General features: G+C 39.0%; 2 protein-coding genes and 1 long non-coding RNA gene across 8 annotated transcripts; 2 read left to right on the forward strand and 1 right to left on the reverse strand.

Moving 5' to 3' along the window:
* Positions 1-10,357: 10,357 nt before the first annotated feature.
* Positions 10,358-218,895, reverse strand: VEPH1 (ventricular zone expressed PH domain containing 1). Of its 6 annotated transcripts, none has more exons than XM_088793803.1 (14): positions 218,740-218,895; positions 209,020-209,311; positions 195,250-195,465; positions 185,456-185,630; positions 155,717-155,883; positions 138,249-138,458; positions 115,986-116,206; positions 100,685-100,894; positions 99,671-100,068; positions 59,476-59,615; positions 56,429-56,563; positions 29,848-29,965; positions 15,123-15,259; positions 10,358-11,336 (listed from the first exon to the last, which is right to left on the reverse strand). In XM_088793803.1, exons 2-14 carry the CDS (start codon positions 209,155-209,157, stop codon positions 11,100-11,102), a joined length of 2,502 nt encoding a protein of 833 aa, XP_088649929.1. In that variant the 5' UTR covers positions 209,158-209,311; positions 218,740-218,895; the 3' UTR covers positions 10,358-11,099. The 6 variants fall into 6 exon arrangements, with proteins under 6 accessions (XP_088649929.1, XP_074183023.2, XP_019587599.3 ...); XM_074326922.2 differs by lacking the exon at positions 218,740-218,895 and adding an exon at positions 218,540-218,723 and having other exon boundaries at positions 100,685-100,891; XM_019732040.3 differs by lacking the exon at positions 218,740-218,895 and adding an exon at positions 218,540-218,722.
* LOC148754749 (uncharacterized) lies at positions 27,346-49,881 on the forward strand. Its single transcript, XR_016019577.1, has 3 exons — positions 27,346-27,706; positions 28,255-28,362; positions 45,504-49,881. It is a non-coding gene; the product is annotated as an uncharacterized LOC148754749 (long non-coding RNA).
* Positions 162,850-169,205, forward strand: PTX3 (pentraxin 3). The gene is made up of 3 exons (XM_019732045.3): positions 162,850-163,374; positions 163,831-164,232; positions 167,988-169,205. Exons 1-3 carry the CDS (start codon positions 163,245-163,247, stop codon positions 168,599-168,601), a joined length of 1,146 nt encoding a protein of 381 aa, XP_019587604.2. The 5' UTR covers positions 162,850-163,244; the 3' UTR covers positions 168,602-169,205.
* Positions 218,896-288,358: the final 69,463 nt, after the last annotated feature.

Raw genomic sequence — 288,358 nt, forward strand, 5'->3', positions numbered from 1 at the left:
GCCATGGTGGGGAGATGTTGGGGTTGTTGCTCCACTGCAGGGCTTGTTTTGTGAGGTCCTACAGGAAAACAGTCGTGGGTCTCAGTATTGGGAGTATTTTCTTCCTCTGGGCTACTGGTTTATTTTTAGTCTGGGAGATAATGACTTATGGATCTGATTGAATCTCTCTCTTATTTTTGGCTGTTGGAAAGCATGGCGTGGGGCTCTGAACCCTACCTGCCTTTTGCTAGCAGGTAGAACCTCATGGCATGCATTTCATCTACTTACCTCATCCTCGTGACTGTTCTTCCTGCCTTATTTTCCTTTTGCTCTATGCCTTTACTTAACTGTCCATCTGTTCGGGTTCTCTGGGAAGCAGACTCTCATACAGAATTTAAGAGGCATGACGGTTATGAAGCCGAGCTTCGATGCAGCTCCAGTGATAGCCTCAGCTGACTGCCTGGGAGCACTGGAGCTAGAACAGCCCCTCAGAGAAGTTCTAAGCTGGGCCTGAATGGCCAGGTCACTGTATACCTCCAGTAACCATTCATTGATGTCAACTGCCCAAGGAAGAGGTGTGACATTGGCCAGGTGGCTCTTTGCAGCTGAGATAATACTTGAATGGAATGACAGCTCAAGGGTGTTTACCCACAGCACTCCCAGCAGCTGAGGCTCCAAGTTCTTCTTGGAGGGGGGGGGGACTTGATGTTGCATCAGTGCTATAGACTGAATGTTTGTGTTCCCCAAAATTCATATGTTGTAACCTAGTCTCCAATATGATGGTATTGGGAGGTGGGGCCTTTGGGAGGTGATTAGGTGATGAGAGCAGAGCCCTCATGAATGGAATTGGTGCACTAAGAACAGAGAGCTCAGGTTGCTCCCTCACCACTTCTGCCATGTGAGGACTCAGCAAGAAGACTCCCCCCCACCCATGAACCAGAAAGTGGGCTCTCACTACGCACCAAACCTGCGAGAGCCTTGATCATGGACTTCCCAGACTCCAAAACTGTGAGAAATAAATGTTTGTTGTTCATCAGACACCCAATCTAGGGTAATTTGTTATAGCATCCTGAATGGACTAAGGCAATCAGTGTCTACCACACTTATTTTAAAAATCTAGTATATATTTAAAAAAATATTATAAATGATTTTTGGAACAAGGGCACACCTAAAATAAGTAGTTAAAAATAAATGACCCTCATTCTTGCCCATTTATGTTGTCTTATCCTAACTTTGGTCTTGAATCTTAACATATGCTGTTCTGTAAGACTAGAATACCGTTCCCTTCTTTGACTATGAGAGCGTGAAAGGAGAGTTATAAAATAGAAGAAAAGTGGATTCCTTCTTTAAGGCCCAGAATATTATCACCTGTACAGTGGAGGGTTTGCTGACCCCTCCAGGCAGACTCAGCTGCCTCCTCCTCTGTCTCTGCCGTGCCTGCCCCCCCCCCCCCATTACAGTGTCATGATACTTTTGTACGTCTGGTTCTCAACAGACAGCACTTCCCCTCAAACCTCACCCCTTTTGAGTGTTCTCTTTATCATGGACATCCATCCACGGGTGCCAGAATGCTGGGGGAAGATTCCCATCCATCACAAAGTAGCATTTTTATTTCTAAGCTACCTCTCTAACCCCTCATTTCTCTCCATTTCCAGTGCTGCTCCCTTCTTTCAAGCTCTCATTGTGTCTCTTGCCTGTACTATCTCAATAGCCTTCTATCTTCCTCCCAGTGTCTATTCCTCCTTCCCCAACAACTCATTCTCTGCACAGGAGCTGGAGTACACTTATCAAATGCTGATCTAATCATGTCACCCTATTTTAAGCCTGTCGGTAGGTGTCCCTCAGGGCCTGCTGACTCGCCCATCTGCCCAACCATACCGCCCTCATCAGCCTTCCTCTCCTCCCAGCCGTTTTCTGGCCACACTGGCCTGTTTTGATGCCTCGAATGTGCTGTGCACCTTTTCTCCCCAGGGTCTCCTCACATCGTCTTCTCTCTTTCTGGTCTGCTTTTCCTCAACCTCTCCTGTAGGTTAGTAACTCCTGTGCGTCCATCAGCTCTCAGGTTGGATAGCTCTTCCTCCAGCAAGCTGTCCCTAACTTCCTGACTAGCTCACATCTCTCCTTTCACAATCTCTGTGTATGTGCTTCTTTGTAGTCTGGTCACATGGCAATTTCATAGTTCATTAAGAAAAGACTTCGATATCTTTCTCTTCTGTTAGAGTGTATAGGTCAGGACACCTTGATCACTTCAGCTTACCTAATGCCTAGCACAGGACCTGCACATACATGGTGCTTAATGATTTGATTTACTTACTGGATACATGTGTACTGATTTACTGAGTTTCTTAAAGGCACAGACAATTAACTAGTCACCTTTGGGCCCTCGCGCCCTAGTGTAGTATCTGGCATACGTTGGATGCACAGTAAGTGTTCGTTAGACGAATGAACACCCGAATCAAACTACTGGAAAGATTGTCTTGGGGAAGAGGGAGCAGACCTTTGGTGTGGCGGCAGGAGAGAGAACCAGGATGGAAGTTAGAAATGAGGGAAGGCTGAATTTCCCCCCCAAAATGCAAGTGATGAACAACCTAATAGAAATCACATCTGATCGCTTCTATTGAATGTTTTTGGTTCTGGAATTATGGGTAAATTTTATTACATTTTAATAGTCTTCTTGTGTTTTCTGAATTTTCTACAATAAATATTATTTTCATAACCAGAAAAAATTATTTAAAAAGATGGGACCATTGATAAAGTAATGGGTTCTCTGTCCCTATAAATGTTTGAGCAACTGGGAATGACACCTGCCAATAATGACAAGGAAGGGACTTCTCCACAGGGGTGGAGGTTTGTACCCTACATGCTCTAAGATTCTTCTAATTCCAATAGCCTGTGATACTGTTAACTGAATGATAAATGCCAAGTCCCCTTCCTTGGAAGCACTTGGTCTGTTTTCTTGGCTGCCTTCCATTTTGCTGGTGGCTTTTTTACTGGAACCTCACCATGACAGTATTGGCCACAGTGACATTTCATCCTGTGAATACCTGAGGCTGATATAACAGCAGGATTTCAGGAGACAATATTAACAGAGATGCTGAGAACATGAATATGTAGGTGAGAGGTGTTTGTATGGAGAAGCCTGAGCTATTTCTCTGTGACGTCTTTGAGTGAGTCTTGATTAAAATGCTCTCAAGTCAATACTTGAAGCACACATACCTTAAGTATTATATTTAATGGTTTATTTTCCAAGATAGTCATATCCAAACTGTGGTTTTGATTAAATTAAAAAGATGGGCCCCATTCTGATTTTTGTGTTTATGAGCTAGTATGGCCAACAGGATCATTGTTTTTCTCTTTTATAAGAGTTTCAAACTATTCCCTCCAAATTATAACAGCTCTGAATTGAGAGGCAACAGAATACCCCCAGGGGAAATCTGGTGTATTGAAGAACTTCTCTATTACGAACAGTGCAGCACACAAAAAGTTCTTCTGATTACATGAAATCCCAGCCTATACAGACTGAGAAGGGCTGGGAGAAAAAGCCAAGATCACGAAATAAGATTGATTTCTGCAAAGTACATGTGAAAACAATTATTTTGCTGTCATAACACCTGTGTAAAAGAGTATGTGTATAAATGTGTACTATACTGACAAGTGTGTATTACCCTGATGTAAATAGACTGTTAGTTAAAAGATAAAACAAGGCAAAAGAAGAACTGTAAAATAATTCAAAAGAGAAGAATTAGGATTTATTATTATTAAACCCCCTCCCCCCTGTCTCCAGTGAGGTCTCATGGACTGTTATTCTTACGAACAAATGAAGCTGTCATTTGTTTGAGTACTTTTACATTTTCACATTATTTGAGTACTTTAGAACTCTTCTAGGTTCTCAGTACCAAAGTGAATTCTAATCATTTTATTGATTGAAAGACAGAGGAAATACATTTTCTTTCTGTTCGTTGCAAGCTTGAAAAAGATTTGTCCACTGAGGTGTAAGGAGCTCTGTAAACACAATGTGTCTGATTATCGTCTTACAGAAAAATGCACAAGAAAGTTCCAGGATATCCAGTTCCCCTCCCATACACCCAGAAAGCTTTTTCTTTGAAGTAGATAAATTCAATATGTACTGGGTTGGGGGTGTAGAGTGAGAAGAATGTCAATATGGGAAATACTCTGAAGGCTGGGGTTCTCATGACAGGACCCAGGAGCTAAGGCCTCTGCCGGGGCTGGTGGCCTGTTCTGTCAAGTATGCGACTACACGGCCTTGTGTAACCTGGTAATAGAGGCACACACTTGAGGAGGTGGAAACCCGTCTCATCAAGCATGTGCCTGGGAAAACCCATCCTGGGGAAGGGTCCTGCCCCTCTGAAGTTCACAGAGCCCACCACCTGCTCCTTCCTCTCTGCTCTATGCTTGCCTCTGCTCTTCCCTGGCTGCTAGTTTCCGGCTTGCCTCCAGGCTTACTGTTGTCTCTGCTTTGGTTGACCTTGAGGACCTCTCCTGGAAATGCTCCTCTTAATTGGTAAGGGATTCCTCCTCAGACACCATCCCAATTTCTCTCCCAGGATCTCTGATCCATGCCAGTGGGTGAAAGACGCGCCACCTACCCTCTAACTTCACACCTGCTATTTTGGCCCATTCCATAACTTCCCTGCCAGGGAAGGGAACTTAGATAAAGGGGAGCACAGGAAGGGGGAGACAGAAGCACCCAAAACATGACTTGTGTGTAGACATTAGCCATCTGTTTTTTTGACAAAAGAGAGGATGTGGTGGTTAATTTTATATGTCAACTTGACTGGCCTAAGGGATGCCCAGAGAGCTGGTAAAATATTACTTCTAGGTGTGTCTGTGAGGGTGTATTTGGAAAAGATTAGCATTTTGAATCAGTAGACTGAGCGAAGAGATCCACCCTCACCAATGTGGGTGGGCATCATCCAATCCATTGAGGGCCTGAATGGAACAAAAAGGTGAAGGAAGGGTGAATTCTTTCTTCTTGAACTGAGACGTCCATCTTCTTCTACCCTTGGATATCAGAACTCTGGTTCTCGGGTCTTCAGACTCCAGGATTTACATCAGTGGCCCCGGGTCCTCAGGCCTTTGGCCTGGGATACGGAGTCACACTTTTGGTTCCCCCAGTTCCTAGGCCTTTGGACTTTGGCTGATTTACACCACGGGCTTTCCTGGGTCTCCAGCTTGCAGATGGCAGATTGTGGGACTTCTTGGCCACTGTAACTGCATGAGCCAGTTCCTATAATAACTCTCCTCATATATATATATATGCTGGGTATCAAAAAATGTATACAAATGGACACCTTGGTCAACATTGCTCCAGTAGTAGTTCGCTGTAATCAGAAGTGTCTGGACGCTGACAGTAACCACTTTGAGCACCTCTTGTAATTGCAGACGTCAAATGTGACTTGTATTCACCTTTGGTTATTGGTATATATTGAATATTACAATTTTAATGCAGTTTTCTGTTCTTAAAATATTATACCTTTTTTTTGGCACCCTCTGTGTATCCTAACGGTTCAGTTTCTCTGGAGAACCTGACTATAACAGAGGGTAAGCACTGACAGGAATGGCTGATATCATACCTTTGAGAATGGACGGATGGATTAGGGGAATTTTAACAATTTCAACAAATTAAATTTTTTTTTTTTTACTTTTGCAATATGCTTTATTGATCACAAAAACATTTGTATACAGTTTTGATTACTGTGGAACAAATGCCTGTGGAACTCTTAAAATAATTCTTATTTTTGCTCATTTATTTATATTTTTTCTCCCAGATTTTAACAGTTCTGAAATTGGGATGACTCTTACAATCAGTAGTGCTTTTAATCATCATCCACCAGGAATGACTATGGCGAGGTATCACTTAAACTTGGTCCCAGCTTTTTGTGTTGTCACTTCAATTGAGTGAAGTGCATAGTTGACACCATATGTGTTAATTGCTATTTAGTAGGTCTTAAAAAAATTACATGATATGACTTTGAAACTAAAGGTATCACGTACACAGAAAAGCACAGAAATAGAGGATTGGGGTGCAATGTGACATTAGTAAACCAAAGAGCCATCATTGGAGGAATGACCAGAGTTTCAGATGGTCTTGCAAAGCAATGGCTAAATGTTTTACCCAAGAAAGGAAGACATCAACATGTAAAGCCATGTTTCACTGTGTTGCTGAAATAGGTACTAAAGCATTACCTATCACACTCTGCACAAAGTACCTAAAGTCAGAAGAAACTGCCAAATCCCTCGGAATAGATAAAGGACACTACTTCCTCACTGGATTATTATTTAGGCATTGCATGATAATTTCAAGATATTTTCCTTCCTTAGTGGTTCCTCAAAAACAGAGCATCATTGTCAAGCACCTATTAAGTTACAGATTCTCTGCTGAATGCTTCTACATGACCTTTAACATGACCTTTAAGCCTCATACCAATTCTGTCCCACAGATATTATTGTCCCCAAGCTCGAGATGAGAGATGAGTATTTGTTCAGGTTGGTAATTTTGTTTTAGTAGAGCTAGAACTTGAATCCTCATGTGTCCCTGCCCAGACCCTGTGCCACTTTCTTTGGACTCCACTGCATTGGTAGAAATCTCCCTAATTTTCCAGCCTTTTTGTCTTTCAGAAAAATCTTTGGGGGAGGAGTGGCCCCACGAGGTCTACACACTGGTGCTATTCTGGAACAAGATGACATCTTGTGTTTTTCATCTGAAAACTCAGATTTTGGGGACTGGAAATCCTGATTGGAGCAATTCAACCTAGCATTTAAAATTCTGACTAGGCATTTATGGTATTTACTTCTCTTCTGTGCACCTTAAATTCAGCTCACACATTCTCTCACCTCATCTCGGAATTGTTTCCTAAAATGGGAAATGCTTTTCTTTTCTTTTTTTTTTTTTTAACAGTTAGACATTTATTATTTATATTCAACCAGGTAATCTTTGAATGAGCGTAGGTCATAATAAATAGGCCTAAAAGGATCATCTTCCATTTAAAGTAGGTAAATTGAAGATGATCCAGTAAATGTCCCTCAGCATCACCAGTTAAGGATATTCTAGAAAACCCAGAATTAGAAAAGTATGGAACATTTATTTTTACCAAACTCCAGGTTCTCAAGAAATAATCAGATGAGATCCTCTTACATAAACATTTATGTTTCTATAGCTATCTGGGTTGGAAAAAGTGTCAAAATAAAATAAAAAATGAAAACCACTTGAATTTCTGTCCATGATTGTAATTGTATTCATTTTTCTTCAGCAACATTTTTAAAGGTTTCTTCTTAGATCAGGATCAGGAATGGCAACCCTTTTGGGAGAGGCTTGTCTGTGTTAAATTAGGCAGCAACAGGGGTGCAAATGCCAGAAATATCAGTGGGAAGCTGATGATTCTGAAATTCCTAGTGTGATTCTGAAGCCCAGAAGAATTTGCCTGAATTTGGAATTACTGTATCATTATCAGAAAGATCATTATTTACACTTCATACATTTATTTCTTGTTAGATCCGGTTAAAAGGCTCTGAGAATTGTGTTCTAAACGAGAGAGGCATTCCGTTAATTAAATCATAAAGACTTTGTACCAAGTAGCAAAGATAATTCTTTTCCTCTGAATTGAGCTGGTAGGGCCAGTCTCTTCTTTCTTAGGACAAGCATTCAGTGAAAACCGAATCAATACATAACTCGCATATTATGGTTACCTCTCTGCTATGAAAAGCTTGAGCACATTATTGGCATTTTAAATAAACCAATACAATGTCCCTTAATACTTTATTTCTATTTGTCAGTTACCAGTTTTTTTCTAATCGATCAAACCATCTAGAGTTACTCACTGACTCTTAAGAATCGAAAAGAATGAATTAGTAGATTTAAAAACAATATTTAGAGAATCATTTACAACTATATCTATTCTTACCCTTTTCTTGCCCAACTTCACAGGAGGAGGTGTCCCTCTAGTCCAAGAGGAATCACTCATCTATACTTTGAATATATCCATTAAAATTAAATTTACCATTTGCCGCACCCCTCAAACTGTTGCTTTGAATTTTCTATCTCAGTGAATGCCACCATCATTCACTAAATTTCCCAAGAAAGCTGTAAGAATCATTAGAGACACTGCCTCCTCATTCCTATACCCCAGCTCCATCCAATCCACCAGTGTGCTGTCCATTATTACTAACTTAATATTTTTCCTGTATTTCCATTTCCCTCTACCTCCTCTGCTGCAGCCCAGGTCCTCACCCCCTTCCAGGAACTTCCCCAAATCATCTCTCTGTTATAATTTTCGATGTCCTGACAATCCATTCTCTATACCACTATAAAATTAGTTTTCTAAATGCAGATCTTCTTAAAACTTTTTAATGGTGCTTCACCATCTGGAAGAAAAAGTTCAAGATCCTCAGTAGGGAACCAAGCCCTTTACGCTACGGCCTTTCCAGCATCATTCTGCTCCATTCCCCAACAGACCCCTTATGTTCCAATCCTAGATGAGGACTTGCTGTTTGGCAAACGGACCATATTCCCTCTCCCTCTTTTGCCTTTGCAAGGTGGTTCCCTCTACTACTATTTGCTCCTTGTCTGCCCGCGACACTCTATGAGTTCTTTAAGACAAGGTCATTCTCTGACACCTCTGGGAAATAGGGAGGGAGCCCATACTGAGTTCAAAGCCAATTCCAGTAGTTTCTTCCCCTGTGCTTCTGGAGGACGCTGTGCGAACCTCCATCAAGGCACTTGCCACGTAGCATTTCAATTTTTGTTATACATGTCTGTCACCTCCACTACATTGTCAGCTCCTTGAGAGGAGGAGCTGGCTGGTTTTTTTTTGTCCCTAGGCTAAGCATGGTACTTATTGCTTAGTAGCTGCTCCATCTATTCTTTTTTATTACTTCTGGAACTGCTCAAGCAAAATTATTTTTCCTCTTTCTATATTTTAAACTTTTTACCCTTAAGTCTAAATCATCTTTAAAACAAACAGCAAAACACTTTCTTCGTCTCAGCCCCTTGATCTTGGCCCCTCTTTGTTAAAAGGATCGTCCAATTATTGCTTTCAATTCTTGACCTTCTGTTGATTCTTCAATCCACTGAAATTTCACTGTTACCTCATCACTCCAATAAAATTGTTCTTACCAATGCAATGATAGCAATTGCTTCCCAATTGCAAAAGTCATTTTTATCTTAAGTGATTACTCTTCAGGATTTCACATGGTTGATCTCTCCCTTTTTCCTGAAAACCTTATTTATTTGGCTTTTGCAACATTATTTTCCCTGGTCTACAACATCTCTGAAAACTAACAGCCCATCCCGCCTGCCTTTGCTTAAATGCTGGATATCTCTAGGAAGCCCTGATTAGGTCTTTTGCCTTATTCTCCCTGAATAATTTAATCTAATTACACATTCTCGGAGACATCTATATGTCCAATAAGCCCAAGTTTTGATCTCCAGAACTCTATTTCCAACTTGTAATAACTTCTGTGATGCACAATGCTTTGAAACTTTGCATGTTAAAATTGAATTATTTCCTTCCCCAAACTTGGCCTCTTTTATATTCCCTATCTTAGTGAGTTAGCAGTAGAGTCAGGGTAGAATGAAGGGGATTGACCACTTACAATCTGTCTTTAGGTTTCTATGCTAGACGACATAGTTAATACATTTCAAGGAAAAGCATGATCCTTCACGAGTGTTCCAAGTTAGCTTTTGTATTAGTTACCTGTTGCTACATAACAAATTACAACACACTTAGAGGCTTAAAACAGCATATATTTATTATCTCAAAGTTTCTGTGGGTCAGGAGTCCAAGCATAGCTTAGCTGTCCTCTGCTCAGGGGTTTGCAAAGCTGCAGTCAAGGTGTGGGCTGGGTCTGAGCTCTTATCTGAGGCTCGGGATCCTCTTCCAAGCTCACGGCTTATTGGCAAAATTTATTTCCTTGAAGCTGTGGAACCCGTAGCAGCTTGCTTCTTCAAAGTCAGTGGGGGAGAGAGTCTCTGACTTGTTGACCCTCTTTCAAAGGGCTCATCTCGTTAGGTCAGGCCCACCCAGGATCACATTCTTTTGATGAACTCAAAGTGAGTTGGTGAAGGACCTTAATTATATCTGCAAAGTCTCTTCGCTTCTGCCATGTAATGTACCATAATCATGGGGGAGACTCCTCTATTCCTTCTGCCACTCTCTATCTGTTAGAAGCAAGTGACAGGTCCTACCACACTCAAGGGGAGAAGGTTATACCAGGGTGTGGGAGTCACCCTAGCTCTGCGTACCACAGCTTAAGTCTAAAAAAAAAACAACACAAAAATTATGGGTAATGGCAAAACACAACAAATGTTTGTAATTTGGAGGTATTAAAAGGTTGACTACAAAGAAGAAAAGTACACAACTTTAAAATCTCAAAGTTTAATGGAAGTGGAACATATTTGGAAGATGGAGAAAATGGTTTCCTATGCTTACCCTAGTTTACTGCTTTGGGCAGGAGATAGATCCAAGTATCTAAACTTTAGGTCACATTATACAAGCCTACGAGGAATAATCAGATGAGCAGTCTGAAAGACAGATGTTTAATTACATAACCGGCTTAACTTGAGAACCATTTTATCACATGCTAGCTTTACTTGCCTTAGAAGAAGAGAAATGTAATTCTATGTCTATAAGTAAGGTACATGGTTTTCCTCAGTGTCCATTCATTTGACTTTTCCTAATAGTTTTTTCTTTCTTTCTTTCTTTTAAGATACGTGACAGCCTGTGGTTTTCTTTGAAGTACCTAATCTTTCCTCAGGATAGGTAGTTTCAGGTATCTTTTAAAGTTGTTTCTTTACAACGCGCAATGACGTATTTACAGAAGTTCCTAGATCCCAACTCTCCCCTTTCTGGCCCTGGACCATTCATAGCTCCTTTTCCTATAAGGGTCACCCAGACGTTCTGGGGTTAATACACATGCCATTAGGACATGAAATGTACTAAGCATCTTGCCACATTTAGGTCCTGCTTCTCAGGGAAAACTGTTCCAGTGGTAGTTAGTAAAAAGCAACATGAACTTGGGGAGTTTATCTCGTTTTCTTGACATTGGCAATTATAATGCAAGCCCCACGGTATACATTTGGGGTGAGGTCAGCTTGCGGATCCCTAGAGATATGTGGTCACTTCTCTGCTTTCCCTCTCTTTCGCTTGAGCGACGGCCACGTTGATGCACTGGAGCCACTCTTCTGCATTCTTCTCGTCCTTGGCCTTGAACACATAGGTCTTATTGTCCGTGAAGATTTCGAAAGCCCGAGGGAGAGAGCGGTCCCTGCGTTTCCTGGCCACAACTTTCACACTCTGTACTTTGCTGAGTTCTATTGGGGAGTCATCAGGATCGTCTTTCTGAAATGCACACGGGAAGGAAAGATCATGAGCTGGCTCCCAGAGTATGGAAAGAGCTCTGGCCGCTGGAGAATTTTCCAAGAGGATTAGAACCCTTTCACTTCACCTGCCTCAAGACCTTGATTATTCTGGGCACTAAGTCTCAAAGAGTCATTAGAACAATGGAAAGAGTGAGCAACTGGCCCTTTGTTATTGTAAGTTGGCACAAGATTGCCAATTTATAGAACATTATTATAAGTGGGGTGGGGAGAAAATTGCTTACTTCATATTTCTTTGATTTTATGTCACTTTTCTCTTGATAGTAACTCTGTGTTAATAGAGCAAAACTGCGACAGTACAATTTGGAGAGCTATTAACTCAGATTCTGAGATAATTTGGGAGTCATGAAATTGAATTTTCCTGTGTGCGATCTCTGAGAAACGGGTATTAATTGAATAAACAAGGTTTCAATGTTTAAGGAGATCAAACTGTTTTGGAAACTCTGTGGAGCATTGGAAGCATGAGTTGCCTACACACATTAAGTTAAAGAATATTTAATGATTTATGTTTTCCTTGCATCAAAGCAGAGGCTTCAGGATGTCTACCACACAGGCCCATCACACTGGGCCAGCAAGAATGGTTTTAGGGGATCAGATGCTTCTTTAAAGCAATTTCAGGTCTTTAACATCCCTGAATCCATTCTGTCTACTGGGGAATGTACCTGTGGTTGAAGATCTTGCCAATTCTCCTTTCCCACCTCTCCTTCTCTCACTTTGCAATGGAAAGACACCCTTCTCACTCATCTCAAACTTTCTATGGTGGATTATGCAACTTGGAAAAATCTCAAAAGCATCAAACAAACAAACAAACAAGCAGTTCAGAATATCGATACCAGGGAAGCAGCCTTCAAACAAGACAACATAATCACTCCCCATCTATTTCATTAAAAGATGCATTTACAATAGTATTTCACTTTTTCATGTTTAGTAACTATTTATTACATTTTGTATTATACTTATGGCTTTTCATAAATGATATGATTTTTAAAAAGGTAAATATAAAAATTCTCAACATTGGGAGACTGATGGTTACAAGAAATTAAAATAATTAAATTTCAATTTATATACATAGTTTTATTGCAGTGCAAAATGATAGGGTAATCTTGATAAAATGCTATGGGAGAGATAGAACAAAAATATGGTTTCAAGGAAAAATGAAATGATGTAAACAGTTCTGTTAAAGAAGAACTAATTATGTATTTTTTAAAATGGATGGTGTTAGGTGCCAAATTGCCATGATATTTTATCTCTTTCACCTTTTTTACCCATTCCGACAACCATATCTTATCTAGCAACCGTCAGTTTATTCTCTATATTTATGAGTTTGTTTCTGTTTTGTTTATTTTGTTTTTTAGATTCCACATGTAAGTGAAATCACATGGCATTTGTCTTTCTCTGTCTGGCTTATTTCACTTCGTATAACACCCTCTAGGTTTCAAATGGTTACATTTAAGAGAGAGATGTGATCTTTTTATCTTAATATTTACAGTTTAACATAAATTAAAGTTTGTGCAACCATGAAAACATGATAAAAGTGTTGATGCAACTTAAAATGCTACAAGGTATTATATAGATTTTTCAAATTTCTCTAAGGGGATTCAGGATAAAGTTTGAAGATATCTGTACTAGACAGTGTTTTGTTGGCTTAGTTTGGTTTATAGTATGTATCTGACAGTAATAAAATTATATTTCTTTGAATTAGTCTATAGTACAGAAATTGATACAGAGAGGAACTGCTCAAAAAAGAAATGTTACCATAGTTGTCTAAAGAGGGACAGTGAATTAACCAATATGGAAATGGACAGGAAGTCAAAGAACACCATTGCCTGGCTAGCTGGTATTTAGGAACTTAAGAATGTAAAAGTAGAAAATAACACTGTAGTCTTTCAGTTGTTACTTAAAAAATGTGCATTTTCCTCATTTACAAAAAATGCCCTTTATGATGTGGTTGAAGCTTGAACTGGGCTGCTGACCACTGCTGGGTTACTGTGTCCCCGGGGATGAGAAAGATTTTGCTGTGGTCCGCAGATGATATGAAATTATTTCCCAATATTTAAGCCACATGTTCTGTCAGATTTCTGGAATGTCAAACCACTATTTCCCAATAAAGATGTCAAATAAGTTAGCCAGTTATAAAATAGCTGATGACCTCAACTTTATTAAAAAGCTCTGAATTCAGAAATATAAAAGGTCTTAAATTTAATTTCAGGAAAAACTTACTAACTCTGCTTTGTCTCCAGGAATCTGAGAAATCACTACATCTTAACCTCTATTACTGATTTCTTTACTAAAAACAGGAAATTCAGGTGGTTATTTTAAACACTTAAAAATGCTTCAATGTGAGCCTATGCTAAAAAAAAAAAGTTTTCTTTAAAACTTCAATAATGGTCTAAATTGAACACACCATTACACTTCCGTTTCAAAACATCTTCAGCCATAGAAAAGTCTCTCTGCATATTTTACAACACAAACAGATGAAGAAAGCAAGATGCGTTCAGAGTAGGTGTCACCAAAGTGATTGTTCACATGAAGTTTTATTAGTTCAAAGAGCACTGATCGAAATTTATCATAATTCACATACACCATACTTGATTCCTGCTGAGGAATGAATTCAAATACACTTTTATAATGCGACTCTAAAGATATAGTGCATACGTTCTGAGTGCATTGTGTTTTTTAAGTAATTTAACAGCTTTCATTAATTAATTCAGACACTGTTGGGTTTGCCAGTGGCTCTATATTTAAGTGTACATAGGAGGCAGGATGGCGTACTCACCTAAGAACTAGTTTTGGTGTCATACTGCCTGAGCCTGAGTCCAATTTTACCCTTCCTGGCTCTATCCTTACTGGCAGTATCCTTAGACAAGCCAGTTGGTCTCTTTGAGCCTCAGTTTCCCCATCTGTGAAATGGCAGTAACAATAGTGCTGACCTAAAAGGGTTGTTTGAGCTAATCCAGTGTGACATGTGATATGCTCTTATTATTATATTTGAACATAGTCAAGAAGTTGGTCAAGGTTTCATTCCTCTGATCTTGAATCAGTAGAATTTCATGATAAATAAAACTGATTTGAAAAGAGGGGGATAACTTTGCATTGTGGATGGGATATAGAATGCTATTTCAGAGGTTTCCCACTGAACATTCAGAATACGGATATTTACTAAGCATCCTAGTTCAGATTGAATATTATATCAACTGAGTATTTATTAGTTCTTTTACCATCCTATTTTATTCGTTAAGTGGATATTAAATGAATGAAAGATAGTAATGTTTTTCCCTAATCAGAATTGGACTTTATCAACTTCAAAAGGTACTTCAAATAAACCAGCCTGTACATCTTCCTCCCCGCCTACAGCCCCCCTTCCTCAGGTCCCCACCTCTAAATATAAAAGAAATCGGAGACAATATCACAAGCCATAAATTTATGTAGGTGATACACAGGAACAAAAGGCACAGGGTCCCATTCAAGGGAGCTGACTACTCCTTCTGCAGTTCATCTTGTAAAACTTAAGTCAACATCAGCAAAGAAAAAGCTCCCATAATAAGCTGAAGTGGGACAGTGAACCAATGAACAAAGAGCTGAACAGGATAGACAGTGAAAAGACTCTGTGTAATAAAATGACATTGTAACATTGTAAAACGGAGAAGGAAAAACGATTGGCACTTTAACTCAGGACGAAGGGCCTACCTGGTTGGTGGAGATCAAGACCTTAAAAATGCAAGCGTAAAAAGATGCCGAAAGAACTTACCGACTTTCCTTTTTGAAACAGCAGCTGATTTCCAGCCAGCGTGAAATACCGAGTTTTCCACCTTTTGATGAACTTCCATCTGACTTGCTTTTCTTTAAGTTTCCCTTCTATGAGAGGCTGGCCATCTTGATTTACAACTGTTGAAGGTAACAGAACGATCAAGCCATTTATTTTCCATTATTTATTTGGCAAATGATCAAAAGTCAGAATTGTCCAGTGAACCACAACCCAGTAAGCATATTTGAAAAGTGGGCTAATAAATTACGAATTTGGTTAACCTCTCCCCCTTTGTCCCTAAAAGAAGGCACTGTTCAGATATGATGATGGGAAAGTGTTGAAAGCCCTCATCAAGATTTTCAAAAGGAATAGAGTTCACAAAAAGAGCATCTGGTTAGCAGTTTCTAAGATTCATCCAGATAGCCAGCTTTCTCTGCTTCTTAACTCCTTTGTTTCATGGTATTCTGTTCACATTAGCTGCTTAGAAATATAGCTTCGCAAATAATCACAAACCGAATATATTTAGCTATTTGGCAGCAAAAGTCAATGCAGTACTCCAAAAGACATGTTGTCCTAAAGCCATAACAGCTGCAAAGGCAAATTCACTCAGCTCTTTTGAACATGTTATTTCCACTCTCTGGAACACACATACTCTCTCTTCACTCTCCATATTCCCATCTTCGCCTAGTCCACAACAAATTGTTTCATGCTTCAACTCAATTGTTGCTTCCTTTGGGAGACCCTCCACAAACCCAGACCAGAGTGGCTTCACCTGTTACATGTGCTCATAGCATCTGGCACGTTTCTTTTATATCAGGCATCATAATTTGTAGATTGTTATTAGTGTTTATCTGATCAGTATCTTTCTTTTCCATCCAACTGAAAGCTCTTTGAGGGCAGTATCTTTGTTCACTGTTATGTCACCAGCCATCTAACACGGTGCCTGGCAAATGGTGGGGAGTCTATACATACTTGTTGCGTGAATGGATTAATTTGACATTGAAGTAGAGTGTTTATGATTAAGCATAATTATAGAATCAGAAGGTCCATGACCATATCAGAAGTTGAGACGTCACACTGAAGGATTTCATTTTCTTTACCAATTACATAAAATTCACTATTCAAAATCATATAAAAGCATCTGATTTCTGGGAAGGATGACAATATTTACTTACATATATTTATGCTCAATTTTCCCAGCACCTTGAAAGTCATGAAACTTGTTCTATCGCTTGGCAACTTGGATAGTGCCTAGTTGATCATACAAACACAAACTATCCTTCCCACTCTACCACATAACTACTTCAGATAGGTGGATTTGGCCACCTTGACAGCATTTTCAGGGTAAGAATAATGAAATGTATGACATGTATCGTTTTCATAAACAAAGTTCTACTAAGGCTATTTTTTTTTCTTGTCCGATGATTATTCAATTGGATATTCTGTTATCAATGTCAAAGTAAAGCTAATAACTGAAAGCATATCAAATCTATTGTTAGATAGCGACAGGGCTATGATGGAAATAGAATAGGAGTGAGGGACTTGGGGGTTGGTGCACATGGATTTAAACAGTCAGGAAAGAGCTCGGACGTTCGAGGTAACGTTTGATCTGAGACATCCGCGTTGAAAAGTGTCTCCCATCTTCTGAGAAGCTTCATGGTGGCTAGTATTGTGCATAGCAGAGGGTAGGGAAAGCAGGACCTCAAGAGGTATTGACAATCCATATCAAGAAAATGATTTCACTGTTCTACTTTGTTTTACTAAGAATCATCTGATTTAGAGCATTCTTAAAGCTAGTAACATTCTTTGCAAATTTACATTTTCCATAAATAAGGTACTTCCTTTGTGCAGCCGCTGCACTCTGCAGTTACTTCAGATAAAGCACCGAGGGCATACCTTTTCCACGGGCTATGCTTTCCTAGAGAGCAGGGAGAGCCTCACACAGTGTCTGCCTGGGCTAGGGGTTCAGTGAGTGTTTGCTAAGTGTGCTATTGAGTCACGAAGGGCACAGTAGCCTGTTTGGGAGGAGGAAGAAATGTCCAAGAGGAGATCCAAGTGGATAAAAAAGGAAACAGAAAACAAGCAACGACAAAAACCCCAAGTCAAAATTAGATTAAAACAAGTTTTTTTGAATACCCATTTTCCATGCTTTCAAATTAGAGAAAAAAAAAGCAATCTAATTGTAATGTTCATGGATTTTGAATAAAAATTCAGAAGAGTTAGATTCGCATCCTCTCAACTGCAGTTTTCTGATCAGCAGTGAGGAAATAATAATAGTTCTCTCCAGCTTAACAAGGATGTGGAGAGATCAAAAATCAAAATAAAGAAGTTTACCTGAAGACACTAGGTAAGTGACAAAGCACTATCCCTTCCCCCATTACTTTTGTGAAACACTTTACTTCAGAGTTTGTAATCACATTGCTTTCTCGCTATAGTTTTAATTAAAAGATAATTTAATGCAATGTCATTTAATAACAGTACGTTTTTCCAGTGTTAGTCTTCCATATTTACTCAAAAAAAAATTTCAAATACCCATGGTATCTTAGCTGATATGAAATCATGATTGACTTAGGTAATATTTAAGTTCATGGATCCTTCTGGATCTGAAAGAGGGGACGAGCTACAAGTATTTCTCCTCAAGGCAGATCCTAATGTTTCAAAAATTTGCAAGAGTATGTGACAAAAATTTGCAAGGACCACTTGGCAAAGTAGCTGAAGAAACTGTTTGAGACAAGGAGTGGATGCGATATCACACCCACGTACCCACAGGCCCACAGTGATGGTGAGGGACTCCAGGCAAAATGACCGGCTTGAGAGCAAAAGAATGAAGGCCTGTGGAGACATGCTGGTAAGCAAACACGTTTCATTGTAGCCCTAGTGAAAATTAATCCCGGGAAAAATTCCATGGGAAGGGTTTTAGGAAGGAAATGTTAGCAGAACTTTAATGTAGCTGCACGGTAGGGCCCTGATTTAGTCTTTAGAATTAGTTTTAGATAATTCTGGAGAAGCCAGGTTACTTGTAGCTGTAGGATTAATGTAAAAATAGTTTTAAAACGCAGAAAAAACAAAGACTTAATTTTTTTCCCCAGCTGCTATCCTCTCTTAAAAAAAACTATTTTTTTTGCAATTACGTCTCACATATGCATAACTGACCATATGTCATTTTAACAGGTCTGTTGCCCATCGCACGTTCTTGTAAGCAATGATTCTCACATGATATCAGTCTCCTCATGGTTAAATTAGGGAACTAATTCTTCCTAAGGATGATCATATTTCACTGGAAAAATAACATGTGGAATGAGTCGATGAGGGAACGATCATGTCTGAAACTAACTTGTTTGCACGTAACGCATACAGGATATTTAAATATTTTCTCACTTGCCAATTAATTAGCACATTATTTCATTCAAAGCACCACAGTTTGGCTAAGACATTTTCCACCAAACTGGATCTGTTTCTTTCCTTATTATCAGTTGGCTGAAAAACTATAGCATATTAAACTGAATTCCCTAGTGCTATCAAAACCCAAACTGTTACCATGTTTATCAACTTAAAAGTCTTTCAGAATGCTAATATAAATGTTTATACAGTAATTGTATTTCTTTTGTGCACCAAACATTGAAAATATTTATGTTGATAAAAGATGAATTTTGAAGGTTTTAATCTTAGTCAACCTGAAGTTGGTGAATAAGAATGAAACACCAGATAGACACCTTAAAGTTGAGAACCCCCACCACAGGAAGAATAAAGCAATAAAGAACATTCCCCAATTTATCTGTGAAGCAGCGAGCTTCCTACACATACTTTTGAGCACAGATAAGCTGTAAGGTACTGTGTTTGGCTCTGAGGAAGTTATAAATCCCAGCTCAGAGGGAACTTGAATTTATCATCTTGTGGGGAGACAAAGCACTTTACAAATTCTGCAGCTCAATGTAGAGTTTGGAGAGTGCCACTGGAGAAGCCTTAGAGCCAAGCCTTAGAGTACTCAGGGGAAGGAAATTCTACTTCTAGCTGGAAGGAGGTGCCATGAGAGCTGGGCCCCTGCTGAAGAAGGGAAGAAGGGAGAGAGGATATTCTAGGAAGAATGCAGAAAAGGACTGAGGTAACAAGAGGGATGTGTGAGGGAAAGCACAGGAAAAGAACTTAAAGAAGCTGTAAGAATCACACTGAACAACAGGGCCACCATGAATGGCTGTGCAGTTTGGCGAACAACCTCAGCCAAGGTGGTAAGTAGGGGCTGAAATGCAGCCTAAATTTTGCCGTTGAAGCCATGCATCCCGCATGTGGACTTCATCCACCATAAATAAAGGCACATAATAGTGCTATAAAAGTTAACAGTGGCCGTGCTTAACTAAGTGCCTGGCACATAGTAAGGGATTAATAAATAGCAGCTACTATCATCATGATTATCACCATCAACATACAATGGTCAGCCTCATCCATTTATTGTAATGAGGAACAGGTAGCTTTTATAGATACCATATCCTCATGGCTCTGGGATAAAATCCACCTCTCTCCCTCCACTCTAGGAATGTGATGAAACATACATGAAAGTGTTAGGGATAGTGAGAGAATTCAGAGTGATACAGGAACACTTTCAAGGTTCAAGCACTGCAGGCTTTGAACTTAAGGTGTGACAGGCAATTCAGAATCCCAAAAGGGAGACAAACTCACTTTTCAATGACTGATCCATTTATTCACCAAGACTGCCATTTTCAAGCCAATCCAACAATGGACTGGGCTGCATTGGGAATGTTTTCCACACTATCTGTGGTTGCTCCCTTTTCCTCCAGACTTCCTGCTTGTTCTTAGGACAGTAGATGCTGACCCCCACACAACTACTATTCACATTGCTCACCGACTGCCATCCAGACTCGGAAATCCCTTGTACTGTGTGCTTTCTGGCTTATGCAACTTTTGTCTTGAAAGTATTGCATGGTGTGTGAATTGACACCCTATAATTGACACTGTCATGAACTTAATTTGTGATATTTGTATTCTTAGCCTTTCCTGGTTATAAAGATAAATACCTTCAACCAAAAAAGCATGTTCTAGAAAAAAAATTATGAATCTCAAATAGTTTTTAAATAAGAACTGAATTTTAAAATTTTTACATGAAATTACAGCTTCTGGAAATTATAACTTCTATACAGTCTATGGGGAATTTCTTTGTATGTATTGAGAGTCTCAAATGTACTTGAATTTCCTTCCATGGTTTTACTGATCTTTGTGTGTGTGTGTGCCAGTTGTAATAAAGCCAACTATGATTACAGAGGATATGCTTAAAGAGGGATACAAGCATTAAATGAGGAGGTCATAGGAGGTACATTTTGTAGACAGCATCTGGGGTTTTTGAAATCACTAAGCGTCGTAACAAATAGCATGTTCCTTATGAATATCCAGGCAGTGTTTTATGGTGCTACATTTCCTTATTAGTAGCGAATAAATGAGGAGGCATTATCCAGCATCAATTGTGTAAAACCCTACAAGATGCTATGGGTCCAAAATAGGACAGACTCAGTTTGACAGCAGCCCTTTGAGGACACAGGCACATGTGAATGAATGGCTTTCTTTCTCAGTAATTTCATACCCATCAAATGTATTTCGCTTTCTAGGCTTTTGTATCAATCACTGAAATATTGATCTGAAAAAAGCCTCAGAACTATTGTTTTATACACCTCTAGAGCAATGTTTCCTAAATTGTGTTCTGAGGGCTACCTACATTGAATTACCTGCTGGTTTATGAAAATGCACATTCAAAAGCACCACCCAACCCACGGAATCACTGTTTTGGGGTGGGGTGAGAGGCCCTGCATTTTTAACAAGATCTCTAGGTGATTCTAACATAGCTCAAGAACTTCTAGGAAATGACAGGAGCCTCATGGTAGATCACAGTTGTAGGTCATATAATATACAAAATAGGGAAACTGCAAAACCAATAGGGGGAAGAAAATTGTTACTACCTTTGCATGAAATTAAAGAATAAGATAGCAGTATAAGATCCTATGCATGTCCTTGGCTTAAGTCGATACAGTTATGGAAAATATGCTCAGAATCTATGTTTATGGAATTTGGCTAATTTATTGTATCAGCCGTGAAACAAAAATTCTAAAGCCGCTTGCCAAGAAAGTAACCTGTCCAATTGTTCTGAGCAGTAAGTATGGCCACTTTTGGGCCTTTCTGGGAAGCTGTTAAGGAAGATTGGCCCAAATTTGCCTAGTAATGACCAATAGGGCTGAATGGGGAAAGATCAGGGATGGTGGAAAGGAATGGAGATAATTGCTCAATCTTAGAATTGAACTTCACGTAAGAAAGGGTTCCACACACATTTCCCATGTGCGTCCCACATTGTTCTTCCATTAATATAATCTCACGGATAGGTGTTACTGGCAATATTTGTCCATAGTATTTTAGATAGTTCTAAATGTTGAGTGCTTTCCCACACTGCTTGTACGTTGTAGAGCTTTCCTTGCTTGGGGACAAATAGATTTACATACGTGTACCAGATCTGTGATAAGGAGGGTAACCTTGTTTGGGGTGTACAAGTTGAGCACATCCCAGCTATTGTCCTACTTGCCTGTACATCTTGGAGTTTTTAGAACATCCTAAGATGTTGTCTACAATGCTTTTGTGGAATTATTTAACACAAGTTCCATCTGTTGTGGTTCAACACTTGACCTCAAACCTTTTGGCCACAAATAGATGTTTTACAATGTCTGCATTGGAAACTTTATCTATAACATATACAGCATCATACTCTGTGTACTTGATATAAATATATATACATATATGTATGTGTGTATATGATACGTATGTGTATGCAATACCTCACTCTCTGTTAAATGAAATGATCTCTTATAGTACTTTTGAAAGGAACTTATTTAAGAAGTCACTGTTTATACAAAGAATACATTTGACACAAAAGGTACACTGGAAATGTCATTATATGAATATGTTTTTTAATCTTAAAATGTATCACTGTGAATTCATTAATTTGTTTTGTGTCAGCACTTACCTGAGAAAAATTTTCTGAGAAGATACAAACTTTGGCTGTTTACGTACTTGGTAAATGTTTACTGAGCATCTACTATGCACGAGGGGCTGAGGATGGATGGATGAGGGGAGCTCCCTTTATAGAACGTACTATTGATTGGAGGAAATAGACATTCATCAAATTATCACATGTAGAAAAAAGCAAGACAGCAGCTGTAACAAGTGTTATGAGGAGAGGTCCGAGATGCTTTGAGGATATTAGCATCGGAGGTGACAGAAGGCTTTTCTGTGTCAGTGAAGTTGAGTTGTCATGGGAAGGATAAAATATACATTCACCAGGTAAAGAGGGGAGAAAGGGCACTTCAGGCAGAAAAGCAGAACATACAAAACCTGGAGGCAGGAGGAAGTGTGGTGCATTTGGGAAACTGAATGAAGGCCCTTCTGCAGAGCAGACAGGAGCAGATGGTATGTGGGACAAGATGAGGGTGGGGAGGCTGGGAGAGACCCTTGTATGTGAGGAGCATGTTATGGAATTTGGTCTCTCAGCTAAGAGGATGGGAAGCTACTGTAAGGTTTTATGCATCAGATTTGTGCTTGGCAGAGATCACACTCTGGCGGAGTGTGCGAGGGAGACCAGAAGGGGTTGGAGTGTCTCAGTTACTGACATTATCTTAAATAATAGATGATGCTGTCTTGCTCTAGGGCAATGGAGAAAGGCAGACAGAGTTGAGAGCAATTGAGAAGGTAAAATCCACAATATTGGGTGATGGATTGGATTGGGGGGGAGGAAGAGAACAGTGGGTCTCTGGCTGGTGTGACACAATGAATGATGCTACATTTATTGTGATAGAGAATGCTGGAAGAAGACCAAGTGGTTTATAGGGGCAAGGGAGAGACAAGCATGAGTTTTAATTTAAATGAATGGCATTTGAGGTGCCTTTGAAGCACGAGTCAAGCGGTGGGAGAACTAAATCTAGAGTTCAGAGGAGCGGCCTGGACTGCAAACAGACGTCTGGGAGTTGTCTCATCAAGGGGGTTACTGGAGCTGCAGAACCAGCAAAGATTGACTGGGGAGAGAATGTACAGTGAGGAGGAGAGAGGAGCTTTAATATAGAATGGGTGGGTAGAGGAAGATGGGCCCGGGAAGGGGGCTAAAGAGTGTTTACAGAGTGGAAGGGAGACCAGAGCAGTGTATGTCACAGAAGTTAAAGGAAGAGAACGTTTGAAGAAGCAGGAATTGGTCAACAGAATTGGATGCCGCTGAATGGCAAGTAATGCAAGGACTGAGCCATATCCAGTGTATGGGGGACTTGGATGACTTTAATGGCATAGAGATAATGGCCTTAGAAGAGGGTTGAGTCAGGAGGAAAAGGAGGCAAGGAAATGCTGAGACTGAGCACTGACAGTTCTTTTGTCTTTAAAGAGGAGGCGAGAGAGAGGGAGTAGGTGAAAGGAAAGGGAAAGGAGAAGGTAAGCCAGTTGAGTGTATTTAAAAGCCAGTGGGATGGTTCGGTCGGAAATGAGAAGTTGAATAGAGAAGAGAGAAAGGGTAATCTGTACTAGAGAGTTACCGAGAAGGTAGGAAGGCAAAAATGTGACCACCCCATCGAGATATGGGATGACTTCATGCTCAGTGGCTGCTAACAGCACCTGTCTGTCTCTTACACAGGTGAGTTTGTGGCTGAACAACAAACTTCATTTCTAATGTATTTATATCGGTAAATAAAGAATTAGAATTACTTCTGAGAGGGGATGACTAGAGCTCTTTTAACATGTATTAAGTGCTACATAACAATTCCTTTTTTTTTTTTTTAAGATTTTATTATTGGGGCATATTGGGGAACAGTGTGTTTTTCCAGGATGTCAAGTCGTTGTTTTTCCAATCTAGTTGTGGGGGGTGCAGCTCAGCTCCAAGTCAGGTCATTATTTTCAGTCTAGTTGTGAAGAGCGCAGCTCAGTGGCCCAGGTGGGAATCGAAATGGCGGCCTTGGTGTTATGAGCACCGCGCTCCAACCCCTGCGCCAACCGGCCGCCCCAAAATTCCTTAAGTCTATGCCATCTTAAGCCTGACTTATTCACTCTAGTCTGCATTTCTAAAGCACGCTTTCCTCCTCCGTGTATAGGCTTGACTCAGCTTATTCTCCAAGTGGAAAAGGACACGTTTCCATGCGTGATGACTGGTTTGTGGCTAACCACGGGGTGACTAATGCTTCGTTGCAAGTATAAGGCCTATCAGACACTTTCACCCTGTATCAGGAAAAGACTGTTGACTCATTATAGAAAGGCAGAGAATTAGGAAAGTGATGCTGGATGAAAAATAAATGTTAACCCTTGAAGGGTGCTAGGTTATTCATCTTAGCGTATTTCTCATTGAAGCTCACAAGTTATTAGCAAGTTTACTATGAGCTCTGTGTGTACGTGTGAATTGAAACCTTTTCATACAATACAAAAATTGTGTATCCATAAGGTGTACACAGCAACATTTTCTTGTTATAAAAGTGTATTTTGCAAAAGATTCTATGTCAAGGTTTCAGTTCAGTCAGATTTTTTTTTTAAATTTTGAGAAAATACCAGATTTTTAAAAGTTAGATTTTAAAGTTGCATTTCAAAACAATCCTATTTCTTCCATAGCCATCCTATTAAATACCTGACCTTCAATCACCCATCTATTTGCCAAATACTCGTTAAACACTATGTACCAAGCTCTGGGTAGGGTGTACAAAGATGAATAATTCATGGTTCTTCTTTCTCTAGTTTCATGTCTAGTGGGGGAGATTGATGGAAACATGCTGTGTCCATGGTATGGACAGAGAACAGAGAGGGCAGAGAAGAAAGAATTTCCTCGTATTCTATCTGGCGGTGGTGTGTCTGTGTGCCAGTGTGTGTGCATATGTGTGTGTGTGTGTGTGTGAGAGAGACAGCGAGAGAGAGAGACAGAGAGAGAGAGAGAGGTTTAACAGAGAGGACTGCCCATGACAAAAAGGCACAGACCATGGAGATGGGAAGAGGGGAAAAGAAAAAGATTCCAGGATAAATTATCTGAGTTGGTAATTGTGTATTTGTTTAGTTATAAAGTAATTCACAGTATCTGTGAACAACAAACTGAGGTTTTATGTAATCAATGAATATTGAGCAGTAACTAACAGTATATAAATGTGAAAATGTGAAGCTGTCATACACAAACCCTGCACTTTGTTGTACTCTACCAACATGTAGCATATCCGACAATATTCTAACATGTGGTAGGAGGGAAGGCATCAGAAGACAAACCCAGTCATTGTATAGTAAAAAATGGGTTTTCTTTTGTCACCTTTAAAATTTTGTGAGTGTTGACACTGAACTTAAATGGAAAAGTTTTACCTGAATGGACTCACGAGGCTATTTGTGTCCTACAGCCAGGTTCTTAGAGGTCGTTTAGCCCGTTTTCACATTGGCGTCTGGAATGGAAGGTCACCTAGCCCACACTGATGGTGTCCGGCAAAGGAGAGCCAGAACTGACTTTGCCAGTTTGTAGTGTCTGAAAAAAATTTCCTACAGAAGCCTTTCTTATCCCGGTATCATTTTGAAATCACCTCTATTTGCCATGTGATATATTGCTCAGCATGGTCTCACAGCACAAACATTTGAAATCAAGTTCTAAAGAGGAATCATCATAGCAGGTTTTCTGAAAAAAAAATCTTTCATTTTTCTTTTATAACCTAAGGACACCTCCTACTGACAATCACATTCAATATCTAAATAGCTAATGACTAAGACAAAGACACAAGTGCCAAAACCGAACTTTCTCTAAGTTGTTTTTTGTAGAGTGTAAGAACAAAGGCATCCCATGTGTCTCAAGAAACAAGAGTGAAACTCGTGACCTACTTCTCCCTCGTCCTTTAAAGAATGTTACTGAATAGAAAGCCAGATGTGCTCCAGGAGGGCCCAGCTGACTAACGCTTACTGTTAACATGAACTAGCAATTCCAAGACACGAGGGTGACCGATAAAAGGGATTTGCTTGGTTTTCCAGAAATAAGTTCTGTTAAATCTACTTGCTCAATCTCGATTCCCCCATTCCTGTGGAGTAATGGGCTTGGCAATAAACACCATCAGGCAAGTCTCCCAGGATTCTTGAGTTATTTCAGTGATTTTCTAATCTACTCTGTACTTTTATAAAATGATTATCAGAAACTGAATCAGCGATTGGAGGGTCTGGACATAGCTTCTACTGTAACCATTTCCCACATGTAATCATTTCCCAAACATTATTGTACAATGTGCCTGCTGTTTGTTAAATAGACTAAATCATTGGGGAGGTAGATCACTCTTTGGTCTTTTTAATATGTTATAAGAAAATGGCATAATTGTTCTTGGAATTTCCAATATTCCATGTCCTCAACTTGGATTTCCCCTAGAGACTGAAATTTTAGGTTCAAGAATTAACCTGGATTAAAACCCTAGTTCTACTGCGTAGTAGCTCTGTGACTTTGGGAAAATTACTTAACCTCTCTGTGTTTCAATATCCTTATCTGTAAAATGGAGTAAAAAATGATGAGAAAATAAGAAAAGAGCATGTAAAGTTTAGGACATAGCATTATAAATGCAAACAATTATAATCTTTTCAGGACGTTTACACTCTTCTAGCATTTGGTTTCCTCTGACTTTATCTGTACCTAATTGAATAAAAAAAATATTTTATTAAATACCAGATCTTAAACTACTGTGATTTCTGTGTGTTGATGGTGGAATTGTGGGGTGATGAAACTTTTACTTGAAGAGGGGAATGTACTTAAGGTGACCATGTAAACCAGCTGATTTGCTGTCAATTTTTGGAGTCCCATAGTTTAGTCTACACACTGTTGAGAAGCATTTGTATTTCAGGATATCTTTTCTGATATCCAATTGAAGTTTTCTAGTCACCTCATGTTTTGTTCCTCACTTACAGAAATGTTGGAATTTTTAATAAAAATACCAGAATAATGAATACTTGACAACAATTACTGTATTATCTGTCTGTAACTTAAAAAAACAAACAAACCCAAATCCAGTTTCTTCAGCCTTTTGTCCTAGACTCCAATCCTACTTTTTAGGCCTCTCCTCCCTGAGGCTGACAGGACATCTGCACCCTGTGGGGACACTGATGAAACCCAGAACAGTAACAGGACTTGGGCACAGAATGTCAGGCCCTAAGACAGGAGGGAAGTGAACCCTTTGTTTTATATGTGGTCACTTCTCTCAAGGAGGAAACAAGCACCAACCTCCATTTACCAGACTCAAATGCACCGGCTGTGGAATAGTGATGTATTTGATATGGGTAACACATAACCACAAACTTAAAACATCATATTTTAATATTCAAGGTTTTGGCTTTGCCATTTCTAAATATACTTTCTTTCTGTCTTTCTTCCTTTCACTCACTCAACGAGTATTTATTGCATGCTAAAAATATACAAGGAAGTATGCTAGATTTTTCCATATATGCCTTCTGGCCTAACTGGATTATGAATCCTTTTAGAGCAGAGATATTGTATCTTATTCATTATCCAAGGCTCATTCTGTAGAAGACATTCAACCAACTCAACCAACGTGCATCACATACGTGAAAAATGAGATGTAAGTATTATGTTAGCTGTGAATAACCAAATAACAAAATATTTATTCTTATGTCTTGATTGTCTCTAAACTTAACAATTTAAGCAGAGTATGAATGCAAATATTATCTCTATGAATAATGTATGTTCCAGTCAGATGGTAGAACTTTCAATTAGATTAAATACATAGTTTATGTGCTTATATAAAAACAAGAAGATGAGATCAACAACCTATGTAAAGTTTTTAGGGAGTCAAGAGTTTTTGGTGAAAATTCTAGTTTAAAATAGGATTTCTCTCAGACTCAAACCATCTTTCATGTAGTAAAAGGAAATGAGCAAAGCAATCCAAGCACACTGAAGTTTTCAGGGCCAAACATTTTGATTCAATATGTTCTGCTATAAAATATTTGGCCTTGTTTGAATTTTTATTGCTATATGTTCTCAGTCTATATTTAACTGTGAGAAACACAAATGAGGAAGAGTGAATGGGCAAAATGTTCGTTTTAAGTGCATGGCAGTGAATTTGAGAAAACATATATTAAAGGAACACTTTGTGTTTTTAACTTCCAGCTCCTTTCCCGAGGCCTCCCTTGGCCAGATATGATGAACTGTTTATTGAACTAAGGACTCGGCTTACTTGGAATGAAAAATCTGCAGGGCCTCTCAGAGCCACCTAAGGTAAGCACCTTACTTCACCATGCTCTCAAAGTTACTTTTATGCTCGGCCTTTTTCACAGGTGAAATGAGGAAGTTTTATAATGGAGACATTCAATTCCCCAATTCCTTATTTGGTCGAATTAACTTTAAAAAAAATTGGCATCAGCTCAGTCCTGACTCTGTAAGAGCCAACAAGCTGTGTTTCACAAAGGCTGCGTCCCTAACTGCCAGCTTCTTCCATCCATACCTTTCCCGTGGGGTAGTACATTTTCATTGGTGCCTCCCCGCGAGCCCCTCACATCTACATCTGGCCAAATAAACACATTTTTTTTTTCTATTCAGCCTCAACTTGTTGCTAGTTAGCAAGAGGATAGACTTGCCACAGTAGGTAATCTCTAAGATGCACAAAATCTTAAAATTAAAGGCATGGGTAGGTGGTATCATCAATGGCTCTCCAGAGGATGGCTCGTCTACAAAGTGGCTTTGTCCTTGACAGTGTTTTAACACTGCTCTTTTGTTCTAAACTGCGGTTTCTGAGCAGTGCCGATGTTAAGAACTCTATGTCCTCTCCAAGGGCAAATCACCGATGACATATTCTGTGTTCAGGGACAGTGTAACTTTCTGAACACAAGTTTGTTACCAACCAATTGCCACTGGTCAGATTGGGGCCAGTGTAACTAGGAGGCAGAAGGGTGAAATGGTTAAGGGCATGGGCTCTGGAGGCAGATTGGGTGCCAGTTCTGCCACTGTTAACTTATAACCTGTGTGACTTCGGGCAGTTACCAAATCTTTCTGTGCCTTAGTTTCCCCATCAATAGAAATGGAGATAATGTTAGGACTAACCTCATACGATGATTGTACAGGTTAGGTGAGCTAGCTGACACGTTTAGCCCAGAGCTTGGCTCATATTCACTAACGATTATTATTCTTAGGTAACATCAGCCGACCAAATTCCTGGGACAGCAGAAAGGAGGGGGGAAGAGTGACTAACCAGCTATGAAGTTATTCTTCAAATAATTCCTTACTCTTTAAGTAGTTCACATTTTACACGATTCGATCAGAAAGCATAAGGGACGCCTAGGAGCTGACATGACGTCTGTGCTCATTCATTCATTAAGAGCCGTCTCATTTCTTTGAGGCTTTGGACAGAAGGCTTCTTTTTTTCTAACCCTCAGGGTCATTAGGGTTGAAATGAAGGAAGGTTCCAGGGCAAAATGGCCAGTACTGCTTTCTTGGCCGCCCTGTGTATGTAAGGTTTTGTTTCTCTTGCTCAGTCCTGGTTTATGTTTCTCTTGCTTTCAACATCTTTTCGTGTTGTCATTCCCACTTTGATGAGATACCTTTCTTAGCATGAAGCAGAGGCAATCAGGCACACTTCTGTGAATTACTATTATCCAACTGAGGATGTTTATGCAAAAAGAAGGCCACCTACACCAGCGGGGCTCACAGACCGCTGTTAATCCCAGGGGCACACGATTCCCAGCAGCAAGGGCTGGGGCCTCTCACCGGTTGCTTTTTCAGGGTTGTTGCACATGAAGCATTGCCATGCTCCTGCCGCTTCACTGAAGCCAAACACGTCAAAGAACCTCACTTCTTCCAGATGGAGCTGTACCTGGTCCAGATCCTGTTTGAGGAACACAAAGCACAAGGAGCATAAGCTGATCTACCCGCCGCATAGCATTCTGGGACTGGGAAGGGGGTGTGTGGAAGCCGGACGGCCAGTGCTCAATCTCAGTGCAAAGGATAAGGAGGGAGCGTTGAGAAGACTTCTCTTGCCCCACAGTGGAAAAGAGCACCATCTCAGCTCTTCCAAGGGAGTGCTCCTTAATGCAGAGGGCAAGGGGCACGGGGCCCCAGGGCTGGGTGGTGGGGGCCCCAGGGGAGAGTGAGAGGTCAGAGCCTGAAGTGGCCCAGAATTTTCTTAAATCCAGTGGCAGCTCCAGAATCTCTAAAAAGAAGGGATATCCAAGTGACAGTGTGGTTGAAAGGAATGCTACTGGGGGATTAGTCTTTTATGTACCCTTTACATAAAATTGAGAATGAATTATCCATATCAAAGAAATCATTTTTATTCCATTGGTTTTGCAGGGGGCTGATGGAAAATATGGGGGAGGGCTTAATCCTTTAGCCCTTGGCTCTAGCATTGTTTTAGTTGTATGCTTTATCTTAAAAGTGCATGCAGATTTTTGCATTCTTTTCCATAATATGGCTATATTGGTTTTAATGGAAAATAATGTCTTAAGTTACTTATCAGTAAATTAATTAACTTTGTCCCCTCCAAATGGTTGAGTAGAATTGATACTCGAAGAAGACTGCCCATATTTTACGTGCCCTGTGGCACCTTGCCAATGCGTTCCTATTTAAGAGGTAGGAGAGAGTTTCCATTACACTGCAAATGGATGGAAAACTATTAGCCTAACCAAATTAAATAGCTCAACTGTCCTTTTGAGGCTTTGCTATTATGTAAATGACTTGTATCCGCCCCTACAGGGTGGCCAGAACTGCACTCTGAAAAGTTGCTTTCCTAAGAGGCATTTAATGTCCTTGCTAGCCTTGTATGTGCTCAGCCGACTTATGTGTTTGTCCTCTGTTGCTTGGTGATTTTATTTCCTTTCCTCTGGCTCACACACTCTTATCTCCTCTCCATACTAATAGTTCCTAGTATGTCCAAGAGCCAAGGGATGGAGGCAGAGTTTGCAGTGTTTATGGTGGGTTTAAAATAGAGAATGGTCAAGTGGCTAGCCACAGTCTACCCCAAAGTTCTGGTTTTCTAGGTCTACATTTCTCGACAGAGGTGAGAACTATGCTACAGTCTAAGTTTCTCGAGGGCAGTCACATATCTGCCCTGTTTACAATTATATCTGCAGTGTCTAGTCCAACATCAGGAATGGATTAACTTCACTGGTTTGCAGTTCCAGGGCAAAGTTTACCGATGAACTATATGAATGGTATTATGAGAATTTTAAGGGAATTCTTAGAAAACATTTACATTCACTGGGACATAAATGCAATGAGGGCAGGGGTTTTGTCTGTTGTATTGGCTGTTGCCACCTCAGCATCTAAAAGTACTTGTCACATAAGTAAGCATTAAATAAATACGTGTGGAATACTGAAAGGCATACACCGGAACTAGAAATCAATACTTTTCAAAGATCCTTTAGCTAGACTATTACGGTTCATGTGCTTGGATTGGACATTTTGGAGGCTCTGGATGTTGAATACAGTATTTTGAGTGGCTAACATTTAATACCATACTTTAGGCATTCCAACAGGCACTGTATGTACACAATATTGTTTCAACAAAAGCGATTTCAAATGCGTTCAGTGAGAAAAAAAGGAGACTTCAAAATACATTTTAAAGAAGTGTGTTCCCAAGATAAAGACTGAAGAAGCACCTGGGAGTTTCGTAGGTTTCAAAGAATGAAATCCATATTAAAATTTATGGGGGAAAAGCAGATGTTCATAAATATTAGTTTCAAAACGGCTGCATCTCTGAAGTCTGCCCTTGGCCAGTCGCATGCAGATATCTCCCTGATTTCCCACACAATTAAGGATTAATTTCTTATTCACCCCAATCACTGTTAGCAAACAAAGTACTTAAATTAGTACTTAAGGGTTACTTTATTTTTCCTGTTCTGAGTCCAGAAATGTGCCAGGTTTTTGCCTAGAATCCACATTTGTCTTGGTAAAAAGTTACTTAAAAAGTTTAGGACAGATGGCAAGCTCCATCCCAGTGTTCAGGTTCTGAAGTCAAAAGCAGACTTCCTTCTGCAGAGGATTTAGGTGTCACGCACAGGAAACTGAGTGGCTATGACAGACGTAAGCGCTGTGAATTACTGAAGTTGGCAATAACAGCCAACTGGAACAGAGAGGCTGATGAGACACATAGAGTTCTAAGAATCGGTGGAAAATCAAAGCAAAACAAATCACAACACAAGTGAACACAAATCAACAACTCGTGGTACCGAAATTTTTGCAATCTTTGACCTCTTAATGTGCTAGAGGACATTATTTTCTTTCCTGTTTATCCTCTTTACCCTCCTGGGTTCTGCAGCTTCCCCAGGCCTTGCCCAATAATTGTTACATGGCTTCTACTTTTTGAGACAGAACAAAGATTGACTTGTTTAGAGAATTACCAACTTCCTTCCAGACAACTGGACTCCCGAAGAGTAATTACAATCCTTCATACCTATGTAGAGTCACGCCTTGAGTATTTTCAGTTCAATGGGACTGTAGTGGACAGACCCTAGGGCAATCCCCCCATAATTCCCATTGCCTGGTGTTCATCCTTTGCATGCTCTCCCCTTAAGTGTGGGAGGGATCTGTGACTTGCTTCTAACCAAGAATATGGCAAAAGTGATAGGATATCAATCCCATGATTATGTTATTAGGTATACACACACACACCACACACACACACACACACACACACACACACACACACACACACACACAGGACCTGTCTTGTTAAATGCATAGGGAGACTCTCCCGTTGCCTTTGAAGGAGCAAGCTGCCATGTTGTGAACTGCCGGAGAGGGTCACAAGGCAGGGAACTGTGGGTGGCCTCTAGGACCTAAAGGCAGCCATCGACCACCAACCAGTAGGAGATCTAGGCCTTAAGTCTTACAAACCCAAATAAATGATTTCTGCCAATAACCTGAGTGAGTCTGGAAGTCAACCCTCCTCATTCAAACCTCCCAGTAAGAACACAGCCCAGCCAATATCTTGATTGCAGCCTTGTGAGACCTGAGCAGAAGACCCAGCTAAGTAAATATTTAAGATCCAAGCAGACCCCTGACCCCAGGAAACTGAGATAACACATATGTGTTGCTTTAAGCGGCGAGATTCGTGGTAATTTGTTATGGCGGCATTAAGAACCAATACTGAGACTATGCCATGAAGAAGGAGGGACGGTCACCCTGTTGGCTAATTCTCAATGAAAATAATGGTTCTGCTTAGAAGGTCACATTTGTCCATGTACACTCCAAACCAGGCCTGAATAAAACCCGAAGAATATTGAAGTCCAAATTATTTCTGTTGATTTAAAGAAAAAATATATAATCATTGAAAGCATATACTAAGAAGGATTTTTCTGATAAACACCATCTAATTCAAAAGGGATAAAAGCCCCTGGAGGGAAAATGATGCTTTCAAACCAGCTGATTAAATGAGTGTTACTCCAGTTTTAAAAAAAAAAATCATTAATGGAAGGCGGAATTTGGAAAACTACATAAAAAGTCCCATGTGAAGCCTCTTAGGGGAAAAATAAGCCAGGCAGCACGGAAAGATGAGAGAATATTTACAACATTATTTTGATGACAATGACAGCATGAGTCAACGCTATGGATTCCATAAAGTGCAAAGTGGCCTCTGGATGTTATAATGTGGTCTGTGTACTGTGAGCGGGTACTGGGAAGCAATTTTCCAGAAATCAGTGAAAGCGTACATCTGGAAGAACTTTGGGTTCTGGCATACTTAAATCCTCTTCTAAAGCTATTTTTGCACAGATACAAAACATAGGATTGCCTCATGTGCTCTGTATGCCTATGGTTAATAGGATTAACTCTAGGCACATACTTCAAGTGCGCTTTTAGAAAACGTAAATGAGAGTTGTTTTTAATGATCCCCAATATTTTCACGTAATAGTAAGGCTTCATGTCCTTATAGCTATTTCTAGTACATCTATTCTAACTATATGGCATTCAGTGTGTGAAATAAACTTATGGAGGGAAGAAAATTAATGATTTATGTTTATACTGTTCATCTTTATATTATTTATACTGTCCTACATTGTGTAGGCATGGTGTCTTAGAAGAAACACTGAATGTTGAGTGAATACACTAGAAAAAGAGACTAAAGAATATTTACGCCATAACTAAATTTTTATTTTATTTCAATTTCTGAAATATATTGCCACTGATTTCAATTCATAGCACTGAGTCTTTATAGCATCTAGTGTCAGGAACCAAGATGAAGGAGACACAATCCTGTATTCCAAGGAAGTGAGAAGGTAATTCAATGGGCTCATAGTAGCCCTCACAGAGGAAAATGGGGACATACCTTTGTTTGAGTTTGGTTGTGATTGTTATTCTTCTTCTTCTGGTGTGACTCTTTTAGCCCTCAACTGGATTAAAGTTCCTTAGCAAGAAGACTGATTTCTATGTTATTTTGTAGCTTCAGAAAATACTTACAATAGCACTTTGCCTATAGTAGACGTTCAGTGAATTTTTATAAATTTTTACTGATTGAGACACATAGATTTTTATCTCTAATATACATCAACAGTACCAATTAGGGTTTCCAATTTTCATGTCTATTCAACTATGACCATAAAGCCCTTTCAGGACATGTTTATTTTTAAAAATATATACCCACATCTCTATGTGTATTATAGGAATTCATTTTACTTAATTTTATAAAACATATTTTTAGAATAGAAGGTTAGTAATTGAAGAAGAATGTTTGCCTGAATATAGCATGTTGACCGCATGTTTTCAAGACTCAGCTTTTCCAGATCACCAGTTGTTAGCTGGCATCAGGAACCCTGGGGAAACTTGTTATAAACATCAGATACAGGTTCTACTCATGAGAGCCTAACCCTATAAATCTGTGTCCTTGCTTGGAAATCTGCATTTCTAAACAAACTCCCCAAGTTATTCTGATGCGCACGGACTGGCACGTCAAGCAAAGTGCTATAGTAAGTATTTTCTGAAGCTACAAAATAATATAGAAACCAGTCTTCTTGCTAAGGAACTTTTACCCAGTGAGGGATTAACCCTACCCTTGGGAACAGATGTGGGATGGCTGATCTGTCTCCATTAATTGGTATTTGAGGAATTTATCAATCCTCATGGGCATATGTTCATATTTTTCCACAATAGATTTCATATGACAAAATATATAAATTGATTGCAAGAGCAAAAATTCCGTTTTTGAAATCAGAGATGTTATTATTCCAAATTGTGCAATATGGAAGGGAGAGATGAAGTGTGAAAGCTGAACTTGTTGGGCGTTCTTTGAAACTTGGCAGAAGGCTGGGATGTGTGGGAGGGAGGTGGGCAACACGTGGGAGACAGACTCTATGCAGAGGCGGCAGGGTGCTGGTCTGAAAGAACTCATAGTGTGTATCGGTATTCGACATGAATATCACACACACACTGTATTGCTCTGTCTCTTCTTTGTCTATCCCAAATTAATAAGAGAAGTCTAAGTTCACATGAATATATGTGGTCACTGTGGAAGCGTCTTCCTGTCACTACACGTCATAAAATAGACTCAACTCTCTTCCTATCCTTTGAGTCCCAGTGTGTTGGGAAGAACGTAATGCTTCTTGGCAAGTCGTGGCAATTCTGACTAGTCTGGCTCTGCGTGGCTGGAACAAAGCACTCGTCTTTGTTTGATTCACTTCACAGAGAAGTTCTGAAGAATTCTTTTATTTAAGAACCAATAGCTATGATATAATATTTGAATTGGTTCAAAAACGTCAAATTTTCACACTCATGTAAGGATCATGAAGAAATAATCTGATTACAGAATGCTGGCAATAAACATGACAAGAGTTTAAATAAACAAGTTTATGGAAAAACTAATATAAGCATATGGATTGAGTAGAAAATAAAAGTGGCAAATTGAGCGAAGCTTCATAAATGTATGATAAACCCACAATTAATTTCTTTATGAATCTAATTAAAAGATTTTCAGCCCATTAAAACCAACAAAGTATTTTTTTTTATCAGAATAGAAGCAAGAACAAAAGATTGCCAATATTCAAACTGTCAAGAAAACTTTGACGTTTCCACAGTGGTGACAGCAGTAAAATGTAATCACCAGAACTTGGCAAAGAAAGCCAGCATTCACGTTAGGAAGCAAAGAATTGCAGTGATTCCTCTCTTTCTTAATCGATGGTTGCCACCTGCATTGAGCCACCATGCATTGAGTGTGTAGAACAACTACGGACAAGTCATACTATGCGGTACGAGAACTAGACCGCAGAGGTTACTGATGTAGAAAGAGCTCATGGGAGGGACTTCCTTTTTCTTCCTTTGGAAATCAGTTAGTGCGATAGCCACACTCCTCAGCTACACAGGTCATTTTGTTGGGGGCAAAGTCCCTCTCTTTTTTCCCCCTTTATCGCGGATACCATGTTCATTCCCAGACTTCTCCTTTCACCTTCCCTTTATGGAAGTTCTCATTCTTTTGAGTTTGATAAATGTCTTTGAACAGATACATATCTTGAAAAACATGTAGCAATGTGCAGTGTATTTTTCATTTTCACAAATGATGTTATGCCATAGACCACATTCTATTTCTTGCTTCTATTTCTTCTTCACTGAAGATCTCTACATGGTGTGGCGTATGTATTTAGTTTGTTGCATCTACTGCTGAAATGTGATTCCACAGTGTGCATCCACCACCTGACACATTTTATCTAACCATTGCTCGAGGGATAGACACCCAGGGTGCCTCCATCTTTGCACTTACATGAACCATGCAACAATGAATATCCTCATACATGTCCCCTTGTGGACGTGAACAAGAATTTTGGGGGGATAATCATTCAGGAGTGGAATTGTTGGATCATAGGTATAGGTAAGACTGTAGATGAACTATTTTTATGTTTCTGTACAGTTTGGGTTTTCTGAGCAAATTTTACTGAAACTTGGGACTGGGCTAAAAGAAGAAGGATTAGAAGTTAATTTATGACTGATTAGAAAGTAAGAAATCATCTAGAGAGATTTATCTTCCCAGAAGTATGTATTTACTTTTCAAGATGGGATGAGACCCAAGATTTGGAGACATCCCTGGGTTGTCAAGCTGTTGACGCTAGTCTTATTCTCCCGCTAAAGAGATTTATTTTATACCAAAGGGTAAAAGTAGGAAACCAGAATCTTTCCCAAGGAGAAAAGATTTTTCTCCCCTTTTTTCAAGATGAGTGGGAGCAGCTGTCCCTCCCCTATTTAAATGTCCAGATTCATATTTTCAGTGTTCCCTAAATACAATACAGACCCTACTATGTATAGGATGATATCTGGTTCTCATCGTGTTGCCCTAGGCAACTGAGGCAAAGAAAACCAGTGAGGTTATTTGCTGTAAATAATAATCTGCTCTGCTTCAGAAACCTTGTTTACATAAGACAACGCGATATATAGATGATGTATTATAGAACTGTAGACTTGAAATCTATGTAATTTTACTAACCATGCATATCCCTAACTTCATCAGGTTCTGATAAATTGCTTTCCAAAATGGCTGTCCAATTTATATTCCTCCCCTCAATCCCAAGCCCTGTCTCCACACAGCATGAAGAATTCCTTTCCATGTTACAATGGGAGGCCTTTCTAGGCTCTGCAAGAATTACCATCCGACAATCTTTTCCCATGTCTGAAACAGGCCATCCTTTTGGTGACTGCAGACATACTGGTCTGACTGCATGAGGGGCTTGCAACAGTCTCCAATGGCTTCTTAAACTGTTGTTTCTTAAACCATGGGAAAAATCAGCCACACTTCTGTAGAAAGCATTGTATTTTTCTCCGTCTTTATTGCCATTTGCTGTTATGAGAAGCATTACAGGTTCTGGGAACCAGACCACCCTTTTTAGGTACAATTATTTTAATACACTAGTGCATACCCACATTTGGCCAGGGTCTAGTTTTACCTTAAGAACTATTATTTTGTTGATGTTTTTACTACTTGGAGCAGTTACAAAAGGAATCAAACTGACTCTACCATAGACTAAGGGAGAAGGCCTACATAGCTTCCATGATGTGGGAATTTCAAATGTCTCTACTTAGTCATTCAACAGTATATCACAGCACTAAGAATTGGTGAAGTAATAGTGATTAAGGGAGATGCAATAAGTTCAACTACCGCCCAGTAGAAAATGGATGAAGTGAACTATGGTCTGTTAACACAATGGAAAATTTTATAGATGCTAAAATGAATGCACTAACTCTACATATATGAACAGATACATTTTAAAAAGATAATGTTAAGCACAGAAAGCATATTGCAAAAGATACATAAAATATGGTAAGATGTAAAATTTTAAAACAACAGTACAAAAACATTCATGGAAATAATAAACATGAACTTTGAAAACTATTTGCAACAGTTTGCCTTTTGTGAAGGGAACTATTTGAAGTAAATATGGAAGAAATGTAAATATCTCTTATCTTGTAGTGGGAATGGGTATCATTTTTCTGCACTTTTCTGAATTTATGGAATATTCCATAATTGAATAAAAAGTAAAAGTGAGGCAGAGAACACAGTTCATTGAAGCAAAGAGACTGGCAGGGGTTAACACCTGTGAGGAAGAAAGGTTCTGTATGTGGGAGGGGGCCTTCCTTGGTACCCCTCACGTCCCTTGTAGAAGAGTTCCTTAATTTTGCCTGTGTGAATAGCCTTGAGGTGAAGGTCATTAAAGGACCATGTCTTTTCTCCTGATTTTTGCACTTATTCCTGTTGGGGGTTCCTCCATATTAAGGCCTCTTTTAATCTAGCTCTTCAAACTGGGACACAAAGAGCTAAGCATGACATGCAACGTGTTTGAAATATGTCCTAGGGTTTTCTTTTACCTAAAGCATGCTGACACCAAGTTCCATTGTAGAGAAGTATTACAGAATGGGTTAAATGACAGAAGTAACACTTAGAAATAAGACATTTTTTCCTGCAGACTGCTATGGTGTAAAGAGGGTAGGTTTCAGAGCCGGAAGATCTGAGTTTGCTCTCACCACTGCCACTCACTAGCAGTTCTTGGGGAATATCTTAATTTCTCAGTGCTTTCAAGGAACTCCTCAATCTGTAAAATGACAGTGATCCCTAAGCTCTCTCCTCTAGAGAGTTTTTGCTGCAAATCAATGGATAATTACACTAACTGTAGAGAAATAATATAAAGTAGTGATAATGATGATTTGAACAAAGCAAAATAAGAAGCTCCTTTTTACGCATATAAATATATATATGGTGCTTTTTTTTTTTGGTCTCTTAGCCAGATAAATATATATAAATCTTTCTGAAATGAATGACTTGTTTAAGAAATAGTGATATTAGGTGCCTGAGAAAGAGATTTCATTTTCTAAAAGCAAGTAACACACTTATCTGTCTGTTTTTGTTAGTTTGTTGTTAAACCCAGGAATATTGGATGTAATGAGATGCAAACATAGCAGGATGTAAGGCAACGTGAACATTTGAAAGGGGAATAATGACATGTGCATGTTTGATGGGGCCATAATGAGATGTACAAATAGAAATGCACACAGAAATGTGCATGGATAATGGTGTAATGAGATGCATAAATAGATGGGTGTAATGATAAAAGCATTTAGGGGGGATGTAATATGATTTATAAATGGAAGCATTAAATGAGGAGGGTGGAAAGGGCAGGTTGTGATAAGAAGCAGAGAGAAAGAAAGCAGTGCTATGCATGAATGGAGGAGCTAATCATATGTGCATGATGAGGGTGTAATGAGATAAAAATGGAATGGCATAATGAGATTCACAGATGGAGGGATGTAATGAGCTGTGCAGAAAGGAGGGAATACTGACAACAAGCATAAAAGGAAAGGTTTAATACTATGAATAAAGAAATGGGCATACGATGATGTCAAGACTGAAAGGAGGAGCAGGAAGAAAGGGGCGTTGGTAAAACGATAGGAAATAACAAGGTGGGCAAATGGAGCACTCTAATGAGATGCCGAAATTAAAAGGTCCAACGAGTTGTGCCCATTTAGGGAATAATTAGACATACACATAGGATTTTAATGAGCTACCTGGGCCCTGATCAGACACAAACCATAGTATTCAGTTCCTAGAAAGGAGATGAAAATGGAAAAAATTCAGAACAGACCCATAAAGGTATCTAAATGGTTACAAATCCAGAAAAAAGAAAACTAAACAGGTGATTTAACCATGACCTCAAAATTTATGAAGTAATGGTTTTAAAGGTGCTGTTTGGGACACTTACTCTGTGCCAGGTACTCTGCTGGGTGTTTAACTAAATGTATCGTCTCATTTCCCTCTCCTAGCAACCCTATGAGGCTGGTAGATTAGTTCCTAGTTTACAGATGAAGAAATTGAGCTACAGTGAGCTCAACCGACTTCTCAGATGCCCAGAGCAGTCAGTGGTGGAGATGTGACGAAAGCCAAGTCAACTAACTGGATTCTAGCTGCTTTTGCCTCTCTTCTGGTGTTGCTATAAAAGGAGTCTGTGACACCTCTTGCTTCAGAATCACGTGGATCACTTATCAAAGATGCAAAGTTCCAGGCTCACCCCAGTGAGTACCATTTGCAAGATCAGCAGAAGTCCCCGAAACTTGCATTTAAACAAGCTTTCCAGGGACTGCTGCATGCACTAAGGTCTGGGAGCTACTCAGTGAGACCAGCACTAGAGTGGGGGGTGTTCTCATGCTTCCCTTTAGCGCTGGTGAAAGATCATGAAGAGGGGGCGTACATTCAGCATCAGTTATTTGGGTTGGCTACAAGGGTGACTGTAGAAGGAATTTCCAGACCCTTGAATGAGGCATCAACTGATTATACTGAAAATATTTTAAAATGAAAAAATATATTGAACATAATTAGACTCTAGCAAATGCTTGTTTATTGAATTCAAAGAAGTAAAGATCACTCCATAGTCTGTAACCCCTAAGGAGAAGAGGGTAATGTGTCCTTGGAATTCAAAATTGGCCAATCAACATGCAACTTTCAGGATCTTAAAAATGAAAGCAAATAGCATCACTGTTCTCTTTTTTGATATGTCTAGTATTGAGATATTTAAATTGCTATGATTTTTTAGATTAAAAACCCAGAATTTATATTTTAAAATGAGTGTTAAACTTGAATGACTACTCACATTTTAGTGACACCGCCTCTGCTCCAAACATTTTTATAAGTCTCTTTTGGAATTGTTTTTAGAGTGCATCCACGAGACACCAGAAAAACTTTCATGACTTTAGTGAAACCCAGCTTTTCACTTGGAAAACTATTATTCAGTTGGAATAGTCTCCTTTTGTAATAGACCTGGGCCTGGAGACATTTTTGGGCTATTTTTGAAAATAAAGCTCAATCTCCAGAGATCGAACCTTTGTCATTCATCTTGTTTGGGGGTGTCTTGCAGCTGAATTGCAATAAAATAATACTAATTACCTTTATTGAACTCTCACGAATGTGCCAGTCACTGCTCCAAGGATTTTACTTATATTATGTCTTCTAACTCTCATAACATCCCTGTGAAGTGGGTACTAGTATTTTCTGCATTTTGCAGGTAAAGAAGATGAGGCAGAGGACTGCAATAAAAGAACTGCAAAGTGGTAGAGCCAGGATTCAAATCTAGATACTGGGCTTCGAACAACCACATTACCATTTTGCTTGAAAAGAGGTGCTGTTTATTCTAATAGTTTAGTGCCCAGATAAGTATTCACACAATATCTGCATCAAGGGAAAAAGAAAAAGATTTTACTCATGCACTGATGATTTATGAAAAGAACCTAAACCACTATTGGATTAGAACAGACATTTCCGAGGAACTGCATACCTCTGTTCCCCCAGGAATAGATTTATTTCGTTAACTATTTTCTAAAGGTTTTTTTTTTTTTTTTTTTTTTTTTTTTTTTAATTTCCTTGACTGATGCAGAACATCTGTCTGACTGTGAAGGAATGTTCACTACAGTAGTAAAATTGACATGCTTCATTATAGGACAGTTTGGCTTGTGTAACATGAAGGAAATACAATACATGTGATAAACCAAGATTTAAATAAACTGAGAAAATATGTCCTATCTCAATTCTAATTTCTTTCACAAAGCTTACGTACAAAATAAATACAGTGTATGTGGATGGTGGTTAGGGATCTATTATGTGTCTATCCATTAGCCAAGTGTAAGGGTAATAACTTTCTAATATTTTTAATAGTTAGTGGAACTGTCACTTAGGTTCAGTGTGTTTACAAAATCATGTGCAATCACTTAACATAATGAGTTGTGTGTATGGAATTGTTTAAACGAGGGGCCCTCTAGATTGCTATAATGTATAGTTCTTAAGGGAAAAGCAATGAATCCAAATGAAGGTAGAGACAGTATTTAGGGAGGCAAAGTTGAGCATTTGGCTGGACTTCCAAACTCAGTGATCCCCAGTCACCAATAAAATTCATGCTTGTAAAAGTCTCCAGAAGACTTGTCAGTTCTCAAGGACTCTTTTCACCTTTGAGCCTCTCCTCTTACGTTAATCGTGTTAATCCCAGATGAACTATTACGTAGTTACGGCGGAGGAGTGTGAGTCCACTGATACTACATAAGCTGTGATAAAAATTCATCTCGCGCTTAAGTGAATACTCTCCCGTGCTACCCAGCATTGCAGGCCTTACGCACGGAGCATGGTGTAAACGCGGCCGTGGTCACCGTTATCCTGACTCTGCTTGTCCTTTGTCTGTCTGCCTTAGCAGTGTGATGGATGAGCTTGTGTCCTGGTTTCCAAGGGGAATAGCAGAGCATGTGTCGGGGCTGGGAGGAGAAGCAGAGGGTTCCTGTGAAGAGAAGCTCAGCACAAATCCATCATCTTCTTCATTTAGAAAATAACTCTGTTTTTTTCTGGGCTCTAAAAGCCATCTTTCTGTTTCTCAAATAGGGTTTCCTACAAGTAGACTCTTCTCCTTTAGCATTTTAAATCCATTCTTTTAGTCTGCATCTTTACCTTCTATCTTCTCAAGTGCAGATCTTCCCCTTGCCTCACCATGAAACCTTTCACCACTTCACTGCCATTCAACAACAACAGCCCATCTTAGCACCTGAACAGCTGGTCACTGCTGGGTAAAATCATGTTTCCATTTTACTTGATATCCATCATCTCAGATCCCAAATGACTATTCCTCATTGCCTGATAGCACTGCGTATTTCTCTAGTAAGCTTATGGCTCCTTTCCCTGAGAATTTCATTTCAGACTTTCTCTTTCCTCAAACCTCCCACATTCCACCCCTCCTGCCCCCATCCCAATTTCAGCTGATGGCCTCACTTCTTATTTCACTGAAAAAGATGAAAACCCATAAAAAAAAAAAAAAAAAAGTAAAGAAAACCTCACTCATCTTTCCACCATCAAATCTATTACTTGATCTGGGTCTGCATGCAATGACTTTTCCTCTTATCCACGTATCATTCTCTCTCTATTGCATCTCCCCAAGTTACAAACATGCTCTGGGGGTTTCCATTTTATTTTTTATTTTTATTTATTTTTATTTTTAAGGAGGGTGCAGCTCACAGTGGCCCATGAAGGGATCAAACTGGCACCCTTGGTGTTATTAGCACCACACTCTAACCAACTGAGTTAACCAGCCACCCCATGGGGGCTTCCCTTTTAAACCAGCTCTATACTTCCTCCATGACCAACCCGTTCAGGATTTATAACAGCTGCCTGCTTAAGCTCTGTCTCCTTCCTAATTCTTTCATTTGCATTTCTTCAGCTACTCCTGTTTGAACCTTGCCCTGAGAACTCCATCAAAACTGCTCTTCCCATATGATGCAGCAATCCCTCTCCTGGGCATAGACCCAAAAAATCTGAAAACATTTAAGTAAAGATATATGTGCTCCAATGTTCATCGCAGCTTTATTTGCAGTGGCCAAGACATGGAAACAACCAAAGGGTCCTTCAATAGATGATTGGGTAAAGAAGATGCGGTATATATACACAATGGAATACTACTCTGCCATAAGAAAAGATGAAATAGTGCCATTTGCAACAACATGGATGGATCTTGAGATTATTATACTAAGCAAAATAGATCAGATAGGAAAAGTCTAGAACCATATGACTTCACTCATATGTGGGATACAAAATTGAAAGCAACAAAGGAACAAGACAAACAAATAAAGAAACAAAAACTCAGATACAGACAATAGTTTAGTGGTTACCAGAAGTTAAAGGGGAGGAGGATGGTAGATGAGAGTAAATGGATCAAATATATGGTGATGGAAGGAGGAGAACTGACTCTGGGTGTTGAACACACAGTGTGAGATATAGATGATGTATTACAGAATTGTACACTTGAAACTTACATAATTTTACTAACTGTTATAACTCCAATAAATTTTAATTTAAAACAAACAAACAAAAAAACCAAAAAACACACAAAAAAACCCCTGCTCTTTCCAAGTTGTCCAAATGGATGGACAATGTTTGTACTTATCTTCCTTGATCTTGCTGCCAAATGCCATCCATTAGGTCTCTCTTTCTTGGACATTATCTTAAGGTCTGTGATCTCTACACTTTCTGGGGTTCTTTTGTCTCTCACCTGCTCTCTGAATCAATCCTGAACTGGTTCCTTTTCTCTCTATAATCTTCCCAAGGCTTTCATCACCTCAGTGCCGTCGATGTCATCATTTATATTTCTGGTCCAAACTGCTTCACATTTGCCTGCTAGATAATTCCACCAGAACATCTCACAGGCATTTTAAACTTAAGATGTTTGAAAGCCTCCCTCAATCACCCTTACACGCCACCCATAAGCTTGTTATGTCCCCTTTACCTGCAAAATTTATATTGAATGTGTCATTTATTTTATCCCTACCGGGGCCTCCCTGATTCTGCTTTGGTCCCCTCTGATCTAGTCTCCACACAGCAGACTGAGTGATCTTTTGAAGATAAGCTGGGTAATATCTGCTGCTCAAAATTCTTCAGTGACTTCCCATAGGACTGCAATAAAATCTAAGCTCCTTGCCATGGCTTACAAGGCCAGGGGTAAATTCCCCCGGAAGAACACTCAGCTTGCCTTTTGTTCACTGAGCTCGACCCTGATCCTTTCTCTTCTTTCAGTGCTGTAGATGGGGAGTGAGTTCACTCCTGGTTGGGCATGGCCATCCACAGTGATGTAGGAAGAAGAAAATATTAGAAGTTTCACTTTATCGTTCATCTCACCCTTTAAAATTTCTATTTTTGAATGTTTTGTAATGGAAATAATTAGTATAATAATACATGTATACAATTTATAAGTAAATAAATGTAAACATTGAGGGTGCTTGCTCAGAAATTTTTTTTTCTGATGGGATACGTGATTTAAATTTGGAGAATTCTCTAATATGCTAATGTTTTGCCTTGCTTTTCTTACACTTCCTTTTTTTTTTTTTTTTTTTTTTTTATCTCTAGGCCTTTGTGTAAAATATTCTTTTTTTCTCTTTGCCAGGAAAACTCATCAGACACCACCTCAGAGAAGACACGACTGAACAAATGCTCCTGTCCGGCCATCATCACTTCCTTCGTGTATTTTATATTTTTAGTCTCTATCAGGGTAGAACGGTGTCTTTGTTCACTTGTTTATTGCTGTCTCCATCAGGACAGGGCACGATTGCTAATGCTGGGTCTCTGCACAGCGCCTGGCATACAGCAGGCACTCTCCAAAACTATTTTTAACCGAATGAATGAACTTAGAATCAGATGTACCATGACTTCACTGTGCTCTTTTGTTTCCTCCATGTTATTGCTGATGTCATTCTCTTTACATGGAACCATTTTCCTCTTTCTTTAAAAAACTCGGACTCTATATTAATGTCCACTCTTCTCCCTACTAGCTCCCTTTCCACAAGAAGTGTCCCAGACATTTGCGTCTGTACCCACATACCACCTTCAATCTGTCCTTTAAATGCTCTTGGCCTCCCGTTTTCTATCAAGATTTGCATTTGAGGGTAATCACTGGATTTACCCCTTGGCCTGGCTTCTTTGGATAGACTCTTAGTCACACTTTTTAATTTCTTTACCTTGCCTTTGCTTCTTAGATACTGCCTTGTTTAAGGCGCCCTCAAATAGCCCAGGAGGCCCCACCGCCACATAAGCTTCTGAAATCCCAAACCTAATTCCCATCTACGCCATTCCCATCTAGCTTGCTCTGAAAGGGGGGTTCAACACAGCTAACCTCTCTCAAACATTGTGATTCACTCTGCTGTCCCATGAGGCTGGCCTACAACACTTGTTGTTCACATCACATGCGTGACTTAAATTTCTCATAAGAATTTGAATAGTTAGTAGCCTGTAAATAATAAGCCCAATCCTATTTACTTCCTCATTTATTTAAGCACTATACTAACAGTGTAACTCAAAACACTAAATCTAAGCCTTGGGAGCATCAGAAGGTCTCCTTTTGTTCTACCTAGAACTGGTGCTTCAGTTTTATTTATGTTTTGACACTACTGCCAATTATTACCCTGGGAATTGTCAAGTGTGTTTAAAGCAATGTGGATAGAAAACAAACATCCAAATGTTAGCCAGATGGGGCACATTTTATTTCAGCAGCAAATTTAATTTTTTTTTGTTTTGTTTTGTTTCCATAATGGGCATAGTTTTGAGACCTCATTTCAAAGGCATATGGAATTTCTTCATGCTTTGGGAATTGGAACATATGTAAGGAGACTTCTCTCTCAAATTCCAGTCCTTTAGCCGTCCCCCAGCCAACTTTGTCAACTGTCTGTCCTCTGAGGATCAGAGCACCTCAGCCTCTGAAGAGCTGGGCACACATGTAACGGAATAGAATTATTAATTGTATCTCTAGTTACTCCACAGAGGCCATTCTCCTTGTTTCTTAAGTAAATCAATGGATTTTCTACCCTCTTTCTAAAATCCTTATTTTATAATGAAAATTGATTAAGATGGGATTTTCTTTAAGTTGCTCATTTACATTTACTTACATAACTAAAAGTGGTACTTATGTGACAACATTTTTTCCTTGATTATAAAAGAAATACATACTTAGAGAAAATTTAGAATGCTAGTCTCATCAACCAGAGCTAACCATTGCTAACATTTTGATGTATTTCCTTTTTGTTGTTTTGATGGGCAAACTTCCAAATAATCTTCTTTAAATAAATAATTTTGTATCTTGCAATGTGGTATGTAACATAAGTATTGTTTCATGTCATTAAACATATCTCATAAACATGATTAGTTTTCTTAATATTCTCCCATATGGATGGATGGATACATATATTCATCCTATCTATCTATCTATCTATCTATCTATCTATCTATCTATCTATCTATCTCACTTTAATTCTCCCATTTCTAGCTATATCTCTCTATCTACCGGGGGTGTCAAAAAATGTGTACAAGTGGACACTTTGGTCAACAACGTTGCTCAAGCAGTAGTTCGCCATAATCAGAAGTGTCTGGATGCTGATGGTAACCATCTTGTGTACCTCTTGTAATTGCAGGAGTCAAACGTGACTTGTATTCATCTTTTGTTATTGGTATGTGTTATCACAATTTTAGTACAGTTTTCCTTTCTTAAAATGTGTATACATTTTTTGGCACCCTCTGCATATTTATATCTGTGTATCTATATACATTAATCTTATCCTCTCATCTACAGACATTTAGTCTATTTACAAAATCACACCACAATATTTTTTTCGTATGTGTATCTTAAGTTTTGTATACATTTCAGATTATTTCTTTAGAACAGATTCCTAGAAGTGGAATCACTGTGTTAGAGGATATAAATATTTTTAAGACTCTTGACCTAAATTGCTAAACTGTTTTTTAGAAATGTTGAAATAATTTACACTTCATCTAGAAATGTGAGAGTGTCTAAACACTTACTGAAGCCAGCACTGATTATTGTCTTTTAAAAAAGAACTAAAAAGGGTCATGTTATTTTAATTTCCATTGTTATATCTTGACTACTAATGAGGCTGAATACTTTTTCTGGACTGAAAGTGTCATTTGCTCATTTCCTTGGTCCAGTGATTACATATATGCATGAACTTATAGTATCTTAAGATCAAACTTTATCTTTTATGCTAGTTATAGTATCTTTTTATTTTTAAGTTATTATATTGACAGGTTTTGCTTTTTATAAACTTTATATTTTTATGTAGTCAAGCCTATCAATTCTCTACTCTTAGATATTACTATTAAGTTTAATTAAATTAAAAAAAATCATGTACAAAGGATAGTGTAACAAATACTCATGTACTTGTCAGCCAAACTTAACAAATGCTCATATTTTACTTCTGATTTTTCTTTTCCCTTCTTCCCCCTGCCCCCCCCCCCCCCCCCCACTCCAGTTCAAGCTGTTGTTTCTCAGTCTAGTTGTGTAGGACACAGCTCCCTGGCCCATGCTGGTATTATGAGCCGTGCTACCCCCCCCACCAACGCTGAGGTAGTTGGTCACCAGTCATCAGTCGGCTGCTCACAGTAGCTCTCGCTGGCTGCCGGCCACTCATGCTGACCACCAGCTGCTCACAGCAGTACACAGTAGCCCACAGCAGCTCACGCCCATCTCTGGCTGCTCACCGCAGCCCAGCTCCAGGGAGAGCTGTTGTTCACAATCTTAGCTCTAGAGGGCGCAGCTCACTGGCCCATGTGGGAATTGAACCAGTGACCTTGGCGTTAGGAGCGTGGCGCTCCAACCACCTGGGCCACCAGCTGGCCCTCCTTCTGATTTTTTTAAAAAACAAAATTACAGATGACATTGATATCTCCTTAATCCCCTTCCCAGTAATATTTCCCTTCTTCCTTTCCCAACTTTCTCGTTTTCCAGAGGCAACCTCATCATGAATTTGGTGTGATTCTAAATATGGTGTTATATTTTTATCACATGTATATGTACCCATAAATAATGCATAGTACTGCTTAATGTATGTTTTAAAAATTTATGCAAACTGTCATAGTATTCATGTCATACTCTTGCATCTTGCTTATTAAAGCTCAATGTTATGTTTTCAAGATTTATTCCATATTACTACATATAAGTCTAATTATAATAATTCCCTTTCACTGCCTGTTTAGCATGACTGTATCTCAACGTTTTTCTTCATTCTTCTCCTGTTGCACTTTTTGCATTGATCCTGATATTTTGATGCAAACAATGCTCAGTTAACATGTTTCTAAACATCCTTACTCTGGCAGGCACTGATTATTGTCGTTTTAAAAATGAATTAAAAAGGGTCATGTTATTTTAGTAATTTCAAATTTTATATCTTGACTACTAACAAGGTTGAATATCTGCAATCCTGATGCAGTTATGTGAGAATTTCACCCAGAAATGGAATTGCAAGATTAATAAGGCACAATGCACTTATAATATAGCCAGCTATTGCCATATTGCTCTTTTACAAAGATGGTTAAGGAAAAATTGTCTTAAACCTTGTCTAGGACAGAACATTTTTGTATGTTATAATATAAAACCTCTCTGTGGAAAGAAATGAATATTTCTGATAAAATGCTTAAGCTCAGCTAGAACTTAAATGTTCTCACATTTAAATATGTGAGGTAATGAATCTTAATTAACTAAAGGAAACTTGGGGGTGATGCTTAAAAGTATTTTTTAATAACTTTAAATGGAATTAAGACTTCTGGAAAGCTACTCACCCATGTTGACTGTGAGCTAGCTGTCTAATTTAATATATACATTTATTATCATTACTTTTATGTTTGAGTCTAACTTAATTATTATATGTATATTTTTTCTTAAGTATTATTTTCTAAGTAGGCAAAACTGTTTTATTCTCATTTGTTATGTATAAATATTCTCATTTTTGTGTGTTTTTGCCAAGACTTTATTATCACTATTTTTTATTCTTGCCAGTCTGATTATTGTAAAATGGTATATCATTTAAAAAATATTAAATTGATTATTTCAGTGATTTTTAGTGAGTCTAAATGTCTTACATTTTTCGGTCATTTGAGTTTTCTGTTCAGTGAATTTTCTGTTCATATTCTTTGCTGAGTTTTCTCTTGTGTTGTTTGTCTCTTCCTTGTTGATTTGCAGATCTTTGTGTGGGTTATGCATATTTCAAATACCTTCTCACAGCTTGTACTTGCCTTTTAACTTTGTTGTGGTGTGTTTTGTCATAGCAAAATTTAAAGTTTTTATGTAGTTAGGTATATTCATATTTCCTTCATGATTTCTGCTCACTTGTGTCTTAAGAAATTCTTTCTTATCCTGAGGGCATAAAGACTTTCTAGTTGTAAGATTTTTTTGATTATATTTAGGCCTCTAATCTAGCTGGAGTTAATTTATCTATATAGTGTCCACAAGAGATCTAATTTTATTTTTTCAATCTGGAAAGTCACATGTACCCATACTATTTTTAGGTTTATTATTGATTTTATATGTTGATCTTACATCAATTAACTTCATGAATCTCCCTTATACACGTAAGTTCTAAAGCTTACTTAGATTCTTTTGAATTTTCTATGCAAATCATTTTATTGTCTGTAAATAATTTGTCTCTCTCTTTCTGTATCTCTCTCAATCTCTCTCTCCTTTCTTATCTTTCAATCCTTATATCTCTTCTTTGCTTTTCTTGACTTTCTGCATTGGGTACTGCAGTAAAATGTTAAATATTGAGGGTGATAGCATGCATCCTGGTCTAATTTCTAATTATAGAAAATGCTTTTACATCTTTTATGTGTATGCAGTTAGCTCTAGGATTTTGACATCTAGTTTCTTTTTCTTAGTTTTAAAAAATTTACTTATTTGAAATTTTATTTTATTGTGGGAAGAACATTTAACATAAGATCTATCTTCTTAACAAATTCTCAAATTTTCAAGTACAATATATTATTGTTGACTGTAGGTACCATGTTGTACAGCAGATCTCTGGAGCTAATTCATCTTGAGTCTAGTTTTTTTTTTTTAAGGATTTAAATTGTTTTATATGTAGTTAAACAATTATATGTACACATTAACTGATTAGATGTATACATTAGTGTCAGTTTCTGGACTACATAGCCTGTTCCATTTATCTGGTTGTTAACTCTTGCCATAAAAGTGAAATGATTTAATGATTATAGTTTGTATAGTATGTGTTAATATTTAGGAAAGTTCTTTATTTTTTTCTCCCCAACGTTTAAAAACTAGCCTCACCTATTTAACGTTTTGTTTATATTTTATCATCACTTCATAAAGTATCAAAAATGATTCTGCTAGAATTTAAATTGAAGTTTGGTTAACCTGTTAATTAACTTAGGAAGTATTAGCATCTTTGTAATGTTCATTATTCCCAACCAGGAACCTGATATGTCACTATGATTATTCAAGACTTATTTTTCTCCATGGTACTGTGACCTTGAGAAAATGAATTAATCTCTCTTCTACTTAGTTTACTCAATTGTAAAATGTGAATAATAATTCTATCTATCTCATAGGGTTGTTGTTGGAATTAAGTGAAACAATTTATATTAAGTGCACAGGACAGTCACTGGCATATTCTAAATGCTCAGTGAAAGTTAATTATGATGATGATGAATATTATTAATTCTAATAGTTTTTTTATTCTGTTTTCTGAAAGTAATGTTGATTTTATTTCTTTGTTTCAAGTAGTATACTCCTTATTTCTGTCTCGTATTCTATTTATTCAACATATTATAATTATTTCTTTAATGCCTACTGTTAACCAGGCATATTCTTTAGACACCCAAGATTCTGTATGAACAAGACAGATAAGATCCCTGCTCTTATGGAGCTTATGTCTCATGTTGGCCAATGCTTTTAAACAGTACTAAATCATACAGATCATAGTGGGTATTCTGGTTTTATTTCTGTATGTAATAAAAACATCTTCAGTAGTTTACCCCTAAGTATAATTTTTTTATAAGACAAATATTTATCATGCTAAGGAAACATCTTTCCATTGCTTGTTATTAACAGTGTTCATTCATTTTATTCAGTCAACACATGTCACTGAGTGCCTATGATATGCTAAGGTGATGCTCTGGGTGCTGGGTGTGCAATGACAAACATACGCTCTCGTGGAAAACCGGTCTAATTAGGGACACAGACATTAATAAAATTTTTATATAAAATGTGTGATTATTAAAAGCAGATATTGAATTTTATCAAATGCCATTTAAATATGTAGAGATGACATTATTTTCTTATTTGAATTATTGAACTGATGCATTATACTTATTTTAAACTTTTCTTATATTTTTGTAACAAAAAACAATATAGCAGTATACAAGGATTTTCACAATTATATTCCTGTGTAAGATTGGTAAACAGTTTGCAAATAATATTTTGAATTTTATCCTGCAAATTCCTCTTTGACATTTGGAGAATGTTTTCTAATAATGTTGGTCTGATCAAATTAGAAAAGTACAATCAATTGAGAAATTGTCTAGGTTCATCTTTCTGCCTCTACTCTGAATTTCTCTTAACGCATCTGCACAGATTTGAACTTGTGTTTTTTGGAGGGACGAAGGGAGAGAAGTGGGGGGGGGGGGAGAGAGAGAAAGAGAGAGAGAGAGAGAGAGAGAGAGAGAGAGGCTGGCTGGGAATCAGAATATTAACTACCATTCATTGAGAGATCACAACAGTGGCCACTGTTCTGAGAGTTCTCTGTGTATTAACTTACTCAGTCCTCAAACAGTTCTATGAAGCATGTACTAATATTATCATCTTTGTACAAGTAAAGAAACTGGGACACAGAGCCAGAGGCCTCAGAACTGGAAAGTGGCAGAATGCGGTTTTAAACCCAGGTCATCTGGCCTTAGAGCCAACATGTTTAACTACTCTGGTACGTAGGTATATGAGTCGAGAGGTAGGTTGTGCTGCCATCACTAACACCAAAACTTTAGTCTTTAACAAAAGAAAAGAGTGTTTCTTCCCTATGCAAATGGTGTGGTGTGTCTGGGTGGCTCTCCAGAGCAGCAGTCCTCCATGTGGTAGCTTGGAATTCCAGGTTCATCTTCTGTTCTTCTGTGTTCATGTTCTGGCAACTCAGTATTGACATTTGTTTCTATAATCACCATGGTATGGAAAGAGAGGGACTTGGAGAATCATACACTAGCTTTTAAAAGCTTCTGCCTGGAGTGACACATATCCCTCCTCAGAGTTCAGTAGCTGAACCAGGTCACACGGCCAAGCCTTACTTCCAGAGGCAGGGAAATGTCATCTTCGTATGTGCCCACAGTAGAGAAGAACCAGTTACATGGATGACAGCCCTGATGTCACCATAGTATGTGCTTATGCTCTAGCTCTGCCACTGACTAGCTAAATGACCTTCAATAGGTCCCTTTGCTTCCAATTTTAACATCTGGAAAATAACAGGATTCATTTATTCATTCATTATTTACCCATAATATATACTGAGAGTCTAACATATGCCAGACGCTGTGTGACCCTGGAATAACAATAGTAAACATGGTGCAATCCTTGCTCTCAAGCAGTTTGCACGTTAGTAGATATCTTACTATTGATTTTGAGTTCTAAAATCCCAAGATTCTATTAAAAAGCAACTACAATAATAGGCCTTCCAGAGAATTTTATTCTAGAGACTTAGGCATTTTCTCAGGAGTTTCTTCCTTCTTTGCTGAATCCTGCATCCACTTTGCTGCAGTGTTAACTTCATCACAGCAGCAGACACACACACACTCATCACTTTCAAATCACTGGTGTGTGTACACACTGCTTATATAGTAACATTAAAATATTCTTTGGACCATTCTCACAGCTATTTTGAATTTAGTGAGCAGAACACTTCACAAAAAATAGAAGAAAACCAATTTGTTTGAGAAATACCCAGGTAGATACCTTTGCCACGCAATGTACCTTCCAGATATCAAAATTTTTTTCTATTACCTATGCATAAACCAAAATATAAAACTTAAAAAAGTTTGAAACAGTTTGGTTTGCAGTTAATTTTTCCCGAGGCATATTTATCGGTTCCATAGAAATATGAATAAGTCTACTTGTGAGCACACACAAAACTGGTTTGCCAAGGCTTTTTTTTTTTTTAAAATCTCTCAGGACTTGAAGCTGCCTGCCAAGTTTTAATTTACTAGTTGCCTCTAGTGAAAATACAGTTCACAATGCAAACTTTATAAGAATTTGAGGCATTGTCTTTAAACATGATGCAACAGGGTAAAATTTGAATGAAATATGCAAAGAATTCCATTCAACTTTGCATTGATGCAATTGTGGCATTTCCTTTGATCTTTAAGACTGCGCATCTAATTCTAAAAGCAAAGCCCCCCCCCCAAAAAAAAGATGCAATAGTTGAATGTGTCTTCAGTGTCTTACTCTAAATACTCGTAAACTTCTGATTAATCGTACTCATTTCTCATCCTTTTACAATCCTTCAGCAGTTAGGAAGCATTGAGTAAGTTTCACAGGATAATAGTTTTTAAAATTAATTTTCTGCTTGTTTGTACTTTGAATTTATTTAATATTACTATGTTTGTTCCTCTTCTCAATAGTAAAACGAGGACAGAGACCATGATCATATACTCTCAGAATCTCTGGTTTGCTCAGTAAGCATCCAAAGCTTAATACTGGGTTTTCTTGAAGGCAAAATAGTATTCAGGATCTTTGAGTACGGGAAGGACTTAGAGAAGCTGATAATATTTACTAAGGAGAGATCAATAACAGTTCTCTCTTCTCATTATACATATTCTCCCTGAGTCATCCAATCGACTGTCATCAGGTCAAGTGCTACCTTAAAGTCTCCCAAATTCATATCTCCAGTCACGGTCTTCCTGAGGTCCACAATGGCAATTCAACCACTGTCACCACCTGGTTGTCTATACAAACAATTCAGACTCAATATATGTAAACCAGATTGCTTTATCTTTTCTCCACATCAGCATCCTCTGTGGTCTCTCTTTTTCAGGATGGTACCACCATCCATTTGGCCGTATGATGCATCTGGAGTCATCCTTGGTCCTTGGTTCCATTTTCCTTATCAGGTACCAACTCCTGTGGATTCTATCTCTTTAACAGCTCTTGAATTCATCTTCTTCCTATAACTTTCAGCTTCAGTTCAGGTCTTCATTTCCCATCTGGTTATAGCAACAGCTTCCTAAGTTATCTTCCTGTCTCCAGTTAGGTTTCCTTTAATCATTCTCTCCATACCCAGCCCTGTGTCTTTCCTCATATGCAAATCTGACTACATCAATGTATGTTTCACTCTATCAACTGGATGGGTGCAGTTCCCCAGTCTGGTCATTTTCTAATTCAGAGGTCTGCTCAGGAGGTCTTGACCAATCTTGTCTTGTGAGCTATGCCCCTGTTTCCACACTCTTAAAATCCTCTGTGTCTCAAATCATACTTGCTGTCTCAGCAGAGTTCTTTCTCACCCTGACCATTCTCTCTCTCTTCCTGCTTACCTTTCTTTCATTTTCTTGCTTTGCGGTGGTTGCAGAGTACAAGGGGAGTACAAGAGAGGAAGTATGGAGGGAAGAAATGAAAAGCACTGAAGAACCTGAAGCCCAATTCCCTGATGCTCTTTCCCTTTCAATCCTCGAGTCCATGGTCTTCTTTTGTAAAATGTTTTCTAATTCATACCATGTGTGTAGTTTTTGAGTGGCTCTGAATGGGAATATTATGTCAGCGTGTGAACCTCAAACAGCAATGTTGAGACTTTAGCCTAGCTACTCCATGATGTTGCTGCCTCGGTATCTGTTTTGTTTGGCCAAATGACCTGTGAGGGCCTTAAACTGACACCAGCCCCCTAAGGTAAGTGATTGCTCTAGTTAACAGCCTGCAGAGTCACAAGCAAATATAAGTTTCTGATATGACTTCCCCAACAGCCCTTGTGATCAAGTCTCCCCTGCTTCCCAGGGCCTTCCCCTTGTGTGTCCCTTAGAGAAGACTCCTGTGGGGCTTACCAAAAAGCGCTCTTTTTGACTTGAATTGCCTAATGTGGCCTTAGCCTGGGAACCTCACTCTACAGACCCAAATAAAGGCATGTGTCCCCGGTCCTGCCTCTCTCTCTGTCTGCACCTTGCCTTGACCTCCCCTCATGGCTCTTCAAGGCCTGCTGCGTACTTCCTGCAGGACCTGTGACTAATAAACTTCTTTATTTTGATTTTTCTGTGGTCTTTTGTTGAGCCGGGGCTCACCATCTGGCACCCTGTGCTACACTTAACAAATGTTAATTTAACAAAGTCACAAGAGGCAATGAATGACCCTGTTACTGATGTCACTCGGTCTTGAGTCCACTGTAGCACGACATGAAAATCATTACTTAATAAGTGGTTTTTTTGATAGTGATAAAAGAAGGTAAAGGAAAGAAGGAAAAAAATGTTCTGTTGAGAAAAAGGCATACCGTTTCAAGATAATCTTGACTCAAGTTTATAATAACAGTTCCAAAGAAAGAAGCATTTATTTACCTTCTGCTGCAAAAATGTGGACTCCATCATGGCTGTTTCAAAGCTGCGAGCACCCTCTGCCTGGGTCTTCTCCCACAGAGATCTGAGAAATTGCACAGAATGGCTCTGTATGGACAGGGGCTCCGGAAATAGGCTCTGAAGGGGCATTAATGAGAAAAACATAACATGTTATTTCTTGTCCAAATAATATTGTTTGATTGACTGCAAGGCACTATTTGAGCTTCTTGGTTTGAACTTTAACATGGTTTAAATTTAAATAAAACAACAAAGAAATCTATCTTGAAGATCAAACATATATTTTAGGTTTTTCATTTTTTAACAGAAATTTAAAATTATTCAATAGGATTTTCAAGGCAGTTGGTATCAATCTCTATAAATATGCTTAACCTTTTTAATGTAGTGTTTGCCTTGATCAATTTCCCAAGCATGTTACCTAATTGGAAAACGGTTAATATAAATGTTCATACTTATGTTTTCAGAGATCTGAAAATTAAGGTATAAAATTAAATCTAGATTACAAATATCAGAGTGGATTGTGAAGACTAGAAATTCAATAACTAAGTATTCATTATTCAACTACTCAAATATGATGTATGAGTGGGTGTGTAGGAAACAAAAGCACTTTTAATCCTAAAATGTAAAATGTATAATCCCTAGAGGTTTAAGATATTCTAAGTTTTAGATAACAGGATTGTTAATGTAAAGAAAATCATATTTATATGTATATTTAAGTCAATGAAAATAAAAGTTTCAAAGGAAGATTTAAGTTGTGTTTGTATATTTACTAATCAATTACATGTTTAATAGTCATTTACACATTGTAATGTATCTCTAAATGGAGAAAGTTGTAATTCAAGGGAAACATTTTATAAAAACGTACAGAACATCAAAGGGCATAAAACATTATATGTATATCATATATATTGTACTTTATGTTGAGGTATGATTGATAAAATAATGGTATTAGCTTATAAAATGCTATTTTCTATGTCAACAACGTCTAAGCATTGACTTACAAGTATGAGACTCTCCAGGTGGTTTGTGTATACAAAATTTCTATTTAGTAAATAAAAATTAGTTTCTTCCAGAAAAATCTCATTATTATCATCAAGATGATCTGTTTTTGTACTGAGTGGGGAATGGTGCAGAATTTTATACTCTGAGTAAGTGGCCCACGGATAATAAAAGGCTCAGAGCCAGTAACAGATAAATTGATTATGCAGCCATAATGAATTCCTCAATTATTATCAGAAACTTATACAGAGCATGATTTTTCATTTAAAAGAAGAGCAGAACCTGATATAATTAATCACCAGTCCAAAAAGGAGCATTTAGACTGGAATCAGTGAATTTGAGAGCTCCATGAATGTGTTAAATTGAAAGAGAAGAGAAAGAGTCTGGCCCTGCTTACAAGGCTAGTACTGGGTTTGTAATCCTTAAGTCAAACATTTGATTTTTATTCAAATCTTTTATTGATATTGTGGAGTCAGAGCTCATCCAGACCACACAACGTCAAAATTGTGGAAAAAGAAAGGAACAATTATAGTAAAATGAACAAAGAAGAAAAGCAGCATAAACAGATGCTTTTTGGTGATTTTGCTTAAAAGGAAGACAGAGAATCAGACTAAGTCAATAAAATAAGACCCAGGGGCAAAAATAAAAGTGAGTTTTCTTGGTTTGTTTTCAGAAAACTGACAGCAGTTAAGAAGAAAGCCAAAGATGAAACCAAATACAAAATCACTGATAAAAACTATTTGAAAAATGTAAGTAGAAAAAAATATGGCCTTTATTTCAAGAAAAGGGAGAGCAATGCTTTTTTTTATATTCCATTTTGATTCATATCAAAATGTGAGGTGTTCTCTATGAGATGTTATTAAGTATTAAGAAGACTTAATATAGGAAAAGATGATAGTTTTAAGGCACATCTAAGCTGTTTCTTTTCTTAATTACTATAGTTCTAGTTTATGATTATGATACATTCATCATTAAAGTTTATTTTTTCTTAATAAGTCTGCCTTTATAAAGAAATATAACTATCTAGTTTGTGACTTTTGTAGGGGCTACTATAAATATATATATATATATTTTTTTGGTCACTCCTCTATCTTTTTTTTTAAATTTATTTTTTAAATGTATTGGGGTGACAATTGTTAGTAAAATTACATAGATTTCAGGTGTAAAATTCTGTATTACATCATCTATAGAAATATTTTTTTAACAGAAGTAAATAAACTATCTTATCACTTAGCCTAATTTTTAACTATCTTATAACATTTGTGTTCTGTTTTATTCTGCCTCTTACCTCCCTGCTGCTTCCTGCATCCCCTTATTTTATTTTTTAACACAAGGGCCACAATGAAAAGACAACTGGATTAGGTGTCAAGTGGTCTGAGTTCTACCCTTTAATTTTCTTAGCTGTAAAAATAATATCTAAGATCCCCTCCATTACTAACATTTTGTAATCTGTATTTGAATTTTATGTGAAAGTTCAATGTATTCAAGGTAAGTATTTCCAAATATGAATCTCTTTTGAAGCTAAAATCTTTGCATCAAATTTTTCATTGTTAAGTTTAAAGTTCCTCTTCCTGTAAATTTACCTATATACATATATTCCATGGGAAAAAAAGTAGCATTCCAGTTTTTTAACAATGTTGAAAAAGAAAAAAATGGCACAAAAACTAATTGGAGATTGAATGACTATCAATAAAGGCTAGCCCCGCATAAGTAAAGCTATCCCCCCAAATAAGCTGGGATTTTGTTGTTGTTCCTGTTGTTTAATAAAAAGTATTTCCCTTTCATTCTTCTTTTCTAAAGCTAAGGATATTCAAGCTATTAAGAGATTTGGCTTCCTGATGAGTAATCCAGGGTCTTTTATAAGGAAACTATCCTAAAATATAGAGAATGTTTGTTACAAATCAGTAATGAAATGTGTATGTATTGCTATTATCTACATATCAGCTTCGGTCACAGAATAATTCAGTAGAAGTGATTATGAACGCATAACCCACCGGCTCATTAAGGAGCCACGACGGACACACATCACACACCTGCTGAAACAGAAACATGACGTGGATCCATGCCTGTGGTTCTGGGCTGATGAGCATAAAACTGGACTTGCTGTACAGGCAGTAATGACCCTTCAGGGAGCAGGTGAAGAACAACTTGGCTACACAGCTTCTAACAGAATCTAGAAACAAATACACATCGCATGACACATTAGATTCTCCCCCGAGTTATGCTCTATATTTCAACACACAAACACCTTTAGAAATACATTCTTCTGTTTTAACACTGTCAGCTAATAATTTCAAACAACTGTTTAGTTGGGAGTGGATCCAGTTAATAGAATATGGATTTGAATGTCGATGCTTTAAATCAAGTGGTATTTTATCCATCTTTCTCTTGTTTTAATTAACGGTACATGAGGAATCTCCAAGCAACTCACATGGGAGAAAAAAACAAAACAAACCAAAAAACCCCTTTTCAATAAAAAGGGAGCTACTGTGTCATTTCCATCTGATTGGGCACCTTGTATTCACAACCTGGGAAGAATAAGCAAGTGGCTGGAGGAAACCCAGGCATTTTCTGGGTAGATCGCGTGCCATGACCAGGGGCACTGTTCTCTTGGTTGTGCAGTGCCACACAGAAAGCCTCCAGAATAACTCTGGCCAGAGGCGTAGCTTCCTGTGAACTGGCCTGGTCTGGTTCCAGAAGATCATTTCATCTTGAAGAGCTTCAGCAGGGAAGCTTCATGAGGTCATCCTTTAGGGACAAGCAAGGGGGAGAGCGTGGAGGTGGTAGCAGAGAAGCCGTATGTAGGAGGAACCATTCCATTTTTACAGATGGGCATTATGATTTCTATTTTAAAGATGAGGACACTTAGCCCGTTTGAGGGTCAGCTTAAATGAACCACTCTAACAGCCCTGCTCACCTTGACCTTGGCATGGGACACACAGTAGGTGCTCCTCAGAGAGCATCTGGACAGAAGAATGATGCTCAGGAGTCCAGAAAAACTGGATTTGAACTCAGCTGAGCTGATACCATGGTGGAATGCTTTAGGCACTGCCATACTAGGGCATTTAAAATCTGTAGTTATATTAACAGTTCATCGGGTATTTATTGTTTCAGAATCAATCTGCCATTTTAAATATTTTCAAAATTAATAGGTTCAATATGCCCTACTATTAAAAATAGAATGGATTAGAGTCTATTAAAAGTTGATGGGGACCTTAGCAAGGTGGCAGAATCAGTCCCTTCCTGAGAGAGAGCATTTGGTTCCCTAGAGAATGGCGGGAGGCTTCTCTGTGCACCAATCAGGGTCAGCTGTGAAGGCACAGCAGGCTTTTCAGGAAGACTTTGGAAGAGTTAATGGAGAATGGCCAATGACAGACTTGAGGAGACGGCATCGGGCACTTTAGAAATATATACTGAAATCTTACTATCAACAGCTTTCTGTGATTCTGAAACATTGGTATGGAAGATAATTACTTTCCATGAAGCTAATTGTTTTGGAGAATTAAAAAAAATTGGGGTTGAGCATTCGATATCCTTGTATAAAATCAGAAATTATTTCTGCATTCTCTGAGTGCATGGATCATGCGATGTGAAGACTGCTTGAAGGGTCAGTGAAAAACATGGGGAGGCCTGACTGAGGAAAGAAGACCTCAGGATAGAATGCAACACAATATCAGCTTACAATGGCCCTATCTGAAACTGTTTGACAGCGGTAGTTAAAAATATACTTTTGGTACTGATTCTCTGAAAAAATTGAATTTAAATTAATCTATGTTAGAGAAATAGGAAACCACGTATAACATAAGAGCACACGCACAAAAATGGTATTTGAAATAAATACAATGTATATGTAATTGTAGGTATGTAGACAGCAACCTTTTGCTTTAGTAGAAAGTTTCAAAAGGAAACAAAGTTCTTTTCTAAGAAACCATGCAGTGGCTTGACAGTTACAAGTTGGACTTTAGGCCTCTGCCATGAAAAAACTGTTTTTGTCTATTTCCTTGCCCTAAATTCTTACCGTTCGTTTATGTTTTCTTTTGAAATGAACATTAATTAGATTTATTTTCCTCACGCTGAGTCTACCAGCTTTCTATACACAAACCACAGTGCTCCCAGATCACATAAAATGGGCCAAGTGGTAGAGGAGAGCCCTTTAACTTAGAAGCATGTACACTGGCTGGAAAAATAAATCAGTTCTGGAATAGAAGGTTTCTGTTAATGCTTTCAGGAAAGCTGACCTGTGTCAATATTTTTCTCCTCCTTATTTTCAGACCTTTCCTGGCTTGGCAAGTTTTCCCAACAACATTGACATTTAGTAGCTAATTTTTCTCTGTCATTTTCTGCCTCCTGTTCATCCAACTGCATTGAATGGCAGGCCTGCCATAAATAGTTGCTGAAGAAATGAATGAACATCAGACACTGTGTGGAGAGCAAGAATAGTGCTGACCCTACTCTCAAGCTTACACTCACATGGGAAAAAACATCTATAAACGACATCTATAAGCATTGTTTATAAACATCTACACAAAATTGTTTTAAGTCCATGAGATAATGGAGGCACACACAATTATGACCACTCAGAGACACGAGCAGCTTGTTCTCATTGGGGAGGAGATATCTGAGGGGAGCCATGACAGATGATGAAGATTTTGAACTTAGAAAAGAAATATGTGGGAGACAAGCATTGTAAGGGTAGGGAGCACCTTGGAAAAAAAAAATCACACAAGGCCTCAATGTTTAACATAATTCCAGGTGTAATTTTAGTGTATCTGGGTCAGTAAGGTCTGTTTTACTCATACAACTGATGCCCAAAGGGTTATTTATTTTCCTAGACTTATGTTGAAGAAAGAGAAGGTCATGCTTTGTTAAATATAAAATTCTTTCCATAACCCACCAAATCTGATTGTTATTCATTTTCTTTTGGTACATTGTGGCTTATTTTTCTAAAAAATCAAAGGATTTGGTTTGGTTATTATAAAGACTGACATTAACAGACTGTAAGCTGAATACCCAAAATGTGTACATTATACAAATGGATAAATTCAAAGACATGACACAAAATACAAGACCATTTGGTCTTCCTTTTGAGTTAAAATCTTTAAGAAGCATTTTGGAATTCTTTTTTTTTTTTTCCTCTGCCACTTTTCTCCCACAGTTCATATGCCTTTCTTCCTGAACTGCATTCCCTAATCATATTAAAATGTGGTTAGTATTTTTAAACAAACTTTTAGAACATTTTTAGATTTACAGAAAATATGAATAAAGTATAGAGAGTTCCCATATACTACACACCCACTTTCCCCTATTATTAACATCTTAAGTTAGTATGGCACATTTGTTACAAGTAATGAACCAGGATTTTTACATTATAATGCACTTAAATCCATAGTTTATTCAGATTTCCTTAGTTTGTACTTAGTATCCTTTTTCTGTTCCAGGAAGCCATTCAAGATACTACATGACATTTATTCATTACGTATCTTGGCTGTGACGATTTCTCAGACTTTCTCTGTTTTTGATGACCTTGACAGTTTTGAGGAATATTTTTGTTAGGTATTTTGTGGAATGACCTTCGGTTGGGATTTGTCTGTTTTTCCCAGGATTAGACTGAGATTTTGAATTTGGGGGAGGAAGACAACAGAGGGAAAGTACCATTTTCATCATATCATACAAACAGCACATTTGATCAACATGACTTATGACTTACTGATGTCATTGATCACCTGGCAGAGACAGGGTTTACCAGGTTTCTCCACTGTCAAGTTACACCCATCCCCCCCCCCCTTTCCAAACTGTACTCTTTGAAAGAAAGTCACAATGTGTACCCCACACTTAAGGAGTGGGGAGTTAGCTTCACCCTCTTGAGGACAGAATAGCTACTTCTGCACAGATTTGTCTCTTCCTCCTCCAGTTATTTCATTCAAATTATTTAGTCAATTATTCTATCAGTATATACTTATGGATATTTATTTCATACTTCAATACTATTTTATTTTTTGGTGCTCATTTGTCCAGCTTTGGCCAGTAGGAGCTCTTTCAGGTGGCCTCTTTGTCCATTTGAGGTGCTACCATCACTGTGTGTGTGGGATTTTGTTTTTTAAGTACTTTCTTACTTTCTGGCACTAAAAGATGCTCCAGGCTCATCTTGTATGTTTCCTGCCCTATCTTAGAATCAGCTGTTTCTCCAAGGAGTTCTGGTTCCTTTTATTGGAGAATGGTATTAGACACCAAGATCTGGATGCAAGGTATACATGTGGCTACTAGGGTGTCATTACTCCTTGGAGCTCTCAGCCGACAGAGCAAGGAAAGTATGGTGTACGCTAACTCCCGTACGTATATATACCTAAACTTTTTTATATGTAACCATCTCTATCTATATTACACTAAACATAAGTTCATACTGATAATTTCAATTCTAATCCTTTACCACATGGATAATTTGAGCCTCCTCCCCTCGTTTATCTGTAAGGTCCCACATTAACAGTACGAAGCCTGGCTCCCACTCTGTTAGTAGTTTTATCTCTGTGCACTACAGAAGGCAAAGTTTTCTCTCTCTCTCTCTCTCTCTCTCTCTCTCTCTCTCTCTCTCTCTCCCTTTCTCCTTCTCCTTCTTCTCTTTCTTAAAAATCTTTGTGTATTTAGTACCTACCATAGCGCTTGGCATACAGAGGTTTCCCTCAAACAAACAAAAAAATAAGAATGATATTTTATTATACTTTTTCTGATATCTTCTGGAGCAACAAAGAACAGTAGGATAGTCCCATGAAAATGAGATATTATCATATAATAATACAATATTAATTTTGACCATGAAATTTTACCTCACTTTTAACTAATCACTCCATAAGGTCATATCTAGCATGAGAGATACAGCTATTTACTGATGTGAACGTTCTTCCGTAGGTTGGCCACTTGTATTTCAGCTGTAGTCCAGATGCCAGTAATCTTATGTTATGATCTTGGTAAAAAAAATTCTTCTGTATTTGTTTCATGGTTGTAAAATGCTTTTAAAAAAAAAAAGCTATTAGAAATCCAGAAAGTATACCAATTAACATTTTGGAAAACCTTTTAAAATTAGAAATAGTGTTAAATTCAAATGACATCATGAAGTTTCAGAAAGGAGTTATAGTTTAATAACAATATTTTAGAAGTCTAGTGGAAATTCTAAATCAAGCAAAACCATAATCAGAAATGAAGATAAGATTTTAGTTCATGTGTGTGTGTGAACTACTTAAAATATTAGAGCAAGCTGATGTGTGGAATAACTAATATTAGTATTTACTATTTTACTAATCGCTCTGGTAAGTGTTTTATATAATTATCATTTAATTCATAGTTATTATTATCTCTACTTTCATATAAGAGGTTGAAGGGACAGAGGCTTGAGTTACTTAATCAAGTAAGATTCAGAATCAGGATTTGGACTCAAATTCATCAAAATGCAAGACCCATGGTTTGTTCACAACGTGGTATTACCTCCTTTAAAGTCATATTGTCTAATGGACTTGAACCTGCCTCCCCAGCTGAGCCATCTATACTTTCTGCAGGGCTAGGATGGACAACCCAAAATAAATTGCCTATATCTTTAACAAGACCACATAACTTATCCAGCCCCAGAAACATAAACTAAGGCATTAATTTCTATACAATTACTATATAGTCAACACAATTCACTAAGCTGGGGGTAGGACAAATCTTTTCATACATCTAAACAGCCTTGGAAAAATCTGTAAAGAGAAGTTTGTTATAGATCTGTGTAAAATGGGAGTAATTGGTTTCTTTTATCTTTAAATATGGTAGGAGGAAGTAGGAGTGGGTACTGAACCCAGAGGAAATAATCAAAATGACTAGACTCAGAGTTCTGTCGAGCTGGAAAAGCTGTGGAATTAGGAAAAGGGAGGGCTGTGGGCTAACTTTAATGCCCTGTGATGCTCTGCTATCGGTTGATAAGTGTGTCTATTTTTCTAATTATCTTTATTGGATCTGGGAAACACACCATTCTTCTTGGGAGACTAGACACGTATGACTCATTTCACAGGGTAGTCATTTATATATAATCTATGCCAGTATATACTTTTTATTTAGAGATAAGTGACTTAAGAATAAAAATAGAATATGGCTTTGATGTTTTTTAATAGCTAGTAGAAATATCAAGAGTTGGCTTTAATTTTTCGAAAAAGAAACAAGTTAGCTCTTGTTTTGCATTATTTACCAAACTTACACTGTGAAAGTTCTCTTCCAGCTAAATAAGGGTCAAATAAAAGTATCTGGCTCGTTTCCCAGGTTTTTCAACTGAGCCATTCTTCTCCATATGCAAACTATATTTCTAGAGTGATTTCTAAAAACTCAAACACAGGACTATTTTACTGAAATTGCTAGATTGAAAGTATTCAAACATTGAACATAGCTTATTAATAAGCAACAAATTCAAAGAAGGCATTTGATGGACTTGCGGAAAGGAAGCTAATTTTCATCCCTTCCTTACTTTCTACCAAGATATAGGTTAACACATTACATTGGACGCTTATGAAGCATGTCTTGTTATCCCCATTTTATGGAGAAGGAAATCTCAAGATCAAACTTCCAGTAAGCAAATAAGTTGGAATTTGAATCTAGGTTCCAGAGCCTATTCTTTCGGTACATTACTGAATGGCTCAGACAATAGAGGTAATAAAAGTACCTCAAAAAGGAAGTGTGGGTCAGTGGAAAAGGCTTGGCTGGACTTCATGGGCAGACTCTTTTCTCTCTGTCCTCTTACTCCTTATCTATAAAGAGGGAGTGGGCCAAGAGCTGATCTAGAATGGACTTTTAAAAATTTTACATTTTTATCTTTCTCTAGATTGTAAGCTCCAGGAAGGTAGAGATTTTTCTTGTGGTAAAATTAATATAACACGAAATTTACCATTCTCACCATTTTTAGGTATATAGTTCAATGGCATTAGGTACATTCACATTGTTGTACAATCATCACCACCATCCACCTGCAGAACTTTTTCATCTTCCCCAACTGAAACTCTGTGCCCATTAAACTATGACTCTCGAATTTCCTCTCTCCTCCAGCCCAGGGCAACCATCATTCTACTTTCTGTCTATGAATTTGACCACTCTAAATACCTTATGTAAGTGGAATCATACAATATTTATCCTTTTGTGTCTGGCTTATTTCACTCAGCATAATGTCTTTAGGGTTCATTTCTATTACAGGCTTTATCAGAAATTTAGTCTCTTTAAGACTGAATACTTCTGCATTGTATGTATATACCATATTTTGTTTGTTCATTCATCTGTTGATGAACATTTGGGTCATTTCCACCTTCGGCGATTATAAATAAGGCTGCTATGAATATGGGTGTACAAATATCTCCTATAAGCCCTGACTTCAGTTCTTTTGGGTATAGTCCCCGAAGTGGGATTGCCAGATCATATGGCAATTCTATGTTTAATTTTTTTGAGGAACTGTCACTCTAGATTGTCCTTTTGAGCTCTGAAAGTCTATGATTTGGTGAGGGGCTATTGAGGCACATGAAGAAATGTGTGATGACTGCCCAAAGCAAGATCGGAGGTTTGTCCAGGGCTACCAGGACTTGCTCTTAGCACTCATGACAGGACAGATGGCAGTAAGGTCTGTTAGAATAGATTCTCTCCTCCTGCTTGATGCTAGCCAGACAGGAACCACAGAAGGCATTTCTTCCATCTTGCATTTAATTCTCCTTTGATGTATTTCAAAGACAATGGATTCAAAATACTGACACAGAATGAATAAATAGTACTGTCACTTAACTGAATAAATATCCTAAATCGACAGAAAAAAAGTAGGAGGAAATGAAACTGGTAATTTGTCTGAAGAGATCTTTTCCAAAGTAGGTTAAAAAAACAAAACATGTTTCTGAGGTCAACCATAGACTATAATTTTGGGGAAAAATGTAGAACAAGCTTATCACTTTAAAATGCAATGTGGACTACTTACCAGGCTTTGATTCCATATAATTTGCAAAATATATTTTTGTCTCAGACTAACGTTGTACTCTCTGTCACTCCCAAATTAAAGATTAGAAGTTTTGAACAGAATAACAATTATGTCTTAACTTTGGTGTAGGAAATAAAAGAAAAGGTATTCCAAGGCAAAAACAAAATTTGATTCTCAAAAGCAAAGATGAATTTCTAAAATGACTGAAACGATATCAAATAGTTCTTAAAGAGTAGACATTGCTTTAATCATCTTGATATTTCCAGGGTCTGGTTCTATAGTGGGTTCTCAGAAAGACGTGTTTCCCCCAAAATAAGACCTAGCCTGACAATCAACACTAATGAATCTTTTGGAGCAAAAATTAATATAAGCCCGGTATTATATTATATTATACATATTATATTATATTATATTATATTATATTATATTATATTATATTATATTATATTATATTATATTATACCGCGTCTTATAATAAAATATATTTTATTTTTATTTAATATAGTAAAATATAATATAATATAAACTGGGTCTTATACCAATTTTTGCTCCAAAACATGCATTAGAGGTGATTGTTCAGTGAGATCTTATTTTCGGGGAAACACTGTGTTGCTTTGACTGTGGTCCATTATAGTAACCATGCTCACCTTGCCTTTGGTTTTGAGGGCTGCCATTTGGTCCCTCACTCAGGATCCGTTTATTCCTCTTGCATTTTGGTTTTCCAACCTAATAACACGGTGTGAGTTATTGAACTGATGTGTGCTTAAGGAAAATCTACCAAATTTCTCATTTGATGAAGAAACTAGAGCAGGAAGGTGATGCGAAAGAAAACTTTGTCTGGTTTTCACTAAGCACTCTTAATGACATTAGTGGTTGAGAAATACATGATCCCTTCTCAGCAGCTGGTTGGCCACCCGCCATATCACAGGCACATGTATGCAACACCCCCACCCAGAGCAAAAGCACTATGCTCGTTCTCCCACTCGTGGCAAAAGTTCTAGCCAGTTGTCAAACAAGAATGACAAATACTTTTGTTTTGGGTCATCAGAAAAATGACTGCTTTATTAATACAAATAAAATTCAGAGAGGCAAAAGGAAGTTTGGTAATTGTATATTCAGAAATGTACAAACCATAGATGTACAATGTCTTATTTTTTGGCTGTGATTTTGGGAAAAAATCAAAATTATGTGTTTGTATATAAACACATATATTTCTATAAGTCTTGGGAGAAATGTCTACAGCTCAACCATCGACAGTGATTATTCTGGATTGAGAAGTGAGATGGATTATGGGGAGCACACACTCTATTCACAATACTTCTGTGTGATTGTAATTCTCTCCTTATGGGTTTATATTCATGTGTTACCTGTATACTTTAAAAAGAAAAAAATCATATACAATGAAAAAGTTGATATTGTTTAAATCAGGTCATTTAAATAATGTCTCTCATGAACTTACCATGCAATGGGGCTATTATTTATAGTTTTAAATATATTTTTCTCTTTTGCCTTCCTGAGTTCACAACCTTTGCCCTAATCTAATTGAGTCTCTACCTACTGGCAGCTGGGTGGACACAGGAGTGGGGGTAAGGTGGACATTTCTCAGTTTTAGGAATACAGAGAGAAAGACCAAGGTAAGACAGAATTGAACTGCCCAAGTTGGATTATGCAGCATGACAATAGCCTTGCAAGCAAAGCTTTTGTTTTGAGGAAGGATATTCTAAATTTCTTTACCTCTCTTTAGTCTATCAATACCCGAGCATGGATGATTCACATTACAGATCTGTGGTGTGGAGGGGACAGCAGCCAAGTCAGTTCTGAAGTTTGTAGGGAGAAGGATGCAACACCAAGAAGTAAAAGAGAAGACTTTACAGTTCTGGCAGGGGTGATTGTGGAGAGGAGAGAGACAAGTGTGAAGCCATTAGAAGTGGGTCCTGACTTCCCCATCTTTGGACTTCAGCCTGGGGAAGGGGGGCTCTATTAGGTAAGTGATGATAACACTGAGGGCAATGGTGATCCTTTGCAAGGAGATCCACTCCCAGGTGGCTCTCAGCACCAGCACAGGTCAATCAATTTAATTAAAAGCTCAGATCACAGAACCAGGCCCAAGAGATCTGAGGTTCAGCTCTCCTGGGTCCCCCTTGCCTCTGTTATGGAGAGGAGGGGAGGGGAGGGGAGGGGAGGGGAGGGGAGGGGAGGGGAGGGGAGGGGAGGGGAGGGGAGGAAGAGGAAACTGAAGTTCTTGCTGGACAGCTTTTCAGAGAAATCACCATGGGGGTGGGAGGAGATCTGTACAGTGGACTGCAGAGAGAACAGTCCAAGCCAGGCCTTAGAGGGGCACACAGCACCAGTGGGTATTGAGGTGGTGTCAGATTGGCAAGGTGCAGAATAGCCTGCCCACGTGCACAGTATATGGATGACAAGTGCCACCATCCAGGACTTCACCTGTGTGTGCCAGCTAGGAGAGGGCGATCAGACAAAGGACATTATCCTTTAGCAAGTAGACACTTCACTCCCTTCTCCCCACCCCCAGGCACAATGCTTTTGCACCACCACAAGAAAACAGAACCCACTTCCTCATGTCCCCAAATGCCATCTTAGGAAGATAAGCATGGGAGAAAGTAAGAGAAAGAACATTTTCATCCAAATGATAAATGTTTTCCTAAATGTACTATTCAAATGATCAGATGGGATTAAATTAAGGAGGAACTCATTTAATTTCCTTCCTTACTAATCTGTAGTTACTCATGATGCGTTCTAGATAAAATGATGGTACATTTTCTCTGCACATCTGTAATGTGAAATTTTGTAATCTTGCAATAAGTAAAAATTAATGATAGAGAATAAGACTGCGGAGAGTAAGGAGACTCAGGTGGAAAAAGCAATCTTGTCCTAATAAAAAGTCAGAGTCTTACTAAGAGTCACACAGCAAAAGATGTGGAGTAGGCTGAGTAACGATATTTTGCACATGAGGGCTGAAGTCTAATCACACACTGCAACGTAATGTCTCTTAGTGCATATATGATTGTATATTTCTTATGTGAAAACTACTAAGAAATTGAATCAGCTTACTGTTTTAAGTTGCAATTAAAGAACAGAGTGAGACTTGTCCATTAACTTTCACATGATGGAGAATTTTGGATGCTGGCCTGATAGGGACTGAAAAGCCAAAAGCCCCTCCCCTTGGAAGCCATTCGAGGACCATTGCTCTGACCCCTCACCCAAAGTCTGGTCTTGCTCCAAGGTGGTGGTTAAGAGCACAGACTCGGGAGTTAGACTCTCCTACTCACTAGCTTTATGTCCTTGGGCAAGTTACAAAACCTCTCTGCAACTTAACTGGGAATAATAATAACAGCATCTATTTCTAAAGGTTATTTAGAGTCTCCAACCATCCTGGGACTGAGGTGGCTCCTGGGACTTGAGACTTCCAGTGCTAAAACTGAGAAAGTTCTGGACAAACCAAGAACATTTGTTACCCTGGTTAACCTGAGAAGAAAATGTGTTAATTCATGTAAGCTTCTCTGACAGAAGTGTGCTTGGCATGGAGTACATGCTTAGTAATGTTTGTTGTCATTCTCATCATCAGTATTACAACTGCTACTATTGTATATGGAAAAAGAAATGATCCCTCAGCCAGGTGGAAGCATTTGAATGCTGTTTTGATTAGAGAGAAGGGGCTACACCATGACCCTTGGAATCTCTACTTCTCTTAGTGTCCTTAACATTTTCACCTAATTGCTTATTTTAAAAAGAACTTAATACAGAACTGACACTGAAGTACAGGCTGAAGTAGAATTCCATACAATGGAAATGCATTTCTCTGGGGATATGACAGAAGAAGATCTAGCAAGAAAGAAGATCTAGTAACAGTGCTTGAAGCCATCCCCTTGGTTTCCCTGAAATCCTCCGACGTTTTCGTATGTCCGTCAGGAACAAGTGAGACTTTTGATGCTAATGCTGTTTTGAGGGTTAGAAGCCCAGAAATGTGGCAAGAACCCCATGGGGAAGCTCTAAGGAAAGGCTTGATAGTCCACTGTAGCCAAAGCATCATAAGTGAGAAGATTTTCTTGCAGCAGAATAAGGGAAAAATAGCTAACATTAATTGATTAGTTTTTATATGTTGGGCATTGTTCTAAGAGCTTTATGTGTACACTGCCTCTTAATGAGCACAACAATCCTGTAATATAGATATTTCTAGATTAGAGGAAGAAGCTAAGGCTCAAAGATGTTATATAATTTAGATTAAACAGCAATTAATAAAAGTTGAAGTGAAAGGGGAATTTAATTTATACCCAGGTATTTTTAATTATGTAAATCCTATTATAAATTGTGTATCACTTTCATTTGAACAGTATTTAGGGTATTTAGGGATTTGTGGATAGTTTGCTTTGGTTTTGATTGCAGTTTTGACCTTTATTGCACAACTGGATGAGTTATGTGGCTCATTCCCATTCATACTCAAACCTCTCTTGAGGGAAGCCCATGATTGATCCATGTCCCAACTCAAGGTACTGCTGTTCCTCAATGGGAACCACCTGAACTGGAAGCAGAGCATTCAGGGAAATAAGTCAAGGAAATAAATTGCCTCTGTCAAATGAGCTTTGAAAACTAGAAAGTCTATAGTAGAAGCAAATGTCAGAATGACAAAATTATTTTTTTCTATAAGTTCTGTTATACATGACAGAAGTCAATATGTCTTTGAGAGCCTTAGTTTTGTCCATTGCTTCTTTCACGTTGTATTCAAGCGTAACCTGCTTCATTCTTAGGTAATCTAAAATCCAGGGGTGATGTGATGGCCTTAATCATCATAGTTAACACTAAAGAGAGTCAACTATTTTCATTCTTTCTGGTTAATTATTTCTGTCTTCATTTTTCTTATTGCTACCCAGAGACAAAGTTATATCATAAAATAGAGTAGCAATGTTATTCAGCTTGCAGAAACTCAACCTTCTAGTTGTAAATTTGAAATAGCTGGTTATATATTTTGTCCCACAGAGGAAGAGAGAACGATCTGTTGAAGAACTAACGTGAGAGTTAATAGAGTTGAATCATCATCCTTGCCTCAATTGTTTATTTCCCAGTGGTCCATCTAGTAGGATGAACTTTGGGGTGAGAAGACAATCAACATTCATTCTACAGAGGCTGCAGGAGTGGCCTACTGCCCCCAGAAACTCTGGCATCTCAAATATTTGACTTGTGTGGGAAATCTGATGGCAGGTGCCGGTTAAAAATCATAAAGTCCCAGAGTTGGAAGGGACTTTGAGTGGTAAGCTCTCTCTTATAAGGCAGGATTGCAATGGAACCAGCTCAGAAAGCTATTATTTTGTTTAAAATCTTGAGATTCAAATACACTTAAAAGCATGGTGAAGAGCACAATTCAAATTTCCCCATGTATAGATGATAATGATGTTCATTTTAAAATTAAACAAAATATGAGGAGATCCAAGATGGCAGATTAGATAAACACTGTATGTGCTTCCTTCCATGAACACATTAAAACTACAGCTAAATTACAGAACAATCAACCTGGAGAACCATCTGAAGTATGGCTGCACAGAAGTTTTATAACTAAGGATATAAAGAAGAAGCCATGTCGAGACTGGTAGGAGGAGTGGAGACAGGAAACAGGATGCCCTCAAACTTTCATGTGGCAGTTAAGAATGATCACAACAGTCCTATAATATACATACTCCCCCAACCCAGGAGACATTTTCTCATGAGGAGACAACCCCGCCCACATTGCACTTTCTTTGAGAACTATTGCAGGATGGGAGTCTTTGGGCCCCAGGCAGGAGGTGACTGGCCTCATGTGCTCTGAGACTTGCTGAATAGATTCAGGCTCAGCACTGGCACCAAACCAGAGTCTACATTAACTTGGTGACCACAGCTCTTCCCACTCTAGTGACTCCCTGAGTCTCTGCCAAATCCAACTTGTGTACCACATGAGGCTTTATCAGTGGCTGAACTATGAGAGAGCTGACAGGTGGCAGCAGGCACAGGGGTGTCCTGGCTTTTGGCAGCTACCCCAGGCCTGGTACTGGTGGCAGCCGTCCTTAGTTAGCAGTGTGGCCTCTCCTATGTGTTTCTAGGTTTATGAGAGACCAGAAACAACTGTAGATCACTTTGTAGCTCTTACCAGGTAGTCCCTAGCTGGGCACAGGCAGTGGGTGACCTGGGTCTGCACTGGAGCCCCTCACAAGAGGCCCCAGAACTAACATACTTGGGGATTTGCTTCAGACTATAGCAGAGCACCTCCCAGTTATTCCCACAAGCGTCACACACAAAGGGAAGTCTTAACAGGCACCAGAGCCCACTGGGGCAAATCCCACTCAGTGGGGTAAGACCCCCGCCCGCACAGCAGCCTGTAAGCTGTAGACATTGCCAAACACCACAGCCAATCAGCCTGAGGGCCAATCCAACCTACTAACATGCCAATAGCAATTAAGGTTCAACTATAACAGGAGGGCACAAAAAACCCACACAGGGACACTCCTGGCACACTCAGAACAAGTGACCAGGAGATAGTTCCAGGGCCCCAAAGGGCACCTACTACATAAGGCTACAAAGCCAAGACTGGGAGACATAGCAGATCTACCTGATACATAGAAACAAACACAGAGGGACAGCCAAAATGAAGAAATAAAGAAGTACATCCCAAATGAAAGAACAGGAGAAAAATCCAGAAAAAGAAGTAAATGAAACAGAGGTTCAAAACAATGGTTACAAGGATGCTCAAGGAACTTAGTGAGAACTTTAACACAGATATAGCAAGCATTAAAAATGACATAAAAAACGTAAAAAGGAAGCACTCAGAAGTGAAGAATACAGTAACTGAAATGAAGAATTCACTAGAAGGAATCACCAGCAGACTAGATTAAGTAGACAATCAAATCAGCAGTTTGTTAAGACAAGGTAGCAGAAAACACCAAACTGGAACAGAAAAACGAATAGTAATAATAAAAAAAATGAGGATAGTTTAAGAAACCTCTGGAACAGCATCAAGCATAACAGTATTCGCATCATGGTTCCAGAGGAGAAGAAAGCAAGCAAGAGATTGAGAACTTATTTGAAGAAATAATGACTGACAACTTTCCAAACCTGGTGAAGGAAATAGACAATACAAGTTCAGGAAGCATAGAAAATGCCAAACAAGATGAGCCCAGACAGCCCACACCAAGACACATTATAATTAAAATGGCAAAGGTTAAAGACAAAGAGACAATCTTAAAAGCAGCAAGAGAAAGACAACTAGTAACTTACAAGGAAGCCCCCATAAGACTGTCAGCTGATTTCTCAACAGAAACTTTGGAGGCCAGAAGTAATTGGCACAAAATAATCAATGTGATACAAAGCAAGGATCTACAACCAAGGATACTCTACCCAGGAAGACTATCATTGAAAATTGGACAGATAAAGAGCTCCCAGACAAGAAAAAGTTTAAAAAGTTCATCATCACCAAACCAGTATAACAAGGAATGTTAGAGGGACGTTTTAAGATGGAAAATAATAAAGATCAAAATTGTGAATAATAAAACAGCAATAACTACATATTGGTCAACAATTACTTGCATTTTGTAAATAGATTAAATACTCCAATCAAAAGACATAGGAGGGCCGAATAGATAAGAAAATAAAACCCTTACATAGGCTATCTACAAGAGACTCACTTCAGATTGAAAGACACACATGGGCTGAAAGTCAAGGGATGGAAAAAGTTATTTCATAAAAATGGAAATAAACACAAAAAAGCTGAGATAGCAATACTTATACCAGACAAAATAGACTTTAAAACGAAGACTACAAGAAGAGACAAAGAAGGACCCAGTAATCCCAATTCTGGGTATTTATCTGAAGAAACCCAAAACACTCCATTGAGGGGACATGTGCATCCATATGTTCATTGCAGCATTGTTTACAATGGCCAAGATGTGGAGGCAGCCTGGGTATGTGTCGATGGATGGATAAAAAGGAGGTGGTACATATACATGTATACAACGGAATATTGTTCGGCCATGGAAGGGAATGGGTTCTTGCCATCTGTGGCGGCATGTATGGACCTGGAAGATAGTGTGCTGAGTGGAGGTGTCAGACAGAGAAAGAGATGCAGTGTGATTTTGCTTTAAAGAACAAAATGAACAAACAAACAAAAAGAAACAGAAACAAACTCATAGATACAGAGAACATATTGATGGTTGCCAGATTTGGGGGGTGGGGAGGTTGGTGGAGTGAAAAAGGGGAAGGGATTAAGAAGTACAAATTGATTGTTACAGAGTAGTCATGGGGATGTCGGGTACAGCATAAGGAATATAGTCAATGATATGGTAATAACTATGTATAGTGCCAGGTGGGTACTAGACTAGTCAGGGGGATCAATCTATAGCACAGCAGCTAACAGTAAAAATTCTGCTGCTGGATAACCGAGCATCAAATCTCAGATCTACCATCTGTCTGCCAATTACGTAATTTGGAGCAAAATATTTTTCTATATTTCAGTTTCTGCATTTGTAATTTAGGAATAATAATATTTTACTCAGGGTAGAGTAAAGCATTTAAAGTGACACTAGCACATAGTACTTGCTGCTACTAGGAGTACAGAAGGGTTAACCCAGAACCATGCTTACAATTATGCTTATAATGTTTATTCATGGAGGACCTGCTGCTTATTAAGTATGGAGTTTGTCACAGGATGTCTGGTCATACACAACATAAAATTTACAATTGTAACCATTTTTTAAGTGTACATTCAGTGGCATTAAGTACATTTATGATGTTGGGCAACCATCACCTCTATCTAGTTTCAGAACTTTTTCATTACTCCAAATGGAAACCCCGTACACATTAAGCAGTTACATCCCCCTGCCCCCAGCCCCTGACAACCACAAATCTGCATTTTGTTTCTATGAATTTGCCTAGTCTGGATATTTCATATAAATGAAGTCATATAAAATGAGGTCTTTTGTGTCTGGCTTCTTTCATTTAGCATAATATTTTCAAGGTTTATCCATGTTGTTGCATGTATCGGGCATGTATTCCTTTTGATGGCTGAATAATAGTTCATGGTTGGATACGCTACATTTTGTTTATCCATTCATTTGTTTATCCATTTATTGGACATTTGGGTTGTCTCTCTACCTTTCCTTTGTTGTGACTAGAGCTGCTATGAGTATTTATGTGCGTATTATTGTTTGAACACTTGTTTTCAATTCTCTTGGGTATATACCCAAGAATGGAATTGCTGGGCCACAAGGTAATCCTATGTTTAACTTGTTGAGAAATGGTCATGTATATTTTAACAATTATTTCCTTGTCCTTATAATGTCCAAATTTAAAAATAAAATCATCATATTAATTGTGAAGGAGATGTACCTGAATAGTGACATCTGTAGCCACTTTCCTGGTCCCCTGATTGCACAGACAGATGAGCAGCAAACTTTACAAATTGTACTCAAATAAGGATCATTTCTGATAGAGTGACTGACTGCTTATAATTACAGAAAAGGGTTATTGTAAGTAACATTGTTCATATTTTTGTGTTAACTTCAATGTCATTTCTAGTATTTTCAGGAATTTACCCAATACTCCCCCCCATATAAGAATAATGAAGACATAAATTATGAAACTAATTTAAAATTGAACTTATTTTTAAATTACACTACTGGTACTTTTATTACTTCTCCAGTGAACTTTTGGTTACCAGTAGAAAGAATGCACCCTCTAATAGCGGTGAGGAGTTTGACTCAGCCCTGGGAAGAGGAACCTGAGCACTTAATTAATCAAAAAACCTCCAGGGTAAGGGTAAGTTCACTTGGAAGAAGTCAGCTTTTTCTTACCATGTACTCTTGATGGCTGCCAAACACAAGTTAGATGTCCAAACAGTAAGAATACAAAGTAGTCTATCAATATGATCAGAAATAAAAATGGTATCTTTTTATAGGAGCCAGCACAATTTGTAGACACAAAAGTAATTTTAGAATTTATATGAATTTTAAATCAAATACACACATACATATATGTATATATACCAGGGGTGCTACAAAAATGTACACACATTTTAAGAGATGTTATCTCTGCTCAAGCAGTAGTTCACTGCAATCAGAAGTGTCTGGATGCTGATGGTAACCATTTTGAGCACCTCTTGTAATTGCAGAAGTCAAACGTGACATCTTTTCTTATCGGCATACATTGAGTACTACAATTAATAGTTTTTTTCTTTCTTAAAATGTGTATACATTTTTTTGGCACCCTCTGTATATATATTTTTTCATGATGCTAACAGAGTTGATTTCTGGCAATGATACAGAGTCACTTTGTGATCACACTGAGTTGGTGGAACCCCATGTGTTGTAAATAAACATTTGGCTCTACCATTAAATAAACATTTGGCTCTACCATGCAGAAATTTACCAAAAGTTGTGCAGAGGCAAACAAGGCAGGCAAAGAAAGCAGTCAAGCCATGATCCCCTGCAGGTACCGTTCCATGTGCTACCAATTACTTTAAAATTCTGCAAAATGCATAACAACAACCAGATTTAGGGCACAGAAAATGTTTGGAAATTTTATTATTAAACTCCAGTAAAATGGGTCTGCTTACACTTTTTCCCCTAAGGAAAGAAGGATGGGTCTAAGATGATCTATATGTGAACCATCTATCTCATTGCTCTCTTCAGTTGTCCATTCTGAACGAAGACCTTCTGGCCTAACCACCAGCCAACAGCCTCAAAAAACCACTCTGGGGAGAGGGATATGTATTTACCAAGAGGTTTGATTATGTCAGATAAGTTGGTGCAAGATATACGAGACCTCCACATGGTATATATATATCAACTGTTTCCAACTCTCTGAAGCTCTTGCAAGAAAGTGTCTTTAGCAACTCCTAACCAAGGCTGGCTTTCTTAGGATATCCACTAGAGATCTATTCTAAGCTGATTTCATAATCATGCATCTGACACGGAAAACTAGAGAGCATCTTGTTTCATTCACTTCTGCTAAATGAGGTTTCACTGAATAGAAAGCAACTAATTTTGTGCACCCAGTTCTGAGGGTATACCATGAAGTTGGAAGCTAATTTTATAGTGTAATTCTAGTTGTAAGGGAAACTCAATACTGCAGACTACAAGTATGACTGAAAGCCTCTGAGGAGGGTATTTTCATATGAACTATTTCACATATACTCTTAGAGCATAGATTCTGAAAGATGTTACAGATTACTTTTCATTGATGCAGTTGCTGTAACAATATGGGTAGCTGCGAAGGTTGATTTCATTTGTTATCCTGCCCCATGGAAACATCGAATACCATCATCATCAACAAATATTTTTGGGATTTATCAAGTATGGGACATTGGGCTGGGCACTGAAACTATAAAAAGACTCATTGAGAGTCTTAGAATTTAAAAAGAGATAGTAGGAATATATGACTATAAAAATAGCAATCCAAGGTAAAGTGCAAGATCAGTAGTAACTGAAATCCCTGAAGATGTAAGACTTGATCTAGATTTGATGAATGGCGGGTCCAGATAAATGGAGTAGAAGGCACCTAGAGGAGCAACAGATGGGTCAGAAGCACAGATGGGGGATGAAAGTGACATATTCATAAAGAAAGTGTGTGATAGACAGGTAGCGACAGGGCCATGATTCCAGGGTTTTCTGACTCACTCTGCTACCTGTTGGCTGTATTACCTTGGACAGGCTATTTGACTTTCTGAATTTTTCTCATCTGTAAAACGAAGGCAATGATAACTAGACTGCTGACTTTTCATCAGGATTATACAAAATAATTTATTCAGTTGTTCTTTTATTCATCCAATATGCAGTAAGCACCATAATGATTCTTCGCAAAGTTAGCTATTCTTACAAGTGATGAGTTGACCCATTTAGAAACAGCAAGTCCATGTGGGAAATTACTGGAGCCTAAAACTAGAGGGATAAGTCACATCCAGATACAGTCAGCATCAATTTACAGCCTCTTAATAGCAAAACTGATACAAACGCAAACCAACAGCAGAAACCAAATGGTGGTCTATTTCTATTATTTATAATACATATATTTCTCTGTTCAATGATTTACAAGTAATTCCCTCTTTTCTTGTTTGTTTGTTTTGAAAGGGTAATGGAAGAAGTTAATCAAAATAAAATCTATAGAAATAAAATCCAAAAATGTCCAGACGTACAAAGGTTAAACTGAGCCAGTAGAGCTCCTTATAAAGGTTTGCTTCTTCAAAGCAGTGGGAAGAAAGAAAAAAAAAGGAAAAAAAGAAAAAAAATGTTACTGAAAGGATTTAATATAGTATAGACATAGACTCATAGGAATTTTCAAAAGCTCTTTCAGTCAACATGTGTTTACTGGGTTCCTGCAGTATAGACATTGGGTATGCAGTAGTAAATAAAAGATGTGTTACCTATTTTGTTTAATGAGAGAGACAAACAATAAAGAATAATACACAAAAATAAAGATGTGATAAGTGCTATGAAGGAAAAATACAGGAAAATGCCCCCCTGCCCCAGACCAATATGGGAACAGATAATTTAGATTGGGGTTGGTCAGAGAGGGCTGCTGCTCTGAGGAAGCTATGTTTGTGCTGAGACCTAAAGGATAGGCAGGAGTGAGCGAGGTGAGGGGGGAGGAGGAAGTGGTTCAGGTCTGGGCTCTGTGGTCAGAAAGAAACTGGACAATGGGGCTGGCACACACAGGCCTCAAAGACCTCACCAGACCTGGTCGCCTGTTGTTTTTCTTTTTAAATTTGTATAAACCTTGACCGTGATAGATGACTTCAAAGCCAGCTTGGCCCGGGTGACCTCTGAGATTCATTGGCAACTCTCAGAATAGAACTTCAAAACCATTTCTGGCAGAGGGGTAGTCTAATTCCCAAGCATACATAGAGGAATGACTGACCTAAGGTCCCCCAGCTTCAAGAGTTCGCATTCATATAAAGCAACTCACATCAGATCCAGCGAATTTATCGAAAATAATGTGACTAGATGGTACTCCAAGAATAAGATGGTAATAAAGAGTATACCAAAAGGTGGTAGAGTTAATTTTATTTCCTTTTTAAGACTATAACTCTTCCATCATGCTTGAACCACCATGGACCTTGCTCTACCTGAGGCTGACCAAAGCTCTTCCTGCAGCATCAGCATGGCAAATGCCCACTATTTACCTCTCTCTGGTCTTGCTGAGTTGGTCTTCCCTCCAATACAACTACTACTTAGCATAAATCCGATGGTAACCAACTGCAGGCTGTCTGCAGACGGCCCTTAGGTGTCCACATTAATGTAAGATCCAGTAGGCTAGAGAACCACCATGAGCAGACAGCATCTAGTGGAAAATGATGGCAGAGATAACGCTCCACACCCAGGAGAGGTTCATGGTCCCTTGTGTTTCATTCTTTTCCTAATCCATGTGGAGAGGATGGGCTGCTGAATTTAATGTGATTTTAATTTTACCTTCTGTCACAACTGAAAAATCAGTAACCAGCCCACTCCCCTAAATACCTTCATTGATATTATGATGCTCTATGCTCAGGGAAATGGTCTCCAAGAAGCTGCTGTTGAAAAGCCCGAAGTCTGTGAGTATGGGACCTTAGGGAGTGCTTTGTGTATGACATTCTCAGAGGAGACCAAACTAAAGACTGAAAGGAATGTGCATGGGATAAGGAAATGCAAAATACAATGAATTGAGAACAGGAGACAGAACATCAAAGGGAGGGAGAAGATAGGACAATTTATTATGAGGAAAGGAAATCAAATCAAAGGAAAGACAATCGTGTGATGGTGGTGGTAATAACCCAAGCAGTCCAATTTATTTCCCTATGAGTAGAACAAGCAGGACCCAAATTTAACTAGTGTCTGCCTTGGGACAAAAGAGAGAACAGAACACACAAAGTGTCTTTCTCAAAAAAAAGAACAAACCCTCAGTCAACTTTGCATTTTTTTTCCTCATCAATTTTTCAAATACTGTGCTGGGAAAAAGAGATGGGAGTTATTGGCTCAGAGTTAGTGAAGCCTATTCTATATGACCCCAGTGACCCTTGAAGGGTGCATCTGTCACAACAGAGTACACAGCTTCCTAACACCCTGCCTTTGTCTGCCGGACTCACATGGGGCTGTGGAGTGAGACACCCGAATAGCCAACCGGGCACCATAGCTACCAGCTTCTCTCCTTGTGGGGCTTCCTTCTGTGGACAGAGACCCAGGCATGCAAATGAGTATCCCAGCAGCCTTCTTTCTGCCCTTTCTTGTCTTCTGATTTGGGGGCCCTTCCTTCCTCACATATGGAATCTCATCAGTGGATTCTAAATGACACTGCAAATATGAGCCAATGCTCCTTTGGATCGTGGAAAGAAGACTGTAAGGAAAGGGTTTCAGAATAGCTTAATAGCAGTAACAGCACTGGGTGTCAAAACTGCGAGTTCTTATTGGTACTATTCTTCTCATTCCAAAAGCTCATTGAATACCAAAATGTTTACAGTTGGAGTCAGGCCCCCACTACACCCCCATCCATTTACTGGAGTTTTACAAATTAGCCAATTGTGGCAACTCAGACATTCACCACCTCAGATTAGGACCCAGCTTCCCTGAGAAGCAGTTTGCTGCCCCTCCAACACTAGGTCACTAGATCTCAGCGCAATTGTACAAAATCCCTCTCACGTAGCGCCTCTCTTGGACCACAAATGGTATTACCCAGGCACTGTTTACTGCCAGATTTGCATCTCCTTTATTCTGCCAAACATTCTGGTGACATCCTTTGTCTGCTGTCTTCTCCTCCATTCTCCTAAGCTTACACCTTTAAATTCCTTTATTATCATTTAAGTGGAATTTTAGTGGTAGTGGAGATAAACATGTGCTCAACCAGCCATGTTAACTGGAAGTCTTGAGAGAGAGAGAGAGAGAGAGAGAGAGAGAGAGAGAGAGAGAGAGAGAGAGAGAGAGAGAGAGAGAGAGAGAGGAGAGAGACAGAGAGAGACAGAGAGAGACAGAGAGACAGAGAGAGAGACATAGAGAGAGTTAGGAGAGGTGTGAGAAATCCTGAAACACCATCTAACACATAACTCCAGGTGAAGGTGGCAGTCAATAAAAACGAACTGCCTAGAACAAGGCTTGATAAACTATGGCTGTGGGCCAAGTCTGACTCACTGCTTATTTGTTAAATACAGTTTTATCGGAACATAGTCATGCTCACCCATTTATGTATTATCTATAAACGCTTTTACATGACAATGACAGAGTTGAGTGAGTAGTTGTAACAGAGACTATATGGCCTGTCTCTGTCCAAAAATATTTACTATCCGGCCTTTTACAGAACAAGTTTGCCGACCTCTGGTCTAGAATGCAAGCTGATAACAATGCTTAATATTGCAAGAGTTGATGCAAACAATTTTCTATATTTAAAATTTGTTTGAAGAATGTTAAAAATTTTGGAATTATTACATTTAATCTTGGGGTCAAAGTGAATGCCATGGGCAGGAAAGAAATATTTTACTAAGGTATGGCAAATGAACATCCTTTTAAAGAAAGGCACTAATCCAGATTCAGTATCTTTTATCCAATATAGCTGTGAGATAAATGTTCTCACAGAGGGAAATCTGACAACTCTTCACATATTAAAGAAATCTTAGTTGACAAGCAGGTCTGTTGTTTCCAGTGCTTCAACAAAAATATTTCATTTAGAAGATTATCCTACTAAAATTTTGTAGCAAAAGGTAACTATAATTTCATACTGCTGGCTTAGATCCTTAAATTGTACTTCTAAACTAGTCCACATTTTTCAAACCCAAATTTCATCATCGTGATTAAAAAGTGAGTATCTCTGAAAAGCAGCCCTTCTATAAAAGGTCAAAATATTTTAAAACATAGAAACATAGAAAAAACATAGAAAACATAGAAAAAGTCCTAGAGGGAAAAATATAAAATTTCTAACAATGGTAAAATGGTAGGATTAAGGATTATTTTCTTTATCCTTTTTTTTTCACTTTCGAAATTTCCCAGTGAACATCATACTTTCATAATTATAAAAGAAATTTAACTTCACTAGGAACATTTTTCCACCAGGAAATGGATTAACATTGGGCTGTGCTATTAGTTGATAGATTCAATTACTCTATCAGCTGTCATAAAGTTATTATCATAGTGGGCTAGCCTTCTGAGGGATAAGTGATGAGCTAATTCTGTTTTATACATAAAATAATTTCAGGCAATATCAACCTCAGAGGTGCAAAGTACTCAGAAACTGAGAACTGTGTCTGAAAACCATTGGATATAAGTAAATTGGCACATAGTTTTGTGTTTTTTTGTTTTGTTTTTTTTGGCAGCTGACATGTACCATTTTCAGTTTGGAGAATAAGATCATTCTCCCCACAGGTGACACATCTGTGGAACTGGCCTGGGGAGGAGAAGTTTGCCTCATCTACCCTCAGCGCATGCCTTTCCTCAATATAGGTGTTGGGGGTTCTGGGAAGCTACACTGTGCCCTCATCCCCCAACTCCATAGTCTCCTACAGATAAAAATTAAACTCCATATGCAATTAAAGTCCATGATAGCTGGAGCCTGCGATGTGCATACTGATTGAATTTCTGGTTAAAAATACTAAAAGCTCTCAAGAGTAATATTTTTTGGATGTTTATCTCATTTAATTCTTGAATATGCAACGAATTGGTCACTATTATAAAAGAGAAACTTCTGGCGTCCACCTGGCTGCTGGCACCCATGCTGCTAACTACCCCACCCAAGAGCTTCACACTTGCGTGTCTCCTCTAATTTTATGAATAACTATAGCGAAGCTCATTTACTTAAAAAGAACTAACAGTTGTGAATTTCCACTAATTCAGTATTTTCTTCAATATATCAAATGTTTTGAAAAATACCATGCACATACTCCTGGCGAATGATTAGCCATTTTGCCTCATTTTTAATGCGGAGTTTGAGATGTAATTTCTTTATTTGTGGGAGTTTCTGTGGCTTTTCAACCTTTTATGTTGTATAACAAGCTAATTAACTTTTCTTTTTCTAATTAAATTAAGACTCTCAGCCTAACCATGAGTGAAAAGTCACATGCAGTGTTAAAGTCCACTTGACAGGAAGATTGCAAATCATTCACACATTAATGGTACACACACTGCCTGCTAGGTCAGGTTCTGAGCAGGCCTGTTCCATGCCTTTCCTTCCCTCCTTCCCTCCTTCTTTCCTTCCCTCCTTCCCTCCTTTCCTCTTTCCTTCCTTTCTTCCCTCCCTCCCTCCCTCCCTCCCTCCCTCCCTCCCTCCCTCCCTCCCTCCCTCCCTTCCTTCCTCTGTGTGTGTCGAGCAGTTGCTCTGTGCCTGGCCCTGAGGTGAGAGAAGGCGCAGGGCCTGCAGGGATGTCACAAGGAAAGCAGCTCAGACCTATGGCGCTGACTGCACTTGTCTCAGTGGTGAGGATGCCCCACTCTAACTCTGGCTCTGGGACTCCACACCCGACACTCTTTGTGGGTATCTCAGAAGGTGAGTGAATGTGGGGGATGTTAGATAACTGGGTTATTTAAGCCAGAGCCCTAAAAGCCACACTATTGGAATCCTAGAAAAAGGTATCCTGAATTCTATTCCAAGGCCCAAGAACTCGCTTCAGGCTCTGAGTGTGACTCTTGTCCCACCTTGGGCCTGGCTGAGGGCTCCACGGGCTGAGGAGACCATACCGGGTGCCCTGGGCTTCTGCTTGCCCAGCAGGGAACTTCACACGAGAAGAGTAAAAGGCTCCAGGAAGCCCCCTTCCAGGGCACAGAGAGGTATTTTGGGAAGGCTATTTATCTGATGAAGCAGTGACGTGTGGCATGGGAAGGCCTAAGCTGGCTGCCAGGGCTGACCCAGGCTGGAATCACTGCAGCATGGAATTCTCTGCTCTGGTTAGCTGGACACCGAAGATGTCAGGCTGCTGTCCTCCTGGGCTGGTGTGGACTAGCATTGGGTGAGCAGCAGCAAAGCAGCTGCACGCTGCGATTGCTCTCATGGGGTGCCTGCTCATTGGGGACACCCCACCCCCACACTCTCCCTTTTGAGTCCTTGTGTCTCCAGACCCTCATCTTTCTGGAGAATGTCAGCCCCTTCTGTCCAGAGGAAAGGGAGAAAGAGTGAGAAGACAACGGCATGCAGTACTAGGAGAGGCTCCTGCCCAAGAAGGTGGTAATGTGTAGACTTTGGGTTGGAAAAGAGAAGGGGAATTCTCCTCAGACTCTTTATGGTCCCTAACCCTCATCACTATGTCATGGCGGTAGTTCCAAGCCCAATTATACTTAATGTGAATGGGTAGAGAGGCCTATATCCACATCTTCCTGTACAAACCTTGCCCACAACCAGCTGATTCCAAGATTCTATGTCAAGTTAGGTTTTGGTTTGTTTCTAATAGATCTGAGATGGAAGAAAAGTGTGTGACCAAGACCAGAAAAACATATATATATTTTTTCCTACAAAAGTCAGTAGTGTCATCATTACAGCAATCTGGTACAAGTCTCCTCTTAACCAGCAAAGGTCATTTCTTGATGGGATTTCTATTATCAGTAAAACACCTCATAGTGATCAGAAGAGTTTGCCAAACCATATCTTGATGGATAAAGTGAAAATGAATTTGAAACACATGAATTACATCTCCTTAAAATGTGCAGGAGTTCAAAAGTTAACAATAACAAGGCTTGACTAAAAGCATTTGGGAATTTCTTTAAACCCCAAATATTTGAAAAACCAGTTTCTAATTTGAACTTAGATGGGTTCCCTTATCCATTAGGGCACTATAATTTACATTAAAGGTATTCACAGATAACACTCTAACAAAGCAGGAATGGCGATATGTTATTGTTTTATTCTTTGCTTTGGAAATTTCCTCATATTGTAGTGCTTTAAATTCTCAGATAAACCCTTTAATTTATATAGTTACTGAATTACTTTAAGAAGACAGAATATTCTTTTCATGGCACATAAATTAAAAATATACAATAGTCCAGGGAATGCAAAATGTAACATGACAAAATTTCTAGAAACATTAACAAACATCCTAAGTGCTTAATATACATCTGACATTGGAATTATGGAGAGATTGTACAATATCAATCTTGTAAGCAATACCTCTACGTTTATCTTAATTTTTTACAGTAGATTCAATTATTTATAAGAGTTCAAAGGCTTTGCTAAAAAACGAACAAAAATCCCCAGGGTGTAACTATTTATAAACTGATATAACTGTAAAATAAAAATTCAGTAGGAAGACGTGACAGGGATGTAGGAATAATCTTAACTGTCTACCTTTATTGGAAAAGATAACTTTTATTTAAATATTTTCAAGGTTCTTTGTAAAAGAACTTAGAAAAAAATTATGTAGATTCAATAGAAGAAAGATGGTCCAAAATACAAGGAATTCAATAATTCAGTTCCTATTAAAAGGAATAAGGGCCAATTGGATTAACCTTTAAATATCAATGATAGGTGAACTCGAATATAGATGTCTCAATCGACCTTTCAATGTTTTGGGTTTAGGAAAGCTCACATCTTTTTTTTTTTTTCTCTTCTTAATCTTAATTCTCTGCATAGTTTAAGGGAAATATAATTCATGTGTCTCAAATTCATTTACACAATGTGGCCAAGCATGATTGAAACATACTTGATACTTGTAGGTCTTTTAAAGCTGTTAAAACTACCATGTTCATAAAAAGTTAGGTCACACACTAAAAATTCAAACATATACAAACAAGTAGAGTTCCTTGTCTTCCAAGCCAATTTACCCTTTTCTGTAAGAAAGATCGAAGGACAATGGGAACCACAAATCGAGTGCCATGAACAATCCAGACAACTGAGCCTGGTGTCTGCGAGTGTTCTTCAGAAGAAAACTCATCTCCTGCTGGAATGTCTCATTCCTGTAGTAATAGTGCTTCTCAAATTTTAATGTGCATTGTAAGTCACCTGAGGGATCTTGTTAAACTATAGATGTTGACCCAGTAGGTCTAGGGTGGGCCTAAGAATCTGAATTTCTAATAGGTATCCAGGTGATATCAATGTTGCTGATCCAAGGACCACATTTTGAAAAACAAACGATATTTTGGGTTGGAAATTCTTTGTTTGGAGACCTCTTATATTCATTCTAGGATGTTTAGCAGCATCTGCTAGATGCCAGTAGCACCTACTTCTCCTTTCCCAGTTATGGTAACCAAAAATGTCTCTATACATTACCAAAAGTCTCCAACCTGGGGACAAAATTGCCTCTAGTTGAGAAACACTGCTCTATTGTTATATTTAGTGGTTACACGTTTGTTGCATAATATAAACACCTCTTTTGATGAACTAGCTTCAGTGAGTACAGCAGTCATCAACCAAATAAATAAACGGCTTTCACTTTTTCCTCCTGGGCAATTATCATACTTTTATTTATGAACACTGTAGATTTTTAACTGATTTTATTTCCCTCCTTACTATGGCCACTAGGGTGCACAGAAGTAAATTTGCAAACCACATTTAGCAATTGTGGAAATTTTCAGGTACACATTCTTGAAAAATAACTACTGGATTTATTTTATTTCTGTATGTTTGTTTTTTTCTCCTCACATTCAGTGAATCATCTTTTAATTTTATTATATATTTTTTAGGCTCTCATACACGATTTGAAGTAAGATTGGTTTCCATTAAATAAGGAAAACCCAAACAATTTGAATAGAAATAGACCAGCCAGGGCAGGCACAACACATTAATTTGCTGATCATAATTTGCTATTTGATAGATATTAATAAATTATAGCGGATAGTGAGACAAGTCTCAAAAGTATTGAACAATGTGGCCTATTTTCTCCCAACAAACTGTAGTAAATTGATGATTACTACAGATATCTGGAGAAAGGGCAAGAAATTACCATGAAAGAAAAGTGTTTTTTTATCTTAACTTTATATTGAAGATATAAAATTGAGGCTGATGAAGAGCTTGGCCAAATAACCAACATTTTACATTTTGCTAGCTCAGGCATAAGGCAGTCAGAAATAATTAATTTAGAGCATAAATGACCTTAAAAAGGGACCTCAAAGATGATCCAGCTGAGTGATTTTCAAGTTTCTTTAAGCTGTAGAATTCCTGGTTTAAACATCTATCAGGAAGGCCAATGTGTAAACCCAGCCAAGTCAGCTCGGCTCTGTTTGCAGGGCAGGGAAAGGAGGAAAGGGTGGGGTCTGGACCCCTTCAAAGGAGCTCCTGAAGCTCTTTAAGGGCACAGGTTGAAAACCCATGATCCCGTAATACACTCTTGGGGTAAGGGTGAGGAAGTGGTGGCCAAGGAGATGAAGTAACCTGTTTGAGGAATTCAAACTGCCCAACCGCAAGTTGGGGCTGAAAACCAATTCTATAGACTCTGGTTAGACAAGATGCTGGGGAGTCTGGAGTTATCATCTGGGTAAACGTTACCAGATCTCTCTATTACTGAAGCCAAATACTATTGTTAAAAAAAATTTCCAAACCTTGCAGAAATGTATACTTTAAAATGTGCAAGTTTCTCCTTCCCTCTCCCTTTCCTCAACCCTCATCTCCAATCTGATTCTTCAGAGAAAACCAGCGTCATAGTTTGATGTGTGTCCTTCTAGAACTCTCCCTGTCCATATATATTCTTCTCTTTGTGCTAGTTCTTAGGCAGCTCTGTTTTTCCTTTACAATAGCATTAACACTTTCAAACACCCTACATACTTGTACATCATTTCTATTATTTATGGTATGTCTTTTCCCACTAGAACAGCCTCTGTGAAAGCAAGGATACTATTTTATTCACTGAGAATGAATTTATTTATTCCTAGAATGATGCGGGCATGTAGCAGGCATTCAGAAGTATTTGTAGAATGAGTAAGTGAGTGAATGAATGAAGAATGAATAGTCAGGATGAATGGGCAGAGCACAGAGAATTTTTTGGCAGTGACACTATTCTGTGTGATATTACAATGCTGGATACTCCCATACAATGGAATATCACTCTGCACTAAAAAGAAATGAGCTATCAAGTCATGAAAAGACACGAAGGAAACTTAAATGATATTACTAGTGAAAGGAGTCAATCTGAAAAGCCTCCTTAGAAATTAGGAGGTTTAGGGTGAGAAGCATAATCATACTCAGATTTTCTGCAGTGGTATTATACTCGCATTTCCTGCATCTGTGGCTCATTTTAATGGTGGCATCCTATTTTAATGGAGTTGGATAATTGATGTGACTATTGAACCTGAAAAATGATTATTTTCTGTAAAACAATTTATTTTTAAAAGTCCACTGAATCTTTTTTTTTCAAATAAAAATTACATTTTATAATTTCTTAACGGTCTCTAATGTGGCCAGGGCACCCATGTGGACAAAGAAAACCCAGGAACATGTTTTTTCACTCACTCCAAGTGGGCCTGCCAATACATGGCAGAGGCTCTGTCTGCTTTCGATAGACTCATCTGCAGTTTGTAAACATGCTCCTCCCTGAAAATGGACTGTAACACCAATAAATGCCTGCCAAACTATCATATGTCTGGACCCCTGATTGCTAACTATGGAATTGCCTTATGTTTGGGGAAAAATATTTTAAAATACTACATCATCTAAAGTTTGATGGTTGTTGTGGAGCAAACAAGAGGAAAATATCTTTTCTTCTTTTTCCTTTTCCTCTGTCACAACGAAACGCTTTACCCAGCCATATAATCTCTCTTTAGTTTCCTGCTACCAGCTCTTCATCACCAACAGTGCTCAGAAACATGGATTTGCTCGGTTTTTAAATGAGATTTGATAATATCCAGGTACCATTTTGTTTCCCTATAGGGCATATACTGCCAGTTTCATGAAGGAAGTAAATGGAAAAATAACATTCACTGTCTTGAAATTTGGTTTGTGGCAAAATGGATCTGAATGTACTCTTCTGCTGGGACCATCAGTGTCTCAGGAGCATTTTGTACAGCAAATGCTTTACTCCTTTGGAGTAAAACAGTCTCCAAACTACAATAATAGACAACTGATAATAATCTCTGAATACAAGCTTCCCTAAACATAGATAAAAATACTCCTGCAGATGAATATAATGCTATATAACCTTCTATTTTAAAAATAATACTTTTAGAAGAAAATATTTAAGACTATGAAATATGTCACAGCAAACTACTGCTGCTAAACCACCTCTTTTTCTCCTTCTTCTTCTTTTAATATGACTACATTTATGGTTAGATATACTGAAATGCACTCCTGTGCATTTTTGCTCCATTTATGCATTTACTTTTGTTTGTTTATTTATTAGCAAGGTCCCTTTAAACCTACTAGGGATATACTCAAGGTGGACACAATATCAAGGAAACTGACCTTTCAAAGGATTTGGATGACTCATTTCATTTACAGGCAGATAATCTTTTCTGAATTTCTATACAAAATGGCCCAAGTGTGTACATGTGCTTACCAGTTTTACTTTAAGCTGTTTCCCAGTTGGATTAAGATACATCTTATCGAAGCTGAACAATAATGAATGTCAGCTACAATTTTTTATATATATATAGTTACAAGAAGTGGAGTACAGTATTAGGAATAGAGACAGTGGAAATGTAATGGCTGTGTGCGATGTCAGAGGGGTAGTAGACGGGGGGGAGGGGGTTATCACTGTGTGAGGGATAGAAATGATAAATGTCTAACTATTACATTGTTTTGTACACCTGAAACTAAAAAAAAAAAAAAGATACATCTTATCCATTGATGAATATCAGGTAAGCCAAGATGCAGATAAGCAACGCACCCCTTTGTCCAATAGCATAGTTAGAGCACTTTATTTATTTGAACAAAGAAAATCATACTTTTTTTAGGAAAGAAAAGCTTTTGAAAATTTAACTAAAGAGAAATGAAGTTATTTGATGTCCTCTAGTGGGACTTTGCAATATATTACATTGTAGATTTAACATCCTTACTGGTAATGTGGTTACCTGCCTGGGACTTTCAGCTTCTCTTGTCTGCGGACCAACAGTAATCTGGTGTTAACTCAATAGAAGAGTTTGGAGGGGATCTTTTCAAAAGGATTTGTAGCTCTTCCTTTAGCCTTATTACTTGGATGTTTCTCATGGGCCACTGCAAGTGACTGGGACCAAGATGAATGTGGCAGGAGAAAGTAAAGGGGAGAACCCAGCGATATTATATCTGTCTGCTTTTGACTAAAATTGACTTTATGGAGAAATAGAAAGTAGTGAGTAAGGTAATTCAAGATAAATCCCAAAATACCAAGAAAAATTTTCCCTAACAAGTGTTAAACAGAGGCCCAAGGGACCACTTCAGTGCAATGAGGCATCAGGACATTTGTAACCTCTTCCTATTTGCTCTTCTTCCCTGTCCAATCATCAGAAAAAGCTTTAGGACTATTCTCTGCCTCCAGATCCTACAAGTCTCCCATGGATACATGGTCCTAGTCTCATGAGGAAACCAATCTATAGTATTTTAACCCTTTCACAGAGTTAATTGATTTCAAGTTTTTTTCTCCCCAAAATGTGTCAAAAATCGTCAAAAAATAAAAAGTTATTTTGACTATTTTATGCATATATACCCAAACTCTGCAGTAGAGGGAAAAGTGTTTTTGAGCTCATGGGGTAAACTCGAACGCTGCAGTCAGTGTTCATTCAGAAAGATCCAAATATCACAGCAAAGGAGTTAAAAAAGAAGGCAGCCTCCCCAGAAACATTAAGTGGATGAGTATTACGATTATGACCCCCCCCCCCCTCAGACTGGACCATCTGAGCAGAAAGAGGTCAAGATTGGTGTCAGCGTGCTTCCTCCTGTCATCCCAATGTGAAATTGGACTTGATTACATGCAAAATTTCAATAAGGAAGTTTTATTTTAGCTATGAAAATAGCACCCCCTTTGTGATATTTACAATGAACTTGATTTTATTCCAGTTTTGTATATTCTTCTATCTGTTCAAGTCAAGAAAAATCAACTTATGTGGGTCTATTAGAGAAAGGACAACATTACTAGCTTTAAAATTAGCTTTCTGCAAGTCAGGCTTGTTGATATGCTCTACAGATGGGATGTATTTTCACCCAATCAGGAAATACTTCAAAGCTAACCAAAGCAGCACTGATGGGTTCTTGTAAGCTTTTATATCATCCTTTATGGAACTCCAGTGATGGGCCAGATTTTCAAGGATGTATTTCAATATCATGTGCTTTTTTTTGGTTTTAAACCTGTAATCATTTTTGTTCACATAAATGAATACCAGTGATTCAGATTTTTTAACATGCCCTTTGGCAGATGAACTAGATTCCTTTGGTCTTGTATGTAAATATAATCAGGCAGTGATATTAGATCATTGCTTTACATATGAATGCATAACTTGCAATGGTTGGCAAACCTGCACCAGTGCCAGAGGCCTCTAAGGCCCAGGAGAAAATGACTGACTTGGGAATAACAGGCTCTTTTATACCCAGAATGACACTGCTGACCCAACCCAACCTCAATAAGACTTGGGGTTTGATTAGAGATCCAAGATGGCGGAGTAGATAAACACTGTGCTTCCGTGAATACATTAACATTACAACTAAATTACAGAACAATAACCTGGAGAACCATCTCAAGTCTAGCAAACAGAAGTCTTATAACTAAAAATATACAAAAGAAGCCACGTTGAGACTGGTCAGAGGGGTAGAGATGCAAAATGGTTCCCAAACTGCTCTGTGGTGGTTGAAAATCAGGAGGGCTATCTCGGCTGTGGAGGTTCCCCTTGGAGGAGTGAGGGACCTTAACCCCCATACCAGCCTCCCCAGCCCAGAGTACTGGTGCCAGAAAGAGGAGCCCCCACAACATCTGGCTGTGAAAAACAGTGGGGATTCTGACCGTTCGGGTGGGATGGAAGGCTGTGGGAAACCCAGACATCCTCTTAAATAGCCGGTGCACAGACTCGCTCACCCAGAGGCACTTACCTTGGGCTCCAGCGGAGGGGTGGTGACTTGGGAGGGGCTCTGAGACATACGGGGAGCAGACTGAGGGGTGTAGCAACAGGGGGAGGACTGGAAGACAGTTGGCATTTTCCCAGCGAGGAGCCCTTCTCCTGTGCAGCAAGCAGGCAGACGCCATCTTTCTTATGTTGAACCTGCCCCCACAGGCCAAATCTGAATCTGATTGGCCTGGTGAGCTCTGCTGCTCCACCCTGCGTACTCAGCTGGGACCTCACCACATCTAACTCATGCACAGCTGGATGCACTTTCTCCATAAGCAGCCAGCCCCTCCTGCATTGCACTATTTCTTAGAAACTTATCAGAGTCAATGGGCCCCAGGCAGGTGGTGACTGGCCTTGGTGTGTTCTGAGGCTTTTGCTGAGTAGCTCCATGCTCAGCACTGGCAACAAACCAGAGTCTAAACCAGAGTCTGGTGACCACAACACTTCCTACTCTAGTGACTCCCTAGAGACCCTGCCTCACCCAACTCACGTACCACACGAGGCTTTATCAGTGGCTGAACCTTAAGGGAGCTGGCAGGTGACAGCAGGCTTAGGGGTGTTTTGGCGTTTTGCAGAGTTATCCTGAACCTGGTACTGGTGGCAGCCATCCTCAGTTCACTGTGTGGCCTCTCCCATGTGCCTCTAGGTTTAGCACAGGAAGCGAAAACCTGTGGATCATTTTGTATCTCCTACTAGTAGGCCCTGGGCAATTATAGATAGTGGGTTAATTGGTCCTGCACCAGAGCCCCTCCCAAGGGGTCCCAGAACCAACATACTCAGAGATTTGCTTTAGACTGCAGCATAGCACCACCCAATTAGCCCCACAAGTAGCACACATAAAGGGTTGTCTCGACAATCATCATAGCCCACTGGGGCAAATCCCACTCAGTGGGTTACGCCTCCCACACAGCAGCCCATAAGCTGTGGACATGGCAAAACCCACAGCCAGTCAGCGTGAGGGTCAATCCCACACACTGACATGCCAATAGCAATCAAGGCTCAGCTATAACAGGAGAGCACACAAATGGGAAACTCTTGGAGCATCTGGCTAAGGTGACCAGGGAGACTGTGCCACTGGGCCCCACAGGACACCTACTACATAAGGCCACTCGGCAAGATGGGGAGACAGAGAAGATCTCCTTAATATATAGAAAAAAACACACAGAGGCAGCCAAAATCAGGAAACAAAGAAGTATGTCCCAAATTAAAGAAAAGGAGAAACTCCAGAAAAAGAACTAAACAAAATGGAGGCAAGCAACTTTCCAGAGACAGAGTTCAAAACAATGGTTATAAGGATGCTCAAGGAACTTAGTGAAACTTCAACAAAGAGATAGAAACACAGTAGCAAGCATAAGAAAGGACATAGAAACCATAAAAAAGAACCAGTCAGAAGTGAAGAACACAATAACTGAAATGAAGACTATACTAGAAGGAATCACCAGCAGACTAACATGAAGCATAGGATTGAATCAGCGATTTGGAGGACAAGGTAGCAGAAAACACCAAATTGGAACAGCAAAAAGAAAAAAAGATTAAAAAAAAAATGAGGATAGTTTAAGAGGCCTCTGGAACAGCATCAAGCATAACAATATTCACATCATAGGGGCTCCAGAAGGACAAGAGAAAAAGCAAGAGAATGAGAACCTATTTGAAGAAATAATGACTGAAAACTTTCCTAACCTGGTGAAGGAAATAGACATATAAATCCAGGTAGTGCAGAGTCCCAAACAGGATGAACCCAGAGAGGCCCACACCAAGACACATTATAATTAAAATGGCAAAGGTTAAAGACAAAGAGAGAATCTGAAAAGCAGCAAGAGAAAGGCAACTAGTAACTTATAATGGAGCCCCCATAAGACTGTCAGCTAATTTCTCAGCAGAAACTTTGCGGACTAGAAGGGATTGGCAGGAAATTCTCAAAGTCATGAAAAGCAAGGACCTACATACAACAAAGACTACTCTACCCAGCAAGGCCATCATTTAAAATCAAAGGACAGATAAAGAGCTTCCAGACAAGAAAAAGCTAAAGGAGTTCATCACCACCAATCCAGTATTACAAGGAATGTTAGAGGAACTTTTTGAAGATGGAAATAAAAAAGATCAGAATTATGAATAATAAAATGGCAATAGCTCCATATCTAGCAACAATTTCTTTCAATATAAATGGATTAAATGCTCCAATCAAAACACATAGGAGGGCTGAATAGATAAGAAAACAAAACCCTTACATAGGCTGCCCACAAGAGACTCTCTTCAGATTGAAAGACACACACAGACAGAAAGTAAAGGGATGGAAAAAATATTTCATGAAAATGGAAATGAAAAAAAAACCCCACAAAAAACCCAAAAAGCTGGCGTTGCAATACTTATATCAGACAAAATAGACTTTAAAGCAAAGGCTATAAGAAGAGACAATGAAATACCCAGAAATCCCACTTCAGGATATTTATCTGAAGAAATCTAAAATGCTATTTCGAGGGGACATATGCATCCATATGTTCATTGCAGCATTGTTTACAATGGCCAAGGTGTGGAGGCAGCCTGGGTGTCTGTGGATGCATGAATGGATAAAGAGGAGGTGGTACATACTCATATACAATGGAATATTGCTGGGCCATGGAAGGGAATGTGTTCTTGCCATCTGCAGTGGTATGGATGGACCTGGAGGGTGTTGTGCTGAGTGGAGTGTGTCAGACAGAGAGAGATAGATGCAATGTGATTTCATTTATGTATGGAATCTAAGAACAAAATTAGCAAACAAAACAGAAACAAACTCATAGGTACAGAAAACATTTTGATGGTTGCCTTATGGGAGGGGGAGGGAGGATGTGGGTGAAAGAAGGGGAAGGGATTAAGAAGTACAAATTGGCTGATACATAGTTATGGAGATGTAAGGTATAGCATTAGGAACATAGTCAATAATGTTCCTATTGGAACTATGTACGGTGTCAGATGGGTACTAGATTTGTTGGGGTGGTAGATGGGAGGGGGTTGGGTATAGGGTGAAAAAGGTGAAGGGATTGAAAAGTACAAATTGGTAGTTAGAAAACAGTCACGGGGATGTAAAGTAAAGCATAGGGAATGTAGTCAATAATATGGTAATAACTATGTGTAGTGCTAGGTGGGTATAGAGTAGTCAGGAGGATCACTTCTTAGATTATATGTGTCTAACCACTATGCCGTATACCTGAAAATAATATAAAATAATATTGAGTGTCAACTATAATTGGTAATTTTAAAAAGTTTGGGAATGGGGAAGGGGACTAAGAGGTCCATATTTCCAGGTATATAAAACAGATAAGTCATGGGGATGTAATGTACAAGCATGGGGAATATAGTCAGCAATATTGTGATATCGTGGTACGGTGTCAGATATTGCTGGACTTATCATGGTGATCACTGCTTTATGTATACAAATGTTGAATAACTATGGTGTACACCTGAAACTAATATAATATTGTATGTTAGCTATATTTTTAATAAAAATCTTTATAAAAAAGACTTGGGGTTTGACAATTTTTCCAGACATGATGATAGATTTGTGCTGATCTCGTAACACTCCATTGCCTTTCCCCAGTGTGATCAATATCATGCAAAAATAAGACGGATGACTGGGGTGAGAATGCTATTTGTGACCTTGATTCACTACACACTGATTTCTGCTGTATCGTAATTAGTGAGGTACCTGTTCCTTCAACACAGTTTATTACTGAAGTGTTAGGTTGAACCATTTTTTAAGGTCAAAATAAGGAAGTTGAATATCAGTTTTGCATACAATTCAAACCAATACCAAAAGAATTTCTTTAAAGGGTTGTTTTGTCACGTTTTTATAGTATGGACTTTGTAACATAAGTCTAAAATTATTCTTAATGCTTTGTTGTTCTTGTTTCCTGCTGGCTATTTGTGTTTTTTAATTTCAGTGTTGTGGAAGTGGTCTTCATACTTCTCCCTCTGTTTCTTGATCACCTTGCATAATTTAACAAGAAAGACCAAATCCCAACAAAACATTATGTACTAACAACACATTCAATATAACACAGTTTCTAAGCCTAAATCTTTCTTCAGGAAATTTTTAAGGAAAGACACGATACTGTTGAGCTGAGTGAACTCATGAGAACAAGCAAAATTGTGTCAGCCAGATGACTGCCGGCATTTTGCTGAATGGTTTACACAATCATTGAAATAATAACAACATGTCCCCTGCAGTCAGCATGAGGCCTTTCTTGGTGGATGTATTTACAGTGAGTCATATAAATCTTCTATCCCTCACACATATATCTGTGCAAGGAATTTCTTGGGAACATCCAGGAAATTACAAAAATATGAATGAATTCCAAAGTGTCAACTTAAAAATACATACTCAGTTCTAGGTTATTCTTGGTGGAAACATCAAAAGAGAATATATATATATATGATAGATTCATTCAATAGTTTGAAAAAAAAAAAACCCAAGTCACCTAGTTAACTCTCAAATTCCCAGAATAATTCAAGGCAATAAGAAATATCATGTGTTTTTGACAACTAGATGCTTGAAATAACTCTGCAGGATTTCTTCACATTCTCACAAGATTATAACTCACTGTATAGTATATCTTCAATGTTTTTGGCTAAACTTAAAACAAAAACCATAAACTATTCCAGTAGTTGGAAATGTGGCAGGCTTTATATTTGCTACAGACTTCCTCTGTCAAACAGGAAAATTTGCTTAACCTCTGTTATATTAAATTCTTCAACCTCTACATTTAAAACATAGGTTATTACTGAAACTAACAATTGTAAAGAGTTTGTCCATTGAATTTTATTGATTTTAGCTGTTCCCAAGTCTTGGTATACTTAATTATCCAAAACTTATATTGAATATGAACAATATCACTTTTAGTGTCACCATTGAAAAAAAGTTTTAATAAGGCTAATCAATAAATTAATGTAAACACCTTTGAAAATGTCAGATTCTATACAGACATACTAAATAATACTTATCATTACCAAACCCTTGAACCCTACACCCTTTCTTTTTGTTAACATGAGATTATGTTCTTTCCTCTGATACGGAGTGGGAGACAGGAGAGCAAGTAAAGTAGGAAAACTCTAGAAGAGGGTGATAGTCAGTAGACGGGTGAATATGAATTGGATTCACTATCCTTTAGCTATGTTTCTTTCTGAAAGGTGGGTTGCTTGGCTTTTCAATGATGGTTGTAGCTTGTGCAAAGATGTCATGTCCCAAGAGAGGACTAGGACCTTCATCTAAATCTCCAGGGAAGAACACGGCTGTTGCCTAAGAACATTTGTAGAATGGTCTAATAAGCCCGACAGTGCCTTTGGATCATCCAAACTTGTGTAACCCACTACCAGAAGGGTGAGCCTGCCCCGGGCCACTCTGCCATTTTTAGTACCTGTGTCTCAAACCCATCATCTTTCCCAGGGCCAGACCAGAGCCAGACAAAATGTAAGGGAGCACCAGGAAATTTAGTACTCAAGATAAATAATATTTTTAAAAATCAAAATTAATGCAAAAAGTCCATGATGAACAAAATATCGAAATTGTAAATAAAGACGTGATCAATAGTCCTTACTCCTTTTGAACTCATCTTCAACACAGCTTGGCAAGACATCGTTACTGATCCCATCGTTGCTTAAAATGTTCCTGAGGTTTTGGGCTCCTCCTTTATGTATGCACACAGGGGAAGTCTTGGCCCCTGCCCTCCTTTTTTTTTACTTTGTTTTCTGATTAGCTCACATTTTCACTGGCTCCTGACCTCTATCACTGCCTGAAAATAGCTTTGCCCTTTTCTTTCTATACTCTAATTTCCAAGATGTCAGGGATTGTATCTGTTTGGGTCATAGATGAATCTCATACAAAGCTGAATCGTTACACAGCACGTGGCACACAGTAGGAGCTTCATAAGTGCTTATTGAATGAGTGGGGGAAAAAAAGATCCCTTAGAATTCAGTTCTGTGCATGGCCCTCTTACATGATCATGTGGATGGAAAAATGCCTCTGGCTGAACCACTACCCTAGAACCTGTTTTGGGGGCCACAGACCCCTTTCCAGCATTTTCCTGAATGCTAGGAACAGAGAACCAGAAACAATGCATCTTAAGGTTTGAAAAAAAAGTTAGAGTTAGTAGATTAAAGCACCTAAGTAGATTCAGACAGGAATCAAAAAGATTATTGACCTTACTGGAATAATAATAATTAAAAAAACAATTAAAATAATGTAAGGGTGTTTTCAAAATGATCTATTTTGCAAAAGATCCAGAAAAGGGTTTGGCAATTTATGTCACTTAAGAATTTCTTTTTTCAGTGATGTCTGAAATCTCTCAAGTTTAGGGAGTTCAGAGCACTTACCTTCAATGGTACACTGATCAGGCACTGGAATCTTCTTTCTGATTTCCACAGCATATGCTTTCACTTTACTGAGGTTCTCCCTTAAGTGCAAGCAGAGCTTATCTTGGTATTCTACAGGTCTTGGAGTTGTCTCTGGAGTTTCTTCCTGGCAGTTTTCTTTTACCATTTCTGGCAAATTCTCTGATTCTATGTGTAGAATACTTGGGTGTGAAACTGAAGAATTTCCCAGCGGTGATCTGTCAGGGTCTAGCTTAAAGGGTGACTTGTCATGGCCTTGGCTAAGTGGGTCTATTTCTGAAAGAGAGATGCTGGCTGGTATATCTCCACTCTCAACAAGCTCTTCATCATCTGAACTCAGGCCCTTTGTCAGCACAGTGTGCAAAGCCAAACTCTTTGACCTATAATATAAAGAGAAGGTTGAGACGGTCAAGAAGTGGAGATACCATTCACTGAGAAGGAAAATAAAGAAGAATAACACTGGGGCAAAAGTTCCTCCCTCTACAATGTGAAATCTAAAATCAGTGCTGTTAACAGGTTTTATAAAACATAGACCACCAAATTATGTAATAAGCCAAACTTTTACAGATCTAGGCCCCCTCCCAAAACAAAGATTTAAAAATCAATTTCATGGCAAAACTGCCTGGAAAATAGTGGACTTACATATTTATATTCCTTTTTCTGCTTTTGCTTCAGATTTTTCGTTAGAAATCAAGAGAAGCTTTTGATAAGTATCATTCTCAATATTAGCACATCTATAGAATTTTAGAAGTGTTTTTTTTTTTTTTTTAAATAAACCATAGGCTTATTTTCCATTTGTATTCTCCTTTTAAAAGAGTAAGTTTCTTTGGATAATGAACGCATTGTGGATGACATTTCATCATTTCATTCACAAAAAGAACTTTGGGTGGCTACCGGTAAAAGATATTTAAAAACTACCCCATAAGAGTGTGATAACAAAACTAACAGCAAATAGGAATCACATACATTAAAAAACCAGCGAAACAAAATTTATACCTGTTAAATCTAATGTCTTTTCTTTCTTCCTTGGAAACTTGGCCCAAACTATATCTTCTGATAGAGCCAGGGGTATTGCTCTCAGCATTTATTTTATCTTCAAAAGCCTGTATTTTAACTTGGAGCTTTTCATGGTCTTCATTTTCAGATATGGTGAGCTTGGTTCCTTCTAGCTTCTCAGGGAATTCGATTTCAGTGCTGGTTTTTCTACTAAAGGAATAAAAATCATTGCATTAGACGCTGGTTACATATACTCTTTAGAGCAGCATTACTCTCTAACTGCCTTTTATTCAGAACTGAAAACCTTACCTGATAATTTTTTTGTTAGTTACTTAACAAATATTTATTGAGTAACAACTATGAACACAAATCTTTGAAATTGTTTCTATACCTTATTCTGCCAGAAGTTTAGAAACATTGGTGTTTATGTCAACTTTGTATTAGAAATGCCTTTGAAGGGTTCAGAGAATAAAAAGCAGTTTTTATGCTCACTGACCATATTCTTATTCTGCATTCCAAAAACATGCCTTTCATATGAAACTCATGCCAGACATTTTCTAGAACATTTACACGCACGATCTGTTGGTACTGAAATTGCTAGAATAAGAACATTTCAAATGGACTGTGTAAACTCATGGCTTTGTTAATTTTATGGAAATCGGTGTGACTCTTTCATCGTACAAAGCAAGAAACATCTTTCTGAATGATAAAAGGTGGGATGGAAGAGGTTTCCCATGAATGAGATTAATAGTTCTAAATATCTTTTATGGCAGAAGCTATCAAACATTCCATGGGTCATTAAAATTACCTCCGTCAAGGCAGGGGCTATTTGTGGAATAACTTTGGAACCCCTCTAAGGTCACACACCATGTTTTAGAGAGAGTAAGAACTAAGGACAAGCTACAGAAATAACTCTCTGATACTCACTAAGGTGGTGAATGATTATGGAAAAGAAACCAGCGTTTATCTCCCCTAACCTGCCTTCTAATATGAGCCAGCCTAGAGCTACTTTAACTTTTATTTAACAATCACTATCAATCATATCATGTGGGGTTAGTATCAATATTGTCCTTATAAACATAGACGTTAATAATCCCTAGAAATCCATTCACCAAGACGGCTTAACGATTCCGTCTTGGTTTGTCTGTGTGTAGTTACTTGATTTTCTTTAGCGTTTTTCCTAGAGGTTGAGGAAAAGGCCTCAAACGTACAGAAACAACCTGGCTTTTGCAAACATATGGCTCTTTTCTCCTAAGGACCAAAGTAAACCTGGCATAGTTACTTAGGTAAGGATGAGAAAATACTTTTTTTTTTTTTTTTTTTTTTTTTTTTTTTTAATGGCGTGGTTTTTTAAAGGAAAACCAAGACAAAAGTGCTGGTGACACTTTTTTTTTTCAGTTACAGTCCACCCATTCTGGGGCCATGTCTGTGGTGATCACTGGGGAAGGTTTGTTGACAGGGTTGAATCAGCAGCCTTTGAGGCTGGCTGAGAGAGGGTTCTTAGTTTTAGGTCCTCAGTGGTGGGAATCCCCGTTAGTCCAGCCCAGGGACAGATATTAATGGTGCAAGCTGGGAAGGGGACTAGATCATCCATTAGGTAACCAGGACATTGTTTATGTCTCATATGCTATTGCTGAGAAAATTTAAATATATTTTTATATACTTTTTATAAGCTTCCTATGGTTTTTTTCATTTACAATGGAAAATTTATGATCCATACCATGCTTGACTGAAATATGTATGAGTAGATTTCAAGAATCAGCATATGGGAATAAAGGGTACTCATGACCATGCTTCTCTTTCTGACACATACATGACACTGGCTGCCCACAAACACGTGAAAGGTTTGGACATCTTCTGGCCAGAAATGGTTTCATTTCCTATTCCAAATGAAACCAAGATGGTGCTATCATTAGATGGTATTTTACAAATCATGATGATTACCAAGGGTAATGTTAAAAGATCCACTGAACCCTCTCAAGCTGAGATATTCTGTGGGTGGCGGGAGTTATTTTCTGTTCATGTTAGTCTGTGTATAGTCACAAAACTAAGATTATTTCTCTGATGCCTTGGAACCCAATCACATTTCAAAAATGAAAACTACCTTTATTTTTGAAGTTTCTTTCAGAAATTTCTATAGAGATTATCAAAACTTAAAAATTAGTAAAGCACAAAGTATACCCCCATATGCATATATCAGATATTGAGTGTTATACAAATTTTTAAATCTCAAAACATATGAGTTGTTAGAGGAATATTTTATCACAAATTTACCAGTTTTCTCTTTTTACATGAAGCTCTCAGTTATAAAAACAGTTAAAATAAGAACTTTTTTGTGGGGAAGGAGGTTGGGCTTGGCCAATGGAAAGTACCAGTAGGAAATTAGACGGAAAAAGATGGGTCGGGGCAGTTATTCTCCTGGATCTCTCCCTGCCAAGCCATGGCTTTCTCTACTAAGACCACAGCTCCTGTTGTAAAGCTCGTAGGATATCTTAATCCCTTCCTCTTGTACAAACTGCCAGGTATAAAAACAGTCACAGGGATGTAAAGTACAGCATAGGGAATATAGTCGTTAATATTGTAATGACCATGTATGGTGTCAGGTGGATAATAGACTTATCAGGCTGATCACTCCTTAAGTTATATAAATGTCTAATCACTATGCTATACTCCTGAAACTAATATAAGATTGTATGTTAACTGTAATTGAAAAAGAAAACATTTAAAAAAGGAAAGCTTGTAGGAGACTAGAGCCTTTTTGTCTCTCTCTCTCTCTTTTTTTTTTTTAAAGACCAACCTCCACCTCCAGTTACTGTGACCAGTCCCAGTGACTAGACCTTACTAGTTCCTATGGGTCTGGGAGGGCCTGGAGTCAGAAGGAGGCTGCTGCTCCTCCCCAGTCACCCCAGGCTGGGAGGGACGGAGGTTTCAGCCTCCAGTTCTTCTCCCTCGCCCTCTTATTCCCAGTAGAAGTCTCTTTGGGCCAGTAGAAGCAGTGGAGACCCTCTGCCAGCTTCCTGAGCTCTGTCTGAGGATGCCCCCCAGCACGAGTTGGGGACAAGGGCTAAGCTGGTGGCCACCAGCCACATCTAGGAGCTGGAGCCCTAAAGCCAGGCCTCAGGGGCCTCAGGGGCCATTTAGTACCCACCCAGCTGAGAGGGGCCTGTTTCCCCTGTCTGTCAGGGCAGTACCCGTGCTACAGGTGAGTCCTGCGGGGCTTCCTGGATGGTCCTCTCACCTACTCTGGCTCCTCTGCTCCCTCTCTCACTGTTCCTTTTCTTACTCTGGTGGGTCTGCCCTCCCCAAATTCAAGTCTCTTCTTGCCCCTTTGGGGCTGCATGAAAACAAATAGCATTTCTCCCCCAAACCTTCAAATGTCACATGATTATAGTAAATCTCCCTAGATAATTTTATTGGATCAGTTTCTGATTTTCTAAAATATTTTTTTCTTACTTATGGAGAGCTTTCTTTTATTTTTGCACTCTTTGTATCAGTTTCCCCATCTATAAAATGGGGACCATAGCTGTACTTAACACATAGGGTTGTTGGGAAGATGAAATGACAGAACCAGGGTGAAGCATTGTTCCTAGCACATAATAGGCAGTCAATAGACATCAGATTATATTATTATGCAACATAACAGGGTAGGGGTTAGGGCAGGTGTCTCTGGGTAGGGTTACCAAGTAAAACACAGAACACCCAGCCAAATTTGCATTTCAGATAAACAACAATTTTTTTTTTTAAAGAACAGTCATGTCCCTAATGGGATGTACTAAAATTGTATTATACTATACTAAAATGATTATACTTACGCTAAAAAATTATTTGTTCTTTATCTGAAAATTAATACAGGCATCCTGTCAAATGTGGCTAGAAGCTAGAAGCAAGAGTGGGAGTAAGAAGAGAGATTTGCAAATGACCAAATAAGAAGCGTGAAGAAGCAACGATAAAATGCGTGGGCCAGAAAAGTAATCTCTAGGTATGAGGCCAATGAATAGAAATCTCACCACAAAGACTTTCTCTTCTCTACAGTCTTTCTTTTTTCATGATATGGAAATTTGTACAACAAGAAGTCAGGGGACAGGGGTCATAATAAAGAGTCACCAAGGCAGCCAAATCTGCAAGAGGGACGAAAGAGAACTTTCTGTCACTGGACATTAGTCCACCAGGGCTTGTCACACTGTTTTGCTGGCAGGGAGTTAAGACAAGTTATGGTTCCAACAGGCTGGCAAGTCGGGAAATAGTAGGTAGAAGTTCGAGTTTATAATAAACACTCACTGCTCCTTCACTTCTCCTCCTCTTGGTTTTTAAATTTAGGTAAAAAGACAGGAGAGAATTTGTTCAAAAAACAAAGGCCGTTTTCCAGAGATAAACTCTGCATTCCTCCTAGAGCAAGGAACGGCATCCCAAGTGTGAAAGTTCTGGTGGAGCCATTGGTCCTGTGTGCGTTTACTTGTGGGGGATGGTGGAGGTGAAGGCCAGTGGGCTGGGGTTGTTATTTCTTTCCCATTTGTCACTTTTAACTCCAGAGGTAATTTTATGGAAGTCTTTGTCAGAGTTCTATAATCCTCTAAATATTAACTTGGCTTTAACTCAACACGCCACATTACACGAGGCTCAGATGATTTCCAGTCTGAATGATTTCTGGTCTGTGTTGCCAAAGTAAAGTTTTTAAAAATACCTCTCGGGCTGCCCAGGGGAGGTCTAATTACCTCCCTCTTGTGTGAGTGGGACTCCCCTCAAAACAAATTGGCCCTTGGGCAGTTCTCTGCTTTCACTAAGCTGGGGGATGAGACTATAAAGCTGGCAGGCGATGAGAGATTGGCAGCCTCTCTCCCCGCCTCCTTCAATCAAAGAAAAATAATATCAGTTAATGTTTGATGAACTTGGCTTACGATCCCATGTCCAGGATATGTACTTCTGCAGACTTGAGCTTGTTAGAGGAGAAGTAGGAGAACATAATGGATCAAATCCACATGGGAGCTGTGAATTTGTAGGATGCTATGTTCCTAACTCTTCGGCAATTTCTTGGGTAATAAGTCATCCTAAGAAGGACAGAGATGACACCCCCAGTTCCACAGTGCTTTCGTCTGTTTCGGGACTGCAGTGAGTAATGCTGCAGGGTCACTACGCTTGAGTACCAAGGGAAAGGACAGTGATAATCTAGGTTCTTGGTCCTCGGTTGTGCCTCTAACCTGCTTGGTGGGTGAGCAGAGACCAGCAGGAGGCCAGTGATATGGGGACCAGAATGCCAGTGGGAAAACTTTGCTGAAATGAAGTGACTCCATGGTTTATTTTATTCACACAAGGTTTTAAAAAGGAGTTTCAAAAGGAGATGGTTGTGGAGGCATGGACTGAACGTGGGCTTACAGGGAAAAGACCTAGGTTCATGACTCCAGTATCCTGTTTACTAGGGATGGGGCAAACCTCTTTATGACTTCACATCTCATTGTTGTCATGTAAAAATGGGATTCATACTGCATCACCAAATTGCTGAAAGCGTTATGTAAGTATTATGTGTAGTCCATACAGAATGAGCATGAAAAAGTCAAATAGTAAAACTTGGGTGGCTGCTGCCCAATGAGGACATTTGACACTGAAAGAAGGTAGCTTGTGCAGGTGATAGCAAACCTGGAAGATAACTTTTTCCACTCAAAGTCCCTCCTCCTGCTGCAGCATTCTACAGAGTATGGACCATAGGACAGGGACCCTCCCTGCTGTGTGAGCATACGAGTACAAGAACTGGGATACGGAAGTAGTTGATTTTAAAAATCTCTGTATTGCATGTCTGAATTCTGAGCAATTACAAATATATAGAGAGAATTCCTTGCAATTAAAATAAAGTTTAAAAGCCCTGATACAGGGAAGTGACCACTGAATGCAGACGCTCAGTCATTTGCTCACTTTTCCTTCAACCGACATGAGGGAGACTAGGACGTGGAAAACAAATGAGCAAAAGGTGCAAAGCCCCTGCCTTTTGCTACTCAAAGTGGAGTCACTGAAATAGCAGTAGCAGCGCCACCTGGAAGGTTGTTGGAGAAGCAGAATCTCAGGCTCCACCTAGACCGACCAAATTAGAATGTGCATCTTCACACTATCCCCAGGTGGCCCCCTGACATGGTCAAGTTGAGACGCACCTGCCCAGACAATGAAAGAACAGAAGCTGAAGAGGATAGAGGCATTTTCCCTTGGTCAAGCAAGGCTGCTAAGGATTTCACGAATTCTGCAGGGAGGCGGGACTTCAAACAATGTATGCATTGTTTGGAGTTGTGGTGTGGTGAACTGTATGCAGCCCCCACTCCACAGTTTTGTCAGCCACAAGCCTTTCGGGGTCTTTCTCATTCCCCGGTAAAGGTACCTTGCCACTGATAAATGCTTGTTCAGATGTCTCCCAGATCTTTAGTCAAGGTTCCTGAGACTCGAATGGGCAGAAAGCTGCTGGATCCTAATGAACTGCCATCTGGATGTGGCACAAGTTACAAAAGCATTTGTAAGCTATAAAGGGATGTAAAAATATAAAGTAGTAATGTCACCAGAGCACTTTGAATCACGGGTGAGAACTGTAAAAACAATATGCTCCTCTTTGTCTAGGCTAACTTGATAGTCTGGGAACATAAGCAGGTCACAGAGTCTGGCAGTAAGGATTAAGGTGGGGGTGTCCACCACGAAAATGCAACACAGGGCATGGATAAGAAAATGGTTAGCATGTGGTTACTCACCAGCTTTTGAGGCTGGAAGAGCAGGAAAACGGTTACGGTTTCCTTTCTGATACATCCTCATAGTCTCTACCCCAAACACCATGTCCTACTCTGCTTTTACCGGGTAGAAACATAGGTACCCAGAAATGGAGGGAGAGAGTTAGTCACACACGCGGATGACTGAGCTGGGCCTAGAACTCTACACACAATCCTGTGATTCAATTCCTAGTCCACCTAGAATGCAGCTTTTAACTACAGAAAAGTCCAGCTGACAGCCTCAGGCTGCCAACTAATAAAAAGTTCACCTTTTGCCTGGTGCTTAATATGAATGCCATCAAGAACTGTTTTTCCGCAGCTGAGCCCTTCCTCAATCGCTGTACCTCATTCACGGCTGACGTGCTGTGTGTTCATTACCTTTCATTTATTAACTCTCTTTCTTTATGTCCCAAAGGAAAGTTTGGGGAGCCAAACATTAGTTATTTAAAGAGAGTTCTGAGATTTATCCAGCCTCAGCTGCCTCAAGGATCTAAGGCAATGCTTCTCTAATACCCATTTTTTGCTTTTTTTTTAATTTGTATATGTCACAGACCTATTGTTTTTGTAAAAATACAGTAAAGTACCAGAGAAATAAAATGAGTAAAACAATGACATCCAGGGTATAAGTCCACTGATCAAGCATGTGGGTACTGCAGAAATGTCAAGTTGCTATAAAAGTTCTAAACTCTTATTTCAATCTCTACAATAACCTTGGCGTGGGCTGGAAAGGAACTGTTTGCAGATGGATGCTGGTTCACGAGCTATGCTTTGCGTCGCTCTGGTCTAATGGACACGCTAAGTGAGATCACCTACTCTAATGCCCACCTGGAACCGAGTACCGATACTGTTAATATTTACTGAGGGCTCTCTATGCACAAGGTGCTCTCTGTTCTCGTTTGTTACATGTATTACTTCCCTCATAATCAAGTGGGCAGGTCTATTACTCTCTCCACTTTCAGACGGAGAAGCTGAAGCAGAGATGTTGAGTAATTTACTGAAGGTCAACTAGTAAATCCAGCATTAAACTCTGCCTCCAGAGCTCACCCACTTCACACCCCTCCCTCCCTGCCTCTCAGTAGGTGTTTGGTTCAGGTTGCATCAGAAATTTCCCCACAAATAAGTAATACATATTAGGGGGTTGGTAATTGTGCGGTAATCAAGAGTTATAATATTATACCCTAATATCTCTGAGTACCATCCTGTGGGAACAGATGCCAGAACAGAATTGACATCTACTCATTGAGCAACCCTTCACAGTGATCTGAAAAATGAATTTTGGCATGCCCTTTAACCCAAACTGAAAAGGTGTTCAAAATTCAGGAAATGTCATGCAAAAAGCAACTTCAGAGTTCAATTATGATTGCTACCAAAAGAAACTAGGAGTGCTTGGGGAGCCACACTAGCAAATAGCTAGGTCATCGGGCATCAGTAAGAACTGGTGTAGCCTCGGCTGTCACCCTCCCACAGGGGCTGCGGGAGTCAAGCTCCTGTCACCTCTTCTCCTACAGCACACTTTTTCCTTTCCTCGAGGCGAAAGCTTTGGTGTTCCTGTCTTGTTTGTAATGGGAAACCAAGCACTAGGAGCCTGATGAAAAGTTATTTTCCTTTTTGGTGTGTCTTGTGTTTTGAACACTGCTGTGTTACAGGAAAGGGGCCTGGCTGCCAGCAAGGCTGTAATTGCCCCACTCACACTCCTTCAGGGCCGCCCTGCCCCCCTCCTCAGCCCTCTGTCCGCATTTGCAGGCAGCCCCTCAGGGCCTCACACTCCCAGGGCTGGCTTCATTGTCTCCAAAGCTGATAATGATGTCTCCCACCTACATCTCTTGCTGATAAACGAATTCCTGAAATACCTTTATAGACGTTCACGTCGCCATAAATGCTGCTTTAAGGAAGGACAAATGGTGGAGTAAATGAACAACAGATGGAACATAAATGGTACCACATGTTCGACTTAACCTCTTCAGTAAGAAGAGGGGTTAAAAAACCCAAAATGCTTCTTTCCTCCCCTATGCAAGGAGGGTAACAACAACCAGAGCTACCGCCACGAATGGCTGTCAGGAAGTTCTTTTCATATAAGTGACCAGCATAGACCTCTCTAGATTGGAAAGATACACATTTTTTTAAAAAAAAATTTTATTTTATTAAAACTCTGGTTACCTGGGTGGGGCAAAATTACATTTAGCTTTTTCTAAGCAGGGGGCAAGGCTGACCAGAACATCACATGGTATTAATTACGGTCCCGAACCTCCTCATGTACATTCCCTGAGAACAACAGTTGTTCTCAAAGAATCAACTTCTCTTTGTATAAACATGTCTTGCCTTAAAAAGTAGGAGTTCTTATAAGCATGTTTAAGACTAGTCTCTTTCCATTGAGTAAAGGCTCTGAATATTAGCTCTTTCAAGTTTGGGGGAGACTAGAGGGGTACATACTTCAGGGCAGGATTGTGAGTGTGGAGGGGTGGGGGGCAGTCTGAGCTGGACTGTTGAGGAGAGAAGGTCACCGTGGGCAGGAATGTGGGAGAAGTGGTACCAAAAGAGTCTTGGACAAGGGAAGAGAGGAGTCTTTGATGGGAAGAGAGGCATGAAAAGGGCATTCCAGAAGGTAATGATAAAGGTGAGTGGGTACCACCTTTGGGAGGAAAAGGCAAAAGTCACCCTTGACATTCCTTTAAAATTCCTTTGAACTATCCATGATGTACTGTGAACTCTGTAAATCTCATCCACATGGAAATGTCAGATCCACTGGACTAGACTGAAGGAAGAAATGAAACTGTGAGCTAGTACTTAGGCATTTATACCACTACCCCCCAAGTACTACCATGGAACTAGAGGGGTGTAAGTTCTGGGTAGAAAACTTTATTTTGTTTTTGCCTGTCCTCAAGATATATTCCATTATGCTTTAAAGTGAGGCCTCTGTAATCCTTACATATATTTGAAGACTTTGTTGTCATGAGGACTAAACAATATTACATAATAAAAGTCCCTAGCACAGAATCTGTCCCCTGGCAGGAACTATTTAAAAGCTTGATCAGACCTACAAATGCAGCCTTCCTTGCAAAGGTGTAGAGAGAAACTTGGCTCCCTGCTATCTGCAATTTCAATCTGTAAAGAGGCATCACTCTTGAGCTCTTGGGCAATGCCTTCAGGGACTGTATGTGACCCCAGGGTTAGGTGATGTGACTCTTAGGATATCAAGATGGGAACTCTGGGTCTCACAGTTTGAAAAGGGTCTTTGCAGGCCATGTTGCTTGGCTATACTTTAGGCCACACATTGACTCAAACCTCTGGCTCTCCCTTCTTGTCCATTTCTTTGATGTTCATTGCATGCATGAAATTTAGGGTAAACCAAAACTCTGGGGCTATTCCAAGGAAGGCAGATTTCCTGGAGCCGTTCTCCTGTGAACGTGATCTCCTTATTCTATTTTCCATTCATTCTCCCCCACACATTTGTTTTATTTCCATCCCTGCATGTGTCATCTCTTTCCATTTATACCCAAATCAAATTTACACCTACCCAGTTGCTTTTGACTATAATTTACCTTTCATTTCCTTTTATTTTTTCCAGGCCTGATTCTTAAAAACAAAAAAGTAAACACAGAATCTCACCACTTGCTACCACCATCACCACCAAAACAACAAAAGAACATAACCACCCATTTAACTGAGCCAGAGGGTTGGGAAAGCTTTAATCACATGCTTTGCATTAAAATTTTCTTACAAGCAGTCCCCCCCCTACACACACACTTTGATGGCTTCGGCTAGGGTTTGAGGGAACTGTCACCCATACCTCTCAAGTTCCTACCATGGCCTGGGACTTGGGGCTGTGCAAATGACCTTGTTCCTTTCCCTCTGCTTTCCCCTTGTGCCTTCTCCTATTGCCATCTTTTCTCCCCATCCTTTCTGATTTCTCCTATTTACTTCCCACCCCTACTTTCTTTCCGCAATTTCCATCACTCAAAGTTTCCATCTCCAACTGGGGCCTGTGCCTAACCTCCTGCTAAGACCACCTGTGACCAATTGTCCCCAACTCTGATGGTGCCTGATTAGAGCAGCCTTCGCGACACCACATGCACTTGGCAAAGGCATCTTCTAGTCCACTGACCACTGTATGTTCAGCCAACACACAGTTGTCAGGAGTTGCCTTCTCCTTTAGCTTCCCCTGGGTCCTGACAGGCAAAGGATGCAATGGACACTGGCTGCCCAGAATACTACATAAGGCTCACAGTTTCAAATGGTATCAAGTTTTCCCCGATCTTGACACCTTCTCTTTTCCAATCAATGATTGCTGTTATTCTCCTTTTGCTTCCCCAGAATTAATTTCAAAATCTCAATGCTTTGCTTGGCTGTCCTGTTTTTCAGCCTTTGTTAGTTTATTATTTAGATATAAAATTCTTTCCAAAACACAGGAACAAGAAAGGTGCAAGTGTATTTACCTGGTCCATCGAATAAAGCTCACCCAGTTAATCCTGAGTCATTTAGCACAAAGAAGACTCCTGTCTGCTTCAGTTTTTCCTTCTCTCTAGGATGCTAATTGCTTTTCTTTTGATAATCTTATAGTTTTGGCCTGAAGTCTAAAATCTGGCCTGCTGAGCTATGTGTCAGATTTGTAAATTAGATGACATCTGTTTTGAATTTTATCATCTTTAATTTTCTTTTAAGCTCTCTTCACTTATTCATTTCCCCTCCAATTGTAAGGATCAGACTTTGCTGGATGCTTTAGACAAAAGGGTCGACCTTTTTGCTTTGGGAGGGCACAGATTAAAATTACTGAAGCTAAATGGTCACAATGAGAGCTATTCAGGGAAAAGTTGTTGGGAGAGAAGCCTTAGCAACCATCCCAGAGAGGATGAGCTGGTAATACAAAAGGCTGGCTATCCAAACCAGTGTTTTGAAGTTCCCACCGAATAATTATAATCGATTGAAGGAGACTGACGGTGAGAAGTATTTTTAATTGTATTTTGAATTGAGAGAGGTTGAGGTAGTGGTGATGGCAGTGGTGGTAGTACGTGAGGTGACTGGTGGCCTTTTATCTCTTCACGTTTAATTTTTCTCAGAAATATAATAAAGGGAGTAGACACTTAAATAAGTCTCATACATGAAGACTCACATTTTGATCATGAGTCCTTATTTTTTCCTCCTATCTACATACCTCCTAAATGCTTCTTTTCCTGGAGAAATTGTTTATTGCTTATTGTATTGGGCCTACTTATTAAGGATCAATTTTCCTGTTAGAATGCCTAATGTAATACCCTTGTAGAACATGTTTTCCCTTTATATAAACCTCTTTCACACATACAATCGTACAGATGTCAGTTGGCCTCTTGCAACTTTGCGTTTGTAGAGGCAGCAGAGAACGGATGAGCTGCTGGCCAGAACATGTGCCTAAGCTTTCACATCTGATCCATATGTCAGTCATCACTGGAAGAAGAAATAAGTAGACTGGCTGTGAGCAGCATACAAAATGGCTCCCCCAAACACCAGCTGTAGAAGCTCTAAACAAAATTTCTGAAACCACATCATGAAAATTGGCTAACAGCGACTCTGTGCTTGCATATAAATGACAAATCCTCCCTTCATGATGCTGGCCTTGGATTTCTTGGATGCTGCCGTGTCTGGGCTGTTGCTAGGCAGGTCATGGGTCTGTGAAAATGGTGTTTTTGAATGGAATATGTATATAGCAGTGGTTGTCAACTAGAGGCAACTTAGCAATGTCTGGAGGCATTTTTGGTTGTCACAACTGAGGGAGAGGGTTGCTATTAGCATCCAGTGGGTAGAGGCCAGGGATAATGGTAAACATTCTATAATGCAGAAGCCCCATAATCAAGAATTAGCTAGCCCCAATTTTAGTAGTACTAAAGTTAGAAACCCTGATATACCAGGGCATCTATACATTGAATCAGGAAATGAGAGATTTTTATATGCTTAATCAAAAGCATGGTGTTGAGAGAAAAGGGCACTTGCAATTTGTCTTCCTCGGATGAATAGCTACTGTTGACTTTGAAGACCATATTGGCCAGATAATATTCTCTGTGTAGAGTGGCTCAGAGACGCCCTCATATAGGCTCCCCTCCCGCGACCTCTTTCCTTGGTTATCAGCATCACCTTCCACGTGTATGCAGTCACTCAAGCTAGACATCTCTGGGTATTTGTCCACTCTCCTCCCCTTCTCCCCGCCACACCTCCCACTGGTGATCAATTCCTCATAATCTGGAGCTCGCTCACTATAATGACCTGCCCTGACTTAAGTTCCCCACCACTGACCAGATCTGAAGGAATCTGTTGTTAAGACTCCAACAATAGTATCCTGGTCTCTCTCTCTCTCTCTCTCTCTCTCTCTCTCTCTCTCTTTCTCTCTCTCTCTCTCTCTCTCTCTCTCTCTCTCTCTCTCAGCAGTCTGCTGTGCCTTCCAAATCCTTTCGGTTCTCCCCAACATTAGGCACTTCCTCACTCACATAGTCCTTTGGTGAAGACATATTTATTGAGTGCCTACTATCTGCTAATTACTGTGCTAGGAGCTGTGATCACTTCCTGGCTTCAAAATTTTCCAAGCCTCCCTGTTCCTCACAGGACAAATTCCTTGCTTCCTGACACAGAATGTAAGGCGTCTGATAATCTGCCTCTGACCTAACTTTTCCGCTTACTCTCCTAACTGCATTGACATACTTGCTTCAGCCATGTTGAGCCAACGGCTTTTCCTTAGTCTGGGTCTGACACTCTTAAGCTCTTTTATCTTTGCCCATGAGGAGTGTCCTTTCTATCCTCACTCATCCTGTGCAACTCACTCTTGTACCTAAACAGATGTCTGGCACATGGAAGCTACTCAATCAATATGGAATGAACTTAAATTTCACCTTCTCTGGGAAAAATTCTTCAGTTCCCTGGATGCTGGCTGTTGGTCAGTAGTCTCTCATGCTCCTTAGCCCATTGTATGCATTTCTATTAAAATCTTGTCCAGTCCTCTGACTCTGAGCCCCTCAAGGGATGGTGTTTTATGTCTTATGTTTTATTTTATATCTCTTGGGACCTCTAGGGTCTGCACGATGCTACGCAGAAAGTGGACCCTTGTGACGAAATGCTCACTATTTTGTCAAGATGGCTTCCTGTGTTTTTAGAATCCTTGTTTCATACTGGAAATGGTATGCAGCATTTGTTACCCCCAAAACGCACAAAATCTGATGCTAGTTTCAAATGGGCCCTGGACCTGCTCTGGAACTGAGTACCTTCCAATCATAGGATTTGAAGTTTCAGTCCATCCTCTATACTTAGTTACTGCATAATCTTGGGAAGACATTTAACCAGTCTCTGAGCCTTTGTTTCTTCTTCTGTAAAACAGGAGTCATGATATCTGCCCTCTTTCCTTGTAGGGAAGTCATGAGGATTGAATGAGATTATGAATGAAAGTACTTTGTAATTTCTAATGGTCATACAACTTTTCAAGTATCTCCCTATTCAAAATATAGTAAAACAAAATAAAACCCCTCGCTCAATCTTACATAGTGTTTTTATTTTTTTCCACAATCTTCTTGAAAAGATCAGTTTTGTGCATTGTATCCATTCTCTCCCTTCGACCCCAGGCATCCTGTTTTCTGCCCAGTCACACCACCGGCTTCCTCACCACAATCATCAATAATTTCCTGTGGATGCTTTTCTGTCCTTCCTTCACTTGACCTGACTCCAGTCTACCTCCCTCTGAGACATTTTCTTTACTGGGGCCAGAGCAAGCTTCCTGAAACAATGGATTTTGATTATATCCTGCCATGTACCAAAGCCCATGATGACTCCTTACAGACCACAAGGTAAAATTCAAACTCCTTAGGAAGGCATATCAGGCCCCTCGTCACCTGGTCCCTGCCTACCACTTCATCAGCATTACCTAAGGTTACTGTCCTTGTAACACACACCCTAGCCATACAGAATGACTTCTGTTCCCAGAAAGTGTCGGACTCTTTCACATGCTGCTCAAAAGACATGTGATGCAATGCCTGCTGCAATCAGGTCATCTTTCAAGATTTGGTTCCAAATATCACCTCTCTGGGAAGCCTTCCCTGATCTCAGCTTCCCATTCCTCTCCATTCCCATTCCATGCACAAGTAGACACCCCCATCTCTATTCCCCAAACTCCTTGATACCACTGCGTTTAGCATAACCTTCCCACTATTCTCTAATTACCCACTTAAATATTTATCTCCACTACTAGACAGTGAGCTCTTTGGGTACAAGGAACATGTTTTATTTCTCTATATAGCTAGTTTCTGGCAGAGTTCCTGGTACAAAGTAAGCAATTGTTAAATGTTTGTTGAGTAAGTAAGTTATACAGAACATCATTTGTACTCCATTCTTATTCTTTTACCATGGTTTGTACACTTTTCAGAAAATTTTTTTGTTGCATTTTGGTTTTCATAGGTTTAGAAAAAATTCTGGCTAGTGTCATTTATTCAGAAGTTATTTTATGCTGAGATCGTGGGTTTGGCTTCCTTTGGGATTGCCCACAAAAGGAAGTGTAGCTGTCTGTGCAATACCCACATGGATTCATAACAGATTCCTGAGTGCACAGGATTCCTGCTCACCTGCCACTTCTGGGCCTGTTGGTTTCCAGCTGTCGGGTAAGTAACTTGGCAATGGCAGTGAAGCTGTTGCTCATGCGGAAGATGTCTCTGCTCTGAGGCCCCAGAATGGAGGAGAATGTGTCTGTGATGCTCTTAATTTCCAGCAGGAGGACATGGTGAAATGAGTGCTCCATGCTGGCCAGCTGACTCACCAGGAATGGCAGGCAGCTCCGGGCTCTCTCCTGCCAAAAACAATGAAGAACATGTACAACTGGTGGGAATGGAAACTAGTGCAGCCATTAGGAAACACAATATGGAGGTTCCTGCAAGGGCGCTGTAGTGAATTCACAGTATGCAATGCATCACAGGGACATTTTCCAATCCCCATTTAAAGGCAAAAGCTGACTGTGGGCGTCCCTACCATGTGCCAGGCACTGTTGTAGAAGCTAGGAACACAGCACTGAAGAAAAATGATAAAAATCCCTGTCATCATAATGAGATAGACAAATCAGAAACAGAATTCATATGTAACATACATAGTGTGTTGGATGGAGACATGTGCTTCAAAGAAAGATGAAGGAGGTCGTGGACGGTATAGGTACCTGACCACCACACTGTACACCTGAAGCTGAATAATAATGAATGTCAACTATAATTTTATATAACTACAGTCACAGGATGTGGAGTACAGCATAAGGAATAGAGTCAGTGGAACTGTAACAGTTATATACGATGTCAGAGGGGTAGTAGATTGGAGAAGGGGCATTATCACTTTGTGAGGGGTGAAATGTCTAACTATTACATTGTTTTGTACACCTGAAACTAATAATAATAATAATAATAATAATAATAATAATAAAAGAAAGATGAAGCAGAATGGTGAATTGCAGGGATGGAGCCAGTGTTAATTAGTGTAGTCAGGTCAGATCTTACAGAGGTGACATCTGAATTCAACAAGGTTTTAGAATCTAAACCCAACATTCTCAGTAACCATAGAAAACAATCACAGTAAAAGTTGTCCTGCTTGATACAAGGAGGTCAGAAGATATAAGAAAGACCTGGGAAACAGGAGATGTGACTGTTTACTACTGAGAATACAATTTCAAATTTTAAGTAACTGCTCAGCTTCTGATTCAGATTCTGATTTAGTAATTTTTTTACATCATGTCACAACCATTTCATTTGCTTATCTAAGTGTCCCTATGGTTTCATCAAGAATTCTTCTCATATAAAAATTAACATGCCCTTTCTTTAAAGCATATGTTTTCTTAAAGGTGAGGATGGCTATGTGGGTATTTGCTGAAATACCCACATGAACCTAATTATGGGCGATCTTCTGGCAGCTAAATTGAGCTGAAGGGAAAATTAATCACAGTGCAGGAACAAGAAAAATTATAACTGCTCTGGAACTCACATATGAAACCAAGCCAATCTCACATGGTTTGTTCTGAAACCTTGGAGCACATCCATGTACCTCTCAGGGGTAACAGATAGAATTTTGAATTAGAAAGTGTGATGTTAGGGTAAGGAGAGGGTTAGGAGATTCTGATTTCTTTCTCGGCTCCACGATATTTTGTCTCTGGGGGCCAAGGACTGCATTTTTCTTTCTTCAGTTATCGCACTATGGAAACAGCACCTGTATGCCTTAACGGTAGGTCAGACCTCAGCCCTTCTGATATAAATCAATTATTTATAATTAAAGTAATAATAGCTGACCTACAGAGAGTACTCTAAGTGCTAAGCTTATTCTACATGTGTTTTATGTGTTTATTCATATATTTCTCTCAGTAACGCTAGGAGGTAAATCTTGTGACCACTGCCATTTCTTGAGGGGGAAACTGTGGCACTGACAGCAGACTAACTTGCTCAGTTCACATGGCCCTCTGTCTCTACAGCTGCGTCCCTGTTGGCTCCATCTCAGTCCCTCCCATTGAAAATCCTAGGCCTGTTCATGCACATATTTGTTCCACTCCTTTTTCCTTATATCTTGTTCGTTATCGGTTACAAGGCCCTTTTCATGTAATTATTTTTGATTTAGAGATACACACATCATAAATACTCTGTAAATACAAAATGGACCAGCAGGTCTCAAACTTTTTGGTTGCAGGACCTCTTTACTCTCTTAAATATTGTAGAAGACCCTAAAGAGTTTTTGTGTAGCTGAGTTATACCTATTGATATTTACCATATAGTAAGTTAAAATCGAGAAATTAGAAAAAAAAAAGCAGTACCTGGAGACATTTCCAGTTGTCAAAGCTGGGGCCTGGGAGGCAGGGTTGGTAGTGGGTATCTAGTGGGCAGAGGCCACAGATGCTTCTAAACATCCTACAACATACAAGGCAGCCCTCCACAGCCAAGAATTATCTGGCTCAAAATGTCAATAGTGCCAAGGCTGAGAAACCCTGAGTGAAGTGAAACTGGCTTTTTTTTTTTTTTTTTCCTGTGAGTATGTGGTAATGAAGAATATACCTATGAGCACATTTTTTTTTTTTTTTAAATTCAAGTTTGTTGGACTGACAATGGTTAGTAAAGTTGCATAGATTTCAGGTGTACAATTCTGTATCTCACTATGTATCTATATCTCACTATGAATACATTTTAACACCACTGTCTCGATTTGTGCTAAGGCACTAGCAGTCTTACCCATCACTGCTTTTGTCCTTTCAGTGCCAGTGTTAACACAGTAAGAAAAAGGTCAATAATGTATGAGTATTATTGTGAAAATAGCTTTGACCTCACAAATCCCCCGAAGGGGCCTCAGGGTCCATGGACCACACTGAGAATTGATGAACTAAAATCCAGGGTCAGCAAACTTTTTCTATAAAGGACCAGACAGTAAATGTTTTTGGCTTTATGGGGCCATCTGGTCTTCGCTGTGGGAATACAGCTATAGACAATGAGTAAATGGATGGGTGTGGCTGGATTTGGCGCACAGGCAGTCATTTGCTGACCCCTGAACTAGATTATGTGCAAGCAACATTGCCTTGGCCATTCCATTCATTTTCATCAGTGTTATTTAGTTGTTCAAATACTGCTACTCCTATCGCATTAAGCTCCTCTGTTATTCTCTGTCAGGATAATAGAATGTAACTCAGAAAGTAGCCCAAAATGAAAATGTGCGTACCTGGTTATGGTGACAATAGTTTCCCTTTATTACACATCTACTGTGGGTCAGGTACTTGGCATATGCTTCCTCACTTAATCCTCACCACAACCTTGCAAAATGGGTATGAGGATGAGGGTACTGAGGTGAAGAAGGTCAATTGCTTGACCAAGGTTACACAAATGAGAGAGTCATCGTGACAGAGCAGGACGGAATCACGACCTGCCTGACTCCAGAGTTTGAACGTTTCCGCTTTGCCTGGGCTGGAAAAAGACTTTTAGTGTGGCCCTGCCTGTGGCAACCTTCCTCTCTCTTCTATCAAAAATTGATTGCAGCGCTCCTCTCTGCAGAAGCTTCCCGAGGCCCTTTCTCAACACTGCCCTTCTAGTGAGTGGTCTTCATCCCTGGCTGCATGTTAGAAGCATCTGGGAAGCGCTTAAAACAATTCTAATGCCAAGTATCCCTCCACTCCCCATTCCTATTTAATTTCTTTGTAGTGGGTGGGGTCCAGGCATAGACATTTTTTAAAACTTTCCAGATAATTCTAATGTGCAGCCCACGTTGAGAGTCACTAGTCTATATAGATCCCCAAATCCCTGAAAATTTGAGAAGTAGCTGATTTAGGAAATGTGAATTTGGTCCTAAAACCCACAGTTTTCTCTCCTCTATGCTTTATCAATTACAAAAGAGTAATAGAAAATAATATATTCGGCTGTCTGCATGAAAATATTTTATTATTGCGCATCTGTTCTTCTTGCTTTTTTATTATTTATTGCTTTTTTTTTTAACTTTATAATGAAGAACTCATATTTCTTCACAGCTCAACTCTTTGAAGTCTCCATACACCAAAGAGACACTTGTGAGGGCCATTAGAAATATAAATCAACTGAGCTTGTTACTGCTTTCTCAGTGAGGCTTTGCCAGGGAGACCCCAGGTTTTCTTAGGAGATCTCAGAAGTCTGAGTGGGCCAATGGTGCTTAACTGCTTGGAGGTGTATTTATTCCATAAGTCTCTTTCTTAATGAGGGTATGGTTACTAGCTCCAGAGCAAGAGTCAAAGAGTTTGTTTGGGTCTCTTCCCCAACACCAATCCTTTGGCTTCAAGGAACTCTAGAGTAGGGGAACCAATTCTTTCTGATTTGTCTTGGGATTGCTCCAGTTTTAGCACTGGAAGTCCAACATCCTGGGAAAACCCTCAATCAAGGGCAAATTGAGACAGTTTATCACCCTACTCTCGAGTCTGTGAGTAGGTGGGAAGTTATTTCACCTCAGAGGACTCTGCTCAGTAGACTCACATTGCTGGTGAATATGATGATATATCATTATATATACCTGTCTCTCTATGTGTGCGTGCATGCGTGTGTGTGTGTGTGTGTGTGTGTGTGCATACATATAGATTATCACTCTCCACGGTAGCTATGTTCTATAAAGACACTTTGAACACTGAAGTGGTAAATATTGAAGCATTGCTTCTAGGAAAAATACAGGATTATGTTGCCGAAAGCCTCTGATCACACATTTTCATGGAACCAATTCTGGTCCCATGTCAACTCATCAACACAGAACCTTGTTTTATGTATGTTTCTATTTAAAGACATCTTAATGAATACATATTGTTAATGCATTAAAATTGAACTCAGAGCCAATGGCACTGTAACTTATGCCTGAACAGAGTCTAAGTAACACATGAATTTTCTCTGTAAGATACCTCACAGCCTTCTCACACTTAGGAACACTAGACAGCATTTTAACACTATACTTGTGGGACATTTTAAACACTGAAATCACCAATAATAAAGCACAAAGATGAGAAAAATGTGGCATTAAATACACCACTTGTTTACAGTAAGAGCTGAAACAAGGAGGCAGAGCATTGACTTGGTCAACCTCAGCTGGGAACCTGTGTTGGGCGACTCAAATTTTCCTCTGTTATGTGCATGTCTGTGAGTGACTTTAGCAGGGCCTCAAGTAGTGGTTTGGGGCTACAAACACATTTCAATGAGTAGGTGAATTTGCAACTATGAAACCAGTGAGGTAGACAGAAAAGATATATATAGATAGATAGATGCAGATAAACACATTTCAGTGAGTAGGTGAATTTGCAGCTATGAAACCAGTGAGGTAGACAGAAAAGATATATGCAGATAGATAGATAGGTAGATAGATAGATAGATAGATAGATAGATAGATAGATAGATAGATCAATTGATCTCAGATCTTTATGGGTCTCCTATAAAAGGAAAGTATCTGTTTTCACCTTGGCTGGTCAGAGTCAAAAGATATTCTAAACTGTTAAGACATAACTTTCCACTAAGCTATTACAATCATGCCCAGAGAAATGCAAGTTCAGCTTTTCTGAGGTCAGATGGAGCTTGGTTTAAGTTCAAGTTTCCAGCACATCTTCCAGTTTGTCTTTCCCTCTACTTCCCACCATGAGCATATTTTCTTATTGCCTTTAAACTAATTGAATTTTCTTTCCTCAGCAAGTTACTATACAGTGTTCCCTTCATATCTGTGGGGGATTGGTTCCAGGAACCCTGGTGGATACCAAAATCTGCAGATACTCAAGTCCAATATATATTTAAGACAATGTAAACGATATGCAAAAAGTTGTTATAGTGTATTGCTTAGGGAACAATGATAAGAAAAAGAGTCGGCACATGTTCCATACAGACACAGCCATCATAGGCCTAACTCTACAGTACATGGGAGCAACAACTTAACATTTATAAAAAGTATTTTTGATCCGGGGTTGGTTGAAGCCCCAGATGGTGACCTGCAGATACAGAGGGCTGACTATATCCAGATTCATGGGAGCACTAACGGTTTTTTACCCACATGTTAATTCTTCTCCCCATTCTAGATTGTTTTGTATATATAACCCAACTCGGGTGTGCAGATTGAAGACTGCCAACAGCCATTTGCTTTTTGCAACTCAATTGTCTACAACAAAATATGAAAAATATAGGTAACGTGACATACTCTGACATTTTTTTTTAAAAAAATGATCCATTTTTGGTTTGGGACCCTGAGTTAGGGAGGCCTTCCTGCATGGGAACTGTAATTATGAGAAAGCCAGAGAAGAAACGTATCTGAAAATCCTTTTATAATACATCCTGATATTTTTGGTAAGACATTTATGAACCAGTGTTCCTATTGTATGCTGGGCATTTGGACCTGAGGTGAAGTTCTCTGGGGTGAGAAACTGATGGAAAAGGTTTTCTTCCTAACTGAAAAATAGACATATGCCTTTCCTTTAACCAGACATGGCTGTATCTACATCATGTACTGCCTGGATCTGTGTCAGGTATGAGGGGGCATATTTATGGGACCAAATCAATAAAATGAGGATGGTGGGGAGAGGATGGAAAGAGCCTTGTCATCAAGGGTCCATGATGACATTGTGGAACTTTTGAATGAACCTTAGACCCACCATGTCTTCCAGACTTCTTGTTATATAAGACACATATTCTTATTATTGAAGCCAATTTTAGTTGGGTATGTTATTACCAAACTCAGCTGACACAAATACTTCATGACATTGTGAGGAATAATGAAATCATACCTGTAAAGGGCCTAGCATGGAACAAATGATTTTTAAAAAATGGTAGCAATCGTTATTATATTATTTTTAATGAGATTTGATGATACCAGACATATCAATGAATTAAAAAAATAAACCACTTGGTAGAGTTCTAGTGTTTTACCATTAATATTATTGTTTTCAATACCAGGCATACTATTTGGCACATAGTAAATGTTTAATGGTTTTTTTTTTTTTTTTGGACATTATGTAATATACGCCACATATGAAAGAATATATATAAATACTCATATATTTAAGTAATGAAATGGAGCTTTAGCAACACCACTGGAGGCCCATCCCCCTGTGCTTCTCCCTTCCTCGCCCTGAGTACCTTCCTTATACATTTTCTTGGTTCTTTGTCCTAACATATGGGAAGACTTTTGGTACCCTGTCTTCTGCTGTCTGTTCCGAGTTTGAGGTATTAGCTTTTCAAATAAAATTTCAAATGTTCTCTTGACTGATGAATTTATAGTCACTCTTTTTAGAAAATTCAAAACAATGACTGAGTCAGAGTGAGGCGAGACCTACTAGGACTCCTTTCCTGTTGGGTTCAGCAGGTCTGTCTGAACAACGTGTTACATTTTTCCATCCAAGCCACTTCTCAGGCCTCCCTGAACTGCACCCATCCTAGCGATTTATAGCTCTTCCTGAGACACCTTCTAGCAAAACCCTAAATTGTTCCATAGCCTAAAATCTCCCCTTGAAAATACAGTTGTTAAGTGTTTGATTTTCCAGAGCCTTTCTTTACTGTGGGTAATGCAGAATTGGCAAGTAAGAAACTGGCAAGGCACATAAGAGTATTGGCCATTCAAACGGTCAGGAAATGGGAAAGAATTTATTTGGATACATATTCACACAAAAAATCCCACCTTCAGAGAACAGAAAGGTGGCTGTACCGTGGAAACCCTCACAGCCGATCCTCTTGTCTGAGCTGGCATGGGCGGTAATGTGGTAGTTACAGAACCCTGGCACTCCAGCTGGCCAGTTGTGGACCTTGGGCAAGTTACTTATCTCCATGGCTCCATTTATAAAATGGGTTAATAACAGTGCCTGCCTTGTAGGGTGGCTGTGAGGATGCAGTAAGTTAAAAGCAAAGCGTTCAGAATAATGGCTGGCACATAGAAATACTAAATAAATGTTAGCTATTATTGCTTGAGTGTCAAAAATCTTAAATGCAAATGCAGACATATTTGAATTATTACAAAAACTAAAACAGGCTGTCTCAGAAGCAATAAATCCCCTTAATTTTTTTTGGTTAACTTATTTTGTAAATTGGGAAAGGTTTGGATGTTCTAGAAATGTCCAAAATACCCAAACCAACAAATATGAGCCAGTGCTTCGGTAACCTGCCAAAAAGTTTACCCTGAAGTGAAATATGCTCATTTTACTGAGAAAGCCTATTTCCTTTATAAAAAAATGTTACATGATTAAGTCAAAACACTATACAACTTTTCTTAATGACCTGCACCCAATTTTAGCTTATTATCTAGAGCTAGCTAGATTTTTCCAGTCGTTTCCCAATCTTTTGCAATTTTTTCTTGGAGTAAAAATAGTCTACTGTTATAACATTTTCAATCCCACAAAAAGTTGCTGTTATTGGAGTAGGAAAGGCAGTTAATAGTCAAGGTATCCAGTAATTTATATATTCCAAGATAATTGTATAATTAATAAATACTCTTCTTTAAAAAGGACAAGGATATGCACTTCTAGCCTTTAAATATCACTATAAAATATATACAAAATGCTTGCACAGTAAGTAGGCATCAAATATTGTTAGTTTACCATATTCTAAAGTTAAGACTCAGTGATTTTTAAAAAAGAACATTGAGAGGGAGAACTCCTTGAAATCCTTCTTTTCTGGAACAAAGTAGAGATTGAAAAAACAAAAACATTGCTAATGTTTCTCTTAGGCAGATAAACCTCCAATTTTGCACTGATTTTAAAGACAGCATTCCAAAATGTCACATTCCTCAATTTTTTCATTTATCCTCTGATCATGTCTCAATTTTTTTTGTATATCACTTTGGAATAATTGACCATACTTTTCTTCCCACTGATAAACAAAAACTCCATTAGGATTTAAACATATACACATATTCTAAATGACTATTTAATCCAATGTAAATGGAATAAGTTCCCATTCTTTCCTTATTATTTTTTATTCAGTTTGCATGATTTCAGGAGCTCATAGTTTCTGTGGGCACATGAGAGAGCAATAAATCATGCCTAGTAAAACAATATTGTCAGGGCAAAAGAATTAAAAAAAAAAATAAGTCCCATAATAAAAGTCAAAAAACAGCTGATGAAAACACATGTATCCTTTGTTTTGAATGAAACTCAAATTTTGTAACATGGCAAAAACTAAGTACCAACTGGACCTCACTTCAACTCTATATATTTGGCACAGATTGCTAAAATAAACACCACGCTTGTAAGTAAAAAAACAAAAACCCAGGTACAATTTTTGTATTTATAAAATAATAATGGCTTTTATTTAAATATGGAACTTACTATGTCTTCCTAAAAGAAATGTTTGAATGAAATCAACTTTGAATTCAAAATAGAAATCAGAGAATGTGAAAGATAGCTTACCTTTATACCTTGTTATTTGAGACAATTATGTTTTTAGTATGATTTATTTTTTAAAAAGTCAGAAAACTGGACATGGTCTGCTGTCAAATAAAATTTTCCAATTTAAGATTATTTCCCCCAAAATAGCATTTAATGTGGCCACATTTATGTTTGAAAACCCAAATATCTCCATTTGTGCTGAGAGCTTATTTCTCAGCATCTTTTCTTTGCATTGACCCCCAACTACTTACAGACCTTAAAACTTATAGAAGCCCATCTAATTTGAACTTTGAATATAGTGTTATTTTGTGGGTTGATAAAAGATTTAGAGTTTCCTTAGTTCAAATTTCCTCTCTGAAAACTGGGGGCTTGGGAACTTAGCCTCTTAAAGGTAAATCTTTTGTGTGGGCTCAAGGGACCCAGAGTGAATAATACTGAGCCAGAATTTCTTCTCCCACCACACCATGGTCCCCTCATGTAAATGACCTCTCATTGATTATCCCGAACAATGGTTCCACTATTTCTTTTGCTTCAATTAAGCAAACTTTTGAAAGACCATTGGGGACTTCAGCATTGAAACATTTCTAGAGAACTCAAAGAAGCAGCCCATCTTTAATTACACAATATCTGTTTAGCAAATGTGGTGTAATCACAGAATGATAGAAAAAAGTAACCACAGAGCTTCTGGCCCAATCATGGAAACCATTTTGAAGAAAGATGCTTATTATGGGTCCAAAAAGAAAGAAAAGAAATATAAAGAAAAAAGAAAGAAAGGAAGAAATTGTGTTTGAACCTTTTGCCAGGAAGAAAAAAAGTGCTTTGTGCTCGTTAACAATATGGTAAGATTTAACTCAGTCCAATGATACATCAGCTATGATTGAACTTTCTATAATTTACTCATTGCATTACATAATTTACTCATTATGTAATTAAATACATGATGCCTATCTTTCTTTTCGCCTTCTTATGTTCAAAAGAAATAGCCAGATTTTTCCATGGTAGCCAAGATGTAACTCCCAAAATACAAGTTAGAAATATTTGATGAGTATTATTTCATTACTTATAGGGGAAAATGAAATGGAAAAATGCAGTTTGCAAAAGTGTAAACCTTGTCTGAGATTGGCAATTTCCTTAGTTAGGAGAGTTTGATACAGTTTCTTTTTTATTTTGTAACTTGTCACCCTCCAATACTCCTATTTTCAGTTCCTGGATTTTGCCTTGGGTTAATTATTTTTGGTTTTAGAACAACTGTTTTCATTGTGAACTGCCTTAACTGCTTGCTGGAAGTAAGTGGGGCATAAATAAATAAGTAAATAAAAATATGCAAACAAATTGCAGCTAATTTTTGAAGGTATGTCTGGCCAGGGTGAGCTCAAAAGAAAAAGTTTGAAATATACCAGACTGGAGAAAACAATTACTTTCCAAACTGCTTTCCACTCATTTGTGAGCTTAGCTTTATGTAAACAATGGACATAAAGTAAAACAGTCTCTTAGGATTTTTAGATAGGGTTGCACTGAGATCTTGAATGAGCTCGTGGTTTGTCTTAGTCCATTCAGGATGCTATAACAAAATATCACACATTGGGTAGCCTATAAAAAACAAACATTTATTTCTCACAGTTCTGGAGGCTGGGAAGTCCAAGATTGTGATGCTGGCAGATTTGGTGTTTGGTTCCACGGAGGAAGAGGGCAGGGGAGTTTTCTTGGGCTTCCTCTATAAGGTCACAATCTCGTTGCTGAGGTCTCTACCCTCATGACCTAATCACCCTCAAAGTCTCCACTTCCTAATACCATCACTTTGGGGGTTAGGTTTCAACAAATGAATTGGAGGGGGGTACATTCAGACCACAGAATGGTTTAATCTTGCCATTTCTCAACAGAATAACAGAGGAGTCACCTCATTTTACCTACTGTTTCCATTGCATCTACTATCTAAGATAATAAAAATCTATGCATCTTGCCTTTAAGGTCATTCTCACTTGCTAAGATAGAGGAAGGTAGCTTGTTTCCTTCAGGAAATCTTTGTATCTTCTACTGTTTCCTCCCATCTTTCCCTTCCCTGCCAATTTAATGTGTGCCTAAGTCATAAGGAGAAGGATTTGGTAACCAAATAGTGTTTTAGCACTGTTGAGCTGTCATAGAGAAGATGGGCTCTCACAAGTGTTTTGAAAGAGGAAAGGGATATTTGAATGAGATAGGACCCGTCGTTAGGGAGAATGCTGTCTACAGCTGTAGGAAGCTTGCCCTCCATAGTGGAAGGCAGTCCAAGAGAAGAGCGGGAGAGAATGGAGAGAGCAGTAGGAGCTTAGCATGACCCAGGGATTTCTGAAATCAACTATACTTAGTAAATAAACATTTCAATGATGTGAAATAGTTAGGAAAGTTTGTTTTCCACTTCTCTGGGTGAACTGCCACATACTTAAAACTCTATGGGCTCTACATAGCACTGAAGTTAGGAAACATTACCTAGATCATTTTCATTTACTCATGTTCTGGGAACATTCATTTTCCAGTCCTCTAAAATATATTAATCTTAAATAGGAACAACAATTCCTTTATCAACTTTGGATTTATTTATTACTTAACAAGAAAATGATGATGTAAATATACCCTTCTCATTGTAGTTTCTAATATGCTATCTACATGTATTCATCTAGATAACAAGAGTCATTGTGGTTGATGCTAAGAACTGTAACGAACATTTCAGTGTGATAGTCCATTGCTGATGAGCTTACTGTCAGATACATCTTTCCTTAGGGCCTTTAGCTCAGTCCATATGAACCAGTATCAAGTTCTCAACTCCTACTCTCTACAAAATAAATCTGGGTTTAAATTTTTTTGATAAATTCCTGGGGGATTCTATAACAGATAAACCCTGTAGGGGTTGGATCCTCGAGACCAGTTCCTCTTACACTTTCATGTGCATACACATCATCTGGGGATCTTGTTAAATTGTAGATTCTGATTCAAGTTCCGGGTGATGCCCAATGCTGCTGGTCTTTGTCTGGAAGCAGACCAACAAATCCTGAAAACTATTAACCACCACCCATGACTAGAACTCAATGCTCATAGTTTTCCTGGCCCTCCTCAAACACAGCCTGCCACGTTACCAGCTGCCATTTACTAGTACAAGACACTGATGCTCAATCACGTTCCAGGCTCTACAGAGCAATTAGCTGGCAAGTGTCAGTGGGCCGCATGCTAGTATAAGCACGTTATTGAGATGAGTGGTACAAGGGGCATGAGGAAGTGTAAGGCTTGGTTCTTCCTTTCTGTGTGCTTATAGTGGGTTGGGAGTGTGTGTATTCATACACTGAATGAATGGAAAGCACGTGCGACCAGAAGAAAATCAGGTGCTAAACTCCATCTTACTGACATATGCTCTCAAGGGTTCAGAGCAGGGGAGATTGCAACAGCCTGGGGACGTATGGAAATTCCTCCCCTTGGATTAGGATTGCCAGAAACAGACAGACTCTGAGATGATTTAAATGCAAATCATCTGTTTGGAAACTGCTGGAGACAGGTATGGGAGTAGAGTGGCATAGAAGGAAAGTGGCTCAGGAAGGGTGTCTGGGAATTCTGGGGAAAGATGATCTCATTTGGGGGGGGAGGGGCTTGAGGTGCAAATACCCCCATCATTGGTTGAGGGCTGCTGGTGGGGAGCTTTATCTAGTTCCTCACACATCTGTCTTGCTATGAGTGTTAGCAGAGTGCCTTGTGAAGTTGGGGAAAGCTATAGGCAAATAAATGCTGTTGCTATCTTAAAAGAGCATCAGGATTTGAGCTGGAATTAGCAACTACGCTAATCCTCTCAACCCCACTGCAGCCAATGGCCAGTTGTCCTTTCTGGTGAATCCTGGATTCATTCATTTCTTGAGCTCCAGGGTAGAAGGGGCAGTCAGTAGGTGGAAACTTTCTGCTTTTCTTGGGGCAGTAGGTGGAAACCTGCTTTTCTTGGGGCAAGCACACACCTACTTCCCTCACACATCCTGGTGCAAGAAAGTCAGACTGTGCCCCTTTGAAGAGAGGAAGATTAGATCTGTGGGGACCAGCTGACCATTCTTCCTGAGGGGAGTCTGGCCAGCCAGAGGCCCCTTCTAGGCACAGCTGTATCATCATGGGACTCGCCAAGCTTCCAGCTCACAGAGGACCTGAAAGCACTTGCTGGATTTGGTCAGTCGGCCTCAGTTACACTTCATAATTACAAGACATTGTTGAAAATTGTTGCAACATGTAACTTTTGTAACCATTATTTACTATCCTAGGTCTGCAACTACTTGTGGGGACCATTTTGTCCTTTCTCCAGACTCTTTAGTTTCTTGGGAACTGAGGTCCACAGTATCCATTTACTTGATTGCATCATGAAGGGAAACAAAATACTGTTCCAAGGTCACCTGGGCACTGGTAATGAATAAATTCAGAGAGAGACGGTAGAATACAGGAAGCATCTGCTAATCAATGAGGCATTTTCATACTTTGGCCCCAGTCTACCATCCAGCCTCATCCCTCTCCCTCGTCATTCAATGATCAGGCACCGGAAACTCTTCACAGTATCCAAAAGACTCTGGGCCTTTTTCTACCTGCTTGCTTGTGCTTATGTGGACACGACCCTCTGCTTCCCCTGACATAATCACATCATTCAACAAGCCCAGTTTATAACACATTCCCAAACTCCCCTATGCGGGGTTATTTGCTTCCTTCTTGAGCCAGTCCAGAAGTCAGGAGTAAGAGGCACCATATTAAATATGAATCAGCTGTTTCATTTGTCCCTTGTCTTCATTCACTGTGAGTCCCGCTAGGACAGGGACCATGTCTTTCTCCTCTCTGTGTCCCTATCACCAGCACTGGGTTTACACCTGGAAAGTACCTGCAGCTCAACCCTGTATCACTGAAGAAGGAAGGTTTTGGAATATCAGCAGTTATTTGAAAGTGTATTTTGTACATATTCAAAGTTTTTTTGTTTTCTTGACACTGTGCAACAGGTTTGCTATTATTATTTACAGTTAGCATGTAACCTTCTTACAATATAAAGAACAAGAAACGTATTTTCATTTCAGGATAAAAAATCGTCCCTAACTTTTGACAATACAGTAGCCGCGGGCACCAACCAAAGAATTGAGCAAACAAATCCCCAAAGTCACTGAGCTGACCCAAGTTTTAACTTACGTCACCATATTTGTTGAAATTGTGGTTTTTGAAGTCATAGGTCCTTCCTCCTGTGTAATGACCCCCAAATCCTTTCTTCTTGATTTGCAAGTTGAATGCACAAATCATCTATCCAGCTCCTGTTTTGCAGGATGTTTTTCCACAGTCAGGATGAGGACAGTAAAGTGGTTCTCAGTGGCCTTTGTCATTCTTTTCCTTTTCCTCCTGAAAGTATTTTTGTGGAAGACCTGCCGGAAGTCACAGAAACGCGACCTGGGCAAGATGGGTGTCACTTCTTAACTTGGAGAGTGTCCATGACACTGAGCCCAGAGAGGATGTAATGAACGGGGCCTGGTGCTTGGCCAGCATATCCCAGCTAGTTAGGCAAACAAGGCAGAGGGCACAGGATTTCACACCCACGCTGGCAGCAGCTGACCTCAGAGGGCATGCCATTTGATTCTTCACAGGTGCAGACTGCTGGTCTCCAGCTAAGGAAAACAACTGACCATAGCATCCTCCCACATACAAGGTCAGACAATTAAGTTCACGAACTCATCCTAGAAAAAGTGCTACATACCTCATTGCTGAATATTGCTGAATATCACCTTCAAAATACACCCCTTGGGAAGCTATGCACTGACTCCAATGCCTAGTCCTCCCTTCAAAGCAATTTTGGAACTCTTTTTTCTGAATGGCCATCAGACCTGTCGTCATATTACCCTTGATGTCCTGAATGTCACCAAAATGTCTTCTTTTCAATATCTCCTTTATCTTCGGGTAAAGAAAGAAGTCATTGGGGGCCAGATCAAGTGAGTAGGGAGGGTGTTCCGATACAGTTATTTGTTTACCAGTTAAAAACTCCCTCACAGACAGTGCAATGTGAGCTGGTGCATTGTCATGATGCAAGAGCCATGAATTCTTGGCAGAAAGTTCAGGTTGTCTAACTTTTTCACGCCGCCTTTTCAGCACTTCCAAATAGTAAACTTGGTTAATTGTTTGTCTAGTTGGTACAAATTCGTAATGAATAATCCCTCTGATATCAAAAAAGGTTAGCAACATCGTTGCAACAGGTTCGTGAACTTAATTGTCAAAGCTCGTACTGTGAGATCATTTGTAAAGAGCATCTCAGAGCACCTCTTTTCTGTTTCCGCCACACAGGTCTGCTGCTTTGTAGGTCTGGCATGTGGGAAAACATGGCTACGGAGTACAAGCTACTAACCAGTGTGCCTTCTAATAAGGCTAGGTACTAGTGAGGATTTGACTATTAAACTCAAATTGTTTCAGTTTGTTTGAGACTTAAGCAGACGGACAGAATGCATGAACTCAATTCGGCTTATCAAAAATTCAAAGCCATTTCTAAAGGAATCTCTTTGCCATGTTGACCTATGTTAGGAAAATGGGTTATAATAACTCCGGTACCCAAACAAGTGCGTTGAGACCACTTGCACGGCTGAAAGAGTGTAGTGAGTGAAGAAAATAATGAAAAAAATAAACCATCCAGAATTGTAACATTCTATGTCGGTTCTCCATGGACAGGAAAAGTCAATTCACCTGGGTTTAATTTAAACCACTTCAGTTTAGTTAATGAGGGTTTAAAAAAAAATTGCTACAAACTTATTTGAGCTGTTTTTATAGGTGGGGAACTGGGGACCACCTGCCCTTTATGGAAAACAATGCACTTCCAGTGCCCCCAAGTAAAACAAGGCCAATCTTAAATTGTAAAATTTTTACGAAATGTGGCTTTCTTATTGTTTTTGTTACTCTTATTTCCCTCATGAAAAATACTCTGCAATATAAATATAATGCAAATACACAGTCCACTCTGAGGAATCTCCATATACCAGTTACTTCCTAAAAAAAGAGAGTACATAGCTAGTTCTGCTTCACACCTTTAACAAGACAGTACGTGCAGTTATCCATAGTTCCTCATTCCTTGTCTGTCTGGCCTTATCTTGATTTGTCCATCACGTATCCATCCATTCAGCCTATTTCCTTGGAGAAACAGGGAAGAGGCAAGCCATTTACCTGGTTGCTAACTTCCTTAATTTGTCTATTAGGTTTAACTTTCAGGTCCATATCCAAATATAAACAGTGAGAAAGCCTTGGGCAACACTGAGGAAGGAAGCAATAAATTAAAGTACTGACATTTATTGAATGTTTATTTGCCAGACACCGTTCTACACAGTCTAACTCATTAAATTCTCACAGCAAACCTCTGAGGTGACTAATATTGCTATTCCCATTTTACAGATGAGGAAACTGAGTCAAGAGAGCTGATTGAACTTGTCTAAGGCTACACAGCTGGTCAGTGGCTGAGTCAAGATTCAAACCAAGGCAGTCTGACTCTTGAGCCCAGTCTCTTGGTCTGTATGTTCTACTGTATGGGTGTCCCCAGTAAGCAAGATCATGTGATGGATTCTTACACAGCCATATCCTAGATGGTGCTCACTACACAGCCTACAGTGGTGAATGTTTTCCTTGGAGCTGCACTTCAACTGGTGTGCTGCCTGCTGAGGTCTCAAACATGACAGCCTCCTTTCATGATCCACTCAATGTCATCTTTCTCTTACGTCACCTACCAAGGAGCCAAGATCTTTTAGAATCATAGATGGACATGCTTCATCACTTGCTTTCTGGTTAATAACCCCATGTCCCCTGTCAAACTCATCCTCATCTTTCACTTGTTAGAAATCAGAGATAAATTGTGTAGGCTCTGAAGTATCAACAGTCCTCTCCCGCTTAATACTTTCTTCTCCTTTCTCTTAAGCTATAATTATGTCACCTAGAAGAATCAGAGACTTGATTGAATGACGTGGCTAATAAAATCCAACCTTTAAATTCTTAATTAACAGTATTCTTGATTACTCATTCATTCTTTTGACCACCGGTAAATTCAGGTAGGTAAGGTGTAACTCCTTTCCTCTGGGAGCTCAGAGACTCATGGAGAAGAAATAGACACGGACAGGCAAATTACAACATGGCACAGTCTGTATGACATTTGAGGTACAACCAAAGTGTGGTGGGAGTGGGAAGAGGGGTGGGGATTAATTGCCTAAAGGAACTGGGAAGAATTTACACAGGACGTGACATTTGATCTGGGTCTAGAAAGATAAGTAGGAGAAGGCAGTGGGGACTATCCAGGAGGAAGTATGGGCTGTTTAGGTCACCAGGTGTGTCAGAGCAAGGTGTGCTCAAGGAGGGATGAAAAATGTTAGTAGACAGAATGAATGTAAAGGAATGGAGTAGCCTGGACAGGTAAGAGCTAAAGCTAGAGAGGGAGGTTTGGGCCAAGCAAAGAGTTTAGATAGCATCCTATAGGCAGAGAATGAACCAACAGAAGACCGTACAAGGAAGTAGGATCGCGCTTGTATTCTTAGGGAGAAAACTGATAACTCTACAAAAGATGCGTTAGAATGGGAAGAAACACATTCCTCTCTCATTAGGCCTTTCCAGCGAGGCGGGTTTTTATTATACTGTGGCTGTTGCTGCTGTTACTATTATTAGCAGAAATGTATCACGCACTCACTATATGCCAGGCACTGAGCTAAGGGCTTTGTATGAATTTCCTGGATGTATGTTTGGGGATGGACCCCTAGGAGCTAATAAGTCATTCCTGCTATTAGCTGAGAGGTCTCCATGGCAATCTTCCCATCTGAGAAAGACAAAAAGACCTGTGTAATTTTGCCACGTTGAGGACATATCTAATAAAATAGTATTTCTTATTTATGCGTTTGCTTCAACTGAGCATACCACAGAAGTGGAATGAATCCCAGCCATGATGAAGAAACAGCTGTGTCCTTTACTAGATAGGCCAAGGAAGGTACACTTCGGGGCAACAACTCATTAGTTGCCCTTGGGTCCTTCCAGTTTCACTCTCCATCCGATAGATATGCATTGGATGCTAGCACATATCTGAAATTGGCCTGTGAGTCACTCTATAGCCTCCTATCATGACACAAGCACGATATGGCTGTTAAGCATGGTTTCATGTAAATTTGGGCCAAAAAAAAAAGAAAGAAAAGAAAAGATCCTTGAGGTAATTTGAGAGACATAGAAAATAAGAATCTGTAGGATTTAATTTTTTATTTTATATAAACAGGTCTTCTTTGCTGGTATAATGCTGGTAAAAATATTGTAATGCTGTTATCAAGCTGTTGAAACAGTTTGCCCACCCAGATGGGCCGGAATTTGAAAGACAGATGGGTGTCCCCATTTTGTTCCCCATAGCCAGCCCTGGAGTTCTTACACCAGACTTCATGCAAGCACAGAAGGTGAAGCATAAGCCAATTAATAAGTTGTGTGATTGATTCCAGGCTGATTCTGCCCCCGAGGCTATCCCTGGACTGTATACCCCCATCTTCCTCTTAAGGATCAAATAATGCAGTTTGCTGGAAGCCAGGCAACAAGGGAGGGATTGAAAAGTAGGCTTCAATTAGCCACAGATTGTGCATTTCAAAAGTGGGAGCAAGATATTCAATGTTGGATTAGCTTTTCTCCATTTCCAAAGTCTTTTAAATCCTACCAATTAAATCATGTGATAGTTGGAACCCCTAAGTCTATATGAAATTGTTACTTTGGTGTTAAAGAGAAAAATTTTAAATTAAGCCAATGTCTAGATGAGACCAGGATAGGATGGGGAGAGGATCCTAGGGTCTGGTGTTATGAGGGTCCTGTGGCTGTCTTACCATTAACATTCTAAACATTTCCATGTCTTATATGTTCTCATGTCTCTTTATCTCACCATAGATCAAGTTTTCCACACAGAAAGTGGTACGGTCCTTCCAGAGAAAATTTCCTGCTGCTCCCTCTTTATTGCAATTTCCTCCTCCATAACTGCTCAGAACCCCATACTCGACTTCCACCCTCATGCCCACCTGGCAATGTATTTCAGTAACTTTCTGTTGCCTTTTGGAAAAAGGCTGGGTAGAAATACACATACATATATATCCTCCTCATTGGTTTTGGTCTTTAGGAATACTGCTCCACAAGATTTTCAGAAAGTTGAACAGGTTCACTCAAATTAATCAGTAAATAACTGCTTAGACTACTATGCTTATTCTTGGGACATCTGAGCTTTAGCATTTTTAAAGCTAAAAGGACTTTCTAATGGTGATATTTAGGCATTAGAAACAAATAAGGGGGCATTATTCTTGAGTAAAGGAGACTGACTGACATTTATAGGTAATTTTTTCAAGCTGATCCTAAATGAACTGGAATAATGAAATCAAAGAACATCAGAGCCAGAAGGGAGGTAATCCAGTGCAAAATATTTTTGTTGAGGAGAGGAAAGAGACCCAGAGAAATGAAATGACTCAAGGAGCTATAACAGAGACATTCTTTGTCTTCCATCAGTCTTTCTGCCCTTCTCGCTCCATTAGCTGGGCATGTGGCCACCTGAATCCAGTCTACATGTTCCAGCCTCCCTTGCAGCTAGGTATGGTCAAGTGCAGCTTTATTCTATTTAGCCCATGGTATATGAACAATAGGTTGTGTCTGACTGTCTGAAAAACTCTTTCTCCCCTTCCCCTTCCTACTGGCTGAAATATTGACTACATGGGTGGAGATGAGTAGCTCTCTGGAACCAAGAGATGAAAGCCAGATGCTTTCTGGTGTGCTCAGGGATGATAGAGCAACAAGGTAGAAAAACCCTGGTTTTCTGTAATATGGAGTTCTGTATTAATTGCCTTCTAGACTTCTTTGTTTGCAAAAGAAATAGATGTGTATCTTTGTTTAAGCCACTGTTGTTTGGAATTTTTGTGTTACTCTCCACCATACCTAATCTAAACTGCTATAGTTTCCAGTAGTTGGGAAAAGTTTTAATTGATTAGCATGACTTGAAGGAGGAGGGTAGGATGCGTGATAGACAAGGCCTGATTCTAAGTCTAAAAGAGAAAATGCTTTAAATATTTTATGTCAAAGGATCCACAAACAGCTGCATCAGAATTACCCTGGCAGAGGGACCCATAAATCCAGAGTCCTGGATCCTTTTCCAGAGATTTTGATTTGGTAAGTATTCTGTGGGGCCCAAGAACTTATTTTATGGAAAAAAAAAATCTCCCCATGAAATCTTGATATCCAGATACGTTCAGAAGTATTTGATCCAGAATTGTTCTCTGCTGGGGAGCTGAATGAAAACCACCAGAAACATTTTTTTTTTTCTCCCCCTCAAACATAGATGTCTGTATGGGCACATGAAAATGAGAGATTGAGGGAGAGAGAGAGTGAGAGACAGAATATTTTGATATTCTGGATAAGTGACTCCTCATGCTGCATGGATCATCTCTTTGCCCTGCAACCACCTGGAGTCCCACAAATGTCACTTAATAGACCATTCTTTCTCAGCTTTACCTTAGTTCAGACAAACCAACAGCGATGTAATTGTATGCGGCTAGTGTTTTTTCTTTTTTAGTAGATTACATTTTATGTGTGAAGTTTAGTCAATTCCACTGTGCATTACTACCTAGTAATGAATCATAAATGTATTTGTGACAAAAATAACACCATTAAAGTACAAGAAGAGTACGCTTTTTAAAGATTCCAGGGCCTCCCACATCAGAGTTGAATTTTTTTGGTGCATTAAAAAATCTGCAGGGTCAGCAGATTCAGTAAAACAGCTGTCAGCTGAAGTTGGCTGAAAAGCACTTGGGCACATAAGTAGGTTCTCCTGGCAGCAAAGGTGGTGGCACGGGAAAGTGTTACCAGAAGGCAGATTGTGGCAGGCGTGAGACATTCCCAACAGCAGTGGACAGAAAGGGATTAGACTAAGTAGCATGTCTATACACCACAGTAATCCTCTTACAAGAACCACTGTCACATTGACAAGTGCAGGCTGCTTGGGGGCTAAGCTTTCCCTCCTTCTTCTGGGAAGATGGAGGAGAAAAGCTCTCTACCCAGCATTCATTGGGCGCTACACAAATTTTAGCAGAACCAAAGATCCACTTTAAGACAAAATTGGGAAAGAGTTTCAAGGACACCAAAGATCTACTTCCAACTGGGTCACCAACCAAGCTGGTCTGAGTCTGGGTAAGTGACGTAAACTTTCCAGTTTTTTATTTTCTCCTGTGTAGAATTAAGGAGATAAGCTTGATGAACTATGGAACCCCTTTTAAGAGTTGTGCAATTTTATATTTATCTTATAGGAAACTACATTATATGTGCGTGGGTGAAAGTAAAAGTTTCCCTCTATTAATTATATATTTGCTTTTGTTTTTAAAAGATAAAAATCCTAAATCCCAATATAAAAGCATCACACAGACACATAGGTGTGCACACATGCTTGCACGAACCCTTCAGGACTTGAATTTCTGGAAATTCTTTCTTAGTTGTCTAATCCCCACAAGCTCTGGTGGCATCCTGTTGTCCTCACCAAAAGTTTCCATCTTGCAAATATTTAGGATAGGACTTTTGAACATCAATGAATGTTTATTTGACTCTCCCAAGTAACATCGTCCAGAGGGTGCAGACATTTATTGACAGGATCACTATGGGTTCTCATTAATAGGTAATCTCTGAGACCCAACCCTGTGCTTACTGATGGTTTCCTGGGTGAAGCAGAACTGTGACCAGAAATGAGATGAAACTCTTTTATTAGTTGTTGTTATTATAAAGTGGTCTTGAATCTGTCATAGTGCTCTCTCCAATATAAAACCTTTCCCCTTCCTCAGGTGATACTTCAGCAATGAACTCCTTACTTCCTGAACTGTCCATGTAGCCCTATTTCAATGTGTCCTTGATCTGAAAGCCACTGTCCTTGCAAAAGGTTTGAAAGAGAAATGGGAACTCTCAGAAGTCCCAGGACAAATGTATAGGTCATAGAACTCCAATAGATTAAATGCCAATGAAATTTAGGGAAATGGAGAGATAAAAAAGCCAAACTTACTTCATCCACATGCCCCACGGCTCCATAGATTCTCGCCATCTGTCCAATCAGGTAAGGGAATCTCTCACCAATCTCTTTCAGCATTGGAAGAAAACTATTCAAAGCCACTGGTTCGTAGCCTGCTATTTCTATGAGGATATTTAGGATTATATCATTATGGGCCGAGTCCTTTAAATGCCCGATTAGGAAAGGAACACACTTCTGAACCACCTACAAGAAGAAAGTAGAGGAGGAGGGAAGAAAGAGAAACAAGGAGGAAAATTAATTCATCAGAATCAATCTAATTTTTTTTTTTTTAATCTTAATTCAACACATTCTGAGATTATTACCCTCTTTGGAACTCAAACAAATCTACCAAGTCTGGAATTTAAAATTTACAATAAAATTATAGAGGCTTCAATTTCTTTTTCTTTTAATCTGTGCTCTGCTATTGAAGAGTGAAGTTTACAAGTACTTAGTTACCACTCTTCATAAATCAAGTTTTGACGTGTTATGGCTTCATCAGGAGTATTACATTTCCACCAAGCCATGATGAGAGCTACAATTTAAAGGACAATATAAGTAAGGGATCCTTGATAACTTCAATCAAAGCCTTCAAATGGGAGAACTATGGTTTGGAAACAATAATAAAAATAAGAAAGCAGAAAAGAGTTCTCACTTTTTTTCAGTTTTTCTATTTTGATCACAAAAATGTGATAAGTTAAAAAAACATTAAAGTAAAATTATTTCTGGCATAGTTTCAGTATTCTAATGTTTCTTTCTATATTTTGAATGCTTTTATGAATATAAAGACACAATAATTCATATTAAGGATAATGTGACTTTTTTGTGGAATAAATTCACTATGTTAATACACGGACATGTTGCATACTGATAATTTAATGAATTGTTTTGTCTGCTAAAAATCAAAGAATTAGAAAGGACAACCTGTGGAAAAACTGAACAATAAAAGAAAAACTACTCATTGATCTGTATTTCTGCTACACTTATTTCTTTTGTTTATTGTTGGTTTGCTTTTTTGGTTTTTTGGTTTGTTACTTTTTTGGTAAGGTAGACTTGAAATGTAGCTTTCAGCATTAAAACTGAATCTGATGTACGTCTCAACCCTGAACTCATAATCCATCCCTTGCCCAAATCCCACTTTTCCCACCTCTCTAGTCACAGTGTCTCCTTTCTCCATAAGTGATACCATTATCTGTTTGGCTACTAAAGCCAGAAATCTGGGACTCATTCTGGACCACTACTTTTCCCCTTATCAGCAGCCTCAGCCATTGAGTCCTATTGATTCCACCTCCCAAGTATCCTACAGATCTGTCTACTTCCCTCCATTTCCATTCATCTATCCATTCACTCACCGACAAATATTTGTTGTCTTTCCTATTTGCAAGGTACTGTTCTAGGTACTGGAGTTACAGTTGTTAACAAGTGTGACAGGTTACTGCCTTCATGGAATAACCCACTATTTGGTTAAGGAGACATTTAGTAAAACAAATCATTATAACAGAAATGCATATAATAAATTTATTAATAAACCCCATAGAGGGGAAATACAGGGTGCTGTGAGAGACTGTCCCAGGGTCCTGATATCGGCTGGGTGTGAGGGAAGTCCTCTCTCAGCAGCAACATCTAAGCTGAGACAACTGATCCAACTGTATCTCCCCGAAAGTAAGACCTAGCCAGACCATCAGCTCTAATGCGTCTTTTGGAGCAAAAATTAATGTAATACCCAGTATTATATTATATTATGTTATATTACATTACATTAGATTATACCCGGTATTCTATTCTATTCTATTCTATTCTATTCTATTCTATTCTATTCTATTCTATTCTATTCTATTCTATTCTATAAGATCCGGCCTTATATTATATAAGACCCAGTCTTATATTATTAATTATATAAATTATTAATATAAGACTGGGTCTTATACTAATTTTTGCTCCAAAAGATGCATTAGAGCTGATGGTCCATCTAAGTCTTATTTTCGGGGAAACACGGAATCACCCTGCTTTTGGGTTACTTCAACAGCCTCCTAAGTGTTGTCCCTGCCTTCAGTCTTGCCTATCCAATCCCTTCTCCACCCGTGGCCACAATGGTGACCCTTCTTTGTTTAAAACACTTCCTAATTTGCCATTTCTCTCAAGATAGAAGGTTAGCGTATCATTTGTGAACTGACTCCCATCCATCTTTCTAGACTTATCTCCTCACCTACTTATTCTACTCTCTCCCTATCCAGATCCCATCACATATCACGCTTCCATCACGCTGAATTTTTAATAGTTTTCTTGACCTGCTAAGTTTTCTCTTACATCTGGGATTTTACTCATGTGATTCATTCACTCTGCCTGTAATTCTTATTGTCCCAATTTTGCTGGATAACTTTTACTCATTCTTGAGGCCTCAGATTAGCTATTATTTCCTTAAAAAGTCTTCCTCAACTTCTTTCCTTTCCCCTCTCAGTCTAGTGCCCCTGCTGAGTCTCCTATCATACACCAAATGGCTCTGAGCAGCTGCTTCTCACGCTTCCTTCTTATTGCTGGTCTAGATGTCTGTCTTGCAGGCTGGATTGAAAGCTCTACAAGGTCAAGAATCATTTCTATTTTATACATCATTGTATACTCAATGCCTAGCACAGAGCCTGGCCAGAGGTAAGTCAATAAATATTGGAGAAATGAATCAAAGAAAAGCAAATCAAAATGATTTTGCAGGATAGCATATGGATATCCCCCATCCCTACCCCATAGTACTTGAATAGTTGCCCATAATGTTTAAATATATACATTGTCATGTGTCATATACAACGTAACAGGGACATAAAAGTAGACAGTTTTGATATAACTAAAATTATCCTACCCGTAAATTTAAACTTTATATTTATATTTAGTACTTGCAGATGAAAGAACAGGACTAGTTTCTGTTACATGGCACAGATGAACGAACAGTTCAATAAGCGATGCCTGTGCATTGGGCGTGATAGTATATCCTTCAGGAGAAACCAAGAGCGCTCCCTGGCACATACGGCAGAAATGTCACCGACTGCTCCGGGTCAGGGCAGCATACCTAACCTGAGGCCTTTAGGAATGGAAAATGCTTACACCTTTCCTGTCCCAAGCTATAATATCCCATTTCCCAGGGCTGACTCTTTATGGTCTGTTCCACGGCACACCAAGGTCTCTGGGACGTAACATGCTAATTTTACTTAAGTTCCACTCATATATCCCAAGCCATACAAGAGCATATTACATCTGCTGCCCCATCAAGAAAAATGAAAAAAGGAAAAGAAGGAAAGAAAGAAAAAAAGAAAAAAGGGAGAAAGAACAAAGGGCGTATCAGGGCCAATACACCGGCCTGGGCAGAGTCAAATACATAAAAGGAGCAAAGAGAAGAGATGTTATGAATAATGTAAAGAAAGTGACACCAATTTTACCAATTAAATGAAAGCTGGTCATTTTGTTGTAGTTTCCTGATAACCCAAAGTTTATTATGATGGTGACAGAAAAGATAGCTACTTCTTGAAGCTTATCATACACATGAGAAAGAAGTGGTGCTTTGGGGCTTGGATAGATTACTCCTGGATACGGAGGTATTTTGTTTTCCAAACACGGGGCGTTTGCTTAGGCTGGCCTCTTCAGTGCTGCCTCCTTGGGAGCTGCTTTGCTTAGAGGAAGCCTTGTCCTTGCTGAGCAGAGCAGTCACTCAGACAATATAGGTGGCCGATAGAGAGAAAGCTGCCATGGCCTTTATTTAGGCCAGGGGTGTCCAAACTTTTTTCAATGGTTTTCACCAGGGGCCATATGCGGTAAAATACACAAACAGCCAGGCCACTCACTCGAGGTGAAGTACGTATTGCCTCACCTGGTTTATTTAAGTAAACTAAATATATTTTTGGAATTTGCTGCGGGCCAATTAACAATGGATTGCGGACTGCAGTTGGCCCGCGGGCCGCAGTTTGGACACCCCTGCTTTAGACCATATGCCCCCTTCCATTGACCACAGAAAGAGCTTCCAAACGGGCCTCCTTGCCTTAAGTATCTCTCCCTTCTGTTCAGCCTCCTTACTGCCATCAGAGTCATTGTCTTGAAATCCCATCTGATCATGTCAGGACTTCAGAGATTTCCCACAGCCCATGGTCAGAATCCCAATGCCATGGAATTCCAGGGTTTTCATTGACAGGCATATCTGCTGCCTCCTCCTCCATGAACCGTCTGACCCAGCAACATGCCACTGACCACCCACAGTGGCTTAAATACAGGGAGAACCCTCATACTTTCAAAGCCTGTCTCAAACAGCTCTACTTCTGGGAAGGCTTCCCTCCAGCCCCTCCTAACCTAGGCAGGACCTGGGGCTACAGTACAAATGCAGGCCCCCAGACCACACACCCGAATACTCAGCAGCCATAAAAAAAAGGTTCTTTCCTTCTACCTGACAAACACACCTTTATAACAATCCGAGAGGCTTGATCTGACTTTAGAATTTTTGCCCTCTGTAGCAGGAACAGGGAAAAATGAGTCCTAGCCCCCATCTCTTGCCCCTCCCTTCTCTTCCTACCTCTGGCTTTGTACTGCATGTATGTAGATACTCCGGCCCACATATGATGAGCGCACAGCTCAGTTAGGCCACCCCTCAGGCCTGTGGGGTCACAGTATTGGCAAGGCCTGTCATTGAGAGAACAGACCCAGGTAGCAGGCCTGTAAGCAGAATGGAGATATAAAGCAAAGGGATTCCAAGGTCCCTGTTACCTAGTAGGTGAGGGAATAGATGGGACCTGAGGGCACAGACCGGATTTGGGCCAGGCCAGAGACCTTTAAAGCAAGTAGCCCAGGGAAGGGTCCTATCCCTGGCTTCTTTGGTCCTTCCTGAGCAGAATTACTGCCTTTTCTGTGTTTCCATAGCAGTAGACTGACAAGCTTAGCATCTTTTCATTCAACTGAAGTTTTGTGAACACATCTCATCACCCAAGCCATGGGCACGTCGTGGGCAAGGCCATCTGAAAACACAGCATCATAACTTAGATGGCAGCAAATGACATTTAAATTCTTATGTATAGAGTAAAAGATAGATCTAGTGTGTGTGTGTGTGTGTGTGTGTGTGTGTGTATGAGTTTGTGTACTCATGTGTGCATACACTCCCCCTTAAATTAGTCCTCAAGCTCAATTTTCTCTTTCAATTAATTTGGATAGCATTAACAATCTCTACTAATCTTTAAAAATCTATAAAAAAAAATCTATAAAATAACTTCCACTCTTTTCGCTTACTACTTACTCCCACCACACTGACAATATATGTTTTCCAAAAACCATGATTCTATTCCAAAGACTCTTTTTGAACAATCTATGTATTTTATCACTCATCTTCTTAATGTTCTACAACTGGCTTCTTATTTTTCATACCACAAATGACCTCTGAGTAATGTCAGCTTGGCAATGCTATGTTTGGTGCTGCAGGATTAGGTATGGAAATAGGAACGCTCTACACTGCTGAGAGAAAATCTTAGAAAATGACTCTCTTCTAGAGGGACCAGACCACAAAAGTACTTCCTCTGGGCCTGAACGTTAATCAACAGAGGGCTGAACTTGCCACTGGCTACCACTCATCTCTGTACGGTTAGGGTTAGAAACCAATGTCCTGGAGATAATAACAGATATATTACTAAATATATCTGTATTACTAAATATATATTATCGTATCTGTTACTAAATTCTGTTCCTTTCATTGGCTGGACTGCAGCATAATTTATAGCAGCCAAGAATACAGACTTAGCCCCAGAAGGTCACTTGGAAAATTGACCACCCAGCCTTCCTATAAATGGACTCAGGGTTCTCTGGAGCTTTCAGCCATGAAGCACTAACCAGGAATTGCCTGTCTTTACCTAGGAAGGATGGTTTCCTGAGAGAGGGATACCCAGAGGGCAGTGATGGAGGAAAGGAGCCAGCCACATCAGAAGCTCACAGATGTATAGACGTGGAAGCTATGCCACCTTTGCAATCCCATGGACTGGTCAGTTATACATAAAAAGGATTTTTTTCAAGAGTCAATGGTTGACTCTCCAGCCCTGGAAAGTCAGGTTACCATCAGTCACAGAAGGTGGGGAGTGAAGAGGGCATTCAAGAAAGTGTGAAACATTCATGCACATTACTCTCTTTGGAGAACCTGCTCAGTTTACCTCGAAGTCACAGAGCATTGGCACAGCTTTTACAGAAAGAAAAAAAAAATCACAAGGTCAAAAACTTCCTTATTTAGGTTCTCATTTCATCTTGAAATTGAATTAACTAGACTTACATTGAAAGCATCAGTTCACATTTCTGATTGCTGCAAGTTATTTCACTTTCCTCTCTCTGTAAAACCTTTTGTTATATGCCTCCCATTCCCTTTGCCTGCTGTCTAATTGAGGAACAATGTAAGAGAAAAGAGGTGAATCAGGAATTTCTCTAGTTCACTGCCTGTACAACTCAGCAATCAAGTGTGAGCTTGTGAAGAGCTAAGAGCTATAGGAGGCAAGTGGAGGGTCTTTAACATATAGGGAAGCATTAATGGGAAACAAAGGGTTGGGCAGTACCCCTGTCACAACTTCTTCCTACTAGTTTGGTGTCCTGGCACTGGTGGGGTTCATTACCATCACTATGGGTGCTTCCTAAACCTTTGCTTCTTTATTCTTAGAGAAGTGTGGACTCGGCACCCACAACACATAGGAATCTGGTTTCATCCTCTCCTCCTTATTCAGTTCAATTCTCCTTCTCTCGTCTAGCTCACCTCTCTGACTGCTATCATCTGGTGTGGCTTCTGGAACCACCATTTGCCTTACCAGCCACAGCCTTACAGCCTCAATTGTTTTTTATTGTATGAGGTCAGAAGATCTCATTGGCTGGAATTAGATTGGATTTATGATGTAGCTTGGCCTTGTCTGTATGGCTTTGGGAAACTTATCTCGCCAGTGTCAGTCCCAGATTTGTTTGTAAATGGCAGTCTTAGGGAGGGGGGTGTAACTCTAATAGCCATTGGGAGACAAAGACATTGTCCATAAAAAAACTGGAGGGGCTGATAAGGTGAGGGGCGCATGAAAAGCCTCCTCACCAAGTCACTCGTTGGTACCACCATCTTAACCTCTCCAAACTTTGACTTCTCTGTTTACAAAACGAAAAGTTTGTTGTGGGGAATATGTGAGATAATGAGTATAAAACACCTACACAGTGTCTGGTACCTGGTATGACCTTGCCCACTATCAGTGCTCCTTGTCCACCCTCCCAGCCCTCTGAACCAGCTGAGAACACTGCTCCCATCCTTAAGTGGAGGCTGCATTGTTGTTACTTCCCCAGGCTGAGAAGAGAGTTGGGAGTCAGAGTACTGGACCTGTCCCTTACTGCCTGTATGATAGGGGGCAAATTAACCTCTCAGCGCATCCATTTTGACTGGTGTAAAAATGGAGCAAAAAATAACACATTATAGAGTTATTAATAGGGTTAAATGAGAAATTTTAAATTAGAAATTAAAAACTGTCATTTGTGAATGACAAAGTTCTTTGTAAATTTAGGCACTAATACTAACTCATCCATGTTAAGATATATTCATAGCAGAGATCCAAGATGGTGAAGTAGATAAACACTGTGTGCTTCCTTCTGTGAATGCATTAAAATTACAACTAAATTATACAACAATCAATCTGGAGAAGCATGCGAAGTCTGGCTGGACAAGAGCTTTATAACTAAGGATATAAAGAAGAGGCCACCTCAAAACTGGAAGGGGGGTAGAAGTGCAGAACAGGCCGGCCCCAAACCTCTGTGTCATGGTTGAGAATCAGGAGGGATATTTCAGCCATGGAATTTAACCCTGGAGGAGTGAGGGATCCCAGCCCCACACCAGCTCCCTACCCCAGAGTACTGGTGCCAGAAAGAGGAGCCCCCACAACATCTGGCTATGACAAACAGTGGGGATTCTGACCATCTGGGTTGGACAGAAGGCTGTGGGAAACCCAGACATCCTCTTAAATGGCCTGCACAGAGACTCTAACTCTCACTTGTAAGCACTCACCCTGGGCTCCTTTGGAGGAATGGTGACTTGCGGGATGTCAGAGGCATACGGGGGACAGGCTGAGGTATGTGGCTTTGGAACAAGAGCTGGAGAACTGTCACCATTTTCCCTGTGTGGGGTCCTCTTCCTGTGCAGCCAGCAGGCAGAGACCACCTTTCCTGTGTTGAGCTCTCTCCCACTTGGCCAAATATGAATCTGGATTGGTCTCATGAGCTCCTTAGGGACCCCACCCCACCCAACTCCCCCAACGCTGGAGGCACTTTCTTGAGAGTGGCCAGCCCCACCCACATTGACTCTTTCTGTGAAAACTATGGGAGTCCACAGTCCTCAGGCAGGCAGTGACTGGCCTTGGTGTGCTCTGAAACTTTTGCTAAGTTGCTTCAGGCTGAGCATTGGCACCAAACCAGAATTTACATTAACCTGGTGAGCACAACTCTTCCCACTCCAGTGACTCCCTGACCCTTTCTCATCAATTTGCATACCACAAGAAGCTTTATAAGTGGCATAACCTTAAGGGAGCTGGCAGGTGGCAACCATCCTTGGTTTGCAGCATGGCCTCTCCCACTTGCTTCCAACTTCAGCACAGGCAGCAAACAAGCATGGGTCACTTTGTAGCTCCTACCAGGTATTCCCTGGCTGGTCACAGGCAGTGGTGACCTGGACCTTCACTGGACCCCATCCCAAGAGGCCACACAAGCAGCACACCCAAAGGGTGGTCTCAACAGGCACCAAAGCCCACTGGAACAAATCCCACTGTGGGGGCGGAGCCCCAGAGAGTAGTTTCCAGGCTCTCGGCCTCACATAGACAGGTGCTGGCTCAGGTAGTAAATGGCCAACTGTGATTGCATGGCCATCAGCTGTGGCTAGTTGGCCGTCAGCTGTAACCAGTGAGCCATTGGCCACAATATAACTGCTGTGGCTACGCAAGGAGAGGAGAAAGAGAAGAAGGATGGGGCTAGCAAGAAGATGGCGGCTGGGCTGGCAAGCGTGGATGGCGGTTTGCGGACAGTGTGTATCCAGCCTCCAGTGAGAGTATAGTGCCGCCAGAGAGAATAAAGTGGTATGACTCCCCTACCTATGGCTCCGTGGGTGTTCCTTTTTGGCCTCACCATATCCTGCGTTCTTGTATGGGGAGCGGGAGCAGAGACCCCGCAGGTCTCCCCGCATGACAAATGGCGCAGCGAGCAGGATCTCCCGCATGACACATGGCGTAGTCGGCAGGATATGGTGCCGGCCAAAGCTCCCCGAAGGACGGTGGAGCAGTTTGTGTGTATGAACACTCAGTCTGAGGAAGACCAGGAGGAGGAGCTGCCGGAGAGCTGGACCCTCGTGGAGGGGTGGGAGGACGTGGACGGTTCTCCCACCAGCACAGGAAAAGCCATGAAGCTGCTGGAGAGATGGAGCCCCGTGGAGAGGTGGAAAGATGTGGACGGTTCTCTCACCAGCACAGGAAAAGCCATGCAGCTGCTGCAGAGATGGAGCCCCGCGGAGAGGTGGAAAGATGTGGACGGTTCCCCAACCAGCACAGGCCGGAGAAAGCGAAGGTCGTTGCAGCCCTGTGGGCCGGGGAAGTTCCTGCTCAGGCAGCCCGGATGCAGGACTTATAGTCCCAGGAGGTAACGCTTGCTGAGTCCTCCGTGGGAGATGAGGGTGAGGTCAAGGTCATCCCTCACCCCCAGGACAGCCCTGGTGAATGACTATGGACTATGGGGAATTGCCTTCCATCCCTAATTTAATGGACCGCTTGACTGTTTGTTTGGGAACTGTTGTTAGTGGAACTGGGGGATATTTGCTTTTGTCTCTTGACTGGCCGCCATTGAGAATATGTAAGCACCTTGATTGTGAGTCGCTGTTGTTCCAGCAGGGTACCCTGAGAGGCACAGAGAGAGTGGCAGTGCGCTGAGAGGTCTGGCTGAGCCCTGAAGATACCCTGGCTGTGCCCAGGAAGTCGGGCTGTTCCCAGAGAGAGTAGTAGAGCCCTGAAGGTACCCTGGCTGTGCCCAGGAAGTCGGGCTGTTCCCAGAGAGAGTGGCGGTGCCCTGAGAGCCCTGGCTGTGTCCAGGAAGTGTGGCTGTGCCCACAGAGAGTGGCGGTGCCCTGAGAAGCCCTGGCTGTGTCCAGGAAGTGTGGCTGTGCCCACAGAGAGTGGTGGTGCCCTGAGAAGCCCTGGCTGTGTCCAGGAAGTGTGGCTGTTCCCAGAGAAAGTGGCAGTGCCCTGAGAAATCCTAGCTGTGCCCGGGGAAACTAGTGGTACCCTAAGAAGTCCAGGAAGTCTGGCAGTGCCCAGGAGTACTGGTGGTGCCCTGAGAAACCCTGGCTGTGTCCGGGAAGACAGGTGGTACCCTAAGAAGTCCAGGAAGTCTGGCTGTGCCCAGGAGTACTGGTGGTGCCCTGAGAAACCCTGGCTGTGTCCGGGAAGACAGGTGGTACCCTAAGAAGTCCAGGAAGTCTGGCAGTGCCCAGGAGTACTGGTGGTGCCCTGAGAAACCCTGGCTGTGTCCGGGAAGACAGGTGGTACCCTAAGAAGTCCAGGAAGTCTGGCAGTGCCCAGGAGTACTGGTGGTGCCCTGAGAAACCCTGGCTGTGTCCGGGAAGACAGGTGGTACCCTAAGAAGTCCAGGAAGTCTGGCAGTGCCCAGGAGTACTGGTGGTGCCCTGAGAAACCCTGGCTGTGTCCGGGAAGACAGGTGGTACCCTAAGAAGTCCAGGAAGTCTGGCCGTGCCCAGAAGCACTGGTGGTGCCCTGAGAAACCCTGGCTGTACCCAGAGAGCCTGGCTGTGTCCAGGATATTGCATTCACCCCCAGGCTCCTCGCACAGGTCCCCTCGCGGAAGACGCTTGTCGCGTAGATTGTGAGGCGAGAGCCTGTAGGGGTGGAGTGTGGGGGCGGAGCCCCAGAGAGTAGTTTCCAGGCTCTCGGCCTCACATAGACAGGTGCTGGCTCAGGTAGTAAATGGCCAACTGTGATTGCATGGCCATCAGCTGTGGCTAGTTGGCCGTCAGCTGTAACCAGTGAGCCATTGGCCACAATATAACTGCTGTGGCTACGCAAGGAGAGGAGAAAGAGAAGAAGGATGGGGCTAGCAAGAAGATGGCGGCTGGGCTGGCAAGCGTGGATGGCGGTTTGCGGACAGTGTGTATCCAGCCTCCAGTGAGAGTATAGTGCCGCCAGAGAGAATAAAGTGGTATGACTCCCCTACCTATGGCTCCGTGGGTGTTCCTTTTTGGCCTCACCATATCCTGCGTTCTTGTATGGGGAGCGGGAGCAGAGACCCCGCAGGTCTCCCCGCATGACAAATGGCGCAGCGAGCAGGATCTCCCGCATGACACCCACTCAGTGGGGTAATACTCCTGCACAGCAGGCCATGAGCTGTGGATGTTGCCAAACACCACAGCCAATCAGCCTGAGGACAAATCCCACCCACTGACATGCCAATAGCAATCAAGGCTCAACTATAACAGGAGGGCACACACAACCCACACAAAGGACACTCCTGGTGCACTCGGAACAAGTGACCAAGAGATTGTGCCAGGGCCCCATAGGGCACCTACTACATAAGGTCACCCAGCCAAGACTGGGCAACATAGCAGATCCACCGAATACATAGAAACAAACACAAAGAGGCAGCCAAAATGAGGAAACAAAGAAATACATCCCAAATGAAAGAATAGGAGAAAACACCAGAAAAAGACCTAAGCAAAACGAAGGCAAGCAACCTACCAGAGACATAGTTCAAAACAATGGTTATAAGATGCTCAAAAAATTTAGTGAGAACTACGGACATAAAAACCATTAAAAAGAACCAGTCAGAAGTGAAAAATATGACAACTGAAATGAAGAATGCACTAGAAGGAATAACCAGCACACTACATGAAGCAGAGGATCGAATCAGCAATTTGGAAGACAAGGTAGCAGGAAACACTCAATTGGAACGGCAAAAAGAAATTGAAAAAAAAAAGAGGATAGTTTAAGAGAACTCTGGGACAATATCAAGCATAACAACATTTACATCATAGAAAGAGAGGAAAGAAAGCAAGAGATTGAGAACCTATTTGAAGAAATGACTGGAAACTTTCCTAACCTTACAAAGGAAATAGACACACAAGTCCAGGAAGTGCACAAAGTCCCAAACAGGATGAACCCAAACAGGCCCACACCAAGACACATTATAATTAAAATGGCAAAGGTTAAACACAAAGAAAGAATCCTAAAAGCAACAAGAGAAAGGCAACTAGTAACTTATAAGGGAGCTCCCATAAGGTTGTCAACTGATTTCTGACAGAAACTTTGGAGGCCAGAAGGGATTGGCACAAAATATTCAATGTGATGAAAAGCAAGGACCTACAACCAAGGGTACTCTACCCAGCAAGGCTATCATTTAAAATTGAAGGACTGACAAAGAGCTTCCCAGACAAGAAAAAGCTGAAGGAGTTCATCATCACCAAACCAGTATTACAAGGAATCTTAGAGGGACTTCTTCAAGATGGAAAAAAAAAAAAAAAAAGATAAAAATGATGAGTAATAAAATTGCAATAACTACATATCTATCAACCATTACTTTCATGTAGATGGATTAAATGCTCCAATCAAAAGACATAGGAGGGCTGAATGGATAAGGAAACAAAACCCTTACACATGCTGCCTACAAGAGACTCACTTCAGGTGGAAAGACACACACAGACAGAAAGTAAAAGGATTGGAAAAAAATATTTCATGAAAATGGAAACAAACAAACAAATAAAAAAGCTGCGATAGCAATACTTATACTAGACAAAATAGACTTTCAAACAAAGGCTATAATAAGAGACAAAGAAGGAACCAGTATTCCCACAGCTGGGTATTTATCCAAAGAAACCCAAAATGCTACTTTGAGGGGACGTGTGCATCCATAAGTTCATTGCAATATTGTTTACATTGGGCAAGATGTGAAGGCAGCCTGGGTGTCTGTCGATGGAAGAATGGATAAAGACGAGGTGGTACATACTCGTATACAATGGAATACTGCTCGGCTATGGAAGGGAATGGGTTCTTGCCATCTGTGGTGGCATGGATGGACCTGGAAGATACTGTGCTGAGTGGATCGTCAGACAGAGAAAGACAAATGCAAAGTGATTTTGCTGACATATCAAATCTAAAGAACAAAATAAACAAGAGAAAACAGAAACAAACTCATAGATACAGAAAACATTGTGATGGTTGCCAGATGGGAGGAGAGTTGGGGGTGTGGGTGAAAAAGAGGAAGGGATAAGAAGTACAAATTGGTTGTTACAAAGTAGTCATGGGGATGTAGGGTATAGCATAAGGAATATAGTTAATAATATTGTAATAACTATGTATGGTATCAGATGGGTACTAGATTTGTTGGGGTGATAGATGGGAGGGGGTTGGGGAGCAGGATGAAAATGTAAAGGGATTAAAAAGTACAAGTTGGTAGTTACAAAATAGTCATTGGCATGCAAAGTATAGCATAAGAAATATAGTCAATAACATAGTAATAACTATGCATAGTGTCGGTGGGTACTAGAATAGTCAGGGGGATCACTTCTTAAATTATATAAATGTCTAACCACTATGCTGTACACCTGAAATTAATATAAAATAATATTGAATGTCAACTCAAATGGAAAGATTAAAAAAGGTGGGGGGAAAATGGAGGGGAGTAAGAGGTCCAAATTTCCAGGTATAAAACAAACAAGTCATGGGGATGTAATGTACAGCCTGGGGAAGATAGTCAATAACATTGTGGTAGCGTGGTATGGTGTCAGATGGTTGCTGGACTTACTATGGTGATCACGTCTGTAGGTATAAAAATGTTGAATAACTATGGTGTGCCCCTGAAACTGATATAACATTGTATGTTAGCTATATTTTTAATAAAAATCTTACGAAAAGAAATATTCATGAAGTGACTTCTGTGGGCCAGGTACTACGCTAGGCATTGGGGACATAGTGATGAGCAAGATGCTCCTCATGTCTCAAGCATTTGCACCACAGCAAAGGTGGTCCAGAGGGAGAGAGACAAGTAGAGACCATGTGAAATTTGCTGTGGCAGGGGTTGGGGGAGGGAAGGACTCAGAGAAGATTCCTGGCAAGAAAGTGACATCTAAGCAGCTGTCTAAAGGACCAGGAATAGTCAGCCCAGGGAGGATGGTCCAGAAGCACATTCCAGGTGGAGAACATAGCATATAAACATGCAGATAAAGTGGCATGCCAGCTGCCTCCTTTATGAAATCAAGTTTGGCCTTTTAATCACCCCTCCCTACTCCCCATATCACCTACCTATGGGAGGCATAATAATGACTCCCTAAATATGTCAATCCTAATCCCCCAAACCTGTAAATGTGTTCCCTTACATGGCCAAAGGGACTGTGTAGGTGTGATTAAGTTAAGGGTCCTGAGATGGTAAGATACCCTTCGATTATCTGGGTGGCCTCAATGTAATCAAAAGGGCCCTTAGAAGAGGGAGGAGGATGGTCAGAGTCTGAGAAGGAGATGTGATGGAAAAAAGTAGAGGTGAGAGTGATGTTGGCCGTGAGAGTAGAAGCCAGAAAAAGCAAGGGAACAGATTCTCCTCTAGAGCCTCCAGAAGGAATGGAGCCCTGCTGACTCGTGCTAGACTTCTGACTTCTGGAACTGTAAGATAATATATCTGTGTTGTTCAAATCACTAAGTCTGTGGTCATTTCTCACAGCAGCAATAGGAAACGAATACGCGTACATCACCGTCTCTGGCCCCCTGACTCTGAGCCTCCTTTCAGGCGATCCATCAACTCCACTCCTTGCCCAAACTCTACTGTGGCTTTACTCATCCTTTCTGTCCTCAATCCTTTCTGAAACTGATTCCTCCACTTGTGCTCTGGAATTCATTCTGTAACTTCCTTTAGTACTTTGTTCTTATCTTCAACTATTGAATTTTTTTTAGCCCTTCTTATTTCCTCTAAACTCCCGTACTCATGTGTTACTTTCCTACCTTCCCCTTCCATACATAATCCATAATAGATGACCGCCACTCCCCAACCCCCCACAGTCACTGCCCTTCGTGGGTCACTAGTGAGTCCTGGTAGCCAAATCCAAGGCAAATTGTCATCTCCAGTCTCCTTTACTTCTTTAGATCTTGACTCTATTGATCCACTTTTCCCCCTTTGGAGACCACAATACATCTTTTCCCTGGTTCTTTTTAGTCGCCACTCTTTGGTCTCTTTTGTTCATTTATTCATTTCTGAATTTAACAACTTTTTATTGAGACACTATATGTGCCCAGCGCTATGCTAGAAAGTGCACACAAATATGCAGATACAGGTTCTATGCTCCTCAAGGAGTTTACAATACACTGGAAGAGACAGACATGCAAAACTAGTGACAATATATTGTTCTAAGGGTAAGAGATAAATTGTATACCAGGTAACATAGAGTTTCCCAGTCCCCTGTCCAGCCTCCAGCCTTACTACCCTCATAGTGTGGTTCTTGAAGCAGCAGGAGTAATGTCACCTGGAAACTTGTCAAAAAGCAGAATTGGGGTCCCCACCCCAGATCTACTGAACGGAAATCTCTAAGGGTGGGGCTCTAGCCTGCTCTCTGGCGTCCAGGACTCCCAGCCTGTCTGCACGTCCTGAGCCCCTCTGCATCTCTGCTCCACCTGAAACACTACTGCTTAGTCATGCAGGTCTGGCCCTGAGGCCACTCCCTTTGTGGGTCTGCATGGCATATATGACCCATTTCCCCCTGAGGCAGAATTCAATGCTCCACCCCACCCCACTCTCCATTCGCAGAACACTTATCACCCTATTTAATTAAATTTGGTTTTATGAATATTTATTGAGTGCTATCAGATACTATGTCAAGGTCTGGGATACAGAGGAAAAGAAGCAATTATTCCTTACCACTAGGAGCTTGCTTGCAGTCTATTGTGGTTAATTATGTATATGATCATTCTTGCAGGGCCTTTCTTTGGACAATTTGAATGTTGAATACAAATGTTCCAGTCCTTCACCTTAGTGTTGACTGGTTTTCCAAGTGATAGATATTGACATTTTCAGGAAATGGGGCATAGATGCAACATAATTGATAGAAACTTGGTTTGACCATTAATCTTCACTGTGCACACTTTGGTACCCTCCAGAATCCATTTCTACTTCCCCCTTCCTGGCAGCCTCAAGTTTCTATCCAGGTACCCTTGGGGTTCAGGGGAAGTTCCAGGAGAAGCATAGACCATCATGTATACAATGTATTCTTTAACTCCAGTTGCTTTCTCTTTGCAGCCACATGCAAAAGCCTTGTGTCCTAAACAGAAAATATCAGAACTTTTGCTTGGATGTTGGTCGTGGTGGAGGTAGGAGAAGCAAAGTGCCTACAGAGCCCCTAACGCCTATCTGGAGCCCACAGGAGAAAGTCTGCAGAAAATGGAAGCAAAACCTAGAAATCAAATCTGAGAAATAGAGATAGAGAAACTGTTCTTTTCACATTATTTGAGCTCCTCAATCACACCTCATCTGAAGGTTTTTTCCCCATTACATTGGCTAATAAAGTCCTTTTATTGTTTAAACCACTATGGGTTGGGTGTTATGTTACTGATAATCACAGGCATCCTAATTAATACAATACTTTACTTGAATCGAAAGAACAATAATTAATTTGCTATTTAGAAAATGATCCTTTGCTGTCAACGTAGGCTGATTTTCCCATAAATCCAGGCATGTGTTAAATCTTTCCTTTGGCTCTGTCCCAGAAATCATACATTCCTGGGACCGCATGGCCCAACTAAACTTTCATTAAAGCTGTCTTGTAATGGCTACAGATTTGCACATTTGTTGTATTTTTATTACGGTACCTGCGATGTTTAATCGTATGTGTCAATCTTACTGGGTTAAACATTCTTCTGGGCGTGTCTGTGAGAGTGTTTCTAGATACGATTGGCATTGCAATTGGAGGAGTAAGTAAAGCAGATTGCCCTCGCAATGTAGATGGGTCTCATTCAGTCTGTCTGGGACTTACTCCATCAGCCCTCAGGTTCTCAGACTCGAACTAGATCTCAGGTCTCCTGCTCCTCAGACCTTTGGACTCAGACTGGAACTACACCACTCGCTCTCTTGGGTCCTCAGTTTGTAGATGGCAGATTATGGGTCTTCTCAGCCTCCATAATTGTGTATGCCAATTCCTCATTATACACACACGCAACACAACACACACACACACACACACACACACACACACACACACACACACACTTTATTGGTTATGTTTCTCTGGAGAACCCTAAGAGAGTACCCAATGTCTGCCATCACCTGTTGAGTTTTACAATTCTAGAAAAAGTAGATGAGAGCTTTCACTTAAAGAGGGGTGTGTACAGACATCTGAAAGAGGAAACTTGAAGCACACATCCTGTTCATATACCCCAAAACATGCCTGGTTGCATGGACCATCACATATACAATGCATTCTTTACCTCTGGTTGCTTTCTCTTTGCGGCCACATGCAAAAGCCGTAGAAGATGATACTGTTCTGGCTGTTCCAGCTGAGACATCAAGGCCAGGAGTTCTGTCAGGTGCCTGTTAATTGAATGAGGCTGCTTTTCATACACAGCAGGTAGCACCCTCAACAACATGGTATTACCTGTTGAGGAAACAATAAAGGGAATTATGAGTTTTTAGCCCATGAACAACAAAATAACGTTATTGTCAATGAGGTAAACTTTCCACTTACACATTAAAAAGCACAAGCTGAAATCTAAATCTTCTGCTGAAGATAACATAGTACGTGATGCTACCTTTTACCAAAAAAATCACAAAAGCACAATTTAAACCTATTCCGTAAAAGGAAGTATTTTACGATGTGATCAGTATTATTATCTGATGAAAAATTTTCTTGAGTAATGTCCTATGGGGAAAGAGGAAACGTTGACAGTAACCAGACCACACCCTTGAAGGAAACAGCTCCGAGAAAGAATTTCTGATGAGAACATTTGGATGCTGTTTAAGTGAAAACTAAGCAGTGTCATAAGCATGAACCTAAATGAAACTGAACAACAACAAAAAAGCGAAAAGGAATGTATTCACGTTCCTGAGAAATACAAGACATGATTTAGCCAACTGACATATGGAAACTATGCCTTATTTTTATGAATAATTAGAAAAGTAGCAATGCAAATTTAAATTCCTAATTTCTGCACTATTTCAAGAGAAGTTTAGAGTCAGCTTATTTGTCACATGTGATTTGCCTCAAAGACATGCATGGACAACTGGATTTAAAATGGCAAAATCTCAAGAAAAATTATTACATAAACTAGAGGGCTTTATCTGCAAACAACATATGGGAAACATCTGCCTATCACTTTATGGTATGGATTTTTTCTCAAAATCCTCTCAAGTACTTAAGTGCCTCAGAACTGGTTCCTAGGGATTTCTTGAACAAAAATTTTCTTGCCTATATTTACTTTAAATTTGGCTTTGTATATAGAAGATATACATGGAAAGAATCAAATAAGCAGTGATTACACATATGTAGACCTTTATTAAGTAACGGAGATAAGTTCATATATAGAGTACATTTAGATGTGAGAATTCAGGAAAGAAGGCCAGCATTTTCAGAACACCAATGACTAAATTTAACGAAGGGCTGACTCTGGAGCAAACTGAATGTATTTGGCTGACAACAAATAATGAGAACTGCTTTTTCCATATGTGGTTCATAGAATTAGTCTCAAACATTTTAGTCAGATGCCCATAGAATACAAGGTAGTGGAAATAGTCATGGTTTTCTTATAAAAAATTATGGTGTCCCTCAGAAAATACTGTTTTACTTTGTTTCTTTATTTTCTGTTTATTTTCTACTAAGACTTTTTCCTTAAAGGATCAGGAATTTTATATGTAATGCCCAACCTAGATTATAAACCTTAGTTATGTGGACAACTGAGCAATTGCTGAAAAATGCCATGATGAACGGGGCTATCGTTGGAATGAAAGATAGGAAATTGGTGTAAGGCTTTTGGGTACAATACTCCCTAGAGGCCCTGGGGAGAACCTCAGATTAGTCATTTTCAGCTGACTTGAATTTCAATCAAATAATACAACAATAAATGCATAAGAACTTTTTTTTTTGAGTTAGACACTGATGAGACACTTTTTGGTTTAGAAATCGTATAAATTCCATTCTTACACAAGTACATTCTTTTTAATTATGAAATGTTCCAAGCCATTAGGCAAAGGTAGACAATCCTACAAGGAGCACTGGTGTACTCATGAACCAGCTTTGTCAAAACTTAACCTTGTGCTGTGATTCTTCTCATCTCCATCATTCCCTTTTCTCCCCAGAAGCAACCACCATCCTGAAGTTGGTATTTATCATCTTCATGAATGTTTTTATACTATAATTGCATATGCACGTACCAATTAGCATTTCATAGAGTTTTGCAGGCTTTAAAATTTTGTATCAATAGTAGCATATTGAACATACCTCTGTGCAACATGTTCTCCCCTCATGCAGCATAATGTTGAAGTTTTATCTCCAAGAAGCTCTCCATTTATTCTCACAGCTGTATACCGTGTTTCCCCGAAAATAAGACCGGGTCTTATACCAATTTCTGCTCCAAAAGACGCATTAGAGCTTATGTTCAGGGGATGTCATCCTGAAAAATCATGCTAGGGCTTGTTTTCTGGTTAGGTCTTATTTTCAGGGAAACATGGTAGTATTACGTTGTATAAATATGCAACAATTTGTTCATATATTCTGTGGTTGAAAGATATATATATATATATATATATATTTACTTGTTTTACCAATTTTACCAATTTGCTGTAATTTTTATACCTGTTTCTTTGTGCATAAATGGGAGATATTCCCTAGGGGACTGCTTCTGAGCTTAATGCACTTAGAAATCACCTGGGCATCTTGTTAAAACACAGATACTGATTCAGCCAGTTGAGGGTAGGGCTACAGAATCTGAATTTCTAACAAGCTCTAAGGTGATGCTGATGGTCCCTGGACCACATAATTAAGTAGCAAAACAGTGGGTATGTCCCTGAGAATTAAGTTTTTACAGGTTCAAAAAATTTCTTTGCAAAGTGGTTGGAATAGTTTTCTATAGCTGCCATAAGAAATTACCCAAAACTTAGTGGGCCACAAATAACACAAATTTATTATTATATTTTTCTATAGTTCAGAAGTCTGACATGAGTCTCATTGGGCTAAAATTCAGGTGTTGGAAGGGATGGGTTCCTTCCTGGAACCTGGAGGTAATCTGTTTCTTTGGCTTTTCTAGTTTACAGAGACCACCAACATTCCTTGGTTTGGGGTCCCCTTCCTCCATCTTCACCGTCATCAACATAGAATCTCTTTGGCCCTACTTCTGTCATCACACCTCTTCTGATTCTCTCTTTTGCCTCTCTCTTCCACTTTTAAGCACCTTATGATTACACTGGGCCCATCTGGATAATCTAGGTGTTTCTCCCTATCTTTTATAGCAACCTTAATTCCATCTTCAGTTCAATAAAATGTACCATGTTCACAGGTTGTGGGGATTAAGATGTGGACATGTTTGGTAGGGTGCATTATTCTGCCTACCATCACGATTACAACAATTTCCCATCTCCCAGCAATAGGTGTTTCTGTTGCTCCACATCCTTGCCAACATTTGCTCTTGACAGATATTGTTTTTTTCCAGTCTGATGGAGTGTCAGATGATATCACATTTTTCTATTTTAATTTCCATTTCCTTGATTACTTGTGAGGCTGAGCACTCTCTTTATATGTTTGGAGGTCATTTCCTTCCCTGTGATTTAGTCATTCATATCTTTTGCCTATTTTCAATTGGAATGTTTGTATTTTCTTATTGATTTGTAGTAGTTCCTTATTTATTCTAGACATGGATTTTTTTAAATCAATTTTAAAGTCGCAGTCTTAATCTAGATGATTTTTAAAATTTCTTTACTTTATGGTTCATTATTATTTTTATTATTATTTGTTACTGAGACGTCTTTCTCTACCCTAAGTTCCTTTAAAAAAATCTCCTATATTTTCTCCTAAAAACATTATGATTTTGTTTTTATAGTTGTCTTCAATCCACCTGGAATTTACTTTTGTACATGTGAAGAAGGGATCTACTTATGTATCATTTGCATGTTTATAAACAATTGTCCCAGATCCATTTATTAAGTAGTCAATTGCTTCCCTTCTGATTTGTAATACCCCTTTCATATATAAGATGTCCCATGTGTCTGGGTCAGTTTCTGGGTATTTATCATACCTTCACCAATAACACATTTTCTTTACAACTTTATAATAAATCATTGTTATCTCATAGGTCAAAATTCTTCACTTTGTACTTCAAATTCTTCTTGGCTCCTTCACATAAATTTTACCATTAGTTTGTCAACTTCCTTGCAAAACTAGATTGAGATTTTTTTTCTTCCACATTGAATGTATATACTAACTTGGGACAATTGACTTCTTTGTGAAACTGAGTCTTCTCACTCAAGGACGTGATATATCTTTATATATATATATATATATATATATATATATATATATATATATATACACACACATATATATTACATTTTTCAATAAAGTATGTAATATTGTACTTTGTTTTTTTTATTAAATTGATTCCTAAGTATCCCATATTTGTTGTTGCTATTGTAAATGGAAGCCTTTTTATGTATTTTCTATTGCCTGCTGATAGTAAGAAAGCAACTGATTTTTGTATGTTGATCTTTTACCCAGCAAAACTTGCTCAATTCTCTTATTAATAATCTGTCTTTAGAGTCTCTTAAGTTTTTTGTATATGGATAATTAACTCAGAATAATTGATGACAGCTTTTTGTTTCTTTCTGTCCAACTTTATTCCTTATGTTGCCCTTTTTTTTTTTTTTTTTGTCTTACTTTACTGTCGGGGACCTCCAACACTTTGATGAATAGAACCAGTGTCTATGAGTACCCTTTTGTTATCCCTGTTTAAAGAGTATGTTTCTAAGGATTCACCATTATGTATGTATATGTTTCTATAGATTTTGGTATTTATGCTTTATCAGTTTAAGTTTCTGTTTCCTAGTTAGATGAATGAGTGTTGAATTTTATTAAATGACTTTTCTGCATCTGTTGGCATGATTATGTGATTTCTCCTTTAAATTGTTAATGTAATAAATTAATAGATCTTCTAACATTTAATCAATCTTGTGGTCTTGGAATAAATTCAACTTGGTTCTGGCGTATTTGTACTCATATGTTGCTGGGTTTGTTTGGCTAATATTTTATTTAGAGCTTTTGCATCTATGTTTTTAAATGAGACTGGCCTGCAATTTCCCTTTCTTGTACTGTCTTTGTCTCTTTTTGGTTTCATACTTACTAGACATATAAAAAGATTTTACCACATTCCTGCATACTCTATTCTCAGAAGCAGTCTGGTAAGATGGCATTTATGAGTTACTTGAATCTTTACTTAAACTTGTTTATAAAACCTTCTGGGTGATTCTCTATGTATTTCACTAAGTTGAACTTTAAATTATATAGTTTGTTTCTGTACCTTTTAGCAGTTTTCTTTCTTTTTTTTGGCAGTGAATGATCAGTTATGATAGAAGTAGACTTAGTTATGGATCTGTCAATTTCTCCTTATTATTCTGTCAATCTTGGATATATATTTTTTGAAACTACCTCACTAGATAATTTTGAGATACCTTCCTGGTAAAGTGTTTCTTTTATCATAATTTAATAATTCTCTTTTGCCTTAAAGTCTATTTTTAATTGATATTAATATAGTTATGTTAGCTTTTTCTGAATGGCATTTATTCAATATATTCTCCCCTCCTCCACTTCCTTTAAATTTATTGCTTTCAACCTTTCTAGATTCTCATGCTTTACATATGGCTCTTGTAAGTGACATATAGCTGGGGATTTTAAAACTATACCTATCTGACAACCTTTGTCTCTTAATTGGAAAGTTTATTTCATTAATATTTATAGTGATTATTGGTATATTTAGATTTATTTTTACCACATTATGTTGTGCTTTTTCATTTATCTTGCTCTATGTTTTTCTTCCCTCCTTCACTGCTTTCTATTGAATACATCAAGTTTTTTGTTTTTTAATTCCCTCTATTCCTTCTATTTGGATGTTCTATTTCCTTTGGTTTTGGTGGTCACCCCTAAAAAGATAAACATTCTTTAACTAACAAAACAAAATTAATTAATTTCTTTATCATCCTGCTGAACAATGAAAAGATTTTAGTATACTCAACTTAAAGAGTACATTTTGGATTATTTTCTTAGCTCTTTTTTCCAGTTCCCTAATATTCTCTTCAGCTTTGCCTCATTTGCCATTTAACCCATTTCTTGAGGTTAAAAAAAACATCAATTATTATTATTTTAATTCTAGAAGTTATATTAGGTTCTTTAAAAAAATCCACCTAATCTTTTTCTTTTATCAGGTTTCCAATTCCTTCTTGTAGATCTTAAATAATTTAAACACACTTATTTTCTAGTTTCTAGCTGATATTTTAAAAACTGAAGTTCTTGGGGGAGGAGTGTCTAATCCTTTTGGGTTTCCGCTGATTGTCATTTATGGTGGGTTATTTCCTCATATGTTTAAGTATTTTCCTTTGTGAATTTCTTTTTACACTGGCAGATAGCATACACTTCAATTTGAAACATGTGAAGGCAGGCCCAAAGTCACAAACTCTTAGGGACTCTGTAGAGTTCCATCAAAGAGAGACATGCTTAATTCTCACTTTCTCGTGCTAGGGCAGAGTGGGGCGATGTCTACTGAAATCCAATAGGTTACTCTCTGAGAGTCCTGCTTTAGGTAAGGGTCTCACTTCTAACTCCCACCCTGGCCTAAGCTTTACTCCCACATGGTCATTAACACTTGGTTGTTACAGAACTGATAACCCTCTCCAGGGGGGCCCTAGCATCAGCTCTTGGGCTTGCCATTCTGGTTTAGGTTCCCTCTCTATCTTCTGCTACTGGGTATTTCCCTTTTTGGGGGTGGGGGGGGGAGGTGAACTCATTTGTACATTTAAAATTTCTATTTTTATTATAATTTAAACACATTTCTAGGTGTTTTGTACAGAAGAGTTTTAAGCTTATATAGATCTCCATGTATTGGAAGAAGGAATACCTAAATTTACTTTTAAAACATGACTTTTGACTCTAAGCCTAGTGGAATAATATAATTTACACATAATATCAAGGCTATTAAAAACATACCTAAAATCAGTTTATTCCTTTCCTGCATCTCTTTCTCATGTTAGGTTTACCAGCTTTGCTGTGCTGTCATTTAAAATGTATGTTTATAAAAGTATACTTGCAACTCCAGAAGGATTCAAGACGGAGTAACTCGGAATGGACTTGGCTTGTAGAGCCACAGAAATTCTTTCTAAGTTGGTTTATCTTGGAATCATAGAGTAAGTTTCACAGCTTAGACCTGTAAAACTGCTTCCAAAGAAGTGAAAAAAGTTTTCTATACATAACGGGTTGTGAAATAATAAAAACGCACACAAAACGCTGAAATGACTATCTTGCTTTCACACCTCTATGCCTGCTGAATTATTTCTCCCCCTAACCTCGCTCCTTACCCCTCCCCCCTTCATCCCTCAGTGCTACCAATTCAAGTTATAACAGCTACTCCTCAGGGGCACCGTTTTAGCCCATTTTCCCCCTCTTTCCCCTTTGACCCTCCTCCAATTAATTTGCCTGCCGTGTAAACCTTTGTGGTTTACTATTGTGTAACCTCGCTGTCTCTCTCGCCCTCCCACCCAGCCCCCTCCCCCACTAAATTCAGGGGAACTCCCGTTGCTGCAGTGCCACCGGCATTACTCATTCATCCCCATTCTGGCTTTCCCAGCGTTTATTAAGGGCTCTGGGCTCCTGCCTCTCTCACTCTCACTCTCCTCTGCTCAAACTCAGCTCACTGGAGAGGCTCTCGCTTGGTCCCTGCCTGCCAGCGGTGGGAAGTCACGGAAGAACTTTGTCTCTCTCCAGCAATGTATCTCTCTGCGATTCTAGTTTGTGTTCTCTGGTCTGCAGTGCACGCCGAGAACTCGGATGATTATGAGCTCATGTATGTGAACTTGGACAACGAAATAGACAATGGACTCCATCCCACTGAGGACCGTAAGTTCCTTTTAACTGTTTCTCTGCTAAGCCTAACTACACACCCACCTCTTTGGGTCTAAAAATCATACATATAGTTTCGAGCCAATGAAACGAGATAAAAGTTATAGTTTGTTTTGTAAAAGAGAGAAGCACTTTAGGAAAGGGGGAGGTTTCAGAAAGTTCTTTCTGTCAGATATATAATGGGTCGAACCGTATGAAATTGCCGAAATTTGCCTGTTTTGAGCTACATGAACGGTAATTTCACAGAGTTCAAATTAATATATACCTACATGAATGGTTTCTGTCATTCTCGAGATATTTACACGCTGTTTTTTTCCGAGGTGTCCTTAAAGGAAAGGGGAGTGCTGGGTAGGACCGTAACCTGGGACCACCGAGGGAGGTCATCTTTTTCCAAAGCACATCCAAGGAAGGCCTGGGCGGGTGGGTAATGCGTGTGTGTCTCCCGCGCTCTAGCCACGCCGTGCGACTGCCGTTCGGAGCACTCTGAGTGGGACAAGCTCTTCATCATGCTGGAGGACTCGCAGATGAGGGAGGGCATGCTGCTGCAGGCCACCGACGACATCCTCCGGCGCGAGCTGCGAAGGCTGCGGGAGGAGCTGGGCCGGCTTACCCACAGCCCGGAGAGGCCATGCGCACCCGCGGCCCCCGCGGAAGCCAGGCTTGCCCGGGTGCTGGACGAGCTGCTGCAGGAGAGCCGCGACGCGAGCCGCAGGCTGGCGCTCCTGGAGGGAGCTAAGGCGCAGCGCCCGGAGGAGGCGGGGCGCGCCCTGGGCGCCGTGCTCGAAGAGCTGCGGCAAACAAGAGCGGACCTCCGCGCGGTGCAGGGATGGGCGGCCCGGCGCTGGCTGCCGGCAGGTGAGGACGCAGGCCTAGTAGGGACACCTCTGCGGCTTTGTTCTGGGGGGCGCGCCACGGGAAGCCAAATCAGGCCGCCCTCCAGGGGAAGCTTTAACGGGAGAAACACACACACACACACACACACACACGCCTCTATTTCTCCATGCACAGTCACAGAGTCAGACACACCATGCAAGGCGGGGAAATTGGCTTAAAAAAGTATTCTCCAGTCCCACGGAACCCCCAAGATAGCTGAGGACATGACGATCATAGTCTTGAAATAGGCAAGGGCCCCTGACTGACACCTGATATGACCAGGCCTTGCAGGGGCTCTATGGGCCAGTTATAATGGTGACCTCTCTAGCCGTCCAGCTTCCCTCCGTTCGGGATTTCCACTTCTTCTAATTTTAGCCTGCCTCTCTCTTTAGGGGAGCTCTGGTTCTCCGCGCTATTTCAAGGCCCAGCCTAAAGTTCAGGGCCCACCCTGGGCTTGCCTCTCCTCCTTGCGGGTCTGAGCAAGGGACTTGAGGCCGAATCTGATCTCCTGAAGGATTAGTGGAGAGGCCCCAGCCTCCGGAGTCTGTGGAATTAGCTGGTGACTAGAGATCCCAGGGTGCGCGCTTTGGAATAAACCAGCCCCCGAGGGATCCAAAGTGGAACAGTCAGTGTAGGAGCCAATTGGTACCCCGACCCCACCCCAGGGATTTGGAGGATCAGGACCAAATAGGAGAGAGGTGGTTCAAACCAGATGCAACTTCTCCAAGTCCCATGGGATATTCCATGAATCTCCCATTCACATGGGTCCGAAATAATACATTTTAAAGATGGTTAAAAAAATAAAGATATTTGGAGCCAAATAACACTCCTTTGTAAGTCAAAATTTCTAAGACACAGTGATGTAACAATCATTTGTGGGTTATATTAGAAAATCAGTGTCCTAGGTAAGAAAATATGATTTGCACTTTTCCTGGGAATCTCAGAAACCAAAAACAATTGCAGTACTAGCCTTCCCTCTGTTCCCAGTAAAACTACTCTTATTGGGTGGAGGATGAGGAAGACTCATAAGCATGTCAGAGCATATTGCATTTAAAATTATAGAAACCATACTAGAATATTATTAGTCTTTCCTAAAAATTTGAGGACTGTTTATCAGTACTGAATATATTTTCTTAAATATTAAGTAGGGTTTGGGTGGGGTAGAATAAAATCACATATAAGATAAATCCTCAATGTAAGTGACCAGGAGACAAATTATAATTCTGTGGCTATGTTAATGAATGAAATTTCTTGTCTTTTGCAAGCCATGTAAAGTCATCGAACATATAATGTACCAGAAAAACAAGAATTACTTTAATTTTCATCTTCACCTCTGCATATTAGAACAGAAGAGGGATGTATTTCTAAATTCTAAAATGTTAATTTTTATTATATCCAATAATAGAATACATTTACCTACATGCTTTGATTTCTCCTCTCTTGGTTTCCTGCCAGCTTGGCTCCTAAGGGATTCCTAATTATTCTGTTGTTAGCCTCTTAAGAACCTGGTTTTCATTTTGTTTGGTCTTTGATAACATAATCAGAAAAACCTATTAGTCAAAAGCCATTTCATGAGAGAGTTTCTGACATTTTAAAGAGATACAAGAGTCTCAATCACTGGTCCCCTAAAGAAATCACAAAAAAACCTGCCAACATGCAGTTCAACTCCATGAACTCACATAGCCAGTGCCGCCTACAGGGGAAACGGGGTCTCTGAGAGGCAATCAAGGAATGCTTTGGAATGCAGTCCTGACTGCCTGGGCTTATTTAAACAGGAAATCAGTTAATTAGATTGCAGTGGGCACAGTCTTGAACACTATTTTACTGAAACTTGACAGAGAGTTTCTCAAATGCCCATGCATATGGTGATCTTTTGTTCCATGATCTTTGTTTGATTTATTTAACACAGCTAGGAGAAAAAAAATGCATCTACCAATTTCATTTGAAAAAGGAATGTCTCATAAAAATTAATTTAAAAAATCTTCAAAAATTCACATTATTCAGTGAAAAAGTTAATACCAAAGTGTGACAGGACCAATGTTGTGCTTTAGTATTATAGTTACTTTTATAGGTTTTTCTGAATGTCAGTAGTTTCTTTGACTATTTCTAGGTCCTCATTTGTTTAAATTTTTTTTTTTTTTTTTACGATGGCGCCCTTAGCCACTGGCAGGCATTTAACTTAGCTTACCACACTTCGCGTGGACACAGGGTTCCTGCAAGTTCTGTCTGTTCACCAGTTAGTCTTTCAATGCTCTGGGAGTTTGCTTTTCAAAGCTATCTTATGACAAATATACTTTAGGTTGTTATAAAGTGAATACCTGGTCTTTTATATATGATGTTAGCATAAAGCAGAGCTTATCTATTAAAGGTTTTAGCACATCGTTTTCTAGAGACTCCTAGAAGGTTTCACTTCAGCATCTCCAGCTCCCTGACTAGACATGTGACCTGGGGATGGACAGAGATGGGAGTTCACTGAACTTCCAACCCCCAAGTCTGAAAGTCTCCTTCTAAGTGCTCATTAGCAGAAATATGTTCTCCACCAGTCTCCTTGGAAGAATTCACTCTCCCTTAAGATTTTCTATTATTGCTTAAACAGTACTTATATGAGTAAGCATGAGGAAAAAGTAAGAGTTTTTAAGCATGAACTTGGCCTACACAGTTCTTGTGAGTGCTATGTACTTGTTGCTTGCAGACTTGCAGAATATTGGAAGGAGAACGGAAGGAAGAGTCTTTTATAGATAACAGTGAAGCCTGGAGAGCTTAGGGGGCTCATCAAAGCTGCACAGCTTACTAGTAGTATAACAAACTGAATTCTAGTTCTTCTAGCCAAATCCCGGGGATCTTCTACCATTAAGAGGCAATGCGGTGTGCAGGTTAAGGGTGTGGTCTCTGCAGAAAGCGTGCCCAAGTTCAAACCCCACTTTTACCACTTATCAGTTATGTAAGCATAGCCAAGTTACACAGTGCTCTAAGCCTCAGTTTTGTCATCCATCAAATGGGAATATTAAGACTATCACTTAGGGTTAATATGAGGATTAAAATGACATTCAAAGAGATAAGAACTTTATCTGGCACATAGTGAGTACCCAATAAGAGGTAGTCATCATTATTATACATTGTTGCCTTTCACAGGTAGTTTTCTACAAATTTTGCAAAGTTTACAAATATCTGAGATCATGTGGTATGTTAAACTGTATGCAGCAACAACATATCTGTCCTAGAGTTTTTGTTTAAAAATGCATATTGACAGTGGCAAAATGGGGTGAGCTAGGTCCACTGAATTTCACAGGTTTTTGTTCTAGGAGCTTGGTGAAGTCAAGGAGATCTCGGGAAACAAGTTTGGCTCTGAGTTCTTGGAAATTACAGCATCATTGTTTGAAATTAACACATAGTGATTCGACATTTTTAAAAAAAGCGGTGACAAAGAAAACAAGCTAATTGGGAGGGGAATCGTTATTAAAACGAGTTTCATTATTTTGTGGGTTTGGACAATTTGGCTTCTGCACACCTTCTCCTCCATTTAGACGCTTCATTGAATGAGACAATTGGCTTTCCTTATTCCCCTTTTCTTTCCTCTACAGAGATTACACTTGAGGCCCCTTAAGTCATATTGTGATACTGCATATAATTTTCAGTTGTAGTCATTAAAATGCCCATGCTAAAATACCTAAGTGCTGGAATCCTTTCTGAATGAAGTGATATTTTTCTCTCATATTCTTCTTTTCTTGCTACTCTAGGTTGTGAAACAGCAATTTTATTCCCAATGCGTTCCAAGAAGATTTTTGGAAGTGTGCATCCGGCAACACCGATGACGCTGGAGTCTTTTAGTGCCTGCATTTGGGTCAAAGCCACAGATGTATTAAACAAAACCATACTGTTTTCCTATGGCACCAAGAGGAATCCATATGAGATCCAGCTGTACCTCAGCTATCAGACCATAGTGCTCGCAGTGGGTGGAGAGGAGAACAAACTGGTGGCCGATACTGTAATTTCCCTGGGAAGGTGGACCCATCTGTGTAGCACCTGGGACTCAAAGAAAGGGCGCATGTTCTTGTGGGTAAACGGTGAGCTGGTGGCTACTGCTGTCGGGATAGCCACAGATCACATTGTTCCCGAAGGAGGAATTCTGCAGATTGGCCAAGAAAAGAATGGCTGCTGCGTGAGTGGTGGCTTTGACGAAACATTAGCCTTTTCTGGAAGACTCACAGGCTTCAATATCTGGGATCATGTTCTCAGCAATGAAGAGATCATAGAGGTGGGAGGGGCAGAGTCTTGTCACATCCGGGGAAATGTTGTTGGGTGGGGGGTCACAGAGATTCAGCCGCACGGAGGAGCTCAGTACATTTCATAAGGATTGTGAAACTCTACTTGAAGCCAAAGAAAGAAACTCACATTTTAAACATATGCCAGTTGGAATGGTCTAGAAACCTTAGTGCATATTAAGAACACTTGAGACTAATGAAGGAGAGAATTGAGATCAATATTTATCTTGGCAAAATACTGAATAAACAGTTGAGAGAAGACATCAGAGAAGGCTTTTGAGGATATTGTTACTAGATTTATGCCATGGTGCTTTCAGATTAATGCTGTGTCTTTGTCAGATAAACTCTCAAGTAATTCAAAAGGACTGTGTTGTTGAACAGAAGGAAAATTGTTTTACTTTTCTTTGGTTAATTTGGTTTTGGCCAGAGATGACTTTTACATTGGAAGGATAATAAAATTATATTTGTTGTCCATTGTTCTTTGTTACTGGCATGTACCTTATTATGAAAAAATGATGATGAGACATATTTATACTAGACTGTGACTTAACAAATACAAATGTAGTTTATGTGTTACAATCGAGTGTCACTTTTTTGAGAAGATAGTTATATAAGTTATATTGTAAAATGGTTTTGTATTAATTTTATTAAGACTATTTTTGTAAAGCTCTACTGTAAATAAAATATTTTATAAACCTAGCCCATGTCATGTAATTTATAAATTGAAAAGATTTTGGAGCAATTTCACACTTTTTTCATCTAAAGCGGGCAATTAGTTTTCAGACACTAGTCCATTATGTAAATAGCAAGAGTTAATATTATTAGGAACAAAGGATGAAGTTGTCTTAAGCTTTGGTTTTCATTAAATCAAAGAAGAACTATGGTCTTGGCTAAGTCAAGTTATCTCTCTGGGTTTAGTTTTTACAACTGAGAAATCCAGGAATTGAGGAAATAATGATCCCTAGGTCTCTTCCAATCTGATGATTCTAATGAGCATATACAACTTCCTGCCACGTGTAACACGGAAACAAAAAAACCTATGAAGTATCAGTTCCCCGGATACATATGATGCCTGAAAGAGATGGGCCGTTATTTGGGAGATCTAAGAATCTGGAAAAGAATCAACGATTCCTGCCCTCAAATCACATCCCATTCTCTTACTTACACACGAAGGAGAGGACAGTCAAGCCCTTGTCCCTGCAGGTGGGGAGGTAACTCTCTATCACAGTAGTGTTCGCCTCCTGTGGATGTTAGGCCAGGCTGATCACAAAGCTGCTTCTAAATATCAACGGGAAATATGGTGGAAACAGCGATGATGTGTCCATCTAAAGGTAGGGTCTGAACAACCACAGGTCATGTGCTGTTCACGTGGTTTGGAAAATAGGGCCAGGAGTAATTATCAAAGTACACTTTGTAACTAACTAGGGGGTTGTCCTTACACAAATTACTTAACTCCTCTGGGTCTTCTCAGGAAAAGGAGGGAGGCGGACACTTGGTACCCTTTAGCAATAAAGTTCCAGGAATCTAGGAATGTATAGCTTCATGGTATCAGTATAGCTTCATCCTACTTGTGAGACCCACCAAACCAGACTGAGAGCTCTCTAAAAAAATTGCAGTTTTGAGGGTATAGTCCAGTTTCATACTTTGGAGATCATGTAATTCAAGGTTGCAGGCACAGTGGCCATATGCAAATCCCTGTGTAGTATTGTCCATATGACTTGAATGCTTCACTGTAAGAAGACATACCAGCATCAGCCTTAATCATAAATTTAGGCATGCTTCAATTCCTTTCCACATTTCAGCATGAATTATGTCTGTTCAAGAGACCCAACATGATATAGGCCAAGATATATGCAAACACATATGATGACAGAGTTAAATGTAAGGGAACTTTACATTTTTTTATATGCGAATCATATATCGAGGGCAGACAAAAAACAAATAGAAAAAAATAAAGTAATTTGTGTGTTACAGAAGTAGACAATTCATTTGCTACAGCCAGTAAGTCTGGATAGGTATTCCAGGGACTCCTAATTGTTCCCTGATATCAATTTTCCCTCTTGTCCTAAGTAACTGAAGTCTGGTTTTAATGGCACATATAGCCACTCAGACTAAGTCTATATTTTACAGCATTAATTGCAACTTGGTGTGGCCATATTTCTAACTTCTGATTGAAGTTGAAACATTGAGTGTAATTGTCTTTTCCTTCTTCCTTCTGTTTGATTGGAATATGGTAAAGATGGAATCTCAGCAACCATCTTAGACCATGAAATCCAACGTAACAATATAGAACCAGCCTTGGTCTCCAATGGCATTAAGCTGCCTAGCCAGCCCTGAGCTGCCTGTTCCTGGATTGCTTTTACATGAGAGAAAAATCCCCTCTAGCTTCTGTAATGCACTATTGACTGACCACCTAATCTAATCCTGATTCAGTAGAGCAGTTTTTTTAAAATTAAAAAGACTATGCTAATAAATAAATAAATTAAAAAAAAAGACTATGCATTTTATGCTCTCCAAATGCTTATAGACTTCCTAGTCACTGCAGTATTATTTACAATAGCCAAGATTTGGAAGCAACTTTAGTGTATATTGAGGGACAAATTGATAAGGAAGAAGTGGCATATAGTCACAATGGAATATTACTCAACCATAAAAAAGAATGAAATCTTGCCTTATGTAACAACTTGCATGGACCTAGAGGATATCATGCTAAGTGAAATAAGTCAGACAGAGAAAGACAAATACCATATAATTTCACTTATATGTGGAATCTAAAAACCAAAACAGATGAAGAAACAAAACAAAACAGAAACAAACTCATAGATACAAAGAATAAACTAATGGTTGCCAGAGGGGAAGTAGGGGTGGGGCGATGGACAAAAAAAGGTGAAAAGAATTAAGTACAAACTTCCAGTTATAAAATTAGTCACCAAGATATAATGTACAGCACAGGGAATATAGTCAATAATATCCTAATAACTATGTATGGTGCCGGATGGGTACTAGACTTATCATGGTGATCACTTCATAAGGTATATAAATGTCTAATCACGATGTTGCATACTTGAAACTAACATAATATTGTATGTCAACTACAAATTTAAAAATTAAAAAAACCACATAGACTACACTTAGAAAATACATTTTACAAATTCTCAGGAAGTTGGTTATGTGACTTTTTTTTTATACTCATAGCATTTAATGAGTTTTAGAATACATAGTGACAGCAAAAGGAAAAAGTAAGAAATGTGTGAAACTGACATAAAATATCTAAAAAGAAATATTAATATGCTGGTTTAGTTTAGCACATTGGCAAATAGTTTCATTCACCAAAATGGTTATTAAGGGCATCACCGTATTATGGCCTAGTAAAATAATTGTGCAAAGTGATTCAAGTTATTAGGAGGAAAAGGTATATATAATAAACTGTACACTGGGGATGCCAAAAAATGTGTACAAGTGGACACTTTGGTCAAAGCATTAATGCTTTGCTCAAGCATTAGTTCACCATAAGCAGAAGTGTCTGGACGCTGATGGTAACTTGAGCACCTCTTGTAATTGCAGAAGTCAAACATGACTTGTATTCATCTTTTGTTATCGGTATACATTGAGTATTAAAAATTTTAATACAGTTTTCCTTTCTGAAAATGTGTATACATTTTTTTGGCACCCTCTGGTCCTGGTTTGCCTAAGATTGTTTTATCTTTAGCACTAAAAGTCCCATGTCCCAGGAAACCCTTCAGTTCCAGGCATATTGTGACAGTTTACCACTTTGTCACTCTAGTACATATGTACGTATATCAGTAGACCAACTTATTTTGCAGTGACAATACATGAACAAAACATATTTTCTTGGTCTATTACAGTATAAATTGGCTTTTAATTAAGTATTAATTCCTTTAAAATATATTCAGAACATTTGATTACTAAGTGTATATTTTAGAACTTTAGAGCTTGGTATTTACAATTAATTAACTTCAGTTTAACAAAGAATTAGATTTGCAAACAAGGAAGAAATTATAACTGAATCGTATTTCATCTTGTTAAATTTTGTATTAGAAAGCTCTTCTTTGAGAAGCTTAGAAGGCCGAATGTTTCCAGAACTATCTTTTAGTCACTTAAAAAATAGCACTCAAGCAGTTAAAAATCTTGGTCAAAATAATTGTATATGTTCACTTATATATTCCTGAATTCAGTGAACTTGAAAACTCAGATTGCTGACAATTGCATTCCTTTTTATAAATCTGGAGTATAAAAGAAAGCTTGCTGGGCTTGGTGGCAGAAATCCAGCATTCAAATCTTAGCACCATCACCTCCTAACTCTAAGAACTAAGCCTGCCAGCTAGTCTTTATGAGTCTCAAATTAGCTAAGAAATTAGGGATAACAGGACTTGCCTACTTTGCTGTACAGTTACTAAGAAAATGATATAAAAACAGAAAACATATCTAGAAGTGCTTTCTAAATTATAAAATAATATTTGAAATAAAAGAGTTACTTAAAAAATGTTTTCCCAAGTCATTCCCAGTGGGTTAAATAGAAAATAAGCAAACAAATAAAATATAAGCAAATAAACAAATATAAAGATTCCCTTTCCTCGTGGGCAAGTCATTCTCAGAGTTCAGCGCATGGATGCTCATATCTGAGCAGGTCTTGTACTACTTCACAGCAACATCTGCTGGTGGAGTCGAGAAGGTGCAAACTCTGCCAAGCACCTGACCCCAGACTTGGTTAACAACTCAAGAGGTCCTTTGCTGTTTCAGAATACGTCTCTATTTCTTAATCCACATTTGGGTTGGCTTTTTACAATATTAATTTAATATTTCCCTATGCATATGAATATTCTTTTTAAAAAAAAGTTTATTGGGGTGACAATGCTTAGTACAGTTACATAGATTTCAGGTATACAATTCTGTAACACCTCATCTATATATCACATTGTGTGTTTATCACCCAGAGGCAGTTCTCCTTCCATCACCATATATTTGATCCCTTTTACCCTCATCTACTACTCCCTTCCCCCTTTACCCTCTGGTAACCACTAAACTATTGTCTATGTCTATGAGTTTTTGTCTCTTTATTTGTTTGTCTTGTTCCTTTGTTGCTTTCAGTTTTATAGCCCACATTATCAGTGAAATCACATGGTTCTCAACTTCTTCTGTCTGACTTGTTTTGCTTAGCATTATAATCTTAAGATCCATCCATGTTGTTGCGAATATTTTTAATAAGAATGCTTGGTCCCCCGTTTCCTAGAATATTTGATCAATACATTATTTCCCAACAACCTGTAATACGGTGAACTTAAAACCTGTTCCTTTAAGAATAATTGTATCATGAATTTTTAATGGCTAAGTATCTCCAAGAGATTATGAAACTGCACAAATGGATATGGTTCTGCCTCTAGTATTTTAATATGGGCACATGACATGCGATACTCAATTAATGATGACAATGACAAAAACAATGAGACAGTAATGATGAAGATATTAAGAAGAATCATAGTAACCATGGTGAACTGTGATGTGGCATCATGCAAACTGTATCTGCTTTATCTATTTAAGCCTCACATCTGTCCTAGCTGATATATATTATTACTGCCATAATAAGGTGGTCAGTTTTCTACCTCCATTTCTTCTGAGACAGCTCACTAATCAGTGATTTGAATTTTATCTCACATTGAGAAAGAAATGAGGTGAATTTATCATAATTTACTAGACAGTCTTTTCTAGGTTATGGCCAATAAGTTAGAAAAGGAATTTGGACTCTTGCTGAGGCAATATTACATTTTCTTTCCAAAAACTTTCTATTTAAGTTTCAAATCATCTGAGGTCATTTTGTTACTAGTGCCAGAGGACCATGTAAAAGGGATATTGACAGAGAGACATAGTGTTTCCTTATTACGACCACTGACAGAAATGCAGAGGAAGGCACATCACTGCTTTAGTTCTGATAGCAGTGGTGGGCGTTGCATCACAGAATTTCAAATCAAAATTTGGACGGGGTTTCCCTACAAGCCCTCAAATAATCTCTTAGAGTTGGAGAGACCCTCATATTAGAGGTTTCCAATAATATCACCAGCTCCTTGGGTGAAAGATATGCTAACGCATGCTTCACTAAGTATGGGTTCTGTTTTTATATTCCAATACTGGACAGGTACTACTCACCATCTTCACATGGCCAAGATCAAATGTGGAGAATTACTCAGGACCATTGAGAAGGAACTCTCCCACTCTGAGAAGATGGTGATGTTACAAAATATGGAGTTATCTCTGATACGATTTAAACAGAAAACAAATTCATTACCCAAGTGACACCCTTGTCTTATTTTTTAATTCAAGGATAAGCATTCAATATTTCCCCATTAACACATTGCGTACAGCGGGGTTTAAATCCCTCGTGAAGAGTCTCGTGATCCGTACGCAACGTGTTAAGTGTGATTTCAGTTGTTGGTATTTTATAGACATCCTTTATTAGATTAAGGATGTTTCCTTCTATTCCTAGTCTGTTAAGATATTTTTTAAAAAATCATGAATAGACTTTGAAGTTTACAAAAGGAGAGACTTAAAATTTTGCCTTTCATATTTAGGTCTTCATTCCACATGAAATTAATCTATGCATGTTGTGATACTGACAGTTGTCCCAGAACCATTATTGAATAGTCTATCTTTACCCATTGTGAAGATTCCCCTGCCATGTATGCAATTTCTGTATATGCATGTATGTGTCTTTTGCCTGTTTATTCTATTCCATGGGCTATTTGCCTGTTCTTGCACCAGCACTACACCGTTTTAATTACAGATGCTCCTCGACTTACAATGGGGTTGTGTCCTGATAAACCCATTGTAAATTGAAAATATCCTTAAGTCGAAAATGAATTTAGTATATCTAACTTAACTGAACACCATTGCTTAGCCTAGCCTACCTAAGCGAGCTCAGAACACTTACATTAGACTGTAGTTGGACAATTATCTTGAGTTTCATCTCAAAAGTACTTGCCTTCCTTTTCTACCCACCAGAAACAGAAGACACATGGGCATTTTGCAGACATGATGGGATACAGAAACATGAACCCAATATTTAAACCCCCTGGCAACACAGTAGCCTGGAGAGTATCAGCTGTTTACCCCCACACTCCTGTGACTGACTGGGAGCTGCAGCTCGCTGCCACGGCCCAGCATCAGGAGAGTATCGTACTGGGTATAGCTGGCTGGGGAAAGATAGAAATTCAGTATTTGAAGTTCAGTTTCTAGTGAACGTGTACCACTTTCACACCATTGTAAAGTCGAAAAACCGTAAGATGAACCGTTATAACTCAGGCACTGTACTATGATTTTACAATGTCTTGATATCTGGTACGGAAGTTACTGCCTCTCCCTTCTCCCTAACAAATCCCATCTTCTCCTGAAGAAATTGTTTTGGTTATCTTTCCAGTGTATATTACTTGTGATTTTGAAATCAGCTTTTGTCTTTCATGGAAATCTTTCTGAGAATTTTATTAAAATTTCATTGCATTTATAGATTCATTTAGAGAAAAATCTGTGTTTGCTGCATCAAGTTTTCCTTATGCTTGAACATGGGTTACTGCTCTATTTGTTTATCTTTTAGTCAGTTACTTTCAATAAGGTTTTATTTTATTTTCAAAACTAACACACATCTTTTTCTCTAGGCATCTTTTATTTTGCTACTTTAATATTTGTAATTTTAAGTTATAAATTTAATTTATTATTATTGGTATATAGGAAAACACCTGGTTTCTATAAACTGATCTCACTTCCAGCAAATTTACTGAAATTTGTTTTATTATGTCCAAGATATGACTACTAAGTATTTTGATTTTCTTCTACAGGTAATCATATTATTTTTTAGAAATAATGATTATTTTGTTACTTCCTTTCTGATACTCATAATCAGAATTTATAGTGCTGTAGTAAATAGAAGTAGATTTAGTGGCATTTTTGTCTCATTCCTGACTCTAAAGAGTGCTTCTAATGTTTCACCACCACATATAAAGACCTTTTTTCATGAATGGATACTGAATTTTATGAGATGTTTTTACTGATCACATAATTGTTTTCCCCTTTAGTTTTTTACTGTGGGGACTTACATTTTGAGTATTAAGCCATCTTTGCATTCCTGGGATAAATTCAACTTAATCATTATGAATTTTATAAAATGTGGATAACAATAGTTTCTCCCTCATAAGATAATTGGGAGAATATATGAGTTAAAATACCAGCATCTGGTACAGAGAAAGTACTCAGCAAATGTTAACTATTATTTTCTTTAAGCATTGCTAGAGTCATTTTGTTGAAATTATTACTTATGATTTGTGTATCTATGTTTATAATTAATATGGGCTTATGTTTTCCTTTCTTATATTGTCCTTGGCTGGTGTTGATATCATGACTAAACTACCTTTTTAGAATTAGAGAATGTGCTTCTTGGTTTATTATTTTTAAAAGTTTAGATATGATTATATTATTCCTTGTATATTTGTCCTAATTTGTCTGTAAAACTGAATAGGACAGTTTTCACTTTTGCTATTTTTAGTGGGTTGATTTAAAAATCCTGATACAAATGTATTATTTCTATCTCCTTAGCTTTCAGTACAAATCAAGACAGTGCCCTGCTAATGCCTTCAATCATTTCTCCAAAAGGAAGAACCTTTCACAATTTCCTTCTCACTGGGAGAGCTCAGAAAATATAAAACATAGTAATAGAGTCTCAACGAGTTGAATAAAATGAATTTGTATTTACATTTAATGTAAAAGTAAACACTTTTACTCATATATAACCATGAATAATGAGAAGTAGCAAAAAAATGGCTTAGAACTATTGAAATATTTGCCTTCAGGGATAAATACATAAGCTTATTTGACAAAGCCTTGCATGACTGACTTATAAGCATAAAAGAGGCATTCGGTTTGGAATCAGGGACAGACGTGTATAACACAACTGAAAAAATATGATCAATAGAATAATATTGACCAAGTGTTAGGGGCAGTCATCATCGGTACATGACGAAGCTTGCATGGCCCCATCTGGCCTACTTTCTCATTAGTGCTTTAAATTGAAGTAGAGTGGTTCTTTCCACAAAATTTACAGATGACAAGAATCTCCGAAGAATTGTAGATACATTGAGATGGAAGCATCATTAGTCCAGTATCTTGGCATGTCAAAGCAATGGGCAGAATCTCTTAAGAAGGAAGTATAAAGAGATAAAGGTAGATACACAAGGCTGTAAACAGGCATGCGAGCCATGATAGATCAAACAGAGATAGAGACTGGATATGGCGTTTCTTTTGCTTAATTGGTATCCATGATGATATAAGCTGGAAGCTGCAGAGGCCCATACCATGGAGCCTGAGAATGAAACCAATCCACAGGAAGCAGAACTAAGTAATGAATTTTGGGGCCACCATTGACCTCTGAATCAAGCCATATGGGAAGTCTGATATACTTATGCACCTTCAAGGCCTGTGTTCCAATGAGGAATTCCGCCTCCTCCCCCTTCTTTTCCTCCCTTTCCTCCTCTTCCTCCTCCTCCTCTTTCTCTTTCTTCTTCTTCTTCATCATCTTTACCACCATCAAGGCATTTATACCTGGTGTTTCCGTTAGTTAAAATATTACTAACTGGTAAGATGGGGTAATAATAGGACTTCTGTTATAGAAATTGTGTGGGGATTAAACGACATAATCAGTATAAAGTACTTAATACAGTATTTGGTATAAAGAGAGTATGAAATAAATTTTAACCATTGTAGTTATTATTATTATTATTATTATTATAGTTATCATTGAATGGATGACCATTTGGTGGGGATTCAAGCATTGCCTAAGTAACTGCGCTAAATCATGTTAAATGTCGCAACCTAAGATTCTATACTTCTGTAATTCTAGTCTTGTAAAAAGTTAGATCAAATCAAATAACTGTAATACTTCAGTGTTTTCTGTAGAAATAGAAAAATGAGAGAATGAGGTTTAGGAGAATATAAGTCAAGTTCTAAAGGGGAGAAAACTTTAGGTAAAGAAAAAAGAAATCCCAATGATGGATCCTAAGGCTATTTGACAGGGGATATATGACAAAGATTTGCAGAGCAGAAAACTTAACTACTCAGAGACAGCAAAATCACTTCTGCTTTGAAGCTCAAAGTTTGATGTGCTCATGTGAGTGATTGTGGAGTTTTATAGACATGTCTGTCCTAAAAATCTAAATCATGAAATATGTAGTCCCAACCTTTTAGATAAAATTATCATTTATTTTATGGTAATTTTCATTGTGCCAGAACAAATAAACCAAATCATTTGTTTATTTCAAATGCTTGCAGTGAATTGAGAAAGTGTATTTTGCATTTCAAAAGATTTCTTTGTCATTGAAAGTGCATTTCAAAAAAACAAAAAAACAACCATCCCCCCACCCCAAATACATGACCTAAGCTCTTGGCAGCTGCAAAGAGACAATTCATTTTTTTCCCCCATAAATAAGTTACTTGTGAGTCTAACTATCATGGATTTAAAATGTGTGGTGGGTATAACTCTTTGTAATTCCCATAAAATCTGTTCCAAATATATAGCCAAGGTGGTGAGAACAACATAATTGCTTTTCTGGGCTTTTAGTAAATTTAATATCATGTATGAAATGAAATTAGCAATTCAATCCTGTAGCCAAAGAGAATGAGAAATGAATGATACTGACTAGTAACATCAATGACAAATCTTTAGAGGGGAGCCTCTGGCAGACCACTGGGGTGCCTGCTCAGACGTCTGGGCGTTGGGGGTGGTGGTGCTAAGAACTCTTCTTGGGAATGTTTGGTACAATAAACAAAACCTTAGTCCTTGGCAGGCCATAAGCATTTTGAGAACTGGAGGACTAATTTGTGGCTAGCCCAACTCTTGGATCAATAGTGGAACCCAGGGAAGAGAGAGTTTTAAATAAAACAGAAACACCTATGTGACCACAAACTCGGTAACACAGTTTGGTACCGGGAGCCAAACAGCTCTGCCCTGGGCCTGTCTACCAACGTGTAACCCCGAGGAGAAAGGCAGGCATTGTCCTTGACCCTGCCACAGGTTGCCACTAGGAATTAGTGGACCCAGGACAGATGGCTCCTGGAGCTTCAAGTGGAGCAGCACAGAAGGACAGACAGGCAGGGCAGTGTGGAATGGAGTGTGCTCCTGGGATCTCGATGGTAGCAGCCACAGAGTTTGCTGGGCTCAGGGTGGTGGAAGGAGACACCACCACAGCGTGCCATGCCAGGAAGCATGGAGAGAAAAGCAGCACAGGCTTGTGGACCCTCAGGATTAGAGCACATACAGGACTCCCTTGGGGTCTCTAAGAAATACTTTGACTAAGAGCACTTTACAGGCGGTTGATGCTCAACTTGAGCACGTGGGGAGGAGGTGTCAGTAAAATGAAGGCGAAGATACTCATGGACCTTATACATTGTTGTTAATGAGAACTGGGACAATTGGGTACATATCAAATAATACCATATATTCTTCTCTGATCCCAAATCCCAAAGCATGGTTTCTGACAGATTTAAAACCACAGGAAAAAACCCAAGACAAGGGGGATATTTTGATGGACTAACTTGATCTCTTTCATTCAAACATGAAACAATAGAGGTGTCCTGATTTGAATTTTTTTTTTTTTAAATTTATTGGGGTGACAATTGTTAGTAAAATTACATAGATTTCAGGTGTACAATTCTGTATTACATCATCCATAAATCCCATTATGTGTTCACCCCCCAGAGTCAGTTCTCCTTCCATCACCATATATTTGATCCCCCTTACCCTCATCTCCCACCCCCCACCCCGCACCCCCCTTACCCTCTGGTAACCACTAAACTATTGTCTGTGTCTATGAGTTTCTGTTTCTCATTTGTTTGTCTTGTTCTTTTGTTGTTTTTGGTTTATATACCACATATCAGTGAAATCATATGGTTCTCTGCTTTTTCTGTCTGACTTATTTCGCTCAGCATTACACTCTCAAGATCCATCCATGTTGTCACAAATGTTCTTATATCATCTTTTCTTACCACCGAATAGTATCCCATTGTGTATATATACCACAACTTCTTTATCCATTCATCTATCGAAGAACATTGTGGTTGTTTCCATGTCTTGGCCACCGTAAACAAAGCTGCAATGAACATTGGAGCACACGTGTCTTTATGTATAAATGTTTTCAGATTTTTTGGGTAGATACCCAGGAGAGGGATTGCTGGGTCATATCGTAATTCTATTCTTAATTTTTTGAGGAACCTCCACATTGCTTTCCATAACGGCTGCACCAGTCTGCATTCCCACCAACAGTGTATGAGGGTTCCTTTTTCTCCACAGCCTCTCCAACACTTGCTACTATTTGTCTTGTTGATGATAGCCATTCTAACTGGGGTGAGGTGATATCTCATTGTGGTTTTTATTTGCATTTCTCTGATGATTAGTGATGTTGAGCATTTTTTCATATGTCTATTTGCCATTTGTATATCCTTTTTGGAGAAATGTCTCTTCAGGTCCTCTGCCCATTTTTCAATTGGTTTGTTCATTTTTTTTTTATTGTTGAGTTGTATGAGTTCCTTGTATATTTTGGATATTAGCCCCTTATCGGAGGCACTGTTTGCAAATACCTTCTCCCATTCAGTTGGTTGCCTCTTTATTTTGTCGATGGTTTCTTTTGCTGTGCAGAAGCTTTTAAGTTTCATATAGTCCCATTCATTTATTTCAGCTTTTACTTCCATTGCCTTTGGAGTCAAATTCATAAAATGCTCTTTGAACCCAAGGTCCATAAGTTTAGTACCTATGTTTTCTTCTATGCAGTTTATTGTGTCAGGTCTTATGCTTAAGTCTTTGATCCATTTTGAATTAATTTTGGTACATGGTGACAGATAGCAGTCCAGTTTCATTCTTTTGCACGTGGTTATCCATTTCTCCCAGCACCACTTATTGAAGAGGCTGTCTTTTCTTCATTGTATGTTTTTTGCTTCTTTGTCAAAAATTATCTGTCCATATTTATGTGGTTTTATTTCCGGGTTCTCAATTCTATTCCATTGGTCTATGTGTCTGTTTTTCTGCCGATACCATGCTGTTTTGATGGTAGTACCAGTAGCCATGTAGTACAAGCCAAAGTCAGGGAGTGTGACACCTCCAGTATTCTTCTTTTTTCTTAAGATTGCTTTGGCTATTCGGGGTCTTTTGTGGTTCCAAACAAATCTGATGATTTTTTGTTCTATTTCTTTAAAAAATGCCATTGGGATTTTGATGGGGATTGCATTAAATCTGTATATTGCTTTGGGTAATATGGCCATTTTAACTATGTTGATTCTTCCAATCCATGAGCACGGAATGTCTTTCCATTTCTTTGTGTCTTCAATTTCTTTCAAAAATGTCTTATAGTTTTCAGCATATAGGTCCTTCACATCCTTGGTTAAGTTTATTCCTAGGTATTTTATTCTTTTTGCTGCAATTGCAAAAGGAATTGTTTTTTGTATTTCTTTTTCTGAGATTTCATTGTTAGAATATAGGAATGCAATGGACTTTTGTACGTTGATTTTGTAGCCAGCAACTTTACTGTATTCGTTGATTGTTTCTAATAGCTTTTTGGTGGAGTCTTTAGGATTTTCTATATATAGCATCATGTCATCTGCAAAGAGTGATAATTTAACTTCTTCATTCCCAATTTAGATGCCTTTTATTTCTTTCTCTTGCCTGATTGCTCTGGCAAGGACTTCCAACACTATTTTGAAAAGCAGAGGTGATAGGGGACATCCCTGTCGTGTTCCTGAACGTAGAGCAAAGGGCTTCAGTTTTTCACCATTAATTATGAGATTAGCAGAGGGCTTGTCATATATGGCCTTTATTATGTTAAGGTATTTTCCTTCTATACCTATTTTATTAAGTGTTTTAATCATAAAAGGATGTTGTATCTTGTCAAATGCTTTTTCTGCATCAATTGATATAATCATATGATTTTTGTCCTTTATTTTGTTTATGTGATGTATCACATTGATGGATTTGCGGATGTTGAACCATCCTTGTGCCCCGGGATGAACCCCACTTGGTCGTGATGAATAATCTTTTTAATGCATTGTTGTATTCGATTACCTAGAATTTTGTTTAGGATTTTTGAATCTGTATTCATTGGAGATATTGGTCTGCAGTTTTCTTTTTTTGTGTTGTCCTTACCAGGTTTTGGTATCAGGGTAATGGTGGCCTCATAAAATGAGTTAGGGAGTACTGTCTCTTCTTCAATTTTTTGGAAGAGTTTGAGCAGGATTGGTATTAGATCCTCTTTGAAGGTTTGGTAGAATTCACTAGTGAAGCCATCTGGTCCAGGACTTTTGCTTTTGGGAAGGTTTTGGATGACTGATTCAATTTCGTTACTGGTAATCGGTCTGTTTAGATTTTCCAGTTCTTCATGGTTCAGCCTTGGAAAGCTATATGTTTCTAAGAACTTGTCCATTTCTTCTAGGTTATTGAATTTGGTGGCATATAGTCCTTCATAGTATTTTTGGATGATCCTTTGTATTTCTGTGGTGTCCGTGATAACTTCCCCTTTTTCATTTCTGATTTTGTTAATTAGTGTCTTCTCTCTTTTTATCTTAGTGAGTCTAGCCAAGGGTTTGTCAATTTTCTTAATCTTTTCAAAGAATCAGCTCTTTGTCACATTAATTTTTTCTATTGTCTTTTTGTTCTCTATTTCATTTAGTTCTGCTCTGATTTTTGTTATTTCCTTTTTTCTGCTGACCTTGGGTTTCACTTGTTCTTCTTTTTCTAGTTCTTTAAGGTGTAACATGAGGTTATTTATTTGAGATTTTTCTTGTTTCTTGAGATAGGCCTGTAATGATATAAATTTCCCTCTTAAAACTGCTTTCGCTGCATCCCAAAAATTTTGGTAGGGTGTATTTTCATTGTCATTTGTTTCTATGTATCTTTTGATCTCTCCTCTAATTTCTTCTTTGACCCAGTCGTTCTTTAAAAGTATGTTGTTTAATCTCCATGTATTTGTGTTTTTGCCTGCTTTCCTCCATCTGGTCAACTCTACTATCTAAACTGGTTATTTCATTCTTAATTTCTTCTATTGAGTTCTTAATCTCCAGAAATTCTATTTGGTTCTTTTTTAAAATTTTAATCTCTTTCATAAAATGCTCATGATGTTCTTTGATTGTGTTTCTGAGTTCATTAAACTGCCTTTCTGTGTTTTCTTGCATCTCGTTGAGTTTTTTCAGAACTACAATCTTGAATTCTTTGTCATTTAAGTCACATATTTCCATATTTTTAAGTTCCTTTTCTGGAGACTTTTCACTTTCTTTCTGAGCTGTCTTGTTGCCTTGGTTATTCATGGCAATTACTGATTTATTATTTCTCTTCCTAGACATCTACAGGAGTGGCTTCTGCAACAGGTTGATAGGAAGAGGTCTTTCTTTTGTTTTCCAGTACTTGTAGGTAGAATGTTTTATTTTCTCTCTGACTGCAGCCTTTTTTCTCTCTCACACGGTAGTGCTATGTTTTCTCTGCACTATCCCAGCTTCTCACACAATGGGGGGATTCTCTGGGAGACGGGCTTCTCCTTTGTTAATAGTTCGCCTGGGTCACAGGGTGCAGTGTCCGTGTGGGTATGCAGAGAGCTTTTGAAGTTCCAAAGCTCTTCCTGCACCAGATTCAGAGCCTGTGTGTTTCAGCAGTTCTTTTTACTCCTGCAGGGATCCGCCCAGATAGGTGGGGCCAGGGGCGGGGTGAGTTGTGAGAGGTGGCCCAGAGCAATGGCAGTGACCACCACCACAGCCGGTCCTGCTTCCACAGCTCCCTCCCCTTTGCCGGAACTAGTTGGGCTGCGAATCTGTGTCTGCGGTCCACAGTTCTCAGAACAGCAAATATTCTGTTCTTTTGATCTGACACTGCTACTGTTCCACTTCTAGCACCGGGCAGGTGGGGGCGGGGCGAGCTCTGGGAGGGGAGGGAGGGGGCGGCTAGTCTCAGTGCCTAAGGCTTCCGTTCTCTGCTCGGCAGTGAGGGCTTAAACCGCCGTTTTCAGCCTTCTTCCCTCAGTCTTTTCTCCGAGGTCTCTGCAGTGAGGGTTGGGTTCAGCCGTGTTACATGCTGCCCCCTCAGCCCTGTGGGCCATAAGCGGAGCCCTAGCAGCCCGAGTTCTTCCCGCTCCTGCAGCTGCGGTAGTTCCGGGAAGCAGCGAGCTCGGAGCACTGAGCTACGTCTGTGTCCTGTGCCTGCGTGGCTCCGTCTCCGCACTTCTCCCTTTCCTAGTCCCGCTCACGGGATTTGCCCACCTTTTGGTGAATTCAGTAGTGGGCCTCTTCGTCTTGTCTGTCTGCTGTGCAGGGAGTCCTTTGTGGAGTTATTGTTGTTTGATTAGTTGTAAATTCCCGGGGAGCTTTACAGAGGCTCACCTCACACCGCCATTTTGATGACGTCCTCTGATTTGGGTTTTTATAATAGTATCTAACACAATTATAAATCAGTCCCCAATCATGTTCTCATTTAAGAAGTCTTTACACATTTCTGACATATTTTATCTAACATTTCTTGCTTCTGGAAACCAAGGGAAGATGAAATTTTTCATCTGCCACTGAGAGCAGTGGAATATGTTCCACTCAGTAGAGACAGATAGGTTCTCTACAGCCAGTAGTCAGACAAGGTGACCAGAAGCATGGAAAACACAATTCTCCAAACTGAGAGATGTGGAATTGGAAGGAAGCTTACCACTCATCTAATGAGTCCAAATCATTCATCTGCCTGGTGAAGAGACACAGACTCAGCCAGCCCAGGTAACCTTACCCATGTTTACAAGTCATTTAGTGGCAAAGGAGAGAGTCTAACATATCTCTCCATACTCTAGGTCTCACTTCCCACATACCACTACTACTTCATGACAACACTTTTAAACAACTCCTGATGCACGTCCCCAAGCACAGCCTTCACACCGTACCTTGGATGATGCTCTTTACGATAACCTCCGTGTGATCAGCCAGGAGATCTGCCTTGGTGATTGCAGCCAGTGACAGGTAGTTGGACATATTCCTGCACAGTTCCTTGTTGCCTCTGTGGAGGAATTTCACTGCAATGGGGATGGCTAATGACATCACAGGGGGCCGGTCGTAATTCTGAGGAGATGTAAGAAAACAACAGATAATAAGTGGCTCATTACTTATTCATCCAACAAATGTTTCTTGAGCTAAGCTTCCAAAGTGCAGACGTGAAAATACAGGCTTCACCTTGTTTTCATGGTATTTGGGAACTCTGAAAACTCTTGTTCTTATTAGGGAGACTTAAAGGCAAACAAGCTGTGAATAGCACAGGCCAGGAGGGCCATGAAAGGAAAGTGCGCGGTGCTAATGGAGCAAAGAAGGAGCACCTAACCCATCAGGGGGTAGGGTGGGGAGGATGTATCAAGAAAGACTTCATGAAGGAAGTGATGTCTTAGCTGAGACCTAGTGGAGGAACAAGAGATGGATGGGTGATGGTGAGAAAAAAAGTGGGCAGAAGGAAAAGAACATATGGAGGCACGGAGGTGAGAGAGAGAGAGCTTGTGCATTGGGGAACTGTAAATCATTCAGTATAGTTGGAGTGTGTTGCATGTGGAAAAATTAGGGTGGGAGGTGAGAGAAGGGTCTGGAGAAGTAAACAGGGGTATGGTTTTGAAAGGTCTGGCATGCCGTGCTAAGGAGTTTGGAATTGACTTAAGGGTCATTTTGACTCCGGGAGTTATTGATGAGACGAATAACTCATCAGATTTATACTTAAGAAAAGAACCCAAGGACTGTTGAACAAGCTGCTTTCCGACTGTATCTTAAAAACTAAAGCTTCAGCTAATGAAATTCAGAAGAAAAAAAAAAATGAATGAGCGTAATACTAAAAACTAAAGGAATTCTGGACCCGAAAGTAATTTTCTTTCTGACTGAACATCAATCTATAGCATATAAAATAATGCTATTAACATTTGATTACCCAATTAGGGAATACTATTTGGGAAATACAACTTGTTTTCTTAAAAGTGAATGGTGTCTCTTCCCTACCATCAACCATTCTGACCATTAAGCCCACTCCTTACACTATCTCTAAAGCAAAAGTTGAACAGAGCACATGTGTTTGGGGATTTGACTTTATGTTATTATATTAGAAATACAAAGTGGTTGTTTTTCTCTAACTGTTCACGTGAAAAGTGCTTATATCTTTCCACCATGGATTATCCTCTCTGGTACCTCCCACAACTCTAGGTTTATGATAGGTGTTCAGTAAACATTTGTCAAATTGAATAACTAATAAAAATGTAAATCTGTTGTTATAGTTGTCATTGGGAACATAACATGGTGATAAAGGAGGAGGGACATGTGGGACCTTGCTCACTTCAGTCCCTCTTGCTGACACCACCCACTGCCAGCAATAGTGGGCCCAATGCACCAGCGCCACTGATTTTTAGGCAGGTGAGTTGTGACACTCCTTAGCAGATTCCAACTTCCATAGTCACCAACTCAGGTTATCCTAATGAAGACATTAATACCTTTGGCTTCAAGGGTGGTCAAATGACTCAGACATTTACCAGAGAATCAAATTTCCCCAGTCCAAATTATAGATTCAGGATGGGCAAGTCACCCAATTATAATCAAGAAACCATTCAAAGACTCTGTGAAAGAGATTCTGTTTTCTGATGGATTCAAAGTGTTGAGAATGGAAGATTAAGTAGCTGCTGCCATCTTGTGACCTCCAGAAGGAGAGACTCTGTTTGATAGTCAAGGCGATATGTGTCTCTCTGAGAGACAAGTTGAGAAAAACCAGGTCCTGGAGACATCATCTGAGCCTCAAGCATTAGGCTGTGCCTTAGACCAGTTCTATCCCTAAATTTCTTTAAGTGAGCCAGTTAAGTCTCTTGTGCTTAAGCCTTTTTTCCCCCTCCCATCCCCCTAGAAGCAAAAATAGACCTGATAAGATCTTAATTCATTCCTGTAGTTCTACCTGTTTTCCAGACTCAAGGGTTAATCTGATTTCTGAGCAGAGAAAACAAGTATTCAACAACCTAACCTGATATCTCACCATTATGCTTCGTAAGTCAGCCATGTTGAGAGCTCTGACCCTATTCCTTGGTGACAAATCGTGTTTATATAGCATTTCCATTCACTAGGTTTCTGCTCTATCTTCTTAGAGTTCCTGACAAGATCTAACTATCAAGACGATGGTCTGCAGCCTTACTTCTCTGACACCAGGCTTTACCTTTATCTAGTGCAGGGGTGTCCAAACTGCGGCCCCGGGGCCAACTGCGGCCCGGAATTCTTTGTTAATTAGCCTGCAGCAAATTCCAAAAATATATTTAGTTTACTTAAATAAACCAGGTGAGACAATATGTACTTCACCTCTAGTGAGTGGCCCGGCTGTTTGTGTATTTTACCGCATGTGGCCCTTGGTGAAAACCGTTGAAAAAAGTTTGGACACCCCTGGTCTAGTGTCTCCCCTCTTGGTGAATTTAATTGGGCCTGATTGAACTGGACCACTACTGACATGATGAACTATGAGGCCTCCCTAGGAGGTTGGCTGCTCTCCTGCCTTTAGCTTCAGAAGTCTGGACGTGTGCTTGGTTAGCCATACAGAATTCTTTGGACCCAATGAGGGATTACACCAGGAGATTTCCAAAAGGCTGGTGCATAATCAGCCACGCCAGCTTACTCATCTACAGTGAGGGTGTCTCCCAGGTCACACCAAGAGTCTCCCTTTCACATTGTTTAGGAGATTAGGAACCAGAGTACTAACCAGACTGTTCATTCGTGGGCACAAGATCAGCCTGAAGCACAGAAAGATCCTGAGGGATATGTCATTTTGGCCATGTGAAAACCAACTAAAATAACAGTCTTGTCTCTGCCCAGTCTCCCAAATTATTACCCGGCAACCAAATTGCCATCTCTAGTGACTGGAGCTTTCCTAGTCATCAGATTCAGTGTCTACCCCCTGGGCAGGGCTGGGTAAATGTGCCAAAATAATGACCCCACCCCCAGGCTGAGCATCCTCTTTTTGCTGACATACTCTTCAGATAGGAGGTATTAAGGAAGGCCAACTGATTTGTCCATTTTCTCAATTATAGTCATAGTCTATCCCTGCTCCCTTGAGATTATATTCCTATGAGAGCACCGGGTTTTTCTCACGCTCTTCTGTCTTACCTATACAATTTCTTGGGTTGTCCCTACAGACAGCTAATCTCTCCATTACGTGTAATTTTTTGCCAGTTTTCAATTTTAGATGCCACGTCTTTGTCCCTGCGACGGCAGGTCAAAGCCCTAGTGTGGAGAGGGGAGCATAATCGCACAATTCTTCTCAGCGCTTTCCCACGAAGCATGGCAGGCCCCAGTTTACTTTGATTACTCTGGATCTTTCGCCGAGAACAATTTGCAGCTAGAGTGGTACACGTCTACCATTAGAGGACTACGTCTCCAAACACATTAACCTGTAATTTACTGAGAAACCACAGGTGGTGGCATTGGGAAGTATAACGCAGATGTTCCCAACCAATTGTGAATTCAGACAGGCGCAGTGAAAGGTCACTGGAAATCAGTATTCCCGCAACTGATGTTTTTGTACCTTGGGCGTAGGCTAATGCTTGCCAGCAACAATGAAACAGCAGGCTGTTTTAGCTAACTTGATCATATTCTTTTTTACCACAATTATAGATGTCCTTGAGAAAAATAGTGGGCAGCTATTAAAGTCTTTAAACTGTGGTTCCAAGTGAATTATATGACCTCCCCCCCCCCAAATGTATAATGTTATTATTTAAAACAAAACAACTGTAACATTCAATTTTTCTGTTTTCCTCCTTCATATGTCATCTGGGAATCTCTCAAATGATAAGAGAAGTGAAACATTAAGCAAAGAGCAAATAGTTCACATAAACACTAAGGAATCTGTGACCAAAGGCTCACAATCTCTAAACAGTGTCTAGACAGGTCCTAGTGTGTCAAAAGCACTGCTGACAGCAACAGGATGTGAGTGAGGGGCTGGGAGGCTCAGATGAGGCTGGACAGACACAGGTCCTAGGACCTGACAGGTAGTATACAACCTTCTTCCAACGGCTGAGCTTCGCTCTCAAGTGAAATAAAATTAGTTGCTAATGCAGTCGATCTCAAGCCCATGAAGTTGTTTTACCACCAGGATTATTTGGATCACAGGAATGCTAATAGCACACATGCAAAGAAAGCCCTGTGATTACTCGTACAAATAAACCACTTTAGCGGCAGTTGTTAATGCCAGAGCCTATGATAGATCTTGCCCCTCAGTGCAGACGTGAGCATGTTGGTATGTGTATCATCTTACACACAATTCAGTGCCCAGCACTCAGGGAACAAATTCAGTGAAGTACAGGGTAGAAATAAAGACGTGTTCACAGGGACAGTTATATCTAGCTGGAGAAGCAAAACAAGAGGCCTTTGTTCTACAGATGCCAAGAATTATATTTCTTAACTAGATTAGCACCAATTTAAGCTTTTGGTAGAGATTTTCCTTTTGAAAATGCACTTTGGGAACATTTCCCAGTGTTTTGAAATTGGAAAGAATAAAGCTAAGTAGAAGAGATATCTATCTGAGGTGAGAGCAACTAAAAAGCTCTTTGGCTCTCAGGCCTCGAATTCAAGCGAGCGCCATAAAAGAGTAATCTCAAGAAATAGTAAGAGTCATTTATTAAAATAGTTATTTTATGGTTATTCCTCCTGCATCATTGATGAGATAAATCAAACTAAATTTGGATAAAATGCTTGGTTTTTAGCAGCATGGCTATATAGAAAATCTAAAGGGCACATACTTGTAAGTTTTCCCAGTGTATTTTCTGACAGGTCTCATGAACTTAGGGGTGTGTGTCCCAGTCTCCTCCCATTTCACGCCACTGTCTCATGTGACATTAATTGAGGAATAGGTACTGCAGCCCACTCTGGGGAGAAGGGTAGCTAGTATGGAAACCAGAAAACAGTCACGTCTCCGAAACATTTGTTTGTTCATTCATTTAGTCATTCAATCAATATTATTTTGAGCACGTACTGTGTGCCATTCACTTGTTCTAGGTACTGGGATTACATTAGTGAATAAAACAGAACTTATATTTTGGGGAAGCGGAGACAGGCAGTGAACAATGACTATAACAAATAATGAAATTAATAGCTTATAAGAAAATGTTGAGTACTGTTTTAGTCTTCCACAGATGATGCTAATGATGACACTAGCCAGAGTCAATATTCATGCAGCGCTTTCTGTGTCCTAAAGATTTTATGTCTGTATTTAAATGTCTATTCATTTAATTCTCACAACAGATTCCATAGGCAGCTACTCTTAGTATTATCCGTATTTTACAGATGAGGAAATGAAGGTACAAAAAGATTAGTTTGCCCAAGATCACACTGCAAGTAAATGATAAAGCTGAGATTGCCTATTGAATAAACTTCTAGACCAACAAAACCAGTCCTGCCTCTAGGAGTTGCAATGGAAATGCTCACAAAACTGTCCGAGGAACTTTGCTTGCAATGCTAACCACTGGCAGATTTGACTCTTCATACACTCACTAGGGAAGAAATAAGCAATTTGAAGAGTGGAATCAAGGAGAATGGACAGTGGGTCCTTCCATAAAAGAGAAAAAAATAGATACTTTTTGATTTTCCAACAGCAGATTTGGGGATTCTTCCTATTTCTCTCTCCCTCCAGACAATCCCCTTGCAGATCTTCTTTACAGGGGCCATCAACAGTGTGAGCAGAGATGGAGAAAGAGATGAAATGCAGAGCTCACTTGACAGCAGCTCTTCTAAGAGATTTGGTGGGAGAAGAGGCTGTAACTAGTAGAGTAAAGGTAAAACAGGCGTTGGCTCTCAACACCATGATGGGAGGCCCGTTAATCCTCTAGAATTTCATTCTAGCACACCAGCTACGTCAAGCATTCCAACTTCCTTGAGGTGCATTTTAATTTTTTCAACCCTCTTCAGGTTTGGATCTATGCTAGATTGTAGTGTACCTTGTGGGTGTGTGTGGGGGGTATATTCCCTTTCAGGACTTTTCCAAGGGCAAAGAAATAGGCATTGGCCAATTCCATATAAAAACCTGGTCAGAGGAAGCTGTAGTTTGAAATAGGAATTTCCAGACAGTGACTAGACCACACAGGAAGATTGCTTTTGTAAAAAAAGATGCACTTCTTACCAGAGGGTAAGGGAGGAGAAGGGTGGTAGATGAAGGTAAAGGGGATCAAATATATGGTGATGGGAAGAGAACTGACTTTGGGTGAGGAACACACAATGTGATATATAGATGATATATGACAGAATTGTACACGTGAAACCTATGTAACTTTACTAACAACTGTCACCCCAATAAACTTTAATAATAATAATAAAAACGATGCTCTCCGTGAGCAGCACGTTTGTTATGCCCATTTCACAGATGGCAGAACAGAGTCTTAGAGAGATCAAATAAGTTATCTCTCATTTATGTAAGACCAAGAACATCTGACTCTAAAGCCCCCAAGCTCTAAAGCTCTTACTATTCTACCTCTCAGCAACTCCTAAGGGAATTTCAAACCGGGAGAGGATCTGAGAGACTGTGTGTAGTCTTTTGTTGAGTTGGGCAGTTCACGGACTGAGGAGACAAAATGGAATATGCTCCAGTTAAGCATAGACAACTGTGAGAAAGGGTCACAGCAAAGGTTCATCCTTTGTTATCTAGATGACAGGTTGGGAGCATTGTCTAAGGACACATGGTGGGTTGGTAAAAGTGTATCAGCCAAGGTGGCAAAAGAAAGCAGAATTCACAAGTATCTACCGCACACGTGGATTGATTTTATATTGAGAAAGGTCTACAAGGTGAATTCTGCAATTTTAGAAGTTATTTTATGGCTAATTCATAAATGTATGGACTTGGCAAATTCACAAATTTAGGGACCAAAAAAAGAAAGGATTCAATGTAAGTACTCATTAAACGAGGAATCGAAATGGTCCCTTGCAGTAGGTTGGAGTTTAGTTTGAAAAAGGCAACTTGGGGGAAAATAAGACAGAAAGTTTTTGTTGTGAGTGAACATGTTTGTTTGAAATGTCAATAAAAGGAAAAAAGAAAATCAAGTGAAATGGCCAAGGATGGGGGAAGAGCTGGATTTGCCTGATGCTGGATTACTTATCCGGGGAGGTACGATGGTGGAGAGGAAATCACTTGTTTGTATGTTGTGCAAGCTAAAAATGCTAAGGATGACTTTTGAAAGTTGATCTCCTGTTTTATTTTACTGAAAAAACAGAACAGAATATGAGTCATCTGGATTTCTACATGGCTCCCACAAGAACCCAAATTACAAGTAGGATAAAATCATCTTTTCAGTATTTACTGAAGGCCAAAAAGATCTTAAAATTTGATGAAAGTTAAATGCCAGTTCTGTGACCACAGCCTTGCCTTTGGTGGGGCTGACTTGCTGGGATCACAGCCTCAGGGGTGGCCTGGACAAATTGCTGACCTTTGTTGAAAGGCAAGCTTGCCTGTAGGGCTTCCCACCTCCCATTACAATACCCTCTGCCTCTTCCCAGGATGCACTAAGGACACCCTGCGCCTACACTGGCCCAACAGCCGGTCAGGGTCCACTTCTGTGACTTATTTGTCCTTTTTAGCATTGAGGCCTACCCCCTTTCCCTTTCCTCGGTCCTTTCCCCAAATATCAGTACTTGTCCTCAGGGCCCAGCTCTCCACAGTCTCACAGGCTCATCTACACTGAGCCATGGATCAGCAGTAAGTTGAAGCAGTTTTGTTTCTCAAAAGCATTTGCTTCCCTTCTATCACCCCCACCCACAACTTTTAAATAGGAAATATAATGCCTTACCCAGAATCGAACCTCCCTTTATGTTACAATTTGGGGCATTTTGCAAAGGCAGTCTGTTTATAATTTTCTGACTTTGGTCTTATTTTACAAATCTAGACTCTGGCACAAGATGTATTTTCCTGCTTGAATGTCCCCTCACTTTTTCTATCTGGTGAAACTCCTACTTATTGCCCATAACACTTTCTAAATGTGATCTCCTGAAAGCCTTCCTGACTCTCCAGAACTCTGCCAACACAGGAGCCACTACCCACGTCACGGTAGTGCACACCGGAAATGCGAGGACTCCCATGTAAGACCTGCTAAACCATACTCCAGATTTATAAGACTTAGTGTAAAACAACGGAAAATATCTCACTCATTTTTATATTGATTACCTGTTGAAATAATAATATTTTGCATATATTGAGTTGAGGAAAATAGATTATCAAATCAATTTCATCTGTTTCTTTGTACTTTTTTCTAATGTGGCTGCTAGAAAATTTCAGGTGACATAGGTGGCTCATGTTTGTGGCCTGCGTTCTGCTTCTGTTGGATAGCACTGCCCTAGAGTCTAGACCAGATGTTCTGAAATTGCAGTGGGGCTGGGGAGCACAGCTGATTTGTGAGTTTCTGTCTGAGTCTGTGGAGTGGCACTTTGGAGTAAAATAATCTATGTTTCTGATGTATATCAGTAACATACTCAAAATAACCAATAAAGAACAGATATATTAGGTCTTTGTTATTATACCCAAACTTTATTAATCTCTCATTAATTTTGTTTAAATCTCCATATCATCTCCTCCCACCCTTAACCCTAGGGACAAAGAAAGTGTGCAAGTGTGTATGTAGAGTCTTTTGTTGAATTGGCCAGTCCCTGGACTGAGGAGACAAAATGAAATATGCTCCAGTGAAGCATAGACAACTGTGAGAAAAAATAGAAGAAAAGAAACTAATATTAGCTGCCACACACCGTGCTAAATGCTTTAACATAACCAGAATTTCCTGAACTGTGCTTAGTGGACTCATAGTTCTGAGGGCTATTCGTCAATGTTGCATTGCGGGTAGGGAGGGGAAAGAAAGTTCCATGATCAAGTCAGAGTGGAAATTCTGTACTAAACAGTTAACCAGCTTTCTTTGTTGCAGGAGTTTCCAGAGCCTTTAATATGCTAGGAAGACTTGTTATTGCTCAAAAGGGAAAATCTGAATTCAGTATTTACCAACTTATTTGACCACAGAATTTTTTTGTTTTTGTTTTTGCAAAGTACCTGTCAACATCACTGGTTGGTAAAATTTGTCATAGCCAATGTCGTTTCATCTACATTTCAGAGGGGGAAAACTATGGCTTAGAAAGTTAAGTGACTTGTCCATTATTTCAGTCTTATGTAACTGGTTTGAGGTGGAGCCAAAATTCCAAATTCATGTTTTTGCCAGAAGAATTTAAACATGATCAGAACAGACAAATATCATTAGGGAGAATTCCCAGTCATATAGAAATACACTTAAAAAAATGACTTGCTTCTCTTCGCATATTCCAAGCTCACTGCCCCCCAGTTCAGACTCCCCCTCCCCTTTGGTCTCCTTGGATGAAAGAGGTCTCCTTTTCTGAATTTTCCAAGATTCCTCATTTGAATCTTGGCACACATTGCTTTACTGTTAACATTTTATATGCTCGTGTCTTATCTCTCCAAACAAATTAGAGCTTGCTGTGGTATTCCTTTGAACTCCTCAGTGTGTCTTGTACACAGTAGGGAGTCAATAGAACCTTCACGGTTTATTAATGACCAAACCTGTCTGGTTTAGCTATTGATGGTCTGTGGTATCAGTTTACAGTATCCAAACACTACAGAAACATTGGCTCTTGGTTCAGAGACATCACGTGTTCGCCTAAACTGCCAAGCCAGTATCAAATATCGTGATGTTGAACACCGACATACCTGTAAAATGCAACTCATGATATCAGAGGCGATCTTTGCATGGGGAGTGTCTTCGTCTTTCCCGGAGGGTCTCAGGTTATGTTCCAAGCAGGAGTCCCAGAGCCCCACGAGGGCTTTGGCATGCTTTTCAATAGACTCTGTTTCTCTGATGGCTGTTGTGATTCTCGTGATACAGATTTCAACCACTGCCTGGTCATTGTTATTGGTTTGGTAATCCTATTTGGAAGAAAAGCTTCATGTTAGATAGTACCCTGGAAAGTCACCCTTCCAAAGGACTGACAAGATACAAACGCAGTCATTTAGCCAATGGGTATGCCACACGGTAGCATAAGAGGTGGGGCTGTAAAACCCAGTACAATGAGGGCCTTCTTTTGAGACAAGAATCTTATGGAAGAGGCAGATTTGCAAACGTGCTAAAATGCAGCAGGTTTGTGTTATCACAGATACACTGATAGGGAGCAGTGAGAGTTCAAAGGAGCTTAATTATTCACTTGCAGGTGGGTATGATCCTCAGGCTATTTTAGTTTCTAAGTCCATTGCAGGTCAAGGTTTACTTTTTACTCTGACATTTTAGTAACCTTTGTGAAATGTTTGAAGCTACCTTCCAATTTCTCCCATAAACTTTCTCTCTCTTTCTGTACACAATAGAACACATCACTTCATCTCTCTTTTTTCAATTCAAATAACTACCAAATCCATTTTAACTTTTTCCCCAAGCAAATTGCCCTCCATTCCTCTATTTTAATTCTCCCTCAAATACCTAATCATCTTTATTGAGAGATAATATGACCCTTCAAAACATCTAAATGTGAAAAATAGGCCCATTGCTTTAATTTGGAAATTGGTCTGACTGTGAACTCTACACAGTGGACTAACAAACCTGAAAGTATAAGAGAGCAGTGAAGCATTTAGATCCTCACACTGTCACATGCCATTAAAGATAGGAAGTGATGAGCCTTTCAGTCTTATTGCAAATTCTAGCTCTAATAATAATTTTTTGCTGTTATAACTAATGCTGCAGTAAATGTGCATGAAGCACTCTCCTCACTGTGGATTATTTAGAGCCTAGATTGGTATTTTAGAAATTAGTCTCTTAACTATTCACTTAAATCTATTTGGTACTTATGGAAGTAAGTAAAGATGTACATTGTATTCTAAATAGCTAGTCTAATTCTCCTACCATTATTTACTGAATAATTCGTTTCCTAGTAATTGTTTTATACACATCAGGTTCTATTTCAAGGCTGTTTTTGTTTGTTTATTTCTGTTTGCTTGTTCCATTTCTCAATTCTTTCACAATACTAATTTTACCATTTTCTTCATATAAGCTCCATAAAGTTTTAAATGTGTTTACTATTGTATTTCATGTCTGTTTTGCTATTAACAAAATGTTTTTTTTTTCCTCATTAGAACTTGTAGTTATTGCTGATTAAATCAACCTACAGCTTTTTGTTGTTGTTTCTGTATTTATTTTGTACCCAGATATTCAGCTCTGCTCTTCCTAATAAAAGTGATAAGAGAAAGAATACTGGTCTCGTTTCTGGTTTTCGTTCTTTATTTTTGATATAAAATTTTACTAAAAGCAAGAAAATACTGTAAATGTTTTATATCAATAGGGTACATCACTTTCTTTTTTCAAAGTGTATATATTTGTTTTAATTTTTGAAAGTGCCCTCTCAGCATCTATGGATGTAACCAAACATTTTTTCCTATATGGTTTATGGATATGAAATGTTATGTTGCCATATAACATGAAATTTCCAGGTATTAATCCATCCTCCCATTCATAGAATGAACACTATTTGGTTTGGTGGACTGTTTCAGTGTATTTTCTTTTACTTTCCTTTGTTAGTGAGTATGTTGTTTATTTTAATACAGCAGAATTATTATTTACATCAGAACAAAATCCTTCTATGCAGTAATTATATTTGTAATACACAGTGTGTTAGAGATATTTCCTTTCATAGTTACTTTTTACACATTTATTCTACAACCACTTAATAAGGTACAGCACACAAGACCACATAGTTACTCCTCTCTTGTTGTCACATTCTATATTGGCATCAATACTAATAATTCTTTATATTTGTATCACCTTTCCATTCCAAAAGTCTCCAAAGTCAAGACACTAACAACAACAGCAGCAACAACAACAATGGTCCCAGAGCTGATGATATCACTGGTGTTTCCAGCAGAAGCGAACTACTTCGAGGGGTGAAACATTCAATTCAATTCATTCAGTATTTACACAGTAAAATTCTATATAAACTGAATTCAAATATCCAAAATTATAACACCCAAGGAAATAAGCCAATATGAACACTTGTCAGCAGATTATATATTCACAAACTTCAGGTAATTGTTGACTTCAAATTGTGCTATTATATATTCAAAATGATTCAATGTAGAAAAGAAAATTCTTTTTATGCGCAAAAACCAAGTCACTTTTAAAAAGACAAGAAAAATGTTAGAAAGAAACATAAATTTCCAGAAATGAAAAACTCAATGAATGGATGAAATACTGAATAAGATAGCGCTAAAAATAGAATCAGTGGATTGGAATATAGAGCTGAAGAAATGAAGACATAATGTATCACACAGAGATGGAAAATACGAAAGATCAAGAGACATGGAGGATAAAATAGGATAGAATACAAAGGCTATGAGGGCAATGATTTTTGTCTGCTTTGCTTACTATTACATTACCAACGCTGAGAATATTGCTGAAAGATAGAAGATACTCAAAGAACATTTGTGGAATGCATAAATGAGTGAACACATGGGATTTCTAGAAAGAGAGATTAGATGGAAAAAATAATACTTGATACAATATTTTTAAATTTTCCAAAATTGATAAAAGGTATAAAACTCAAACTCATAAAATGCAATGAAAATTGAGTCAGAATACACAAATAAAGCCATATCTAGCTACCTAAGAGAACCATAGAACACCAAAGACACAGGGAAAATATTAAAATAGAGAAAAAGTAGATAAGATATAAAGAATAACAATTAAACTGACAGCAGATTTCATAATAGCAATAGCAGAAATTACTGAGACAGAAAAAGACTGCCAATCTAGAAATTATGGCCAGGTAATTATCATTCAAAATTAAGGGCAAAGCATTAATAATAACTTTTTCAGAAAAACAAACATTGAGTTTATCACTAACAAATCTTCACTAAAGAAAGTTTTAAAAACTGTATCCATTGGAAAGTGGACACTAAATTCAGAAGAAAACAAGAGGAAGACAATAAAATAAAAGAACAGTGAGAAAAAAATAGGGAAGAATTAATTACTCAAAGTAAACATTGGCTGAATTTTTTTAAAAATTAGTAATTTTAAAGAATAGGTGGGATAAAAATGTTACTTAAGAAAAACATGTAAGATGGGCATTAAAGTGTTCCAAGGTCCTTATGGTAATAGGAGGAAAATAAAGCTATTGAATAACTTTAGATATAGTTATTGTAATTCTACAAATGTAAGGTGTCAATTAGAAGATATCCCATTATGAAGAAAGAGAAAACACTGCCAATTAAATTGTGAGTTACGACATGCCTTAAAGAGAATTCTATGCAAAATATGAATTAATGGTACTATCCTCTCTCTCATTTCATATACGCTATCTATTCTCTTTCAAGCACATTGCCTATTTCTCCTATTTTCAGTTGCATCACTTTCTGTAGTGTAATAGACAGTCTTTTACCAAAACTCAGTAACAAAAAGTTCTCTTTCAGTTTCTGTAAAGCTCGGTTATTGTTTTGCAAGAAAATGTGGAATTTCTGTCATCCCCCTAATGATGAATATTTGGTTCACTAATATGAAAATTATCTTCTGGTGCTTTCTTTCTATGCCTTTATGCATTGCAGTAAGTTTTGTTTCAGTGCCACATTCTATTTAGAAATTTCAGAAACATTTTAAATGGATATTTAACTCAGCATTGGTAGTAACAACAATGTACCTAATTCAGTTGGAATGGCAACAACAGGAAAAGCTACAGTTAATTCATGCACGTCAGACAATGGCAACTATATTATGCTTAATGACAGCAGATTCTGTAATAGCAATAGTAGAAATTACAGGCCAACAGCAATCGCAAGATTGCAGTCAATTATGAAATATATACCTGTATCAGAGATATAAATATGTGAAAAATGTCTGTCTTACAGTTGATGAAATATGGTGAATATGCTTGCTAAAAATTTAGAGGTAACTACTAAAAAAATAGAAATAGAATGTGTAACTTGCAAATCAACAAAGCCAATTGAGGTAGAAAATAAAATAATAAAACTCAGTCAATTAAAAATATTGCAAAAGAAAAGATAAAGAGAAATTTAGAAAAATCAGGAAATGTAACACAAAATAACATGGAGAAATGCATCCAAATATATCATTTATAACAATAAATATAAGTTGACAAAATTTACCAATTAAAAGACAGAGATTTTATACTGGATTATTTTTAAAATCTATAAAATCTTTGACAAGTCAAATTATTAATGTCTCTGTGCCTCAGTTTCCTCATCCATAAAATAGGGATAATGTTAGTACCTTTATCTCAAAAGCCATTGAAAGAAATAAATATATTAACATGCGATAAGCTCTTAGAACAGTTTCTAGCACACAGTGAATGCTGCATAATTATTAGTTATTATTACTTACACAGATAAGCCTTAAAATATGCTACAAAGCAGTCTCAACCATTTCCAAACAACCAGTCTCATGCAGTTTACATTGTTTGACTATAATGCAGTTAAATTTTAACTTAATAACAAAAAGATTTTAAAAATTCTTTGGGAAAATAAAACACAAACTTCTAAATTACTTATGAGTCAAAAAGGAAATCACAATCAAAATTAGACAGTATTTAGAATTCATGATAAGAGAGTATTTAGAATTTAAAATGAAAATACTATATCTCAAAAACTTGTGGGATTAGATTAAGTGGTCTTGTGGTTATGTTTATAGTCTAAAATGTTTCTACTAGAAAGTAAAATAGTTAAAAAATATAAGTTAATCATACAACTGAGGGTACTAGAAAAAGAACAGAAAAATATAACCAGAGAAAAGAACAAAGAGGAAAATAGTAAACATTAAAAAAGAAGTTAATTACAGGAAAAAAGATACTATATAGGTAATTATTAAACCAAAAGCTTTTTTAAAAAAGACAAAGCTCTGAAAATACTGATAAAAGAACGCAACAGTAAAAAAGAGCATTTAAATACAAACGCAACAGAACACAAGAAATAAGAATAATACAAATAATTTTGTCAATAAATTTGAAAACGCAGATAAAATATATGATTTCCTAGAAAACATATTTTATCAAAAGTGATTAAAGTAAGGCCACTGCCCTCCTCCCCAATTTTCTTCAAAGAAATTGAATCTGTAAAAATCTACTTAAAAAAAACCCCAAACCAAAAAAACCTCATGGTACCCAGAGGGTTTTACAGCTTTCTATGACATCAAGGAATAGATCATGACAATCTTATAAAACTCTTGTAGGTAATAGAAACGTGGAAACATTTCCAAATTCATTTTATGAGATTAGTATGTATAATTTGATACCAACCCAACCCAGGAAAAAGACAGTGGATGAAAGAACAATTATAGACTAATCTCATAGTTCCAAAACTTTTTTAAAAATAGCAAATGCAATCAGGAAATTTATTAAAATAAAGGTCATATTTCATTTTATCCCAGGAATGCAATAATGGTTTTATATTTAAAAAACCTATTACTGCAATTTACCACAATAACAGATTAAAAGGGAAAAACAGGATTATCTCAAAAGAGCAGAAAAAGCAGTTGACAAAACTAAAAACCTCTTAGAAAAATAGGAATAAAAGGGAACCTCCTTAGTCTGATAAAGGGTATTAACCAAAAGCCTGGAGCAAGCATCATATTTACATTGGAAAGTCAGAAAACTCCTTTTAAAGAAGAGAAAAGGATTCCTGCTATCTCCAGTCTATTCAACATTGTTCTGCTAGTGAGGACAATGAAACAGAGAAACCAAATAAAAGGCAGGACTGAAAAGGAAGAAACAAACCATTATTAAGATAATGATTGGGGCAGGCCTGGTGGCTCAGGTGGTTGGAGCGCCAGAGCTGCCATGAGCTGCTGTGAGTGGCCACTGACCCAAGGCTCATAATACCAGCGCAGGCCAGGGAACTGTGTCCTACACAATCAGACTGAGAAACAACGGCTTGAATGGGAGCGGGGTGGGGGAGAGGCAGAAAAGGGGGGAAAAAAAGATGATTGTACAAGTATACATAAAAAATTGTAAAGAATATGTTTTTCTCATCTAAAAAAATTCTTTCTTGACTTCCTAATTTTGTCTAATTACTGCCCCATTTCTCTGCTCCTCTTTATAAGAAAATGTCCAGAGTTGTCACTGCTCATTTTCTTCAAATCTTCTCCTCCCATTATGTCTTCAACTAACTCTAATCCAGTTTTCACCCTACAATCCAATGATACTGCTCTTGTTATGTCATGTGCCCTTGACGTGACCAAATCTAATGTCAATTCTCAGTCCTCATCTCCCTTTACCCATCAGCAGCATTTGACATTTCTCTGTCCTTGACACAGTTTCTCACTTGGTTTTCAAGACATCATGCTCTTCTGACTTTCTTCTTCCTTCACTGGACTTTCTGTCAGTTTTTTGCTGGTCCTTCATCATTTCCTCAATATCTGAGCAGCAGGCTCAGTCTTTGGACTTTCTTTCTACACTCCCGTGGTGATCTCATTCAGTTTCAAGACGGATGAGTTCGAAAATAAAATTGTCCAGCTCAGGCGTCTCTCCTCAACTTCAGACTCATATATCCAACTATCTTCATGACGTCTGCAGTCAGATGTCTGACAGCCCACACTTTACATGTCTACAGCAGATCTCTTGATTCCTTCCTACCTTTCTCCTCAGATCTGTTCCTCCTTCAGTCTGTTCCATCTCACTTAATGACAATGTCATCATTCTAGTTTTTCAGGCTAAAAATCTTCAAAATTCTCTCCCTCTCTTTCTCCCTTTCCCCTCCCTCCCTCCCTCTCTCTTTACATACCATATCAGCAAATCTTATTGGTTCCACCTTCAACAATATATCCAGAATCTGAACACTTCTCACCACCTCCATTGCTCCATGATGGTCAGTCTCTATTCTTATCTGGATTGCTATAGTAGGCTTTTAATTTTTTTATTGCGTTGGCCACCCTGATTTCACCTTTGCCTTTCAACAGACTCTTCTCAAAATAGGGAAAGGAAAGTCAGAACTCTCCAACGGCTACCCAAGGCCCTACGGGATCCAGGCTCTACTTCACTTCTGACCTATAGTCCTACGATCTTCTTGCCTTGCTCCCTCTGCTACAGCCACACTGGCCTCCTTGCTGTTTCTCAAAAACTCCAGGCTGCTCCCAAGGGCCTTTGTATTGGGTGTTTCTTTGGCCTGAAGTGATTTCCTCCAGGTATCCATAGATATTGCTCCTTCAACTCCTTCAAGTTTTGCTTAAATGTCAGTTTCTCAGTGTGTCCTGCCATCTCTGCCAATTTAAAATTTCAAACTTCCACTTTGTGTCCTCTTCCTCTGCTTTATTTTTCTACACAGCACTTCTGATATGCTACATATTTCCCTTATTTATTTTGTTTATTTTCTGCCTCACCCAATTAAACGCATGATGGCAGAAACTTTTTGGGTCTATTTTGCTCAGTACTGTATCCCCAGCATTCAGTACAGGGCCTGCACATTGTAGGTGCCTCATATATTTGTTGAATAAATGGAAATAATTTTATAGACAAATTATTAGTATTAAAAGAGAGTTGAGTGAATTTATTGGATATAAGATCACTACAAAAGTGTCAGTTCTGTAAAAATCACCTGAAAAAATAGGTGGAAAATACAATTTTTGAAAAAGATTCCATTTATAGTCTCAGGGGAAAAATATAAAATACTTACAAACTGAAAAAAAGATGTATGAGATTCTTAAGATCCTTAAGAAAAAATTATAAACCTTTATTGAGATATTTAAAAAGATCTAAATAAATAGATATACAATATCCACAGAGCAGAAGATGTTAATATTTTCAAATTAATCTATAGACCTAAAGAAATTCCAATCAAGACACTGACAGAATTATTCATGAAACTAGAGAAGCCTAATAAAAAATTGTTAAAGAACAAAAACAAATCAAAATGATTTTAAAGAAGGAATTGGGAATAACTGTCCTACCAGATATCAATACTTATTACAATAAAAGGTAAAGGCAAGCTACAGTTAGAGTAAGAAATGTGTAACATGCATAAGTGACAAAGGATTAGGACAAGAATATACAAAATCCCCTTCAAATTAATAAGAAAAAATATATTTTAAATCTCAATAGAAAAATAGAAAGAAAAAAGAAGCCTAAACCATTAACAAGTACTTTACTGAAGAGGAAACCCAAATGACAAATAGCAAATAATCATTATAAAAAAGGGGGGAGTACAAATTTAAAATAACAATCAGATACTGTTTCACTTAAATTGACAAGAACTTTAAAAGTTTGATAAAAGCAAGCATCACTGGTGAGGACATAAAGCAACTGGGACTCTCATCCATGACTGCTGGGAGTGTAAATTGGAATAACCACAGTGGAGAGCATTTTGGTGGTATATTAGAAAGGTGAAAGTATATAAGACCCCCAAATCAGTTGTTTCACTCATAGTGTGTACACTAGAAATACTAGCAAAATATTTGCCAAAATTGTTAATTATAAGAATGTTCACTGTAGCACTCTTTAAATAGTAAATGTCCATCAAATAAAGAATGGATGACCAAACTGCAGCATAGTCATGTAATAGAATACTCTATCCTATTGAAAACAAATGAACTGGAACTGCATGTACCAACACAGTTAAACCTCAAAAACATAATATTGAGCCTATGACAGCATTTATATAAAGTTTAAAAACATGATATATGGTGCTATAAGTAATTTTGAATCATGAATATGTAGCAAAGAAATAAAAACATGCCTAAATAAATACCACAATCAAGATATTGATTACCTTTGAGAGGAAAGGGAGTTGAGAAATGGATTATAGATTGCAATGCAGGTGACTTCAATTTTATCTAATTGTTTAAATTGGGTGATTTTTGAGTGCCTACCATTTTTTATTATCAAAAAATTAAAGTGAACTGGAAGGTGGGTGGAATGATTCAGCATGTATGAACATCATACGAAAGGTGGGGTTGGGAGCCGGAGAAGAGGATGAATCGGTAAGATGACAATCTCACCAGAAACAGGATGGGAGGAGAGCCAAGGTAGTAGAAGAAATGATTATTAGGTAAAGGTATTCCAGAAAGGACTTGAAATGAAAAGACAAAACTTAAAGGCACAATTGGGGAACTTGGAGAGAATTTTGAGTGAGAAGTCACATTTTCAAAGCAAAGCATAAGGAGTAAATATTTTCCAGAAGTGTTTTTGAGTAATATGGAAAAAGAGGGCATGGACTGCAGAATGGAATCTAGTAAGTTTCAATTGTTTTGTGAGTGACTTTAGGAGGATTGGAAGCTTGCTTATCAAATTTTCTGATCTACAAATCTTGAATGATAACTAACATATTGGACAGAATCATGATTTGTAAAAAGAATGGATATCCTGCAAAAAACAGCCTAAAGGGCATATTATTGTAATGGTATAAAATATGACATAATTTACTTTAAAAAGTTTTTTCAGGTTATCTAATTATAAGTTTTGATTCAACCTGAGGATCTCTGCCCATCACAGGATAAATGTGCCCAACAGTGTGAGGTTATTATTGGAAAGAAATTTTAGAAATGGAGTACCTGATTAGTACCAGCAGTTTTTCTAAAAAATTGGTTCAAGTACTAGGCAATGATACATTACAATAATAAATTAGGAAGATTTCAGGGGAGCGTAACCAGAATGTTGAGAATGTAGGCAGTACTTGGAAGTTACAATAAGGCATCCTCCAAGAACTTGGAAACAAGATTGCCCTTTGAGGATTAAACAAACAAACAAACAAAAGGTCCATTTGTATAAATGGGATTAGCCAGCTACTGGGGTAACCCCAGATACGATCTGTACATGGGTGATTTCCCGGTGAGTTAAATATAATCTCAGGGAGGCAGAGCTGAAATGTGATTGTAATAGAGGAAGAAATCTAATCAATAATAATATTCCTTGTCTAGAGAAAGTCTGGGTAAACAGAGTTGGAGAGAACAGTATGGAGTACACAAGAAGTTTGACCAACGTGAGTTTTATTTTACATTGTAAATCAGTAAGTCAGCATTCTAATTTCTAATTCTGAGTCTCGCATTTGGATAGCATGATTTGATAGCATTTCTCAGGTATTGACAAAACTGTTTCCAGACCTGAGACTAGAAATGTGAGCTGGTGTAGCTTTTCCCTGTCATAGGCTCCTTCTTTGTCATGGAAACCATACAGGCACTAAGGATGTTTAGCTGGGAAGAGAGAACACAGAGGTGAGATTAATACCTATCTTCATATGTTTAAAGTTCTTCTAGGGGTTAGATTTTTTTGATTGTTGGGGCAAAGAACAAAACACAATAGATAGAACAAAGCATAAAGAACGAGACTCCATCTGGCCAAAAGGAAGAGCACACTAACAATCTGAACTTCCAACACTGGAAGAGCTATCTCCTTGTCAGTTAGGATTCTTTGGTCACAAGCAACAGAAAAAGTCTGGATAACTACAGCAAAATAACAACCATAATTAAAAGATAGAATGTGGCTCACAGATTTGAAGAAAATGCTGCCGGACTTTGCCTTAGAAGGGCAGTGACCAAAGCAGCTATGGTGATAGGAAAGCAGGAACCAATGGGCTGTTTCCTGGGGGAACAATCATTATGGTAAATCACCCTCTGCTGATATCTTTCCTAGAATTACTGGGAAAGAAATTCTGATTGGCATAGCTTGGGTTAGATGTCCCCACTCTTTTCCTCCCTCTTCTACTGGCAATGTCAAAGTAGGGAATCTTGGCTGAAGGTCCCATCAAGCTTCATGCAATGGAAAGGGGAAATTCACTAAAGCAAAATTGAGAAGCAGGAAAAAATACCAGAAACCTGCTCATATTGACGAAACCTCCTCACTGTTGCAAGTGCAGGAGGAAAATCCAGCTATTTGTTAGGAGTCCTAAAGAAGGGATTTCTGTGCTGGAATGAAGTTGAAAAAGATGATTTTGAAGGTTCTATGTTTCTAGTGATAAATTGAAAAATAGAATCAATTACTGAGCTCCAGGGCTATTGATTAGCAAAGGACTGATAAGGACGATGTGGTCCTAGTCCTAAGGGAAGGACAGGATGCAGCTAACAGGGAAGTCAGCCACAGAGGAGGCCTGGTGATTCAGTGGACTAATTACTGGCATTGGTTGTTGAATGTCATGGGAAGTGAGGCATCATGGATATGTTTTAACAATGGAGAGACGTGTAATAAAATCTGGTTTAGGAAGTTTACTCTGGTAACTGTTGGTAAATTGAACTAGAGAAAGGCAGGACCAAAGACAGGGAGATCAATTGTTTTGACAACCTGAGCCAGGGTGACGGCAGCAGGAAGAGAAAAGAAGGAGCAGATGAAGAGGCATTTCTCTGGCAGTGTCTACAGAACTCACAGGGCAAGAAGAGAGTGAGAGGAAGGGGTCAAGAGTGACTCCAGGACAGGATAACTGGAAGAAAGATGATGATACTTTCTAATTAAGATACATTGATTTTTGAGGTGCTGGATATCAACTAGGATGAGCTGGAAGCTTAGGGAGAGATGTCAAGGCTGAAAACAGAGATTTGGGGTTTCTTAATGTAGAGATTGCATTTGAGAGTACATGAATAGATGATTTTCTATAAGGACAGACTATCATGCAAAAGGGCAATCATGTATTTTTAGAGAGAAGTAATCACTAAGAACTAGAACCACTGGAAATCGTTTCAGGAATAATGAAACGAACTGGCTTTTAAAGGAATGGAGAGGGAGAAGGAATTTCGCAAAAGGACATATTTATAATTAAGATTGATTAAGAAATTTAAAAATTAGATTGATTTGCACAATCCCTCTAAAAAGTGATTATTTTTATTCTGTCACCCACTTGCTCTACACCATGGTTACTGATAGAGAAATGGAAGACGTGAGATGCGAGAGAAGTTAGTAGATGAAGAACGCAGAACTACTGACTGTCTAGACCTGCTGGTCTAGTGGGATTGAGGGCTTAAAGGATGGACCGTTCTTCTGATGACAAGGGACCTGCCAGACCTAATGGCTAAAAGTGGGACCCATAACAGAATTCACCAGTGCTAAAATTCTGAATTTAACATCTGTGAGACAAAGCAATTGATGAAAGAAACAAACAAACAAAAATCACTGACACTAGTGACCTCTAGTGGAAATAGGATTTGGTATGTTATATACCATATATATATATATATATATATATATATATATATATATATATATATATATATATATATATATATGTATATAGTATTTGATTAGAAGAAAATCAGTGATATATTAATTTCCAGAGGAGTGCAAAGAAAGGGACTGCTGGAAATAACACATAAATCCTAACTCAGAAAGTGGAAATGTACCAGGAATACTCTGTATTTTGAATCCGTCTAAGTTGATTAATGTTCTGGAAAAAAATGTGGACACATAATTGCTGTCAAAGACATTACCTGAGAAAAGAAGAGTGTTTGGGCAGTGACTTCACTGGTCCCCGAGGGAGTCTGGCGTGTCGTGCCAGCCGACAACAGAACCTGCTGACAGGCTGGAGGAAGAAGCTGCACTGGTTGCTAGTAGGCCTTTTAAATATTTCCTCATTATAACATGGAAGAAAGCTGTTATTTCTGAAGTGTGTACACATTTGCTAATTCAGTGTTTCATGGCTTGAGTCATACTTCTTTCCTCTGCCTAGTGGGAATTTATGCCACGTGTTGGCAAAGGCTGTTGAGCTGGGAGGATGCGAATGGGTGCTTGGTGGCCTTGGCCTTTGAAATGGGACCAGTCTCATGAAAGGTCCACGTGTGATGAGGAAGGTCAACATCAAACCATATTCCCTTTGGGAAGTGGTTTCAGAATGCATAATCTTGACATTGAGGAGAAGTAAAGGAATGGGAGGGTCGATGGAAAATTTAAATTTACCTGATGATACTGGGGGCTAATAATGCATGAGTTGAACTAAATGGTGGGCAGTATGTAGAAAAAGGAGCAAAGGAAAGAAAAAAAGAAAACAGATGATACAGTAGCAAGCAGAATCAGCATGACCAAGCCCTGGGCAACTGTCACTTCTGGCAGCAGAGTGATGGGTGTCCTGGTCTCATGTTACTTGCACTGCAGGAGGTGTCATCCTGCCTTCTTTCATTATTCAGCCTCCACTGCATACCCTGCTTTGTTTACTGATGCTGTAAGGCAGCCTGGCAGGTCTTCTTTTCCCCGGATTCGCTCCCTCTCCTCTCCATGTCATTCCAAGGGTGTAGACAAAACCCTTAGATAAGCCTTTTGTGAGAATTACACTTTGGGCTGCCATTTCCAGAGTTCTGGTCTCCTTGAGTGGGCAAAAGGTGGCCTGGCTGCTCCCTAAGTCAATGACTTCCCTGGTGTTATTTCTTAGACGCCAACTAAACCACAGATATAAGCAGAGATAAGAGAGACAAATACTGGTGGTCCTTCCTCTTTCCCTTACAATAATCGTTTCTCCTGTGATATGTACCATCATTTGATTCTAGAATAGATCGTTTCAGAGGTCTCATCTAAAAACTAGTTTACTTACTGAAGATGAGCTAATTAGTTTAATTTGCTCCAAAGCTTCTGTCAGGCTGTCTTCAATCTCAGAGTCATCTAAGGAAAAGAGGTCCCCGGCTCGTGAAAGATCTTTTTGTCCCAAGACCAGTCTGAACAGGTGATGCATGATGAGTTTGATCGTCAATTGACTTTCTGCAGGCACAGGGCCATGTGTTGCAGTTATCAGAGGTTAGTAGGACAAAAACATGTAGCAGGAGGTATACTTTGGATTTGTTGAAAGGTCATCTTTCTCCAGACTTTGAGGTCTTCTTGGACACTCTCTGCAAGAGAAACAAATGACACAATGTAGCCATTACTAGAATGTCATGAGCTCAGAATGTGAACTTGGTGCCCAGCAGAGAGGGGAAAAAAAATACCTTTGGAAATGTGCATAGAGTAACAGATTCTGGCTTGATGGTCTTCAAATGAGCTCTTTCATTATTTTCGTCTCAAAAAGTCCTGTCAAAAATTACTAGGTTTCTCAAAAATTTAATTTGAGCCTTAAAAGCAGCATAAATCCCACACCTAGTTTCCTCTTTTCTATATTCTTTCTACTTCTCCCCATGCCACAAGCAAACAAGTGGACAAGCAACAAATATGCCCAACACTTGCCAGGTTTCCCCCAAACAGATTCCCATAGAAACCAAACTGAAAAGGGCAATGAAAGGAAAGAGAAAACACAGGAAACACCTTTTCGATTCACTGCCTGGTTGCCTATCTTTTCCTGGACATGGAAACCAATGTTTTCCTTCTTGGCTGGGTGTCTTTGCTATACTGACCACAGAGGCTGCCCCAACACTCAGTCCAGAAAATGATCTCAATACTTGTCCTATTATTATGCATTCTCTAAATAAGTTACAATGAAATTAAGGACTCTGCCTCGGAGTTATGTTAAATAAATCTTAACAGAACGTGAGCATGAACTTGAACATTGAACTTGAAGGTGATAGCATTGCAATGCAGGCTAAAGATGAAGGGCTTAGGGAATCAGGAAATTCTCCCTCTATTCCCACAGTTGAAATAATAAAGTCCCACTGTACTTCTCACTCAATTAACAGTCCAAAGTGAGTAGGGAAACGGCACAAATTAAGTATCTGATTATTCTCATCAGCTCCCTTCTGGGCCTAATAAAATCACAGACCATTTGCACTGGTAGAGACCTTCGCGATCATTTAATGGCCAGGGAGGTTTAATGACTTCCCCAAGGCCCCATGGTAACTGTGGCACTGCTGTTCTGATTTCAAGCCAGTGGGCTTCCCTAATGGTTTACAGGGAAGTGGAGTCATCTTATACATGCAAGTAACTTACAAATGCAGCCACGTGTTCAGAGAGTGAAAGCCGAGAGTGATTTATTTAATATAAGCAATTGGTGATTCTGCCCAGCATTTTACTCCGCTTGTGCTCCCCAGAATGAGTGTGAAAGGGGAGAAGGAAGTTTACTGCTTACTTGGTTGGGCCCCAGACCTCCCCTCTGAGCTGTGACTGTGGGAGCACCTCTCCATACTGAATGCAATTTTAAAATTTAAAGATACATACTCTCCATGTAATATGGTCTCTAAACACAAGCCAAATCCTTCACCAGACACTCAATTAAATAGGCTACCAATAATAATCCAAATGGTGCAATTCACAGGTTGTTTAAGGGACTTCAAGTGTAGTATTGCCTACATGTAACTTTTGTGCTACCTACCAGCTTTAGAAAAATGACACCCAATACTTACATATGCTTGTCTCTGTACCAGGCACTGTTCTAAATGCTTTGTAAGCATTAACTCATTTAACCCTGGTAAAAATTGTATCAGGATGCTTCATCCCCATTTGGCAGGTGAGGAACCCAAGGCATGAAATAACTTGCCCAAGCCACACAGCTCTCACAAACTGGAGAGCTGGATTTTGGATCCAGAGTGCTAGGCTCCAAGTTCATAACCACGACGGTATGTTGATTCCCTGTGAGGTCCCATGTGAGGCTACTATTAGGAATAAAGGCCCTCAGAGCATTCGTAACATTTAAGGATGAAGAGATGGGTAGAGTCTTAAGAAAATGAACCCCTCTTCTTTCCTACTCTGACCCTGCATCTTTGCCCCTTTATGCCCTAGGATTTAGGCCAACCAGAGAGCAGAAGAGTCACAAGGAAGAGAAGCTTAGAAGAAGAGAAATGAAGAAGAGTGGTCGGAAAGGTTTCAGGGTGTGCGGAGAGAGGAACGAGGGTCCTACAAAGTGGTTTGCACCCTGGCAAATGTGGAAGGGTAAATTACAATATCTACAAGAAAAGTTAGGACACCATTTTCCTGAATTTTCGCCTTAGTGCATTATCCCCCCGTCCAGTTTCAGACATTTGAAGTGAGAGTCTCAGTGCAATAAGATTCAGGAAAAATAAGACATTGGATGGCAATGACTTCACCTTGACTAGCCAGCTTGTTGGTCCACATCTGGCCCTTCCTGAAGCAGAGTCAGCTGCCCCACGCATATCAGAGCCAGAGCTCTGAGTAGGAGCAGAAATGCATGCTGGGGGAGAGGAGCACCCACAGGCTTTTCCTGGGCTCCTACTTTACTCTCCACACTTAACACCTGGTGTGAAGCCTCACATTCACGCTTCCCACTTCAGCTGTTACTCTTGAGAGTCTATCATATGCAACATTATTGTTCAACACACAGGTGTGTATGAAAACTTTCACACATCTAGGGTTGGGGAAGGGCGAGATGAGACTTATACCAAACATTCTACAACACAAGGATGATCCAGAGAAAAGTCTCCAGCAAACTGTAAAAGGAAGTTTGGGGAAGTATAAGGGACAAAGATGTCTCATAGGGGAAGATCACAAGAATGCCTTTGTGGAGGAAAGGGTGTTTGAGCTGAACCTTTTAGAATAGATTTCATTCAATGCATGAGTCCTGAGTACATACTCAGTTTCTTGCCTGGGGACTGAAATTCAAGTCCCAGCCTGGCCACTTAGTGGCTATGGGACTTTTGGTTCATGCTAGTTCCTTTTCCAGCCTCAGTTTCTTCATCTGCAAAATGGGGCTACTACACGCCTAGTTTGTCTCATCAGGTTATTTTGAAGATCAAAGCTGATAACACATAAAAGAGCTCTTTGTAAAATAACGACATGAACAGCTAATGTTTAGCGGGTGCTTACCATGTGTCAGGCACTACTCCAAGAACTTCCCAAGTATTGAGTCACTTAACTCTCATGACAATTCCATGCAATGAAAAACTGATGTTCAGAGAGGAAAATAACCAGCCCAGGCGCACCTGGAGTGCAAGCTGCAGAGTGAGGATTGAAGGCAGTTGGTCTCCCAGGACAAAGCCCTCTCAGGGTTGTGTACCGTTGTACACACGACACATGTTTGATAATTATTAAACTGCCTCCCTTCCCATCAGTCCTCATTTAAGGAGTATCTCACTGCTACACTATACTGCCCGTTCCTAGATAAGGATCAGCAAGGCATGTTATTTATTTTTCAGCAGCTCTGATCAATGTTTGGCTCAGGTGTCTGGCTTCTTCTGCTGGTCTCTTTGCAACAGCAGAGAATGTCACAGCCAGATCAAATTCAACCTCATCTTCTGAGAAACTCCCTACCCTCCATTATGAATGTCATAGTCCTGTGGCCTATATGCATGTATGCAGATGCACCCACCACACAAACACAAGCACACACATGTACACACTCAGAAACTTTCTATACACCAAGCTCTTTGCTAGACACTTTCTTCTCTCAGTTCTCCCATCAACCATGCAGGTAGATATTATTACCAAAGAGGAAACAGGACTGGTGAGTTTAAATATTGTGTCCGAGGTTACACACAGAGCCAAGTTTCACAGCCAAGTAGGTCAGCCTCCAAATCTGGCTTTTTTGAATTACAAAAAAAGGGGTTATAAAATTCCTTCTTATTCCCCACTTTCACTCTCATAATTTCTTTTTTTAATCTTTAAGGGAATCCTAATTTGAAGCCTAGATTCTCGTTAATTCGTATAAATATTTTTAAGCTATTGGTTGACAAGTCAGGTTTCTGTAAGGAGAAACAGACACCACAAGAAGAGAAATGATTCTGCACCCAGCATGACACATTTCAGGGAGTCACAGCTCTCCCCACAAGCTCAGTTTACCTGCGTGCTACTCCTCAAAAGCGGGCTTGCTGTTACTCAGCTGTGTGTTTTGAGACTGGGCGGGAGATTCGGTCAGCGGACTCCAAGGGCACAGCGAGCCGAATCCACTCAGCTCAGTGAACCTGAAGTTGTTCATTGCCGGTGCGGTGCTGGTGCAGGGTGAAAGAATTCAAAGAATGCAGCTTGATGCCATGGGCACCTCCAGAGCTGGTCAGGTGACAAGCTGTGCCTCACCCAGTGGAGAGAGAGTTACCTCTGAGTAACATGCTCTGTTTCCTGGGGTGAAACATAAAGCCTGCTCCAGTAAAGTAGGGTTGTTTTTAACAGAGAAAACAAAACTCCCTGTGTTCATGAAAATCTATCCTTTCCCTGGGAAGATTGGGGGGGAAAAAAAACGCCACACAGGAAATACACTTTCAACAGGAACTCAAGCAGGTGACTGGAATGGCTATTGGGAGCCATTGCACAAAGCCTGGGGAAGAGAGAACTGTAACTTAATTAACACGTCCCTCCCTCTAGAGATTTCACACACATAGTTTGAAACACTGAATGTTTGTCCAGCAAGAGCCACAGCTCCTAAAGAAGCGATCCTCTTGTTCTGCCTCTAGATAAATATGGTTGAAAATTTAAGGATGCAGGAAGTCACTAATGAACAGAACAAACCTACTCAACAAGAATGCATACAGCAGGTTCTCGAATAATGTCGTTTCCTTCAACATTGTTTCCTTACATAATTGCTGAGAAAAAAATCGATTCCTCACGGAGGCCATTGTCTGTGGATCCTGCACTTTTCCCCATGTCTGCATGGCTTGTCTCTGGGTGCCTCAGTTTCCTCCCACATTCCAAAGATCTGCAGTCAGGTGAATGGGCATGTCTCCATTGTCCCAGCCTGAGTGAGGGTGGTGTGGGTGTGAGAGCGCCCCCTGATGGAAGGGCATCCAGTCCAGGGTGGTTCCTGCCTTGTGCCCTGAGTCACAGAGCAGGGATGGGCTCTGGCCCCCCAAGACCCTGAACTGGAATAAGCGGTTGGAAAATAATGATCTGACCTGTTCTTATTAATCTCTCTTAAATGTAGGTATAGTTCGCATATACGTCAATATTTACTATTAGAAGTGTTTTGAGTCTTTATTAAAAAGTTTGGTATTATTTTATGACCAGAAATATGGTACAGGAACTTAACTCTTGTGCATATCAGCTAGCCTATGGTAAAATAGGTTTCATTCTAACTTGTTTGGCTTAAAGTCAGAGTTTCCAAGAATCTATCAATGATGTTACCCTCTTTTTTCCTCACTGTATTTGCTGGAAGTTTCTTTATAAAAATCCACTTGGATCAGATATAGCAGATTTGTGCTTTCAGTATTGCAGAGAATACTTTTATCCTGCCTGATCTATTGACACTCCAAAGGAGAAAAAGGTACTGAAAGCCTCCTTTCAACAGTTAACAGTGCATTTAAAAAAACTAAAAAAACATGTTTTTAAACTGTATTATTCTCTACCCCTATTTTGTCTGTTCCTGTGATAGGTCAACTACCCATCAAATCGCCTGTCTGCTGGCAAAGTGCACGGGAAGCTGTGCTGCAGAGAAATTCATCTGTGTGGTCACTAAGATGGGGATATTGTGACTGTCCCCCCCAGAGTGCTACCCCACAAAGGTGCAAGATCAGATGGCTATATACCTGACATTGAACCAGGCCATATGCTCCGGGAGAATGACCTCAGAAATCTTCCTAGACATTTGGTGATCAATGACATTTTTATGCCATCCACACATGGAGAAATGTCCCCTTGAAGAGTTTCTTTTATAACAATAGAGAATATAGTCATCTGTGAGTAGGTGTATTCTTTTATTAGTAATTTTCTGGCTTACAGGTAACACATCCTCTTTTAATGAAATAGACTATGTTTCTTTAGCCTTCCCTCTTCTTTATCCTTTATTCATTATTATTGTTTCTTATTACTAGATTTTATCCAATTCTCTTACATTTTTAAAGGCATATAGCGTCCAGATTTGGACACTATGGGATTCCAATAAGAAGAGCCATGTGGTTAGAGTGTGGAAACCTGGACAGAACTGGGCTTAGCTATGCCATTGCCTACAGTGTGGACCTGGGCAGATTAATTGACCTTCCTGAGCCTCAGGTTCCTTATTTGTACCTGAGGATTATGATATAGGTTGTTGGGAGGTTCACTGAGATTATGCAAGGCATTTAACACAGAACCTAGCAGAGAGCAACTACACAGGAGGTGACAGAAATCATATCCGTAATGTCCTTTATATTAGAGTTCACTCACCTGTTAACGTGTCCCCATGCCCTCCCTAGAAGCAAATACTCTGTACTGCTACCTAACATTGGGTGTACAGCATTACAAATGCCTAGGACTTTCCCATTCGTGTCATATTTATATCCCAGTTGTACTCTCCTTCAATCGTAAATCTGAGTAGTTCATGCACTATCTTGAATGTGTCCCTATTGATGTTTTGGCAAACTTATCTTGTTCCCTGGAGAGAAAACCTTACTCTGACGCTACCCCCACCATGGCTAAATAGTAACAGTGAGAAGGGAATGTATAATTCCCTCCAGGACACTAAAGGGAAAGTTCTTTATGACTTTTCGAGGTGACCTACACTCAATGGGTGCTAATAAAACATTGCTGGTTTACTCTATTATGCATCAGTAGATTCTGCTAAATGAAAATATAGGAAAACTGAGGAAATTAGCCTATAGCTTCCAACTCGAGGTTAGGACATTCTCTGGTTTCTTCACTTCTAGAATAACCATCTTTATTTACATTAAGCTTTGGACAACAATACTGTGCATCAAAAATTTTGCAGTTTACCAAGGGCAAGGGAAGTAAAAGCTAAAGTAAACGAATGGGACTATATCAAACTTAAAGGCTTCTGCACAGCAAAAGAAACCATCGACAAAATAAAAAGGCAACCAACCGAATGAGAGAAGATTTTTGCAAACAGTGTCTCCGATAAGGGGCTAATATCCAAAATATACAAGGAACTCTTACAACTCAACAATAAAAAAAATGAACAAACCAATTGAAAAATGGGCAGAGGACCTGAAGAGACATTTCTCCAAAAAGGATATACAAATGGCAAATAGACATATGAAAAAATGCTCAACATCACTAATCATCAGAGAAATGCAAATAAAAACCATAATGAGATATCACCTCACCCCAGTTAGAATGGCTATCATCAACAAGACAAATAGTAACAAGTGTTGGAGAGGCTGTGGAGAAAAAGGAACCCTTAATCACTGTTAGTGAGAACGCAGATTGGTGCAGCCACTATGGAAGGCAGGGTGGAGGTTCCTCAAAAAATTACGAATAGAATTACGATATGACCCAGCAATCCCTCTCCTGGGTATCTACCCAAAAAATCTGAAAACATTTATTCATAAAGACAAATGTTCTCCAATATTCATTGTTTATTTATGGTGGCCAAGACATGGAAACAACCAAAATGTCCTTCAATAGATGAATGGATAAAGAAGTTGTGGTATATATACACAATGGAATACTATTCGGCAGTAAGAAAAGATGAAATAGGACCATTTATGACAACATGGATGGATCTTGAGATTATAATGCTAAGCGAAATAAGTCAGACAGAAAAAGTAGAGAAGCATATGATTTCACAGATATGTGGTATATAAAACTGAAAACAACAAAAGAACAAGACAAACAAAGGAAGGAACAAAAACTCATAGACATGGACAATAGTTTAGGGGTTACCAGAGGGTAAGGGGACGGGGTCTCTAGAAGAGGGTAAAGGGGGTCTAATATATGGTGATGGAAAGAGAACTGACTCTGGGTGGTGAACACACAATGTGAGATATAGGTAATGTATTACAGAATTGTACACCTGAAATTTATGTAACTTTACTAATAGTTGTCACTGTGATAAACGTTAATTCAAAAATAAAAATAAAAAAATTGCAGTTTATTCGCCTGTAATAAAAATACCCATGGACTAACTTAGACCCATTTGGGTTCTAGAAACTTTTGATACCGTTCTCAGATAGATTTTTTTTTTCCCTTGGAAGAAAGGATTAAAGATTCTTTTCAAGGAGCATCTTTTTCACACAGTATGAAAGAACTACAGGCGTTCCCATGGGAATTGGCCGCATACATTTCAGCCCTTCTCACAAGATGTCTATTGTTCCCTGGGCGTCTCTCAGTTTCCTCTGCCAGGACATGTTGCTACACTTCATTTCTACTAAAAGCCTCTGAGGCTGGGTTATTCCAAATGATGCTAAGGAACTCGGCCCTTGGTCTTTTCACTCGGACTTATCTAGTCTGCGTTTCTAGCAGACTTGTTACCATAAGCACATACAAAACATAGGTTTGGTAACCTGTTTAGGCAAGAGCTCAAAAGCCATATTTAATTTCTAACATGCATTGCAACTTATTGAAACAAAAATAGATAGGAAACATTTTTCTTCATCGGGAATGAGGGAAACATCTTCAAGTCTAACCAACTTTCTAAACCAAGAATTTGTGATCTGTCATAATGATTTCATAGTGTATCCATTTTCACCTGTAAAGTTGAACTTTGCAGGTCAGATTTGCTCTGGAATTGATATAAATCTTGCTAACATTTTTAAATTCAAATTTTGTAGATTTGTTTTTCCAGAAAGTATACCTAAACCCTCAAATTACAAGGAAAATTCTATGTTAAATATTTCTTTATTTACATTTAAATTCCATGTACTAAAACAACTACATGACTAATTCAAATAATGTCTTAAGTGTTTTTTCTTATTCTTTAAATTGAAAACATATATCCATGTCAAGAAATGCAACAGTCGATTGCTATGGCAATTTAAATACACGTTAGAAAGAACCGAAAAGTAGTTAGATTCAATTATGACTTCCAAGACATCTGAACTATCAAAGGAAAAAGTGATAGCAACAGCAAACAGTTATGGTGACTGTCCAGCCCAGCGACTGCAGTGATGCTATTGAATTTTCTTTGAAAATCATAGGCAGGGGTAGTTTCTTTGCTGGTTGCAAAATGTTTCTTGAGGTAAACAAATTATGAAATAGAAATGAGCCTAGACTATTATGGAATAAAACAAAAATGCACATAAACCAAAAATGCACAGAGAAGCACAGTTTTCTGCTCCTCAGGCCTAGAGACGTGTTTTAATAACCCTCAGAGAGGTGGTTTTTTTTTTTTTACCCGAATAACTGAAAAGCATGCATACGTGGCTAGACACACAACTCCCAAATGTGCTTTATCTGCATAATCAGCCAGCCCCTGGAAGTTTCTCTGCCCCCCTAGCTTTCGCAGCCCACTGCTTGCCTCACTGCAGCTTCTGACATTTACTTTAATTAGCTTTTGTTTTTGCTGAACAAAAGGACAAGAAAGAGGATAGCCATACCTCTTAGCACAGGAAACTCTGGCCATCACAGGAAAGAGAAGGCAACATGCCTGATCTTTAGAGCAATTCCTCTGCAACCCAGGACCATGCTCAGAGCAGCCCGGGAGCCCCTGCCCGTCCTGTCCTGTTGGCAAGCAGCCGGGTTTCCTGGGGCTGCTTGTCAAGCCTGCGGTACACTTGACTCCCTCCCCTGGACTCACCGTGTGGAATCCGGGCAAATGAGTAACTTCTCCTCCCTCTCCCAAACTTCTGCGGAGAGCTAACAATGGGCACAAAGCTTCACTTATTTTTACAGTAGACTTACAGAAGTTTCTGCGAGCAAATCAGTCAATTTGAAAGAATGAGAAGATCTGCCCAAGAACCAGTAATTTAGCTTCTGTTAATGAATAACCCACTTTAAGGAATCAAGGAAGTTTTAGGTTAATATCAGATGTGGAGACTTTTATCAGGCAGGCATCAGTGAAAAGGCTTGGGGAGGGATGGAGAGAGGGCAGTAGTGAAATGAGATAGTGTTTAAGCCAAATATGATAGAAGAAAAATACCACAAGAGAAGCAAAATGGCTAAAGGAGCCAAAAGCCTAACTATGCTATTGGTACTGCCAGGGAAACACCGAACAACCTAATGAAGCCCCGCTAGTAGCACAAGGGATTTTTTTTTTTTTCCAAGTCAGCACTGTTCCTTCTTGAGCCCATCCAAATTGCTATTTCATTTCCTTTTACATCCAAATATAGAACTCCTCTTCTCAGCCCTAATACACTGGGGATCCCTTACAAGTAGTATTACATCTCCTTACATCTCTCTCATTCTCTTTTAAGAACGCTCTTCAAACCTCTAATGCATAAATTAATTGGTGGTACCCAGTGGATTGGTATATCTGGAGGCTCTACTCTCCCATTTTAAGTGTATGACATGGCCTCTCTCCCGTCATTGATCTGAGGTTTGGCCTACACATAAGGCAATGGAATATTTCTGAGCCGCTCCTAATTAGCTTTCAGTCAAAGTAAGTGTGAGTGTGGTGGGGTAGTGCTGTGGGGGAGAGGAAGGTGTAAGGTGTACACTGGAAATATCAATATTTCTGTCCTTGGCAGTCATGCTGCCATGTAAGAAAATTGCTGGCTCCATTAACAGGCATACTCATGGGGTGGAGAGTGTTTACCCCCCAACATCCATGTATCCTACTTCTGGTAAAAACTGTGCCCAAGTTACCCTTGGCAAGCAATGTTCTTTGGGAAGAGTTGACTCACATAGACAGGTTGGGTCTTAGGCAGTCCAAGAAATTGCATTCCCTCACCATAGTGATTTATCCAGGGGAGGTGTGTGACCCCTCCCCGTCCGATGAGAGTCATGACAAAGATGAATGTTTGGCTTCGGTGGGGACAGAGTGATTCCTGCTGGACTCGATGACAAGAAGATGTAAGGGCTGGTTGCTCTTGCCATCCTGCCACCAAGAAACCCAATCTTAGTGACTTCATTTGGTCCCCTTAAACCAGCTCCCCCTGAAGTAGATAAGATCCACCCTTCACTGTAAGCCAATTCCTTAACAGCTTAAGTGATTTTAGGTTGGGTTTTCTGCCATTTGTCATTAAAAAAATTCTACCCGACAGAATCAGCCCAACCCAGATCTGTGGGTGGGCTCTTCTGAGTCCCCACCGGGCAGCTTGTTGCAAACAAAGTGGACTAGGAGACTCGCTAGGAACCATCATAACAAATGCATCCTTTAATGATAGCCACAGGCTTCCGCAGACAGCCAGGAGGCAGGCAAAACCTGGGAAAGAATGGAGTCATTCAGTGTACCTGAAAGTGGGACTCTTTAAATTAATTCTTCTTTATGAACTACATGTTCAGGTCCCCCAACTACTTCCCAGTCAGCTACCTAGACTTGTCTGGTGGTTCCTAGCCACACACTGTTTGACCTCAGTAAACCTGGTCATGGAACCCATCCATGCATGCAGTTTTCATAAATTCCTTTGGGTAATTAATTTCACAGACTACTGCTCTATCTTTATCTCTCCCCCACCTCCCACCCCCCACCCCATTCCTGCACAGCTCCCATCCTCCTCCCCACTCTTAGTAAATATGAAATAAAGAACGCTCTCTCTAACTACAAAGTCAGACTAAGATGCTTCCTTTACAGCAAACATATAAATTCTAAAGCAACTTTAAATGGGTAGCTTACATATAAACACTGAGAATTCCTGGATGATTTCATTTTCTGTAAATTTTCTTAACCTGAAACAAGTGACACTCCTTCAGGTACACCATTCCTGTGTTCAGCCTCCCAGCTTTGCAAGAGCCCATTACAGGCACAGAAAATCTCCGAAATCCAGGAACTCCCTTTTAGCTCTGCAGAATAGCATGTGACTGCTTTAACTGTGAGAGTCAAGCGGGTTTTTTTTCCCCCTTTTTTTTTTTAAGAACGGGGGGCTAGAGACCTGTGGCTAAGGTTTATTTAGTTTGTTTCATTATAATAAATAATACTTTGATTAAAAAAATATGATAGTAAAGGTAACATCTTTTACACCCAAAATAGAGAAGACTCTCTCCCAAACTAGCTCCTCCTTTTGTGCTTCTTACCTTGGTGAAGGGTTGTTCCTATCCACCAATCACAAACTAGAGATCTGGGCATTATCCCAAATTTCTCTCCTTTTCCCACTTGCACTCAATGATCTCATCACATGCTAGGTCCTGCCCATTCTATGTCCTCAACATTCTTTATGGTCTGTGGTGGAGATATCCTAAGGTGACCCTTGATGATTCATTTTCTGGAGTTCACCTAAGCCATACCTGAATTCCTGACCCACAAAAGTATGAGATAATAACTGTGTGTCATTTTAAGCCACTAAGTGTATGGTAATTTGTTACACAGCGATAGAAAACTAATACATGACCATGGTCCCATTTCTCCCCCTGTGATAACTAATAGTCACTGTTTCTGTTAAATTCCTCATCCTCTCTTGTCAGGGTATTGACAAGAGTCTCCTAGCAGGTCTCACTGCCTTCAGCGTGGATGGCCCTTCAACTCTGCCACCAAATCAGCTTTCCAAAACAAAATATGAGATGTGACTTTTCTACTTAAAATCAGTAAGTGGCAACCTGTTGCCTGAGGATGAAATTCAAACCCTTTGTCTTGGCACACAAAAGACTTTGTAATGTCTTTCTCTCCTTTCTCTCCAGTTTTGCTTCCACCACTCACGCACGCACAACCCTGTGTACTGAGGTCAACGCCTTCAGAATATATCCAGGAGCCTATCACCTTTCCATGTCTTTAAACACTACCACTGGCCTCAAAACACCATCATCTCATGTCTCACTTGGATTATTGCAATAGCTCACTGCCTTCTATCCTTGTCTTATTAAAGTATAGTCTTAACAGAATATCCAGGTGATCCTGTGCAAAAAACAAATCAAACCTGACTCCTTGCTGCTCAATACTCTGCAGTGGAATGGCTCCCCTTCTCACCCAGTGTCAGAGCCCACGTCCTTTCAATCATCAGCAAAGCCCTATGTGATACAGCTTCCCCCTTCGCCCTCCATGCCTTCAGCTTCATCTCCCATCATTCTTGCTTTTGCTCTCTCTGTTCCAGCTGGAGCTACACAGAGTTTCCTTTCCATTCCACAGCACAGTAGATCTATTTCCTCCAGAGGGCATTTGCATTTGCTGTTCCCTCTGTCTGGGAGGCTCTATTCCCAAAGGTCCATATGGCTTGCTCCTGTCCTTCCTTCATAGCTTCACCCATAAAGCACTTTAGCAGTGATATTCTCCCTGACTACTCTCTAGAAAACAGCGACTCTCCCTGCCCCCCTGCATGGCTCATTTCCTGCTTACTTTTGCCTATAGCAATTATTGTCATCTGACATACTATATATTTACTTATTTCGTTTTTTATTACTCTTCTCCATCACTACCTCTCCAAAAATATGAATTTCATGAAGGCAGGGACTTTATTAGTTCAGTTGATTTTTCTAGAGTTCCACACTCTGTATGTAGTATGGACCTCCGTTGTTCAATAAATTGAATAAATAGGAGAAGAGGATTTAAACTCAGTCGGACTCTCCATGCAAGACTGATTTAGAAGCAAACAACCTGATGAAGGATAACTGTGTAGAACCCACTTTATCATTGAGTATAGGAGCAGAAATATCCATCTTTCGGGGCAGAAGTGGTTGCAAGGTCATGGTCCTGGCTCAACACTGGCTCCTATAGGGCCAGGACAGAGGTGGTTTTCCACAGTGCCCAGCGCAGGCGCAATAGGGGCTTCCTTGTGAGGCTTGTTCTTCAGTGTGGGGTTGATACTCCAGTCCTCCCAGCATTCTGTGAACTCCCAGTCGGGATCTTCAATAAAAATCCATTTCTGTTTAATCAACCAGAAACTGCTTCTGTTTCTTGCAGCTAAAATCACCGATACTATTCTCCCTTTTTCTTCTGTACATCGTAACTGCCAGTCCCTCTACATGTAACACCCTGGCCTGTTTATAAAATGCCAATCATGATTCTTACCCCTTCCTCTCTGTAAGGATTCCCAGGTCAAGTATAGATGATTACTTCTTCTTTTGTTTCCACAGGGCAACTTGCACAGGCTTCGGCCACATTATTATCCTTATTCCGTCCCACTAGCTGGCCCCCCCCTCATGGGCTGGGATCAGGTTTTAAACATCTGAGAAACTCCAGCTCCAGTCTACTATTTGGCACAAAGGAGGAATTCAATATAAATTTCATGAATGAAGGCTTCCTTTATAAAAACACCAATAGAATAATAATTCTATAATTGAAAATAATTCATGATACAGAAACAAAGAAATGTATAGCAAAGAAATCTATTTGGCTGAGAGAGAATTATGTACTTGTTAAGCTGGTGAAAAATAAAACAACTTTTTTTTTTTTTTTAATTGTCCCAGTACTGGTAAAAAGGGAGAAAGGGGCGTATCCTTTTACTGAAATAAACTATAATCAGATCAATTGGAAAAACAGAGAAAAGACACAAATTACCAATACAAGGAATAAAAAAGTTGCCATCACTACAGATTCTATAGATACATTAAAAGGAGAATATGGAAATGCTATGTCAAAAAATTTGACACTTAGACAAAATGGACAAATTCCCTGAAGGACAAAATCTGTCAATGCTCATTCAAGAAAAAAATAGATAACAAGACTAGCCCTATATTTACTTATTTAAAAATGGGAATTATAGTTAAAAACATTCACATGAAGAGAACTTGAAGCCCAGATAGCTTCACTGGTACATTCTACAATACACTTAAGAAATAAATTATATCAATTGTATACAAATTCTTTCAGAAAATTTATTTTATTTCACAATAAGATGCTTTGAGAGCTAAGTGTTCATATATACATTATAAACATTTATAGATACATATATATCTATATATAGATATATATACATATTTATATACATATATATCCTTTTAGTGGCTGATAACACTTCATCCTATGAGTATGGCACGTTCTGTTTATCAGTTCCACTACTGATGAAGTAAGTGGTGTGCAGGATTTGACTGAGAGACACTGTATTGTTGAGGTTGAAAGATCACACTCCTTCTAGGCTGCCTGGGTTCACATCTAACCTACTATTTATGTATTACCAGCTACGTGACTTTAGACCACAATCTTAACCTTTTTTTTGCATGTCAAGCTTTTTTTTCTTTTTTAATCTATAAGGCAAGGATATGAATTGTACCTACCTTCTGGAGTTGTTATGAGGATTATCTGAGGTAATATTTGTAAAGTGCTTAGAACCAGGACTGGAATGCAGTAAGTGCTACAGGAGTGCTTGTTAAATATACACTGGAAGGAACATCCTTATAAGTGCTTCCTGGTGCACAGTTGCAGGAATTTGTCTAGGATACATATCAGAAGTAAAATTTCTGGGTTGTAGGGTATGCTCATTTTTATTTCACTCAACACTGCCAAATTGCACTCCAAACTGTCAATACTAACCAATATTCTCACAAGAACGCCAAATTTTTGTCACATACCTGAAAACACTAAAAAAAGACTCTTTAATTTGACCTGTTGGATAAAAATGATATCTTTCTGGTATTAATTTGCCTTTCCAGATAAATGATGAAATTAAACATATTTTAAGTTCTGAATATATTTATAATTCCTCTACTGTTAAATGTCTGTTTAGTCTCGTATTCTTCTCATGGATTTGTATGAAGTGTCTTTTTCTTACTGATTTGAGTATTTTATACGTTATAGATACTAAGGCTTTGTCAGCTACATATGTTGCAATTATATCTAACTTATGTTTCATCGTTGTTTGGGGCAGGTATTTGCTATAGAAAAGTTTTAATTTAAAATTCAGAAAAACAATATATTCACACAGTTCAAAGAAAATAAATATATAGTGAAAAGTATACACTCAAACCTGACCCCTTTCTACTTAGTTCCTGCCTGACCTTCTGCTATAAAAAACATGTATCTTTCCAGTTTCTTAATTCAAATACAAACATAAATATATTTTTCCTCAACTTTACATAAATGGCAGTTCTATATATACACAATTCTGCATATTGCTTTAATCACTTAATAATTTATCTTGATGCTTTTTTCATATCAGCATGTAGAGCACTTACTCATTCTTTTTAAAGCTGCATATTATTCTGCTGTATGCATATACCATAATTTATTTAATAATGGGTATTTGGTTAATTTCAACTTTTCATCATATCAAAAATAAAGAACTAAATTAAAATGGAAGGTTTTAGCTTTTAAAAAATGTATCTTTCCTTTTATGGTTTATGCTTTTTATTTCTTATTTAAGAAAGACTTCATTACCCTGAGTTCATCAAGATAGATAACTCTGTTATATTTTTTCTAAAATAGGTAGATTTTTTTATATGTAGGTTTTAATGCAAAATTTATTTTTTATTTGTAATATGAGGTAGGAATATGGTTTTATATATATTATATATATGATATTATATATATGATATATATGTATATATACATATATCATATATATAGTAATATATATATACCATATATATATATAGAAAATTTTTCTAACAATATTTTAGTCTGCTCTTTACCCATTGATACATACCAGTGATGTATGATATATGAAACCAATATGATCTGTTATATTCCAAGTTTACAAATATATTTGGATCTATTTTAGGAGTCCCTATTATGTACCATTGATCTATTTGTTTTCCTCTGGAACAATACTACACTGTTTTGCTGATTTTAGCTTTTTAGTATGTCTTGATATTGTATAGAAAGAGTACCCCTTCTTTGTTCTTTCTCTTTGACATTATCTTAGAGGTCTTTGACCTTTACAATTTTTTGACCACATACATTTTAGATTCAATTAATCATTTAACAGAAATCAATTTGAGATGTTGATTAGAATTGCAATTAGATTTGTGTGGATTGTAATGAATTACATATAGATTATTTGGGAAGTACTGATATCTTTTTAATGTTGATTTATTTAATTCATGAGCAAGGTGAAATATTTAAGTCCTCTTTTACGTTCTTCAATAAACAATTACCTGTTTTTTATAAAGTTCATGCACATACTTATAGGGTTTGTTTCTAGGTACTTTATAATTTTGTTGCTGTTGTATTTTTTTTACGATTCTTTTTTTCTATTACATTTTCTGTTTTATTATTCCTAGTGTGAGGGAACCTTAAAGATTTTTGTTTATTAGTCTTGTATCCACAGCCTTCTTGAATCCTATTATTAATTTTAAAAGTGTGTAGAGTCTCTTGAATGTAGATAATTGTATCTCTAAATAAGGACAGTTTTATCCATCCCCATTCCCCCATTCATATATCTCTTACTTCTTTTTTATTAATTTGTACCTCCTCTGATTTTTTTTTTAAATTTTTTTTTACCCATCTTGCCATTAGTCATTTCAAAGAACCAGATTGTTTTGTTGGTCACTCTCATTTTTGTTTTTCGTTTCCATTTTGTTATCTTCTACTTTTATCGCTATTGTTTCTTTTCTATAAATTTTATTGGGTTTACCTTTTTTCCCCTAGTCTCTTGGAAGGACTATTTAGCTTATTCATATATGTTTTTAGTTTTCTTAAAAATGTTCTTTAAATTACATTTATAGGTTTTACACTCTTATCTTTATTACTTCCTTCCTTTACTTTCTATAGGTTTATTCTGCTGTTCTTTTTCAATCTTCCTGAATTGGAGTTTGAGGCTATTGATTTTTAGCCTTCTTTCTTTCTTCATATTTGGATTTAAAATTGTAATTTTCCATTTAAACATAGTTTTAGCTGTCATTCATAAGTTTTAATATGTTGTATTTTCATTATCACTGAGTTCAAAATATTTTCTATTTTCATCATGACTTCTTTGACCCATGAATTTTTTAAAAGTCTATTGTTTAATTTCCAGACACTTAGAGATTTTCTAGTTGCCATTTTATTCCTCCACTGTGGGCAGAGAATCCACTCTATTCAATCCTTTAATATATTTTGAAACTTGTTTTATGTCTCAGTATGTGGTCAATTAAACAATGCCTGTGTGTTGGATTCAGTGTTCTATTTATATACATTAGATCAAGTTTGCAAATTAGTTTTCTGAATATTATAATATTATTTTTGTACGTCTTTTTAAGTTAGATATTTTGAGGTGTGTTACAATTTCCTCATAGGTTTTGGAATTGTCCATTTCTCCTTTTTTCTATGTTAAAGTTCTATTTTGTAATTATAACTATTGTGAGGCTCTGTTTACTTAGAAAATTAGAATTGTCATACTCTTTCTGGTGGATAGAAACTTTTATTATTATGAAGCATCCCTTATTTATATGAAAGCTTTTTCTTCTAATGTCTGTTTTGTCTCATAATACAATCATGAAGTCTCTTTTGGTGGATATTTGCATTTTCTATCTCTTAATTTCAATCTCTTTATCCTTATGATTTGGATATGTCTTTTTTCCATCATTTGTTCCCACACTCCCAATCACTTTGGTCTTTTAATTAGAACATTTAGACCATTTTCATTTAATCTAATTACTTACATATTTGGGTTTAAATCTATCATCTTAGCATTTGATTTCTGATTCTTTTTCTTTCCTTTCTTCCTTTGGTTTTGATTGAACATTTTAAATCCCACTTTTCTCATCTGTAAGCTTGGAAATTATATATCATTTATTATTTTAAGGGTTTTCCCCACTTCTTTTAATTTATATTTTGTTGTTTCCTTGGATGCTTGCCTACGTGTGTGTATATGAGTATGTGAGTGTGTGTGTGTGTGTGTGTGTGTGTGTGTGTGTGTGTGTAAGCGGACATCATATTTGCAAAATTGATTGTAAGAATAATTTGAGGCTCAGCATGTCTTGTTCTTAGTAAGAGGATTCATGCATTAGCCTTGCTATCACCTCAGTCCAGTTTTAAGTATTGAGATAAATTGAAACAGCTTCATTTCCTCTATTTCTAGTTTACCCTGTCCCTAGGGTCTAGCCCTTCAGGATTTCCACAGGCATTTCTACAAGTTCCCTTCCCTTCTCGATAGGTACTAGACTCTAATGCTTATTCTCTTTTCTCTGTGAAAAGTAATGCTCAGCTTCTTGGCCTCTTAGACTTTCTGGTTCCTTTTTGAATCAGCAAAAGCCCACTGGGAAAAAATGGCCCCCAAAGCCAGGTTCACCTCCCTTGGCTTCCCTTCTCCTTATGTCTTGCCTCACCAATACTTTATTCTTTTTATCTTTTTAATGCTTTGAAATACATTTTTTCTGGACACTTAAAAAATTGTCTTGTCCAGGTTGTATTGTCTTCAGCAAATGGATTGGTTAGATAAAGGTTCGAGAGTTCACCTTGTGAATACATGGAATAATGCAATAACTTGCCTTGAAACATGCCTGAACTCTAATATGCTTTCCCAGCATACATAACTTGATTCCTCATAAGAAATGGTATTACAGTTGCTACGGAAACATCTTACCTAGCTCCTTTATCCTTGAGCCATCATAATAGATTTCCACCTAAAATTTCAAGGACAAAACAATGGCTAACTTTCTTAACTAAAGGGGATTTCAGAAAACAAGTAGTAAGGCTGATATGAAACATATGCTAAGAAGGTAAGACTGTGAAATTAAATATATATTTTTTTATGTCGGCACTATTGTCTTTATCTTTACTACCCCATAAAGAATGGTTTGTAAGTTGGATACAACTCCCATGCCTAATGTGCTTCATTATTAAAACAACACTTAATTAAATGGTGGACACAGCCAGAAACATGCTATGGTTTAAGAAAATCTCTGAGGTTATTTTCAGATGTTTCTAGTTTAGCAAAAGCCAAAGCATATTTTGCTGAGCACATTTTATTCCTATGTGTATTATAAGGGAAATCTAACCCATGTGTTTTATTTCATTAATATTTTGCCAAGTTAAATGGTTCTTTTGCAAGATATATTTAATGTTAAGTTATTTTTATGAGGCTTTTTCCCTTGGATTATGAATTCATATGTCACCTAATGTAAGTATACTTTGATCCAAATATCTTGTAGTTATGAAGTAAGAAAGCCACAAAACTTGGGTGATTTCCCAACAGTGCCAAATACAATATTTCATTTCTACCACGAACATCATGATTTTTTCCTCACATTTGTCAATCAGCACTTTATTGAGAAAACAGCAGAGTTGTTCTCCTTTTTAAGCCCTGCTTTTTGATAAATGTCCAAATGAGGCCACAGCCCCATTCAACATGGGCCACTAACTTCAAATCATGGGCATAGATCTAAGTGTATGGTTTGTATACTGACTGAATCACATCTGCAGTTACTTAAGAGTATAAATCAGCACATCAGAGGGCTTGATGAATACTAACTCATAAGAGTGGCAAAAATGACAGATGAAGATATGGGCAACAGGAATTTTCAATCAATACTGGTGGGAGTACAAATTAGTAAGCCGTTGTAGAAAACAATTATTATCTAGTAAAATTGCAGATGTGCATGCCCTCTCACCCAATAATTTCACTCCTAGGTGTAGTCCCAGAGAAACTTGCACATGTGAGCCAGGAGACATGTACAAGAAAGTTCATCATGTCGCAATAACAAAAAACTGGAAACAACGTAAATATCAATCGATAGGAAAAAACTGGTAAGTCTGTTGTGTGTGATATTCACACAATGTGATTGTAAAGAGCAATGGAAATGAATAAATTATAGGCTTGTACATTATATCATGGACAAGTCTCAAAAACAGACTGCCGAATGGTAAAAGAACAAGTCACAGTAGAAAAAATGCAGTATTATTGCATTTATACGAAGTTTAAAAATATGTAAAAACAAAGAATTTAGTGCTTAGCATTACATCCAAATATGTAACACTATCAACAAAAATTGTGAGATGCTTTAAATAAAATTCAGGATAGTAGTTACTTTGCGTGGACTAACAGAAAGTGGATGGGATGGGATGTGAGAAGAGCTTCTAAGATTACATGAATGTTCTATTTTTTAAAGCTGTGTTTTTAAAGTTTTTGCTTTTATCATTACTTTATACTTTAAAAATATGTTGTGAACATTATTTGGTACTTATTCAACCTTAAAAAAATATTTTTAAAATACAGATGTAAGCATGCGATCAACATCCTGGATTATTTACCTACTACCCCAAGTCTCATGGAACTAAAACAAAAAGTACAGTCAGTCAGAGTTTAGTTATATGCTTAACGATTCCCTTCCCATCCTGATTTTCCAAAAAAAATTCCCTTTGGGTTCTTTCTACGTCTTACATAGCAGGGTTATTTCTTACGTTTTCAGATGAGATTAAATACTATCAGGCAGCTTCTGTCATTCCGCATAAGTAGTAGTGATTACTCTACCAGAAAAAAAAATCTATAATAACATGGCTTAGTCATTAATGTTTGACAAGCAAGTCTCAGTGGTGTACTAGAGCTGTCAGAAGAGCCATTAGTAACACATGACACAATGGGCTAAGTTCTGCAAGAGAATAGAGTTCTCCCTCAGTCAAAACAAGACTCAACTCTTTCCAAAAACCAGGGAATCTGTTTATTGTGTGGAATCAATTATTCACAGATCCAGGGTGGCCAGCCTCCTTCCCTCCCCACCCCTGGCTCTATCTACCTTTTTTTTCTTCTTTCTCTCCCTTCCTTTCTCTTTCCTTCCTCTCCTACTTTCTTTCACCAACTGTATTAAATATCTATTATGTGCCAGGTGTCAAATATTCATGTACGCACTGGTGTCCCAAAAGAATTAATGGGACTTTTGGCAGTACATATATTGCAGTCACACCTCCTTTTTCTCTGTGGCATAGAATGACTCTTACTTGGTCAATTAAGTGATACTGTCACAATTTTTAGTGTATTTGTTAGCTGTATAATTGATTTTGTCTTTTTTAAAAAAATGTAGGTTCTACAATAAATACAAATTAGTGTAGATAATATGTATTTTTATATATACAATTTAAGGGATGATAAAATCAACACTCATGTACTTACCACCCAGCTCCAGAAATAAACATTACCTGTAGTTAGAACGTGTACCCTCCAATTTCCCCTCCCTTTCCCCATCCAGAAATATGCACTACTTGAATTGTATACGAGCATTATCTTCCTTTTCTTTATAGTTTTATACTTATGTATTTATCTAAATATTTCATTTTTTGAAATATTAATTGGGTAATATATTATATATTCTTCTGTGACTCAGTGATTTTCACTCAATATTCTGTTCTTGTGATTCATCCATGGAGGTGTGGTTGATTTGCTCTTTTACAGTTGCATAGTGTTCCACTTTATGCCTTGGTCCCACTGTATCCTTTCTTTGCTGATGGGCATCTGGCTTAGTCCATTTTTGCTGTTATGAAGAGTCTGCTCTGGACATTCTTATCATGTCTCCTGGAGCAAATATACAAGTGTTTCTCTTGGGTATATACTTAGAAGTGGAATTTTTAGGACACAGAATATGTGAATCCTCCACTGTGCTGCAAAATGCTTATTTATTTGTCAAAGTTGATGTCCTGATTTATATTCTCACCTGCAGTGAGTGAGAGCTCTTTGCTCTGCATCATCACCAACAGATAATATTGCTTGACTCGTTAATTTTTGTCAGTCTGGTGAGTGTGAGATTGTATCTTACTCTGGTTTTAAATAGAAATTTATTGATATCCAATGAGTTTGAGCATCTTTTAATATTTGCCAGTCATGTCTTTTGAGACATGCCTATTCATGTCTTTCGCATACTTTTCTATTTGATTATTTATCTTTTTCTTAATGATTCATAAGAATTCTTTTTATGTATTTCTAATATGAGGGTTTTTTTTTTTGAGATATATGTATTTCAAATATGTTCCCCAGTTTGTGGTTTGAATTTCACTATCTCTATTATATTTTTAAATGTCTTTTGATATCTTGATTTTAGCATAGTCAAAATTATAAATCTTTTTCTTTATGCTTTGTGTTTTTGTGTCTTGTTTAAGAAATCCTTCCCTGCTGGGAAAATTGGACAGATACATGCAAAAAAAAAAAAAAAAAAAAAAAAAAACAAAGAAAGAAAGAAAGGAAGGAAGGAAGGAAGAAAGAAAGAAAGGAAGAAAGAAACTGGATCACCTTCTTACACCATATACAAGAATAAACTCAAAATGGATTAAAGACTTAAATGGAAAACCTGAAACTATAAAACTCCTGGAAGAAAATATAGGAAATTAACTCTAAGACATTACCCTTAGTAATATTTTTACTGATACATCTCTTCGGACAAGGGAAACAAAAGAAAAAATAAACAAATGGTACTACATCAACCTGAAAAGATTTTTCACAGCAAAGGAACAAAATGAAAAGACATCCTACTACATGGGTGAAGATATTTGCCAATGAGACATCTGGTAAGGGGTTAATACCCAAAATTTATTTTAAAAATCTTACAACTCAACACCAAAAAAACAAAATCCAATTTAAAAAATGCGCAGAGGACCTGAATAGACATTTCTCCAAAGAGGACATACAGATGACCAATAGACATATGAAAAGATGCTCAACATCACTAATCATCAGAGAAATGCAAATAAAAACCACAATGAGATACCACCTCACTTTTGTCAGAATAGCTATTCACAATAGCCAAGATATGGAAACAACGGAAATGTCCATCAATAGACGATTGGATAAAGAAATTGTGGCACATTTATACAATGGAGTATCACTTTGCGATAAAAAAAGCATGAAATCTTACCATTTGCAACAATATGAATGGACCGAGAGGATATTATGCTAAGTGAAATAAGTCAGACACAGAAAGACAAATACCATATGATCTCACTTATATGTGGAATCTAAAGAACAGAATAAACGAGCAAACAAAACAGAAATAGACTCATCGACACAGAGAACTGATGGTTGCTAGATGGGAGGGAGTGGGGGATGGGTGAGAAAGGTGAGAGGATTAGGAAGTACAAATTGGTAGTCACAAAATAGTCACAGGGATGTGAAATACAGTATGGGGAGTATAATCAATAATGTTGCATAGACTTTGTAGGGTGTCAGATGGGTACTGGACTTACTGGGGAGAGCACTTCATAGATTATATAAATGCCTAACCACTGTGCTATACACCAGAAACTAATATAAAATAAAATAGTTGACATTCAATATTATTTTACGCACACACACGCACACACACACACACAGCATGGGAAAGTACAGCATAGGGAATATAGTCAGTGGTATTGTAACAGCTCTGTATGGTATCAGAGGGGCAGTAGACTTGATGGGATTATCAGTTGTGAAGGGTGTAAATGTCTAATCATTATGTTGTTTTGTACACCTGAAACTAACAAAAAAAATCTTTCCCTACACTGAGATTTATAAATTTGTTTGCCTTTACTGCCTTTCACAGTTTTGCATGTCATATTTAAGTCTTTAGAGACAAGGAATTGGTTGTTGTGTGTGGTGGTATGCAGAGCTCTGTTTGATTTTTCCCGATAGAGTCAACCAATAGCCAGAGGAGCACTTACTTAGGAGGTTGTCCCTTCTCTAGTGACCGACACTGCCATGTCTACCATACTGTTCCCTTCTAAGAAATGCTCTATTTCTAGGGTTGACGCTTTGTGCTTTTAGTATACAGTCTACCTTTGTACTCATACCACATTATCTTAATTATCGTATTTGGTAGAACAAGATGCCTCATCTTTTTCTTTTTCAAAATTATTCTGGCTATTCTTGACCCCTTGAATTTCCATGTAAACTTCAGAATCAGATTGTAAGCCTTTATCTAAATTTTGATTGGAATATCAAATTTACAGTTAATATTTGAGGAGACTTAATTTGAGAAGAACTAATATTTTTATACTATTAAGTTTTCCTAACCACAGTAAGCTATCTCAAAATTATTTAGATCTCCCTTAATGTTTTTTAATAAATTAGTTTTTTCATGAACAAGTACATTTTTAAAACATGTTAAACACATTTTTAAATAGCAATAAGTTGTTATTGATATAGAAAAAAAACTGCACATATTTAATGTATACAATTTGATGAGTTTGGGCATTTGCATATGCCTTTTAATGTAATAGACATGTCTATCACCTCAAAAAGTTCCTTGTGCCCCTTTACTTTTGGTTTTGGTTTTGTGGTAAGAACACTTAACATGAGATCTCCCCTCTTTAACAAAACTTTTAAGTGCGAAATACAGCATTGCTAACTCTAAGAACTATGTTGTACTGCATAGCTCTAGAACTTACTTATCTTGCATAACTGAAACTTTGTACCCATTGAACAACAACTCCCCGCTCTCCTCTGCCCCCAGCCCCTGGCAACCACCATTCTATTCTCTGCTTTTATGAGTTGGACTATTTTAGAATCCTCATATGAATGAAATTATGCAGTATTTATCTTTTGGCTAATTTCACTTAGCATAGTGTTCTTTAGATTCATCCATGTTGTCACATATGGCAGGATTTTCTTCTTTTTAAAGGCTGAATAATATTTTATTATATGTATATATATATATTTCTATTAAATATATATACATTTCCTTTATTCATCCATCAGTGGACATTTAGATTGTTTCTATATCTTGGCTATTTTGAATAATTCTGCAGTGAACATCGGACTGCAGATATTTCTTTGCAATCCTGATTTCAAGTCTTTTGGATATACACCCAAAAGTGGTTCAATTTTTAATTTTTTGAGGAACTTCCATTCTGTTTTCCATAGTGGCTGCACCATTTCGCGTCCCCACAACAGTGTACAAGGGTTCCAATTTTCACACATGCTTGCTAACATTTGTTACCTTTGTTTCTCTGTCTTTTTTTTTTTTTTTTTAGAATAGTAATCCTAAAAAATATTTCATTGTGGCTTTAATTTTAATTTCTCTGATGATTAGTGAGGTTGAACACCTTTCCATATAGCTGGTGACCATTTGTGTGTCTCTTTTGGAGAAATATCTATTCAAGTCCTTTGTTCTTTTTAAAATTGAGTAATTCAGGGATTTTCTTTTTTTTTTTCCAAAGAGTTGTTGACATTTCTTACTATTTTGGGCATTAAATCTTTATCAGCTACATGGTTTGAAAATATTTTCTTCCATTCCGTATGTTGTCTTTTCATTCTGTTGATGGTCTCCTTTGCTGTGCAGAAACTTTTTAGTTTGATGTAGTCTTACTAATTTTTGCTTTTATTGCCAGTATTTTTAGTGTTATATCCAAGAAAGCTTTGCCAAGACGAATGTCAAGAAGCGTTTGCCTTATGTTTTCTTCTCGAAGTTTTAGTTTCAGGTCTTCATTTAAGTCTTTTATCAATTTTGAGTTGATTTTTGTATATAGTATAAGATAAAGATCTAGTCGTTTTATTTTTTGTTGCTATTGCAAATAGTGGGATTGTAAATTGATAAAGTTATTTTGGAAAACAATGTGATGCTGCCTTATGAAGTGGAAGAAGCCCATATCTAGGACTTAGCAAGTTCAGTCATAAGTGTATACCCAAGGGAAGCTCTTTACCATGGATACCAAGAGATCTGTAAAAGCAGCACTGTTCATAATAATAAAAAATGAACAGGATGGCGGATAAATTATTGCGGTATATTCACTGGAGTAGTACACAGGGATGAAAATGAATAAAAATAAATCTATGTATATTAATGTGTCAATACTGAAATCATAATATTGAATGAAAAAAAGCAAATTAAGAAGAAAAATATAGTGTGAGTCCTTTAATATAAAGTTAAAGGACAGGAAATATTAGATAATACATTACTTAGGGGTACATGCATACATACGTAGTAAGATTAAAAGAAAGGCAAGGAAATGATCAACATTAAACTTAGTAAAATAGGTAACTGGAAAAGGACGGGAACAAGTTTGCTGTTGGGGGACATACTGGCAGCTTCGAAATACTAGTCATTTTCTATGTATTAAGGTAGCTAGAGGGTAAGGTGTGTCTTATTGTTTAAAAAACATGCATATATGCATGTATACATGTTGTATATATAGATATATATGCTTTTGATGCACACTATAATTTATAATAAAACATTAATAAAAATTTACTTAAAACTTTTAATGATTAAACATTAGTTTTGGGTAATTCAAAGAGTACTTTTATGGTTTTATGACAGCTTATTATTGTGTTAGTGCCTCAAGTGTGTGTTCTGGGTCTGAGCTTCTTACTTTTTATCTTTGTATTACAGGGAGGTAATAAGCTAACTCCAGTAATGTGATTTTCTATTCCTTCGCCTGTTTATTATAAATTTTTTAAATTCACATTTTTTGATTGATCTAAGAAAGAGGGCCCTCATGCAGACCGGGGTCTGGCCCTATGGCAGCATGGAGCAGTGTATAATATGTATCATTGAAACACAGTGTGGAAAAAATCTGTGGACCCTTAACTTTTTTCTCTTCCTGCATTGATAGCTAGAGAACTTCCCTTAGCTCAGCCAATAAATGCAAATGGGACAAGTCACAAATTTTGAGATCCTTCTTTTATTTCCATGATTTACTCCTATTCTCCATTCTTCCTTTTCTGTTGAAAATCATTTTAAACAGTAACCTACATTTTTCAACAGATACACAGGACTGTTTCATTGGCTGAACTGCATGAAACTTTCTTGCTCAAGGAAAATATTGTAGCCCAAATTTTCCTAAACCTCAGCCATTTGAAAAATCCCTTTACGATTTCTGACATATCTATTTATCACATGTTCTATCATACATGGAGTATTTTTCTTTAAATTTGTTTTAATTTGACTTTTGCTATCTTTACCTCACTCTAAGAAATAATACTAGTTAAATCATGAATTTGATATGCTATTTCTGTTATGCCCGATATTTATGAAAATAGAATCATTTAACTGTAACCATTTCAAAAAGTGTGTCCATATACCACATTTGACCAAAAGTCATTTTAGATATGTTCATGTGCTACATTTTGGAAAAGTCTAATTGAACTGAGAAAGACACAAAAAAGTCTACCTGTCTCCCACCTCCTCTGCCCCAACGGTACACATTCAACAGAAGGGCGACCGGCAGCCAGTTCCAGCCTCAGCATCTGCCAGACTGCCAATCTCCTCCTTTGTCTGAAGAATGTTTCCCATTTGGATTTGCTTTCTGCCTTTTATTTGGGATTGCCATCTTTCTGTTACCCAGCTCATTATAGAAGCGGGTAAATTTATGCCCTGGGAAACCGACACTCCTGCAGCTGCAATGCCAGCCAGTCAGCCAAGATCAAGTAGCAGAGCAGAATTAATAGACTGGTGCTCAAGTCCCCGTTAATACGTAGGCCAGCTCATTGGGGGCATGTGTGGCTGTGTTAAAAGTGGGTTGCCAATCTCCCCATCAGCATCTTGCCAATAGCCGGGTGACAGCAGGCCTCACAGTCTTCTCTGACAATCCAATTCACACGTCTCCTCAGTGATCACAACCACTCAGGCTTAATTTACTCAAATTCTCCACCAACTTTCTAGCTGGAGCATTCTTGGTTTATTAAGTCCTGCTTTTTTCTCAATGGCATGGGGCATCTCTGATACAGTTTGACTAAATAACTTTTTCCCCCCTCTTTCTTTTAGCTGCTCTTCAAGGTCAGATCATCTAGATAGTTCCAGAAGGCTGCCACTGCCTCTTAGTTCCACACATGTGTCTATGATGCCATTGGCAGGAGCTTCCAGGCACATGGCTGAGTCTATTAAGACTTAGTGAAGCCTGAAAGAGAGAATCAATGTTTCATTTACATCAGAAGGCTCGACATCTCATCACATCCTGCTGGAAACAGGCTGGACAACATCTTAATACTAATCAGCTCTCTCTGACATTGAATTCTAAGAATTGGTATTTTGAAAACCAACAGTATTAGCTCTGGCCCTCCCAGCTCCTCTCAGGCAATTATCTGCCCCCTTGCCAGACTGTACAATTCGACACTCTTGTTCAGCGACTTCTCACTCATTAAACTGATCAAGATACAAAACTTGTTAGTTAATTTTTCATGCACTTGGGGGATCTGGTTGCATATTTTAATGATCTGCTCTTAGAATGTGCTGATCAAACTGCATATTTTGTTGATTCGCCGTGACATATCCTTAACCACAGTGTTGCCTGTGCAGGGTCCTGGGTGATGTGAGCTGCATCCGGTAAGCATGGGAGTGGATGCTGTGTGTGCTAATTGAGCTGTGCTGCTCCGCAGAGGCCAATGTGCTCTTTACTGATTGATCTGAATAATAACCATTTGGAATTTTCATATTGTGTACCCCAAGGCTCAGATGGTATGAAAACCAATATTTACTAGAATAGCACTTGTGCTAGTTAGAACTTAGAGCACTTTTCTCATTTGCTTAAGATTTGGTCATAAAAACTGGATTGTCCAGCCCCCACCCCCCACACACATACACACATGAATGAAATAAACAAAGAAATCAGGGACAAGTTCTAACAGAAAGGTAACAGCAGTCCTTAGCTACCCTCTTGGTCTTGTTGATGCTGAGGGCTTAGAATTGTCTCTATGCTTTCGGAAAACAGATCTTCCAAACTTGTTGTCTCCACCCCAAATCACTGACCCAAAAATAATTCCTTCAGGCAGAGTGGGTGCTCTGGGAGGCAGACAGCTGGGCTGCTAGGGCCTTTGTCAGAAAGTTAGGAGACTTGGGTTCTTGTCCAGACCCTACACTTGATTGCTCACGGGTCTCCAGACCTCATTTCCAAATCCATATTTTAAAAATGGATTGGGAGAGGCCATGGGCACCTTCAGTTTCTGAATTCTATAAACTAGAAAGAGCCAGGTCATGGGGTTTTAAAAGTATCTATTCCATGAAGAGAAAGTATTTTTATATTATAGATGGATAGATTTTGCTTTAATGTACTACCAAAACACAATAGTAATAAAAAGTGGAAAATTAACATGGAGTTTAAGAATAGTGAGGTTGTCTTCTCAGGATATAAAAAATAAGGCAGCATAAATAAACATGATTTCCAGGATGCCTTAAATGAAGACTTTTTGGTAGATGGCAAATATGAACCCATAAAGGACCAAATAGTAAAGTTTTGTCTTTGCAGGCCACACAGTCTCTCTCAGAACTACTTAACCCTTCCACTGTGGTGGGAAAGCAGCCATAGAAGATATGTAAATAAATGGGAATGACTGTGTACCAATAAAACGTTATTAACAAAATCAGGCAGATGGCCCAACAGCAGTAGTTTGTGAACTGTTGATGTAGAACATTATTTTATTATCCTTCAGTCTACTCTCCTCTGTAAAATAAAAATATGTTAGTACCTACCTTGTGAGTATGTTAGGAGAATTAAATGAGTTAAATAGTACTAATTAGTACTCAAGTACTTAAACTATGAAAGTACTATAATACATAGTAAGTACTTAAAACATGATAAACAGTATAAAAATGTAAGCTACTTTTGTTACTATTAGTTATTATGTGGATTGTATAACACATTTAATTCACTGTCTTGATCATTCAATTATTACTTATTAAGCTTCTAATATTTGTAATTTGCTGTGGGACTTCAGTGGTGACCTAATCAACCAGCGCCTTTTTGTCATGGAGACCACAGAATGGTGGGGGTCAGTGATGAGGAAAGAGATGATGGCACACCATGCTAACTTCTATAGAAAGACAGGCTCGGAAGCACATAGTAGAGACATCCAACTGAGACATGGGACACTAGACCAGGCTTCCAGGAGAAAATGATAGCTAAACTGAAATATGAAAAACCAGCAAGACTTAGCCAGTCAAAGGGGATAATGAGAGGTGGTGCATAAAGGGAAAGGTAGAGGAAGAGTGTTCAATTAGAGGAAGCAGCCTGGGAAGAGTTAAGGGTAATTGGATTTTGGAGTGGATGAGCAGCATGAGGTGAGAGGCTAAGGAAGTAAGCAGAACCTCGTGAGCCATCTTAAAGATTTGGGGGTGATCCTATAATTAAATATATATATATATATATACACACACACACACACATATATAGTCATGGGATGCGGAGTGCAGCATAGGGAATGGAGTCAATGGAATTGTAACAGCTGTATATGATATTAGAGGGGTTGTAGATTGGGGGAGGGCGGTTATCACTTTGTGTGTCTATTACATTGTTTTGTATACCTGAAACTCAAAAAAAAAAAAAAAAAAAAAAAGAAAAGATTTGAGGTTGATCCTAAAACTGGAAGTTTGAGTGGTTGAAGCAGAAGAATGACATGGTCAGACGTGTACTTTAGATAGACCACTCAGACAACACACGGAGAATGCACTGGAGATATAAAACTAGTGCTAAGAAAAGCAGGAAGAAACCACTAAGAGAATGCATGTGAATTGGGGGAGGAGATTATCAAGAAAGAGGATGGTCAGCCATTTGAAACTTTCTAGGGAGGTTAAGAAAGATAACATCTGAAGACAGGTCATCAACAGCCCTCCAAAAAACATTGTAAAAAAGAAAAAAGAAAAAGCAAACATTATAATAGAGTGATAAGAGCCAGCCTAGATGGTAAAGAGTAGTAGTCATTGGGAACATGCACAGAGGTCTGTTTCAAGAAGTTTGACAAGGAAGTGGAAGTTGAAGGGTAGGTAAGTATAGTTGGAACATGGGAAGTAAGTATATTAGACATGGGAAGCAGGCATAAAGGAAGCAACTGGCCAAGGGACAGAAAGGAGGTAAGTGATGAAGCAGGGCACTGAAGGAGTGTTCCAGGGACAGGACCCAGAGTAGAATGTAAGGTCAGCCTTGTCAGAGTGGAAGCACCACATTCCTCTGAGACACATGAAAAAATGTTTACACTGAAAACAAAAATCAGTTTGTGTGGACAAAGAAGAGCCAAGAAAAATGATCCTAGTTCTTCTTCCGAAGTAAAGGATAGAATATGAGTTCCTGAAAGTGAGAAGTGGTGGCATTGGGGCTGGGACCCTGACAGCAGAGGAACAGGTCTGGTCCAACCCAGACACCATGGGGAAAGTGAGGAGCGATAAGAAGTAAATAAAAGATTTGGAAGAGGCCTTGAGGTCCCAGATCAGATTTTAAGAGTATAAATACATAATGGACTCTAATAGCACTATTTGGGGATTTTTCCTCCAAGGAACACTTGTCAGCCCAGATCAAGAAAAGACAAAACAAAGTGTGAGTAACCCAGAAGTGTGGACAGGCTAGACGGGACTTGCACAAAGCCAATGAAGAGAGGGATGGTAGGTGCTGGAGAGAGTGCTGTTTGGACAGTAAAAGAATGACCCAGGCCAAGCAGCCAGCCAAGGGAATCCACAAGGATGTCATGGATATGCAGAGAAACTCGTGGAAACCTAATATCATTATTAGTATCACTACACTGGCTTTGTTTCATTTTATAACAGTCACTAGATTGAGTTAATTTCCAAAGTTTATTGAGCTATCGTTTTGTGAGGTGAGCAAACAAGAGAAACTTACCCCTTCTAGTGATTAAGGAAAGGAGAAAGGTAGGTAACTTCCAAATGATAGTTAACTGAATTGGAATTCCTCATTTGATAACTGTTTTACAAAAGTTGCATTTAAAATGAAGCTTGTGAACTCTCTCAGGGAATGAGAGAGACGGGCAGAGCTGTCCACCAGCAGCTCTCCCTGAGGCCTCCTTCTGAAGGATAGCCTTCAGCCTGGTGCGTGGCCCTCAGACCTCATACACACGCCCACCAACCTCCCTCTTTTGAGATTCTAGTGCTTCTTGACATTTTCAAATACCTGAATTTTTGGCAGCACGTTTGAGAGAATTAAGAGCCAAACACTTAAAAAAAAAAAAAAAAAAAAAAAAGGTAAGTTCAGAAACCCCAGAAAAGTTCCCATGATTATCCTGCTACTTTTTTGTTGCCCACTGGCACCGTGTTGCTGCTTGAGTGGAAGTAGTCACTGCTCTGAGAATGTTCTCTTGTGTTCTCCTAACACACAACTCTTCTGGCTTCCAGTAAACCTGTGCCCTTCCTGTGGCGCTGGCTTGATTTCTCATTTCTGCCTTTACCTGTCTGTCACTCACAAACTGAACCCTGCCCCACACCACCCACCCCACCAGCCCTGCTCAGTCAGGTACCCAGCCCTGACGGACCTTCCTTCAACTGCAATAAAAACAAATTGATCACACTCATCCATATGTGCCCAGACATCTTTGATGATGCACATATGGCAGATGAGCGAGTGGAACATGATTTACTGTCTGTGGTGTATCTTGCAGAAAGCTTCAAAAATCTTCAAGCTCCCAACTTTCACTGAGCCACAGAGCTTCCCTTTGTAGTCAGTGACTGTATCTGGAAGCCATTTTTAAAAATAGAAATGTCAATGTCTTCCGCGCTTTTAAATGTACGCACTGGCAGGTCACAGTGATAGTTATTTTAACAGCCGTCACTATACTGAAAATTCTTCCTATTCATTAGTTCATTTGCTTCAGACAACAACTCTCATCTATAACTGCAACCAACACCTAACAGGGCACTGTCGTTATTCTGTTTTACAGATGGGGTGACAGAAGCTTAGAGAACGGCAAAATGACTCCCTCAAGTCACACAGCTACTCACAGAGCCACAATCTGCACCCAGGCAGGCTGAGTTCAGAGGCAACATACTCCTCTACCACTTTACAATTCATTCAGTGGCTTTTTCATTTATAATTCATCATAAATGATTCAAGTTTTCTAGAACCTAAGACTGCAAGCTTAATTGCCCCAGGCTCTCCTTTCCACCCGGCTACACTCATTTCCTTATTTGATGAAGTGACTGCTTCCTTACACAGCTCTTTACAAAATGTGGTCAACAAGCATTTTATTCATTGCCTCTTTAGGCCTCTCACCACCCTCAATTCGCTCACAAGATCTTGAGCTCAATACTGGCTTCTCTGCATCTTTATTTACTCACATCTTCCACAAGGGGGCACATTCCGACCATAAAGCTTTTGATGTCCTTGCCAGTCTGCTAAAATACAACCAGTGTCACCCTAATGCTTTCATTCTGTTATAAGAAATGGCTTTATTCAAGCTACACTCCTCATTGTTATTTCATGGAGGGGGACCAACAGTAAAAGAGGAAACCATATAATTTTTGTGGACTGTTTCTCCATAATTCATTCACTGGATTTCTGTGTTATGTTGTATGGAATCCATTAAGCAGGATATTGAAGCTTATGAATGGAGACCTAGTAATTCCTCTTTAATAAACATGAGTTACTTTTATTTCTTAAACTTTATTAGGCACTTACTCAAAACATTACTCAAAAAAATGCTTGTTAATAATATGAATGATGATTTTGATTCCGTTTGCATTATTAGTATTTCTAAAGGCCTAAAATACAAAGTCTGGACTATTCTTAAAGACTGAGAAAATGGCTGGCATTTGAATGTAAATCTTTGTGCCTGAGTTTTATTCCATCTTGACACTTCTCACCAAGCCTTGTAAGGGAGGCAGTGGCTCCTACCACAGGGGCCTTTTTGTGTAACTGGGGAAACTAATACCGAGAAGACTGATTCAGAGCCTTAGAAGGGAGTTGCATGTGAGGAACAGGGCTCATTCGTGTTGGTTCCCTGTCAGCTGCTCTATGCACCAAGGAGAGCTATCACAAAGAGTAAATAAATAGAAATACACTTTTTTACTTTAAAGTAAATCTTAAATGTTGGGATCCGGCTTAGTTCTCTGTCCTTATTTTCTTATCCATCACATTTTTTCCCTCATCAATCTCACCCATTTCATGATTTTGAATACCATTTGTAGAGTGATGACTCTCAAACTTACATCTCCCCAGACCTTGCCTCTGAACTACCGACTCATTTAACTACCTTCCGAACAGCACCATGTAGACGGCTTCTTGCCATATCAAACTGAACAAGTCTAAATGGAACAAGTGTTTGCCTACCACAACCCCAAAAAGACTTCACCACCCTTCCAGCATCACGTTTCCCTCAGATTCAGGAAATGGCCAATGTCTACCTGGTTACAAAAACCAGACACCTGGGAACCAGTGGACATCTACTTTTCCTTTTCTCAAACTCAAACGCATCCGCCAGTCCTCTTGATTCTATATCTAAAATATACCTTATATTGTTCTATTGCTTTCTTTTCATCCCATGTTCCTCTTTCGTTCCAGACCCCGTCATCTCTGGCCTGGACACGGCAGGAGTCCCTCAGGGGACACCCACTCCCGTCTTGTCCCTCCCCCTACAGTCCAGGCCACACAGCAGCCTTATCAAGCTTCTTAAAATATAGATTTGACTCTGATTTCTCTTGTTTCAAACACTTTAATGACTTCTCATTGCACATAAAATCCCAACGCATTATCATGGCCCACAAGACCTGTAGCCTTTCCAATTTTATCCCAATCCTCACTCCGGTCAGCTGGCCTTCTGTGGGGTCCAGGACAGGCCAAGCTCTTTCACAGCTCAGCGCCCTTGTGCTGGCTGTTCCTGCAGGCCTTTCCTGACCGGCCTAGGCAGGTAGGTCCTCCTGGTTATTCTCTAGCACCCAATTTACTTCCTTCCTGACTCCTTTCACAGCGTATAATTATCTCATTCATTTATTTGCTTGCTCGTTTATTATCTCTTTATCCAACTATCCCCAAACCTGGTTCAGTCAAGAAAAAGCACTGCTCCTAAAACCAGTGTGCAAAAAAACAACTAAATAATGCATGTTTCTTTACAAATTCCCATTCTCCCAAGGTAGGTAAATTTAATCTAAATCGACAGGGTTGCCTATCCACTTCCCTGAGGTGGCACCAAGGTGGTAGGGGCGTTACATGTGTGCCTTCTCAATCTCCCCTTGTTCTCTGTCTACACGAGCACCTGCCAGGACCTGTTGTCTTTCCAAGCCTGTCAGTGGTTCACAAAGACCACCAGGGAGACGCCCTCTTCCAAGTCACAAGGCCCTTCCACCCAGGGATCTCACCACTGTCTCTATTATGTGCAAAACAAACCATCCTGCAGTTCCTACACCAGGGAGCAGGCGGTCTGTGCTGCTGACTGAAGCCTGGTCTGTGCAGACATTCCTACCTAGAGACAGGCACAAGGCCCTCGCCCAGGCCCCACCCACGTCTGCATGCTCGTTACCTTCTTCCAACTCTCCCCATCTTCTCAATTCAGAGACTGTTTTCCTGGAAGGAGCAGAGGACAGTATAGATAGAAGACTTGGCTTTTATTTTTGAGCTCTCTCTCGCGAATATTTTATCTATATGGAGTCCTGTGTTCCTCTGAGGGCTGAGTGTTTTCAAACCCAAAAGCAAACGGCAACTTTTTTCCCTCTGATTTCTGTTTTCACATCACTTACTTGGATTTATGAACGCAGAAAAACCCAACTGGCTGAATTGGGGGAAAGAACCAAAAAAGGAGGTGGGGGGAAATTTTTAAAAAATTAATTAATAGTTCAAAAACATTTCCCAATCACACTAGCATTGTGCCTGACACACTATTAGTGTGTGATAGGTCACTGTAAATTTAAAAATCAATAATGAATGACTGAATGATGCTTAGTGTTGTCAGAAAACTGCAGTTAAGTAAATAAAGAGGCCAGCTCACAGACTAGGAGGTACAATTCCTACCCCTTCCCCTCCTGCTGGGGGTTTGATCCTTTAGAGCTCACTTAATTATACCATTCCAAGCCTTCAAGAGACAGGATTATGGTTGATATGGTTGACAGATGAAGATAACCCTGTGCAGAGTTCTTTGAGCCTCTTATAACAAAATATAAGAATGCAATGGAGTATATTCTTTATAGAAACCAGTTTATTATACTATCTTCTCCACGAGCAAAATACTTGCCAGGATTCTTTCATTAAATTGTTTTATAATCTCTCTTTCAAGACAATGCAAACTCTGAGTTTGCATATGAATGAAGTTTACTCCAAGTTTTACTCAGAATTTAGATTCTTCAAAAGTTAACATAAAAAAAAAGATATTCATCATTAAATGACCCTTTGTCACTGGCATATAGAAAAGAGCCAAAAGAGTTGAAGAGAAATAATATGGCATTAATTATGAAAAATATGAAACGTATTTGTGCTCCGTGAGGTTTCACCTATGCCTTTGTGCACCAGTTTGATCATCTGTAAAACGGAATTAATTATAAGAATACGTACTTCAAGGGCTCATTTTGAGGACTAAGTGAGAAAGTACTATATATTCCTTACCTATTACCAGGCCCAATAAATGTTAACTTTCATTATTATTCCATAACAAATCAACAAGCTTCTTTGCCACTTATCTATTGTTGCATAACCAATCATTTGAAATTAGTGGCTTACAACAATGAACATCATATTATGCTTACAGATTCTGTGTTGGGAACACAGAAAGGGCACAGCAGAGACAGCTTGTGTCTGTAGCTTGCGTCTGCTCCATAATGTCTGCATTATCAGCTTAGAAGACTAGAAAGCTTGGGGTGACTCCACAGCTGGGGGCTAGAGTCATGTGAAGGTTTGTTCCCTCAGATGCTGAGCTGTCAATGCTGGTAGTCAGTTGGAATGTCAGCTGATGCTATGAGCTAGATCACCCATACACGGTCCCTCCACTTCCTCATGATGGTGGCTAGATTCCAAGAATGAGCATCCCAAGAGCTGCAAGTAGATGTTGTATCTTCTGTGATGACTCAGCCTTGGAAGTCACATAGCATCACTTCTGCCATAGTCCCAGACCTACCAACCTTCAAAGGGTAGTGACACAGACATCCCCTCACAACTGGAAGTGCCAACCTCACATCAGAAGAAAAGTATGTAAGAAGGGAAATTGGATGGCTATCTCAGAAAATACAATCTGTCACCATTTTCAAATTGACAAATATTGGGACACATGCACATTATTTTTGCTATTTGTCATTCTTGAACAAAATTCTGTTTTTGTAAAGAGAAGGCATTTAATAGGCATGACTTATAGGATTAAAGAACTTTCTGCCTATGGAACTCCAAGCATCATCATCATCATCATCATCATCATCATCATCATCATCATCGTCGCCGTCGTCATCATCTAGTGAGAGAGAGAAGGAATAAAAGAACCCATAGGGTCTACCAAACTGACAATGTCACAAACTCTGCAAGAGTTCACTGCCCACAAGACAAGAGTACAAAAATGCTGCCACACCTGGCAGAACTGCTATAGAGAGAGACGGCCCAATTGGGGCTGTGTAGGATTCTGAGTAGCCCAGAGTTGGTGGTTAGCAATCCTACAACTAAAGAGGTGAGGTTATGCTCTCTTCTATGATACTGCTCCCTGCTGTTGGGCTGAGAAGAAAAGGAAGGGGTCCTACTTGTGGGACCCTGCATGTTCCCTAGGGCAGGGTGGCTAAGGAAGCAGAGTTAGGGAGAAAGAAGACAGGCCTTTGAGAGGAGGTGGAGTATCCCAGGTGGGTTTGCTGCGGTAATGGTCTATCCAAGGCAGTTTCTGTTCTAGGGAAAGAAATCTGATTCTAAGACTTTTGAATCTTAGGCCAACAACAATAAGAAAAGCAAAAAATCAAACAAACAAACAAACAAACAAACAAAAAAACACCAAAATAAACTCCACCAGAAATGAAATGGAACAAATATACAACTACAACTATTAAAATTTTACTCAGAACCTTTTTACAAAAAAGGAGCCATACCGAAAATTTTTACCTACCTTCCCCATCATTTCATAGAGGAAAAGGTGTTTTCACAAAGTCTCCCCACCTCTACTCCTAACGTCACCAAGAGATGACAGATACTTCGGAACATCATTACTCAAAGTAAGAGCCAATTCTTTAAACTGAATGAATGCAGTTTTATGAACAGCTTCCTACATAGTCTGTACCTTCCTCATTTTGATTTGGACCAGTGAAAACTATTTTATGTATCTGGATGGAATTCAACAATTGGCATTTGAGAGTCATTATTTTCTGGACTCCAACTCCCCTGAGGGAATTTGAGCGATAGCAGCAGACTCACCGGTGGAAGAAGTTGTCTATACTCACTGTTTCCTCTCCCTCACCTTCCCTTCTTCCTTCAGTAAGGGCTTCCTTCCCACTCCAATCACTTCACTAAAAATGGTATCAGTAAGGTCTCTAGTGACCCAATGGAGTGGACACTTCTCAGACATTTCTTCTCACTGGCATGGAAAACTATTGATCATTCCTGTCATTCTTTTATTTTTTTCTGTAGTATTATTACACTTTACCCGAGAGAATTAGATTCTGCTTTTTCTTACTTTTCACACACAACTGAGTCAGACAATATTTTAGTTACAAAACATTAACTATAATAAGATTGATAGATGTTTTGTATGGGAAAATGTTGGAAGAAGTCTTTTTTTTTTTTCTATGTGGTAATACATATATAACACTGCCAAATACAAATGATTTAGGAAAATGGATATTTATTTCTTTTTAGGATAGTCAGAAGAGGGTACAATCAAGTTTTACCTCTAATTACTTATAATGAGAAAAACATACCAAAAAATGGTTTTATCCAAGCCCTAGAGGATTATTTTTTCCTTGCAGCTTACTAAATTGAATTTAACTACAAAATCACACACACAAAAAATTCAAGTTCTGAAGGCACTAAAAGCAATTATTTATGGGCAGTATTTTTTGTCCCTCTTTCTATAAAGATAGCATTACAACTCTTACATGACCACTCTATTTCTTAAATTTATGCCTAAAATGTAGCTTTGTAGCTGAAACACTATTTTCCATAATACTGACATATATATATTTTTTGCACTGTACATTTTAGAGTTTAGCTCTATCATGGGGATAAAACTGGCCTTTTCCCCTTCTTAAAACCTTTGGGTTTTAAGAGCTGAATCATAAAATAGGCAAAGCACTGAACACAAACTTATCCTCACTACTAACCTAAGAGTTTATTCATTTAAGCTTTAGAAACATTTTTAAGATTCAAATAATTTCTTACAGAATCTACCCTAATCATTGCACAGAGTAGGTGCTCAATATTTATTGAGTTGAATCCTTCAAGGAGATGATGCAACATCTAAACTCTCAATTTGTATTTTTCATTTGTCACTTTTCAAATTGCTCTGTATTCAAGTTATTTGTATGTATTTCATGTCACTAATGATCCTGTTAGTTTCTTGAGGTAGGAATCATGTCTTATATATCTTTGTCTACTTCATAGCACCTAGCACAGTTCCTTTCATGTTGCAAATGTTCAATAAATATTTATGCTGAGGGAGAAAAAGGCCCAATACAGAACCTTATGAAATCCTATAGCAAACTTCAAACTGGTGAAATGTTAGAAAAATTGTCTTTGAAATCAGGAATGAGACAAGAAAACCTGCTACTACCACTTGTATTCAGTATTGATCACTGAACTGGAGATTCAGGTTGGTGCAATGAGAGAGAGAGAGAGAGAGAGAGAGAGAGAGAGAGAGAGAGAGAGAGAGAGAGAGAGAGAGAGAGAGAAGGGAGGGATGAAGGAAGGGAGGGAGGGAGGGAGGAAGGAAGGAAAGAAGGAAGGAAAGAAGGAAATAGTATACAGCCGTGAAAATTAATGAACCAGAGCTATAACTGTAACATGGATGAATCTCAGCAATGCATGTAAGCAAAAACAAACACATAGACGACTATGAATCTTTGCAGAGACTACAGTTGCTTAAGCCATTCTCTACTTCCTTCTGTGTAATAGAATTTATAATATCAGTTGGCAAATTGCTTCCCAGAGTGAAGAGAACCTTGCAGCTTTGTGTGGTCATGTGATTTAGTTTTGGCCAATGAGTTGTAAGTGGAAATGAGAAGGCCTTCCAGGAACTTCTTAAAGGAATTGTGCTTAGCTGCTAATGACCCCTTTGTGCCCTTCTGCCTTTTCCCTGTCTTTCAGCCAGCAATGTGAACAGAATGGCTGAAATTCCAGCACACTGCTGTTTAAGCCTTTGGAGCCTAAAGCCTGTGGAGTTACCATTGTGAGCTCTATATTCAATCTGCCTCCTTCAATTTTCCTGTCCTTTTATTGACATGACTTAGTAAAACAGATAAACCAAATGATTCTTTTGACTCTTTTTCTTGAATGCTCAAATAGTCACCCTATCTACTACCTCCCCTCCCCTCCTGTCTCCTCCCCTCCCCTCTCCTCTCCTCTTGCTCCTCATAGATACTCAGAGAAGCCTTCCTTTAGCCAAAAGTCTTTCTAGTTTTATAATATTTTTATGATTCCTTTCCAAATGTTCCCTCAGCCTGTATTCCTAGAAAGGGAGAAGTAGCAGGAGAGAGGGCTTCTATCATCTCTGCACCTTGAGGTGGAGTTTGGTTCTACTTCTTTCAGATGGCATCATTCCAAAGAGTTGAAGAAGGGGCTTTGCTACGGGGCCAGCGTTGCTTGGTGCTTGGCACATCAGGCTGCTGTCTTCCCACCAGGCTAAGAGGATGTCAGATGTGATGGGCATTTAGGAGCATGCCAAGAGCAGAACAGCTTTTACAATGACAGTGTAACAATTTCTCTCTGGAGCATTTCACGAATGGGTTCATGGGATCAGACAGCATGCCTCTCTTAGAAGACTTTATAGACACGACCACTTATATAAAGATGAAAGTGGTGTTTTGGGGAAAACGCCAAGTTGCAAATCTGAGGTGGAGAAGATATTCCATTAACCTTGTATCTACGAGGCTGTCTATTAATTTCAAATGATAAAGGGATGTCAGATAAAGCTAATTAGCATAAAACACTCTTAGTCAGCTTTGCAAAGCTTCAACAAATAGCAACAAGAATGAAGGACATTTGAGGATGGAGTTTTTCCAAGGGACTATTAAAAGTGATTGTGCCTTCACTTTCTTTAATCTTGTATATTCCATGTGCAAGTCCTAAGGCAACCACTAAGTGATTTCCTAAATCCACTCTGCTTCTTGTCTTTTCTCTCCTTTGTGATTTAGTGCCCTGGATCTCTTCACAGAGAAGAGACAAATGGGACACATTCTTCTGGGGAAAGAAACACATGATTACACCTGATATCCAGATTGATGGGGAATCTCTCCACCCGCTGGGGAACTGCCCCTTTTAAATTCGTGGTGCAGTTGTAATGATGAGGTTTCCCCTTGGGGTTATTTCAGTACTTAAGATGAGGACGGAGTGCATATTGTACAAATTGGGTTTGCGTGGTGGTGACTCTTCCCTGTGTATATAATTGCAGGTAAAAGTTTAAATGTTCACCTTATGCTTGGCTCTGGGCTTAAGCCAGCCAGTCTGCAGTATGCTATGGCAGCCCGAGCTGACTAAGACAGAATTCATCCAATCTGGTCCCATAGTCCATGCTGTGAGGCAGTAGGCGATAAGGGGTTGCTGTCCCTATGAAAACAAAAGGCAGGCCTCGTCCATCTTAGCCCTGGAAGATGGGAGGAGATGGTTGGTCAAGCAGTTCTCACCTTTCCCATGGTGTTTCCCCTCCCTGTCAGTCTTCCTTTATGTAGATCACCATTGCCTTCCAGCCAGAGAATGCTCCACTAATTTACAGTGTTAGCACAAATGTAGATAAAACCCTTTTCTTGTTTCAGTGCAGCAAGATCAGTTGACGTTCACCAAAGGAATTGGCCAAGTATAAAATGTAAACAAAAATAAAAGGAAATTCAACAGGAGAGGCAAATATACAGGAGAGGCCTATATAAAGTATTGTTACTTGGTCCTATTTAGTGCATGTGCTCTCATACTTCATACCAATCTGAAGTTACTAATACTGCAGATCCAGAGAGCAGGCAGATGTAGCCCCCGGACCCCCAGCCAGAGGCCCAGGCCAGTGTATCACAGCAGCCTCCACATCTCTGCCAGACACTTAGAATTGTCCACATATCCTGATCCTGCCCAAGAGACTGGCCCTTCCATTGTCTACCCATGACCCGTCAACCAGTGGCACAATGGCAGTAATGACAGAAAAATGAGTGTTTTCATTCAAGTAAAACCACCTGTCGTTATCAATCCAGGGTACCAAACCTCATACTCTCAACAGAAAATATATCTTTCCCATCCATAAACTCATAGGGGAAGGTGGGGTAGAAACTGGGTACAGAGGACCTAGATAAGGTGGCCAGCTCATCCCGTTTTTTTACATTGAAAGTTGTGCATCTCAGGAAACCCATCAGTCCCAGGTAAACCAGGGTGTCTCAAATCATCCTTCACCCAGTTTTCACCAAACAATGGAGGAGACTTTGATGCCATTGACCCCACTAAAAAATATGGGGAGACAATAATAATTATTATAATAACTATAGCTAGCATTTGTTGAATGTTTACCGTGTACCAGGAGCTTTCCTTAGTGCTTTACCTTATTTAATTAATCACAAGAGTTAAATATTGTATTAGTGAAGGCAATGCTACCTGCTCTAACAAACTCCAAAATGTACAATGGCTCAAACACAACTGAAGTTTCCTTATCCATCCAAGTCTAGTATGAGTATCTCTGACTGGCAGGCAGTTCCCCTCCAAATGGAAATCCGGGGAGCCCAGGCTCCTTCCTGGGCTGTTGCTCCTTCATTACAATGTGTCCCTTCTTAGGATGTTCGGGACATTGATATCTAGCTGGCAAGTGAGAAAACAGGTAAAAAGATGCAACTACTTCTAAACCACATTAACAGAAAGTAACACACATCACTTCTGCTCACCTTTCATTGAACTAACCGCATCGCCCCAGCTAAACACAATGGGGGGCAAAGAAGTGTCGTTCCAGCCCAGGAAGTCACTTCACAGAACAATTCTACACAATGGAAGGGGAACAAGAAGCATCTATCCTTGAGCATCCTTAGCATCTCCATTTTGCGGTTGAGGAAACGGATGCATAGATCTCAGCAACCCGCCTGAGATCATACTCCTGGAGTGCATTGCAGTCCTTGGAAACATTCTTTACTTGAAAAATTACTACATACCCAAATGTAGTAATTGGATTACCCAAATGTTTGGTTTATAATTATGGATACCTATTGCTCAATCAGGCACTGTTAAGAGTAATGGGAGGAAAAGGTGGAGGCCAAATTCAACTGAAAAATAAAACTTAGGGAGGACTACCCAACCTGTGTGACCTCACATCTCCCACCTGTTTGAAAATGCGCGGTCAGTTTTGATTGTCACAAACACAGGGGGACCACTCAAAGTTAATGATCAAGGCCAGGGTTGCCAGATGTGCTATGACGCCTGAGATAGCCTGACATTATGAAGAAGTGTCCCATTCAAAAAGCCAGTGACGTCCCTGTGTGACAGTATACTAAGTCTGTCCCTTCTGTGGGGGCGGGACGGGGGGGGGGCCTTACACATCAGTGTGGAGAAAAGATGTGTGTGCTGACAATGAGCTAGTCGAGTATTTTAGCCGGAGCATAGATTCTCGGGTGGGAAGGTTTCTGCCTGAGTTCTGTCCTGCCACGGACGAGATAGTTTAGGGGAAGTTCAGTTATGAAAGTAGCTCCAGTAAGAGAAGGAATAACCATCTGAAGTGAAATAGACAGCAGAAAGAAGAGAGAGTCCACTCTGGAGAGATTAGCTGTCTGTGGATATAGGAGCTGGGGGTATACGGTTGGAAAGTGAAACTCATTCAGCAGAACGAGGCATAGGGAGTCAATCACATACCCTGCTCTCAGCATGTTTCGGCCTTGAGTTGAAGCATGTGTAGCGTGACTGGAGGGAAATGTGGGAAGTGAAATGGACGTAAGGAGGGTAGAGAGAAGAGTTATTGTGTTCTGAGGGTAAGAAACTTCTTTCCTTACTGTTCCTTTTAGATTCTCTCTCCATAAAGTGCTGGTGTGAGCTCCCACTAAAGTGCAACTCGGTGTCTGGACTCTGATGATGATGATAGTAACATCTGTGTGCCAGACAGGCGTGGTTCTAAGAGCCTTTGTTATGCTCTGTACCTACATACAGGTGTCTCATTTAACCAGCCCCTGGAGCGGTGTCAAGCACTAGGTAGGAGGCACTCAATAAATGGCAACAGTATTATCAAGTTATCTTATTTAATAAGCCCTCGTTGAGCACATGGAAATCTGGGAAAGGTGGAAGATGGAGAAAAACCAGGGGATGTCATAGTTTAGACCTCATTCCTGGCCTGTAGGTACTTAACACCTGTAGGTGTTGAGAAAGGGGGCTGTCTCACCTGGTTGCCATTAATGGTCTATGGATGGCTGTGGGTACTTTCGGGGAATGGAGATGTACAGGAAGTATGTGATTTTGTGTTGTGTATTTAGGCGGAAAGGCTTTCCAGCACCAAGAGGCTGCATGGCTGGTTCTCTGCATCACAAACTGCCCAAACAGAGTAAACTTCTCAAACTTCCTTCCCTCAAAATACTAGGTGCTACACCCAGTGATATCTGACTGCCAAAATGGGCCAGGCCTGGTCTCATCCAAATCACAGGGGGAACAAGTTAAGTGAAAATTGTCTTACCTTTAAGTATTTCCTCCCTCACATTTCCTAAAGCTTTGGTGCCTGGTACAACTTGTTGGCATGTGAGTGTCAGCAGAAGGCAAAGTGAATGATCAAGGAACAGATAAATATTAATGATAAAATTCAGAAGCAGCTAACTGCAAAGTGTGACAGCTTGTCTTTTATTTAATGCTCTAACTTGTGATTTTTATATTGCAACAACATAATTTAGTCCTAGAGCCTGCTAGTTAAGACCCTTCTCATTCATGTGATAAAGTCTGTATCTTATATTTCACGGTGTTCTCCTGAGAGACTACCATGACTTTGGGGCTCTGCCTCCTAAACTAGTTTGAGAGCCTCAGCTCTAGAAATGAGAGGTCCAGGCCTGCTGAAGAGATCTTGTGATCACTTCTTGACGGCTTAGGAAAGACACTCAAACTCTCTGGTCCTCAGCTTGAGCACACATAAATTAGTGATAATAATTCCTACCTTTGTGAGGCTTAGGATATACATACATACAAGTCACCTGACAGTGCCTGGCACGTAACAGGAGCTCAGGGAATAGTCTGGACCGAGATAACCAAGAAAGTGCCCTATTGATGCAGTATATGAATGATAGCAGCGCTCCTCACACATTTATATGATAAGAATCATCTGGAAATCTTGTTGACTTGCAGTTTCTGATTCTATAGGTCTGAGCCGGAGCCTGGGATCCTGCATTTCTACCAAGCTCCCAGGTGATACTGACGCTCCTTGTCTGCAGATCACAATTCAGTAGCAAGGAGCTAGACAAGGCCATATAGCGAGGCTCAGGAGACAGATGTTGAGAGATCGGTTTGGCCAAGCATCCCCTTCGGAGTAGCTCTGGATGGGAGACATAGGACTGATTCGAGGAGAGATCAAGGAGTAAGGACAAAATTTGGGAGACTTTTTCATTTCTATCTTTTAAATTAAATTTTACTCTTGAGTTCTCCAGGCTCTTGGTTTTCTTTCCCTTCGGTTGACTTGGGTTCATATTGAAGTTAATGTAATTCTCAGCATTCTCTTTACAGAGTCCCCAGATTCACTCCTCATGTCACTGAGACTGGTGGGACTTCTAAGACTTGACATGTTTTTTTAAAATTTATTGGGGTGACAATTGTTAGTAAAATTACATAGATTTCAGGTGTACAATTCTGTATTACATCATCTATAAATCCCATTGTGTGTTCACCACCCAGAGTCAGTTCTCCTTCCATCACCATATATTTAATCCCCCTTACCCTCATCTCCCACCCCTCACCCCCCTTACCCTCTGGTAACCACTAAACTACTGTCTGTGTAAGACTTGACTTCTATTGTCTATAGAACACAACACTGTGGAAGGAACCAGCCTTATTGAGTCTCTGCTGTGTGTCAGACACAGCGCTTGTTGCTTTACATATATTTTCATTTTTACCCTTCATTTTATAAATATGGGAATTGATGCTTGCTTAGGAGTTAAACTTAATAAAATCATATAGCTATACAATAGCAGAGCCAGGATTTAAACTATATCTCTTTCCTATCCCCAAATCCATATTCTGCCCACTACACCTTATTTATCATGTGCCTTTTAGACGCAATAATTTCCTTATGACATTTAAGCAGCTAAGTATCATTGGGTGACTTATTAAAAGTAGCACCATGCCCGCTATGAATTCTGCTGAGCCATGTGGACTGTGCACGGCAGTTCAACAGATATGGGCCAAGCAGAGTCGGGGGAAAGGGTAGCGTCTGACTTTGAAGACTCTGAACCTGCGTGTCCCTTATTCCCACATGGAAAAAGAAACTGTTGTGTACCAAAAGGCAGGCAAAACAAACCATGGATGTCTCAGGGGATGCAGAATAAAAGCTTCTAGGGAAACAAGAGAAATTAACCAAGCAGAAACGGTATCTGCAGTCACTTCACAAATGGCTTTAGATGCAGTGAGGAACACAAAGTTCAAAAACGTTCAATCCTCCTGAAACAAGTAGCAGAGATAAGATTTTTTTTTTTTTAAAGTCTGCGTAAACAGGATGACTAGGAGACCAGAGAGTCACAATGGGCCAGTTCGACGAAGACACACACAAAACCATGTCTCCATGTGGAAAGTAATGCCTTTTTTCCAGAGTCCTCTACATTCACGTCGTAGACTCTGTGACCATGTTTTAAAAGTTGTGGGGAATGTAAAAGCCAGAGTTGCAAACTCAAATGCCAACAGGTCTGTAGGGTGCATGTCCCATCTTAGAAGGAGTAGCTGCTCCTCAGCTCCAGACTTCTTGTGGAGAAAGCTGCTCTAGTTGCCAAATTTTCCCATTTCCAAAAGAAGCCTATTTTCTCTATTTTTATGTGAGATTGCTTTGTTTTAAACATTGGCAACAAACTAAAACCTTTTTACAACTACAGTCCAAAGAGCTTCAGGCACCTCTTATATTGTGCCCTCAAAATAGAAAAGACTTACTGGCATGCCAGGATGTCATGTGGAGTCTCTTCTGGTCTCTAGTTCCGCTCCCCACATAAGAACACAGGATATGGCTAGGCCAAAAAGGAACACCCACAGAGCCATAGGTAGGGGAGTCATACCACTATAGTCTCACTGGAGGCTGGATTCAAACGACATGTGACCTGCTGTCCGCTTTTCTGCCAACCAACCGACTCTCCTCGACTCCACTCCCCAGTGCAGCCGCGGCAGTTATATCAGCAGCCAACGGCTGAAGGGTTATAGCTGATAGCCAAACAGCCACAGCTGATAGCCATCCAATCTCAGTTGATGGCCATTTACTACCTGAGCCAGCACCTTTCCATGTGAGGCCGAGAGCCTGGAAACCGTACTCCTGGCTCTGTCCCCACACTTACATTGCAGCTCCACCTCACTGTGGAGGAAGTGCTGTGGAGATATTTACAGAAATGTGTTTCTACTTAAACTGCCAGCAGTTTTTTAAAGATTATATCAAGTATCAACAACAGCAAAAGCTAGTGGGCCGCCCTACCTGGCAGCTACTTAATTTGTGGGTGGGTGCTGGTCAGTTAGAAAGCTGGATTGACCTAAATACAAGTATATTTTTTGACACATAAATTACATCTTGGGTTTATTTCTGAGCACAACAGAATGGTGCTAGAACCACACGTTTGAACTATTAGTAAGAGCCTACTGATGACATAGTGGGTGGAATTTGCCTCGTCTGACTAACATTTACTGGCTGTGACGGACTGATGTTGATGTGAGATGTGTGAGCTTTCTCCTTTTATACTATTTAGAGAACAATTCAGGAGAGTTTACAAAAGATTAAACTGAGGGTTCCCATTTTCTATAGCTTTGTTTTTATAATAGAAGATTACTAAGAAGTTGAGAATGGAGAATAAAATGTGCGTGTGTCTCAAAGCTAAATGTAATTTTCAAAAAGAAAAATATAGCTTTTGATTATTAGCTTCAAACAAAATCTTATGGGATTTTATAGATAGCATCTGAATTTTCATACTAATAAAGTTGATAGCATCTCTTAAGGTGATTAATATCTTACTGCTGTGTTTTGTGTCCAGGAGAGTGAATTTCGTGGAAAATAGAATGATGTAACATTGTCTAAAACTTTTAGGAAATCTGTTTTTCCTTCTTGCTTTGCTCTGTTCTTTTAATATATGTGTTAAAAGAGGTGTCATGTTTGGGACTGGTCAAAAAGAAGAGGTTTCAATCTTCAAATTCTAAAAGAAGCTTCCAAGATACTTATGCATGAATTATTTTTCTTCCCTGCGTCTGAAACGTGGATAGGCTCTACTTTTAACCTTTATTTTGAATATCATTTCTTTTGATCACACTCATTTTCAAAACATATGCTTTCGGACCTAAGCACGTAGCACTTTGATAAATAAGATAGGCCATGTATCATTTCAATTTCAAACCAACAATCATGTTCCATGATGTCAAGGATCAGGAAGTGGAAAAAAAACAAAAAAGAAAGTCAAGCTAATTTGCTTGGAGGATTTTTCCCCCCCTCAATATTACCATTTTAGAAGCTAACCACTACTCAAAAAGCCACTCAATAGGAGGTCAAATAAACACACAATGTTCTCCAGATACATCTCCTTCCCTAATACAGCACCTCTTCAAAAGTAGCAAAAATTTCCCAGCCTTTTTCTCAATTTGGGAGACAGTTGTGAAATAAAACATTGCTTTTTAGGAATTTAATGGCCAAATTATATATACCCCCTCAAAGTAACCCTTCCAAGGGTCCTTAATTAAGATTGGTTTCTCTGTCCCCTATGTCCTTCATGCCTGTTAAAAAAAATAAAAATAAAATCTATTCTTAGAGATTACGAAACCAATAGAGGGAATTAATGAACCAAAAGCTGGTTCTTTGAAAAGATCAACAAAATTGACAAACTTTCAGCTAGACTGACCCAGAAAAATAGAGAAGACACAAATAACTAAAATTGGAAATGAAAGTAGGTTGTTACCACCAATATTGCAGAAAATAAAATGGATTAAAAGAGAATACTATGCACAATTGTAGGCCAACAAATTAAGTAGCCTATATGAAATTGACAAATTCCTAGAAACACACAAATGAACAAAACTGGCTCAGAAGAAATAAATATCTGAACAGTTCTATAACAAGAGATTGACTTAAAAATCAAATCTCCCAACAACAACAACAACAAAAAGTCTAGGACCTGATGGCTTCATTGGTGAATTCTACCAAACATTTAAAGAAGAATTAACAGCAATCTTACTCAAACTCTTCCAAAAAATTGAAGAGGGAGAAACACATACAAATTCATTATATGAAGCCAGTATTACCTTGAAACCAAGACCAGAAAGATTCCACAAGAAAACTACAGACAATAGCCCTTATTAATATAGATGCAAAAAATAATCATCAAAACACTAGCAAACTGAACCCAACAGTGTATTATTAATAAAAGGATTATATACCATGGCCAAGTGGGATTTAACTCAAGAATGAAAGAGTGGGTAAAAATAAGAAAATCAGTCAATGTAATTTAATACACTTCATTAATAGAATAAAGGGTAAAAAAAAACCACACACTATCATCTCAATTGACACAGAAAATGTATTTGACAAAATCCAACACCCTTTCATGATTAAAACCCTCAGAAAACTAGGAGTTGATGGGAACTTCCTCAACATGGTAAAGGGCATTTATGAAAAACTCACAGCTAACATACTCAAGGTTGAATGACTGTAAGCTATCTCCCTAAGATAAGGAACAAAACAATGGTTCTGGCTTTCACCACTGCTTTTCAATATTGTATTGGAAATTTTAGCCATTGATATTAAGTAAGAAAAAGAAATAAAAGAGATTTAAATTGGAAAGAATTCTAGAAGTAAACTATCTCTATTTACAGATGACATGGTTCTGTATATATAAAATCCCCCCAAATCCACAAAAAACTACTACAGCTAATAAATGAATTCGACAAAGTTGCAGGGTACAACTGTGTTTCCCTGAAAATAAGACCTAGCCGGACAATCAACTGTAATGTGTCTTTTGGAGCAAAAATTAATATAAGAGCCAGTCTTATATTATATTACATCGGACCTGGTCTTATATTATAGTAAAATAAAACCAGGTCTTATATTAATTTTTGCTTCAAAAGACGCATTAGAGCTGATGTCCAGCTAGGTCTTATTTTTGGGGAAACATGGAAGATTAACACACAGAAATCATTTGTGATTTTTATACACCAGCAATGTGCTACTCAAAAAAGAAATTAAGAAAATTCCATTTATAATAGCATCCAAAGAATAAAATACCTGAGAATAAACATAACCAAGGATATGAAAGACTTGTACACTGAGCACTATAAAATACTGCTGACAAAAATTAAAGTAGACCTAAGTAAATATTAAAATATCCATGTTCATGGGTTGGAAGACCTAATATTGATAAGAGAGTAATACTACTGAAAACGTTCTACAGAGTCAATGAAATCCCTATCTAAATTCTAACAGCCTTTTTCTTTTTTCTTTTTTTCAGAAATGGTCAAGATAACCTCAAATTCATATGGATACTCAAGGGACACAAATAGCCAAGACTATATTGAAAAAGAAAAACAAAGTTGGAGGAATCACACTTTCTGATTTGAAAACTTAACGACAAAGCTACAATACTCAAAACCATGTGCTAGTGGCACAAGAATAGACATAAGGATTAATGGACTACAACTGAGAATCAAAGAACACTATAAAGATTCAGTTCCTGGTTGGCTTTGGCTGGGACCATCCCTTAGTTTCTTGCCAGATGGGCTTCTCACAGGGCAGCTCACACATGGCAAACAACTACTTGAATGAACTTGGAAATGGGTCCTCTTGTAGTTGAACATTGAGATGAATACAGTCCTAGCTAGCAGCTTAATTATAGCTTGTGAGAGCTCCTGAGCCAGAGGACCCAACTGACTCAGGTCTGATTCCTTCCCCACAGAAATTTTAGATAATAAATGCCTGCTGTTTGAAACAAACAAACAAAACACACTCTAAAGAAAGTGAAAAGGCAACCCACAGAATCAGAAAAACATCTTTGCAAATCATACACTACCTGATAAGAGTCTAGTATCCAGGACATATTAAGAACTCTTACCACTGAACAAGAAGACAAACAACCCAATTTTAAAATGAGCAAATGCCTTGAATAGACATTTATCCAAAGAAGATAGAGCTATGATCAATAAGCACATGAAATGACACTCTACATCATTAGTCATTAGGGGGCTTCAAATTAAAACTACAATGAGATGAAATTTCACACCCACTAGCATGACTATAATTTTTTTGAATAAAAGGAAAATAATAAGTGTTGATAAGGACATAGAAAAATGGAAACACTTGCACTTTACTGAGGGGAATGTAAAATGGTCCAGTTGCTTTGGAAAACAGCTTAACATTTCCTCAAAAAGTTAAACATAGAATTACCATATGACCTGGAAGTTCTACTTCTAAGTAGAGACCCCAAATAATTGAAAATATGTGTTCAAACAAATGCATACACATGCTTGTTCATAGTAGCACTATTCACAGTAGCCAAAAGGTGGAAACAACCCAAATGTTCATCAACATATGAATGGATAAATAAATTGTGGTATATGCATGGAATATTATTCAGTCATAAAAGAAACGGAGTACTCATACATGCTACAGAACTTAGAAAACATTTTGATAAGTGAAAGAAGCCAGACACAAAAGGACACATATTGTATTATTTCACCTACATGAAATATCCAGAATAAGTAAATCCTTAGAGACAGAAAGCAGATTGGTGGTTAGTGACCAGGATGAGGGGGATATGGGGAATAACTGCTAATGAACACGAAGATTTCCTTTGGGGTGATGAAAATGTTTTGAAACTAGATAGATGGCAGTTGTCCAACATTGTGAATATTCGAGAAGCCATTGGGTTTTACACTTTAAAGTGGTTAGTTTTATATTATATGTATTTCACCTCAATAAAAAACTGCTATATTGAGGTATAGTATTCATGCAATAAAATGCCCCCGGTTTAAGTGGGTGTCACTACCACCTCAATCAAGATATCCAACATTTCCATCACCCAAAGCATTCTCCTTGTGCATCTTCCACTCATACCACCACCGTTCACACCCAGCCCAGGCAACTATTAATCTGTTTATTCACACCATAGATTAGTATTCCTATTCTAGAACTTAGAAATATTAATACAGCATGTCTACTCTTTTTGGGCTGATTTCTTTCGCTTGGTATGTTTTTGAGATTTGCCTATTTTGTCAGTGTATCAGTAATTCATTCTTATCTAACCCAGAGTAGATTCCATTGTATGACTAAGCCACAAATTTTTATCCAGTCATCCATTGATGGACATTTGGGTTGTTTCAATTTTGGGCAATTATTAGTAAAACTCCTATAAGCATATATGTACAATTCTTTATATGGGCATGTTTTCATTTCTCTTGGGTAAATACTTACCAGTGGAATTGGTGAGTCATAAAGTAAATGTGGGCTTAACTTTATCCTTTGGAAAACAGCCAAACCTTTTCCTGAATGCTTGAAACACCTTACATGCTCATCTGCAATGTGTGAGAACCAGTTACTCCACATCCTCACCAAGACTTGGTATGGTTAGTCTTTTTAATTTTAAACATCCTCTAAGGCTAGCTTACCCATACCTACTCCCAAGGCGTGGCCTTTTTGGAACCTCTATTGAATGTTCCTGGTATTCAACAAGGTCTCACTGTTCTGCCTAGTCAGAACTCAAATGTCTTCTAGCACTATATAAGCACCAGTAGTTTTACAGTTAATAGCTCCCAGGTAGTTTTTCTTTCCCTGGTAGTTATTATTTGCCTGACCTCATGAAGTCTTGACCTACTTTGGATGAGTATTCAACCAAAGACTCAAGGTGACCCATGAGCAGATTTCTGGCGCCATTTCTCTATATAGTGTCCTCCTCTCTGGAACTCTAAACTCTGATCGTGGTTCCTTCCATAATATTTTATGTGTCCCTTTTAAAAGGCTTGACATATCCTTTATTAAATTTAGTTTGCAGTAAATTTATGTATAGAATATATCTTTGTGTCCCTCACTGGGCGTAGCACAGAGTTTTGCACATAGAAGAAGCTTAGATAATGTTTCCACAGTTATATTCAATTTGTTAAGTTGTGTTGTTTGGAGGCAGGACCTGAGGAGCCCTTCCGAAGCACCATATCATCCTGCACATACCTCTCCCTCCCTCTGTCTCACTTCCTGAGCTCAGAGGAGGTAAAGTACCCATACTGAGTGCTCCCATAGCACCCTGTCATAGCCCTTGTCCACCTTCCCAGCCAGACTGCAGGTTCTGTGGAGAAAGGACCATGTCACTCTTGCCCATCACTCTATGCCTAGCACCCAGCATCCTTCCTAGAACATGATAGGCATCCAGTACTTGTTGATTTTATATTGAATTATTGCTTTGGCACTTGCCTCCTTCTCTTTTATTGTTGGATATTAACAAAGTGCGATTGATTATCCCATTTGCAGTCACTACAGTTTTCAAGACCAGTTAGTGATCGTTTTCACCAAGTCATCCTGAATCATTCTGTAATATAAACTTCCATGGATGACATATTGCTGGGAGCAACCATATAAGCAAACTAGAGATTATTACATCAGTTAGAATAAAGGCTCAGCTGCTACATCAAAGAACTAATAATTGCTAAAACAAAATGAAAGTTTATTTCTCTCTGAGCATAGACAGTTAGATGTGTGAGAACCAGTGTGATGACCCTGGCTTCTTTCTACTTGCTCTGCCACCTTCAACACATAAATTCACCTTGTTGTCTAAGATGGTGCTGCCTTTAGTTCTCCATATTATCCAGCAGGAAGAAGAGAAAGTCAAGTGGAAGATGTGTCCTTTCCCTCAAGGACACCGAAGTCCTTATTGGAGTATGTATCGGTACTTTCTTCCTTTTTATTGCTGAATAATATTCCATTGCATGGATATATCATGCTTTCTTTATCCATTTATCATTAACAAACATTTGTGTTGTTTCTACCTTTGGTCATTATGAATAATGCGGCTATGAATACTTGTGTGTAAGTCTTTGTTTGAACACCTGTTTTCAGTTCTCTTGGAATGGAATCCCTAGGAATGGAATTACTGAGTCACATGGTGATTCTGTGTTTAACTTTTTGAGGAATTGCTGAAATGTTTTCCAAAGCAATTGGACCATTTTGCATTTCCACCAAAAATGTGCCAGGGTTCCCATTTCTCTACATCTTTGCCAATACTTATTATTTCTTATTTTTTTTTAAATTATAGCTATCCTAGTAGGTTTGAAGTATCTTATTATGGATTTGATTTGTACAACTAATGATGTTAAGCATCTTTTTATGTGTTTATTGGCTATTAGTATAACTTTTTTGGAGAAATACCTATTTAAATCATTTGCCCTTTCAATTGAGTTGTCTTTTAGTTATTGAGTTGAAAGAATTCTTTATATATTCTGGATACCAGACCTTTATCAAGTATATTACTTGCCAAACTTTTCTCTCTTATTCTAGGCTGTCTTTTCACTTTCATTATAGTGTCCTTTTATGCACAAAAATTTTAATTTGAATGAAGTCCAATTTGTCTATATTTTTTGTTGTTGTTTGTGCTTTTGGTGTCATATCTAAGAATCCATCATGAAATCTAAGTCATGTAGAATTAGTCCTATTTTCTTATAAGAGTTTTACAGTTTTAGCATTTATACATAGGTTGTTTATCCACTTTGAGTCATATTTTGTAAATAGTGTGAGGTAAGGGTCCAACTTCAATTTTTGCTTGTGGATATCCAGTTGTACCAGCACCACTTGTTGAAAAGACTATTTTTGGAGAATGATCCAAGATGGTAGAGTAGATAAACACTGTTCCTGCATCCTTCCATGAACACATTATCATTACAACTAAATTATAGAACAATCAACCTGGAAAACCAACTGAAATCTAGCTGAAGAGAAGTTTTATAACTAAATATATAAAGAAGAAGCCACGCTGGTACTGGTAGGAGGGGTGGAAACACGAAACAGGCTGGCCCCAAACCTCTGCGTGGCAGGTGAAAGTTGGGAGGGATACCTCAGCCACAAAGGTTCCCCTCAGAGGAGCAAGGGACCCCAGCCTCACACCAGGCTCCCAAACCAGGATTACTGGTGCCAGGAAGAGGAGCCCCGACTACATCTGGCTGTGAAAGACAGTGGAGATTCCAACCATCCGGGTGGGACGGAAAGCTGTGGAACGCCGAAACATCCTGTTAAACAGCACATGCACAGATTCACTTGCTTGCCGGCACTCACCTTGGGCTCCAGCAAGGGATGGTGAGTCGGGGGGTGTTGGAGACATACTGGGGGCACACTGAGGTATGTGGCCTCGGAGGGCAGCCTGGAGGACAGTTGGCATTTTCCCTGTGAGGAGCTCTCCTTCCATGCAGCTGGCAGGTGGGCTCCATCTTTCTTGTATTGAGCCCTCCGCCTACGCTTACAGCCAATCTGACTCTGATTGGCCTGGTAGGCTCCGCAGCTCCGCCCTGCTGACTCACCGAGCCCCCACCACACCCAACTCCATACTGGAGGAGGCTTTATTGGCGGCTGAACCTTGCCTGAGCCAGCAACTGCCAGCAGGCAGGAGCAGACCTCAGGTGTGTCCTGGCTTTTTGTGGAGCTACCCCAGGCCTGGTACTGGTGGTAGCTGTCCTCAGTTTGCAGCATGGCTCATCCACACACCTCCAGGTCCAACACAGGCATCAACTAACCATGGTTGACCTGAGCCTGCACCGGAGTCCCTCCCAAGAGTCCCCGGAACCAACATACTTGGACGTTGGCTTCAGACCAGAGCAGAACACCACGCAATTAGCCCCACAAGTGGCATATCCAAAGGACAGTCTCAACAGGCACCAGAGCCCACTGGGGTGAATCCTGCTCCATGTGGTAAGCCCCCCCAGCATAGCAGCCCATAAGCTACAGACATGGCCAAATCCCACAGCCAATCAGCCTGATGGTCAGTCCCACTCACTGATATGCCAATAGCAATCAAGGCTCAATTGTACCAGGAGGGCACATACAACCCACACAAAGGACACTCCTCGTACACCTGGAGCAGGTGCCCAGGGAGATTATGCCACTGGGCCCCACAGGGTACCTACTACATAAGACTACCTGGCAGGAGATATAGTAGACCTACCTAATACATAGAAACAAACAGAGAAGCAGCCAAAATGAGGAAACAAAGAAATATGTCCCAAATGAAAGAACAGAAGAAAACTCCAAAAAAAGAACTAAACAAAATAGAGGCAAGCAACCTACCAGAGACAGAGTTCAAAATAATGGTTATAAGGATGCTCAAGGAACTTAGTGAGAACTTCAACAAAGAGATAGCAAGCACAGAATAAAAGACATATAAACCATAAAAAAGAACCAGCGAGAAGTGAACAATAACTGAAATAAAAAATGCACTAGAAGGAATTACCAGCAGATGACGCAGAAGTTCAAAGCAATGATTCGGAAGACAAGGTAGCAGGAAACACCCCATTGGAACAGTAAAAAGGAAAAAAGAATCCAAAAAATGAGGATGGTTTAAGGGAAACAAACAAGCAAACAAAAAAACAAAAAGAAGCTGGAGGAGCAATATTTATACCAGATAAAACAGACTTTAAAACAAAGGCTATAACAAGAGACAAAGAAGGACCCAGTAATCTCACTTCTGGGTATTTATCTGAAGAAACCGAAAATGCTATTTTGAAGGGACGTGTGCATACATTTGTGCATTGCAGCATTATTTACAATGGCCAAGATGTGGAGGCAGCCTGGGTGTCTGTTGATGGAAGAATAAATAAAGAGGAGGTGGTACATATATACAATGGAATATTGCTCAGCCATGGAAGGGAATTGGTTCTTGCCATTTATGGTGGCATGGATGGACCTGGAGGGTATTGTGCTGAGTGAAGTATGTCAGACAGAGAAAGACAGATGCAATGTGGTTTCACTTATACATGGAATCTAAGTACAAAATTAACAAACAAAATAGAGATAAATTCATAGATATAAAGAATATTCTGATGGTTGCCAGATGGGAGGGGGGTTGAAGGGATGGGTGAAAAATGGGAAGGAATTAAAAAGTACATGTTGGTTGTTAAAAAGTAGTTATGGGATATAGGGTATAGCAGAAGGAATATAATCAATAATATTGTAATAACTATGTATGATGTTAGATGGATACTAGGTTTATCAGGGTGATAGATAAGAGGGTGCTTGGGGGACAGGGTGAAAAAGATAAAGGGATTAAGAAATACAATTTTTTAGTTACAAAATAGTCATGGGGATGTAAAGCATAGGGAATATAGTCAATGATAGGATAATAACTATGTATAGTGCCAGGTGAGTGCTAGATTGGTCAGGGGAATTGCTTTTAAATCACACAAATGTCTAACCACTATGCCATACACCTGAAATTAATACAAAATAATACCATATGTTAACTGTAATTGAAAAATTAAAAAGGGGGGGTAACAGTGAAGGGGAATAAAAGGTTCAAATTTTCAGGTATAAAACAGATAAGTCATGGGGATGTGACGTACAGCATGGGAATATAGTCAATAATATTGTGATGGCATTGTATGGTGTCAGATGGTTGCTGAACTTATCATGGTGATCATTTCTTTAGGTTTATAAATGTTGGATAACTATGGTGTACACCTGATTGATATAATATTGTATGTTAGCTATACTTTTAATAAAAATCTTTAAAAAAGTATTTTTTCCTATTGAATGGTCTTGACACCTTTCTCAAAAATAAATTACCCATAAAGTGATGGGCTTGTTTATGTATTCTTAATTCTATTCCATTAATCTATATGGAATAGATTATGCAACAGTACCATACTGTTTTGATTACTGTAGCTTTGTCATAAGTTTTGAAATCAAGAAATGTGAGTCCTCCAACATTTTTTGTTGTTGTTGTTTTTCAGGATTGTTTTGGCTATTTGGGGTCTTTTGCAATTCCATATGAATTTTAGGATCAACTTTTACATTTCTGAAAAAAAGGCAGTTGGCATTTTGATAAAGATTGCATTGAAACTGCAGATCTCTTTGGGTTGTACTGTTATCTTAACAATGCTAAGTCTTCCAAACTATGATCATGGGATGTCTTTTCATTTATTTAATATTTAATTTCTTTCAACAATATTTTGTAAGAAAAACTTTTTTTACATGTCATTTAATTTTTATATTTAAATTTTACAGATTTGGAAACAATTTGTAGCCAAACTTCAGTTTGAATCAAGACAATCTTTAAAGAGAAAAGCCTTCATTCTGATATTAAATTGTATTTTCTTGGAAAATAACACCACTGATTATCCGTGTGTTATGGAATCGCAGGTGAATTTTGCTTACTGCTAGTCTCTCTTCAGTAGAGGACAGGAAGGCTTGTATGAAGGGGACATCATGCATTTTGCATTTCCAGCAGAAATGTGTGTGCAACTCCTAGGAAGACTGGAGTGCGTTTACAGGACTGGTTCCCATTGTCTGTTTTCTGTTTACTACTCTACAGTAAATTAAGAATCTTTAATTTAAGTCCATAATTTAATACTATTGCCCATAATATTCTTTAAAATGTTAAATATTCTTATTTTAAATATGTTCAATATTTTTAAATTATACATTGGGCTTCCTATTAAACCAATGTTCTATGTATGTTGTAAATTTTGAATGTACTAGAAAAGCATCCTAAAACATTTTGAAATATTACAGCAAGGTTGTTGATATGTTGCACTGACTGCTTTTCTCTTGATTAAGATACACAAATCTTTTCTATTTAGTAAAGAAAAAAGAAAAAAAAGAAAATGAAAATAAAGCATGTGTACTTTATCTTTTTACTATCCTGTGTTGAATTCCTTTTAAATATGTTCTATGATGAGAGCAAAATTTAAATAATCTTTCGTCAGACATTGCATCGTACAATTCTCTGCTAGTGGACAAGGGGATACTTTTCAAAAGAGCCTAAGAAGTTTAGTTTTGCTGAGCAAACTTGTCCATCTTTGCTGAATTTATTTATAATGAGAAGTCAGACACCAACCACATCTAGTACAGAAATAATCTCAAGCAAGGGAGAACTGCTTCAAGGGAAAGTGTAAAATGTTATACGTGCCTAGATATGTCATCTGTTTACAAAGTATTGTAGAAAGGTACAGAATATAGTCAGTTCTCAGATGCACCAGCGATCTGAAACATAAGGAAATGCATTTTGAAAATCACGCTGGCATACCATTCACCGCCACTTACTGGAGGGATGACTCAGCATTGGTTTATGGTCTCAGATTTGAGTGCCGGGAATATTATTAGGTAGTTGTTGTGGTACTGAAAGATACTCTTGGAATTGGCAGACTTAGGCTGATGCCCACTTTTACCACTACTTTCTGATCATCATCATTTAATCTCATTTTATAGATACAGAAACTGAGGTCCTGAGAGGTTAAGTTATTGTCTGATTTCCCACAGGTGACAAGTCATAGCTTTTGGTCTTTTGGACCCCAGAGTTCTAGCTTTTTTGAGTATTCCACACAAGAGTCAAATAGATTTTTGCATTTATTTCCCTATTTATACTAGTGGAAGTATAAAGTATTTATACTTCATTCTTCATTACAAGTGATTTTATTTTTAAAAGATGCTGGTTTAAAAATCTAACCACTGATAGTAAATTTGAACCTGTGGTCTTAATTATGTTTTAATGATATGTCTAGTCTCTCTAATTACCTAACTTAATACCTTCCTCTCTTATGAGGCCAAGAGAATATAACATGTACTTAGCACATGTATATGAATTTCCATACAAATGGCAAAAGAAAAGCAGAGAGAAGAGGCAGATTAATTTTTTTGGATTGGCACTGTGTTTCTTTTAGATCTTAAGTACGTTTGCTGCTTGTCATAAATGAAGGTCAGGGAACAGTTCTGGAGCTTTGACTGGGCGTGAGTGGGATGTTTCATTGCTAGACATCATTAGTTTTGTTTGTAATTGGTACTGAGTTGCCTCATTAAGTTCTGTGAGCCAAGTGTTTATTTGTCAATTGTCACTTTGCAGCCAGCTCTCTGTGGCCTACAGAAGTGGAAAAGTGGGTGAAGCACTTTCTCTGGGCTTTCTGCTGTGCTGGATAGGTAGGGACCTGACAAATTTTATAGGCTGCTACCTGACCAACTAACCATCTAGTCAGGTAAATCTTTCTCAGTATTTATCTTCAAAGAGTGAAGATTCTGTGTTATGTGTGCGTGGATGGCTTATGTATAGGATTGGCAGATTTAGCAAATAAAAATACAGGGCTTTCAGATAAACAATCATTTAGATAAATGATTAACTTTTTGGTATAAGCATGCCTTAAAGATTACATGAAAATCCTGTATTTTCTCTGACAATCCTTTTAATGTTGCATCTTGTTTAGAGTAAAATTGAGGCCAGTCTGTTTTCAGGTATTCTTCTTTTTTTAAAATCTACATCCAGTTTTAATTTCTTGTCTTGATCCAGTTTTAATATTTTCTTGTCTCAAGGTAGCTGAACGTGACTTATTGCCATTAGGGGTTATCTTACTCTTTTGAATACTAAGGAAGGGTGACGAATGATCCTTGGATGCTGACAGATAGGCCACAATGAAAGTAATCATTAAAAATAGAGTCAGTGGCTACAGGCAAACATCTCTGTGGCAGTCTTCAAATGGAAAAAAAGAATTAAAGTGGAAGATTTGTAAGCTTTTAAAATATCTCGTTAATATATTTAATCATGTAAATGACTTTATCACCTTCATACACCACATTATAGATGTTGGATAATGGTGGCTTCCACAATGGATTTGACACTCACCAATGTGCATGCTTATTTACCACTCCACATTTTTACAGCTGTCTTCCACATGGACAGGCATGTAATCATGCTCTCACAATTCATGTACTAAGTTAAAGAATCAGAGGGGGAAAAAATGTCAGATCAGTAACAGTTTATTCTAATAATTCTATTTGTAATTGACATTTTATCATTTAAAAACCAATAGAACATTTTAGAATTATTTTCAATGAGATAAGGCATACTTTGATTAGACATAATATTGCTCTTAATCATCTCAATGAGTCTTTTGAGAATTTTTGTATGTGGCACATTTATATTCCATGCTATTATCTTGTGTTGTAATTGGTCTGTGTGATTGCAAAATGAAGAGAAATGATAAAATCAGAAAAAAATTGGTTCTTCTAATAAGAGAGAGATTGACAGGAAAAGTCAAACACTCAGATATCTGTAGGTGATAAACATTACCATTTTTCCTTGTGGCCACTCTGAAAACACACCCTCCCCCAAATGATTACTGCACATAGTTCCCGTTTATTGTTTGTCAATACTGTTGTGATTCATTTAATCCTCACACCACTCCATAAGCAGGTACTATTTTTATGTTCAGAGGCTGACACAGATTAGGTCCTCGCATATATTTGTTAAATAACTGAATATTACTTTTGCTTTGATTACTGTATCTTCAAATGCCTGTTTAACTTATGTTTTTCGTTTGTTTCTTCGTTTGTTTATTTATGAGACAGCACAAAAACAAAATGTGTTTTTAGCTTCGTATCAGTGCAAGTGGCCCCATTTCTCTCCTTGGAACTGACGGGTCACATTTTCTACTGCCCCCTGGTGGGCGTGACTATAACAGGGGCGAGAGCAGCTACTCAAATCCACAAAATCGACTCCTCATCATCCCTCTGGGTACTATTCTGAGGAAGGCAGGGGGACAACTCCCCGTTGGGTAGCAGGCACTGTGCTGGTCCTTTCATGTGTGCCTTGTGCTCACTCATTCCTCATAGCAATCTTCATTTTACAGATGAGGAAATTGAGGCATCAACAAACTGGACCAAGATCACACAGCTAGTCAGTGGAGGCATGACATTTCTAAACCAACATAAGATGATGTCAGGAATTTATCTGAGTGATTCACAGTTTCAATGGTGTCACGTGGATCATAACCTTCATAAGAAGAGGCTCTACCTCTGTCTGTTAAATATTGAGTCCTGATCACCTAGCCCCTAGCAGGCATTCAGTGAACAGTGGTGTAAAATGGAATGAATTATAAAATATGTGGAGGTCCCCAGTAAAGCTCTTGGTCCTTAGAGGGCACCCAGTCGTGCCCCCCCGCTCCGTATCCACCTTTATCTCCAACACCAAACCCACTTTAAGTATATTAAATAAAGCATGGCATCAAGAACTAAAATAAAGAGACTACTTGATAAAAGTTCACTAAAATAGCAGGATACGTATGTGTGCATATGTAGTATATGTATATGTGTGTATATACACACACGTATGTATATATATATGTATATACGTAACTAGTTAATCAATCCACCACTATAACTAGTTCAATCAATCTAGAACTAATCCTCAATTTCTGTGGCAAACAGTCCAAACTGGTATGACAGGCTCGCTCTCTTCAATTTACTCCCTCAGGCCTCAATTGAGCAGCTCATACAATTTATGAGGTTTCTAGAACAGAGTTTTGCTTAGCTTCAATATCTTGTGTGGGCAAAGTATACTGAATTTAAAATGATGTTAAACTTAGGGTCAATGCAGGGTTCAGAAGAAAATTAAGTTTTGCAAAGGAATGTGTGCTCAATGGTCTCTCTAACCTGGAATGTTAAGGAATAAAGCAAATCCCCCAAATACAAAGTGTGTTTGAAGGTAAATGTTTTTTTATTGAAGTCTATTGTCTTAACATGTGGTTGTAATGTGAAAGAAACCATGAGTTCTCCCTCTGCAGTTATAACTCCACAAATGTTCTTAAATAAATGCTTCATCAGTTTGATGTTAAACAAGTGGGAATGATTTACCCTGAATCTTGCAATCAGATGTCCGTATGTCTGGTGTTTCCTGATGTCTCCCTAATATAGATGCAACATAAACTAAAAAATTGAAAATATTATAGAATACAGAGGTTAAAACAGCATGGACTTACTCTGCCTCTATCAACCCATGGTGGATGATGCTGTGATTTATGAGACCAAGGGCTCCACTTAAACATAGGTTTTCGTATAGTTTTAGTATAATTTGTTCATTTTTTGGCCTTGCCTTTCACAGATGCTAAGGTTCTACATCCCAGTATTCCCTAGCTCCCTAAACAAGGGTATTTGATTTGATCATCACTCCTGGAAGTTCTCATGCTTTTATTATTACCTGGTGGAATAAGAACACAGCCGCCAGTGCCCATGTGGAGGAGTCCTTCTTTTCTGTATAGTTAATGCTTTGTGGACCAGCTGCTTTTTGTGTTCTTCCCTGGAGAGCTTTCCAACATGTACCTTTGCTGGTGCTGCTGACTTAACTTTGAGTGGTCCAGATGCAGATATATGAGATGTGGTCCTTAGGATGTAATGACTTAATTTATAGCATCTTTGGAGCACTAGCATGAATTATTGTTTTGCATGCCTGGTTCCTAGAAATGTAGGTGTTTATTAAGAATTTGTTGATTAAATGTTTCCTCTTTCTCCATCCCAGGACCCCTATGTGACATGTTCCTGGGTTTCTCTTGGTCACTTTGAATTTTATCTGTCTCAAATGCAGAACTTTCGGCTGCCTCTCTCCTTCCTTCCACGAGGACTGGATCACTTTCCCTGTTACTGCTTTTAATTTCTGTTAGCTACAGCTGCCACTAACACCACTTTTAATCTCTATCCTAGTCTGCACTTTCTTCCTTCTTCATGTCTGTCGTGCTTCTCTCTTCTTATCTGCTGTCCCCTCCCAAGGCTGGTCAGTGCTAGGATGGAGGCATTAAGCTTATAAATGTGTAGCTGACAATTAAAACAGCACCTTCCTTTCTTATACTTGATCCAGCCAATTACCACAGCCCATCAGATACTACCTGTAATCTTCATTGGAGATCCATAAACCCTTGCTCTTAGATCCATTTTTGGGGTCTAATATTTTTGCAGAGTTTTTCACTGTGGTTAACCTTATAACCTCCACAAAGATATTGTAGATGTACTGAAGTTAGTGGAGGAAATATTTTATCTCAAAAAAGAAATGAGAGTGTGCTAGGAAGAAGCCCCCACCCCCTCTACATTCTCCTAATAAAAAAATTCAAGAAGGAACTTTTATTAACTTTGTGAAATACATCTAAGAAACTTCAAGCCTTTGGGATTTCACAGGTAGTGAACTTTAGTATACCAGGATTGATCAGGGCTTGGTAAGAGCCAGATACTTGAAAATTCAGAGAGTACCTTCTCCCTGCAGGGGACAGAGGCTGGTGGGCAGAATGGCCTGACTAAAAGTGAGGAGACCCACCAGCTGGTGAACCTGTGCACTTGGTGCCTCCTACAGGAAGTTGATTTTATATTGGTCAGAGAACGGGTTCTGTGGGACTGAACCAGAAATCCAGATGGAAACCAGCTAACTAAATCTATTGAAATTATCTGAAATACAGTTTGTCATTATTCAAGACAACTTACTCAACTTACAGGAGTAGGTAGATAAATTATTTTGCTACCTGATTAGGTAATACTGTCCATCCTAGAAAGAGATGTTTAATGTTCACTGGTCTCCAAAATAACAAGGACACAGGAAAAAAAAACTTCCATCCTAGTTTTCTCTAATGACTCTCAGTTTCCCTTAAAATATTTAGATCCTAATGTATGCTTAAATTGAACCTTAATGCTATTATTCTTTCTGTGTTCCTGCTTTTAGGATACTCTTGGCATAATTGAAATGTCAGGCTTTATTTGTGGCTGTATGTCTTGTATATGCTATTTGGGATCTCGAGTCCCCCAACTATATAGAAATGTAAGTACATTATTTGCTCTGTATGCTCTGCTCAGTCAGAAGCACTTCTTATCTCTTTTCGTCTACTTTTGGAAGATGTGCTGTGGAATTCTGAGGAGTGCTTTTGGGACCTGCAACATGGAAGTCACAGTGTTGAATTGATTCTTGTCAGATTTTTTTGTTGTTGCTGTTTCTTAAGCTCCTTTCAGCTTAAGCATCAGAATATAGATCAGCCAGAATTGTCTAAATCTGTTTTGCTGGGCTTGCATATTAACACCAGTATGATGAAGTCACAACAAATTATACAAAGCATTTTGCATGGATATAGTGGTGGTTCCAACTTGTGAAGGAGTTACTATTCCCTTGCACTTTGCAGCTGATATACTTCATTGTGGCTACCTAGCAAGGACCCAACTTGGAGACATACACCTCATCTTCCTGATTTGTTAATCATCCATGATTTATTGGAATTTCCAGTTGTATATTCTCTCATTCTGTCATAGAAATTGAAACCTGTAACTAAAGTTCTGAACATTTAATGAGAATAAAATGGCATTTTTCTCTAATTAAGGCATTTGAATTTCCAATGGTCCAAAGTTTTTACATATTTATAAATATTTTGAAATGAAGTATTGCAAAAGGTATATATATATATATATATATATATATATATATATATATACACATACACACACACACACATATATACACATCTATGTATCTATGTACTGGAAGTGCCAAAAAGTGTATACAGGTGGACACTTTGGTCAACATTGCTCAAGCAGCAGTTTGCCATAATCAGAAGTGTCTGGACGCTGATGGTAACCACTTTGAGCGCCTCTTGTAATTTTCAAAGTCAAACATGACTTGTATTCGTCTTGTTATTGGTATATATTAAGGATTACAATTTTAATAGTTTTTTTTCCTTAAACTGTGTATGAATTTGTTTGGCACCCTCAGTGTACACACACACACACACACACACACACACGTGTGTGTGTGTGTCTGTAAACCAAAAGGAATATATAAACTAGTAATCAGTAACAAGGAAGCACATTGCAGGCTCAGGATAAAGAAGTTTTGTGGAAACAACACTTTCTTCAGTGGAGAATATTATGGTCCCTCAGAATCGCCTTGAAAATGAACCTAAGAGGCAGCTGCTCAGTAGGTAAGCATTTTACTAACCCCAAATCCAATGTTGGAGTTAAGTGATAAGTGCCAAATGGCACTTAAAAGAGCATTAACTATCACCAATATCACCCATAAAAAATATTTAAATCTTAGAACTTTCTGAATTTGAAAGAAATGAATGAGAAGGGAAAAAAGTTATAGAATTAACTACAAATATTTGACATGTGTGGATATCAAATATAGATATGAAATCAAAACAAATAACATATTAGAAAATACATATGGTAAGTAACAGAATGTTAATAAAAATTTCCATAAATTGAGAAGGAAAAACAATTAAATAGAAAAATTTACATAGGATTCAAAAAGAGGTAAATGAAGAAATGGAAATGATTAGCACATTCACGAAAAATAATTTAACTCTTCTAGGAGCTGAATAAATGCAAAATAAAATAGTAGACCTTTTTAGTCTATCAAATTGGCAAATATATAGAAATTATAGGGATCAAATTGATAAGGGCAGGGCTTATTGGCATATATATGCTGCTGAGTAGATATGTAAATTGCTCCAGACTTTCTGCAAGACATTTTAGCAATTTGTTTCACAAGCTTTAAAAGTGTGGATTCTATATAGGTATCTAGTCTAAAGAAATTACCAGAAAAATGGAAAAAAGATATACGTACTCAGAAATTTGTCACAATGTTGTCTGTAATTTGGGGAACAACCCAAATGCCCTTACAATATATAATAGTGGAGAAAAGGGCAGGATAAAATATTGTATGCAACCCATACTCATACGGGTGATTATTTTATTTGAGGTCTTCATTTATAAGGAAAATGCTTTCTTTTCTAAGGTCTCCTAATTATTAGCATTTTAGCAGGGGATAGATTTCAAACAAATGTAGTATCCTTGGTTATCTTTGTTTTATCAGATAGAAAACATTTGAACCAAGATTAAGGATTTTAGATATTAAATTCTACTTAGATTACAATGTCAGGTATTAAGAAAAGAAACCATGTCACCTCTAAAAATCACTATACAGAACACTTAGAATTAATAAATGATAACTGGTGCTTTGCCTTCTGTCAGTAACATGAATCTTATAAATTAATAGTTTATGGTAAATAAAACATCGAATGAATTTAATGAAAATTAACAATATTGTTTAAACCTACATTCAAAGAATGTAGGGAACAAATATGAGGGCATTCTTTGTACTAAGTATCTTAGTTTACTAAAATTTATAATAGTTATGTAGTCAAATTGAAATAGTATGTTTCTGTATTCTTTTGCTCACTGGTAATTTGAGTTTCAAAAAAACAAAGGCATTCTGAAGGTTACTCTTGGAGATCCAAGATGGCAGAGTAGATAAACACTGATGCCTTCTTCCTTCCGTGAACACATTAAAATAACAACTAAATTATAGAACAGTCAACCTGGAGCGTCATCTGAAGTCTGGCTGAAGAGAATTTTTATAACTAAGGATATAAAAAAGAAGCCATGTTGAGACAGGTAGGAGAGTTGTAGATGTGGAACTGGCTAACCCCAACCTTCTGTGTGGCAGTTGGGAACCAGGAGGGATATCTTAGCCATGGTGGTTTTCCCCCAGAAAAGTCAGGGACCCCAGGCCCACGCCAGCCTCCCCAGCCCAGAGTACTGCTGCCAGGAAGAGGAGCCTCCATAACGTCTAGCTGTGAAAAGCAGTGGTGGGGGAGTGGGGATTCCAACCATCCGGATGGGACAGAGGTGGCAGGAAACCCAGGTGTCTTCTTGAAGGGCCCAGGCACAGACTCTCTCACTCCTAAGCATTCACCTTGGGCTCCAGCAGAAGGACAGTTCTTGGGGGGTGTTGGAGACATAAGGGGGTCAGATTGAATTTTGTGGCTTTGGAACAAGGGCTGGAGAACTGTTGGCATTTTCCCTGTTCTTCTCCTGTGCAGCCAGCAGGCAGGTGCCATCTTTCCTGTGTTGAGTCCTCCCCCTATGCTTATGGCCAAATCTGAATCTGATTGGTCTGGTGAACTCTGCAGCTCCACCCTGTTGATTCCCTGGGACTCCATACCACACAACTTTCTGAATACCAGAGGCACATTTTCCAAGAGCAGCCAGCCCTGCCCACATGGCATGCTTTCTTGGAAAACTATCAAAGTCTGAGACCCCAGGCGGGCAGTAACTGGCTTTGGTGTGCTCTGAGACTTTTGCTGAATAGCTTCAGGCTTAGCACTGGCACCAAACCAGAATTTACATTAACATGGTGTCCATAACTCTTCATACTCCAGTGACTGCCTGAGACCCTGCCTCAACTAACTTGCAAAACACATGAGGCTGTATTAGTGGATGAACCTTAAGGCAGCTGGCAGGTAGCAGCAGACCTCAGGGTGTCCTAGCATTTTGCAAAGCTACCCCAGGCTCGTAGTGGTGACAGATGTCCTCAGTTCAGTGTGGCCTCTCCCACATACCTCCAGGTATAGCACAGGCAGCAAACAACTGCAGATTGCTTTCTAGCTCTTACCAGATAGTCCCCGGCCAGTCACAGGCAGTGGGTGACCTAGCCCTGCACCGGAGCCCCTCTCAAGAGGCCCCATAACCAGTATACTTGGAGGTTGGCTTCAGACTACAGCAAAGCACAGCCTAATTAACCCACAAGTGGCACACAAAAAGGGCGGTCTCAAAAGGCACCAGAGCCCACTAGGGTGACTCCCACTCAGCGGGGTAAGCCCTTCTGCATAGCAACCTGTAAGCTGTGGACGTGGCAAAATCCCACGGGCAATCAGACTGAGGATCAATTCCACCCACTGATGTGCCAATAGCAACCAAGGCTCACCTATAACAGGAGGGCACAAAAACTCACACAAGGGACATTCCTTGGACAGCCAGTGCAAGTGACCAGGAAGACTGTGCCATTGGGCCCCTCAAGGCACCTACTACATAAGGCCACCTGGCCAAGAATGGTGGACACAGCAGAACTATCTAATACATCGAAACAGAGAGGCAGCCAAAATGAGGAAACAAAGAAATACATCCCAAATGAAAGAACAGGAGAAAACTCCAGAAAAAGAACTGAATAAAATGGAGAAAAACAACCTAACAGATACAGAGTTCAAAACAATGGTTATAAAGATGCTCAAGGAACTTAGTGAGAACTTCAACAGAGAGATAGCAAGCATAAAAAAGGACATAGAAACCATAAAGAAGAACCAGTCAGAAGTGAAGAATACAATAACTGAAATGAAGAATGCACTAGAAGGAATCACCAGCAAACTAGATGAAGTAGAGGATGAACTCAGCATTTGGAAGACAAAGTAGCAGAAAACACCTAATCAGAACAGCAAAAAGGAAAAAAAAAAATCCAAAAAAATGAGGATAGTTTAAGAGACCTCTGGGACAAAATCAAGCAAGCATAACAACATTCACATCATATAGGTACCAGGAGGAAAAGAGAAAAAGCAAGGGATTGAGAACCTATTTGAAGAAATAATAACTGAAAACTTTCCTAACCTGGTAAAGGAAATAGACATACAAGTCCAGGAAACACAGAAAGTCCCAAACAAGATGAACCCAAACAGGCCCTCACCAAGACACATAATAATTAGAATGGCAAAGGTTAAAGACAAAGAGAGAATCCTAAAAGTAGCAAGAGAAAGGCAACTAGTAACTTATAAGGGAGCTCCTATAAGATTGTCAACTGATTTCTCAATAGTAATTTTGCAGTACAGAAGGGATTGGCATAAAATATTCAATGTGATGAAAAGCAACATGTTACAACCAAGCTTACCCAGCAAGACTATCATTTCTAATTGAAGGACAATAAAGAGCTCCCAGACAAGAAAAAGCTAAAGGAGTTCATCACCACCAAATCTTTATTATAAGGAATGTTAGAGGAACTTCTTTAAGATGGAAAAAATCCCAGATCAAAATTATGAATAATAAAAATGGTGATAGCTACATATCTATCAACAATTACTTTCAATGTATTGATTAAAAGATATAGGAGGGCTGAATGAATAAGAAAACAAAACCCTTACATAGGCTGCCTATAAGAGATTCACTTCGCATTGAAAGACACACAGACAGAAAGTAAAGGGATGGAAAATGACATTTCATGAAAATGGAAATGAAAAAAACAGAAAAACGCTGTGGTAACAATACTTATACCAGACAAAATAGACTTGAAAACAAAGGCTATAACAAGGGACAAAGAAGGACCCAGTAATCCCACTTCAGGGTTTTTTTCTGAAGAAACCCAAGCACTAGTTTGAGGAGACATATGCATCCATATGTTCATTGTAGTATTGTTTACAATGGCCAAGCTGTGGAGGCCGCCCGGATGTCTGTCAATGGAAGAATGGATAAAGAGGAGGTGGTACATGTATACAGTGGAGTATTGCTCAGCCAGGGAAGGAAATGGGTTCTTGCCATCTGCGGCAGCATGGATGGATGTGAGGGAATTGTGCTGAGTGGAGTGTCAAACAGGGAAAGACAGATACAATGTGATTTCACTTATATGTGGAATCTAAAGCACAAAATAAACAAAACAGAAACAAAGTCATAGATACAGAGAACATTGTGATGGTTGTCAGATGGGAGAGGTGTTGGGGATGAATGAAAAAGGGGAAGGGATAAGAAGTACAAATTGTTACACAGTAATGATGGGGATGTAGGGTGTAGCATGAGGAATGTAGTCAATAAATTGTAATAACTATCTATGGTGTCAGATGGGTACTAGATTTGTTAGGGTGATAGATGGGAGAGGATTGGGGGGCAGGGTGAAAAGGTGAAGGCATTAAGAAATACACATTGTAGTAACAAAATAGTCATGGGGATGTAAACGTAAAGCATAGGGAATATAGTCAATAATATGGTAATAACTATGTATAGTGCCAGGTGGGTACTAGACTAGTCAGGGGGATCATTTCTTAAGTTATATAAAGGTCTAACCATTGTGCTGTACACCTGAAATTAATATAAAATATTATTGAATGGGAACTGTAATTGAAAAATTTAAAAGCTGGGGGAAGGTGAAGAGGAATAAGAGTTTCAGATCTTCAGGTATAAAATAAATAAGCCATGGGGATGTAACGTACAGCATAGGGAATATAGTCAGTAATATTGTGATAGCATAGTACGGTGTCAGATGGTTGCTGGATATATCATGGTGATCACTTCTTTAGGTACAGAAATGCTGAATAACTATGGTGTACCCCTGAAACTAATATAATGTTGTATGTTAACTATATTTTAATAAGAATTTTTTTTAAAAAAGCATAAGCATGTTTATTGTTGATCAGTTAGATAAAACTGGCACTCATTGTCATTTGGAATTGCAGACCAAGAGACCCAAAGCTCATGTTCTGAATTGTCAAACAGAGAATCAAACATAAGCACTTAGAATTCTTGGCATGAATTTTACTTTTATTTTTTGGATTCAGCTATTAAAGAAAATCGAAATCGTCTCTTACACTCGAGCAGCTCTTCATGATTTTTAGTACTTTGTGATACATTGCTAATGAGTTCTCCCAAAATGATTTATGAAGCAGAAAAATAACAGCCTCATTTAACATTGGATACTTTGAGGCAGAGAGCCTAGGAATACATTGTGAGTTAGTGGTCAAGTTGGGACTGACCCCTGAGCGCCTGTCCTCAACAGGTCCCCTGGAAAAGGCAGTCTCAGAACCCCTACAAAGAGGAATTCTTGAGTCACTCTTCTTTCTTCGCCCTTCTAGTAAGGTGGAGAGCAGAAAAGAGCGCCTCACCATTGCAAGAAGGAAATTGTGGTTGGGTGACAGCATATTTGTTTCAATTTCTTTCAAATTGAGGGCGCGGGGTGGATTTATGATCTCTTCAGGCAACTCAAAATGCTGGTTTTTATTTTGATTTGATCATATGAATGCTTAATCTCCCGCTCCATATATTGGAATTCACGGGAGGGTATTGTCCTCCAACTGACCTTTCCTAAAATGGAATCCTGAGTCTAAAAGCTGTAACCTAAAACCCAAATCATGGCCTTAAAGAAGTCTCCCTGAGAGAATTAGGCCGTTCCCCTTTCATTTCTAAATGTATGTGCCTCGTGCATTCGTTCAGAAAGTGTGGTATCCTTGGCCTTCAGCCTCCCTGAATTTGGGGATGTGTGGATAAGCAATAATCTCTCAGTTCCAACTTGATTGGAGCCTGAACCCAGTCTCACCCGAAATTCGTTTTCAAATCCAAACACAATTAAAAACAGATGTTTCCAAGTAGACTGAAGAAAGTTGTGAAGCAAAAACCAGGTTCACTGCCTTTAGAACTGGTTAAATTTTATAGATATTTGTGACAACAGGAAGGGAGAACTGAGTTGCTCCCAGAGTTTGCTGTTTCTTCCTTCCACAGGGAGCCCTCTGAATATTCAGAACCTGTATCTTTTGAGGAGGTGCGTTATAATTTGCCAGGCTGCACTTTTCTGCCTGATTCACTTTCTAACCTACTCCAGGTCAAGATAAAACTTATATCCTCTGTTAGGTACTTAATAATTCTTATTGCTGAGAATTAATTTTGATGCATAGGGAAAGAGACACATAAAAAAATAACTTGTTACACAAAAGCATTAGAATATTAAAGATTCTGGCACAGAAAGTTTCACTTAGCACATGCTTTAAAACTCCTTCTAAAGCTAACCTAACAGCAGTTCAGGAAACATTAGTGAATTTTGGATGGTTTTTTCCCCCCATTGAATTAAATCCCCATTAAAGAATGCATGGTTGGGAAAGGGGGGGCTTACTTGTGGACAAATAGTGCCCATGAACTTTAATGCATTGAAATGGATTCATAAGTTCTTCTAAGATGAGAAACATGTGTCCAATTATTGTGAGATTCACCATTCCTTACAAGTTCAGAACAGACACTCCTCAACTCCTTGTCTTAAAATGAGTATGTCTATTTTCAGAATAATTTTCAACATTAAGTCTGGTCCACCATTTGATTTTTAATCTCCTCTTTTATCCCTGGAATCTTGCTTTCCTGGTGCACTTTATGTTTGTGTGTGTGTGTGTGTGTGTGTGTGTGGAATAATATCCCTCAGAAATCTTTGATGCATTGGTGAATTAAAAGAAAAAAATGAGATGTAAGTGCTTGCTCTATTTGTCATTTTTAATACGTTTTGAGCCCCTTGATTTATGATTAAGCATTTCTTGGGAGAAGAGAATGTTTAAGGTGGTATTTTGAGCTCCATTTAAGGCAATTTAGTTGTCATCAGGCCTCCTCACCCTATAACCTTGGTAAGACCTTGCTTCATAAATTGGACCCAAACAATTGGCTTGTGTTTCAAGTAGACAAAGCCTTATGGAAATGATACTGGCTAAGTATTTTTATTGGACATCTGGGTAAGAGTTAGCCTTTGTCAGACCAGTCACAGACCACAGCTAGCCTGACTTCTACACCCTTGGTGGCAGATTCTGTTCTTAGAAGACTCTTTCAAAATTCTTTTAAATGAGATTTGGATTCACTTGTTCCCCAGACTCCTGCTTTAATATTTCTGATTCAGTGGCTGAAATTAAGGGTGTTCCCTCCCTTCTTTTCTCACCTCTGTGTCAAATCTCCACATTTATAATAGTACCTCTCTTGCCCTCCATTCTTTGGCAATATACCCTAGCATTGGGTGGAATCTCTATAGCCTAGGCTATGTCCATGTTATACCAGGATGTGGTGTCTCTGCTAAGGAATGACAGAGTGATTTCAAGCCCAGACAGTGCTAATTTGACTTTGTTCAACTTGAAAGAATGTCTGGGATTGTCTCTACTTTCACTGCTTCCTCTCAACAAAAATCCCCATGATCCAAACTAACATTGGATGTGAGCAGTATAGAACCCTGCCATTGTCTATTTGACCCTAGATGAGAGGAGAAGTTAGTACAACTTCACTCCATCTCTTAATAGCAAAACTCTTCCTTTATTTAAAAGAAATAAAAGCAATAAATACAATATCCCTTGGGGGGAATTAGCAGAAGAAAACGATTGAGGAGCCCTCTGTAGTATTTTTCATTACTAGTATCATCACATATAATTTTTTGTTTGGACAACACTTCAGCCATGAACTTAATTCTAAAAATCCCTGGGCCAAAAGTAGACTATCTCTGAGATAAGAACTGCAGTGGAAAAGGTGAGGAAGGGACTTGGCCAAATGTGAAGTAAATAAGTAAATAGAGGAGAGGAATTGTTCAGCTTATTCAAATGATGAATTTTCTTCTTGTTTAAGAACAATGTCCATTCCCCCAAAGAGAATGGATTCACACATGATTCAGGGTGCTGACAGGAATAACACATCATCCTAGCATGTGGTACCGTCTCTCCCTCTTTTTGTTTTTGCTCTCCTGAGAGTCCTGGGCCATTTTAAATGTGAGAATTTAAGAAGTGTGCATCTTTTGGAGGTGTTCATTTAACTCCTTCCAGGGAGACTGGTACCAGAGAGCTTGCTAAACGGAGTTCTCACACCAGCCTTCATTGTGCTCAGTGTCACTTCAGAACTGAGGAGATATAAATGTCATTGCAGTACACTGATGATCAATAGAGTTTCTTAAAACGCTTAAATGTTTAAAATGTTATCCAGTTGACAAGCAGTTTCCCGCACGACATCTCAGACGTGCTGTTCTTTGGAGAGAAGGCCCTTGGTGAATTCAGAGAAGCAGCATGGTCTTTGCTTCAGCCCATCCTGCACTGGTACCAACTGGAGAGCTACCCCATGAGCCACCAGCGCGGGGAAAATGCTGCCACAAGCAGCTGCCATGCTTTGCACCTCAGTTCACTTGTCAAAAATGGGAGGAATTGAATTCCATCTTATATAGTTCTTCCCAGCTTTAGAATTCATTGTCTACACTCTATATACAAGTCAAGAGGTTTTTTATTTCATTTTTTTTTGTTTTGTTTTGTTTGTTCATTTCAATTCCTTTGGCTGTAGGACATAAAGGAAAGCAAGCAAGTCGAGGAAGGAGGCAAGGAAGGCAGAGATCAGGAAAGAGCAACAAGACTGAGAAAGAACTTGGAGCAGAACGAAAGGAAACAGGCTTATCGATAAGTAATGGGGTGAGAGAACTGTGGGAGGCGAATTAATTTCCCGTATCTCAGATTTAATATGAGGGGGTGAAAAGCTGATGATTTACAGTGTAATTCTGTAAGTAGTGTCAGAATGAATAATCCTTTTAACTTTTTCCTTAAGGAAAACATACCAGGTGACTGCTCAGTTCATGCTGTACTGCAGAGAGGGACCCCGATGGCCCGGTTGATGGTGCTGGAAGGAGAGCCATTGCTGGTTAATAAAGAGAACTGCTAATGTGCGAGCTGCAGCCTCTGTCTTTGGTGTGATGAGGAACTCGTTTTGTTGAGGCTCTTTGGGAGCAGGGGTGAGTTCAGCTTTTTCTTCCCTGCAGCATATTCACTCTGTAAGTTCTGCCCAACCAGGTCCATTGGATACTCAATAAAGAATGCGTTTCCCATCAAAGTTTTCTGCAATTGGCTATGTTTTAGTTGCTCTGAAAATCTGTAGGAATTACTATCTCTGCTTCTAACATTATTCAGTACCATAGTTAGCAGTGGTTCTTATGTCTTTAATGTGCAGAATGACAGAAAACACTCAGGTGTGTTCTGCGTGATACCTGGTCTCTTAAAATAGACAGGGGTTGAAAGGGGATTAGTCCCCTTCTGTTGTGGATAATAGTGAAATGGTTCATGTCTTAATGGGCTGTGAGTAACATATTGATAAAGCATGGAGTGAACTGGTTCTGGGAAAGATTGCAAAGCATTTTCAAAGCAGAAGTGCCTGGTGTGAGCAGGCTTTCTATGAACATTGGATCAGACACTGCAGAGTGGACTGACCTGTGGGTGTGGGTATGGCCAGGAGAGGGTCCCAGGGCAGAGGATTTTCTGGCCATCACGGTGATGGGGCTGTGATGACAAGTGCAGCCACTCTCCAGACTGTGTGTTTCTGTTTAGGACTTTGCCTCTGAGGCAATTGTCCTGAGCTCTTTGTTTGGAAAGAAACATTACTATTCCTCAAACCTCAAGTGTGTCAGCTGCTGCCTGGAGCTTAGCAAATCCTGCAGGCAGCTCTTATGCTTTCTTTGTTTATGAAAACCACACCTCAGTACAATCCTTCATTGACATGGCAGCTTATTCAGGAGGAACTGGAGAGTTGATTGGAAAACTTTCATAAAATGAAGAGTCATTTAAAAAAATACATTCTATAAACGTTTCCTTTTAACTCAAAATATAAAATTGTGTACTCATTCAGGAATCATTTGACATAAGAGGGCAAAAGTCTTCTCTTTGAATCTGGGTCTGATATTGGAGTGGTCTTTCACAAACCACATTTATAATACATCATCAACAATTCTCAGTTTTTGGTTTCTTTAACGTTATGGCTTCATTAGAGTAGACCAACAATTTAAAGTCACCCACAGAGTAATCTGAGAGCAGAAGCTGCCAGATTACAATTGTTATGTTTTTCCTGACTTTTAGAGTTGTCTCACTCACATGTAATTTAACAGTACTTTGAGGAGCTCCCTTTTGGCAAGCCTTCCAAAGCAGCCATCTGCATTTTCCCAGAAACAGTTCCTTCTCTTTGCACTTATATTTCACTGGTTCCCATAATATTTAGTTAATTGTGTAACTATATTAAGTCCAATAGGGCATACCCAGCTTGGGGATCAAAACTAACTGATTTTTGGTGAACTTGCCACTCAGCTAGTCAGAGTAGAAGCTAAACGGCTGTAGAGAAAGGTGCGCTGTCTGTTAGCCCTCAGTGTTGGGTCAAGGAGGAGGGAGGCGTACGGAGGGCGTGAGTAATCGCTCCTGTGCAGAATTTGTAAGGGAGGGTCTGTGAAGCAGCTTTTACTCTAATCAATTCTTACCAAGTAGAGTGCAGTGTGACAGTCCCCAGTTGGGGAACAAAGATAGAAGTCCAGCTGCTGCGAAGTAGAGACTCTCAGCACAGAGGAGGAGAGCTCCCTGCTGGCTGCAGTGAGTGACCAGAAGGCATAAGTTCATACCAAGTTCATACGACAAGTCCTACCCTAACCCCTGGTGCCTCAAAATGTAACCGTATTTGGAGATAGGGTGTATAAAGAGGTAATTAAATTAAAATGAAGGACAAGGTGAAGGGATTAAGGAGTACAAATTGACAGTTATAAAAAGAGTTATGTACAGTACAGGATAGGGACTATAGTCAACAACATAATAACAACTATGTATGATGTCAGATGGGAACTAGGCTTCTCAGGGTGATCACTTCTTAAGTTATATAAATGTCTAATCACTATGCTGTGTACCTGAAACTAATATAATATTGTAGGTCAACTGTAATTAAATACTACAAAAATTATTTAAAAATAAATAAATCAATAAATAAAATGGGGTCAGGAGGGTGGGCCCTAATCCAATATGACTGGTCTCCCAATAAGAAGAGGAAATTTGGACACAAACACTGACACAGGGAGGACGTTATAAAGACAGGGAGAAAAACAGCCATCTATGAACCAAAGATAGAGGCCTGGCACAGATTCTGCCCTCACAGCCCTTAGAAGGAACCCACTCCGCTGACACCTTGCTTCCGGACTTCTAACGTCCAGAACTGTGAGTAAATAAATATCTGTTGCTGAAGCCACCCAACCTGTGGTACGCTGTTATGGCAGCCCCAGCAGACCCACACGGAAGCCTTCATGGAGGTGGGAGCATTTGATGTGGCCTTGAAAGGGTAGCTTATCAATAGCCCCAGATAAAATGAAGGAAATTCCAGGCAAATGGCAGAGCAAGAACAAAGGCTTAGAGGTGGGCAAATATATGACCTATGATACGACCATTTGGCTAGAGAAGAGTCACTATAGATAGAACGGTAGTGGAAGAATAGGCTAGAAGGGGCTCAGATCCTCAGGGCTTTGAGAGCTGTCTGGGGGCAGTGAGGACTCACTGAAAGCTTTGAAGCAGTGACAGGATCAAAGCAGCATTTGGGAGACATTATTTCGTATGGAGTTGTCAGAGAAGTCTGCCTGGCACCTGCTGAAGTCCGTCGTGGCTGTCAGCAGCGTGAGCATGACCCACTCCCAGGTATGGCAGGTGATACTGCTCAGGAGTCAGGTGAGTGGAACTGGTGGGAGAGGACTCACTGCTACATAAGAGCAAGAAAGCATTGTTGCCCCATGAAACTTCCATCCCTTACCCCCCACAAGAGAAAAGAGACTTGTGGGGCTTCTTGACCTTATTTGCTTCTTAGTTGAGCAGGGAGGGGACAATGTGAGTGCCAGATTTGGGAAGTATGTTTGGCTCTGGGCTTCTGATGAAAGTACCAGCCCAACTCATGACAGGGGAGTTAGGCTTTAGTTCATCTTTGGGTTAAGTGACACCTCTCACATTGAGGTGTTGAAGCTGAAACAACGTTTTATATTGATTGCACGCAGGTCTTAAAAGGCTACTTATCTGTGTATGGTAACTCTGAGAGGGCCTATCAAATCATTGATGCTTAATAAATATTTTTTGAATAAATACAGAAATGACCATTTCCAATGGCTTTTGATAATGCTTTTGTAGCGGATGATTCCGACATACACCTAGGGTTGAAAAATCACTGACTATATTCAGCTTTTCAAACTTTTATAAAGGTTGGGCCACAGACAGATTGGCAAGGTTAAATTTGATACCAAAGAATTTTAATCCTTATGATTCTAATTCTTTTTAAACTTTG

This window comes from Rhinolophus sinicus, chromosome 17, assembly GCF_057876585.1.
Source record: "Rhinolophus sinicus isolate RSI-liver-muscle chromosome 17, RSI-T2T, whole genome shotgun sequence".
Lineage (NCBI taxonomy): Eukaryota > Metazoa > Chordata > Mammalia > Chiroptera > Rhinolophidae > Rhinolophus > Rhinolophus sinicus.

Coding starts and splice junctions, on each gene's coding strand:
- VEPH1 (XM_088793803.1), bottom strand. CDS start 209,157: ATGCATCACCTGTTCAGACTGGTCTTGGGACAAAAAGATCTTTCACGA. Junction 155,884..185,455: donor CGTAAAGAGCATCATCCAAG/GTACGGTGTGAA, acceptor TTTCCTCAACAG/GTAATACCATGTTGTTGAGG. Junction 11,337..15,122: donor TGTTTCAAAAAGGAAAGTCG/GTAAGTTCTTTC, acceptor TGTGCATTTCAG/AAAGACGATCCTGATGACTC.
- PTX3 (XM_019732045.3), top strand. CDS start 163,245: ATGTATCTCTCTGCGATTCTAGTTTGTGTTCTCTGGTCTGCAGTGCAC. Junction 163,375..163,830: donor ACTCCATCCCACTGAGGACC/GTAAGTTCCTTT, acceptor CCCGCGCTCTAG/CCACGCCGTGCGACTGCCGT. Junction 164,233..167,987: donor CCGGCGCTGGCTGCCGGCAG/GTGAGGACGCAG, acceptor TTGCTACTCTAG/GTTGTGAAACAGCAATTTTA.